Here is a 280,294-nt window from a genome sequence, read left to right as displayed (position 1 = left end):
CTCGAGAAATGAACCTTTTCATGAAGCAGCTAGATCAGGGGTGGGCAAACTTTTTGATTCGTGGGCCACATTGAGTTCTAACATTTGACAAAGGGGCCGGAACAGGAGCAGATAGATGGCATGCTTTGAAAACATCACCTCATTGGGGGAAAAATACACATCTTGGGATATGGAGAAAATGTGCTTTAATTTCCAATGAAAATTAAATAAAATGACATTACATTACAATAAAATTACATAATAAAATTACATTACAATAAAATCTCTGACTTCGAAATGAGTCTTTAAACACTGAAAATCAAATAAATGAACATTTTATTTTAAAGCACTGAAAGTTCTGTTATCCTTCAGGATATCACCATCACTCTCCTCCTGACTCTTTTTTTTTTTTTTTTCAAAAACGGTAGGAGATGCAGATATACTTGTCCTGTTCCTTTTATTCAATTTGTTTCCCCAGTGCCAAAAGTCAAGAACGACCAGTGCAAGAATGAAACAGTTGCAGCAAGTCAGTCTGTGAAGCGTTATATTTGATCTGCGCGCACTGTTTATTTTAACAATGTGCGTATCACGGAGACACACACATTTTAATGGGAGCAGTGTTGTTGGTCTCCTTTTTTAGCCAGCGCATCAAAGTCTGGAGTTAGTTTTGTTGTGGCGATTCTCAGGATGGATCTGAGGTGTAGGTCTGTTAACTTGGATCTGTGGCTGGCTTTGTTGATGTTCATGACGCTGAATGTCTGTTCACACACAAAGGTAGAGCCGAACAAAGCCAACATCATCTGCGCTTTTCGCCTTAGATTTGGAAACGCGGCATCATTGAGTGAAGCATAGAAGTCATTTAGTTTCAGAGAGCTGAACTTCTCTTTTAAGGCAGGGTCGGACTGAAGGTCGATGAGTTCGAGCTGAAGCTCCTCTGGAGCTGTTTCGGGGTCTTGTGACAGAGGAAAGGCCACCAACTGAAGTGACTTGTCAATTTTATCGAAATCCAAAAACCGACGGCAGAATTCTCCGTGCAGTGCATCCAGTGACTAACTGTATTTCTTTACTTTTGCTCCGGCCTCTTTCAGCGTGGCTAGTGTAGGAAAATGAGTGAATGATTTGTTCAAAATCTGCCTGGAGAATAAAGCCAGCTTGGATTTGAAGGCTTTCACGTTTGTGTGCATATCATGCACAAACTGCTCCTTCCTCTGCAGTTTCACGTTGAGCTCATTCAAGTGTGAAAATACATCCGTAGCAAACGCAAAGTCACACATCCAGCTCTTGTTGCTCAGCTCAGGAAATTCATCAGTCTTCCCCTGCCGCTCCAAAAACACGCCAATCTCCTCTTTGAGCTCCCACACTCGTTGAAACACTTTGCCCAAACTCAACCAGCGGACACGGGAGTGATAAAGCAGGTCCTGGTGATCCGCATCAGTTTCTTCCAGGAACGCAATGAACTGACGGTGCTGAAGTCCCCGTGCGCGTATGAAGTTGACGAGTTTCACCACAGGATTCACAACATGATTCAGCTGTAACACCAATTTACATAGAGATTCCTGGTGGATGATGCAGTGGAGGAAAATGACATCCTGGTCAGGGTTTTCATCTTTCACTTTATTCTGAATTCTCCTCAGCAGGCCAACGTTTTTTCCCGTTAAATTCGGAGATCCATCTGTGGTGACGTTAACAAGCTTACTCCAGGGAAGCTTCATGTTTCCGATGGCAGCAGACACCCGTCCAAACAAGTCCTCTCCCCGAGTTTGTCCTTTCAGAGACTCCATTGTCAAAAACTCCTCCGTTATTTCAAAAGTTTCGTTGATTCCTCGGATAAAAATGAGGAGCTGAGCAGTGTCTTTGACATCGTTGCTTTCATCCAGTGCTAAAGAATAAAAAGTGAATGATTTCGCCTTTTTGTTTAATATGCTGGTGATATCTTCATCTATTAGTTCTACATGGCGAGTCACTGTCCGCCGTGATAAACTGATTTTCTCAAATTTGTCTTTCGTCTCCGGGCACAAAATACCTGCTGTCTCTACCATACATTCTTTTAAAAACTCACCCTCAGACAGTGGTTTGCTGGCCTTTGCTATTTTGAATGAAAGCATAAAACTGGCCTTGGTACTTGACTCTTGAATGGCAGTTTGACGGTGAAAAAAACTTTGCTGAGCCTTCAAATTAGCTGCCAACTTCTCAGCAGCAGCTTCCCGTTCTTTTGTTGAGAGCTTGCTAGCATAATTAGCGTGCTTTGTGGCAAAGTGACGGCTAATATTATACTCTTTAAAAACCGCCACAGTTTCTTGGCATATCAGGCAAACAGCAGATGATCGGTGTTCAGTGAAAAAATATTTAGTTGTCCACTCCTTTTTGAACACTCGACATTCTCTGTCCACTTTCCTTTTCTTGGGTCCGCTCATCTTCATAGAGGGGCGGTGGATCACAGGGTAAAGTGCAAATGTGGAGTAATAGGCCTACGCTTCACCTCAACAAAGCCAATATAGCTAGAGTTCGCCATCTAGTGAGGAAACATCAGAATTGCAGGGGAAATAAAACATTAACAAGGTTAATTTATTAATTTTTTTTCAAGTTTGGCGGGCCGGATCAAAACATTTAACGGGCCGCATGTGGCCCCCGGGCCGTAGTTTGCCAATGCCTGAACTAGATGGACAACTTCAAGGCTTAATCAATCAATACTATCAATACTGATGGGTTAAGGGCCTTAACGGATGAGGAGGGAAAAGATGTCAGTGGCCTCAACCTGAAAAACCATTTCTGTTTTGGGGTTGTCTGATTGTTCCCCTTCTAGTGCACCTGTTGTTAATTTCATTAATTAACTAATTAACAACCCCCTCTGCTACTTAACTGACCAGATCAAAATCCCAGAAGTTTAACTGATTTGATGGTATACTAAAAAATTAAAGGAACCCTTTAAAGCAGAGTAGTGTCGTTTTTACACCTCTATATCCACTCATGAAAGACAAGTGTCTCTAGTTTTGGAACACTGGTTGTGGAAAATGAATAAAAAAATTTTGTACTTTCCTTCAGTTCCACTGTCAAATTGTTCCACAGTTTCATTCCACACACAGAAACACAAAAACCTGCAAGGTTATAATGAGCAGAGGTGGTAAAAGCACAGAGATTCTTCACTTAAGTACAAATACTACTGTTAAAAAATACTCCAGTAAAAGTTGAAGTACTGATTGAACTTCTTTGCATGACATTTTTGTGCAAAGCTAACTAAGCCTTGTGCTATATTAATGTAATAATAACAAAACAATATAAGAGAATACAAACTTTAGTCTAATTTTAAATTCTACTTGTACTCATCTTAAATCAGAAGAGAAAAAAAGGAAAATAAAAACATCTCTGTTTCTGTTGCCTACATCACAGAGGGTGACTGCATCTAAACAGGGAAATGTGTACAGTCAGTGTCATGGTCTGGGGAAGGGTTTTTTTCCTACAGTTGCACCTGCTGTCCACACCTGGTGGTGATCTAACCGGCAGTATTTAAGACCAGCGCTCACAACTTGTCTTCACCAGCTTGTCTGCTAACCCACGTTAGAGGTTGGCTATCAAGTTTAGAGAGTACATTAGTGATGGCCAAATGAAGCTTTCTGAAGCATTGAGGCTTGTATTGAAAAACAGTTCATTATTCAAAGCTTTTCAACGCAGTTTTTTCAGTCATCTTTGTTAACATCTGGTGGCCAAAAATATGAAGCTCTGCTTCAGTCTACAACTTATAATGAACTGCTTCATCATGATTGCCTACTCTAAAGAGCTGAATTGACAGTTTCAGTTTGATATCATGTGACAGTTCTGTCTGATATCAGACTGATATGGTGCTCTGAACATGCTTTTTGGGGGGTGAAAATATGTCTATTTTAATAATAATAAATCATTTTGATGAATAAACCTTCACTGTTTAAACATGTGCCATAGTGTGTTCTCCTTTTACTTGTAACTTCTTGGTGTTTTCATTACTAAAAAAAACCTCTATATATAACAATGTACAGCACAATCTTCTAATAGGTTGGGAGTATGCTTGTGGTGAGGTCCTTGCCTCCACATGATTATGTAATTAACCAGTGAACAGGTACGTTTGTATATAATATACACTAACCTCTATAATTATAACTGTATGTATAGTGTATTTCTTAAGTACATTTTAGACCTGGAAGCAGAATTGCTGATGAACTGGTTTTTATTTAGGAATAGGCAGAGCATCTGGCTCCATGTCTCTAATTATATCACACACTGGTTTACTACCTCTCACACAAAATAATCATCAAAACAAAAATCCTGCCAGTGATTTAATTCCTTATAAACAATTGAATTAGCTACTGAAGCAGTGACGTGCTGAATGAAGCTTCGGACAGCATTGATCACATGACTCTGTTTAGACGAACCAAGCTTCAGCTCAGTGTTTCTGAAGCAGTGCGTTGATTTTTTTTGACACGTGCAACGGAGCTTCAGCTTCAAACGGGCCATCACTAAAGTACATCAAGTTTCTGTTTTGCTTACCTTGTGTCTCCTTGTGTTCTAGTTTCTCTCGGACCTCCATTCCTTCACCCTGGCAATAACCTTGCTTACCTGGATGCTGGTCAATTCGGTGAATCTCACACCACTGGTTCAAGCTCTGTTTCTATTGCTCTTGATCTGCCTGCCCTCCTGCCACAATAACCTTGTACCACCAGATCACTCAGGCTGGATTCACAATCCACGCTCACCCCTTCTGGATCCTCACCCAGACCATTCCACCTCCCCCTCACGTCACACTCTACCTGCAAGCAAGTAAGCCACTGAAAAGCCATTCAGTTGCCTCACTCAGTATTCCACTAATATTTCTGTCCCTCCGTTTCAGTGACCTCTATCTGCAACCCATGACTGCTTCTGACTCACGTTTTGGTTCTCCTCTCATGTTTCCTGAGTTTAAGTATTTACCTTGTGTTCTTTAATGACACTCCCGGAACATCAGCTTCTGTTTTATGGGAAGCAGGGAAAGCCGTGATGAGAGGTAAAATAATTTCTTTCTCATCACATAAAAAGAAAAAAGAAAACAAAAATATTCAGGAATTAGAAAAACCATCAAATCACTAGAAGAAGCCTACGTCCCACCAAGATCAGGAAACATTGAACAAAATACGCAAAACAAAACTAGAATTAAATGAGATAATTGATAAAAAAACAAAATTCTTAGTACAAAGACTACGCTTACAAAATTATGAACATAGTAATAAATCCGGTCAATTTCTAGCAAACCAGCTAAAAATAAATAAAGAAAAAACAACTATATGTGCTGTTCAAGATTCATCTGGGAACACAATATATGAACCGAAACAAATAAACAACATTTTCAGGGATTTCTATAAAACGTTGTATTCACCACAAATAAACCCATCTAAAAGGAAATTGATCAGTTTTAGACAACATAACTCTCCCAAAATTATTAGACACTCAAGCAATGGCACTGGATTCGCCACTGACGCCAGGTGAACTCCAGGAAGCCCTGATAAATATGCCCAATAATAAGGCTCCAGGTCCAGACGGCTTTCCTGCAGAATTCTACAAAGAATTCTGGACGATTCTAGCACCAGTTTTTTACAGAACGTTGTTGGAAATCAAAGAAAATGGCAGACTTCCATCAAATATGAATTCTGCAAACATTAATCTCCTGCTAAAACCAGGCAAAGACCCTGTATATCCCTCAAGCTATCGTCCAATATCCCTTATAAATGTAGACCTTAAAATAATCTGCAAAGCTCTCTCAAAGAGACTAGAGAAAATAACCCCCCTCTTAATTCATCCTGACCAAACTGGTTTCATAAAAGGTAGTGTAATATTTAAAGAAATTAGTTTACTGCTGAATTGTATATAACCATCATCTTATCATTGCATTAATTATCATTTCATCAAAGCGTTTATTGAAGCTGCTGGCATTAGGTTATAATTTATATTATAGGGGTTATCATAATCAAATATTAACATGTTTATGACAGGTGCAGTTATAACTACTTTAAAATGATTGAGTTAAATATATGTATCATAACTCATATGCTGAGTATATTGTTACAGTACAAAAGTAGCTGAGCAAAGGCCTGAATGTATTCAGCTTCTTGTTGCATTTGAGTTTGCCTAGTTACAGGTGACAGCAGGATGTCCAGCCCATGGTGACCTCAAAGGCCTTAGATCATCACCAGATTCTTAAGAGGATGCCAGAAAGAGGAACCTCTATGTTGCAGTTAATTCTTAAAATACATGAATGTTCTGTACATGCAAATTATGTGCTTGTAAACACAAGAAGGGGCGTTACAATACCCTGATGTTATAAAAGCAATCTAGAGTGTATTTTGGGCAGAGATGTACAACTGTTTTGCAGTTTGCACCTCTCCACGCGGCGTGCATTCATTAAAAATCAATTGTTTGATTGACCTCTTCTGGACCATCATTGTTTTACTCTCATCCTCAATTTCGGACCCGTAACATTTGGTGCATTGGCCTGGGTTGAGTAGAGAGAGTTGGAGGTTGAGAGAGAGGGTCCAAGGTGCTCAAACAGGCAGACACGAGTCAGTGGTCGAAGTGAGTGGACATAAGCCGGCTTATTCAAAGGTAAGGCACTACCTGTTGAATTATTTCCAAACAGTGCTGAATTGGTTCTGATAAAATTGAAAGTCTACTCACTGAAAATTACTGGTAAACGTCTGTTTTGATTTTGGTGAAAATCTCATGAGAATTGAAGTTGAAGTAATGATAATGAAACGTTGAAAATGAGTAAAGAGAATAAGAGAAAATAAGTAAAGAGTAAAGAGAATAAGTGTATTTAAAGCAGTTGGACTGCAGAGTGAATTTAGAGTATAGGTTATTGGCGAAGAGTTTGTGACAGTTAAGTCCTAATTGAATATAAAGCCGGGCTTGGACATCAATAAGATTGCTTGTGTAGTTTTATGGGGTGTTTTCAAAGTATTATAAATTTTTCTAGAACGACAGCGGCGTCTGTTAAGAAGTGCATTTCTCGGAGGTGACGCTCCAAACTTCCTGGGGACGCTCAGGATTTTCCGTTGGACGGGATAGTTCGATTGGCAATCGTGGAGAACTTGGGAACCTCCAAAATAGCTAGTGGTTGGACCACTTTACCGTCCGGGACGGTGGTTTGCACTTTTTTGGTCAGTAGAAACCGGGTTTCGGGCGTGTAACCTTTAACTTAAAACTTCGGGGAAGCCTGGGATGTGAAATGTCCCCAAAACAGAGCTTTTCGGCAGGGGTTGAGTTGGTTGACGCTTTTAAATTGTGATAGAACATTAGATATGTGACCACGGCCCGGGGCCGAGACTGGTTAAATTGATCACAAAAAACTCAGGGAGTTTGTCCCTTGGAGGGTTAAGTTAAAATTTTGTCTAAATTCGGTAGGTTATGCAATTTAAGGCCTTGTAAATATTAATTAATTTATCAGACGTCTCTGTGTTATAATTTCTATGTTTGTATATAGGCTCTGTCTGCCACGGGCACTGCAGCAGGCTGGTTATTTTGAGATTGTGTGTCTGTGTCTATGTAAATGAGATGCCTGTGACTTATTTAGAGTGACATTTCCTGTTTACTAATGAGTGGCTAATGACTGACTGCAGAGCCTGGGTTAAGGACGACTTCAAGCTGTGTTTTAAGGGAAGAAATGCAGTTTATGTTTATTATATTTGTGTGACTGTTGTTGATTATGATAAGTATTTCATGATAACTGTAGAATATGAGTATGGGGTTTGCTTGACACGTGTCTGTACTAGGTAAAACTGTGTAAGACTGATAGGAAGTTTATAGAGACTGCTACATATGGCTGATGCATGTACTTAAGACGCTGGTTTTGTTTATTACAATATGTAAGTAAAGTTTTATTTCTTGCCAGGACTGTATGACTTTTTGCGGGGTTTTGAGATAGGATACATAAACTGTTGATACTTAAGACCGTTACCTGGGTTCTGAGAACTGAAATTGAATTTGAGATAATTTAATTAATAAAGATGTCTGTAAGCGATGTGTGTTTTTGGGGTGTCAAGTAAGATGTTTTAGGATTTTAGATGGGTTTTGTTTCAGTTTGAGATAATATATACAGTTACATTTTCTGTGCGTGTGTTGTTGAGTGACAACATGCGCAGTTTAAATTGGGCGCTGTTCCTTCCTCTTTTTAGTTTCAAAACACAAAGGCTCTTAGATTAAAATTACTGTGAGTAACGGTTTGACTTTTGACTAGGGAAATAATAAGCTTACTCTTGGGTCTAGGAAGATATTTGACCTTCAGTGATGTTATGAGAGGTTTCAGTTTTCTTTTTCTTTTTTCTTTTGACTTGCTCTTTCTGATCATGGAAGGCATGTCCAAAATATTCGTATGAAAGCGTATTTCGAGTGATTTTAATTGTGTGAATGCTGTCAGTATTTGATTTGAGTGACTGTATGATTTGTCTGAGTGAGTGAAAAAGGGAGAAGTTTGAGAGAGAGAAAGGCAGTGCGTGGGAGACGATTTATGGCGTCTGAAAGAGGTTAGAGCATTTAAAAGGTGTGTATGGAATAAAGGAGTGTGAAATATATTTCTTGTGTGATGAAAAGTAGGATGTGCTAAAGTTTGAAAGTGCTTTTAATTCAAGAAAACAAAAAACAAAGGAGTTAGATTAGTTTGAGGAACAGGAAATATGGCTCTGTGTACCGAGGTTGCTGCAACAGGAAGTATGTTTGTGTGTGGGACAGGAAATGCATGCCCATAAAAAGAGAAGCTCACGGTGACAAGTGTGCACCCAGAGTAGAGAGAGATTTAACTCTGGGCAGATGAAGCAAAAGGGAGGTTTTAAGATAAAAATGAATATATTAATAATTATATGGTTTAGTGTGTCAATACAGGTGGGCGTCTTTCAACTTTGCAACTTTGAGTTCAGCAGCAGAAAAGTAGATTAAAAGAATTGGGAGAAGAAGCCAGTTTTTGGCTCGAAATTGTGCGGCTGGATCTCTCACTTTGTCCCTGAAGCGGAGAAGAAGTTCAAAGGACAGTCAAGGACAGTCAATCGCCTGATGAAGACCGATAGAACATCGTGGACTTGAATACAGCAGGCAAACGACAGTGCCACTGATCCATTAACACTGATGACGACTGACGACCAGCAGCAGCATGTAAGAGTAATGCAACATGTACTGTGAAAATACAGGCTGGGCAGTTGAACAGTGGGATAAAGAATTGTGGAAGAGCACTGGACATTGAGTGATATTTTGCCATGCTGGGACTAAATCTGAAAGAAAGACTGTAAAGAAACAGAGAAGAAGACAACAGCTGAGTTGAGACTGTGTTTGCTGGAGCTTTGAAGCCCGAACAGGACACTGTGAATGGAAAAGGACCAGTGAGAGATGAAGCTGGACGAGTTTGACTGCGAGAATATAGGATATAATTGGATTGAAAATTGAAGCCTGAACTCATGAATTGTTTAGGGATGTCCACTACAGCATAACAAAGAGGTAAACATTAGAAAAGGTAAGAATAATGAACGAAGATAATTGTCATTACCTTAATGAATAGAAAACACACATACAAATTGTTACATGTGAGATTATTTTTGAAATGAATCAGAAGTGAGATAGTTTGAATCTAAAGCTCAGTGTTGAAATGCATAAATTAAATATGAATATATAGGATGCAATGAAGAAACAGCTTACACGTAGTGTACATTAACATGAATACATCGCAAGGCGACGAAGAACTCAATGAATTAATTTAATGAAGAAGCAGTTTACACCCAATTAACATAAAATGCAGGGAAGAACACGCTTACATGCATGGCATAATTGGTGTTTCTGACCAGAGACAGAGAAATGGGTCATTTAAGCACTTGTGGTAATAATGAAAATGTCTTAGTTTTGTTATCTTTAGGGGCAGGCAGACCTGCACCAATTCTCCAGATCCAGGAGTCGGATGAAACTACAGGTTAACATGAATGGATATGTTAAGGCAAGTTTCTGGTTGAACTGTTCACAGCATGATGGGTCCAGGAACCTGAAAGCAAGCCCTAACTGCTGGCGGAAGACCAGGAGGGCTGTTATTTAAGGTGGGAAGTAAAATTTGGGTTAGTAACTGGGGGAAAAAGAAAACTGACTGCTTAACTGGAGAATTGGGAAGAAGTCTGGGAGACTGTGAAGCCATAGATGCAAAATAACACGTACACACACACATATAGACAGAGAATGTATTAACCTTACAAAGACAAGCTCATGAGGATTAATGCATAAGATAGTGATTAAAACCTGGCTAAGAACACAAGCATATGCAATGAAGATCTGCTTGCTGCTTGTATGAGTGAGAGAATGGTGTGAATGGTTAATACAATTGATGGAAAGATTTAAAATAGATGGAAAAAACAAAAGAAAAGTGTTTATAAGAGTGACTCAGGAGTGCTCTTGCACTGATTGATCAAAACAAGGGATTAGTATAGGAAGAAATTGACAATAATTAAATAATGTGATGAAGTGTAATCATGTATTTCGTTCGCCAAGTTAAATTGTTGAGATATGGCTGAGTATGCAAAAAGTTTGAGAGCTCGTGTGAATGTGGACAGAGGAGCTTGCTGTGTGTGTGTGATTGAGGCCTTAAAGGAGAAGTTGACTGTTCAGAGGTGTAAATTTGATTAAGAGGTTTATAAATTAGGGTCGACACATTGTTATAATGTGTTTATATCTTAGGCTGAATCTGAGTATGGTAATGTGCTTAACCGGGGTTATTGTTGTGTACGAAACGGTGTAGCTTTTGGCGAGGTTTTCGGTGTGTCGAACGGGTGAAATTTCAGATTGTTGAAGATTTTTGAGGTTGTTGTTTTATTTTTAATAGAGGGAGTTTTGATAAACATGGACATGTCTAAAAGGGCCCATAGTTTTTATAACAGTGCACTTAGAAAAAACCTGTCAGGTGATTTTGTTTTGTACTTTGATGAGCTAATAATCAGCTCTCTTTTTTCATTTTTGTTCTAAGCAGGCCTGGAAGAGAGCGAACGGACGGCGTTGACAAAATTACCAAGTACGAAAATCAGGTGGGCATTACAGAATTATAATTGATTACAATCAGAGACTGATTGGCGGCAAGTCTCTGTCTAAAAATGGATTGATCGATTCAATCCAGTCAAAAGTATAGCGAACTATTTTCCTAAAAGGAAAACGAAATAAAACAAATGATTGAGCTCATTTTGCTGATGTGGAGCATCTGATGACGTGCGCAGAAGGCTGCAGATCAGCAAAAAATATCATGTGTGAATGCATGGGAGTGAACGCGAGTGATGGGACCAAGAGGGGAAATAAATAAAAGGTTGACAAACAGGACAACTGGGAGACTTAAATCTGGGGATGCTGATTTTGGGATATTGATGTGTGCGTTGAGGAAATTATTTATTGGGGTTGGAGTATGTTATTACATTATAGAATGCTAAATGCTAAAAGGGAAACATTGATGTAACTTAAGTTACCATGAACGGAGGGGACACATGATTAATAACTGTTCTGTGTAAGTTTATTTTGGGTTATAACACAGGTTGGATCATCAGTGGAGAAAGTGAGTATAAAAGGTGATGTTCTGGTTAACACACAGGCTTTTGTTTATAGGACGTTCCAAGGATGCAGGCTGTGGATGGAGCCAAGAAAGGATTTGACATGATGATTAATTTGATTTCATTCCTTAAATACAGGTTTGAAGGGCCGGAGCATGTATGCCTAATATGATAGGACTAACCTTTTTCTTTTAATTCCCTAACCTGAGTGAAGGATTTTGAGTTTGTGACACATGAGATGTGTCACAAAAGGGGGGTTAATATATGCGATTAGCTACATGAAATGTGTTCTTTTAGGGTTACTAAGCAAATGTCTACGTGACCTTTACCTAACAACCTTTGTGATGATAAACTTGTTTACCGACTTGCTCTCTTGTAGAACATACAGATTTAGAAAAGGGGAACCTCAGCTCTGAGTTCTGAGAATAACTCTGTTAAGTTGACAGGAAACACGTCGAGACAGCAATATAGGGCAAATGTATTAGAGCTTGTAATTAAATGTGGGACTTGAAAAGAGGAAGCAAATTTGGTACAGGACGTACTTGAGATGAGAGAAGGAGAAGGTCAGGAATAGTTTAAACTAAGATTGAGAAAGTAAATGGGGTAAAAGGGGGTGTAGCTTCAGGGCAGTTCACAGCCTGGCGTAAACGCAAGGTGCTGTCACACAGCTTAAGTTATTTGGTTGATTTAGTTTATGACAAAATAATAACAAATGAAGAACAATACAGAATCCAAATCTGAACCAAAGAACAAAATAGTGAAATGTGGATTATTGGGTTTTTCTCTGTATATATGAAGTATTTGTAATGTGTATCTGCTAATGAAGGCTTGTAGAGGCCAGTTTATACTCATAAACGAGTGCTCAGCCAGACTGAAAAACAGGAAGCTTTAGTGCACAAGGCATATTAATAAATATAGACACAAAAAGAGGAACTCCCCATATAAACAACGTTCAAAAATGTGTGAAGTATAAAGTACCGAAATAACACTATATAAGTCACAGTTGATGATTCTAATGTTAGAGAGCTCTTGCAACTGGCGTCTGAGCTGTGCCGAGGTCGATCTTGGTCATAACAGTGACGTCTCTATTTACAGGTTGAGTTCATTTTATACACAATGCATAACTGTGCTTGTTTAGAGTTGATGTTCCGTCCAAAAGGGTTTTAAGCTTCACTGGTGAGAGTGTCCAGGTGATACATGTTGAGGGAAGATGAGAACATAGCAGGTGAATTGCACGCACGCTTACAAACACACATGATTTATATATAGGCCAGGCCAAAGGCCTGGACTTGATGCAGCTTTCAACTTTACAGCTCCTAACTTGCAGGAATGGCGGGGAGTGTAATGAATGAATGCAAAACATGCTTACAGACACAAACATGATATGAGTTTATTTTACAGGGTAAAGGTGGACCACAGGTTGCTTTGTTTCTGCTTAGCAACTACTGAGGTAAAAGGTGTTAAAGATAAATATGCAATAAGTGAACAGGAAATGTGTGAAGGTGAGCCGGGTGAAACAAAATGTTGTAGATAATGGAAACTTGTCGAACGGGCATTAACAGTAACCTTTGCATGTTATGTATATGCTTGAGGCCAAAAGAGGCGTAAATCCAGATAGAAAACTTTGAAGTGTGCTTTTTAGCGGAGAGTCAGGCTGACATGGGGATGGTGTGCATTTTACTTGGGTTGTGTTTAATAAGACTAAAAGCGTTGCTCACACACATAAAGAGTATGGAGATTAAATAAAGTTAATATAATGGATAGAGCCCAGAACTATGGAACGCCAGGACTGCCATAATGAATTACTTAAATACACCATTAAATAATTAATTAAATGTGGCAATAATTAATTAAAATGGGAATTAATTAATTAAATAAATAGTTATGACACATGTAATTAATTAATTATTGACACATTTAATTAATTATTTATGTATTTCATATTTTAATTAATTATTGACACATTTAATTAATTAATTATTGACACATTTAATTAATTATTTATGTATTTCACATTTTAATTAATTATTGACACATTTAATGAATTATTTAATGATATATTTATTTATTTCATTTTGGCAGTCCTGGCGCCTGGCTCTCATCATGAATTAATTTTATCTGTCAGCCTCACCCATCAAACTCACGGGGCGGGGTTAACGCTGCCCATGCAGCTTCTCTAACATTTGATTGGTTGCCGTGCAATGTAAGTCAAAACAGGTCGATCCTAGATAATCGATTGCTTCTGTAGACTTGAGGCAGCCAGGTATCCCAGAATGCGTTTCAAATCACAGGCAGCAATGGTGGTGGTGTAGTTTTAAAATACCCCGTTTTTCTGTCACCAACTACACTTTTAACAGTGTTTTAGCCGCGAATGTCGCGCCGTAATCTTCACATGTCTGGTCAGGTTGTCAACATAGAACATGTTTGCAAAAGTGCTCAGATGTTTTCAGAGATTTCAGTAGCTCTGCTAACAGTCAGCATGCAGAGTGCACCGAGGGGTTACGTCAACCGGTTTGTTTACATATTCCACTCTCCGTGTTCCACATGTTGCATTCGCAGATTCGCATTTTCACCGAACGATCGTCTCTTTCCGCCTGGTCTTGTGTCTCTGTGCTTCTGTAACATAAAGAACGAGCTGACATGTTTCTCAGGACACCAGCGATCAGCTCAGCAGGCCCTCAGTTTACCTGCATGCGTCCTCCTCACCTGTCAGCTGTTTAACACCTGCTGCTAATTCAAGAAACACGCCCACGTTACCTGGTGATAGTCACAGTTTAACTGGGCAGCCGGTGCTGATATAACGCAATGTCAGCGCATTTTCTGCACAACATAAGTAAATATAGTATTTTTCCCGAGCGCAGAGCTGCTGGAGCTTGTTTCCTTACAGAGGACTTTATAGGCGAACCCACTTTATCGGCAGCTGATGTCCAGTCACCTGCACACAGCTTTGAAACCTCACCTGAGTTTTAGCTCTCAGTGGTTAAACGCTGGACTTAATTCACTCAGGTTTTGTCTGTCGGGTCACGTTTACTTCGCTGTTTTATTTACAACTGAGCAAATCGGTTTGGCTGAGGTTAAAGTTACGTTTCATAACTGCAGAGTTTTACAGACGTTTAATGGTTCACTGGCACATGTGTTAGACTGAACTATTCGCTTTCTTTATTTGGTGTGTTTCGGATTTAACAGTGAATTTTGAGATTAAACTGACTTTTAAAATGTTTTTATACAAAGAGGAAAGAGAAGGCGCATTTCCACCGAGAGGAGCAGAGTTTGCAACAGCATGTTCATCATGAAGACTGCAACCTGGACAGAAATATTATATCATCTGTTTTTAATAGTTATTTAACTGTATTCTAAGCACCAGCTATGTTAGAATTTTTAGAGTTTACTTAACTAAAAATAAATGAGCTTAACATATAATTTGTGTGATTTCTCTCTCTCTCTCTCTCTCTCTCTCTCTCTCTCTTTTTTTTTTTTTTTTTTTTTTTTTTTTTTTTTGCTTTTTCGGTCATGTTATGTTTAACTGTAAAGGTTTGTTACAAACTGTGAAACACATCGTGCAGACTTCTGCATGTTAGAAGAAAACTAATACTGCTCATGAATGAGACTAAAGGCAGGAAGGTGTCCTTTAAAACTAAACATGTTAATAGGACCTCCCTATTTATATCGTAGTTTATGATATAGCACGTGTATTTCAGTAATAGCCTACTGATTTCAGCAGCTCACATGGGCGTTATCTGTGATACTCCTTAACTATAATTTATCCAAGGTAACGTCAGTTAACCATTCAGACAGTTCTTTTGCAATGAAAACATAAACACCCATGCTGCGTAATGTTTACATTATAGCTGCTTATGCAGTAACCATGGTAACCACGGACTCTGAGCGGCTGGATCGACGGAGGTCAGACAACAATTTTACATGTATGATCTTAAAACAGGACACAGCCATTATCCGTCCTGGCCTCATATCAAATGTAAACGCAGACTGAGTCTATGTTTGACGTTTGCTTTATATCTAATCTTCCTCTCAAACATTTAAACAGCAGCGAGTCTGCAGCTGAGGGAATACAAACTCAAATTGTCGGAACAGGTTCGATCGTGGATTCATTTGGTAATTCATTAAATGTATAAGTGTTATTCTAATCTGCTGCTGAGTCTGTTACGCTGATGAAAATGCAGATAACACAGATCACGAACACCTGTTCAACCAATCACTTTCATTCCACTTTGATCTGCGACAAACTGACGGTTCGTCTCTGTTACAGTGTTGCGTTAGACTGCTATGTTTTTGTTTCTTTATGCTGTAGATTTTCACGTCTCTGGAATAGTTGGCAGTATTAAGGATGCTTTTCTGTAAAATCATATTGATATGACCCGTGACATATTCGTAGATGACAGTTAGATAGTCAGCTGGGAAACTCTGTGTTAACTCAGAGATCTGAAGATATCGTGGAGAGATGCTGATCTTGCTCCGTGGTGTACAGGTCACCCTCATGATTAATATTCACAATAAAAATATTAGCCGAACATCATGAAGTCTGTATGTGTTTCATAGTGTCGAACAACCTTTGTACAGTTAAAGCCAGCAGTTACCACATGACGGAAACACCAACGTTTTCTTTTTATGCGTTTATACGCAGGTCACGCTGATTACTGAACAGAAACCCAAAGATCAGCTGTTAATCGAATTTATTTGCTCTCTCCTCCTTAAACATGTTTTTAATGTTAGTTATAATTCAGAATTGGCGACTGAAACACGTAGGACACATAAGAACATCAGGAAATAAAACCCCGATAAATATAACCTCAGTAAAAGAAGTCAGTGTCAGCGGGGGTTATTACAGCTGTGTACCGGGGCCTGCGCTTTGTCGGCGGTAACAACAGCTCGATTGCTTGCGGGCGGCGGGTCTATCCCACGCTTTGCCGTGAGACTGGGCAGACATCTCCGAAATCATCAAGCACTTTTGCAAAGAGGCTGTATCTTGACAAACCGATCAGACATATGAAGATTAAACCACTACATTCTCGGCTAAAAAAATATTAAAACGGTATTTGGTGACACACAAACAGGGTTTTTCAAAGTTCAGTTCTGCCGGTTGTTGTGGGCTAAAAACAATGGCCACCAGGCCAAAGCAATGGTTTTGAGTCGATCAGCGTTAACCCCGCCCCTGAGTTTGATGGGTGAGGCTGACAGATAAAATTAATTCATGATGAGAGCCAGGTGCCAGGACTGCCAAAATGAAATAAATAAATATATCATGAAATAATTAATTAAATGTGTCAATAATTAATTAAAATGTGAAATACACAAATAATTAATTAAATGTGTCAATAATTAATTAATTAAATGTGTCAATAATTAATTAAAATGTGAAATACATAAATAATTAATTAAATGTGTCAATAATTAATTAATTACATGTGTCATAACTATTTATTTAATTAATTAATTCCAATTTTAATTAATTATTGCCACATTTAATTAATTATTTAATGGTGTATTTAATTAATTCATTATGGCAGTCCTGGCGTTCCATACAGAACATGATAATATATAAGTAAAATCAAATGTAATGTTTGATTTCACTTTTATTGGGAAACAATCAGGCTAGAAATGTGAGTAACCTATGTTTAAACTGTGAAAACCCTCTCCACATACATTAAAACTGTGCAACTCTGAGTGGGCCATGCAATGAAGCAACTGTTACATATTTGCATTAAACTAGCCAACATAGACTTACCACCACATGATGGTGCCCTGCAGCGGGGGCAGAAAATCATTTGCAAACCAGGGATCTTATGTTGATTATTATATTCTTACTTATGTAGACACACACACACAGAAGGGAAAAATTTCAAAACAAAACAAAAAAACAACTTCGCTTAACCTGTCAAGCACAGGAGTAAAATAAAAATCTTTTTGGGCTCTGTTAAAATTTCTTTAGTAAAAGTGTAAAAGGCCAAACCTAGGAAGTTCGGCAAACAGGAAAGTTCCTTGAGTATCAGGAGTTAATAGTCAGGAAACATTTCTCACTTTAACGCCTTTTTTCTGAAAAACCACTGACTCATAGATGCAGATAGACATACAAGTGCACATACATCCAGATGTGCATTTAGACATTAAAAGTGTAGAGGCATGTACACACAGATTGGCAAACCGGGACAGAGTCTAACTGAAGAGCTTAACAAAGCAGACGTGGCAGTAGGGTTTGTGATTTTGCCTGATATGATATTGGGAACCAACTTTGAATAATGACAAGAACCTTAGATGAACATAGTAGGTTAGTAAGGAGTAGCAGAGAGAGGTTGTTTGTTTTTATCCCTTACAGGAGAAGATTTCCACTAGAGAGGGTAAGAGCGACACAGTGGACTTGGGAATGGTGGTTTTGGCGCCCATGGTGCCATTAATGGATGTAGAGGTGACAGAGTGGGTCGAGCGGTGACACAAGACACAGTATAGTGACCTCTTGTGGGCAAGAGGTCAAGAGAGGGGATTGTAATATTTAAAGAAATTAGTTTACTGCTGAATTGTATATAACCATCATCTTATCATTGCATTAATTATCATTTCATCAAAGCGTTTATTGAAGCTGCTGGCATTATGTTATAATTTATATTATAGGGGTTATCATAATCAAATATTAACATGTTTATGACAGGTGCAGTTATAACTACTTTAAAATGATTGAGTTAAATATATGTATCATAACTCATATGCTGAGTATATTGTTACAGTACAAAAGTAGCTGAGCAAAGGCCTGAATGTATTCAGCTTCTTGTTGCATTTGAGTTTGCCTAGTTACAGGTGACAGCAGGATGTCCAGCCCATGGTGACCTCAAAGGCCTTAGATCATCACCAGATTCTTAAGAGGATGCCAGAAAGAGGAACCTCTATGTTGCAGTTAATTCTTAAAATACATGAATGTTCTGTACATGCAAATTATGTGCTTGTAAACGCAAGAAGGGGCGTTACAATACCCTGATGTTATAAAAGCAATCTAGAGTGTATTTTGGGCAGAGATGTACAACTGTTTTGCAGTTTGCACCTCTCCACGCGGCGTGCATTCATTAAAAATCAATTGTTTGATTGACCTCTTCTGGACCATCATTGTTTTACTCTCATCCTCAATTTCGGACCCGTAACAGTAGGCACTCATCAACAAATACACGTAGATTACTTAATTTGATAGACTACTCATACAGTAAAAACCTTGAAACTACAATATTTTCTCTAGATGCAGAAAAAGCGTTTGACAGAGTTAACTGGAAATTTCTATTTGCAACTTTACACAAATTTGGTTTTGGATCTTCTTTCATCAACTGGTTAAAAATATTATATAATTCCCCAACAGCTTGTGTCAGAACAAATGACCAGACATCCTCCAGCTTCTGTCTCCTGAGGGGCACCAGGCAGGATGCCCACTCTCCCTTCACTGTTTGCAATTTTATCGAACCACTAGCAGCAGCAATTAGACAGAATTCAGTAATTAAGGGCATAAAAATGCAAGAACGTGGAACATAAAATCAGCCTTTATGGGATGATGTGTTACTCTTTCTCCAAAATTCACAAACCAATATCTCTGGGGTGATTGAACTGAAACTCTTTGCAAGAATATCAGATTACTCAATTAACTGGTCAAAATCTACAGTCCTTCCGATTAATTGCTCCTTCCATAATTCCTCTTCTACTCCACTGCAATCGGAAATATAAAATATTTAGGTATTAATGTTTCTCCCAAGCTTGCAGATCTAACTAAATTAAACCATATCCCACTTTTAAAGAAAGTAGAAGGTGATCTGGCTAGGTGGAAATGTCTACCCATATCACTCATGGGAAGGGTTGCCGCTATAAAAATGATGGTATTACCAAAAATAAATTATTTATTCTCAATGATCCCAACTAAACCGCCGCAAGATTGGTTCAGATCTCTAGATTCATATATGTCCAAATTCCTTTGGAAAAATAAGCCCCATGTATAAGCTTAAAAAACACTACAAAAGACCAAGGATAAAGGAGGATTAGAACTACCTAACTTTCAGCACTACTTCTTGGCCAACAGGCTTCAGTTTATCTCAGGATGGCAAAAACATACCCTCTTAGATGAACCTTGGCTAGATGTAGAACAAGCACTTTGCAATAATCTAGAGATTTCAGATCTACCGCTTTATCAGCTCAAACATCCAACGACATGAATGCTTCAAAAGCGTCAACATCAGCTCCTCTCTGACAGCGTGGTGGGAGTTTCTGAAGTTGACAGAGTCTTCATTAATCCCATGCAAACGCACACCTATCTGGAACAACCCTGACATATTACAAAACAATAATATGATAAACTTTTCAGATTGGAGTAGTAAAGGAATCAAATATTTAGAACATATACTAGAAGGAACAGAATTTATTTCATTTGACAGACTAGTTACACAATATGGGATCAACAAGAAAAGATTTTAGAATATCAACAAATTAAATCCATAGTAAAAAAGAGATTTAAACCGGGTCAAGTTGAACTACAAACACCACCAAGTGTGGTTCAATTTCTTACTCTTAAAACCCCAAATTACTATCCAAAATATACAGAATGCTTTCTAAAACAGATGAATCAATATCACTTCCTATTGCAAAATGGGAAGCGGATTTATCAGTTAACTTAGACCAAAACTTCTGGTCTCAGATTTGCTTAAAACCTTTCATTTAATTAGAAATCCCAGTCTTCAATTAATTCAATACAAAATACTACATAGAGTGCACTATACAGGTCATCGGATGTTCAAGATGGGCTTTACGCTCTACCAACAACTGCTCACACTGCCAAACCAATTCACCGGACAATTATATCCACGCTCTTTGGTTCTGTCCACCAGTTCAGAAGTTTTGGCGTGAGATATGTGAAGACTTATCAAAGTGTCTGAAATGTAACATTCCAACTTCTCCTTTAGTATGTTTGTTGGGCAGCTTAGATAATGTCACTACGGAAAAGAATATAGCCCATATGGTTTTCACTGCCCTATGCATAGCCAAGAAAACAGTCCTCATGAACTGGAAAAATAAAAATAATCTTAATTCTAACCAATATAGAAATTATCTATTAGATTACATTAGTCTTGATACAGCCTCTGCCACCACATCAGATCAATTGCTCTGGGCTCCTTTGATCAGCTCCATCACCTAGTGGGGTGGGGGGGCCATAGTTTGGTCCCACCTTCACTGTTGTGATTGGTGTGGGGGTAGGGACAGGCTTAGGGCGTCGGGGGGTTCCCCAGGAGCATCTTCCTTGGGGGCTCAACCCGGGTAGCGGTCATGGCCAATTAGGGGCTCTGTTGGCTCTTAGGTGACGGTTTCCTCGTGGCTGCGTGCAGCGGGGGCTAGGGAGGGTCTGTGCTGACGGACGTGGGTTACTGACCTGGTAGCCTGGCTGCCCCTGGGTGGGTCCGGGATGGGCGTGAGGTTCTGGGGCGCTCCGTCTCTGGGCTGGGGCCCTGGCCGGGCCTCAGGGGCTTGGGTCCTGGTTGGTGTGTTGCCGAGGTTGTGGGCGGGTGGGTGTATGGGGCCCGGCCCTGGCGCTGGGTGCCGCCCGGTGCATCGAGCCACCTGGGGGCTCTTCAACTGGTGGGGGAGGTTGTCACATCTTGCAGGAGCTTTCCTCTCTTCAGGAACTCTCTCTGCAGGAGGGGGAGATACAGGAGAGGTGGAGGAAGATCTCAGCCTGGGCGTCTATTGTCTTGTGTAGTCTGGAAGATGAGTGGATGATGGGGTGGGTGCAGTTTTCTCTGTGGTGGGGTCAGGTGAATTGTCCCGGGCTCTGTGGGGCCGGGCGGCGCTGCTGCACTGGGCCCCGGTCCGGATGGGCCTGGGCCCCCTTTCCCTGGCGGGTTGCACAGCATGGGGGTGCCTACTGGGGTCAGCGGGGGAGCTGGCCCCAGGAGGGGTCACTGCCCCCTCCCTTCCTTCCCCCCATCTCCAGCGGCCTCCCTCTTCCCGCTCCACCACAATCACCCACATGCAGGGCCTTGGGGTAGGGGTGTGTCACCAGGGTGCAGAGGAGACATCCCCCCCCTCTGTCCCCTTCTGGCTGCCTCTGCCTCAATTTTATCCCACAACTTAGACATTCACATTACTCACACTCTCATTACACATACATATAGGATCTTGGAGGTGGGCACGCTACACGGATTCCAAACTACCATCAGGGTGTACACCTCACCCCTGGCGTCGTTGCCCACCTCTCAATTTTAAATACATGTAGACATTGAGGGCTAGCAGGAGGGGCTATACGCTTACCTGCTGCTCTGGCAGGTAGCTCCATGCCCTCCTGGGTTTTAAATGCACCTTAGAACACACATACATCAACAGTACATATGAGCGGGTGGAGGGAGGTTTGGAGTCTTCCTACACCCCCGTTCTCTGCGGCCTGCTGGAGCAGGGGGGCTAGGAGGAGGAGTTGGCCGTCCGACTGGGGTCTGGTGTATGGGGCCTCCCTGCTGCTGCGGAGTCGGGGCGGTCTGCTTCTCCCCACCGCAGGGAAAAGGGTTACACCACCTGAGTCTGGGTGCAGTTTCCCCCTCCAGGGGCAAGGGTACCTAGACTCGGGGCTTAGAGTACGCTTGGGGAGTGTGATTGTGTGTACAGCGCCTCTATGTCTGTCTCCACGTTGGGTGAGTGTTGAGCAATTGTATATGAGAGCATGAGGGTGGGAATAGATGTTTGTATCTGTGTGTGCCTGTTTGTGTCTATATGTCAGGTTGGGTATCAGACGCCACCTCTCTGGGGACATCTCAGGCCCTCCAAGGTTTGGAGGCCCATCTCCCCCCACCACTTCCCCTGCCGGTGGCGGACGCCCTCAGACATCGGTGCGTTGGTGGTTCTCTGTCTCCGGGGGTGGGCGCCCAGGTACCCACCGGCTCACTCCTTGGCGGCTGCTTATTGGGGCCTGGAGCCTGGGGCTCGCTCGGGCCACTTTGGGGATGGGGTGCCCTCGGCCTCACGGCCCGGGGCTCGCCACTCAGGCACAGCTGGCTGCCGGTGGAGCTCACGGGCACGTCACTGCAACCCCCTGGCTTCTGCTCCGCGGCTGCTGAGTGACCCCTCATCTGGGACTCTCCTCAGCTCTTTCTGGGATAGTGGCGCGGCTGCCCTCTGTTGGTCTTCCTTGGTCTCTTGTGTTCTGGGGCCTCTGGATGTCTGGAGTCTTGATCTCCTCCATACCTGCTTCATGCCCTGGAGGTCGGGGCAGTGGCCCCCACACCCTCTAGCAGATCATTACATGAAGGAACCTTTTTAAAAACAAGCGCGTTCATGCTCACAGGTGTACACACGGGTGATCACACACACAAACTACACCCTTTTGGCTCCTACCTCAAAGCACACTGTGCGCTGTCGATCTCACGTGCTGCACAATAATGTTTAATATTTAGTATTTACTGTCATATTCCCATATATCATTGTGATCTTGTTTATTACTCTCGTTTTCTTCTGCTTGCTTTCTTTTTCTTTCTCAACAGGTGATCCAGGTGATCGATATATGTATTTTTTGTCTGCTTATTCTGTTGGTTTTGTTTTTGCCCTTTTCCCCGTCCCTCTTCTCAGGTTTTGTTCTTTCCTCTTTCTTTCTCCACGTTCTCTCCTCCAGTCAAGTCTGTCCCGTATTCAGCAAGTGAAAATAAAATAAACAATAAAAGTTGAATCAAATGGACCATTACGGCAAGGCTGGGATGGTCCATTTGGTAAAAATAAATCCGTTGGGCATCTTTCTTCGCCTTTAGACAATAATTCTGATGGCAAAAGAACCAAACGGGACAGGTTAAAAAAAATAAAAAAATAAAAAAGTAAATAAATAAATAAAAAAAATAAAATAAAATAAAATAAATAAAGTCTCTTTGAAAACCTACCAATTGTGCCTCCACCTAGATCTGCATTTGGGTCCATCTTCATGCACTAGCCCTTGCTGCCATAACAGTCAGGGGTTAAAGTGGAATTCAGCAGGTGTATGAAACCTACAATCATTTGTAGTGGCTCAGTGAGGGGAAGTATCACAACTTGCAACAATTTCTATTGAGAGCGTCAGTAGATTTTCTTTGTGTACAGGCTATGATCAGCTGATCTGGGCTACTGCTGCTCTTTGTGTATGCACAGTCATGGCCTAAAGTTTTGAGAATGGCACAAATATTAGCTTTCAGTTTACTGCTTCAGTTTTTATGATGGCAATTTGCATATACTCCAGAATGTTATGAAGAGTGATCAGATGAATTGCAAAGTCCTTCTTTGGCATGAAAATGAACTTCATCCCAAAACCCCCGTTTCCACTGCATTGATGCCATAAAAGGTCTTGCTGAGATCATGTCAATAATCTTCTCGTTAACACAAGTGAGAATGTGTCATTATGACATGCTGATTGAATTAGAATAGCAGACTGGATGCGTTGAAAGGAGGGTGATGCTTGAAATCATTGTTCTTCCTGTTAACCATGGTTGCCTGCAAGGAAACACGTGCAACCATCATTGCATTGCATAAAAAGGGCTTCAGGGGCAAGGATGTTGTTGCAACTAAGACTGCACCTAAATCAACCATTTATCGCATCATCACAAGGTTCAATTGTTGTTAAGGCTTCAGGGCCCCAAAAGATCCAGCAAGCGCCAGGACTGTCTCCTAAAGATGAGTCAGCTGCGGGTTCGGGGTGCCACCAGTTCAGAGGCTGCTCAGGAATGGCAGCAGGCAGGTGAGAGTGCATCTGCACCTACAGTGAGGCGAAGACTTCTGGAGGATGGTCTGGTGTCAAGAAGGGCAGCAAAGAAGCCACTTACCGCCAAAAAGAACACCAGGGACAGACTGATATTCTGCAAAAATTACAGCGAGTGGACTGCTGAGGACTGGGGTAAAGTCATTTTCTCTGATGAAGCCCCTTTCTGAATGTTTGGGGAATCTGGATGTGACCCCAAAGGACCCCACATGACGCGCAAGCTTGCATTTTTGCTTTTTATTTTATTTACAGTATCACTGTGGAGACTGTGTGCTTCAGCACTTTGCAGTGTTCACTGCTCCGGCTCTGCTGCAGCAGCTCTCTCCTCCTCTCCGGCCTGGCTGCTACTGAAATAGGGAAGGCATGATTAGATGATGCTTGCCGGTTGTGAAAACCAGCCTTCCCTGACACCACACACCGAACCCACTGCTCCGCCGCTGTATCTTCTTTCTGCTGCAGCAACAAAGTGTTATTGATGCTTTTGATGACAAACCACACTGCTGAAGCAGCAACGCCTCTGTGTGAGTGCAATGTAACATCATGACATCAGCAACACTGTTTTCATTCTATCCTGTACTGCTGTAAATAGACAAGTTGGGAAAATATAAAATTTGAAGATAATTCCTGGAAGTAATACTAAAATGCGCTAGTATTATTATTATTATTGTAGTTATTTTTAGTTATATTATTATAGATTTTTTAGCATAGTTATAATATTGTTATAGTTATAGTATCGTTATAGATTTATTGTTGTTGTTATTTTTAGGGGCACTTTTGCTTGCGCACCCCCCAAAAGGGTCTAAACTCACTTACGCAAAATACAAATAAGGGCTGGTTCAAGACTTTTGCACAGTACTGTAAATCGCACGTGAAGACAGCACAATCAGTGGTACCGAGTCTGCTGTTACTGATACCACGTAGCTGCTCCCGAGAGGACAGAAAACGTCAGTGTGCGTCCTTAAACCTGGTAACTACTCTCAGCTGAACCTCTCTGTGTTTCGGTTTGTGTTTATATGAATAACTTTACATTATCACACAACAAGAAAGCGCTTTGTTTGTCACATTCACCTTAGTTTCGTTTTTAAACGTAAAACTATCATACAGTGTTGAGACTTAGAATAAATATACCGAGTGAGAAGCAAATGACAGAAAAAAAGCCATCATTTTATTTAATGTTATTTACTACAGACAATGTAAATTATATTTCAAAAGGATTTTTTATATTATTTTTTTACAATACTTTTTATGGAGCAGTTTTCTTTTAAGTCCCAAACTTGTTTAAGTAGAATTAATGTGAAGTTGGATTTTCCATGACTGTTTTGACAATGACCTGTTTTTCTAGGTGACCGAGAGCTGAAATGGCTGTATGTGCAAGGTATCTACATATCAGAAGACAAATGTGCAGAGATGTCATGTTTGGTGCTTACAGACACCACACTGCATTTTGGGATTTCATAGATAGTGTTGTGATACTTTGCAGTTTCCCATGATCACCGTCACGCTGATTCATTTTACTGTAACCTTTTTATTTCTTTTAGTGCATATCATGCTCTTGTTATGCCAGATCTGCAGCAGTGTGAGAGGGCAGAAGGTAACGGCATGCTTTTCCTCTACATACCATAGACCTCTGTCTGATGGCATAATAGTTACAAAGAAACAATCTGTATCTTTTTTCCTTTATCGCAGTAATTTTTTAGCCTTAGTGTAAAAATCTGTTCCAGGATGGTCTCAAACTGTGGTCTTTAGTGAGTTCAGCAAAATGATTCACGTCAGCCTTGTCTTTTTAGTGAAGAAAGACTTCCCTTTGTGCACATGGACAGTAGTCCGAGCATATGAGATCAGTGAGATCATCTTCTCTGCTTATTTCCAGGTATAAAATACCTGGAATGGGTGTCAGATTTTGTTTCCAAATACTACAACAAGCATTTAAGCCTGAAGAATCCAGCTGGTGCCATGCTGAGGATAGCAGGGCTGGAGGACACCATGTACAGAGGGAAACATGATGAAGTGGATGGCTGGGGAAAATTCTACCTTCCAGAGATCGTAAACATGCAGGTCATCGGTGTGGTGGAGGGCACCTCATGTCCATGTGATGAGCTCGTGCTGATGACGTGTGAGGACAAAAAGCTGTACGCCTACGATGGAGAGGAGCTGCATCTGGTGGCTTCCAGTTTCCAGCGACTACGTGACAAAGAATTAGAGTATCCAGCATCCAAGAGCTACTACAATGGAGAGGCCTTCAAAGATATGGTGAGAAGTTCGAGTGTTAAGAATAAGAGAGGCCTGGTGGTAGAGATTGATCACCTGACAGGTTCTGTGTATTGTGGTGTGTTCTGTTTAGACTGAGGAGGACTGGGAAGCAGTGAAGATGGGAGGCGTGGGGAGGAAACTGGAGGAAGAGCATCAAAAGCTGGTGAAGGAAACCAAGTCGGCGTTTTTAAAAAGCCTAAAATCATAGGTGGGTGTCCATCCCAGCTTAGACTTAGATCCAGGATTGAAGCCTTTATGTTTGACTGCAGTGGTTGAAGCTCTTTTCTTGTTATTAATCACTTCAGTAAAACACAGCTGGTGTTTGCTGGGATGGAGAAACATGACATGTTGTGTCTCAGAGTTATCAGAGGTTGATGTGGATAATCATTGAGAGGTTGTTCTCTTAATAATAATTTTTTTTCTTACAGATTCTGGTACTTGGCCAAAAGAGAGCTTCACATTTTTGGCTTCAACAGCTTGAAAGCAAACATCATCATCATCATCATCATCTGTGGCATGAAGTATTACTGCATGAGCCCCTTTGACCACACACTAACGCTAAAGCAGAGCATAACGTGTAAAATTACACGGATTATATTCTCCATGGAATTCTGATCCGTTTTATTTCTCCACCCAGATTGTATTTATTAGATGATAGTATCTGCTAAAGGAGGAAGAAAGTATTTTTTGATGCTGTAGTTTATTACTGCAAGTTTCACAACATCAACAGGAAGAAGAAAAAAAAATAATGAAGTATCAGTTAGACGTGATAATGACAACAAGAAAACTCCACCCAATCACCCCATGTCTGAGGAACAGGGCCAGTTTATTCTTAAGTAAAAGTTTCACTTCTTGATGTCAGCTGCTCTCTGTGTGAACTTCCTCCACTTCTTGCTTCACCGCTCATTTCATCCTCCTCACTTACACACCATTAATAAATATAAATACTGAATAATTAAAGTGATCAAAGTTAACACTTGTTTGTGTTGTGTGTGGATTATTTTCTGACTTTATCTACAGAACACCTGCACTATTGTATGCTGTTTAACAGTATTGCACAATGTTGTAATGTGTTTGTTCCTTCCCGCTGCAAATTCAGTGAGTGCGTCTGAAACAGTGTTTTTACAAACTAAACAAGAGCGAGCATAATAGCACATGTTATAAAAGTACTTATATTCATCTCACTGTTTCATGCATGAATATACCTCACAGTTACAGTTAGTTGTGCAACAGATCAAATATCTCACGGTTTGGATCGGATCACAGTTTTAAGTCATGGATCGGATCAGCAAAAATAGAACAAAAAAAGACAAAAATTTGACTCACCATTTACTTATTTAAGTATTTTTTGCCTATTAAAAAACATTCAACTCAAGACTCATTCCACGCACTTATATGGACATTATGGACAGTGCTGGGCAGCCTCTGCACACGGCCATAAACAGCCAGAGGAGTCTGTTCAGTGACAGGTTGCTTCTCCCAAAGTCAAGGACCAGCAGACTTAAAAACTCCTTTGTCCCACACGCCATCAAACTGTTTAACTCCTTGCTGGAGGGAAGAGGGAGGGGAAACGGGGACAAAGGAGGGGGGAACAAGTAGCTGTAGTGCCTTTTCCCTGTGCAATAGTTTTTGTTAATATCCAGCGGTGTAATAGACTCACAATACTTGAAATGTGCCGTTCCCTTGTATTCTTATTCCTATGTATCCCTTTTGTATACTCTGTATTTATATATGTGTATATGTGGTATATTTCTGCTCACATTCTGCAACTTCTATCGGTGCTGTGCTACTGGAAACTGAATTTCCCAGAGGAACCCATGGGATTAATGTTTCATCTAATCTAATGTAATCTATAGGGCAGTACAGGGCTTTGTATCTACCACTCCGCTGTGATATAATGAGCGGTCACCGCCACGTGGCTTTCCGTTGCCCTGGAGGTCCACCCATTTGTAGTTGGGCAACAGAAGATGCCTGGGACAGTTCAGCCATAACTTTAAACTTTTCCTGCTCATCAGTGGCGTGTCTAGAAAATTTTTGTTGGGGGGGCCAGGTAGGGGCACAGATTTGGAGAAGGGTGGCAGATGTAATTGGCAGATAATGTTAAAAAAAAAATTCTACCAACAGTTAACCATCATTCAATAACCCTGTACACCTAATAACTGAATTTGCTTTTGACTCTTATTAGAATGAGATTTTAACCACTACGGTGCAAAGTTTTTAGATACTGCGCTGATAATGTACAAGAGATACAATCAGTGCTTTGTCAGTGTTTATTCAGCATTCAAGGACAGCAATATTTGCATAGTATTTTTACTGACATATAGTGCACATATGTTTTGGGCAAAAACATTTTTGAATATTAAAATACGAACATTTTTAACATACAGTTGGCAAATTAGCCAATGCAAAACTTTATCTGCCTATTAAAAAAAGATAATCTTCTCACAAACTGGTGTTTGATTTTGAAACAGGAAAAAGTGGGGAAACAAATGAAAAGACTAACATTTGAATGAAACCTGAAAGCAAGTAAATACTTTCTATGCTGCCTTATGGTAAACTTTGGTAATATTGATGTATAAAGAACAACACTGGCTGATGATGAAATACAGTCAGCTGGCATGGTGACACTGCCAGTATTAACCTGCAGGGCTGGACAGGGACAAAAAATTGGGCATTTTGACCAGAGACCGGCCCACCAGGTATTAAAGCCATAAAGCCTTTGAATGAAAACAAACGCTGTTGTGACAGTGATGTACACCGTCTTGTTGGTTTATGTATGATTTCTATCAATTTTACGTCAGATAAAAACTTTGTTCGCAAGATTCAGATAATTGTTTAATAAAAGCGAGACATTTTAAATGAGAATAAGTAAGAAAAGTATTTCTTTCTGCCCCCCTCTCCCTGTTAATGCCCTACCTGGACCCCTGGCATAACTTTGCTAGACCCGCCCCTGCACAGTTACCAGCTGTCAGCTACATAGAAAAGGATCCTGGTGTTATTTGTCTCTCAGAAACAGTTCATAACTTCAACTCATTCATGTCACCTAAAAGGTAAACCTGTTTCTCCATCACCTGTTCAGCTCTGATGATTCAGTAAGGACATCTCCTGGTTTCATCTGCATGTTTCCCTCTCACCACATATCCAAACAGACATCATGACCAGCAGCTTTACAGCTGTGGCTCCAGCAAACATCAGCTGATACTAGAAATTAATATTAAATAAATTCTAACAACAGCTGATCAAGCTTAAACGTGCTGCTGTTGTTTAGCGTGACATCCGGCGGTTTCCTCTTTCTGGCGCAAAGTGAGCGATAAACAAACAAGAGAGAAAAGCTGATCAGCTGATCATTGATCAGTTTCATGATTGAAGTAGCAACAGGAGAGGGAGGGGGGAGAATGAGAGAAGAAGAGGCAGCTGTGCAGCAAAGACGCAGAATAACTCCAGCTTTGTGTCTTTTTTTTCATTCTAGCTGAAGTACGGGACAAACTGCGTCTCTTCTCAGCTCAATACAAAACCTGTAATATTTTCTCTGAATGAGGGACCATTCCATTTTTTAAGGAGCCGTTGGCAATTCTACTAACTAACCTTATGAATAAAATAAAGTTCAACATCAGTTACATCATAGCACCCACCCAGCTGTATAGAAACTCTGTCATGCTAGCTAGCACGCAGTACGAGTTATTGTAACTGACTGTAAACAGTCAGCACAACGAAAATAAACTCCACCTAAACTTGGTTTATATCTGACTCAGATAGACTGCAGGTCATAACTTCTTACCTGAAGTTCAGTTCACCTGACACTCGAACCAGCAGCCGCCTCGGGTCTCTCCTCCTCCTGCCTACCCTTCCCTCATCCACCTGCTAGCCGCCGTGGAAGCTCCGCCATGCTCGATGGCCAGTCCAGCTATAGTAAACTGTTAATCTTTTGCCGAAAAACTGTTTTCTGTGATGCTGTCTTTCGTGCTTGGCTCTCCTACCTTTGCTAACATGATGCTCATAGCGCAGAAGCCGATGCTGCATTCACTTACACTCGGATATCTGAGCTTCACTGTGAAAACATAATCGTACATTTGATATTTCATTGGATTTTATTGTTTTGGCTTCGGGGTGGCACCTGGGGTGGCCAGTCTGGTTGGGGGGGTGGCCTGTGCCACCCCGCTGGACACGCCACAGCTGCTCATACATGCTTGGAACGATCTTGTTACTGAAGTGGACGCGCAACGAGATATCATAGCGTGGCTCAAGCACGTTCATCATAGTTTAAACCCCTTGTTTTGCACAACGGAGTACGGCCTCACGTCTGCAGCTAAACACCCCAATAGCTTTTGTAATAGCTTTAGCCCGGTCGGACTGGGCAGCAAAGGGCTGCTTAAATGCCGCAAACTCCTCTGCTCCTCCACTTGGACCGCTAGCGCTGGCCATAACTACCGCTTGACAGACTGACCACGCACACCATACACATACTTTTTTTCTTCTTCTTTTTCGAATCTTCGGATCCACGAACCGCGGAGTGGGATCGGTTCGGATTACGGATCAACCGTGATCCGTTGCACCACTAGTTACAGTACAATAAAGTAGTTTTAACCGCACTTAAATATAATGCATTACAATAATACAGAAGATCATGGGTGTGCAGGGTAAATGGAGCTGTTTTCTGTAGCAGAGTAAGAGTCCAGTGCAGGGCTGGGTGTTGTTTTCCTGTAAATCACACTAGGAACCATTTTAAAGGGGAAGCTGCTCGCTCTGTGCTTTCTGTTTCCTTCTTAGGCTGCGGCAATGGTGAGTAGCAGCTTTTCACTTGTTCACTGGCGTTTTCTCAGCCACCAGTGATAGTTATTTTATTCTATCAGTATTAAATATGTTTTCTCTCATGTTCAAAATAGGCTGACCAAGAGCTAAACAGGTATGTCTGCAAATTCTACTGAAGCCAAAGTTATCAGACCTCTTGTGTTTTTAAATCCCTAACTGCTCAATCATTATCATTTTAGACAAGAAGAATTTCTGATAACTCAACAAGGTTTCAGAGAAAATGCCTACAAGATTATCATGAAGATGAATGACTGGTCTAACATGACTCCAGGAAGTAAACACTTAGTGGATGAGGTGGGTTACCTTTGACACAGTCCTGTTATGTCACTTGTAACAATAAGTAAATGTGTTTTCACTCAACAGATTCTTCACAGCATCTTCTTTTTGGGTAAAATCAATGAACCCTCCTTTCCCCCAAATGAAATCTTCTCTGATGACGATATTTTGGAAGCCTTAATGGAAAAATATCCCAGACCTTTTCAGTTCTATCTGACTGAGCTTCCTAGGCGGAGTCCGTTCTCCTGTGTGCTCGACATGGTAAGATAACTGTTCTCACATTTTCAGTCAATCTGACAAACTTCCAGTTTTACGGAAAGTATAATGCAAACTGTTTTTACACTGACAAATCCAACGAGAGGCTGAAAAGTATACTGTACCTTATACTTCAACATATCAAGATAGCAGGAGAGCTAGAGGCTTGCTTCAGAATGTGTTAGTTCTAAATAAAATCTTAAAGACTCAATATTGGACATACTTACAGTCTTCAGGGCATATATGATGCTGTTACTGTGTAGCTGCTGGTTCTGTTAAGTGCACTCCAAGATTAAATTTAGTTTTTGTGACAACCTGACATGGCAAAATAGGAAAAAAAAAAAAGGTCAATTAGCAAATTTGATTAGAAATCAGTAAGCATTGATTTGAAATTAAACACATTTTTGTGACCTGTTCCACTCCGTGTCTTATAATATCTAAGTAAAAGGCATCCAATTGTCCTGTATAGCTAAATAACTCAATCTGCTAAACAAACCTGTTGATCAGCTATATATTAAAAACAAATATAAGATCTTATGCATGCATTAGATGCAGATATTTAAAAAAAAATCCATTGTTACAGTATAAAAAATGAAAGCTGATCATTTTAAGGATGCAGATGTACATTGTGACTGTATTTGTAACTATTTCCAGATTGTCCTGCGGGAAAATCCAGAGAATGAAGAGCAAATAAAGCAGAGTCTGCAAGAACTCATCAGAGACCTAGCTCCACAATTTCTGGTCTCCTCCATCATCTGCATTTCTCAGAAATCCAACACCGACCAAAATTCAAAGAGGTACTACGGAGTCTCCATGTCCACCAACGGTCCTAACCCAGGGAAAATTGTGATTGGTGCCTCCTGTCTTAGCAAATGGGATGAATATGTATCTGGTGCAGTGATGACCTATTATCCAAAAAAGAAAAAGAAAGAATACTTTGATGGAACCATCAAAGTACCTGGAAACATCAGGTGTGAGGCATTTAGTCTCAGTCGTGATGAACAAATGAGCCCTTGTAAATCATGTCATAATTTGTTTGGCTTGAACACACAAGAAACCAAAGAGTGGCCTTATGGTAACTGTGCTGAACCCGAGAGCCTGAGCAACTTGCTTAAAAATGAGGAAGAAGTTAAAAATACAACACATGTACATGAATACTCAGCTGAAAACAGGCAGAGAGCTGAGAGAGAGGTTCGTAAGGATCTTCAGGCAGTGTTGAGAACGATTCACTTTAACACCTGGACAGGTGAATTTTACAACCCAGAGTCAGAGTGAGATGTCATGAAATCATCTGCATAAGGTGACCTGATACATCTGCTTTGATATGATTCTGATGAATGAAAGAGGCTCTGCTCTGACAGCATCAGTGTGGATTTGCTGTAATCACAGACACACATTAGCGCGCTCAAACTGTTTATTCTCCAGCTCTGTGTAATGTGCTTTGTAGAAATTATAATAACAATAAATATCAGCATGTAAAAATGAACTGTGCAAAAAACTAAAAAGGTGTTTCAATCAAGTTAATAATAAAATCAGGTTTCTATAATTTTAATGCAATATGAAGCATGCGAGGCAGCAATTATAGGGAAGAAACACGTCTTTATACTGGTCTATACCCAGGATGCACAGAAAATAAAACCTTTTTTTTTCCCTTTTATGATCCCATCTATAACCTCTTTCATAAGTAAAAGCATTACATGTGTAGTTATAGTAGTTGTAGTAGTTATAGGACTAGTTATATTTGTGCTCTGTAAAATGTAACTTGTTTCACTTTAACCCTGTAAAGTCTCAACCATGAAATAATTGACAGAAATCTCAACTGAAGTGTTTATTGAACCTTCTAACAAATACAATAAATAAATAAATTGCATATGTGAGTTTCCTTTCTTTTTTCTACGTCCAGCATTTTTGTGCAATTTATTGTTTTTTAAATTTATTGTCTGATTTATTCAGATTTTTCAGGGGGGAATGAAAATCACACTATTGATAGACCCTGAAGAGACAATGTGGGTCTGCCCTCCTGTAGGCCCACCACCTGCAGGAGGCGCAGTAGAGGCTAGTGCATGAGGTTGAGAGATACTGCTAGATATAGTCAGGCTCACCTCAATGCATAGCTTGTGCTCTGGAACCAGTTTCCCAGAGAGGGATTTGAGTTTTTTCGGGTCTGGACAAACCTGATACACTCAAATGCATAATGAGCAGAGGTGGCAAAAGTACAGACATTCTTCACTTAAGTAGAAGTACAAATACTACTGTTAAAAACTACTCAAATAAATGAAGTACTGATTCAACGTCTTTATTCAGGTAAAAGTAAAAAAGTACAGGCTCTGAAATGTACTCAAAGTAAGAAAGTAAAAAGTAGCTCTTTGGTGGATGTTTTTGTGCAAAGCTAACTGAGCCTTATGCTATATTAATGTAATAATAAGAAAACAATATAAGAGGATGAGAATACAAACTTTAATTCTGCTTGTACTCATCTTAAATCAAAAGAGAAAAAAAGGAAAATGAAAACATCTCTGTTTCTGTTGCCTACATTATAGAGGGTGACTGCATCTAAACAGGGAAATGTGTACAGTCAATGTCATGGTCTGGGTAAGGGTTTTTTTCCCCCCACACAGTGCCATGAACTCCACCTCTAGACGGAGCCCCTGTCATTGCACAATGCACACCTGGTGGTGATCGAAACAGCAGTATTTAAGACCAGCGCTCACAACTAGTCTTCACCAGCTTGTCTGCTAACCCACGTTAGAGCTTGGCAGCAACGAAAGTCTTATTGATGGTTTTGATGACAAACCACACTGCTGAAGCAGCAACGCCTCTGTGTGAGTGCAGTGTAACATCGTGACATCAACATGAAACCTGTTTACATGCCATCCTGTACTGTTGTAAATGGACAAGTTGGGAAAATATAACATTTGAAGATAATTCCAGAAAATAATAATAAAAAAAGCTATTATTATCATTATTATTATTATTAGTATAGTTATTTTTAGTTATGTTTTTTATTATAGCCTTTTTAATACAGTTATAATGCAGTCATAGTATAGTTATAGTTATAATGTTATTATTATAGTTATTTTTAGGGGTACTTTTGTTTGAGCACCCCCCAAAAGGGTCTAAACTTTCCTACGCAAAATAGAAATAAATAAGGGCTGGTTCAAGACTTATTTAATAAACTATCATTGAATGAAAGTAAAACAAAATTTATGTTATTTGGAGGTAGTAAAAGTAATATTAAAGTAAAATTGAATTTAAATAATGTTGAAATTGAAAGAGTATATGAGACAAAATTTTTAGGAGTAATTATTGATGATAAACTGTCTTGGAAGCCCCACATAGAACATGTGAAACGGAAATTATCCAAGTCTATTTCTATTCTTTATAGAACAAGAGATTCTTTGAATAAGAACTGCCTTTATTTATTGTATACTTCCCTTTGTTTGCCTTATATGACTTATTGTGCGGAAATATGGGGGAACACATACAAAACATATTTGGATTAAATTTTTAAATTGCAAAAAAGAGCTATTAGAATAATAAATAAAGTTGGATATAGGGAGTCCACCAACCAGTTTTTTGTAGGATCATCTATGTTAAAATTCATGGACATTATATATTCTAAAACTTTAGAAATGATATATCGAGTGATGAAAAAATTGGAACATTCTAAGTATGTTTAAACTAAGAGATGGAAAATATGATTTGAAGGGGTCTTATGTGTTTGAAATACCTAAAGTGAGAACCAATGTTAAGTATAGATGTGTGTCAGTTTTGGGAGTGAAATTATGGAATGGACTTAATTTTGGTTTAGCACCAAAAAGGGTCTAAACTCTCCTATGCAAAATACAAATAAATAAGGGCTGGTTCAAGACTTTTGCACAGTACTGTAAATCCCAACGGTTGATGAGCACTTAAAGGCAGCACATCCGGCAGTGGTACCGAGCCTGCTGTTACTGATACCACAGCTGCTCCTTAGAGGACAGGAAACGTCAGTGTGCGTCTGTAAACCTGGTAACTACACTCAGCTGAACCTCTCTGATACTAGTTATTAGTAATGAGTTGTTTTTTTCGCGTGACTTTCTTTCGTCTTGATAAAGCGCTGTGTAGAAAGCTCTGGTACGTAACGCCTAGCTTCATTTTTAAAGAGCTGTCGCAGTGAAGTGAGGGCGCTGCTTTGTTTCTGTGCGAGTTTTTAATGAACAGATGTTTTTCTACTCGCTTGTGTTACGGTTTGTGTTTATATGAAGAACTTTACATTATCACACAACAAGAAAGCGCTTTGTTTGTCACACTCACCTTAGTTTCGTTTTTAAACACAAAACTAGCATATAGTGTTGAGGCTTAGAATAAATATACTGAGCAGCAAGCAAATAACAGAAAAAGCCCATTTTATTTCATCTTATTTACTGCAGACAATGTAAATTATGTTGGAAAAGAAAACATTTTTTATTTACAATACTTTTTATGGAGCAATTTTCTTGCAAGTCTCAAACGTGTTTAAGTAGAATTAATGTGAAGTTGGATTTTCAAAGACTGTTTTAACAATTACCTGTTTTTCTAGGTGACAGAGGGCTGAGATGGCTGCAGCTGTATGTGGGAGGTATCTACATATCAGAGGATAAATGTGCAGAGATGTCACGTTTGGTGCTTACAGACGCCACACTGCATTTTGTGATTTCGTAGCTAGTGTTGTGATACTTGATCACTGGCACGCTGATTCATTTTAATGTAACCTTTTTATTTCTTTCAGTGCTCATCATGCTCTTGTTATGCCAGATCTGCAGCAGTGTGAGAAGGCAGAAGGTAAACGGCATCCTTTTCCTTTATGTACCAGAGACCTCGGTCTGACGACAGAATAATCACAAAGAAACAAATCTGTCTTTTTTTTGTTTAATGCAGTAATTTTTTAGCCTTAGTGTAAAAATCTGTTCCAGGAGCATTTCAAATTGTGAACTTTAGTGAGTTCAGTAAAATGATTCACACCATTGTCCACTCTGTCAGCCTCCAGTGTGCCCTTTTTTTGCTGTTTGTGCACATGGACAGTTGTCAGAACATATGAGATCAGTGAGATCATCTTCTCTGCTTATTTCCAGGTGTAAAATACCTGGAATGGGTGTCAGATTTTGTTTCCAAATACAAAAACAAGCATTTAAGCTTGAAGAATCCAGCTGGTGCCATGCTGAGGATAGCAGGGCTGGAGGACACCTTGTACAGAGGGAAACATGATGAAGTGAACGGCTGGGGAAAATTCTACCTTCCAGAGATCATAAACATGCAGGTCATCGGTGTGGTGGAGGGCACCTCGTGTCCATGTGACGAGCTCGTGCTGATGACGTGTGAGGACAAAAAGCTGTACGCCTACGATGGAGAGGAGCTGCATCTGGTGGCTTCCAGTTTCCAGCGACTACGTGACAAAGAATTAGAGTATCCAGCATCCAAGAGCTACTACAATGGAGAGGCCTTCAAAGATATGGTGAGAAGTTAGTGTTAAGAATAAGACTGGAGATGCCTGGTGGTAGAAATCGATCACCTGACAGGTTCTGTGTATTGTGTTGTGTTCTGTTTAGACTGAGGAGGACTGGGAAGCAGTGAAGATGGGAGGCGTGGGGAGGAAACTGGAGGAAGAGCATCAAAAGCTGGTGAAGGAAACCAAGTCAGCATTCTTAAAAAGCCTAAAATCATAGGTGGGTGTCCATCCCAGCTTAGACTTAGATCCAGGATTGAAGCCTTTATGTTTGACTGCAGTGGTTGAAGCTCTTTCCTTGTTATTTATCACTTCAGTAAAACACAGCTGGTGTTTGCTGGGATTGAGAAACATGACATTCAGAGATATTGTGGATAATCACTGAGAGGTTGTTCTCTTAATAATACCTTTTTTTCTTTACAGACTCTGCTTTTATGCTGTTGAAGCCAAAAATGTGAAGCTCTCTTTTGGCCAAATACCAAACATCATCATCATCTGTGGCATGAAGTATGGTCAGCCCCTCTGACCACACACTGATGTTAAAGCAGAGCTGAATGTGTAAAATTACACAGATTATATTCTTCATGTCTTTCTGATCCGTTTTGTTTCTCCACCCAGATTGCATTTTATTAGATGAAAGTATCTGCTAAAGGCAGCAGACAGTACTTTTTGATGCTGTAGTTTATTACTGCAAGTTTCACAACATCAACAGGAAGAAAAAAAATTAATGAACTATCAGTTAGACGTGATAATGACAACAAGAAAACTCTACCCGATCAAAGCATGTCTGATGACAGTGCAGGTTTATTCTTAAGTAAAAGTTTCACTTCTTGATGTCAGCTGCTCTCTCTGTGAACTTCCTCCACTTCTTGCTCCACTGCTCATTTCATCCTCCTTAGTTACACCAACATCAATAAATATGAATAATGAATAATTAAAGTGATCAAAGTTAACACTTGTGTTGTGTGTGGATTATTTTCTGACTTTATCTACAGAACACCTGCAGCATTGTATGCTGTTTAACAGTTTTGCACAATGTTGTAATGTGTTTGATCCTTCCTGTTGCAAACTCAGTGAGTGCATCTGAAACAGTGTTTTTATAAACTAAACAAGAGTGAGCATAATAGTACATGTTATAAAAGAACTTAATATTCATCTCACTGTTTCATCCATAAATGTACCTGACAGTTCCAGGATTGAAGCCTTTATGTTTGACTGCAGTGGTTGAAGCTCTTTCCTTGTTATTTACCACTTCAGTAAAACACAGCTGGTGTTTGCTGGATTGAGAAACATGACATTTTGTGTCTCAGAGTTATCAGAGGTTGATGTGGATAATCATTGAGGTTGTTGTTCTCTTAATAATAATTTTTTTTCTTACAGACTCTGGTACTTGGCCAAAAGAGAGCTTCACATTTTTGGCTTCAACAGCTTGAAAGCAAACATCATCATCATCATCTATGGCATGAAGTATTACTGCATGAGCCCCTTTGACCACACACTGATGTTAAAGCAGAGCTGAATGTGTAAAATTATACTGATTATATTCTCCATGGACTCTTGATCTGTTTTATATCTGCTAAAGGCAACAGACAGTACTTTTTTTTCCAGGGCTTTCTGACAGTGTAGTTTACCACTGCAAGTTACACAACATCGACAGGAAGAAAAAAAAACTAATGAACTATCAGTTACACACTTTTATTTTGCAATTCACTGAACTTCCTTTGAACTGTAGGGAGGAAAGCTGGATGATAATGACAACAATAAAAGCATGTCTGATGACAGTGCAGGTTTATTCTTAAGTAAAAGTTTCACTTCTTGATGTCAGCTGCTCTCTCTGTGAACTTCATCCTCTTCTTGCTCCACTGCTCATTTCATCCTCACTTACATCACCATTAATAAATACGAATGCTGAATAATTAAAGTGATCACAGTTAACACTCGTTTGTGCTGTGTGTGGATTATTTTCTTACACTTCTGACATTTTCTGTGTAAAATCTTTAATTTCTTTCTGCTTCTGACCTTTGCTCCTCATCTCCTTTATATACAGAACACCTGCAGTATTGTATGCTGTTTAACAGTACCGCACAATGCTTTAATATGCATGGTACTGTATCTGAAACAGTGTTTTTTATAATCAAAGCTAAATAGTAGTAAACATACCAGAAAAAAGTATTTACAATTTTATTATTTCATCATTAAATGTGCCAATTATATAATTTTAATAATACTTTATGTATAATGCATAAATCAACAGCATCAAACATCACAGCTGTGTCTGTTGAAGGTTGTATCATATTTCAATAGAAGATTCTGGATAGGAGCAGTTCATTACCTATAGCCGAGTAACCTCAGTTGTAATGCACTGATCATAGAGACTTTCTTTTGTAAGGAAATGATCACAGTTTAAATTTCAGCTTTCCTGTAAATCACCAGGAATCATTTTAAGGCGGAGGCTGCTCGCTCAATGCTTTGTGTTTCATTCTCAGACTGCTGCAATGGTGAGTAGCAGCTTTTCACTGGCGTCCTCTCAGCCACCATCTTATTTGTTTTGCAGATATTTTTATTGAAAGAAGGAAACAATACAGTAATTGCACTTACAGAAATACAATTTACCTTTCTTCATTTTACTGAATAGATACATTTACAAATAAAAGGAACCAAGTAAACAAAAACACTCTGAAACAAAAAAAGGCCACTCCCTCCCAGAGCCCACACGGATCAGCACAACCAACAAACATATCAGATAAATATAACAGTGACAGGTATACGTTTAATCAGGCAATACCTCGAGACTAATAAAATAAGAAATAAAGGGTTGCCAACTGTGGAAAAATTTGGCTGTACATCCTCTCAACGTGTATTTAACTTTTTCAAGTTTAAAAAAAAACATGACATCTTTAAGCCACTGGGAGATATTAGCGAGACGTTTAATATTTTTGCATTGGAAGTCTGCTAGATCTCCTACTAAGGATGTGAAAGCTATGATATCCTTTTGTGTAGAATTAAGTGTAAGTGAGCGATCAGGAATCCCGAATACAGCAACCAGAGGACAAGGTTGGAGAGTTACCCCAAGAACAGTTGACATAATAGCAAAATAACCTGTCCAGAAACCTTCCAGCACAGGACACAGAAAAAACATGTGGCTAAGGTGACAAGGGGAGCCATGACATTTGTCACATGTGTTTTCCACTTCCGGATACAATTCAGAAAGTCTAGACTTAGAGAGATGTACCCTATGTATAACCTTAAATTGAATAAGACCAAGGCGAGCACACGAGGTGGAAGACCGTACCCTTGCTATAGCCTATTCCCAGGACTCCTCATGTATTTGGATTTCTAGTTCTCCTTCCCATGTACACTTAAGCTTAACATTTGAGTGGTCACTAAGAGACAAGATAGTATCATAGAGTTTCGAAATGGTTCCTCTATAATGAGGAATAAATGATAACATACGCTCCCACTGCTGTTCCAGAGGTAGAGAGGGGAAATTAGGGAAACACTTGGCAACAAAATTTCGAATTTGAAAATAACGAAACAGATGGGTAACGGGGAGACCGTAACGCGATGACAAATTGGCAAAACTATCAAAGACACCATCCACATATAAATATTTGAATTGTTAGCCACCATCTTATTCTGAGATTTTGTTTCATTTCAATATTATTTTTGTGTTCTCTCATGTTCAAAAAAGGCTGACCAAGAGGCAATTAGGTAGGTCTGCAGATTCCACTGATGAAGTTATCAGAGCTGTGATGTGTTTTTAAATCCATAACTGCTCAATCGTTATCATTTTAGGAGAGCAGAATTTCTGAGAATTCACTAAGATTTCAGAGGTAATGCCTTCAAGATTCTGAAAAAGATGCAGGAGTGGTGAAACATGCCTCAAGGAAGCAAGAGGTGGAAGGAACACTTAATGGACGAGGCGGGTTAAACTGCAAGCTTTCAAAACAGGACCATTGTGCAATCTGTAATTTAACAATGAGTTAATGTGTTTTCACTTAACAGATTCTTCACGGCATCTTCTTTCTGGGAAAAATCAACACACCCAGCTTTTTTCCCAGAAGAAATCATCAGGGATATTTTGTCAGGCTTAAAAAAAAAAAAAAAAAAAAAAATCCCAGGCCTTTCGATTTTATCTGACTCAGCTTCCCAGTCAGAGTCTGTTCTCGGAAGGAGGAGAGCAGCGACAGAGAGCAACAGGAGTTGGAGGAATTGGGGAGCGATCTGTTGAGGAAGTAGCTGATGTGCAAGAGGGACTGAGTGCAGAGGAAGATAAGGATGACCATTCTGTTCAGGCTCAGACGGTGGCGGATACACAATTTAGTCGGGATGTTAACACGGGGGTAGTGAAGGAGGGGTCAGGGAAGGTTCAGAGCAAGAAAGCGAGTGCGAGTGATGTAGGGGGTGCTGAAAGACTCTGTAAATCTTTGTGTTGGGGAAAAGCAGTTGGAGAGTGAAGATGGCTCTAAATTGACTAATGATGTCAAGGATAGAATGGAAACTGAAAGCTCAGGCAGGTGGAATCTGATAGTGAGATGGAAGATGAAGATGAAGGTGACGAGGAAGGCTGGACTGAAGATAATCTGGCCAGTTTAACCAGTACATCTTTTGGCAAACTGCAGATGAGAGGGAATGGGGTGAAAAATGTTAAACATTTCTTGAGGGTCACAAAAAAATATGAAAAATGTGAAATTAGAAGAGTTTTTTCCAGACAAGAAGTTGTTTCTGGTGAATGTAAGATCCCAGTTGAACAATAAGAGAAAAGGCGAGTATACTGACAAGGAAGTTTACAGACTGAGGAAAGTAGTTGCGAAACTGATGAGTGCGAGGGATTTTAGGGGTTTTTTGTGTTGTTATTTTTTGTTGTTGTCTCTCTTCCTTGTTTCTTTGGTGATGAGCAATGTTTTTATTGGACTGTCATTCATTGTGTTCCTATGAAATGCCAATGTTTTGTAGAGGCCTGTTCAAAGTTTGGTCCGTTTTCAAGTGGAAAAGAATTTAACCAACTTCTTCACTGTTCTGGCTCCTGGAGGAACCGTTGGTGCTTGGGGCTAGGCTGGATACGTATGGTGGAACTAGAATTGCCTTTTAGTAGTTAGTAGTAGTAGTAGTAGTAGTAGTAGTAGTAGTAGTTTAGTAGTAGGTAGTTAAACTGGAGCAAATCATGAAGGTGGCCAGGCCTGAACTTCAAAGCACGGAGGCAGCAGCATCTTTGATCGGGTTAAAATCGAGGTGAATTATGAGGAGTGTTTTGGACTTCTGGTTTAAGAGTCTAACGTCATCTGAAAAGGAGATGCTGTTGGACTATGCCAATGGACTAGAGTTTCGTGATAAAAAAGACCCTTTTCCAGAATTGGGACTGAACTTGGACTTTACAGGACTGAAGGGACCTCCGTACAACATCTTACCACTGAGCATGCAAATATCCAAATCTTCTTGAATCATGAGCAAAGTGTCTGTCCAAAGGTTAAATAAAAGGCAATTGAGTGATAAGGTAGATACTGTGTGGAGAGCCAGGTTGGGAGTGGAAGAGAAGGTAAAACCTATACGGAGGGGGGTTTTTTGTTTTGTTTTGGGTTTTGGGGTTTGTTTGTTTTGTTTTTTTACAAACCCCCTTTGAATAAGAGGTCAGGTGGGGCATGGGGCCATTGCTGTAAACAGCTTTGTATCCAAGATCAATACAGATGTTAGTGGGTTATGTCCGTTTTGTCAAGAGATCGAAACTGTTTTTCACATGTTTCTTGATTGCAAACGCCTAGAGCCACTGTTTTGTATGGTGATGCATGTCTTCAAAAATTGTGGAATAGCTTGGTCTCCATCTGCGTTTCTGTTTGGTGCTGGATATACGAAAAAAGAGGCTTCAAAATGGAAGCTATTAAATTTTGTGGTGGGTCAAGCAAAATTTTCTATATAAAAAAGTAGAAAAGATAAGATTAATAATATTGCAGAGGTAAAGGTTGATAGACTTTTCGTTTCACTGGTTAAGTATAGAGTTAAAGCTGAATTTCAGTTTTATTCTTTGATGAATAATTTATCTGAGTTCTCTTCCCAGTGGTGTTGTCTGAATACGGTGTGCTCTGTTGTGGATGATCAATTAATTTTCAGTTCTTTGTTTCTGTGATTGCTTTTGTTTTCTTTTTTTGTGATGCATCTAGTGATGACCTGATTGGTTTTTATTGTGAATAAATGTGGTGGTCATATTCATCCATTCATCCTTCCTTCCTAAGTGCTGCTGAAGAGAAGACTTCTTTTCTCGTCTTAGAGCTATTTAGTCAAAATGTATACACTTATAATAAAAACTATTCCTTTTAGGTAAGAATTTTAAGAATCAGAAATCACCATGAGACTTCCCCAGGTGATGACTTATATTATAAGGGAATTGCTTTTTGAAGTTGCTTAAGTATGCTTAAACATACAGCTGAGGTATTATCTTAATAACCGTGCATTCATAATCTGCATAAACTGGCAACGACATATTAAGTGTTTAAAATAAACATCTCCTGACATTTTCTCATCTAAAGACATTACACAGAACAAAAACACTTCCAAATCTTATATTTTTCACTTTCACGCATCTAAAAATGACAGAAGCAGCAAGTGGACAGTGTTTATCCCCTTTTGTGTGTTTTCTACAAGTGAAACATCTGTATTGTCAAAATGTCCCAAAAAAGTCTCACCAGTTTTATGCTTTCCTTTAACACAGGATGAGGGGGAACTCCAGGCCTCAAAGATCGGTGTCCTGCAGTTTTTAGATATCACCCTGAGCCAACACACCTGAATCGAGTGATTAGTTCATTACCAGGCCTCTGGAGAACTTCAAGACATGTTGAGGAGCCCAAAAAGGTTAATTCTGTTCATCTGGAGCTGGAGTTCATTTGCAGTGTGAGAAGGAGAAACGATGAGGAAGTAATTTAGCCATTTAAATCAGCCGTGTTGGATCAAGGACACATCTAAAACCTGCAGGACACCGGCCCTTAAGGCCTGGAGTTCCCCACCCCTGCTCTAGGGGGCTCGTCCACTAGCACATGTGCACCACTAGATGGCAGCACAATCATTTCAGTTAAAATTTGCTGTAAGAGGCAAATCAAAGTCATTTTTCCAGCTTATGTAAAACTATTTTGCTTCTGGCAGCCACAGGAGAAACACATTTTCACATCCCACCCTGGATTTGATTGGACTTTGAGGACATTTTATCAGGATTACACGTTATTTCCACTCTTGTATTGCAATCTTACAGATCCTGCTCCTTGAGCTAAGGCCTATCCCTTTAACTGCAAACAATGTGAGGAAACATAAAGAGTCTTTACTTCTTTTACGGGGGAAAAAAAAAAACTAATTGTGCAACAGGAAGAGCAAATAATTCACCTGTCATCAGGAATTATTTCAGGGGCACTCAGAGGAGAGGAAATCCAGCGTCGAATCTAATTAATTTACACAAAACACTGATTAAAAACCATGCAAACAAACTAAAAATTAGGCTGCAGGTTATTTGGATTGTTTCTCTAACAGTGATCAGGGAAGTAGCTCAATCAGGACAGACTGATTAATCATTAATCACAGAGCCTGTCTGTGCTTTTGTGTGTTTCTATGCGTTGCCAAGGTGGTCATTTCTGAGTCTTGAGAACCAAACAAAATGCCATTCATCAGGAAGGCTTTAACGTCTAGTGAGTGATGGGAAACGGGATTTATTTTCAGCTGCCACGTCACAGACTCTTTGTCCAGCTTTCCTGTGGCCCTCTCTCCAATAACATGTTTATTTTCAGGTTGATATTTGTGTAGCCAACTGCTACCGGTGAGGGAAATCCTGTCTGACCTTTTCAGCTTGTTTCTGGTGAAAACACTGGCACTCGGTGACGTCCGAGACACTGAATTTTTCTTTACACCTTATGTAATATAGAACTGTGTCTGAACAAACAATCCTGGGAGCTTTACAGGAGCACAAAGATGTGGAAGTGGCTGCCATGGCAGGACCCTCAAACACTGTTTACTATGGGAGCACACACAGATGATGAGTGCTGCATCACACTTGCGTGCACACACGCAAACACACACAGATGGTTGCACTTAGACTGTAATATTTTTGCTGAAGTTGCCCTTGGTGTTTCATGTCTGGAAAATCTGAGTCATGCTTCTCTGTCAAATAATCTCTGATCTAATGTAGGCTTTGTTTAATCACCCTATAATGCATTAAAGCCTTTTTGTGGGCAAAACAAACACACAGATAATTAACAAGCATCGTTGCTGTACTAATTTACAGTATGATTAATAGCAGCGCAGTTTATTTTCCGTCTGTTTAATCATTTAATTCCAAATGTGTGCAGGGTATATCTAGAATCATGAAATTACACTCCATTTCCAGTTTACTACTCTTAGCTTCAATTAATGCAGTCTACCCCGAGAGTCCTGCAATAAAGCCCAGCTTCATAAAGGCTATATTCGTCAATGTCTTTTAAGTGAGTGGCAAACCAGTACACAAAAACCAACCCACTACCTCTGGACATGATTTAATGACCTCAGCTCCAGTTAGACCTCCTGAAATAGGAAGCCATCACATTAGCTCCCACTCCCAGAGCAGTGTACATGTATGGTTCAATGAAGACTCAGTGGTGTGTTTAAACTGTGTGCACCTAGTGCCAGCTTGTTCTGGGCCTGAAAAACTAAGCAAATGAGCATGTGCCAAAAACTGTGGCCACTTGATGCTGGCTCCAAAAGGGATACTATAGTCATATACTCCCATACTGAAATGCAGAAAACATACTTACAGCCTTGTACTAAATACACAAAGTATGGTGATACTGAGGGCTGTTGCTAGCTGCATACTTGTCCTCCTCTTAGCTAAGTCTAGGAACCAAACTGGACTACTGTTGCTAGTGTTAGCCGCATTTGAAGCTTTTCTAATGAAGTTATCTGACAGATACTGTGGTTTGCTGTAAGGGATCCCAAGAACTCCAGTTTGGATGAGTGAAATTGACCCTGTGCACGAGAAAATGCTAACTTCCTGGTTTGAGGCCGGATGCGGGGTTGTACATTTCCGGTAGCTTTACTTTGCGGTCAATCGCTACTGCGAAGATATACTCCAAAATCATGTCCAAAACTCAAAAACGGAAAGATCGCGTTAAGTTACAAAGAGCAGAAGGTGGGAACTCTCACCACTGTTGTGTCATAAAAAATCTAATGATCAATTTTGACGTTTAAAGAGTTTAGATCAATCGGTTGTTTACATCACTCAACACAAGCAGAACTGCATTACAAAATCAGAAGACACATCGTCCACATTCAGAAGCACATCTCTGTATAGTGACTGGTCTTATGATTTAAACAGGCAAATGTTCAGCATTCAAACTACAGGTGAAGAATAGTCAAACCAGATGTTTCCCCCGTTATGTCGATATCAGCTAGTCAAGTACACACCTACACAGCATGTTAACAAACCGTGAAAAAAAGCCACACAAAAAAATGAACCATTGCTGGTAAGGGTTTCTATACATTAGTATGTATGAAGGGTATGTTGTGACTTATCTTCAAAATTACAATGGTCCCTCGCTATAACGCGGTTCACCTTTCACCTCGCTGTTTCGCGGATTTTTTAGTGCAAGTTTTCATGCTTATTTTTACGTCACATTGTGTCCTGCTCCTGATCGCTGCAGACGATCTCCTCCGTGACATCTCTCCTGTACAGTACAGAATCGCTGCATCAGTCGCTCGCAGTGTGACTCTGAAGTGCAGTACTGTATGTCCACGATGTCCACGCATCAAAAAATAAAATTGGGTACTTGATTTCACCTATCGCTGGTTATTTTTAGAACATAACACCCGCGATAAACGGGACAGCAGAGAAATATAACATTTGAATCCCTTTTCTCTTTTGCTCTGAGGCGCGGGGGAAAATATCGACAAGTCGATGAACATCATTTACAGATAAATGGCCTGTAAATGGCCTGTATTTATATAGCGCCTTACTAGTCCCTAAGGACCCCAAAGCGCTTTACATATCCAGTCATCCACCCATTCACACACACATTCACACACTGGTGATGGCAAGCTACGTTGTAGCCACAGCCACCCTGGGGTGCACTGACAGAGGCGATATATTGGGTAAATGCCCAAGACATCTATAGAAATGTAAATTGATTCATTCATTTGCTTAACTTGTTTTGGACCGTAAACAAGGCGCGAATAGGACACCGGAAACAAACCTCCCCACAGGAGTTTCCGCACCGGAAGTAGCATATGCTAACGTGCACATAGTCAATTATAGAGTTTCTGTTGTATGGCAGTGTGTTACAGTCATGCAGTTTATGGATGTAGCTTGCTAATCAAGCTTGCTAGTCTTAGCTAATAGCTTAGCATCCCACCTTCTAGTCCAAAAGTTTAAATTTATTATTATTTTGTTTGCTTGCATGTTATACTTCTAACACCATTCTCAAAGTAAAAATATTTATTCTCCAACTAGTTGGCAAGAAATTGCTGAAGATGTCAGTTTGTTAGCAAACGCTGGCTAGTTACTAGCTGAGCTATAGTTAAGTGCACAAATGGCAAATGGAGAATGGTCACCTTCAAAGTAAAAGTGCATCTCAGCGCTGCAACCAGCACGTTTAAAAATGCACAGCTCTCACACTAAACATAAACAGTCCCTATTTGCGGTTTGTGCTGTACTTTTTGGTTTTACTGCCACTTAGCCAATAGCTTTGCAACAAGTGGATGTCATCCATGCAAACTACAGGCAATAGCAGCAACCCGCCAGTGACCAAAGCAATCGCAGAGAAAGCACATTTTTTACCTAGCAACCAGTTCTTTCCAGATGGTTGCAGACTGTTCACGTTTTGTTTGTTTGTCTGGACTGGAGACCAATATGGCATTGGCTTTATAGTTCATGGTGAACACTACTTTATGTAGCTAATGCTAAGCTCTTCTTAGTGCAGACCATATTAGCAAAGCAGCGACCAGTAACATTTGTTTGGGTGTAAACAGTGCAGAAGAGAAACTGACAATAGTGTGTGTGTGTGTGTGTGTGTGTGTGTGTGTGTGTGTGTGTGTGTGTGTGTGTGTGTGTGTGTGTGTGTTTTGAGAAGAATAGTGGCCTGACATACTCAGCTACTTTTTGCTTGTTAGGGAATGCTGAAACAGGCCAGTGCTTGCCACACACATCGACTGCACTAACAATAGCTTTTGTGAATGAATTTTTTTTTTGCGTGTCTGTCGTGTTGTTCAGTCTGTCTGCAACCACTGATCCAGACCGATCCAGGTCAGGCAGCGCAGCAGGGGGTTTGGGGGACCACCGGACCGCCACTTCCGATCATGCCGTTCAGTACAGCTAGTTCTGAATGAGTGACTCAGCGAGCCCACGATGGCCATTCTCATGTCACCGTTCTGTAACAAAGACAGGAAAGCAACACAATGCCCCGTGTTGTTGTGTGCATAGATTAAGTCTGGCTATCAGAGCCCAGGTGTTACTTATACAGCACACACACAGTCTTATTAGGGACTGTATGTTTTCCTCCACTGATGTACTTTTGCCAATATTTTGGCGTCACGGTTGTTGAGCCATTAGGGCCAATGGCATACTTGTCACAGAGACAAGCATGAGTAAAACGAAGAGTATGAGTGCGACTGTAGCACAAATTGGGAATAGGCGCTTCTCTTTGGCACATAAAACCTGACATGAAATCATTTATAAAGTGTTGCTGTTGGAGAATACAGCAAACCCACCCGCATCAGTGGAGGTCTTATATAACAGGTCATATACCGAGCAAATGGGCCCCAGCCTCCGTGAAGCTGTCATCTGCTCGAGTAGTAAAACAATGGGAGTGAAGGGTGAGAGATAACAGAGCCCTTCCCCTGCTGTGATAATAACACTGTGCGATGGCTATATTTAGGGCTGTCTTTTGACAAAACTGCTTGTTGCCGCACTGGTACACTGGGGTGCCCGGAGCTCCGAGCTATGCAGTGCCACAACAGCTCATAATTTAACCTTGCCAGTAAAATCACTTTCCAGTGCACTAATGTGTTTGGCACCCCTCCCTCTGCAACAGAGATACGTGGTGTCAAATAAAAAGATTGGTAGACAGTTTTATTTTACAACAAGGGCTTAATCGGGATGCCTGTCCCCTTTAAAACTCTATAATACGATATAAACTTTCAGTTCTCCTAGTAACAGCTTGTGTCATATAGCTAGTGATTGGAGGTATGGTCTGTTCGCTATAAGGCCTACAAACACAGGCACACACTCTTCTCACAGTTTTAAATTTGACCTTTTCTTAAAGGGACATGCTGACCTTTCACCTAGATTCTCAGGCCGAAGCAGACTGCTCATTAAACCAGCACCAGAGCCTGCAACAAGAGCTTTTCTCCAATAAAAACAGCTCCAGCCTGAACAGCAGAGGGATAACTTTTCACTAGATTTTTCACTCAGGGTTTGAGGCCAGGTGATGCGTATGCATGATGGGAAATAAGGCTTCACTGGTTTGCTGTCTCTTCCTTGACTCCAAAAACGACTGAAAATAGTTCCTCGCCCCATTTTCGTTAAGTTAAATAAAATAAGGCAAAGAAAAATAGACCGATAATCGATTTTAATGTGAACTGTACACAACATTTATCCCAAGGACAGCAAAGGTGTATAATAAATCAGAAATGTGCCCTGGCGCTGTTCATGCTGGCTCACAATGACATTAGTTATACCTGATTTTCTGCTATGACTAATTAAAACTGACATGCAAAGGTCACCTAACATAACCAGGTGGCAGTAAGAGAAGAGCAATCCCATAAACAAAAAAAAGATCCCTCTTTCAGGCTTCTGCAGTGTTCTTTGCTGGTTATGCCACAACTGTTTTTATGATACTTCCTGTATTTTTCCCTCCCCAATCTTTTTGGAGCACAATTTAAAGTATTGTAGAAAGTGTTAAGCCAACCCTCATTTCTTTATATGCTGCTAGGAAATATTTGCACCAATTTACTGAAATGGACATACAGTATATAACTGAAAAAGATACATATTTTTACAATTCTAACAAGCTTGAAAGTCAATATTTTGTATGACTGTTTTCATTCTCCAATACAGTCTGAACTCTTAGCTTCCTGTAATTTCTTTAAGCAGTTGTGACACAAAGAACCCACATGTACACACTGTTAGACACTCGCGTTTTGTTTGCAACTGTTCAAGATCGCTCTGTACAGCTTTCCAGCTGACTCTGTTCTGAATGTTTTTCCTATTCGGGTATGCTTTGGTGTGCGTTTGTGATGCTGTACACACACACACACACACACACACACACACACACACACACACACACACACGAAAACTTGATGATTTTTAAGTTTTGTTTTTTTCCTCTTGTTATATCAATCATATTTGCATGTTCGAAATTAAAAAAAACATTTATCTCAAATGAAGCTGCTGCCACTCAGATGCTTTTCAATTGGTATTGCATAGTGGATCAGAATTTGATGGTACTTCTCCTTGTTCATAATTCCATCAAGCTCTGTAAGATCCTCGACACCACTGACTGAAATCCAGCTCCAAACCATGACAGAGCCTCCATTGTGTTTTACAGATGGCTGTAGGCTCACTGTTATATCACTCTCCTGACTGCCATATACTGTCACAATGATTTGATTTAAAACAAAAAAACAACAACAACAACAACAAAAAAAACCTGGTCCAGTTTGTGTAATTTACGATACTTAAAGCTTCTTGTCCTTGTTTCCCTTCTTTAAGAAGGGCTTCTTGACAGCCACCATCCCAACTAATACCATTTTTGATGAGGCTTCAGTGAACGGTAGATGGATCGGCTGAAAGGCCAGATGCATCTCTGCGGTCCTCTTTCAGGACTTTGCTGGATTTCCCCCCCCCTTTCTTAACAACATTACTTTCAGATATCTTCATCTGCTGTAGATATTTTTAGGCCTCCCACTTCTTTCGTACTCCACTTGTCCAGTTTGCTTTTTTTTTTTAAGGACACACTCCACACCAAGCTGGGATATGCCAAGGTCTTAGCTGTACAGACACTCTGTACTTAAGTAGAAGTACAAACTTCTACTACTGTTTAAAAAAACTGGTCTAGTAAAAGTTAAAGTACTGATTCAACTTCTTTACTCAAGTAAAAGTAAAAAAGTACCAGCTCTGAAATGTACTTCGAGGAAGAAAGTAAAAAGTAGATCTTTGGAAGATGTTTCTGTTTTTGTGCAAAGCTAACTGAACCTTGTGCTATATTAACATAACGATAAAATAATCGATGGGAACATTAGCCTTTTTTAAAATTCTAATAGTACTCAGCATGAATCTGAAGAAAGAGGAGGAAGAAAATTATATATAGGAAACAGGAAAATGAGTATGGAAGAGGTTAATGTGGGAATCAGCAGGTGGGGGAACCCTGAAATCAGTTGTAGTGGCTCAGTGTGGGGATGTTCTTTGTGGATGTACACAACTTAATTCAACCAGATGTCAGCAGATGTTTTATCTTGTCCTGGCGTGTTTTCCATCCTCTACACTGATAGTACACGGTTTACGCTGTTTATTTTCTAGACGGTATAAAGTTGGTATGAAGGTGGAATTCAGTGAATTAATCTAAACATCATCAACTAAAATACGAATATGAAATATGAATATGAATCTCTGCTACACTTGATGTAACCTGACTATGAAACCACAGCCACTCTGTACAAGTCACACACTGTTCTTTACTTTAAATCCATCGCAGGACAGCAAACTGAACTGTTTATCCTGCAGAGGATTTTCATGCAGTCTTTAAATAACACAGTTAGTCTACCTCAGTTTGTTTTGCAGCATGTTTCACAATATGAAAAAAAAAAAAAACATGTTACATGTACAGACCCAATATCTGCTTTAAAAACATGAGGACTTGTATGTAAGCTTTAAATTTGCAGTTCATCAAATCCCACTGAGCAGTCCTTACCTTTAATTCTAACCTCTTCTTCCTCTCCTGTCCTGTCTTTCTTATCTTTCTCCATCTCTAAGTGACGTTAGCTCTCTTTCTTTTATCTCCCTGTGAAATACAGCAGCTGGACCTGCACAAAAACAGTTTGTGTGTTTGTTGAGCTGATAGAAACTCTGCATTTGAAATTAGCTAACACAAAAGTCACTCCCTTTCATGCTCGCACCTCTTCAGTAGGACTAGCAAGATCCCGAAGTACTGCAACCACAACTCACAGGCACCTGCAGTCATTCCAGTGTTGTGGCAAAAGCAAAAAAAACAAATAAAAAAAAAAAACACAGTCATCTCTTTTTATGCGACATCCCCTGGTGATTAATAAACGAACTGGATTGCCTTTCATGTGTTACTGTTTAGGCTCAAATTGGTTTGATGTTTGCAGGACCGCAATGATGAAATAACTCCCTCAAAATGAGTTAAATCAGAAGTAATGAGCCTGTTTTGAATATATAAGGAGTAGAAAGTACAAATATTTGTTTAAAAATGTATGGCATAAAAGAAAAAAGTAGTCAGAAAAACTACTCAAGTACAGTAATGAATTATACCTGAAAAGCACCTATACACAAAAGGAGTGAAGCCTAACATCCACCTGTCAGTCAATGTGACTACGCCTACCTACAACTAGAAATTTTATATAGTCTTCTTTTTTGCAACAAGCATTTTAAAATGGGAGTCAGACTTTTGTAGCCAGCCCCAAGTGGCCATATGGGGAACTGCAGCTTTTGGAACTTTCTTGTTGATTATTCTCAACCTGATTTAACCATGAAAAAAAAAAAAAGCTGCGCTGGCTACTGACATTCTTGAACCACACTCAACATCACATCTTGTACTTGTTGTGGCCACACCTCACTATGATGCAGTGTTTCCCGCTACATTAGCTCTGCACAGGGTGTGAAAAAAAAAAAAAATCCATGCGATCATGTCTGGCATGGAGAGCAGGATTAAGACCATCTGCAGCTACTCTGGACCTGAGCTTTTAAATTTACTATATGTCTGGAAATGAATAAGAAGCTGAATTGTGTGGCTTTATTATGGATCGGCATAGGTTGGCCTACCTTAAAACTGAGCAGACGTCTAATGTACAGAGGTGTATCGTTTGCTTAAGTAGCTACAGCAAGCTTTCTAATGTAGCTACTGTGGTTATACCCAAATTCATGTTTTGCTTTGTTTTTTGCATACTCAAGGTAGTGCTGCATGCTGTAGCAAACATATCACTTTGGAAAGCTAAGTTTGTATGCCTTCATAAACCAGCTAGAAAATTTTTTTAAAAACAATATGTGGAAACAACCCACAAGGGGAATGACAAGGCCTTGCATGTAATGAAAGCCTATATCTAGTGTACAGTAGCCAATCCTCAATACATTACACTCCTCACAGGTTCACTCCTTGTCTGTGTCTCAGCACAACGTGTTTTTTCGACATTGACTGGGGCAGAGTGTTCCCTCCAATGTTTTTATTGGCTGGCAACCAGGTTTTCTGAAGCCATCGTGAAGAGATAAGCCAATCAGAGTGGCCAGGTTAACCTCAGGGTTATCGTAGCTACTGTTTACCTAACCATGTTCACCACAGATACTCAGCACGTGTGGACGTGTGTTCACAGCTCCAGAGTGTTCTGTAGGCCTTTACAGTACAGTGTGTGTCCTTGTTACTATTTGAAATGAGCCGTTACGGGTGTGATTGGAATGAGCCTATAGAATATCCCGAGCTTTTACACACATATTCGACTGGAAATATTAAACAGCCACACTGTGTTCCCCCGCCTCCCTCTCATTTGGTCGTTAGACTCTGGACAGATGTGTCAGGGCTTGGGGGAATGCCAGTTCCAGAGATATAAGAAGTTCAGACACGGCCCTGCAGAACAGGCTCTCTGTCATGCACAAACATGAACACACACACACACACACACACACACACACACACACACACACACACACACACACACACACACACACACACACACACACACACACACACACACACACACACACACACCTCCTCTCCTCCTTTCCCCCCTCTTCCTGTTGGATTTTGTTCCTGCTGTTCTGAGAAAAATGAAGCTTGACTTTTAAAAGAGAATGTTCTGGACTCTGTCAGCAGGGTTTGGTACCGGCCGCCCAGCCGCACTCGCAGTCTCACTTGTTACATCATGCTCCTCAGATTTGCTCCTACTTGACCTTTCCTCGCCACCTTTAACGGAAAGTCCTGCTGGGCACAGATGAAGTAATAATCTTTTGCTCCGAACTGAGCTGTTGGGCTGCAGTGAAAGCAGGAATCTGCGCTGTACTACACTTTAAATTATGAGTGTCACAGTGCCCTAGCTAACAGTTTGAGTCACCCAAGTAGACAAGCAATGGGTCCTTCGATTCTTTACAGCTCTGATAACTGCCACCAAAATCAGCGTTGTGTGCTAGATGTCGCTGTTTTAAGTAGACGCCTCCACTAATTTGAGTTCTGACACTTGCAGAAAAAGTCTGTTAAAGTGAACACTAAAGAAAAGACAAATGTAATGAAACCTAATACTGCCATTTGAATTCAAATGCATATTTATAAATGCTAAAAATAAACTGCTCAGAAAGCTCAGTTGATTGCTGTGCAGCAGGACTCACAGATCCCCCTCACTCCAGCTGGGCTAGTCCAGCTCCAAGTTGCTGAATGCTTAGCTCGCACTCACTGCCACCAGTTTCAAAATGATTAACGTCCTCAATCGATTTTTCCATCTCAGTCAGTTAGCTCATCGTAGATGTGTTTAGTTTATCTCGTTGCACTGCCAGAGTCATTTGAATTTCTCTGTTTAATGGACACTGAGCTCAGCCTTGACCTAAACAAATGTGGTTTAGATTCTGGGAGTGTTGCTATTAATATCCAGTCGGGCTTTTGGCAGCAGATAGCTGATACTTAAAGAGGGAGACGGGGCATGATGGGAGGGAACTGCCTGCCTGCCTGCCTGCTTGGTCCACAGAGGAAAATCTTTGCATAACCTAAGAAAAGTTTGTTTTAATCTGTTTCACAGTCAGTAGTTTAATATATCAAGGAGTCTGCAATTACACAGCAGTATTTTCAGTGGTATGGTGTGTTTTTTGTTGAGTTGGAGTAGAGCTGATAAGCACCGACTGGAGTGCAGTTTCTTTATTTGTATGACTCAGTTTGAGGGGTTGTATAAATGAGAAGTCCCATCTAAACTGTGGCAACGTGTTGGATTTTATCCAATGTCAGCAGTTACCCAGCAGTTCAGAGTGTGCTCTGGACATTTCAGATCTGATTGCAGTTTAGGTTGTAATCCAGATAAATCCTCACTCTCTGAGAACTTAATGACAAATGCGAAAAGATTAATGTGAAACACCTTTTTGTTTGTTACTTCAGAAACTAATTTACAGTCCTCACTGAGTGTTTGTTGCTGTGTTTATCTTTCACTTGACAGCTCTAATTTTTCCTGCCAGCCTCCATTTTCTCATAATGAAAATGTGTGGTGCCGGGACAGACCCCCGTTTTGGAGGTGCAATGCAAACATTCCAAGTGATTTAGCTGAGGCAAAATTAAATTCCTCAAATTATTATTGCTCAAGTACCGTTTTGTTCTGGTGTGCTCATAAAAGTAAATACTTAGCGATGCAGGAAGAACATTCCTCTTTTAGAACGGGAGTTCTGTTCCCTGCTTACTCGATTGCTGTGGCCTACAGAGGCTGAACCAGAAGAAAGGAGGGCACTTCACCATGAGCACCATTAACTAGATTATTATACTGCATCCATTCTTGTTTCTGAAATTCCACTGAAACAAATTAGAGAATGCAATAAGCATATTTCGCAATTGTACCTCTCAGCAGACTTCTGTAAGGATGTTGATGGCATTGTCCAATGGATTGATGGATGGATTCAAAGTGCTAATGCAGTATCCGTCTGCAGAGAGTGTAACAAAGGTCATTTTTTAGCTTGCTGCTAAAGACGTCAAACAGAGGCAGTAATTAAGTTAGTTTTGAAAAGAGGGCAGCTGTTAGGATGCACACAATGAATGTGTCTCTGTGATTGAGCCCATTCAAAATGGCCAGATTGCATGTTATAGCTTTCTTGGGAACTGCTTATTCAAACTCCAAGAGTGAGAACTCTGTTAAGTTTTAGGCACTACATTTTAATTAAGTAGGAACTTTTTGGCTGGTTCTTTTCTTCAGAAGCCAATGTCAGGGATACAATTAGATTTTAAGTTCAAAGTTGAAATTTGGTTTGTGCTACAGTTAGTGTCTGTCACAGTGAGCTGTGTGGCAGGTAGGGATTGGACCCAAACGCAGGACTCTGAGACGGAGTACTAAACTTAAAGACGACAGTTATGATTCACTGGCAAAAAACAAAAAAAAGCAATACATGAACACTAGAAACAAAAACAAAACTCAAACTAGGAAGGATGACTGGGACTGAACTAGGAGTGTGTGACGTGACACAACCTGACCAAACATGACGCGCGAGGAACACACAACTAATGCGGAGGACACAACAACTGGCAGGGAAAAACAGGGCTTATATACATACTGAGGTGTTTAGGGAATGTGAAACAGGAGGGAGACACAGCTGGGGACAATGCAGGCATGATGAGGCATGGGGAAGCAACACAGAAAACCCTAATCCAAAGACTAAGAATATAACAAACAGAAGATCACAAATCATAATAATAATCAGAACTAACAGTTCATTACTTAAACATAAAGCACTGGGTCCGTGACAGTGTGTTCCACTTAGCTGTGATGTTTAAACTTATGGGTAAAATGCTCTATACAAGCATCAGATGTTTGCTTTCTCTGAAGGGTGGCTGAGCTGTCCCTTAGAGATAAGATAAGGTGATCCAGCTGAGATGGTTCAGGCATCTGACTAGGATACCTCCTAGTTAGATGAGGTGGGGGAGGCCACGGGTGGACCCAGGACTTGCTGGAGCAATTATATCTCTCAGATGCCTTGGAAATGGCTCAGTGTCCCACTGGATGAACTGGGAGAGGTGGTCGGGATCAGGGACGTCTGGGCTTCTCTGATCACAACAACCTCTTGATGCTTAAAACTCTGAAGCTAAAGATCTATAGTTTGCCTTGAAAATATACTTTGTTACCACGATCCCCTTGGCCTAAAAAGACTAAATGCCTTCTGATTGAGTCATTCTGTTCAGTCTGGCTGAAAGGAAGTAGCAACAATCATAAAAAACATTTTTTGGTGCCCATCATAAATTCACTTCAGTTCAATTTAATTGTGCTCTATTAATAGAGCACCAAATCACAACAATGATTGCCTCCAGGCACTTCATATTGTAGGGTAAAGATCCTGCATTAATAAGGAGAAGAGCCCAACAGTCAGATGACCCGCTATGAGTGAGCACTTGATGACAGTGGGAAGGAAAAACTCCCTTTTAACAGGAAGAAAAACTGGAAATTATATCTAGCTAATGATAGAAACATTATCAACAATGTGAAAGATTTCTAACATTAGTTTTCTTTTTTTTTTTTTTAATTTATTGTGAAAAATGCTCACTTTTTTGTTATTGAATCACAATACACCTGCCTGGCAATAGCCAAGGCCCCGTGCAATATCATTTTTCCTTTTTCGGTGGAGACTAACTGCTTCAGGCAGGGAGATGAGCATTGGAAATAAATTTGGTAGTACTGGAAGTTCATCCAGTTAATGCTGATTTTTATCCAGGCACTCAGTCAGCTGTCACAGAGAGAAGTGGAAGCTTCTGTTGCTTTCACGTCAAATGCTAAAGAGACATTTTGAAACCTGAGTTCAACACTTGCTAGCAGTGCGTGTCCTTTAGAAATACAACCAGGACAAAATCCAAAAACACTTCACACTTCAATTTGTCTTCAACTTTGGACATCGAGTGGTTTCCCTCACACTTTGGCCGACAGTTTACCCTTATAAATCTCCCAATCATAACAGAAGAATCTCCATTGTTAAGATCTACGGTATTTAGTAGTTGTTTTTATAATTAGAGCTCAGATATGATATCTGTGTGCTGGTGCTGCTGCCGAGGCTCAGTGGCACTGACGTACCAGGCAGCCAGAATGAAAAGAATGTTCTGTTATTAGTGGAAAAGCTCCTGTTATGTGGATTAATCTACAGCTTTGACTTTGATCTCCTGAGTCACTCTAAGCGACTTTGGAGGGGAGTGGGGGCAGCGTACAATTCAGAGCACACACACATCAACACGCTCAGAGAATACAGTACATGCTGTGAATAATGTCCATCATGTGTCACATAATCTAGGTTGAAAACACAGTTAATTCTTTCGCAGCAAGTCAAAACAGTCAGTCAAATTTCTCAGTGTTAATCAACAAAAAAAGTACAATAATACTCTATTGAAGTTTCCTAATGGTGACACTTTGCTTTAAACTGACCCAAACAAATGGAGCTTGTACAATTCCTCACCCAATTAGCGCCAATGTTCCCTTGTTAAATCCTGAAGTGGAGATCAAAGGAGGTTTTGTGTTGGATATAGATTTACTGTTAATAAAACAATTAAAATGTACTTGTCTGTGAATGTCTTGAATGTCTGTGTGTGCGTGTTGTGGGCTTATCGACATCAAGACGAACTCCAAATCTCTGAATCCAAGCACGGTGTTCCAAGCTCTTAATAAGATTTAAGTTTGTAATGTAGATGCCTGATTATATCCCAATCCCACAAGGAGGAGAAAAGACTGAAAAAAATTATTTTGTAACTAATAGATTTAATGATTACAAAGGTTTTGGGGGGATTAATGAGGTTTGAAATGATATCAACAACCAGGGTTAGTTTTAAAACAACAGTGAAGCCTATGTGCCAGATATGTGTTGGAAAGCAGTGAGAATCTGCATCTCATGTTTGAGAAAATTTATGGAATACATTTTAGGGAAAATGTCTGAAGTTTTATTTGAGTGGAAATTAATATGTGGTAATGTTTTCATGCTAACATGACTACAGGGAGAGTTTCGATGAAGGCTTTTAACCATAGCACAGTCAGGAATTATTCAACTTAATCAGAAACCTACTGAAACTAAATATCCACACACTAAACAGTGAAATAGCTGCAGAACTGCTTTAAGCCTTAATTCAACAAGGCGCTGGAAACATTCTTCAGAAAATTTGATGGAAATCATCAGCAACATGCTCAGTTGGTACAAAGGGGCCTAAAATGTGCCAAAAAAGTATTCCCTCACAACGATTTGCCACCATCGCCAATAAAACTCTAATAGTGTTTAAAATGTATAGGTGCTGTGGTGTGTGATGCCATCATATTTTCAGTTTAGTTCAGTTTCATCATATGAATCAACTTATTTACTGCAGTTGAGTCCAACTTAATTTAATTGAGTCAATTCAAATCGTGCAAATTACGTTAGTCCAACAAAAGTACTTAATGCGAATAGAACGTCATTTATTAATGTGGAAATCCATTCCATGATCGTTTTAAATTCATTTAAAGAGTTGCTCTTTAGAGTGTTCAACAAAGTCTAGAGTCTAATTAACACATTCATAGGCAATTTAGAATCATCAATTAATCTAACCACACTTGCATGTCTTGGGAGGAGGGTGAAAGCAGGAATACCCAGAGAGATTTGAATCCACCTTCTTACTTTGAGGCAACAGTGCTAAACACAGCACCACGAGCTGTTGCTGCATACTTCAAACAATAAGGAAAGCTATGATTGCAAAGCCTGATACAGAATTTTCGTTACATTTTTGTCCTTGACAGGTTAAACCACAATAAATAGCAATAGCATACACGTGGTGTGTGTATGGTTGTCTACCTCTTATAACCCCAGTGACTTCCTGTGGTTAGAAATCTCGTGTGATATTGTGAGTCCCAGCAACTAACCACTTTTGCTAGATTGTATCATGCCATCTCAACAAGAATAAATTTAACAAGTGTTAAGTTGTTGAATTTCATGCAAATCGTATATTACTTAATTAATGAGAAACATAAAATTATTTTGTTCAAATTTCACTTTTTGGGGTGTTCTGTTCAGACAACTTGCTCTTGTACTTTTCAGTGCACCACTGATCACTTCAAAAATTTAAAGATGGAAACTTTTCAGCTTGAATTTCAGTTTGGGAAGAGGATGAAGTCACAGGGTGCCAGTTTTAATGAATGAGGCTGGTGTAGGTCAGCTGGATGAAATAGTCTCAGAACGTATCAGGATATTATGGTAGAATGCTGTAAAGACAGTCTTACACCAAGGGAGGAATTTTTACACTGAAGATTACTGTTTGGTGTCAGGGCCATAGCCAAAGACTTTGACATATTTGCCTTCTGTCTTTGCCAAATGAGTACCAGCACAAAAAGCCAACCTTGAAGGTGATAGAGGCCAAATGCAAATAAGGGATGGTGCTTGATTTTCAGCAGTAGAGTTCCATAAATTTTGATTGCTCCTTATGTATTTACCCCCCATTTTGCTAATTCAAGCTTAGAAAAAGCTTACAGTTGCTATCAGAGAGCTAATTCCAGCTTCCTGGCAAAGTGACTCTTTCACTGTCTTCTCTCTAACTATAATTTGTTGAGTTTTGTGAAATGGGTTAAAAGACCACCACTGACACACTGACTGGAAAAATCTCAGTTTATTGCTTGTGTCACATATCTGTTTTCTTATATAATCTTTATTGATGGCCCAGGAGTACTATTCAAATTTGGGAAAAGCAAATCTCCCTTTCTTGATGTCTAATAGAAATTATAGCAGTATAAAAATCTCTGAAGCAGAAGTTGGGAAAATCCAGCAAATTTTCAAAATTTACAATAAGATCACTGTGAACATTGGCATAACACAGGCCAAATCATCCAGTACTGCTGAGCTTTTTCCATCTGGTCCAAAGTGTTGGAGGGGTGGACCGCACTGCTATTCCTAGAAAGAACTAATCATCTCTTGAGCATTATTTCATGTAGGTCTTTGCTTTCTTGGCCACCATTTCCACCTCTCTGCACCAAACCGAAACCTCTGTGCTCTATTATGCTTGGAGAAGCAGTGGCATTCCAGCTCAGAGGTGAATATCAATAAAAAAAACCAGCAGGCTGTCAACAACAGCTCCTAGACCACCCAACCACAGTCGAGTTGTCCACACGGACACACCCACAAACACAGACTTACACAATGAATCACCTGCAAAACATGCTGTGAGTGCACACGCTGTACCCTGCAAGAAAGGACACACACTAACACCGGCATGCTCTGACCTGAATCCATGTGATCGGATTCAGTTTTGTGTACTCTGTGGAGCTTTCATAGGTTTCAAGACGCTCGTGGCACGATAGGTCGAGTCTGTGACGTAACCATTCATGGCATCCCACGGGAGTCTTACACGTAAGTCTCCCGTTCACACCCAGACCAGGGTAGTGCTTTGAAGTTACTTTAGGCTGTCAGACGTCACGTGTTAACATGCTGCACACTGAACTTACAACTGGAGACAATTAAGCCCACAGTGGTGTGTGTGTTTTCTGAACTGACCTCCCATGGCCCTGGGAGACTCAGATTCCACCACATCTGGGAAGGCTGTTTCCCAACAAGGGTCAGAGGAATTTTTATGTAACAGCCACGCTTCTCCTGTGTTTTCAAAACACTGCGCACGTCCATGTGTTTGTGCGGCTGACCCATTTCAGTGGGAAGTGTCAAGCTGCTTCTGCTGCCATTGTCCGTTGCGTAACACTGCTACATTTAGCCAATGAATGCAAACAAACAGAGCGGAGGGACCAACTGGTCATTGGACCAAGCCAGACCTTTAAATCGTTCCTAGAAGGCACTTTACTTTGAAGTGGCGCTGGGTCTCTGGTTTAAATTGGGCTCTGATTTCTACAGTCGCACTGTACTTATTAGTAAAGAAAGGGGGAAATGATTAAAAACTGAACAAATCTTTGTTCTTTGTGTTTTGTCTTTTTACAGGTTCCAGATGCTTTCCTATATAACGCGTTAGAAACAGGAGATGTTGCAGTGAAAACAAAAGCTGGGATTAATTTAAAGCAACTTGAAACATTCAAAATTCACTAAAATTGTATGTGGATTAGGAATAAATGACAACTATACTGTTATGTTGAATGTTCGATGGCTCAAGTCTTTGAATAATACCCTTTGGACCTGAGGAAGTAATGCTCATCCTATTTTTGACTTCCTGTCAAAACCTGGTGAAGGACAGGCATTCAACAAATGGCTGGGAGTGTTTGAGGACTGACTTTAGTAATCTTTGGAGAGCAGAATTTACCGGATCTCCAACTGTCTGGGCTTTTTTTTCTAGCCAATCACCTCTTCCACAGTTCTGTTGTCTAATAACTACTAGCATCAGGGAAAGTGCACAACTGGAGGCTTGGTGCATCCATTAAACCAATATTTTGTAGTCCCCACAGTGATTTCCTGCCCGACATTTCTTTTCCTGGACTCTGCTAGAGCAGCTTTGCATGATTCCCAGTTAATAAGTTGATCCTCTGTTTGAAACGTACCATTTTATCTTCTTTCCCATCCTTTTAAACCAACTCTCTCCCGATTGGCTGCCTCTTGCAAACAGAAGCCCTTCACAGCAGGTGAGTGAGACTTATTTTTTCTTTTCTTTCTTTATTTTTGCATCTTACAGTTTGTGTCAAAATTGTCGCTTTTAGACTCACTGAGCTGAGGTTTCTTACTGTGCCGTGTACTATTTTGAGCTCTGATTGAAGATACTCTGCTCTGGCTGCTGTAAACGCCAGCCCAAAGACCACAACACACTGCTTGAAATGTTCAATCTGATAAGAATTGGAGTCTTTATGTTAATGACTACAACTGCTACAGAACTGCCTCAGATGTCAGACCAGTTCTGCCAAGTTCTGGGTATAAGCACTCCCATTTGATGATGAGGTGGTTTGATACTCCATATGTTTTTCCACTCTATCTTCTAATGTGGGTTTTGTAAACAAAGCCCTACATGGAGCCCACAATCTGTAACCAGCTTTTACCTTTGACCCATTTACAGAGCCCAGTTTCCTCTGAAAAGTTCATGGACATCCAAAATACACGTGGCGTTGGGCTCATGCACATATAGGCTCATGTTTGAGATTTTGTCGGCTGACGCAGCCTACACAGGGGGATGTCTGCTTGGAGCTACAGAAAAGCTTATTTCTACTGTCAGAAGTTCAGCTGTCAGACTGGCAGAGGCAGCGTCACCTTAAGCGTCCAGAAATGTCTGACCTTGAAACAAATGAATGCTGTAATGGAATAAGGGTTATCTCCAGCCAAATAAAGTGTCCTTCTCCTTGCTGAACCTACTTCTCCAAGCCTCCTTGTTATCTGCTGTCAACCCCAATATGTGTCCTCAGTCTGAAAGTAGATAAGGTGGAGGGCTAGGTTAACCTATGAGTGGGTGAAACCTGAGCTTGCAAATGGCCACTGGCTGATAGGTGCAAATAAAAGGAGGTGTTGAGGATAATCTAGCACAGCACAGACAATCTAATGCCTGTAAAAGAAGTTGTTGCTAGTATTGCTGGGAGCTGTGTAATTGCAGCTACCACTGCTGTGACTTATTTCAAGCTCTGTTGGTTTGGGATATGGGTTATTACTCACCCACTTAAGCCAACTATTGATGATGCTGACTGTTTAAGCCTTGCAATTGAACGGGAAAAGCACTTGAGAAGAAAAACAAGCTGCAGTTTGAGATGTGAAAGCTAGTAGGCAGACAGCCAGATTCTTGCTGTCTTTGTATAGAAAATTAAAACAGCTGACAGGTGACTCATTGAATCATTGATGTATTGTTACGTATAAAATAGACCTATACCTACAACCTTATTAGCCAGTAGTTCTTCATCAGTTGCTGTCTTCTCAAGCACATCATCTGAAGCCTGGCAAAACGGACTCTCTGGTGATCTTTCAAACTCTCCACACAAAGTAAATGCGCCACTGCACTGATGGGATGTACTCAAAGAAGAATGACCACGGCAGCTTAACACAGCATACTCCAGCCCCACCATGACCTTGATAAGGATAAGCAGAAGAGAATGAGTGGATAGATGTCTTATTATTACTGACCTCCTTGTTTAGCTTTATGTACAGTTTTCAGAAAGGTGGTGCCCCTAGTGAAAGATCTGTCAACCAGGCCGAGCATCTGCATCCAAGCCTTACCTCACCAAGCACAAGAAGGAAGAAGGAACTTCAGCACACCACGACATTTTGGACAATTTCATGCTTCCAACTTTGTGGGAATAGTTTAGGGATGGCCCCTTCCTGTTCCAACATGACTGTGGACCAGTGCACAAAGCAAGGTCCATAAAGACATGGATGAGCGAGATTGGAGGAACTTGAATATCCTGCAAAGAATCCTGACCTGTACCAGACAGAACACCTTTGGGAGGAGTTAGCGTGGAGACTCCGGGCTATCAGTGTCTGACCTCATAGATGTGCCTGTGAAGAATGGTCAAAATTTCCCATAAACTCTCCTAAACGTTGAGGAAAGCCTTCCCAGAAGAGTTAAAGCTGTTATAGCTGCAAATGGATTAAGAATGGGATGTCACTAAAGTTCATATGTGTGTGAAGGCAGACAAGTGAATACTATTGGCAATCTAGTGTTGCTAGTCTCATACTGTAATCCTTGTTTTCCACTTTTGATGCTACCGTTCTGACCCAAATCAGTCCATGACATTCTTCTTCCACCACACCACCCTGCCCTCACTCTCTTCCTCACATCCTTTAGGCTTTGTCCATTTCACTGCACAGTGAAAGTCACGTACTTAAACTTCTCCTTCTTCACCACCTCTGCTCCTCGTATCCTAACCCATCCACTGTCCTCTCTCTCATTCACAAACGTATTCTACCTCAGATCTGCTGAATTTCATTGCTCCACTCTTCTTTCCAAAGCATACCTCTGCCTCTCCAAGTTCCCCTCAGCCTGCTCTGTCAGTACAGATCACCATGTGCTCTTCAGATATAGTCCACAGAGAGTCTGAGCTCGTCCATCAGTGTGTCCATTGCCGTTGCCAACAGGGGAGCCCAGGCTGTCAAATTCGCTCGATTTCGCATGTAAGATATGACTCCAAGCAACACTAACAGTGAACAGCCTTGGAAACAGCTCATTTGATTTAGGTGCAGAATGCTTATCTGTCCCCCTTTTTCAGTGCTTACATGTCAATAAGGTTTAAGGTAATATTTGCCATGCTAACACTTGCATGTTGTTTAACAGAGCTTCTACGTTGCTAGAGACCTTTCCCTATTGCATAGGTGGTCAAATATGAACTTTCATGCTCGTTAGAACTGCACAAGCTCTATTTTTGCCTTTATATACTTTATTTCATGCATGTTTGCAGGTTTCAATAAACACTTCACTTATTTCCTATTTTCCAAACAAAATATAGAGAGATAGGAGGAAGCTCCAGGCTTTTGCACAACACTGTATGTTGCTAAAATCAAAACCACCCCCAAAAAACTTAATGGTGACTCCATTTTTCATATACAGTTTCCACCATATGTAAAATTTTTTCTGGGGCTGCCACTGGCTCATACATTGAAGTCCTCCTTCTGCTCGGAGGGTTACAGCCAGGTCTTGAACACACTGCAAAAATAGTCAGCTTTTACAGACATTTCGAGTTTTCCGAAGAGACAATAAAGGAAAAAAGGGGTATTTTTTGCAGTGTGTTCTAGTGAACAGGGCGAGGAGAGAGGAGGAGGAGGAGGCTGTCCTTCGCTGGCGTGTCTCTGCGTGCATGTGAGAGAGAGCAAGAGGAGTCAGCTGGTCGAAAAGTGCGGAGTGAGCGGTGCATGCATGCGTGTGTTTGGATGTGTGCGAGCGCGGGTGAGCGAGCGTTACGTGTGTGAGCGTTGTACGTGTGCAAGGAAAGCACCTCGGGGTGGGGTGGGGAGGGGGGAACAAGGTGAAGACAACAGAGTGGAGCCTGGGGGGGTGGAGGTGAGGGGGGGAAAGCAGTTTGTGTGGACATCCAGACGAGGATAGCCGGAGCGCACCGGGTGCTTCTCCGTCCTGGACACGATTTTGCCTTTTCATTACCGTAAGCGCTTTGCATATTTGTTTGGGAACTAATATCTCTCATCAGGACTGCATATTGTTAAACTCAGTATCAGCCGGTCTATACATGCTTACTGGTCATGCGCCGGGACGCAAAGGAGCTTTAGCGATGCTTTAAACTCAATTTATGAGCGACCTTATTGGTAGAAAAAAAAAGTATTTAATGACAGTTATTGCTGTGCTGTGAGATGCAAAGTCATTATGTAACTCTTTAAATTTGTCAGGCTACTTAAAGTGATCGCATTCTTCGCTTTTATGGAGATCACTGTAAAGTTATAATATATTTATTTTGTAATAGAAACACGCATTGGCTGTAGTGGTGATAGTGAAGGAGGGGGTTCAGTCTTTCAGCTAAGAGCTGTCATATCACCTCATAACACAGTCAGACTCAGATGCTCCATCAGTGCCTAGAGCTGTTGCATCTCCTCCCTCTTCCATTAATTCTGATTATGAATTGGGACAAGAGTTATCTGAAGCATCAGCGTGGTAGGGAGCTGCTTTATCAGAGAGCATAAGCTGGGTGTGTGTGTGTGTGTGTGTGTTAATGGACTGTCATAAAGCTCCAAGCTGTGCCTTAGTGTAGGTTCAATCTTTGTATGCTGCTAAACGTCCTTCCTTCCTACCTTATGCGCAAAGTAGACTTCATGTCTGTTTGGGGCTCAGGTAATATTAAGAAGTTATGTGAATGTGTGCTGTTCATAAGACCACAGACCTAGTGTGTAGCTAAAAATCTGAATCCTTATGCACTTGGAAAGATGTGGTAGTAGTAGTGGGCGTGTTAAACACACTCTCACACGTGTGGCATTATTAAGTTGCTCCCTGCTCCGTTTAATTTCTCCAGATCTCCCCATATGACCAGCAAAGCTGAATTGTTCCCTCTCTCCACAGGAGGAGTCACAAATGTCAGCAAATGTCAAGCACACAGAGCTTTGTCTTTGGCACTTATTAGTTTGCACGTACGACGCCGGCACTTGCCCTTTTGGCCGGGACTTTGATTGCTGCGAGCAGCCTGTGCAATAACATGTAATATATTAAGAAAAAAAAGTGTGCAGTTATCAGGCACGCAGAGGCTGCACTGCAACGTATGTCCAAATTTGCACGCGCATACACATTAAGGCACACATCCTCTGACAGAAGAGCAAACCTAAAGATAGCAGAGCCCCAGTGGAAACAGTAATTAGTGGGGTGAAGAGAGAGGGAGGAGAGGAGAGAGGAGGAGGAGGATATTGTTTGAACCATCTGATATCTGTTATATAATGACCTGTACAATGGAGACATGCTGGGAGAGAAAGTGAAGAGGAATCGTCAAAGAGTGAGAGGAGCTATTTAGTGAGAGAGAGAGAGGCAGCGCTCTGTGTGTGTGTGTGTGTGTGTGTGTGTGTGTGTGTGTGTGTGTGTGTGTGTGTTTTCAACAGATTGGGTTTGCTGAACCTTTGTTGGAAACGGTATCAGTTGCAGCAGTTCCCTAAAAATGTGTATGTGGGCTGCATAACATCATTTCTCTCTTTGAGGAAGCTTATTATTTTTCCTCGAGCTCACAGATGAATCCAGTCTGTGAGCTGGGCATCTCTAATATGTTATTGCAGCTCTCCGTGAAATTGGACAGGCAGATAGGAGTTACAGAGGATCAGCGATTAGATTTCATCTGTGATCTGGGACTTCCACCAGCGGGCGAGGATAGGAATCACGAGCTAAGACGATGAAACAAGTTTAAGACAGAAATCTGATTCCAAAGTGACATTACACGGGGCTTATAATGAGCCCGTTTATCTTCATATGAATGTGACTGCAAGGAGTTTTTGGTATGTAAATGCAAATAAGAGTTTTTTCTTTTTAAATGCTGCAGAAAAATAAACAGAAGACTAAGTGCTGAACAGCTTGAGATGGATTTGTGTGTGTGTGTGTGTGTGTCTGTGCGCGTGAGTCCTCTTTCCAAACACACACATGCACACAACTTCCCGCTGCTTACTCACAGCAGATAATGCAGTGGAAATAGACGACTCCTATTTCAAGTTGTGCACCCCCCCACCCCCCACACACACTCTTCTTTCCTTCCCCGTCATTCTGCAGGTGGTGGAGAGTGGTCATGTGTTGCTCGCTCGGAGAGGAGAAATTCTTATGTAGTTCTAAGCCACTGGCTTTGTGAAGGAACTGTGTGTGTGTGTGTGTGTGTGTGTGTGTGTGTGTGTGTGTGTGCGTGCGTATTGTATACAATGACTGTGTTTACACTGGATTTAGTGTGCTCATGTTCAACCATGCATGCACACTAAGTCGCACAGACGAGCTTTGTTTGCTGTTTAGGTGAGAAGGAGGTGCAGGACTTTTGTCTTTAGAAAATTGATACCAGTTGTCCAAAGTTGTTGCATAATGTATAGCACAAATCCCCACATCCACCTTTAGTACTTAGTGAGATTTGTTAATTAAAACTTAATTTTAACCCTGTGTTTTTTTTCTTAATCAGTCTTTAATTTTTTCTGTCATTTTAGTGCTGTTCTTCTTTCAGTCTGTTTCTTTTTTATGCAGGGTGCTGGGGAGACCAGAGGGTTATTCCCTGCAGAGGGAACGCTGAAAGAACATCATGGCATTAGCGGGATGCCCTGACTACTTCTTACGTCATTCGAACTACCAGGTAAACATTTTATGTGCCAGCTGTATGTGGGCTTGTTGGTAGAACGTGAATCAAAGTAACGTTAAACTGGAGTTAGTTTTTATGTAACAGAGAATCAACTTTAGGACTAAGTGACACTTGCTGGTTGATGAAGAATTGCTGTATGTTCCATACTTAATTTTTGTGTCATTTTAGACAAATTTTGGTATAATCTTTGACCAAACAAAAATTATTTTATTCTACTTTTATGAGTTTGTCTGTTTGACATTGTGCACATTTACCTCCATGCTTTTAGAAGATGGTGCTGTCCTGTGTGCATGCTAACACTAAAGGCCTCGGTATACCAGTTACGTTGGTTGTTTTGTGCAGTGGGCACTAGTGGACATTGCTTACCTAGCGCACTGGTTGGTGGCTAATGTTGGTTGGTAGCTAACTTTGGTTGGTCGCTTTGTGCACTAGGCAACATCACCTAACAGTCACTTATATTTATTCCCTTTTTTAAGGCCTTGGCCACTGCTGCGATACAATAAGTGTTGCAACTAAGACAATACTGCCACATCAGCGCTGTTATAGGAAGAAAAGTCGAAGCCGGAAAAAAAAACTTGCCAAGTGGTTTTTTTACAAAGTTTTTCCCACGTCTCATGTTTTTAAATTGTTGTAATAGCGCCCTCTGTATAATCGCTGACTATTAAAATGGCCGACTTCCTAGAAAGCTAGCCACCTTTGACTGCACTCTGGTGCTGAGTGTTTAGCATAACCAGCGTAACAATGAGCAGAGCTTTTTTTGTGGAAACCAGCTGCTGTTCTGAATATGTCAACTGATAACCAAGATAAACCTTAACAGATGAAACCACCAAAATATTGATTATGAGGCAAGACCAAGGTTTAAGTTTAGCCGTGGGCTAAAGTTTGCTTGCCTCAAAGTGAGCGAATCCCAGCTTAGTTTGGTGAAATATGGCATCTGTGCAACACGACAGACCTGGTTCCACTGTCCAGCTCCTGCAGAATGAGCCCTTTGTTTCTCAGCTTGGATTTTCTCCTCTCCAACCCTCCAGTAACCTAAAGAATTTGGCTAAAGAGCGTCGTGGAGGTCTATAAATAGAGTACTAAGGAAACAACAATAACAAGTTTGGGCTTTGTTGTGTGACAGGCCTAAAAGCACTGGATTGATGGTATGATGTCTTGCTGGGACCCATGGAATGATGGAGGTGACATAGTCTCAGCTGTCTTTTTTTTTTTCTCTTAGTGGAGGGACAAAAATCCTGCTCACCCAAACTGTGGGACTGCTGAGCCCCTGCTGAGCTGACATTAAGTTGGACTGGTTCACGTTAGCTTCCAGGAAAGAGTTTTGCCCCAGTAAGGCTGCAGTGAATAGTGAATTGAATCCCCATCGAAAAACAACATTCCTCCACCCTGCATGTAGCAGAGAAAAACCAGAGTTTGATAATTTGATGGAGAGAAGTGGGTTACAATATTGCTCTGTTTGTGTTTGTGTTGGTCTGTGTGTGTGTTGTTCATGTAAAGCTTGCCAGTTGTCATGAAACAGCATGGCACACATGGAGTCCCTGCGCGGCAATGACTTTATGCTTGGTGTTTAGAGATAAGGAGCAAATAAACCCCTTTTCTCTGTACTTACATAACGCTATACATAATGGTGGTCATGTTTGGGAATTTGGGCAGCATTCCAAGTCCTATGTGTGTTCCTGTGTCTCGCTCTCTTACTGAGAGCGTTGGACCTGTGCCAGGGAGGTCTCAGATTAAACGGGCAGCGACTCTTGCTTTCCCTTTTTTTCTTATGAATGTGTTTGTAAATGTGCACGCACGAGCTCTCCACAGACCAAGAGACCACTGTCCACAGTCTCAAAGCTCTGCTGAGTTATGACTTTAACCGCTAAGAGCGGAAAGAATGAAGAGTTTAACCTCTGCTCCTCTCCTTCAGCGTCAGCATTGATACCATTTGTTCCTTAACATGTCTGTTCTGCCTGACAGTTTGTGTCTCTATATTCTCAGAGGTCAGGTAAGTGGTTATGTGTGAGCATGGTGACGGGCACGCTCCGTTGTGTTTGTGCTTTCGAGGAAGCGCAGCCTTTAAAGCACTTTGTTGAATTCCCTTGATGTCAGTGCTTTGGGCAATGGAGTGAAAGGGGAGCTGGCTATTTATGAAGGAGATGTCGAGAGAAGTTACAGGATGTCTGTCCAAAAGCAACCCCAGTATGTCAAGCTGATGGAAACTGTAGAGCCACAGCATTCGTTCAGTGAGATATAGCTTAGATGCTCCAAAACCCACGACAAGAAATCACTCAAATCTTGGAAAATTGCTCTTCAATATTTAATGCTAGTTTCTGGTCCAAAGACATTCTGGAAATCAGCGTAATGCGACAGCGAGACGGAGAATCAAAGCGTCATTTTGAGAAAAAGAATTTGCAGCCAACACCGCGGAGCAAAATCTCTCTTTGCTACCTCCAACGTAGCAAATCTTTCAAAGATGGTTTTAGCACAGATTTTTCTTAATGCATCTAGAAGTATTTTGGCTAAATCTGATGAGACTGTATGCTTTATCAAAGATACAAAAGCTTCCCATCAGTAGACCGGAAGTATTTATAGTGGCACCATTAACAAATTATAACTTTCCGTTAAGAACTAAAGTCAACTTCTAGTCTTAGGCTCTGCATCCACACACAGAAATTGCAGGTATTGCCCCACAAAAAGACAAAAGATGTGCTTCTACTGCACATAAAACAAAGATGAACATCGTCTACAGTGGCTTCGGTGTTTACTTCTGTATGACACGGTGCTGTGTTGTTGTTGATCCTTTGAGAAAAGCTGTCATTTCAGGGTCATGATGAGAGATACAGTGCTGTGAATAAGCATCTGACACCATTCATTTCTTTATATTTTGCTTCCAATGAGACAGATTTTCTTTTAATATGTTAAAAAGGTTTTGAGCAATAGTTCTCTAGGCTTTCAAAGTTTTCTTTGGACATTGGCTGCTTTTTCATTAATTTTCAGTCCATTTCAGATTATTTTATATGTGTCAAATTCAAACATAAAAAGTAATCTAACTCAGACAACGTAGCAGCTGTTCACCAAAATCTCATCAGAAATGACCTCGGTGACTATCAGTGGGGAGAAAAGCTACCTGTTAAACACGGTGGAGGCACAGTAATGGGTTTGGGGCTGCATTTCAGTCAGCTGTGTTGAGGATGTTAGCCAAATTAGTGGAGTTATAAACGCAGAAAGGTAATATGCAAAACCATCAGTATCAGTCATGGACTAGCCCAAATCTCAACATTACTGAAGAAGTGTCGGCTCATCGGGACAGAAAGCATAGTTCATGAAGAACTATTCCTGAAGACTAGTTAAAGAAATGACTATAAAGCTTTCCTAAGAGGGTTCAGACTATGTTGAAGAATGAATGCAGTCATACCAAATACTGACTCAAGACTTTTGCACAGTACTGTATAATAACCTTTGGTCCTCCATGTCCCCTGATCAGACTTCTGCATGCATCTGCCCATAAATGCAAAGCCACAATGCTAAAAAGGCTCCATAACTGTAATAAACTTCTATGGAAAAATACTAAGATGAACATTCAAAGTAATTCAGTGTAAATGAGATTTGTTAAACGATGCTGTGTGTTGTGAAACAGAAAACACACGACTGCAGGAATGACTCACAAGCCGTAAAACTACAAGAAGAAAGCCTCTCTTCATGTACTGTGCCACTCAGTATGCCCTTAAGACTAGTTATATGAAGAATGCTGTTTTGTTGGCTATAACTGTTGTGCAAAACAGTCCACATCTGGTAAATGATTTTAGCGGGAAATCAGTGCCTCTTTCTAAGAAACGGGGTCATGTCTTTCAAAATTGGCTTTTTCTACCCATATAACCACCCAGGTGATGGCTGATGTAGCATCAGTACTCGATTTAGAGTTCATGGTGAGTTTTTTATGGGGAATGTGGCCATTAAAGCTGACCCTTTTACTGCAAGAGCGCTGCAAAGGAAAGGGTAATTTTCCCTACGTTTACTTGTAGCTATATGTTAACACTGCTGCTACTGATAGCTGTTTAAAGATCTGGAACATCGTCCTGCCTCCAATTCCAAACAGTGTATACCCTTGTGCCTGGGAAAGCCCAGACTCTGAACAGTGCCGAGAGAAGATTGATTAGTATGATTACTGTGAGTAAATCACTTGATCACTTGATATCATCAGATTAAAAACATTCACTTATAAATTCTCTGTGTACTTTTTCCAGCTTTCCAATTTAGCTTTAGGTATCAGGTTTTGCTATTTATGGAGATATTCTGTCTTTATAGCTGTGGTGATAAAGTTTTTCCATGTGTCTTAAAGGAGTAGCATCCCTGATTTGCTTTTGTGTTTGGGGTTTGGTGTGAAAATTAAGATTAGGTCTATTAAGTTAGGTTACAGCTAGCACTTAGCTTAGCACAAATACTGAGTTAAAGAGGTGGTCTGGCTGAAAATTTACCTACCAGTGTTTATAAAGGATAATAAATAATATTTTCATAATGTTTTCTTAAGATATATATAAAAACTAAGGCGGATATCCACATAGTTTTGGAAGCTTTTACTTTCGCTGTGCTAACATAGCCTAGCTTGCCACTAGACTATTTATTTTGGAAGCTTTTAAAGAAAGAGCCACAAGTAGATTTGCTAGTAGTTAAGATGCAAATAAAAGGTCATCTCAGCTAATTTGGTAAAAGTCTCACTCTCTGTAGATTTGGAGTAATGCCTGGTGTTGTGCAGTATGTATGTATTTGATATATATGTGTGTGTATATATATGGGTGTTTAGCAGCTTGTAAGTTGTTCTGCCTCAGCCTTAGCTGTAGCCTGGCCTGCAGACTTTCTCTTTCAGCCCACAGGCCCTGCAGCCAAGTTGCCTTCCTTGGAAAGCTTTTGGCCGCTGCTGCTTCTCAGAGCTATAAATCTTACTCTGGGCATTTATGGATGTTTTCGAAGCACCGGGGGGAGCTGCGAGTGTGTGTGTACGTGCATGCACGCGGACTGAGACCTCTGGCCACGAGCAGTTCCTGGAAGCAGCGCTTCCGCGTTCTTCTTTTTCCTGGAAAAGAGAAGATTGAAAATTTCATTGGCTTTTTTCCCTCTCTTTCTCCTCTGCAGCTTTCTTGCCTTGAGGCTGCTTCAAATTAGACAATGTGTGAAGAACTTGGCAGGATGTGTGCGTGTATCTCCAGACGTGTGAGATTGTATAAGTGGGCTGGGACTGGTGTTTTGGGGTTTTTTGTTCTAAAAATTATTGAATTGATTGATAATCTTTTTTTCATGAAATACATAAAGGTTTTCATTAATTAGTGAGTTTCACAAGTTTAAAATAAAGCTCAGTATATCTGAAACAGGGAGAGTGTGCATAAAGGAAAGGTCAGAGGGTCACCGGGCTCTGAATGTATGACTTGACATTCCTCGACAGCAGAGGCCTGAACCCACCCTTTTGCCTGACCATTTGAACTCTGTGAAAATGACACGCTGTCTTCCCGTTTTACTAAAATATCTGACATCTTAAACACATTGCATGAGGCTTTTTTTTAACCACATGGTCAAAATCGTTCTTTTTTTATATGTTTTTTTATGTCCTTTACTTTTTTTTGACAGGAAAGGATGGACCGCACTTCCACTCGCAGGCCTGACGAGCTTATTGTTCCTGGCTTTCAGCGCTCAGCCAGTCAGAATTTGCCACATCACCATGGTAACTCTTCTCTCTTCTCCTTCTTGAACCTATGTCGGATTTATTCAAGAAAATTGGAAAATTTAGGTTGGATTATAATAACTGTGGTTATTACCGTTGGTCTTTTCTGGTATGTCCTGAGAGATTAATTAAATCCTTCCATCTATATTTCTTAGTCATTTCCTTTCTTCATACCTTTCTTTATGGGATCAAAACCAGTTTATTGGCCCTTTTAACACTCTTCCTGTCTTCCTAGAAATCCCCCCTCCTCCTGCTCTATTGCCATCTCCATCTAGGACACTGTCTCCCTCCATCACTACATGCTATGCTCTCCAGATGGAGAGGTTATTGACAAATTTTAAACTCCCCCCTCCCTCTACTGCTGCTCGGCACTATTTTGAACCCTTCCCTTCCCCACGGTGCCTCAGTATTAAATCTGCCCCCATTATATTTCCAGAAATCCCATCACCCTTCCAGGAAAATCTTGGGAATTCTTCTTGGCTAGTGGTTATCCTGTGGATTAGCTTTTTTTTTCTTTTGGTTTGGTGATTTATTGGACTGGCTTCACTTCTGCTGCTTGTTGGTCATGCTCGTGTAAGTGCATTGTAAACATGGTTTCACATTAAGTGAATGGGTGCTTACGTAGGTCTATAGGTCAAACAGTTCAGGGCAGAAGGGAGTTCATAGAAAGTAAGCCATAGGTCTGTGGGTCAGGGTTGTAGATAGTAGGAGGTCAGCAGGTTCATACTCTATTCCAGGCAGTGACGCCACTGGAGTGATCAGACGTTTGCTACTATCAACCACTATACAGTAAAACAAAACTTCCAGAATCTTTTCTTGTTGTCAATGATAGCTTGCAAAGCGTAACTGCTGCAATTAAATATGGGGTCAAGATCATGCAAATGTAAATGCATTGGCACAACAGACACAAGAATCTCTCAGTCTGTGCATAACTTTTTATAGAAACCTAACAAACCAACAAGGAACAAGTCTCCACAAGGAACCATTGAAATTATGCTGCTACTTTCTGTAGCTTTTCTTTGTCTTTTTAAGTTAAACATTTACCAAGTTGAATTCTTAAGTGCAACAATAAAAATAAAGCAAAACTGGCCTGCAAAAATTTATAAGCGATGGTCATGGCCAATAACCAGTATATGCATCCATTTACCAAACCCCGCTGATAACATGCAGATAAACAGTCAGCCCCACAGATATGTAATATATGATCATATACTTTGTACACAAAATAATAGACTGTTCAAACAAATTAAAGAATCACTTCGGTTTCTTTACAGTGAAAAGTACACAGTGCCAATTCTGGTATTCTATGGCAAATCAATCAGGCTCCTCGGTGCTGGGCAGTGAGCACAGGGTCCACTAGGACTCTCAGGTCACCCTCATGAAGTCAGTTTCTGATTGTTTGGTCAGAGACAGTCACACCAGTGACCTGCTGGAGGTCATTCTGTAGCTCTCCCAGTGTTTATCCTGGTCCTCCTTCCAAAAAGGAACAGATACCGGTCCTCCTGATAGTTTAAGGGCCTTTGACGGCCCTGTCCAGTTCTCCCAGAGTAACTGCTTATCTCCTGGAATCTCCTCCATGCTCTTGAGACTGTACTCTGACACACAGCAAACTCCTGGCAATGGTTTGTGTTGATGTGCCATCCTGGATAAACTGGACTACCTGTGCATTCTCTCTACGCTCCACGTATCGCCTCATGCTACCAGTAATGACGCTGACCGTAGCCAAATACAAAACTAGTGAAAACAAGTCAGAAAGGATGCGGAGGGAAAAAATGTCAGTGGCCTCCACCTGTAAAACCATTCCTGATTTAAAACCACTGAAACTGATTAACGACTCCCTCTGCTACTTAACTGACCGAATCAGTGTCCCAGAAGTTTAACTAATTTGATGCTATACTCTGATTAAAAAATGTGTCTTTGTTTTTTCAGCAGTGTACTTATCTCTCTTGATATCTGTCTATATAATTCACAGGGCTCTATGCAATACTAGAAAAACTAAGTACATGATTTAGGAGCTTGCAGAACCACCTTTAGTAGTAATAACTTGAAGTAATCATTTTCCGTAAGACTTGCTAGAGACTATCAGTCTCTTACATTATCATTCCAACTTTGCATCAATTCACTGAGGCTTGCAGGCATTCGTTTGTGCACAGTTCTCTTGAGGTCCCACCACTATTCTGCTGTAGGTTCCAGTTTCCAGCCAGCTTTAGCTGTTGGTCAAATAGCCTCACATTTGTCACTAGAATACTTTGGTATAGAGAGGAGGTGTCCAGGTCCTGTAGGTGCCAAACAAACCCAAATCATCACACTTCCATCACCGTGCTTGACAGTTTGGTGTGAGGTATTTGTGCTGTATGCTCTCTATCCTGTGTTATTCCAAATATGGTTCTAGAAGTCGTGGTTTGTTCAGATGAAAGTATGCAAACGCAAGCTGTGCTGCCGTGTTCTCTTTAGAGAGAAGAGCCTTTCTCCTGGAATCCATTCCAAATAAATCATACTTGTTTAGTCTTCCTCTAATTGTACTTTAATCATGAACTTTAACATTTAACATGTCAAATGAAGTCTGGGGTAAATTTGCTGGGACGTTCTCTCCTAGGAAGACTGTGGCGTTGTGTTAACACACACCTGCTCCAGACCAGAAAACTGCCAAAAGTTCTGCTCTTATTAAAGGGGAATGATGTTCAGTTAATCAGGTTAGCAACACTTAGCTGCTACTTACCCTCTTAATTCCTATGGAGGCAATAGGGATGTACTTAGTTTATTACAGGACTGTATATAGTTTATCTGATAAAATGTTTTGCAGGACAACACTTCACTTCACTGAAAAGGCAAGAGTCAAAGTCACCCATCTCCAGTTTCATTCTGGCTTTGGTTGGTAGCTGAACCTTACCTCAGCCTCACTGATGGATGTGCTGTATTTTTAGATCATGACTGGCTCAGATTACATGCCCTTCATTTATGCTAGGTGTGTTTTTTTTCTTACAATCTGATGACATGTTGTCATCTGCATGTAAGCCCACCAATTAACAGTAGATTTAATATTTTGTTCAGAATTTTCTTTTATCTGATTTATGTGCTGTCCTCTGGTCCTGCAGCTGAGTAATAAGCACATTTCTGCTGATAGCTTGAGGCTTTCACAGCAGTAACAGTCATTGTTGCAATAGAAAATCAGCCTTTTTATGCACCTGTAGTTACACATTAAAGTAACTTTGAGAGTGTTTTCGCCTCCAACAATGCAAAATGTAAATGCACTGACAACATAAATACAAAACAGCAGCAGCAAGAAAAATCTACTCAGAAAGTACTAACGCAAAAAGGATGCTAAATATAACCCCTGTGTTTTTGTTGCATAAAAAGAACTCCGTTGCGCTTTGCCCTTGAAAACCTGAACATTCAGCTCTCTTCACTGACCTCTAGACTGCTGTCAGAGATCGATGATTGCAGGTTGTCGTGGCCAGGGACAGAGAGCACTCATTCAGTATATTTTGGGATCTTACAGGACTGAACTGGCCACGTTTCTATGGTAGGTTTTGTCATCAGATGCTAGCCAGACGGCTGCAGCGAGTCATCTACATTCCAAGTTATAGTTAGCGGAGGAGACGGAGAAGACATTTTCATTCTATATGTCCTCTGGGTTCCCTGTCCGTAGCCAGCAGTGCCGTGTGGGCCAAGCCAGCCACAGGGGGAGGGAGAGGAATGCCAATGATACCATCATTATCCTCTTAAAGTGGCACTGGGCTACTTTTTTTTTTGTAAAACTCCTCTTTTAGCAGCAAGAACAAAACCTTTCAAACTCACAATAATTAGGATGATGAAGAATCTTCCTGTGAGCAACTTTAAATATTATTGCAAGTGTTGTTTTCCATTGCAGTGATGCACATTCGCAGTTGAGAGAAAAATAGACTAAATGTTAAGTAACTTACCCAGTTTTAGCATCCTACCGAATGTACAACACTGTGCAAAAGTCTTGAGCCACCCTCATTTCTTTGTATTTTGCGAGTAAACTGGGAAGTAGCTGCAGCCATTTAGAGAAACGCAGGTAAAAATAGATGGAAATACAGCATATAAGACGAAAACAGAGTTTGTACATTTCTTTAAAGTCAATATTCGTTATGACCACCTTTATTCTTCAACAAAGTCTGAACTCTCTTTCTTGTAATTTCTTTAAGTAGTCTTCTGGAATAGTTCTTCAGACTTCTGAAGGACTTCCAAAGCTCTTTTTTGGATGTTGGCTGTCTTTTGTTCTGTTTTCTGTCTAGATGATCCCACACTGCTTCAGTAATGTTGTGGTTTAGGCTCTTGTGAGGCCAATCTATGGGTTGATACATTGGTATTGTGTGTTTTTCTGTCCACATGTGCTTTTACTGCACTGGCAGTGAAAGCTTTGCTAATCAGACAAAAAAATCTGTGTCAGGATCTGATGGTACTTTTCTGTGTTCATCGTTTGATCATTGTGTTGCATTCAGTGTGCAAGATGTCAACCAATACTGGCTAAAATGTAGCCCTAAACCATGACAGAGCCTCCACTATGTTCCATAGATGGATATAGACACTCACTGTTATACCTCTCTTCTGATCTCCTCCATCCATATTGACAACAACTTCTTGCTACTGATTTTACTCCACTTCCTGTGTAATTTGTTATACCTCAGACTTTTCTCCCCGTTTCCCTTCCTTAACAGTGGTTTCTTGAAAGCCACCCGTCCACTGAGACCATTTCTGATGAGGCTCCAGGGAACCATAAATGGATTAACTGAAGGGCCAGATGTATCTGTCAGGTCCTGTGTCAGGTCTTGGCTGGATTTGTCCTTCTTCTTAAGGACACAACTTTTACTAATAATCACAAAGTAGCGTAACTTTTATTATGCTATGGAAGGAAAAACATTAGTAATGAGACGAATAACGACACCTTTTGCTTTTACTTCTGTAAGCAGATCATGAGTCCACATTATGTTACATCTTTATATAATAGCCATGACTGTCTCTCCTCATGCGCTGTCTTGTTCTTTTCCTAGAACCTCTCCCCCCCACCCCCCACCCCACCCCACCCACCCAGGCAACCATGTCCCACTCATGAACCCCAGCATCACATGACCCAATGTCCCAGACTGTACTCTATGTTCGTGTGTGCGCGTGACATGCATACCTCTGTATGACCTAAGATGAGCGACTCCTGTTGTTTTTGGTGCAGCAGCTTTCCCCCCTGCTCTCACTGTGTATGTTCAGTGTTTGTGTACATTCAGTACACTGCTGTGCTTCTTTTTAAATTTCTCCTCTTTAATTAGACGCACATGTACATCAGCTCTGCAGAGTGCACATAGTGTCCTATCCTCATTCCTGTGTGTCTGTTTTGATGTCCTACTTTGTCCCAGTCATTTGGCCACCATGTGCCATGAACAGGCCTGGTTAACGTTCCCAGAGTGCTGTAATTTTGTCTGAGAGGAATGTCAGGAATTCTGTGTGTGGTGTTGGGGTGGGACTTACAGAGGACCAAAGGCCTTTAGACACACATACACACACATAGCGAAACACATTGAGACCACAGTTGTGTGGACGTTTAACAGAGCTTATGTAAAAGTTGATTCACTAGAGAGATTTCTCTCCTGCTAGCAGGCTTTTCCCCCACAAGCTGACAGTGCACATTTACTTTTTAGAAAGTTTAGAGTAGAAAAATCTATTGCTGCGAGGTTGGAAAATGGTTAGTAATAACTGCCGTCCACAGGATTATCTCCATCTGTCCCCAGAGGGCATTTCATTTTGCATTATAGAGTGCTGCAAGAAGTGAACCAATTCATCATCGGAAAGTAGCACATGAACAGCATGAAAGCCTTGAGGGAAGCCCAAAGTGGGGCTTGCAAATCCGGGCCTGGCTTTAGCTAATTAATAACAGTTTATGGTAAAAGATCGGCGTCGACATCTGACCTGCACGACCAGGGGCCCGTTCACTCTAGTTTGCTTTGGTTAGTTGTTTGGTCTGTGGGCGAGTGCTGGTTCGAAACTCTGCTGCCGCCTGCCAGGAAGACTTGTCAGCCCCTCGAATGACAGTTTACACACAGTTAGGCCAAAGGCAAGCCAGGGAGGTGGTGTACTGCACAGGCACTGAATGAAATCCAAGCCAAAGAGGAATCCAACACGAGGAAGAATGATACTTCGCATCAGGGCTGTGCGTTCTCTCACTCTCTCTGTCTGAGTCATGCTTGATAATTCCAGGCCGGGATGTTTTTCTGGCAATATTTTTATTGCTTAAATTGCTACTCTATCAAAGTGCCATTGAAAATTCAGTGTCATTGTCTCAGTATATACTGTAGACATGATACAAAGGTTATGAGCTGTTTGCTCAAAGTAAAACTAGTGCCCAGTCTGTGTTTAATTGCAGACATAGATAAAGAAAAGGTACACTGATACAATTGTCTCTCTAATCAGACTTTATAGGTTCCTCTTTTTTTTTTTTTTTTTTTTTCCATCTCATACTAAGTCTTTTATCTCAACTGTTGAGCCTGCCAAGACGGGAAAACTGTGCAGATAGGCGTGGGAACATGTTTTAATAGGGTTAGCTGTGGGTATGTGAGTTGAAAGTAGAGCAGGGTGATATGACCAAAAATATTTATCACAATATAATTGAAAATTGAAAATTGAAAATTTGCGATAACGATATAACTGACGATATAATTGACACTAGACAAAATACTTTACAACTCCACAACTTTATTAGTGCAAAAAAACCCCATCAATGTATTTTCACTTAAACAAGCAGCTGTTTTTTATGTGCATTAAAGTTATATAAAAATTTAACAGTGCAGATTCCTTGCTGACAGTTTAACCAAAAGGCATTTCCAGTGGAAATTGGCCGACACATCCTCAGCATAACCATGTAGAATATCCACAAAACTTAAAAAGGTTATACACACACAATACGGTAATATTATGTTGAAGCACAGTACGTATCACTCCGCGAGGCGCCTGCCTACGATAGCCGTAATGCTCCGACGATCCATCAAGCGGTGCGGGTTCGTAGCTTAGCAAAGTCGTACTAAAACATTTGACAGATTTTCGAGCACCGTGTACCACATAAAATCGTTTCCAGGTCAGTAAACACAACCAGAATTCATACATAAGGCACACGGGATTATAAGGGGCACTGTCGATTTTCAGAAAAATCAAAGGATTGATTTTAAGTGTGCCGTATTTTCCAAACAACACGGTAATAACGACGGCCCGCTAGCATGCTCTACCAAAAATAGTGCTTTGTTGTGTATTTGACGGACAAAAGCTAAACCAGTTCCACACCACTGAAGTTGCAGCATTTTTACAAACACATTCTGGTTCATCCGTTTCATTTAACGATCCACTTTCGCTCTTCTCATTCTGCGTCGCCGCCATGTGCGTATATAAACATAGGCACTGCGCGTGCGCGTTTTACCCACATTCTATCGTGATATTTCATTTTCCTATCGTTGCCCAAAATTACACCGGTATTACCGTGAACGGTATGATATGGCCCAGCCCTAGTTGAAAGTATAAATAAGTTGGCAGTTCTCGGCCTCCGGAAGCATTCTTGCATCGGAAATCTGTTTGATGAAACTTCAGCTGAGATACTTGGCAGGGGCGCCTCCAGAATTTTTTCATAGTGGTGGCCATGAGAGGGCCACTAAAAATATTAGGATGGCACACCAAAAATTATGCTGTTGTCAAATATAGATTAAAAATAAAAGAAATATAGCAAAAAAGAGAGAAAGCAAATATTTAAATGCCTAGTTAATTTCCATTTTGGGGTGTGCCCAGTGCCCCCCCCTGCCCCCCTTTGGTAGCGCCCCTGATACCCAGGCTGTCTTCCACACTTCCAAGTGTGGTGAGCATGCTGTGTCGTTTTCATAATGGAGCCTATAACACAACTTGCTTAAAATAAAAATGTTGTGCAATAGAATGTGAAAAATAACTTTTTTTAAAATTTATATTTTAGTTTGTAGTCCTGTCATCCACCAGGGGGTGCTGCAGCATTGTCGCCACCCTTCCTTTTCTTCACTGTCCTGCTTGTGATTCCACAGCTGTGTTTTCTTCACCACTAACTTTGGTTGCTGTAGTTAAGCTACACTGAGAGCGTGTGGGGGATGGTTTTGATGACTGTCAGCCGCTTGTAGATGTAATGCATCACTGTCACTCATTTCATTCTCCCTTTGCCCATCCCGCTGTCCACCTGCACCAACAGATGATGACGTGGATCTGGAGCAGCTGGTGAATGACATGAACTCCTCTATGGAGAGTGTGTACTCCACACAGGCAGACACGGCAGTTCTTCTAAACAACGGCCACGCCCCTCACCACCACCATCAGGTGCACACTTCCTACCTGGGACACAGCCGTCGCCACACCCCGCCCCTGCCCTCTTCTTCCCCCTCCAGAGAAAGGCTGAGACACTCTCAACCCATGCACATCAAAGCTGTCAGGTAAATACTCATAACCTGGGCCTCTACATTGATCTCACTGGTTTATGTTCAAGATAAAGACAGCTGATAGCGCTGCTACACCTGCAGAAATAAAGATATGAATAAAAGATAACGCAGCACTGCCAGCGAAAGAACACTCTGTTATTATATATCTGTCTGTGCCATTCTTGTAAACATGCTATCTCAGGAACACCTTGGACAAGTGATGACGTTTCATATCCGAAAGGTCAAAGGTCAGCTTCGCTGTGAAATCCCAATTTTCTGCAGAAACCCTTTTTTTTCTGGCCACTATTAAAGGCCATGATCAGGAACAGAAGGGGAGAGTGTGACCATGTTTCATTTGAAACTGAATTAACTTCTGGTAACTCTGTAGTTGCAGAAATATTATATATTGCTTTTTTGTGTTGCCATATTTAAGATGTGTGTTGAACTTCTCTGTGGGTTTAATCAGAATCAGCTTTCCTGGCCACAGCATGCGTATACATACAAGAAAACTGACTGCTTCTAATCACTGTCAGTGAACTTACACACTAATGAAATAGAAGTTCAACAAAATGATTCATGAATTTGAAAAAAAACAAAAACATCAACAACATAGTCATCAAAGGTCTGAAGCGCAAACATCATCCACCATCCTTACACCCTCAACTGAGATGATGAGCATTTCTCATTTTATGGATCTAAACTGCAATATGACTGCTTGTCCCACACAGTTTGCTCATGTTTTTAAAAATCTGGCTGGTACACCAGGTGATCAGGCAACCGATCTGCCTCCAGTGTTCCCTCACTCTACTTGAGTTCCTGCTCACCAGACCTTCAGATAGAGTAGACTCAATAAACACTTACACAGATTAACTGCACTCATACAGTGTGTTATTTCATTCACTTTAAGCCCTTTGGCACCCTCACATTGCCAGTTAACCTAAGATTCTTGTCTTTGGAATATGGCAGGACATTCATACCCAGAACCTTCTTGCTGTGACGAGACAGTGCTGACCACTACACCACTGTGTAAAACAAGAGACTGCAATACTCTTTAAAAAACATATTTATTGCGTTCTCCAGCGTTTACATGTTACTGTTACTTTTGGGGTCGTCAGGGTATCGGTTTCCACAATTTCCAAAGAGTGGGACATAAATATGTACAAACCTAGAAATATTACAAATGTAATAGTTAGAACCCAACAGATGATGAAAGGGTTTAATCTTATTGACCGACGTTGACGTTAATAACAGCCGATAAGTTAAAATTACAAACGTAAAGAAGAGACGACACCCTTCAACCAAGTTACCAGCGTTGATGTTGAATAGTTCACTCACCAGAGGGCACTGCAGTTTCCTTTTTGGCCACATGGCACAAACAAAAACGAGCTGATCCAAGCAGAGTAAGAGTAAACAAGGTAATAAATGAGTACACATAACAAATGTGTCTATTGAAAGAGATTAAAGGACTAGCATTAGCTAAAGGTAGTCAGTTGCTTACATTAATCCCTGCCTGTCCAAGGTGCTTTGCAACCCACCCCCATCCCAGGTCCTTCAGTTCAAGCTGTTTTTGCTTTTTCTGACCATCTCCATTGTTATTGTCAGCAGCTCTACTGCTTTCTCTTCCTCAGGCTTTCAGGCTTTCAGCCTCGCCTCTGTCAGTGCGCCCCAGGGTGGCTGTGGCTACAATGTAGCTTGCCATCACCAGTGTGTGAATGTGTGTGTGAATGGGTGGATGACTGGATGTGTAAAGCGCTTTGGGGTCCTTAGGGACTAGTAAAGCGCTATACAAATATAGGCCATTTTACCATTTTTTCCAGGCAAGTGGACAACGGGGTAGGTCAGGCCGATGCAATGGAAACTCTACTGTATATAAATTACTGCAGATCTAATAAAGAGGCCCTGACAGACCTATAAGTCTATGCAATTTAACATTTTAACCATCTTCATCATCTTTATGCAGAATGTGGGTTATAATGTGCTGAACATACTTGCACCACGAGTGCAAAGCAAGCTTGAAAATATATAATGATTTAAAAGAAACGTGCAGTAATTGGCAGCAAGTCTGAGCATTTAAGCATGATAAAGTTATTTTAAAGAGAAATGCTTGTTGTTTATTTAGACAGACGTGGATTAATATCTAGGCCAGAGGCCGTCCAGTGGTCAGTGAGCACCGACTGTCTTCTTGCCCTTTTACTCCACTGTTCACTCTGAACTTTAACAGAATATCCAGATCAGTGCGCCCTGTTTCAAAGTGTCATTAATCAGAATGACACTGAACAGAGTGAGCCTGGGACAGCTTCTGCTAATCTGTGTGAATAAATTACAGTAGCCAGAATTTAAATGTGTTTTTAAAAAGTTTAGTAACAATTTGCTTTATTATTATGTTTGTTTTATGTGGTCCGGTCAGAGTTAAGATGAACTTTTAAGCTGAAACTATGTTGATTTGTATTCCTTATTATACCCAAATGACACCCATAATCATGTGTATATATCCTCCAGTGTTAGTCTCTCACTGGTAACCTGAGGCAGTGTCATGAATGTGTGTCTCCCTCTGCAGGAACCTGCAGGAAGAGCACCAGCTGCGTCCAGCCTCGCTGCCAGCCATCCCCAACCCTTTCCCTGAGCTCTGCAGCCCAACTGGATCCCCTATTCTGAGCCCGATACAGACCTCTGACAACCACGTAAGTTCACCTACACGCACGCCACCTGCACCAGCACGCAATCACTGAAAATGGTACAGCTGATTTGGTAGAGGCACATGCGGTCAAGGGATTGGCTAAATTTTTGTTGCTCATGTTAATTAGATCTTGCATTTGTGTTAGTGTGTGCATACACCACGTGTGTCTTTGTGTGTTTTCAAACCAGCTGACTGGCCTGTTATGTGCAGGTCAGAGCAGCATGTGTTGACTTTGGCTGCGCACATCCTTTTTATCCATTACAGAACAACTCAGCCGGGGTTATCTGGCAGCACATATGTGTGTGTTATTGTGGAATCATCATCAATCACATTTACACACACATGCAGACATGTGACGGACATGTTTTGCTGTGGAAGAACGAGGTGAGCGGCGTCTCCAGGATGCTGCGGACAGAGTGCAGACTTCCCGTGGCAGAGCCGGGAATACGGCTGGGAACATCTGCAGGTCGGATCTCTCTGAACCTTCTGAATCCGTCTGCTGGCTCCGGCAAGACAGGCGCCCTTTTCCGGTTCACACGCTTCAACCTCGGCTCTTAGCGTCACGTCGAGAGAGTGTGTGTGCGTGTGTGTGCGTGTGTGTGTCACAGCCTTGCCCTTCCTTCCCCCTGCTGAGCCTCCTGTCCCAGGAATGTTCCATCCTCCTCAAAGATGTTTTCAGGATGCCCACCCTGAACAATAAAAGTTATTTTAGATGCTTATTCGCTCGCTCGCTCGCTTTCTTTACATCCACATGCGCACATTTTTTTGGTGTTGTTAACGCAGTTATACACACACAGGTGGCATTGTTCAGTTCACACACGCACAGAGACATGTGATAAGCCAAAGCATTATTTTTGCATTTCGTTGACATCATCTCACAAGGTCTGGAGTCAGAGAGCAAGTTTGCAGTTTGTACAAAGGGTCTTTTGTGTGCGCGGTCGAGTCTGTGAGAGCTGACTAAACATTGCTTCATTTCTCTTTCCCAGATCATCTTCATTTTGTCCGCAGTTCTTGTTTGTTCAGCGAGCCAAATAACCAGCCAGTAGCAGTTACGTTTATATTTTGCTCTTATCTCACGCGGTTTTAACTTGTGTTTTCTGTCCAGTTATCCATACAGATAATGGCTGAGAGGCTTGGCATCATTTCCATTTGTCTTTGCTTCATTTTTCATTGCTTGTGACCACTTTAGAGCAGGCAGGACATTCTTTAACAGTGCTTAATGGCACAAAAACAGGAAGGCGGTAGTATTTCATTTTAGGCGATAAAGCTTGTGGAAGGCGTAAAAAGCATGTGGAAAAATCACCTCTAGCATTCCACCATGTTTATCATAGTCAGCAAAAGCATTTTGTCCAAAGGAGGAGAGGAGGTGGCTGTGAGAATGATAAATGTGTGGCTGAAGGTGATAGGGATCATGGGAACTGGACACCACCCATGTAAAGAAACATCTCCACTGATTGTCAGCAATGATTCATTAATAAATAACTGGGATGGCTGTGTTATAGCCATCGAGTTTAGCATGGCCAACTTCTTTACTTTGGCTTCTACCTCTTTGGTTTGGGGTCTCATAACTGGTGCTTGCAAGATAGTCCACAATTAATTTTTTAAAGCAATTTTAATCATGTTTTCAATCGCAGGAGTCTAAGCAATAGATATAGTTCAGTTTTCAAGAGGTTTATAGCAGCAGCCTTCTGACATGTTCGATCCTCCCAACCAGCTATTTGGCTTAACTCCACTCTTAACACTTGTTGTAAATATTTTTTGGAAACTGGCGCCATTGAAGGACTATGCCTTGCTAAAATGCTAAAGCCTCATTCATGCAGGCTTAGAGACCAGCCTGAATGGGTGTTTGCTGGCTGTTGTCAGTGTGAAACTGGTTGCAGAGAGGTGTAACGTCCTACACAGAAACCGTCCTTCTGCTAGCAACCAAAGTAATCACAAGGAAGTTTTGGGTGCGACTAATTTCACGAGACGACAACCAGCAGCCACTCACCAGCTGGTTAGGAAATACACATTTTTCTCTAATTACTGGATGTTGCCATGGTTAGTCTCCAAACCATAATCGACTGAGATCCTAATCAACCAATCAGCAAAGTGCTAAGGTTTTATGGACAAAATTGAAATCCCTGAAAGAGAAATGAAGGAATACTGATATTATATCAAGTCCAGTCCCAGTCTGACCATATCACGAGTCTCAATCAAGCAGCTCCACGGCCACATGTGGCTCGTTTGCTCACCTCCATGTTACCTGGCTTAGAGAAAAAGAGTATTACAAATGTGATGAATATAAAAATAGGAAAAAAAAATCTTATTTTTATTCATGATTCTTCAAAATAATTCATCAGCTGTAAAAGAAAAAATAATAACAATAATAATTTTAATATAGCTCTAATATCTGTGTCATAGCTTGCGTGTGTCATCTGACACCATAAACTCTACATTTTGCTGAACCTAGTGCGTCTAGCATGTATGTAAACACATGAGGACTAGTCACGATTCCAAAATTTTATTTGAAACTGACTAACAAATTATAGCGGCTTTCGGTTTAGCCTGTAGATCCTTTTTTTGTTTTGGGTGTTGACCTTCTGGAACATATAATTAATAATAATCTTTGTGTAAACTTAACTAGGGCTTAAGTAATCATTTAAGCAGTTTAGCTAAATTTGTCAGTACTTGATTAAGTACAGGCAAATATGACTTTGGCTCATTACTAAATACCTGCAAAAGTCATGTAACTTGCTGTAACTTGTAACCAGCGTGCTTCATACTGATTATAATGCCAATAAACGAACTGGTGAATGCGTTAATGCTTATTTTTCTAAATGTCTGTGTTAGCTTTGTTGCTGAGCACAGTAGACAGAACAAGGCTGATGTTAGCATTTAGCTCCAAGCACTGCTGTTCCTGAGTACACTCTCACAGAGCTGCAGGCATGTCTGTGGGCAGCTTATTTACTAATTTGTTGACTGTGTAAGATCGTCCTAAACCAGCCTCCTATTGATTGGGCTGCTTTGGGGCATGCCTTTTGAAACATTGTACACTTTAATAGATTCTAATGCTCTAAAATGAGCTCTTTCTAAATCAAATTAAGTAAAACGTCCACTGATCAAATTTCTTAAATTCAGCAAATTTAGGTTTAGACTGTCTACAGCATGGCCTTTCAGCCTTTCACGGTATTTTGTGTAATGTTATATCTAAGCTAACAGAAAGTTAGCGAGTTTAAATTTGACTGGTGCTGGAGTAAATATGTGCATTGATATGTGCAGATCAGGTGAATATATTTAAGCCTGAGGAGTGCTGAGTATGACTTACACAACAATGCAGATGGGACCGTTAGACTTGCGTGCGTTGGTCTGTAGACATACTTGCATTGTATTTGCATTGGCAAAGGTTTATCAGAGGATCTCGCCCCCTCCAGCTGTAGAGTTGGAATCTGGACATTCTTCACTGAGCTCCGTCCTTCTCAAAGCGATATGCTGCTCACATTGTGAGCCAGTTGAGCAGTGTCCTTGTAGAATCATAAGCAGGCTATCAATATAAAAAAACCCATCCCCATCAGATTTGTGAAGCTTTCTTTCAGTGGTCTGATTGTTCTGGATAGTGGACTGGATAATGGCCATTTCCCACGCATGTTGTTGCAGTATTACACCATAGAGTTCAGTCATGTTCCCCTGGCTTTCACAAGGATTTGGTCAGGTTTTGTCTGTCATTGCTGGGCAAATGAGTTTGCTTTGGCACCGCGACCGTGGCTGCAACGCAACTTGTGCTTTTATTTGTGGCCAGAGAGGGCATTACGAACATCAGTGACAGCAGGGAGCCCCGGTAGTTATAGAGACCAATCTCTCAGCCTCAACCAAAGCACCGAAGCCCCATGTGTTGGCTAACCTCCACTCTTTTGAAGTAGTTAGTGAGCAAGACACTGAACTCTTTTCACTGACCTTGACCTCTGACCTCTTCTGGAAAGATTTAAGAGAAAAGAGGGTTTTAATTAAAAAAAGGATGTGAAAAACCCATTTTCTCATGGTTTGTTGTTCAGCACATGGTTTCATTATTGAAATATTTGATGCTTGCAAAATATTTCAAAGGTTAAAGCTGATTATGTACAAAGAGGAATCATACTTGGCTGCGGTCTGCGGTCTTTAGCTGTGCCAGCGGCAGGTCTCTAGGGATGATTTTTCAGCAGTGTTGCCACCACTTTGGTCCAGACTCAGAAATCAAAACAACTTCTCAGAGGGTGAAATCCGATGGCTTTGTATCTCCGTGTTAGCTTAATTTAGTCTTTTAACATCAGACCATCCTAAATTAAGAGTTACTTATTGGGGCATAGCAAATTAAACACGCTGTAATGGCTAGTTTTGGCGAGTCCTTAATTGAAACATTAAACAAGAATTTAAGGGTTCAGATTCTGTTATTGATATCTCTTATTGATTCCTTATTGATTCTCACTGGGTTCTCATTGGCTTTGAGAGTCACCACCACTGATAAACAGCATATCAAAGACATTACATTCATGCAGATTTATTGTTTGCATTGTGGTCAAATCTTTGTGCATGTTGGAGGCATTTCTTAAAAGTAATGGATTACATTACTTGCTATAATACTTGTTACATTACTTTCATGTTACTGTATAAAATAGCTGAAACACAATGTCTTAGAATTACCATTTAACAGTTTAAACCTGAGGCTAGAGTCCTGCACACCAACACAAATCCCTATTCTAATGAGAACACACGTGATCTTTCTCTTAGTATTACATATGAACACAAAGCCAACAACACAAAAAGACTTCAAAGTGATCTCCACAGTGATTTCACTTGGAACAGGTAGAAACAGAGACTGCAGCCTGACTGCTCATCAGTTTGTTACCTGTTCAAGTTCAGGCTGTGGCTGCTGGGCCGGGGTCGGCGTTGACTCAGTGTGTTAACGTCACTCTTGGTTCTTGGCTAGCTTAGCGTTAGCATGCTGTCTGTTCAGATGCTTGCAAAAAAGCTGAAGTCGTGTTAGCAACATAATGCATTTGTGTCTGTCCTGGATGCACTTTGCTCTCCATAACGCTGTAGACTGCGCCGCTGTCACCTCAGCCACACGAACTGAAATCAGCTGATTGTAGCATGAGTGCAGGTGGAACTGATGAGTGGGATCGATAGGCAAGCAGACTAACAATTCCCCTAACAAGTCCAAGGAATAACTACTGGGAACCAGTTCAGGCTAACCCAATAACTGCTTCTTGAGTCCCATCGTACTGTGGAGCTGTCCTTGAGCAAATGTCTGCAAACATCAATGAACTGAAGCAATGCTGTAAAGAAACGTGGCCCAAAATTCCTCCAGGGTATGTGAAGATAAAGATAAGAGAAAAAGTCAAATAGAAAACAATTACTTGTGGCTAAAGATGGTTCTAAAACCTGCTGAATCATTTTTCACAGGGCTGTGAGTACAAAACTTAAGTATTAACTGGTACACAGAAGTTTTGAAACAATTTATTTAAATAAATAATGCAAAATATTGTTGTGAGCAGCTATTTAATAGCTGATCTGTATGCAGTCATTATTCTTAGAAAGAAGTGTTAATAGCAGATTCATGTGGTGATCTGTAGCACTGTAGCTGTGTTATTAAAAACTAATTTAAGACTAAAGCCCTGAGTCATTCAGTCTCTATTTAGTACTCCTACCTCCCTCTTTGTATGAGGTCAGCTGATGTACTTCTGCACGCAATGGTCTGCTGACCCACTGCAATCAGATAAGGTGCATGTGTGTGTGTGTGTGTGTCTCTGTGCGTGTAAAGATGGCAGTGAAGCTCACCCAAGTCAGCCTGTAATGACAGGATGCACAAGCTCCTCGTTACATAGTCACGAGGTCGCTGCATAGTCTCGCATAAATCATCATGCTTTGTGATCAATTTTAATTTAGTTACTTACCTGAATAGGATTCAGTACAGTTATGTCTGTGTGTGTGTGTGTGTGTGTGTGTGTGTGTGTGTGTGTGTGTCATGATGATTTACAGGACTCCGACACACATACTCACTCAAGCTTGAATGTAATTTCTGAGGATTACATGGGTCATTCCTGTTATAATAGACTGTAGATTCGGTTTTCCCATTGAAATCATAATAATGAAGGGAAACAATGTTTTAAAAAAAGAAAAGTCTTCTAAGGGATTCAAAATTTAGTTGCTAGTGTTGTAATATTGTGGAAATATTTCCCTGAAATGACCTTTGTGTTCTGCTGCGGGAACTTTTTGCATGTTCTCTGCTGAAAAAGCAGTCACAGCGAAGCCTCCGTAGATTTCATCACAAATGAGGCTGTAAAGCAGAGCAACAGCTGTATCCACAGCTGCATCCTCCTGCTCTGGCCATTTGGGGGTGCTGTACAGATCAGTGCTCGCTTCAGGTCCTTTTCTCCTAGTTCGGAAGACAGAAATTCTTTGTCGGCATCTGATTGCAGCTCTGATATTAACATGCGCTCAATCCAGATTCCTGAAGAGGGAGTTTACCCACATTCTTTGGACTTAATCAAACAAGATCAGTGAGACTGTGTCCTCTACATGACCAAACTATGCAGCAGGTATTGATTTTGCTGTGGAACTGGGGAATGGTGAGCTCAGACAAACCAGATGAAAGAAGATGTGTGGAAGGGATGTGGACCTTTGCATGGAAAGAGAAAGCACTCTTTTAACTCCGTGTGGTGGAGTTAGAAACTTGATGTACGTTCTGTCTTACTGGATCGATTTCACTGTGCCCACATGAGCGATCTTTAAACCCGAAAGGTTCCTCGAACTGAACAGTAGATATCCATCAAACTTTTGGCTGACATACGTTTGTGCATGTGTGTGTGTGTGTGCGCGCACGTGTGTGTGGGACAGATGGCGTGCCCTGTCCGTGGTGGGTCGCAGGGAAACGAGCCACTCGATGAGGTTCTGCGATGGCTCTCCAGTGAGGTAAAATTGAGTTTGGCCTGTCTGCAGAGCTAATCAGCTCTGTCTGGCCTGAAACCCGACCACTCAGACATGAAAGACAGATGACGCTGTAACAGAGCAGGGTGGGAGTCACCAGCAGACGGCATTCAAATACTGGCATTAGTGATGGGTGTGTTAGCCGACTGTGGCTGCATAGTCAGCTATCAGTGGAAGAGTTTGTTTCTGCTGTAATAAATTTTCAGTGTTTGAAAATATTCAATCGAATTCAGTTTTATTTATATAGCACCAAATCACAACAACTTTCGCCTTAAGGCTCTTCATATTTTAAGGTATGGACACTACAATAATGCAGAGAGGACCAAAACAATCAGACGAACCCCTTTCAGCAAGCACTTGGCGACAGTGGGAAGAAAAAACTCCCTTTTAACAGGAAGAAACCTCCAGTAGAACCAGGCTCAGAGAGGGGCAGCAATAAACCTGCAAAGTTTGAAGGAGACTAGATGAACACTTGTCAAGATGGAAGAAACAGATGTCCATAGAGACGTTTCTCACGTGCGTCAGTCAGATTTTTCATTTTGCATTGGACGATAACAACCCATTAAAAATGTTTAGGAGACTGGAAAACATGTGAAATAAGCTCCTGGTGGAACAATTCAGGTGGAGTAATGAAGTTATTTATTTTTTTTAAAGATAAATATGTGCTTATAAAACATTTGTAATAAGTAAAATTCAGAGAGGGTTCAGTTCCAGTTAAGGGAAATGGAAAATTGTAGGTATTTGTTGTATTTCATCCTCTGTATGCAAAGCCAAAGGAAAAGCCAAACCCCCTCACCAAAAAACTTTGAACAGGGTCCAGAAACACTGCTGCCTTCCATGGTCCAAACGTCTCCTTAAGAATGCACTGAAGCAAAGTGAAAAACTGTCCTTTTGTCTGACCAATCAAAAATTTGGATTTCTTTATGTTAATTTATAGGCCTTGCATCATCTGGGTTACAGAGGAGAGGGGCCACCTGGCTTCTTATCAGCACACAGTTAAAAAACAAACAAAAAAACCCAGCCTGTTTGATGGTACGGCCTCATTGATAATACCAAGCCAATACATTGTACTGTATGTATATTACAGCAGCCCTACACCTGTGAGCCATTGGACTACATCTAGCAAGATTTGAAACGTCAAGGACAAGAATGGGGTGGTGGTGGTGCTCCGTCAGTGTCCAGGCGTTGCTGTCAACACTGCAGTTTGTCCCAAACAACATGCTTGGGAACTGGAGGATGGGGGTTCTTTTTAAAAGTGTCGCGTGCATCATTTGTCATTTGTCGATATTATTTAAAATATTTAGGAAAGTCTGCCTGCTGGTGAGCATTTGCAGCTTTTGTCTGTTTATATGGATTGTGCTGCTGGCTGCACTAAATGGCCTGTGTGCCAGAAAACAGGAGAATGAATCTATACTCTGAACATTTCATGGTTGATGATCAACAAGAATCACATTTATATACAGTATGTATGCAATTTTCCATTTCTCACAATGGCCAAGAAATAGTAAAGCCTTCCAGAGTTTATCAATTGTGCCACTTAAAGTTTTTACATGACGGAAAAAAACATGTTAAGAAGTTTCAACTATGCTCCCTGTGGATCTTCTCACAGTGACATTGGCATGGATTTACACAGTAAACTCAAAGTGTGTGTGTGTGTGTGTGTGTGTGTGTGTGTGTGTGTGTGTGTGTGTGTGTGTGTGTGTGTGTGTGTGTGTGTGTGTGTCACTTTTAGCTTGTGGTTTAAGGTCCCATAAACTTCCTGGTCAAGTGGGTTTGACCCTGGTGTAAGTTATTTTGTTTGACCTCTGACCCGATGTGTGCAGTGTGTGTGCACGTGGGTGTCTGTCCATGACCTTTCAGGCTGGTATATTGTTGCTCACGGCCCTCTTTACGTGTGTTGTGTGTGTTGCTATAAACAGCAGGAGGCGTGTAACCTCAGCCTCAGCCTGGAGAGAGATGAGAGGGAAGTGGAGGGGGGCGGCAAGGTGAACTAAGTTTCATGATGGAAAGATGAAACTAGGTAAAGGGATGCGTGGCGTAGGATTTTAAACTTTCCAAGGACCCTGGCGGTAAAAACATCGACTAAAAAAAGTCGAAAAGACAAATTGAAGACTCAAAAAGTGAGCTCATTATCTCTTCCAATCTTTTCTCTCATCATATTTGGGATTCTGTAATATCTGTAATCAACATAAACTCAGAAAGAGCTCTTTGTTATACTGATGAGTGCCAAACTGCAGCATGAGGCTGGAGCAAACATCGAGCAGTAACGTTTAGGAAAAAAAAGGTCCTGGAGCTCGTCTTCATAGTTTACATTTTGTCTTCCTCCTTTGTACCCGTGTGTGTGTTGGAGTGCATGCACCTCATACTTGGCGTGCACACTGGGCTGGCCTGTGCTCTACACATGAGCCTGATTATGACTCAGTATTGCATTACTGACATTCCTCCATAGCTCTCGCTCTTTTCTCTTTCTATTCCTCTCCGCCCCCCCTCCCTTCTTTTTCTTTATCGGCATGTTTCTTTTTCCTCCTTCCACCTCTGCTGAGGCTGGCCAGATTTGCTGAGCAACCTACCCGCCTATCCATCCATCTATCCATCATTTCTAGCCCTCCCTCGAACCCCTCCACCCCTTCACTCCCACCCCAAAGACTGTTTGCCCAGCCGGCACGTGATCCGCGCAGCTTCAGATCGAATCACCCCAACTTTTCTTCCTTTTTTTTCCCTTTAAGACTTCCAGCTGCCTTCTCAGCGACCCTTGAAGCCGTCATTGTGCGTTACACATGTTGCTCTGGTCCTAACACCGTCTCACAGTATTTCACGTACAGCTGAGGGGGAGGAGAGGAAGAGGAGGGAGGATAAGCGGGAGGGAGGGGTTAGAAATTGAAACCATTAGGCAGCTCAAAGAAAATGTCAGTGTGTGTGTGTGTGTGTGTGTGTGTGTGTGTGTGTGTGTGTGTGTGTGTGTGTGTTTGTGTTTGCTCAGTGATTGGCTTAGTAGTTTGAGCTTGTTCTTTCTGTCCTCGTGCATGTGAGGAGGTGTGGGTGTGTTTCAGGGAGAGGGACTGCTACTTTTGGTGCGGCGCCATCAGTAAGAGGAGCTGACAGTGTTTTGTTTTTGGGAAGTCGGGTTTGGATGAGAGGATTGAAAAGCAACCCTGAAGATAAGAATGGTAGCGTACGTGACAGGTAGCAGCTCACCGTTTTAAAAATCCCACACTGGGTTAATCCCGTGTGAGGAGACGAAGGGAGGGAGGGGAGTGGTGGAAGAGGAGGAGGAGGAGAGGAGCTACTGTTCATACCACTCCTCGCAGCTCAGTCTTTATGCTGCCCAGGACGAGAAGACGGGAGAAGTCGGGGGCTGTCTCTCTCGCTCTCTATCCCTCTCTCTCTTCCTCTCTCGTCCTTCCTCTGTCACTTCCTCCCCCTTCTTTCCTCTAACCTCTCTAGCGCTCTCCTTGCCAATCCGTCCCTCCCTCTCTCTCTCTCTCTCTCTTCCTGACTTCCTCTCCTCTCGCCTCCTGTTTCCCTTCCCCTCCCCTCTCCCTCTCTCTCTCTCTCTCGCTCGCTCTGTCCCTGTGTGTCACTGGAGAGCCTCTCAGTGTGAAAATGCCATCCTGCTCTCCAGACTGTTGCCTCTTACAGGCTGTGGAGGTAAGAGACTTCTGCATGTGTGTGTGGGTGTGTGTGTTTGTTTCTTTTATGGGTCTCTGTCATCAGCTTTCTGTGTGCGTCTGGTTGCCAGTTTGCAGTGACAGGGATATTTGCACCCCCCTCAACTCAGTGTGTTTAAAACTTTTCTCAAACAAACTAATGCGTCATAAATGCAGTTTTTTTTCCCCTCCTTTGTGGCATCTGGGAAGAGAGGAGGCGGTCTTCGGGCTCTGCAGGGGCAAAGAGTGCCGTGACGTTGTTTCTGGTTGCGCTGGGAGTCTTTCTCCATGTCTGCATGCTGTTGCTCCTGACGCTCTGTGTCGTTTCCAGGCCACCGCGGCTGCCGTTTACTTGGCGTTTTTACGTATTCCCGCTCTACAGGGGCCTTGGTCCGAATTAATTTTTCGTGCCCAAAACCCCAGCCGCCCACCACCTTCCAGCCCCTCGCCCATCACTAGGTTTTTCTCTTGTTTCATGTAATTTTCAACAGTTGCTCCCTGGTTGGCCGTCTGTGAAGTGCAGGGCAGCCGAATCCCCCGCTGTGACCAGAGGATGTTGGGACGTGGGCGTGTGAGAACACACACAAGAGCCACCTACCATTTCTGAGATTTAGAAGATAATTTTGCCTCTGCGGTTTGCTCATATTTGTGAGGGCAATCTCTCCCTATGTGTGTGTGAATCTGCTCGTAGAGTGGTGTGAAGCAGCTGGCCTGTGGTTATCTGTGCAGCAACACACTGGAAGAAGCCAAAAAAAAAAAAATACACCCGGCTTAAATGTCGCTCTGGGCACTTTGGCTGAAATGGTTCAAAATGGCGCAACACTGGGAGGTACTTTGAACTCTGCCCGCTTGCTGCTCCCAGCAGTGACATTTTTAATGACAATATACAACACGTATAAATCCACCACACGGTTTCGCCATCAAAGTTCAAATGTCGGGATGGGGGGGCAGATTTTTAAGCTTTTCCAAGCACAGATATACTCGTATGTGAGGGGAAATGTCCGTTTCGCTGACGTACGTTTGCTGCGGACAAAAAGGGCTGAACTAAACACTTAGGCACCAGCCAGCCTTTCCTGGACGTCATCCTTCTTCTTATTTTAAGACCTTCTCGTGTTCGAGTGACAGAATATTGCGAACGGGACCAACCAGAGCACCTGGTTATGGAGGTAACTGCAGCTGGTGATCTGTTGTAGTCTCAGCTTTTGTTTTTCCTTTCTCTGCAAATGCAATTTCCTGACAGCAACTCCATGCCTCATACGTGTTTCTGAAAACATGACCTTTGCTGCTGTCATGTACACATATCCCCATCATCCCTCTTGTGTGTGTGTGTGTGTGTGTGTGCTTTCAGATAGTGAAGGTGTGGAGCGAGGATGGGGCCGGTAAAGTCGTGGAGATCCCGGCCGACATGACGGCTCGAGATGTGTGCCAGCTGCTGGTCTACAAGAGCCACTGCCTGGACGACAGCGCCTGGGCGCTGGTGGAGCACCACCCCATCCTCGGCATTGGTAAGAATCTCAGTGTTCTGTGTGGATCCCGGTGCGGACAGCGATGCCCGATACTCGCCTTTTTTTCCTCCTTTCTTTTTTGCAAGAAAAGGGATTAAAGCTACTTTGGTGCATTTTTTTCGTCTTATATTGTGTTTATGCAGTGATGAAAAGGTGATTAAACACCATTAGAAGTTTCAGTGAGGTCGTCAGATTGTTACAAATCTGTTACATTATAACATTTTCTCAAAAAAATGGGAGCTTTGATTTTACTTTTCTGTAGATTAAAAGGAAAAACAAGCATGTAGGCCACATAATGCAATCCATGAAAAAAGGACGTTTTTTTCTTGTAGCTTCTAATAAGAGAATAAAAGCTTCCTGCTAAATCTCTGCATATTTGCCTTGCGTGTGCTTTTCTGCAGGTGTGTGTGTGCCTGTGTATTCACTTGATCACAGCACCAGTGTTTGCATAGCTATACCACTTGAGAGGGAGGTGTGGTGCTTGTAGGATTAAGCATTTTCCATGTTCTACTCACATGCTTTTCCCTCCCAAATAGTTTGCTCAGAGAGAGGGTGGGGGGAGCGAGAAAAAGAGGTAGAGGGGGCGGGAAAAAAAAGGAAAACATAGGACTCGTGCTTCGCTTCTTCACTTTTGCCGTGTGTCCCTTTTGAAGCTTTACTTTTTTTTCTTCTTCTTCTCTGGGTCTGCCTTTGTCCTCAATGAGGCTTTCCTCCTCTCGAGTCGTATTTTTAGAGTCAAAGGATTGCTTTGTGCTTTCCTGCTTGATCTGCATTTCTCGGAAAAAAAAAAGGGCACCGGAGCGATGGAATGTGAGGTGAGGAGAGGAGAGGAGAGGGAGGGAAGAAGGGAAGGAGAGATGAAGGGAGAAAGAAAGAGAGAGACAGACAGAAGGTGGGGGTGGAGGGTGGAGAGGCCTGGGACTGAAGCGTCATACCAGAGCCGCGAGGAACCAATCGCCGGTCTCTATTGGACGAGCCCCTAGCCTTTCTAGCCAATCAGCCCTTTCCTGACTGTCCACAGGAAATTCCCCCGCTTGTAGCCAACGAGGGCGTGCACGAGCGGACGCGCGCAGAGTCCAGACATTTCCACCCCTTAACTACAGCCAGAGCTAAGCAAGAAAAAAAAAGAAGTGAGTACAGCTTCAGTTTAGAAATGTGTGTTTGTGCCTCAGTGAAACAGGAGAACCCTGCATGCACGTCCACGTCTAACTGGAACATCCCGCCACTATCAAATTCTTACCTGCCTCACTCTGAGATCATATGCCCTCAACTTCAAGATAGACGAGGACACACACACACGAGCACGCACACACACAAAGAAAGTAACTGGGCCTCAGTGGTGCACAGTGAGCAGGTTAGGTCTATCTGAGCCTTTAATGTGTGGTTGTGTGTTTGTCTGTGGTTTGTACTTTGCTTATGGCTTTGCTGCTCTCAGCAATCAGCCTAAATAAATGACATCATCTTCCTGCAACCCCCCTCCTCCTCCAACACCGCCACCTTCACCTCCTCCCTCCCCTGCCTCACAGCGCTTCTTCCTTTTCACCGCCCCTCCTTATTTAACCTCTTAGTTCCTCGCCCGTCTCTTAGTAACAGGCGAGGTTTTTTTTTTTTTAAAGTATTTATTTCTTGCTGCGTCATTGTACACAATGCTGATGTCGGGGTTAATGTGGCTAAATTCCTGCTGGAGACATCTTATATGGATGTCTGCATGTTTTTAATTCATGGACTCTGGCATAGTAGCTTTCCATGAATCACAGTTCAAAATAATCCTTATTATTATCTTTGTTCATCCTCTATCTGAAACAAGCCAGCATTCTTCTGATTGGCAGCAAGCAAACAAAAGGGTTTTGTATTTATTCGTATATGTCAGCAGCTTATTAATACTCTGTGACTCTGCGAGAGACTTTAAAATAAAAATATCCTTCGACGGTTCCAGTGTATGGCACATTTCACTGGAATTCAGGTTCACCGCCTCAAAAGCTGTTTTGTTCAGCCTGCTAGGGGATGCAGTTACAGCTCACAGTAAGTCCTTTAGTGACAAGGACACTTCTAAATATGCTGTCAACACAGGAGGGAGGAAAAAAAATGGAAATGCATGCAAAAGAGCTGCTTGTTATGCTGTGGATGAATCCCTAAAATGAATTTAAATAAGAACAATGAACGGTGTTTTTGACATGAAAATCTTTTTAGTATACAAATGAGCCCTAAAAGCCGCGCTCGCAGATTTAAAACCAGACGGTTTCTGTCAGACGCCGTCCCCAGGGGGCAATTTCTTTTTTTAACATTGCCTGTTTCTGTGCCCTCATTCAGAGAGATGTGTGGAGGACCACGAGCTGGTGGTTCAGGTTCAAGCCTCCATGAGCGGTGACAGTAAATTCCTCTTCAGGAAGAACTATGCCAAATATGAATTCTTCAGGAACCCCCTGGTGAGTCTCTTGCATCCCTAAAGTGACCTTTCTGTGACTGCCTTGGTTTAGCACGCATCCCCCACAGAGCCACGTAGACACAGCAGCACACACACACACACACAAAGAGAGAGAGAGGGGGAGAGAAAATTGGGGTTCAAAAGGTTTTTCATCTTTTGATGTTTTTGAAATGCAGCGACAAATTTGTTGCTAGCAGCCAGCACCTCTGTGTTTAATAGTTTTAGCCAAAAATTAGAGGATTGTCGTGTTTTCTGGGTTTTTAAATCACCTTTTAGTCATTTTTCTATTCATGAATCGTCAATTAGTATAAGACAAAGAGTTGCAGCTGAGGTTTTAAGCCCGCATTACATGACGGGTAAATGGCAATGCTAAAGTATTTTAGCAACACCCTCTGCGTTTGCCGTTTCATTCTTCCTCCTGGAAGAAGCTAACGGTTTCAGTTAAAACTCATCATTAGCCTTTTATCCTATCTTCAGACAAGTGCTAAAATCTCAAAATGCAAAGCTGTTCGTCGTTTTTTTAAAGACGTACACGTCCCTACTTCTGGCAGCCAGCAACTCGGCGCCGCGCGGCCTGCGTGGCATCTTTTCTGGCGATGTGGACGCAGCGTGGGGCTGTTGCTGTTGTGTGCTGGCCGGGTATACGGTGACATTATTGCTGTGGGTGATTTAGGTGTGTGTCAGAGCCAGCAGGTGACCTCAGCTCTGTGGTAATGAGCACAGTAAAACACAGGAGTGCTGGCCACGGCTTGTCAATCACGCTAAGAGTAGCGCTGCTGGTTAAAGGGGATTACATCAGCGGGTGAGATCATACTGCATCTACTCCGAGGGCTGGAGTGCCCTCTCTCTCTGTCTCCGCACCACTTTGGCTCTTAGTCCTTGTGTTGATTGAATACTCACACATCCCATACACACACACACACACACACACACACACACACACACACACACACATTCTGGATAGAGAAGCACTATCCTAAGTGGTCTGTAGTGCCTCTCTCTCTTTCTTTGTCTCTTTGTCTCTCGCTCACTGGCGATCTCCGTGTGTCTTTTCCATCCAGAACTTTTTTCCGGAGCAGATGGTGGCTTTTTGTCAGGAGTCTGATGGCTCAATTCCTCCGTCACAGCTCTTACAGGTGAGTTGATGACTCAGTGAAGCAATACTACGAATTATACGAGCCCTGATATCTCAAGAGCGTTACCATCTGTTCATCCAAAAATATGCATGCGCATGCACAGACAGATTATGGTGCTGCGCTCCATTTGCTTCCTGATTTTTAGAAATATAAAATACGCTGCCTCATTATTTCACTGCGATATTCATTTTTAATTCAGATTTTCATCATGATCTGTTTTAAAAGCAGAGACCCAAACAGTGCTGTATTCACTTCCCCTGCAGCAGTGCTATTATAGTTATTTTTTATTTCATTTTGGCTTGTTGTTTTTAATTCAGTTTAGTTTTTAATATTTGAAAATGTTTGTTTAGTTTTCTCTTAGCTTCAGTTTGAGTTTTAAGGTCACAGGTGAGATTTTGGGAAAATCATCACAGTTATTGCAGTAAAAACACAGAACGTGTTGAAAGCGGTTGACTCCTAGAGACTTGTAGACTTTCAGCAAACACGTCCACCAATGCCTCATCAGGCAAGCTGTAATAAAGCTTTTTACCCAACTAACAAACACTAAAAATAGGGATATTTATTTTAGTTTGTTTTCCAAGTTCACCAAATTGTTTCAGTTAATTTTATTGATTTGTATTTTATTTTAGTTAACAAACCATATTTAGTTTTGGTTAATTATAATATCCTTGCCCTGCAGCAGTATTAACGATAGATGCTGTTGTGCGTTCGTTTTCCAGAACTTTCTGAACTCGAGCAGCTGTCCAGAGATTCAGGGCTATCTGTATGTGAAAGAGCCTGGACGCAAGTCCTGGAAAAAGCTCTACATGTTCCTGCGCCGCTCCGGCCTTTATTACTCCACTAAAGGAACATCCAAGGTGAGAAAGTATTGCTTTATTGATTGTGGAAGTGGTGGGAAGTAAACTATATTTAGGGCTGGTCAGCTGCCCAAATCTGCCTAATGTGTGTGTGTGTGTGTGTGTGTTTGCGCTTATTGTGCATTAGCTTAAATCATATATCGCCACCCTCACAACCTCCACAGGAACCCCGGCACCTGCAGGTACTCTCAGACCTGGAGGACAGTAACGTCTTCACCGTCATCACGGGCCGAAAACTTTACAACGCCCCCACAGACTACCAGTTCTGCATCAAGGTAACACACAAACAAACCACAGACTGTAAATAAAGATGCAGCCACAGTGACATCACCCACTGGTTTGTGAAATCATGTTTTGAGGCTTCTGATTTTTAGAATTTTGGCCGCCTGGTTGTTATTTTTGTGGAGCCAGAGGTGACTGCGTTTGGGTGGTCAGAAAGCTGCATCCATAAACAGATATGTGCTATATTTAGCTATGATTTCATCCTAATTATTGCTAAATAACATGGAAGTAGATCTTGACTCAGCAACACTGAAGCTAAGAGTTCTCGAATAGTTTGTTAGTAGTGTTATCACACTTCGGGCCTTAGTATTAGCCACATAATTACACACAAAATGCTCCAAAAGGTACCAACAGCACAAACACAGTTAAAGTGCAGTGATTCAGATTAGCTGAAATGTAGCTCAGCGGGCAGCTAGCGGCTATAGCTGCTAATCCGCTAATACTGCATAACTTTCAACTTTAATAAAGTTTCAGTGCATCAGTTACAACACATCTCACTTCTCATTCTGTTGTTATAGAGGAAAGAACTGGCTGAACAGACTGTAAACATGCCTATTTCTGCCTGGAAGTTGTGCTTTTTAACATGGGAGTCTGTGGGGATTGATTCAGTCTTAGAGTCAGCCTCTAGTGGTCATTACAGGAAGTGCAGTTTTTAACGTCAGGGCTCCCACTAGAGATGAATATTATTGTTCTTTAATAGCTAAAAAAATGTCTCATTTGATTTTTTTCAATATAAAAAAACAGATTTTTTGACAGTTTTGAAATCTTTATTTAAAGTCAGTCCTTCTCTGCATATGTTGTATGCAGTGGGCGTGTCTGTGAGGACACATGGGTTTAAAACAGCACAGCAGGGGTTTAAACACACCCTCAGTACTGTGCCCCGCTCCGGGTGGTATCTGCGGTGGGCGTACCTGCTGATCTGGGATAAGCTCAGTGGGATAAGCTGGGATGGCACAGGGAATCTGGCCCACCTGACCTCTTCACCTCTCTTTTACACACACACACAAGCACACACACACACACACGTGCTAGACGAGTGGCGTGTCAGATGCTGTCAGCGGGGGTGACAGTGCAGGATTGGGTGAGGGATTTTTCTTGGTGGGGTGAGGGGGTGGTGGGGTTTGTTGCCATGGCGACATGAATGAATTTATCAGTATGGGGTTGTATTTAGGGAGCAGTGTGCCTTATGCCCTTGTTAGTGGTGGAAGGAGAAAGGAAAAAGTCTAAGCTGTGATTTTGGAGGGAGTTGCCTGGAAAGTCGCAAATTACAAGGATTGTAGTTTGCGACTTTCATAAATCATAAAAAAATAGATTTTCCTAAACTTCCTGTATTACTTACTTTTATGTTATTTGACTGCATGCAGTGTTTAAATATTTCAAAAAGATTGGTTCATGTGGAAAATGCTAAATTCTTTGCAGTCGACTCCTGATTGCCACTCAAACCCCCAAAGCAGTCAGAGCTTTGCTGTGATTAGAGCGCAGACCTGTGCTGCCGAACACAACAGTGGCTGTGCTCTGGCACGGTCACATGAAGCCTTATTACTGTTCATGTTTGCAATGTGCATCTCGTTAATCTAATTCCCCGCTGCGTCCTCTGTTTGGTCGACAGCCCAGCAAAGTGAGGAGCGACTGCAAGGAACTGAAAATGCTGTGTGCGGAGGACGAGCAGAGCAGGACTTGCTGGATGACCGCCTTCAGGCTGTTCAAAGTAAAAACCCTGCACTTTTCTTGTGTCGCAGTTAAACATTAATGAATTAGTCGGTGCTCGGACGTTAAGCTGATGCCGTCTCCTCTCTCCTGCCCCCGCAGTACGGGATAGTGCTGTATCAGAGCTACAACGTGCCCCAGCAGAGGAAGTCTAACCTCTCGCCTTTTACTGCGCCTGTGGTGAGGATCTGCTCTCTGTGACATCGCCTTATTACAACTCTGCTCTACCAGCAGGGACGAATCCATTGATGCATGAGTTAGCTGATAGTAAACTTGGGACGAGGCTCAAACCTTCTTAAGAGGAAAAAACTTGTTTTATTGAAATTCTGAAATAGATTATTATATTCGGATGACCAGGCTACTGCTGACGTTTGCTGCTAATGTAAGCAGACAGTCCCGGCTCCTGCAAATAAGTGAATATTTACATACTGTTCCAACACATGTACAGGGAACAGGAAAATTGTTTTTTGCAGGTGTGATGTGTAATCCCCTCGCACCATGAGGTGTTGAAAAAGGTGTCATAAGCTCCTTTGGAAAGATTGTGAATAGAATTAAGTTGCAATTCTCCACAATTGAAGTCTGTGCCCTAACCTTTTGAAGATTAGACACTTCTACAGCGAGTTAGCCTGTGTTTAAAACTTCACACGCATACTCACAAACCCCGCTATCCAAAAGTATTAGGCGATCAGTGGCAGCTCAAACTAAAAGCAGTTCCACTCAGTTTTCCTGATGTTTCCTGAACTCAGCGTTCAGTTTAGAAGCTGACGCTGGGTTTGCCACTGCGCTTGTTCAATAGAGTAATGGTGTATGATTATCAAAGCTGTTAGGAAACGGTTAGAAAGACCGTGATAAAAAATAAAGGAGTCAAAATTAACACAGCAGATCTTCGAGCACTAATTTTTAATTAATGTAACTTCTTCTGAAAGGTTTTAGGATATAATATAACAACGACTCCTAAAAATGGAAAAATGAATGTCAGATTATTTTGTGAAGAGTAATATTATAATATAATATAATATTATATTTATTATAAGAAAGTCTCACAGCCAGATATCCAGCAGAGGCTTGTGCTTTTCCTCAAAAGGGGCATTTGTGTGACTAAAGTGGGTCTGTGTGCAGACAGGATTTGTCATGCTCCAGTGAGTGTGTCTGGCTTGTTTGACCCTTGACCCTTGTCTACTACCCCTCCACCCTTTTTCTTGTATGCCCCCTCCCTCTAACCCCCACCCAACCACCATCACCCTCCACCCACACTGCTGCCCTCCAAACAGCGAAGCGTATCTGAGAACTCCCTGGTTGCCATGGACTTCTCCGGGCGGACCGGTCGCGTCATCGACAACCCCATCGAGGCCCAGAGCGCCGCCCTGGAAGAAGGGCATACCTGGAGGGTAAGCAGAGGGAGCTTGGATTCTGTTCTGCAGGGTGGGGTTAGATAGGAAGTAGAGGATATCTGACTAGAAGTGCAAACGTTCAAGCCGCAGCTGCTTTATGTGATTACCACAGAATATGCAGGAGTTTCCCAGTATATTTAAAAATTGACTGCTTTGATGGATGGTATGCACTGAAGCCTTTCATACCCTACAAGGATGCCTTTTCTTTGTGAATTAAAGTGTGTAGTAGTTGCACTTTACCAAAGCTGTGCATCCTTCAGTAGAGTGTTTGTTATTGGACAAAAAAGAATTGAAACAGTAAAACATTCCTGTGTTTGTTTTGGTCCACAGTGATGTTTAAACATAGCTTAGTTTGCCATGAGGGCTACACACGTGATGGGCGTGGCTTAGGGATTTTGACTAATGCAGGGAGTTTTGTTTTACATGATGATATCTAACGATAAATGTGGTGTTTATAGAAAAGGAGCCAGCGTATGAATGTCCTGGGCAGTCCCAGTCCCCTGCATCCATCTTCTCTGAGCACAGGTACTCTCATGTGACACTGGCCTAGCAATAACACCATGAGCAGTATAAATACATTTACAAATATATATATAATGTGGTTGTGTCTGTGTGTGTGTGAAAAATTTCCCGTGTTTTTTAGTGATTCACAGGACACAGGTGTGGTTTCATGGTCGTATCATGAGAGAGGAAGCCCACAAAATGATGATACAACAAGGCCAAGTCGATGGGTGAGTTACGACATTGTCGAATGGAGAGCGCTCCTCACGTGAAGGCTCCGGCAGGAAAAAAAGGATTAAAGGAAGATAATTTTGTCAAAGTAGTCCAAGTGCTGTCAGGATGATTGCGCTTTGGGTCGTCAAAGAAACAACACACACACAGCAAGTTTTAATGCTTTCCAGAAACTGCAAAAGAACACTGCTCAAAAAATTACTGGAGCACTTTTTAATCAGAATATTGCATCAAGTCAGTTAAACTTCTTGGAATTGATGTGGTCAGTTTAGTAGCAGAGGAGGTTTTAATCAGTTTCAGCTGCTTTGGTGTTGATGAAATAAACAACAGGTGAACTAGAGGGGCAACAATGAGACAAACCCCCAAAACAGGAATGGTTTCACAGGTGGAGGCCACTGACATGTTTCCCTCCTCATCTTTTCTGGCTGTTTCTTTCACTAGTTTTGCACTTAGCTTGGGTCTGTGTCACTACTGGTAGCATGAGGCGATACCTGGACCCTACAAAGGCTGGACTGGCTGGACAGTACAAACCAGTCAAGATCAATACGAGCCATTACCAGACGATTTGCTGTGTTTCCCAGCAGTCTCAAGAGCATGGAGGAGATAGGCAGTTACTCTGGGAAAGTTGGACAGGGCTGTAGAAGGTCTTTAACCCATCAGCATGACCAGTATCTGCTCCGTTGTGCAAGGAGGAACAGGGTGAGCGCTGCCAGAGATACAAAATGACCTCAAATAGGACACTGGTGTGAATGTCTCTGACCAAACAATCAGAAACTGACTTCATGATGCCTGAGGGACCGACATCCCCTAGTGGACCCTGTGCTCACTGCCCAGGACATTGGAGCCAGATTTGCTTTTGCCATAGAATACCAATTGGCAGCTCTGCACTTTTCACAGATGAGTGCAGGTTCACCCTGAGCACGTATTAGAGACATTAAAGGGTCTGGAGAAGCCGTGGAGAACATTATGCTGCCTGTAACATAATTCAGCATGACTGATTAAGTGGTGGGTCAATGATGGTCTGGGAAAACATATCCATGGAGGAACACACAGACCTCTACAGGTTAGGTGACAGCACTTTGACTCCCATTGGGTATCAGGATGGAATCTTTGGAGCCATTCTCAGACCCTACTCTGGTGCTGGGTGGATCCTGGTTTCCTCCTGTTGAATGGGAATCTCTGATCTCATATGGTGAGAGTATCCACTCAATTCCTGGAGGATGAAGAAATTGATACCATTGACTGGCCTGACCTAAATGCAACAGAACACCCCACATTATGTTCTATGTTTCAGTCCATCTGAGCAACCAGGTTGCACCTCACACAGCCCAGGAGCTCAGTCATGCCCTGGTCCAGATCTGGGAGGAGATGCCCCGGTACACCATCCATAACTTGCTGCATCATTTAAAATTTTCAGGATGTCTTTGAATTCAGCTTTCTGTAAGTTGATCATTTAGTTTTCATCAAACGATGTGGCATCCTTTCATCCTAACACATTGCCCAGTGGAATAATATCCAACGTGGGTTTTTTTCAGTTTAGATATGATGTGTTTTCAAAGTGGTCCATTAATTTTTTGGGGCAGTATATTCAAGGTGTGTATTATCGAGCATATGGAAATTCATGGTAGATATTTCAGTCCTTTTTATAAGGTGGTTGAACTAGTTCTCATGATGTAATCTTTTTCTTTCAGGTTATTCTTGTTGCGGGACAGTCAGAGTAATCCCAAGGCATTCGTGCTCACCTTGTGCCACCACCAGAAGATCAAGCACTTCCAGATCCTACCGGTCAGTGTGAAGCAAGAAAAATGTCACCGCCTCTGTTAAGATGCACTGAAATGAGAAACGGTGTGAAAATGACACAAATTTGACTTCTTGTTATAGTCTGACTGCTAAACTGCAGTCACAGTCTCAAAAACCAGCTGCTGTGGCTTGTCGGCATCACCGGCAAAGGAGTATATTTGTCCCCGCAAGCAGGTCCATCTTTAAAAATAGTCTGCGATGCAGCTTAATTCTATAGTGTAAAAAAACCCTACGGTAGACTCTGCCCAGCAAGCCTGCTACACTCATTTAACATCACCACCAACCCATTTCCAAAGTACGCTGTGCTTTTTTAAGATTTTAAAATGTGTTTTTTGCTTCCTCCCAGGCAGCCGTGTGCTTAGATTTATTTTGCTGCAGGACAGTAATCAGCTTGAAACAGCTCAGAGGGAACAGATCACTCAGTTATTGACAAAGATGTAGTTGCATGCAGCAAGTGTTTTAACTTTATTTGGAAAAAAGGTATATATATGTATTTCAGGTTGATTACATTGAACTGATAATAGATGGCCATTATCGTCCAATGGAGTTTCTGTCTGTTCAGTCAAGTCTTAATGTTAAAAATGCCCAGTTGATAAAAATCATTCATCTTCATCCATCCCTGATATTCCAGTGTGGATCAAAGTGACTGATAGACAAACTAATCTGTAGGAGTATAAAATTTGTTGGTTTGTAGTTTATATGGTCAAAGGAATGCAAAAAGTAGCCAGTCGGATCACTCCACAGACTGTACTGAAAATATTAATGTCATCTCCAGGTCTGAGAAGGGATAATATCCCAAACCTAACCCTAGACCTGGATGTTATCATCTCTTTGCACTCCTGTCAGGTGTTCCATGTTTTATCGTTACCTCATAAAGATCAGTCTCTGTCATGTGGTGCCTAAACTATCTCCTCTCCTCTGTCTGATTCTGCTCTGAAGTGTGAGGAGGACGGTCAGGTGTTCTTCAGCCTCGACGACGGCGCCACCAAGTTCACCGACCTGATCCACCTGGTGGAGTTTTACCAGCTTAACAGAGGAGTGCTGCCCTGCAAGCTCAAACACCCATGCACCGCTGTGGCCTTGTGACACTCCTCCCCCCCAAACCTTTCTTTGCACACCTCTCTCCCTGAGATCCCCCTCCCTCCCCTTCTGTCCCCTTTACCCCTTCCCTTACCAACGCAGTGGGGGTTGAGGAGATGGAGAAAAGTTACGTCCTGTTTTGCGGATGTGAACAACTCTGCAGGAGCCGGGACTGGAAGTTGATGTCACCCAGTGGGTAACGTTCGTCTCCACCTTACTGCTGCTCGGTTGTTTGAACGAGAGCTGTTGGGACAGGCCAAGTGTCGAAGACTGTGGACTCCTGCGGTTGTTTTGTTATTGGTGTTCAGACCCCAGAGAAAGACCAGCGTGATGTGAAACCACAAGACGGCTACAGTATGTTTCCAGTGGGTCTCTTGGATGGATCCCTTCCTTTAGAGTCCCAAACCCTTCAGCCCCACCCACCTTCCCCATCCTCCAGGCCTGATAAGCTGTGGTGCCCGCCCTGTCCTCGATACCGAGGTGGGCGGGGAGCGCCACCCTCTGACTTCCTCAATGATCATCAGGGATGGACGGGAACCTCCCTGGGTCCCATCAAACTTGATCCAGGAGTTTTCTCAACCTGTGCAGTCCAGTCTGGATAAGCTGACACCCTGCCCTCCAACCCCCGGAAACACCTTAGCGGGGCATGACGTGGCATCGCTGCCGTGTCCCGACCCACAGACCCCTGATGCAACCCCAATCCCGCCTCCACACGAGCTCAGAAAAAAGTCGGGAGAGAAACGAGAAGTCGCTGAAAGGCAAGACGAGCAGAGCAGGGGCGAGGGTTTGCTGAAAGGACAGAGGAATGTTTATCAGGAAGGCTGTACAAGCCTCTCTTGTAGAGTTGATTACTTGATGTCATTTTAATGCTGTTTTATTACTGTTGATTCAATGAAGAACTTGTTTTGCACTCCCGAGCGGACAGACGACAGCTCTTTAGCTAAGAGAAGCTGCCTCCTCTTCCTCCTTCACTCCCCTTCTGAAAAGCACGCATGCGAATTTCCATCAGCTCTGACTGGATTACGGTGGTGTGGGAGCACAGTCACATCATGCAGTGCTTTCCAGTAAGGTTTAAGAACATCTAACTAACCCCCCCAGCCTTGTGTGTCGTACCAACAAGACCACAACAGTTAAAAAACATGAATGTGCTCTTGAACCAGCTGTAGGTGTCTCAAGACTTTAAGGAAGAAGAGGAAGGTTGTCAAATAGACTCACTTAAAAGTGTGTCGAACCCCAAGCTTTCTACCATTTCGGTCTTTTTTTTTTTTGTCAATCAAATTGGTTATTTTATCTGTTGGTGAATTTGTCTTTGAATGTTTTCCTTTTACTAAATAATTTCCGAGCTCTCTGCTTGCACATTTTTAAAAATCAGCCTGATTTGTTGTCGATGGGTTGGAGCTGTCGTGTTTGGATTCTGACCACTGTTCCCTCGTTGAAAGCAACAAAAGCACTCTTGAAACTTTTGTTAAAAAAATTTAAAATATGGAATTTGAACAAATGACTTGAAACGTGAACTCAGTTGTCTGTGTGTCAACAAACAGTCAAATGAGCTTCACTCGCCTTAAGTGAAAATTGTGAGCCTTGTGTATAACATTGAAGCTATGTTTTAAAAAGAAATGCACATAGAGTAACACGTTTGGGGAAAAAAATTTTCAGGGGTGGTGGAAGAACATCATGGATGGGGAGAAGTGGTGGGAGATTTTGGGAAACGGTCCATTTTTGCTTTCTTGTTAAGAAATGTAACACTCTTACAGGATCTGTACATTAAAAATGAGGCTAATGCTAGCGTGACTAGCAGTCTTGGCTCTGTACAGAGGTTATAAAATCTGCCTACAGCCACCTCTAAAGCTCAGTAATCAATATGTTTTATCATGCTGGAAACAACAGTTTGTGAAAGGTATCTGATGTTTTTACTGAGCTTGGCTAGCTGGCTGCAGACTGCTAGCTAGCATCACACGTAACTAGCTAGCTTCTCATCCCTGCCTTCTTCCCTAACAGGAAAGCAAAAAATATATTTTCCAAAAGGTCTCAAAGATTCCTGTAAAGTAAAAATCCATTAGAACACAACTTCGAAAACATGTACTGGTGATGCAATCTCAGATCTGGACAAAATGTCAGTCAACTCTGTATTTAGATGTTTCCATTAGCTGCATGAAGTGTTTGAGCACCATTGCTGAACATCAACAGGGTCGCTAAATTACAATCAAGCAGAAAGGGCTTCTTTCTTGATTTCACAACCAATCCATCAAACAACAAATCCACCGCTACAGAGACATAGGAAGCTAACATTACAGAGGGGTTTCACTTAGTTTAGTAGTACCAGGTCATTGTTTGAGCAAATTAAGGGCCAGCAAATATTTGTTTTTGTTTTTTCATTTTGAAAAAGTAAAAGTATTCAATTATTCAAGCTTCTCAAATAGCAGGTTTAGTGAACTGAACCTCCAATTTCAGATTGTTGTACTAGCTGTCACGTTTGGTTCTTGAGATTTTTTTGCATTCTTTATTTTTTGTAGACACGTGACCCCTAACCATGTGACATTAACTTGTCGGCCATTTTGGATATGTGACAATGTAGGATAAAGTGAACAAGGCCCCAATCACACAAGCCTATAGACTGGTCTGCAACCAGTTGGAAACCACTGGTCATGATGGGGAAATAAGTATTCCTTGAATGCTTGCAAGTAGTTAATGGAGGTTGATGGTTTTCACTCAAAAAATAAAGTCTCAGTCACACAGGCCTTCCGAGTGGTCAGTGACCCCTATTTTTCCCCAATGACCCACCTGTCAGTATGGAAAACATTTTGTAAACTGTAAAAAGTGCAGCAAAAAAAAAAAAAGGAAACAAGGAATATTTGCTTTTATGTAAAAGTTGTCCTTTTTTAAAACATGCTGGTTGTAAATCTCAAGCACAACTTTTACTTTGAAGAATGAATCCTCTCCATCTCTGGTTTGTGTGGCCGGTTTTCACAGTTTACTACTGCTCAGAGAGTAATTACAAAGATCTTTCAGACATACATGAAACGCAGAGATGCAAATGTGCTAGCAACCAAAGGAGTCATTGGAAGGTTTTCATTATAGCACCTACTTTGCAACTGATTTCACCCAGCGAGAGCCACCAACCTCCTGGAAACATTAACAACCAGTCGGTAAATACGTTTCCCTGACAACCAGTGACAACCATATCGTTTCTAACTGATGCCACGTGAGAGATCTCAGTACACCAAAATTTAACTAAAATGTTCTAAATTGACTAAATTGGATATTAGCGATGTTAGTCTGTAAGTCTAACTGCTGTGATAGTAGATCTCATGGAAAACAGTTGTCACATGAATGTGTCCGAAATGTGTTAGCTTTTTACTGTTTCGGTTTCCTTAATTTTTTGGTTGAACCCTAGCTTTATACTAGAACATACCACATGTATGTTACAGAGAAGGAGTTTAGGTGGCTAAATGCTAAACACAGAACCTTAATCCGATATGCCCAAAATTAGCATTCATGGTTCAAAACTTCTGAAAATGGCATCAGTTTGTGAATCAGTCGGTATCATAACCTTTTTTTCCCCCTCCACCCTTCCCTTCATTTTTTTTGTCATTTGGTCCCATTATTGGCTTTTTGTTGAGGGAACCAGGGTAACGCTAACTTTTGGATTCACCTACATAGGATCATCCCTTAAGCGCTCCTTAAGCAGTCTGGAAAATGAACTGAAAACAACACATAGCAGGTAAAGCAGAAAAAGTTGGTCTACTGAAAAAAATGAGCTGTCATCAACCAGTTCATGACATGTAGGAGAAAATGCCAATAGTTGATGCTGTTGCCAGGTCTCTAAAAATGAATCTGTAATAGTCAGCATAGAGATCAGTTCCAAAAAATTAGATTCACATAGAAATTCCACTCTAAGTAGCTTAAACAGATCACGAGTTAGTTTATTTTTTACCTTATTTATAGTAACAGGAAAAAGATGCCCAGGAAAGGAGACGAGGAATCCTTTTGTCATTCCTACTGTCACGTGACCAACTGAACGCGTGTGACATAACACCTGCTTTAGCTTTGTGCTGCACCCGTCCCACCCTCACCTGCAGTTTCCATCCATCCTATCCCAGATTCACAGGGTTAGAATGAGGTCGCCAGACTCTAAGCACCGACACTGATACACACACAGACACACACACAATCCACTGCCGCCACCAGCCAACTAATCGCGTGACTTAAACGACTCACCAGCTCTGCACTCCACCAATCAGGCCTTTCTGGTCAGTCAGGTCAGACTCTCTCCAGGGATTGGATAATGCTTGAATCCCCCGCCCCCCTCTCCCACCTGTGTCCAGCCTGTAAGCTATATGACCCTGTGGTAAATGTGTGTGTTTGTGTGCGGATGACCAGACTGTTATATTCACCCTTCAGGAACTCTGCTGGCTAACGCGCTTGCCCTTTTAGAGGCGGTAAGAAGACAGTCTGGTAAAGTCGGGGGGTAAGCTGCAGATTTAGAGGAGACGGGAGTTTGACTGGAAGTTTCCCAGCATTCCCGGTCATCAGTTTAGGTTCTTCCCTGTCTGACAGAGGATGAAAGCCACGTCACTATGGGTCAGCGGGGACAAAATCACCGTCCTCCCTGCATTTTTTTTTTTTTAAAGTCACTGTGCTACAATGCAATCATTCACAGAAGTCCAATCATATGAATATATACCAGTATAAAGTATCTTTTGTTTTCAAAGTATGTGAAGCTATGGAGAAGATGTAGATCTAACACTGTACCTAGGTCACAGATCACTATGTATGGGCTGTTATGCTTTTGCTCATAACTCCATGTAAAATGAAGAATGATTTGTTTTTTCCTTTTTTTTATTATTTGATTGTGTGTATGACTTTATTGTGTATTGTCTTTGGTTTGCCACAAAATGACATATACCACAGCATATACAGTATTAATTAAATTAAACATTTTTTTTATTTTAAGAAATCAAACTGGATTTTTGGCACGTGTCAAATTTCTGAACTTCGGTTGTGTTTATAAGCTGACAGGCTGTCGGAGTCTTCATCTCTGCCAGGTTTCAACTCTTTCAGTATTCCCTCTCTGTCATTTATACTCCATGTTTGGATATTAAGCCCACACACACACAGAGCATTGTTTTTTGATGGAGAGCGCACATGCTAATTCTTAAGCTTTTCATCACAAGTAGTGCAATTATAAGCTGTAGCTCCAGAGGATTGTGCATCTCATTATAATGTCTATGTTGTCTGATTATTTTTCTTAAAGGTGCGTAACATTTTTTTGTGTATTCTCTCGCAGCACGTGCCTCTTTCTGAAACGGTCACAGCTCCCTAGTTGCCGTCCGTCCACTCTCACACTGCATTTCAAATTAGCTGTGACTGTGAAATGCAACCTTAGCAGAACTAAATGCTAATGTGGACGTCACACGTCAGTCCCACTGAACATTGGTGACTTACAGTATAGGTGCAAGTGAAGCTAACTCAGTGTTTTTATTGCTGGGTCAAAGTCATCATAAGTTGAAGTCAAATAAAAAATTTCAGGGAGGAAAAAACAAAAACAAAGGATCAAATGAACTGTAATAATTTTTCTCACATACACCCCTCCACTGTGCTTTGCTTCATTCTGTCTGTGCGGCTCCTGGATCTACATTGTATCCTGTTCAGGTATTTTTGTACAAATAAGGGACTGATATATTCTCTGTTTATTGGAAATTAGAATAAAAGACAACATTGCTATAAACCAAACATGCCTGACTCCTGCTCTGTTGTTCTCTGCTGTTTGAAGTTTGGATTAGATACGCTATGTACTCTCACTCATATGCTGGAACATTTACATGTGGTCTTCCTAACTGCTTTTATTCTTGCAACCAGACTCCAATTTTGGGCATTTTCATCCTTCATGGAAGGATTAGTAAATCAGATACTCCTTAGAGTATTCCAGTCTAATAAGGTACAGGAAGCTGTCTTTTTAATTTTGCCTTTTTATCATCAATTAATCTTTAATTTGAAATTTGAAGCAAATATATTTAACTGTAATAAATAATGTCATTTAAAGGCTACAGAGATAGCTAGTTAGCTCCCAGGATTGTCCATTACATCGAAAACCCGTTACTTTTGAGTATTGTGCCACCCCTTATTTCTTTATATTTTTCCAGGAAATGAGAAATAGCTGCAGAAATTTCTGGAAAAAACACCCGACACCTTTCGCTGGTTTCTAGCACAACCCGTGATGGAGCCTCCACCGTGTTCTACAGGTGACTGTAGATACTGCAAGTCACTGTAGAGTTTCTGCAAGTTTTTGTTACACCAGAACATTCAAATGTGGATTCATCAGACCTGTTCCCTGCTGGTTTTCAATCCAGGTCTTGCATACTTTGCATACCTCTGCATTTCCCTTCTTGTGCAGAAGATAAAGTAACATTAAAAGGAAATTGCTTTGTTTATTTATTTTACTCTTTTATTTACTTCTTTTGATAAAACCCACTAGCCATTTGAGTAAAAATACTCCCAACCAGTCACGGCAGATGGCTTCCCCTCCCTGAGCCTGGTTCTACTGGAGATTTCTTCCTGTTAAAAGGGAGTTTTTCCTTCCCACTGTCACTCACTCATACGGAATTATCGGATTGTTGTTTTCTGTGTTGCTGTAGGGTCTCGACCTTACAATATAAAGATCCTTGAGGCAACTGTTGTTGTTAATTAGCGCTATATAATTGCAACTTATTTCAATTGAACTAATAATTTGTGTGGAGAGTAGTACAAATGATACATTTTGTTTTTAGTCACATCTCGCAGATGGATCACTTCACTGGTTACCTGGCTCTCAACTAAGGTCCCCAAATATTCTGTTTTTTATGGTGGCTCGAGATTTAGAGCACATTGTCCAACACTCATAAGGTCTTCAGGCAAGACAGTGAACCCTCTCTACCCCCCGATCTGTCCATCTAGGTGTGTGGATGCAGCTTGCAGTGCAAAAAGCCAGTCCAGTGCTTTTTTGAGGCCAATTACCACAAAACTAGGACAGGGTAGAACACTAACTAACCTCACATGTAGTTAGGTTAAATAAATGTGTAAGTCAAGGTATACAAATAGCTGGGCAACACAGTGGTGCATCTATCACCTCACAAGTTGCTGTTATCAGTGTTATCAAATGTTACTGAAGCAGAAAAGGATAACACCTCAACCTGCACCACTGCATCATTGGAGCAACATGTTGTATGTCACTGGAATTACTTTTGTTTACCTGAATCAAATAATCTCTTTTATTAGTTTGCCTTACCTACAGTCAAAAGCATGAGTAAAGTAAATCGATGTAATTTGATCTTGCTTGTGTAACATGTTATATTCCTGTTTGCACACTTCAGTCTTGCCTGTCCTGTGCAGAAGCTGTCAAAGCCAGTTCAAGGCATGTGAAGAGGTGTGCCCATGCTGAGGTCAGTTTTATTCCAGTTAAAAAGTACTGGAACATCCCACTGCACGTGAACGCCCCCAGTGTCAGAAACCTGCTGACTTTGAGTCACACAAGTTCAAATAAGGCACCAGATGGTGCAAAGATCTGTTCACACATAAGTGTTTCTAACTGGCCTTTAATGTCTTATAAAGAGTGGAAACTGTGAGCACAAAACGGAAACACCGTATCGGGTTTTTAAAACCACATTTGTGCACATCTGGAGAAGAAATAATAATTTCACGGTATTACAGCAGCAAAAAATATTCACTAACCCAGGATTAGAAAATTATAAATGCTACTTGCTTCAACCCTGCAGTAACAGGTTTTATTATATACTAATTAACCAGAGCTACATTCAGCTGCTCCCTTATTTCCCAAGAGGTCACCACAGCAAAATGATCCAAATGTCTGATTTGGCACAGATTTTATACCGGATGCTCTTCATGAGACAGACTTCCCAACAATCAGGGCTTGTGCACTAGCTAATGACTGTGTATCCTCACAGTACCAAACCAGGGATCTTTTATGTGTAATACAGATGTTTTAACCACAATACCAGAAAGCCAAATTTGACAAAAGGATTAAATAATTAAAGAAAAGATTGATAACTGCTCTGCTATATCTAAAAATCATGTTTAGAAGGCATTTTTCACAGAAGCTTTTATGAATGAATTTGGGCAAACGTTATAGAATATTTGACCTATCGCTCTGTTCATAAGGTGAAATGTACATATGTGTATATAGAACATCTGTTTTCCACCCAAAACACCGTTTAAGCCGTCAATATCTGTGAGGTTTGTAAAGCAGCCGCTCGTCAATATAAGAGAAGAGCCACTTGGGGGCGGTGCAGACCAGCTATTTGACTAGAACCTACAAAGGCCGCTTCCATAGCTGGTAAAGGGTAATATTTTTCAGTTGTTCTATAAAGAAACTTCACTATTTTGTAACAAATAGTCAAACAAGCTAAGTTTGCTTTACTGCCTGAGCCAGGCAGTGGTCACAGCCAGGCCAGGCCGATACTGATCTTTGTAAATGTTTCATGGTAACTCTGACGCCAAATGGCTGTTAATCTAAACACACACACACACAAATATAAAATGTTGATGTAAAATGATGTAATCGACTGATTACGCCTACCGGCTTATCGGCCAATATTAAAAGAACCCTGTGGAGTTTCCTTCGTTCAGTTTACTTACCGTAACATGCCGTCTCGTACAGATACAGAGGATAGCATCTCCCCACCTGTAAGCACACATCAGTGGCTCCACAGCACTACTAGTTGTGGGAGTCTTTAAAATTGTTATTCAAGTATTAATAAAGTATTCTGATTCTGATAACAGCTGACAAATTATGAGTATTATGATGAAGAAACACCAGATCTGCAGTGTGTGGGGTACTTTAGAAAGTGTCTGTGCTATAGACTGTATATAAAAGATGGATGCAGCCAACTGTGACATTGCCCATTGCCTTCATCATCTTGTGGCCAGATATATAAACACTGGACACACAGAAACCTTTGCTTTCCCCGTGTTTTTCATCTAAATTATATTATTCATATATATTTTTTTTATTAAATATTGATATATTCTTTATTTATAAAAGTACAGGTGTGCCCCACAGATTTCCAAGAAATACAGTTTAACAGACGAGTTGAAGTGCAACAGAGTCTTAAAAAAAAAGTAAAGAGTGTCCACTGAAACCACTGTCTTTACCTTTCATGGTGTAGTTTTTAATATTTCATTTTAATTTGTTTTTGCTTTTCTCCCATTGCTGGTGAACTCTGCTGTTTCACCTCACTCGTCAACAGCTCAGCATGTGAGCGACACACAGCATCATCCATGTCGAGCAGCATGCAGCAGGGATCTCTGAGGACTGCACTGGTGGAAAACCTGTCTCTACAAGCTCTCTGCGGGTAAATACATGCACAAACAGACATAATTGCCCTGCTGTGAATGAAGCGTGAGGCATTCCCAAGCCAGCTGAGGGACATCTTCTTTCTCCTGGTCTGGGATGCCTGAAACACCTCAACAGCCTCCCATCAATGTGGAGGAGTAGCAGCTCTACACGGAGCTCCTCACCCTCTCGATAAAGCTAAGCTCAGATGTCCTGTGGAGGAAACTCACTCATTCTTTGGGTTTAAGCATAGGGGGTTTATAATAACACCATGTAGGAACAGTTAAGATATGAAACCATGGACTGAGACCATAATTGTATCATGTGCATTTTTAATTGCATTACCTTTTAATTTTCTTTGCAAACAGATTAGTCTCCCCCTGCTGGTCACTAGGATTATGCCACTTTAAGGCATTTGTGCACTGGGTTTACTTTTCAGACCTGAAAGTTCTGTTAATCTTTCATATAGAGCTCAAACGGTCTGATTTTCCAATGCAGAACAAATCAAGAAAAGAAAAAGTCATAATTATGATTTTTGAAAGTGTTAAGTATTTGTAGGTGTTTTAGGAAAGTGTGAGCGTCAGTTTATTACCAGTCCTGTACATGACGTCAGCCTACGTCACTAAACTCGAATACGGAATTGTACAAAATCAAACCATCTGATTTGTAGGGGGGGGGGAAGAAAAGAAAGAAAGTGGTGAGCAGATGATGGGAAAAATGAACAAAGTCTTGAAAATGTTGCTACCCGATCTAAACAAAACTTGCTTTAATGTTTATTTCAGCTTTGTAAAGACCCTCCGTCCCACTCCCCCCACAGAAAATAAATAAACAAACAAACAATAAAAAACAAACAAAAAGAACGTAAATGTCAAACTGGGCCCGTGTGTTCATTACGTTTAATTTTCAAATAAGTGATGGCAAAATGACACTATTTACAGGAGAGAATATGTATGATTTGTACAAAGAAATATACATGCAAAACTAAAAAAAACACAAAAAAACAATTTATGAAACAAAAACGGGAAAACAAAAACACAAAGCGACAAAAACAGAAAAATCAACAAAAACCCAAACTGAGGTATCCAGTCCAGTTTTCTTGTTTTTAAATGGCCTGTGTGTACACCTTTTGAAATAAATTAAAAAAAGGTTAAGAGGGGGCTGATTTAATCATAACCCCTTACTGGACTTGTGTGCTATTGTTACCATAGCAATCTTGTGTAGTTACTGGTTAGTTACCATTTAAAGGTGTTTTGTTGTTGTTGTTTTTTTTAAATGGAAGAAATATTTTGGCAACATGTATCTGTACATAAAGTGAAAACAACACTTTGTAAGTAAAATCTTGCATTCAGCTTCCATCCAAGAGTACATTTCAGTCCTTTAATCTCCCGCCTTTTTAATAAAGGTATAAAGAGAGTAAACTAAAAGCGTTCCTCTGACATTTACTCGTGTAAACAATCATTTAACATGGTCATGGATGGCCTAACTCAAGTGAAATGTAATCACAATAAAACCATTTCTTTATTAAGTACTATAAAGCTAGAGCAACTTTGGTGTACCAATACTACAGAGGCATACAGTACAAAAAAAAGTTAAATTAGTTTTGATCAAAACGTGATGATTGTAGATCGTGACCTCTGACGCGGCCTGGCCCCGGAGCGGTCGTTAACACTCGGCGATCGAATAAACACAAACTACCAGCAGTGCTTGCAGTACCAAGTACATGCTTTTCTCTAGATTTATTACAGATACAACAGATGTTTTCATAAATAGTTGCATAAAATGTTAAAGCCGCAACATTGCACATGATAATCAAACATAACATACAATGAGTGCATTTACAGTAAATTCATCTTCCGCCGCCTCCACATTCAGCGCTGCCACCGAAGGCTCCAACAGTCTCGAGTCCACTGCGAACGTGAGGGGAAGAAGGCCGAAGTCTCTATACAAGGTAAGGCTTAAACATGTCATATCTGCGCAACACAAGTTTTGTTCTAGGAAAAAAAAAAGAAAAAAAAAAGACGAACGTCTATTGTTTCTTCTCGGGTTGGACAGTGCAGCATTTGTTACTCACGACATGGTCATCATGGTATTCTTAGATTAGATTAGGGTACGTTAATGTAAGCGCAGCCATCGAGAAGCTCTGATGTATAAATGTCTCCGCTGATGAGCTCTGTCGCGGTTTCCGCGTGTCTGCAGAGACCAGAGTAGCACACGAATCTTCAACTTATGAGCGTTTTCTACAATGATGTGTTTGTTTTTTCCTCCTTGGAATCGCAGAGACACTACTGTGCCTTTCTATACACTGTTTCTATAAGAAAGGGTTGCTTCTCAAAAGTATCCCAGTTATTGTTTAAGGGTAAAAGAGCAAAAACACACCGTCTGTTCCTGGAGGGCGGTTTGCTCTGTGGCGAGCTCCGTTGGCATCGGTTTCTCCTGAAAGAGCTGCGCCCGTGCGGTGGCGTTGAGGCTCGATCGATTGGCTCTTCTGATCAGCTTCAACTCGCGCAGAGGAAAATAACTTACTTCATAATAGTTTTTTTAAACTGTTTTTGTTCACTTAACTACAAAAAGACGAAACCAGCAAGCAGCAGTAGACGAGGGCATCCATTCATTTATGATTGGTGAGAACTCAGTTCTCTAGGGCTCCGATTGGCTTAAGACCTCAGCAGGTCTCAAATAAACAACCTAAAAGGATAACAGGATTTTATTTAGTGGAAAATCTGTGAAAGAGGATGAGATCAGCTTTCATTTTTTTCTCCTTTTTACATCGAGACCATAAAGAGACTCTTCAGCCTCAGCGCTGGACCCCAAACTGAGCAGCGTCTCCTGCTGTGGTTGGAGCGCTGAGGCTGAGAGCTGCTCAAACCCGAGGCTGAAGGCGACCGTGAATGAAGCTCCTGACCCCTCCGATGGGCCGGGCATCGGTCTGATGTTTTCTCCTGTCAATGAAAGAAATGAGGCGGGAGGTGTCCAAGCAGCCCTCTGCCCGGCCGTCGCCTTGGCCAGCCTGCAGCCACGGCTCCTGGAGGCAGAGGCCGGCCGGGGGCCTTCTGCCTGGGTCGGTCTTCAGAAGCAGGCAGACGAAGTCCCGGGCCGCCTGGCTGACGCCCTGGAAGTAATCCCTGGGGAAGCTGAAGTCCAGCCGGCAGATGTTCAGGCAGGTCTCCTCTGCGCTCTCGTCGAGAAAGGGGGAGGCGCCGCTCAGCAGCACGTAGGTGACCACGCCCAGACTCCACAGGTCAGAGGTCAGCGACACAGGCTCTCCAAGGACCAGCTCTGGGGAGGCGAACTCAGGGCTGCCCAGCAGAGGGTGAACATAGTGGGCGCTGTTGAGCTGCACAGCATCACCGAAGTCTGTGAGCTTGACTATTGGCTGGCCGCTGGCGGTGTGGGACACCAGCAGGTTCTCAGGCTGTAACGAGAGCAAAGATTAGCCTCATGGATTCTCATTCATTCATCGTCAGGATTTCTACGTGACTGTTCACCACCGCACTGCATTCACATGTCAGGCACCCTTCAATGTTTGGAGGAAAATGAAAAAGTGAGGACTCACTTTTATGTCCAAGTGTGCTATTCTGCAGTTGTGTAAGTAGTGTAAAGCTTCTAAAACGTTCCTCAAGTAGCAGGCCACCTTCTCCTCAGTCAGATTCCCCCAGCTCACGATGTAGTCCAGCAGACGGCCTTGGTCGGCCCTGAAACCCAAAGTAAAACATCAGGTCGGAGGTATGGCGTGACAGAGCTGTGCGTATGTGTATGCAGGGTTTTAACTCTGTGTGTTCGCTTTTGCTGTTTACTCACATCTCCAGGACTAACGCGTAGCTGCTGGGAGTTTCGTAGGTGTCAATCAGGGTGACTATGTGTGGGTGCTGGAGTCTCTGGAGCAGATTGAGCTCCTGGGTCACTCTGTCTCTCCTCATCAGCTTCTTGTTGACGTGTTTCACAGCCACCGTGCGTTTGGTGCCCCGGTGGTCGCAGCGCTTGACGACAGAGAAACGACCCCTGACGAGAAGACGACACAGTCGGTCCGCTTACTTTATAGTTTTTTGTTGCCGTAGCTTTTATATTCTGAATTCTCACAGCGTGTCTGTTACCTTCCCAGTTCAACCACCTCAGTGTAGTGAGACTCAAAGTTATCCTTCCAGCTCACTCGGACCCCGTCAGTGGACACGGCTGAAACACATGAAAGCAGGAGGGTGGTTGAATAAAATCTGCAGTGACACTCATCGCATATGTTTCATGTCTGTCTCTATGCTCACCCAACACTCTGAGGCTAGCTGATGATGTCACACTGCCCAGCTCGTTGGTGGCAACACACGTGTAAACGCCATCGTCCTCAGAGGCTACGCCGATTATCCGCAGAGTCGCTTCACCCGTATCACTGAAACAAACATGCACTCCTTTATTCATCTATTCCATCATAACAGGGTGAATGTAGCTCGGCGGGGCGGCAGGTTCACTCTCAAGTTATCGTGTTCAACAAAGCTGATGCCTGCCACCTGGCGTGGTGATACTCAATCAGCCTTTTATAGCTGAGGAGTAAAACCTGCTCGATTATTTACCTGTAGGCGATGCTGAAGTGTCCGTTGTTAGTGAGGTTGCTCTGGTTGGGCCCTTTCCAGCTGACTGTAGCCCGGGGTCGCCCACAAACCTTACACCTTAGGGTGACGCTCTCTCCGTTGTCACATGTCACATCACTCAGAGGTACAAGGAACTCAGGGGGAACTGAAAGGAAAGAAGAGATTTGTTGTTGTCACTGTTTGACAGACTTCTGGCTCCAAATCTGTGTAATGCCACATTGAGCAGGTTATGGAAAATTTGCAGGGAGCAAGTGAGGATCACATGCCCCGCCTCCAGCAGCACCCTCTACCCCACACCTAGCCTAAAGCCAACTGATATTTGCAGTGTAGTGAGAATGCATCTGATACAGACAAGCTCCTGCTGTGTGCTGTGGTGACAAAGAGAAACCTGGAACAATGTCGAAGGATCAGGTCTGGAGCTCAAACTCACCATCATAGATGTAGTTTGGGTTTAGAAGCTGGAAAAAAAGATAAACAAATGTCAACAGTCGGTAACTTCGAGGCATCGCTGTAGAGTCTTGAAGTGAAGTGAAACTCACCTTTACGGAAACTTTATTGGCCAGGCCATCTCTGGACTTCCTGTAACCGTTTTCCAGCTTGGTCTCCTTCTTTGCCTCCTTCTCCTTTTTCTCAGACTTCTTGCGAATACGCAGGGACGTGTGCCAGGATGAAGACTTCCTGCTAGGAGAACGAAAATGACGGCAGTGAGTTCAGTGTCTTGATAAAAACGGCAGATGAGAATCTCAAGTGCACATATTATGAATTTGAAAATAATCCCCCCCCCCCATCTTGCTCTTACTTGATGGATCCCTCGGGACAGTCGGGGACAATGGTCGACGTGTGTCCCAGCACAAATCCGGGGATCCAGCCCTCGGCGGCGGGGCCCTGCTCGGTGGCTGCTCTGAACACCAGGAACATGTTTTGCTGGTTGCTGGCCAAGATCTGGACCACCTCGCCCTGAATGACGCTGATCTCATCCTCCTTCACAGCCGTGTAGTCCTGGGTCACCAACATGGTGGATACGCTACTGCTGCTGCTACTTTCACTCTGCACCACAGGGATGGAAAACAGTAAGAGCAAACTCAGATGGACATGCAGGGATTACGCATTAAACACGGTAACTTTTTCAAATCTAAAAATCTGGGGTGACATCTGTAGCGAGTGCCACTTTTGATGAGATAAAGAGAAAAAGAAGCGGAGGCTTTGTAAAAACACATTCAAGCGGAAGAAAGACAAAACAGGGATTTATTAATTTCTTCTCGGAAAAGGCTAACTGGATGAAGAAAGGCAGGAATAAGATGAAGTTTTCCATTTCACTCGTCTTTGCTCTGCAGCTCGACACAAAGACGAGAGGAGAAACGTTAGGCTGAATGAAAGGATCTCTGAGTACGTTTGCAGGTGAACTGCAAACGTCAGAAGTTAGTTGCAGGAAAAGTACATTTAAGTAACACACCATGAAGACGGCCCAGAAGAAGTCAAGTGTTAGTATAAGCTTTGTTAGAGTTAAGAATCTAGAGACAGCCTTAAAAGATAATCAGTGAAGAGGTGAGCGAGGTCCGCTAGAAAGATTTTTGAGCCTGAAAACATGTTGACAGTTGAAGCCTTTGCTAGAGATTGTCCTCAGAAACTGTCTAAAGCTAGAGAGGATGATGCTGAAGAGCAGTGGAGGTTGTCAGAGATGCGTAGTAAGGGACAGATTAGTAGCGCTGGCAGCAGGACAGGAGACAACAAGGCAGACAGGACAGACCGGCCCCCCCTCTGCCTCTGGGTTAGTCGGATCAGCACTGGGCAGCAGGTAGTGGTCTTACCCCGTTACTCTGGGTGGACTGGATGGACTGCTCGCTGGCCGATGAGCACGTACTCATGCGGTCGGCCTCCTTGCTGTGCGTGGAATGTCTGTGGGTTTGGCTCTGATTTGAGCTTTGTCGCACCGGAGTCTCTCCCGCCTCTCCCGGAAAGGTGAATGAGCCAGGCCGGCTGGCTGGAGAGCCCGGCATTGAGCTCCAGAATCCAGATCCAGACTTTTGGTTTTGGCCTGGGCTGGGAGGGGGAGGGGGGAGAGTGTCCTTGCCAAAGGCGGGAGTGGCCATGGGGGAGGCCATGGGAGACACGGCTCCTGGCCGTGGTTTAGAAGTGGGTGTGGAGGGCAGAGGCCCAACGGTAGCACGTGGGATGGGGGTATAAGCTTGGTCCTCTGTGGTGTGGATAGGGCGCTTGCCTTGCGGGCTGCCCCCCACAGGGAGCAGAGGAGGAGGGACAGGACGAGGGGACAAACCTGGATCACAAGCGAGTAAAACTCAGACTTCAGTCACATCTTTCATTGGGTCAAACAAGTGAAATTTCACAAGGACAGACAGACGTTTCATACCTGACATCTTATTGGAGCCATCCGGGTCAGCCCCGGGGTGGTGACGTAGGGGTTGGGGCAGGCGGGAGGGTTGCGGGATCCTGGACGGCCGACGAGAGCCACCCTGGGGTCCCGAAGGGATGGAGCTACTCTGGGAGCTTCCACCTCCACCTCCAGGGGCTGCACTAGAACCGCTGTTGCCCCCACCTGGAGCTCCGATGCTGGGTGCACTGCTTGCCCCTACATGGTTCCTCTGATACTCTATTGGTGAGGTCAGAGCTGTGATAAGGTGCAAGAGACAAGGGTGGCCATGTACACAGCAGTTCTTTTACATCACCTATAAGTCCTCTGTGTGTGTGTGTGTGTGTGTGTGTGTGTGTGTGTAGTAGCCTACCATTGAGGAAGTTGCGTTGGCTCTCGAGTATTTGGCTGATCTGAAGGGTCCAGACCTCACGCACCCCTGGATGGGAGGAGTGAAGCACGAAGGACTCCACGGCGCCGTTGGCTGACCGAGAAGTGAGAATGAACTTACAGGGATCACCTTCTACATTCTCCTCCAAACCCAAACAGCTTATCTGGTGTAGAAAAACAGAAAACAGGGAAACACATCAAACAGAGTCAGCGGCACAGAAATATTGAGATTTAATCATGTCAACCTTTCCTAAATTTGTATTTTTCAAATTTCCTTACATTCCTCTGTTATACACAAAGGTTTATAGCTTCACTACAGGCAGAAGGAAACGTTTGAGAAATCAAATGTCATTAAAAACAGCCCTGAATGAAGGGTTAACGCCAACTGAGCGCAGGGCTTTTAAATTAATGTAACTACATACTCCATCAAGAATGGTATACACTATTTTGTCCCAACATCTCGACCCCTCCCTCTCTCACACATGTTTAAAGTGCTTTTGCAGAGTACAGTGAAGTTTAGGATGCATTTTGAGGCTTAACCAGCAATGTTATTGTAAACGGGGACACGCCGTCCTCTCACCTCACGCTGACCTGCCTTATAGATTTGTAAACTACTCATAATAAGAGATGTTTAACAAAGGCAGCTTGGGACTGCACTACTTCTGTCTGTCAAGAGTCCATTGTTAAAACCAGGGCAATGCAGTAACTTAAAATGAGCACCGTGTGAGCTTTTGTTACATGAACTTGATGAGGAGCCAGACAGACTCACAGACTAAGCTCTGCTTCAGGTAAATGTCTTTTGCTTTAGAAGCTGAGCCAAACTAAGCCTGTGGCCAATTTTTGAGAAAACATGGTTTATTCTTCTGGAGAAAGATATTTTTCTGAATTTAAAACTGCTCACTAAAACAAGATTACACAACTAGGAATAATTAAATCAAGTTAACCTGCAAACAACAAGGAGAAATGTTTCATAAGCTGAAGTTCCTCATTGTTAGCATATTAACAGACACTCTTCAAGTGGGGAAAGTAACAAGTGTACATCCTCCCTCCTTAAATCATTACCTTGATGCTGTTCTTATAGAGGAAGCCTGGCAGAGAGAACCCTTTCTTTTTGTCCAGGGGCTCACTGAAGATGACAAGCTGCTCAAACAGGAAGACCCTCCTCTCCTTCATCCGACCGAGCAGACCACCGTCGGGGTCGGACACCATGAATGTGTCCTGCAGCAAAAGGCGGCCCTGAGCCACAATCTTCCCCTGGAGGCAAAGAGAAAGAAATGTTAGCGCACGCTTTAAGGAAGATGTTGTATTACTTAACTCATGTCGGGGAAAAATGACTTCTTACATCAAATCCTTGAAGCCGGCCAACATTCATCATGTCGTTACACCTTTTTGGAACAATACACATGACCTCCACTGCTTTCTGGAAAAGCAGAAATGAACAAGATTGGTGTAATTGCTCAAACGGTTTTGCATAATTTCTTTTTCAAATTTATGTTTTGTGTGTGGGTTTTTTTTTTTTTTAAGATCTCACTTCCAAATCTGGAGACTCGAGCCCGGCCTTTTTAGAGTGTTTCAGGAAATCCTAAAATGCACAAAGAAACACAAGTAAAATAATAGCTTTGTACATTACGTGTAACAGCGAGGGGCATCTGGATACAGCACAAATATGAAGGGTAAGTAAGCAGCAGCTGGAGCTCTGGCGCCCTCTACTGCATAGAAACAGCCTAACCTTGAGCAGCAGCTGGTACTTCATGATCCTCTGGACTGGCTTGATGAGCAGGTCTGTGATCTGCAGTCTGTGTCCCAGCCGCTGCTTCAGGTCCTACAAAATCAAATGTGTCTCTTTAACAGCTGCAAAATGAGTTACACTTGAACCTAAAGCTGCCAAAATACCAGAGTCTAACCTCAAAGTAGGTGTCGATATACTCGGACACGATGTGCTCTGACTTGGGCTTGTTCTGACAGTACACTACGTACATGTTTAGTCTCCGTTCCTGGATAGATAAAGCACACACACAATTACACTTTCAGATGTGTGGAAGCAATTACAAAGAAGGCAGGAGCTGGAAATTCCCTGCAGACCAACCTGTTTCAGAAAGAGTGGTCCCAGTCTGTCAGGGTCCTCCAAACACTTCTCCAACTCCCTGAGGAAGAAACTGAGCGACACAGAAACAGAAGTTAGCGAAGCGCTGATTTTGGACAGGGAAAACTCTACAGTCTCCACACGTCTGTGTGTGTGTGTGTGCACGCCCTACATACTCTTTGTGCCAGTCGTAGATCTGATGGATGTTGCCAAACACAATTTTGTCTTTTCCCTTCATATCATCAGGGACACCCTCCTCCTTCATTCTGCTCATGTAGCCCTTGTGTTGGAAACACAAGAAGAATTCACAACAGGAAGTCGCCAAAGCTCGCAGAACTCATTTTAATATCCATCACATAGACAATGTTTCACTAAACTTACCTCCACCACCAGGCCGAGGTCTCTGACGTAATCTCTCTCCGTCTCCACCAACTCCAGCAGAATGAAACTAGAGCAAGAGAGGAGAAACGCAGATGGCAGACTTAAAATGAGAGCTATAAAAGCAGCGTTAGAGCTCCCTAAACATTAGTCTACTGTTGCGTGAGATCGCAGTAGACGTACTGTCTTTTTTTGAGGATACTGGCCCTGCGTTCATCCATTTCTTCCATGGGGGAGGAAGAGGAGAGGAGGGAGTTGTCAGAGGGGTTGAAAGAGGGAGAGCTGCTGTCTCCTTGTTCTACAGACAGAGAGCTGGGTCTGTCCTCCAGAGCCTGCACAACAAAAGCAGAAAGAAAACAGAAAGAAATGAAGAAAAGAAAAGAAATAAAAAGCAGCTTTATATCAGTGCTTTACCCATCAATGAGTATAGTTTGTTTACAAGTAGAAATCATTCTTTCCTTTATATAAAGTCTCTTAATCCTAATGACTCTGAAATGGACAAAGCTAATCTTAATAAACAGAAAATGCAGAAAAATATATTTAATTTAGCTGACATGAAGCTAACAAACAGTTAAAGTTGAATCAAGCAGAAACTTGTGGAGCTGAAAAACAAAGGAAAAGTCTAATGCCAAAACCTGCAGTTCCTCTAAAGGCCACTTGAGGCAGACTCATTTTCATCATCCTTACTGATTGTTAAATGGTTTCTAAAGCTACTTTCGCTCTTCGTAAACACTGGACTGTTCTGTTTTTAAACTCACCTAATTAGATTTTGTTCTTCTTGAAAGTTTAGGGCATGTGGACACTTTCAGTGACAGTTATGCTAATACGGGCTATAGCTATAGCTGCTAGCTACCTGTCCTCACCACTTTTACTCAGAGTCACTGAACTGGACTTCAAAACCACGTTTCCTTTCTTTTGTTTTTCTTTTGTTTTTTTTAATGTTGGTGGGTTTTTTTTAGCATTTTAATCAAAATTTGGACAAACAATGCAACCTCTAAAACTCAGCAACTTGCTAATCAAGCTTGCTAGCATTAGCTTAGCAATAACTTAGCACTCCACCCTCTCGTCTAAATATGTTCACTCCAGGCTCCAAAAATTCACATGATGGCAGTCAAAATGCTGATGCTTCAAAATAAGGATTTGGCAATAGCATGGTGGCTACGTCCATCTTTTATATAAAGTCTGTGGTATCTTCTGATAAACTGGGCCTTTACTGAGAGAAATTAGTCATAAGAAAAGAGTTTCTAAGAGCTTAGTAACCAGTCGAGGTTGGTGTGAGTATCTGGTATTTCCTACCATCTTGCTTTTGACTAGCTCCTCGATGGCGCTCACCAGCTCAGCGGCACTGGGCGTTTCTGAACTGGACGGGCGGACCGACAGACGAGAAGAAGTCTAGGCAAAAAGCAGAGAGATGAGAGGAAGGACAACAAACAAGTGTGAGAAAAAGAAAAGCCATGCAAGTTGACAGTCTAAATTTTGAAGTAATAACTCTCTTTAGGGAAAAAAGGAACCACTAAACTTTTCAGAACTGAATCAAGCCTCATCACACTTTAGGAACAGTAATTTCCATCCTTTCTAAAACAGAAGTAAATCTGTTTCTAAAGTAATCCTAAAGTAAGTTGTAAGAGCTTACAGTTAAAAGTCATGCTGGAGTTTTCATTGAGAATAACTTGAAGACAAGACTCGAGAATTATATTTTGGTGGTGGCATTTAAGTGAATTTTAGTTGTTGATGCGACCAATGACTTTGTGAAAATGTTTGTTAAATGTTGTAATCTGAAGAGATTCATCCACAATATGCTCCCATTAGTGAAACCCCCAGGACAGGGGGCGGGGCTTTTATAACTCAAGGTTAAAGAAAGTCAAAACGTATATGAACTTCATAAAGCGGCCAATGAAAAGGTTAAAAAAAACAAAACATGAGGCTGAAAGTAGGGTGACTGAAATGAAGATAAGAGAAGAAAAATAGAAGTCTTTGAAATAGTGATGGGCAGAAGGTCAAAAAAATGGTGATGTGTGAGTGAAAGATGTTTGTGTTGCTTTCTCAGATGGTGATGAGCGGCCTTTGGAATAAAGAAAGAATGCTAACAGAGCTAGAATGAAAGAGGTAATATGTAAGTATGCATATATAGAGATATATATATATATAGTTCAGGAGACTCTCACCCTTGCTGTGCTGTGCTTCAAGACATTCCCCAATTAGGTTTTCTGGGTGATGCTGTGTGCCCTTCTGGCCTCGCCAGCATTTAGAGATGCCAATTACTCGCATGGTTAATGAGGTTAACGCACAGAGGGTAAAAGGAGATGAGGACGAGCAGGCGGGGGACGGAGTGGGTGGTGAGGAGTTGGGGAGAGGAAGAAGGGGTGCTTTTGAATTTTCACCTCATTGTGGCCTCTTAGTTAGATTATCCAGCGGGGCTGCTGGGGGATCTTACCGCTTTATTTTCAGATTTAGATCCACTAATTTTATGGTCAATCCCAGCCTATGACTGACAAACATGCAGAAAAAAGCTGCAGTCTTGCGCTATGCTTACAGACTCTAACAAAAAAAAGAGTTAGGAGCTACATGCATCCTCTCCTTATGTACATTTTGCTTTAAAGCCCTTACTCATCCGCCAGACACCTCTCTGCTCCAGAGGTGTGATCAAAGAAACGAGGCAGAAGTCAAAACATGTAAAGCTTAAAAAAATAGAAGAAGAAGAAGAAAAAGGGGAAATCTTAAGTAGAGAAATTCAGGAATGTTTAAGAGTTTGCAAAAAATACAAAAGTTAGGCAGAGGGACAGAGAAAGGTGGATTTCAAAAAAAGAAGGAAAAAGAAAAAAAGCTTCTATCTTCATGTTTCAGGTTTTAGAAAATACAATTTTGAGTTGAAGAGTAAGGGGGAAAACGATAGAGAACTGAAGAAGTGACCGAGGGAAGAGACAGAAGGGGAAGAGCGGGACACTTCAGATGGAGAGGTATGGAAACTGAGACAAAGCAAAGACAGGACATAAATCAAGGTAATGCTACAGCATGGAAAACAGCAAACAATACAACCAGGAAACAAAACAAAAAAAGAGAAACAGAAATTAGTGTCAGAGGAGTCTCCACTTGAGTCGAGGAGGAAACGTGGGTTGCGTGCGACTTTGCATTGCTTTCTGTTTTAGAAGAGAGGGGAGAATATGATGCAACACGCCAAGATAAAATGCTATGCACAACTGAAACTAAGGGTCACTTAAACCGTGTCAGGAAATGGTCCTATTTGGGAAAAAGTGGGAGAAACTTGAGTGAAAGTGTTTTCCAGAAACCAACGACTGCAGATGTTACACCACCTCTTACACCAACCCCGGGCCTGGGCAAGCGACCAAATGTGGGTTTGATTCGGTTGCAGATTTAAAATGAATACTTACTAGATCAAAAATAAATGTATTAAAAAAACCTTTAGGACACACTTCTATTCGAAAGCAAACACTGCAGGCAGCTAGAGATGATTTCAGATATGTGTCTCATCATTTTGAGCAAAACAAGCCAATTTTTAACGGGGTAGATTTTTGTGGATAGTAAATTTAACACTTTTTAACACTTAGAAATACTGAAGACAAAATCTGTATGACTCTGTCTACCAGAAGTTCAGAACACAAAGCACGTCGGCAATTTCCTAAAATCCTAAAAGCAAGCCTCGCAACACAATTCTTCATGTCCTTTCTTGACCTACAATCTTAAAGAATGATGTGAGCTGAAAAGCTGATTACATCTGGTCCCCGGTCCCCCGCTGTAACGCCCTATCTCTCCTCACCTTGTCATCCTGTGAGTCTGGCTGCAGCAAGCTATGCTGCTGGATGGCCATAGGTGGAGGCAGAGGTACTGAGTCTGCGCCCTCCTCGCCCTCCTCCTCGCCGCAGCTCTGCATTCCCGAAGAACTGGACTTGGACAGCGTACCGCTCGACAGGCCCTCGTTACGAACCCTCTGCAACACACAAGGATGGCAAAGCACCATTTAACTCTCTTGTAACAGGTTTGAGGACGGCACAGAGTGTCAAGCGTTCTGCATCCACCCACCTCCTCCAAAGTTTCATCCTGAGGTGTAGCAGCACTGTCGTCCGAGTCTTTCTGAGAGCCTATCGTCATCTCACCGCTCTTCCTCACCTCGCGGCTCTTCTTGTGCTTGTGGGCCAGCTTCTTCACATGGCCGTCTGCTTTACCGCTGCTTAGCCGTCGCACCGGGCTGGTCAGCCACTTCCGTAGCGTGTTACCTAAGAAACCAAACCACACGCACAAAGCACGGGTTAAAGTTCATCCACCGAAACTGCAGCGCACAGTTATAAACTCTGGATTTTATCTACAAGTTGACAGCTTTATCACTTTGTTCCTCAGTTTGAAATTTAAAATACTTTGTACTTTTTTATTTTTTTTTACAGTTTTTTTTTTCATAGCCTTTCAAATAAAGGTTGGCGATCTCACCTGGTCGTTTAGGACCCGGGGAGGTGTGGGAGCCGATGCCGTGACCGGGCTGCAGCGTAGCAGAGGAACCTGGCATGATGGAGTCATTGCTGCACACTGACAGTGTGTCTGTGAAATACAGAGCTGTAAGTGAAAACAAGCCCTGTGATGCACACTTCCAGAAATGAGACCAAAAACAACAGCTCTACTCAAGAAAGACAAGAAACAAAGCAGGCATCTGTAAATTTAAAGCATATTTTTTAATATTACTAATTTTTGTAGATAGCAAATCAGAATGTGAAGGCCAGGAAAATTCATTTTAGTGGACGACCATTATCTGATTTTGAATTTGATGCCAGCAATATGTTCCAAAAACATCTGAACACTGAGGAGACCAAATGCTGCAGCTTTCAAAGTGAAATGCTTAGAAAAGCCCAGGATTTCAGCTGTTAACCTGCCTGCATTCCAGACCCTTTACTGCAGAGCCAATGTGTGCAATATGTGCAGTGCATGGTTAATAAGAAAGATCTTCTTTGAAATCATCATCATAATCTTTAGCACAAGCTAGATGACAGCATCTGTCCCGAAAACAGTATATAGTTATATTCAGCATTAATGGTGCCTTCAGAAATATGAGTGTTACCCATGGCAACATGGATGCAGGCTTGGATTTTTTACACGTAATTATATCAGTGACTTTTTGTGAAGCAAATTAAATTTTTGTACCTTTGTGATTGAAGATGCCTTCCATCTCCATGGAGGACCTGGAATGGGCGATACAGAGCATAGAGCAGGGCACCAGGCCCTCCTGGGCAGGAGAGCGGTCTGTGGTCCTGACCAGGCACCAGTCTGGTTTGTCGTGACAGCGCTCCAGAACCTCCACCGTCTGACCCCGCCGCACCGTCAGCTCGTTGCTGTTGCTGGCCATAAAGTCATGTATGACCACAGTCAGCTCACAGCCGCCGGAGAGCTGTGGAAGACGAGACCATGACTGAGACCTTTGCTCCATATGACATTTGTTTTTAAAGCTGATGAATCCAGAAGATCTGAAGACTGGGCATCATTTCTGAGCTCTGTGTGTGTGTTCTCACCTTGTCGCTGTCCAGTGTGTTCTGAGAGGTGCGTGATGCCAGAGAGATGGTGTCTGGTTGGCTGCTGCCTTCACCCTGACTGTCCAGGTCCTCTCCATCCCTAATGGGAGCACACACGATCAATAAAAGGTGCAATTTTTCTTCCCTTCTTGTATAAATAGTACAGTAAACAGTAAGATAAACTTCCTGTTCATAGATAAATCCCCATTCAGAGCTGTGTTTACCTTCGTCCCTTGTGGTGCTTGGTGGTGGCTGTTTTGGGAATATGAATGGGTTCTTTAAGTGCTCCTCTCAGGTGAATGGTGCGCTCTTGGATCACCTCTCTGATGTGTTTGATCCAGTCTTGCTTGTTCTCAATGCTGGATGCCTGTTATCGGCAGTCAATCATTGTCAAGAAGGCAAAGCTTGTCAAAAAAATCCTCAATTTGAATTCTTGATTCACACATATTTGATCTCTTAATACGTTACAAAGCCATTATTTCACATATACATTTTACTCAGGTGTCTCTGCCTGTAAATGCCTAACACAGTGGCTTCCCTGCATTTATTTTTGTACAGCCACTGCAACAGCTCTCATAGATGAAGAACCACTTCCTCAACACCACCCACCATCTGAATAATCTGAGTTAAAGTGGATGTTACTTAATGTATTAGTCATACAAACATGAACAGTGAACAGTCAGTGTTTAGGTTTACTTTACTACCCTCATTTGGGAATCACCTTTATTGATTATTTTGTACCTTTCAGGTCTGGAGATGTGATATTGCTAAGGTTACAGCGGCTTGATGCTAAAGCTCAAATATGCTGCTTTTACCCATTTACACTAAGCTAACTCTAAGACTTTTGAAAAATGGTTGAGGGCTGTGTTGTGGGATTGTTTGTACTCACCATGGCTCCATGTTTGGATCCCTGACTTAGCTTTGAATTTAAAATATAAAAAAGGGAATTTCACTGGTTTGCTTTTAGAAGGTGTACAGGACATTTTACAAGCTGACAGAATGATTTGAAATGATAGAAGTGCACAACACTGACATTTTGGTTTGACAGTATAATGAAGGCCAATAAAATGCCTAGTGAATAGTAATGCATAGTGTGTGTGTGTGTGTGTGTGTGTGTGTGTGTGTGTCTGTGTGTGGTTAGTAACAAGACACACCTAATTTACAATGCACATAACACATGACTGCTTCTCAGTGGTTAGTCTGGTAGTCAGTGTGTATTTATGTTGAAATGCTCAGTACTGAACGTGCTAGGACTCTGGCTTCATGCTGGTCCAACAGCTGACAAGTTTTAATCCATCTGTGACACTACTCAGCAGGAAGAAGTCTTAACATGGGTGATTCAGATATTTAGAAAAATTAATTAAAAACTTCAACAGTGGCTGTAAATCATTTTTAAAATATATATTTTTGTGGTAGAGAAGGATAGCTAAGTCGCTGCTTTGATAAAGCAGCAGCGAGCCAGGCTGGGCGATTGTGGGCGTTCAGGGGCTGAATCAGTATCACCAGCGTTGGTGGAAGCATGTCGGCCCACATAGAGAATTAGAGATACAAACATCCACAGAAAACACAGCCCCAGATATACACATGTGTGCCGTGTTTTGTTAACAGATGGAACAAAAGCAGAAATCTAAACAGGCTGGAAGACAAGAAGGAAGGAGGAGACAGAAGAGTGACTACAGAAAGCTTCTCAGCCACCCTGAAGCTGCTCATGCATTTAAACGGGACAGAAGAGAGGACAGCAGAGATAAGAAGAAGAATAGAAAAGGTCTGAATGTGGAGAGGAAACTGGGTTAGACCAATATTTATGCTTTCAGCACACTCACATGGAAGATTAATGTATTTTCAATGCTAGTATTTGGACTTTATTGAGACTTATAGTCCATAATTACTCATCAGATTTGCTTCAGGAAGCTATATTGGTCCAACCCAAAAGGAGGAGGAGTCTGCAAAGCAAGGAGGAGGAGGAGTGTTTTACCTTGAGTACAATCTTGTTGTCAGAGGTCGGGGTGCGTCCCACCCATAGAGCAAACTTACAGGGGTCTCCTTCAACGTGTTCAGTCACCCCCAACTCTGATGTCTGCAAGGAAGAGTAATATGAGAAAACGTAAACTTTACTTTGCCGACTGTCAAATGATTTTATTTTTGTAATTGTGTGAAGTTCTGAGGTCTCCATAAGCACAAAAAATGCTCCTGATTTTATCATTGTGTACTTACAAAGAGTTTGCTCTTATAGATGTATTTGCTCCGGCCATTTGAGTCTTTGACCTCCTTGCTGAAAACAAGAGACATCTCAAAGAGGAAGAGGTGGCGCTCTCGTCCCTTTCGGATCAGAGTCTTTGGATCCCAGACCTGGAATGAATCCTGGAGAATGAGCTCGCCCTGCGACTCGATGTTTTCATCGAAACCTGGAGAAAAAGGCCAGAGGATGACTTGATGAAAACTCAACATTAAAGAATAAACACACAGAGGTTTGCTGTGAAATTAAAGCTAATAGTACAAATACAGAATCAATGGCTGACCTTCCAGCATTGAGAGGTGCATGGCATCGTTGGCTTTCTTGGGAACACTGAGCATCACCTCCAGGCCGTCCTTGATCTCTCCTTTACCTTCTTCACAGCACGTCAACAGCTCCTAAACAGGACGCGGGCACAGAAACCATGACAACAGGAACCATGGAGACGCTCATCACAAGCATCTCGTTTTTTTCTTTTTTTTGCTGTGGTGGCTTACCTTCAGCAGGAGCTGATACTTGGTGATTCTCTGCACTGGCTTGATCAGATAGGATGAGATGGAGTTGGCCAGTCGGTGCCTCTGTTGAATTTCCTGTCATTAACAGAGGAGAACGGTGAGGTGACAGTACGTGACTGACATTCAGTCTCATCTCAGTGATCAGAGGTGGTACTCACATCAAAGTAGTTGCCAGCATGCTCCAGTATGAGCTGGGTGGAGTCCGGCTTGTTCTTACAGTAGTTCACATACATCTGGAACTTATCGGCCTTGAACAAGAAAGAAACAGATGACGATGAAAAATTAATACCCATCACATCTCCGCTTATGAACCATTTTTCTTACTTCCAGAAATATTAAAGGGACCATTGATGCTCATTTTCAGCTCCATTTTTTAATTTTTGGACACTGCTGGGAATATGTCTGCAGAGCCACTGTTCAAAATAACCTTAATTTATGTTTCTCTTTCTGAAACAAGCCTTTTGCTTTTTGCTTTAAGCCAGCCTTCTTCTGATTGGCTACCCCTTGTAAACAGAAGGTTAGAAGAGCAGGTGGGTGGGGCTTCTGTGCTAACAGCCAGCGCTATGTTCCTGACATGATATCATACTGAGCCAGGAGTATAAAAAAGCTTATATGCATTACTTAGAAATCTAAATGCACACGTACACAGTACAAAATAAATTTCTCTGTAAGACACAATAATACATACCCATGTGACGAAGCAATGCCCAACATCCTCTGGTAGCTGCTCATATTTCTCCAACTCTTTGAGGAAGATGCTGATGGAAAAAAAAAAAAGAGACAGAAAGATGAGAGACCAGAAGAAAAGATTAGAGCTTTCTCTAAAAATGATAAATAGTGGAAGGAGGACATGTTTCTTACTTATGGTGGAATTCATAAAGGTCTTGCATGTTTCCAAAGATGATGTGCTCCTTGTTGAGGATCCCTGGAGGAATCTCCTCCACTCCACTGGTCATCTCCCACAGGTAGGTCTGCAATGGAGGAAAGAGGAGATCATAACTATAAGAATAATAATGTTTTTATTTTTCATAATAGGATTCTGAAAGACTTTTAAATTTGTTGCACATTTGTTGTTGCTGTTGAAAAGTTGTTGCACAACTCCGACACTAAGCAGGTTAACTGGTGGGTTGACAAGTTGAACTTACATCCATGCACTCCCGCAGGTCTCGCACGTAGGCTTTTTCTGTCTGAATCAGCTCTGCCATGATGAACCTGAACACACACAAAACACACAGCGACACAAATTAGCAATTTTCATATCATCCTTGTTCACGCAGTGATAAATAAGCAGCTCCCTTTCAGCCTGTCGACTTCATCCATTTACATTAATGAACGATGACTTATGGGCCATAAGACGTGGTCATAAAGCAAGCTATGAATGACGGAAATCATGCTCGTGATTTGTGCCGCTCATATAAAAATGATGCAGGCGCTTTTTCCTGGACTGTGTCCGTCCACTCATTTGTTCTGAGCCACAGCTCGATGGTTCAGTCTGCAGTTTTTGTGCTGGCACAGCAGAGAAGAGGCCGGACGGAGGAGCGTAAATCAAGCAGGTTCATTATGTATATACATTTACACGGAGCTCCTCTTCCAGCTATTGACCAGGTTCAGTGCTGACACTGCTGTGGACAGGGACACTGGCAGGTAACCTGCTCATAGTCTGTTAACTCTGAGTGCTTTGGGGTAGTAAAACATTTTTCAACAAGTGGGGAAAAATGTTGCTGACGTACAACAAAGATGGTTCACATGAGGAGCTTTTAACTACTAAATGCTAAACAATTCTTCAGGCATAACCTGGAGCACTTGCCAATTTGCTAAATAAGAATTATTCTTCATCTATTAATTCTTCTGTTGTTCTGATATTATAAAGCAGGAGGTGGTAACGTACTCCTTTCTGCGTGCAGATTTACGTTTCTCCTCATTCAGCTCATGGGCGGCAGCATCCCTCAGCTTAACCTCTGACCCTGGAGCCGTGGCTGGGATGATGTCCAACTGCAGATCCTTGCTCTGACACGGAGAGAAGCAAAGTGAAAGTTTAGGTTTCGGGATACAGAGCGAGCAGCTGCCTAGCAAAAAACCTGAGTACTCACCGCCTTGTTGGAGTCGGAGGAGATGCCCAGAGCTTTCTCAAGACTGCAGCGGTACTTGTCCATGCGCAGCGAAAAGTCTCGATAGCGCTTGTCCACAGCTGTCACCCATTTTTTGATCTCCCCTGCATGACTGTGGCCTTTCTCGCAGAAACCATCGGCCAGCTGGATCAGCAGCTTCACACGCTCCTTGGTTTGCTAAGGAGGAGAGAAACAGAGCCAATGTGGTCCTCACGCACATGCATGCAAACATCAACACGAGGTTTCTGTGCGCGCGCTTGCGAGCCCAACCTTGGCTGTGATGTGGAATTCCTCATGTTCCTTCAGCAGCTCCTGCGTGTGATGGATACTCGAGCCTGTGGATGTGTGTGTGGACAGGTAAAACTCCCCGGTGTCGTGAATCCACTCCAGAGCCTTAAAAACACACAGAGGATGTTTGTCATAAGCAGAGTGTGTAGATGTGTCGCTGTAAAATTGCAGCGTGTGCTTTGCGTACCTGTTTGGCGCTACGTTCAAACACCACGTACTGCTGGCACTGATCCAGCCTGCGTTTCTTCATCGTCCAGAAGTGGAGAACGCGGTTCTCTCTTTGCAGTAGCTCATTAAGGATGTCTACACACAAAACAGGGAGAAAGAAATTTAACCCCAAAGGTAAAATCAAACCAACAACAAACAACAAACCAGTTTGTTACAGAACCTTCCTGCAGCCACAGTGCAAAGTGCTCACTTGATGTAGTAAGAACCATGCTGGGTCAGGTTTTCCCAGCACCACCTGCGGTGTGCCAAACATGTTTGTAAGTAATCTTTTTACTTACACTCTGCTCCAACTTCAAACGTTAGGAGCCGGAGGTTTTGATCATTTATCCAGTTATCGGAGTCTTTCAGAGTGTTTGGACTCCTCTGTTCACATCACAAGCACTTTTCATATACTGTCATCATCTTTGAGTGAATATATTTACTTAAATATTTTTTCATTTGAATACTTTTTAATGTTTTTTTTTTTCAATTCAGTTTAGTTTCAGTTAGTTTCTGAGTTTAGTTTGAATTAAACTGTGTCTGTTTGTTTACTGTTAATGTTCTTAATCCTGAATTTTTCTTAATTCTAATATGGAGGAACAAATGCAGACTGAACCAGCAGCCATGTAACAGATTTTCCACCACTGACAGAATTTTTATGTTTTTAAACAATGGTGGAAAAATCTGAAGGAGGTCCGTCTTCAGAGAGACTAGATGACTGACTGCACGAGTGAATTATTTACAGTTACTATAACATTAATTCACATGTAACAATATCAACGAAGGTGCAGGCAGCACTGTTGGTCGATCTCTTTCAGAACTGAACATTAAACATAAACTGTAGAATCTTCCCACCAAGATCCAAAAACAGTGCCATCCTATTGCAGCGTCACATCTACAGGAGCTGCTCAGCACGTTTTTTGTCAGCAGAGAGCTCGTGACGCTTATGCGCTCGGCGACATCGCTCTGTGACTTGTTGCAACAGCACCATCCTATTACAACATCACACTCGTGTTCTTGTATTTAGTTGCTTTTATTTAGTACTTTTACCCCTAAAGTGCATCTAGTACAGCTGCTCAACTGAACTGGCTCCAGTGATCTCAGTGCTCAGTGTAGCAGCAGAGGTAAGGTTCAGCCTCTGGAATCAAATCAAATCAAATAAGTACAACGTCTCTGCAGCAACCTCCCACGATGCATCAACGGCTCAAATGAGCACACAGTTTAAATCTCAGTTCGTTCAAATTTGTCTGTTTATGGTGTTTTAGTGCCTCCACTTCAACTGCAGGGGAAAAAACCAAACATTCATTTTCTTCTAGTGTCAAGGCGAGAAGTGAGCGCACAGTTGGTGTCCATCTTATGTCTCACGCAGCCTTATTAAATATGTGTCAGTGTGATTAAAATTCAAATGAAAGGCAAAACCAACTTTTGCTGGACTTTATCAAAATGAGGGCTAACGAGGCTGTTGATTAGAAAGTCTGGATGATGTTTAACGTGTTGCTTATACTCACTTTTGACCTGCTGTTCTGGTGCTTTGACGTGGCTCAGCATCCCGGGCATGTTAACACTGTTCCTGTGCATGTACTTGAGGAAGACATCCGCATTTCTTCTTGCCAGCGTGCACGCCTAATTACAACGTAAAACACGCACAGTAAGATCAGAAGTGTGAGTTAAAGCTTTGCTCCCCTTTCATTCTGACTCATTCTCTGTGTGTGTGGGAGTGTGTGTGTTACTTTTAGGAAGGCCTCCTTCTGCTCCAGGTGCTTGCTGATCATGGGGGTGACGTGGTCTGTTTCACAGTTGGGTCCCAGTTTGTCAGCTCCTCCACACCAGTCCTCCTCTCTCTTGTACTCTTGCTCCAAGCTCTCCAACACACTGCACACCTGTTGAGAGAAATGTGCAGTCAGTGGTGTTTGTGTGGACTGTTGAGGAGACGGTAAAGCTAACTCTTCTCTCATACCTGTTCAGAGGTCTTGTAGAAGGCGACGGAGGCATTGACAAGCTTGAGTCGGTCCTCCATCTTCAGCATGAGCTGTTGCCAGTGTGAAGCCACGCTCTCAGCACAGTCTCTGATCATGTCCATGTCGTAGTGGTTGGCCTGAAGCAGAGCCTCCGCCTTCTGCTGAACCTGCAGGGCACTCTGGTGTGTTTTCTGCAGAAAGGGGAGAGGTGGGGAAAAGATCATGGTTACAGTTAGTCAGAGAAGAGAAGAAATCTAGTTTCAAACAGGCTGATGGGATAACACAAACTCTGTTACCTCAATAGCATGCTGAAATTGTTCGTGTTCCCTCTGCAGTTGCTCAGCTTCCTGCAGGGAGCTCGCTGTTATCAGACCAGCGTTCAGCATCGACTCGCCATTACGAATCCAACCCAGAACCTGTAAGAGACAGACAGAGAGAGCTTTTTCCTCACAGAACTTGCAGACTTCTTGGTATTCTGCCATTTGAACCTGTTTAACCTGCAGATGGCGCCTTGCTGCAGGTATGTGACCAGGCATTTTACCTGCTTGACTTCTGCCTGCAGGTGTCTCAGCTGGACACACTGCTCCAGGTGTCTGCGGTGCTGCTCAGCTGCTAAATCGAGCTCTTGCTGCTTTTCGTGAAGGAACTCCAGCAAGTCCTGAACCCGCGTGGCCATGTCCACATCCCGATCGCACAGCAGCTCCACACCTGCATGGAAGACGCGTAGCCGTATAAGACGTGGTGCGGAGGAGCAAGTCAAATAACTTCCCTGACAGTCTTAATTATCAGTCACGTGTGCATCAATTCAAACTCATGTTTAATACACGTGGCATGGCGCAACCATTCCTTGTGCCGTTTTACAGAGCACCTATTAGCATGTGAGATCACAGGTGAGTTATTATGGTTAGTGAGTGGGTGCCTCTCATCACAAACGCTGACTGAATCTGACCCGCGACACCTACACAGCATCAATATTAAAACTAACGTAGCCAACACAGAAATCTGTGCAGCAGCAGCCAACATGAGCTACATCCTGACTACACCCTCAGATGGAAGATGACCGAGGTCTGAGGGAGGCCACCGGGCGACAGTCAAACACCTCCACAGTTTTACTTTACAGCACTTAAGGGCAGATGAAGAACTGGTAATAAGAAAATGTCTAAAAAATAATGGAGTCTGAGGAGCGGACTCACCGGAGGCCTGGACTTCGTTGACATACTGCAGCAGCTCCTGGCCCTGGTGGATCACATCGAAGGTGAGGTTGTTCATGGTCAAGGCCTTGTCAGCGTGGTGCTGGAGCCTCTGCTCGGCCAGCGTCAGGTCCTCCGTGTCAAAGTCATTCATCTGACCTGTCAGCTCCTCGTTCCACGACTCCAGGTCAGAGATGATCTGAGGAGGGAAGAGATTGAATTTAAAGGAAGCATAGTATAGAGTAGCATTAGTGAGTCACGAGTCTGTGAGATTGCTGCACTAAGGCACAATGCTGCGTGGGTAGATGTTTTTCATACAAATTACACGCATTATTCTTCCAATATCATTAATTCTAAATGAAAAATACTTTTGCATTTAAACGTGTGAACAGCACATTTTCACTTATACATTTAAAACAGAAGCACAGCCTGTTCGATTCTGTGTCCACACGCAAGCGTCTTTGTACTTGAAGCACCCGTGACCTCATTTTCAGAGCTATCGAGGGATTATTGTTGCTTAGCTACAAAAAACGGTTTCTAGTGCTTCTGCATTCCTTCTTTGTGGACATCAGGTCTCTACAGTTTGCTTAAGACTGTTTAAACATTCTTATAATGGCAGATAACTGGGCTGTCACTGAGAACAGTTCAATTCTCCTCCGCCCGTCTTGACAGTGTTTGATGTCCTAATTTCCTTCCCTTTCTTTTAATGTTTACCTCTTGAAAGCCTACTAGGAGTGAGCACTGAAGCTCTTTTATGAAGGGAGCAGTTTGTGTCGCATTTCAGACCTGCTTATCAAATAAAATGACTGGGTTTGCATCAGCAGTTAGCGAGGGTAGTCTAACCTTGGAAAAAATACAGAAACTATTCTAATGATCATTAGAATAGTCAATAATTCGTTATTAAGGGTACAGGGGAGGCATTCAAATATCTGATGAGAGAGAAGTGACACTGATCAGTTGTAGCTGAACCATTTGCAGCTAAAAATCCACCTATGAGGACTCACATCAATGGCATCCCTCTCAAAGATGCGGAGCTGCAGGAAGAGCTCCAGTTTGATCTTCCTCTCCTGGAAGAGCTCCTCCATCTGTGCCTGGGCTTCATCCAGCTGCTGGAGGACGCTCTCGATGTGGTTGATGGAGCTGTTGTGGGGCGTCTTGTTGCTGGAGATGGCGGAGTCCCTGCAACACAAATGCACAAACGGCTATTAAACCACGTGATGCAGTGCTGACCATAAAAACAACGGGTGCAGAGCAGCTTTAAAGGGACACCGCAGCACAACAGGGAGAGCCATGGTGCCGATATACTGTCTTATATCAGGCTTTGGTTCACACAGATCACAAGCAGCTGCCCCTTTATGTTTTCCTTCTTCTGATTGGCTGCCCCTCTTAAACAGGAGGGTTTAATGACTCCCGAGTGAGACTTCTGTGCCAGTTATGTTTGTAAGGGGACAATATTTGGGATGTCCGCTCACTTACACCACACAGAGCAGAAGAAACTGAGACGCTGTATTAGAGGAATTACATATTCAATGCACACATTTAAAACTGTGGCCATGTTTAATAGGAGCACCCAGCATCGTGACAGTGCATTATATTAGCAGAAAATGTGGAAACCCCAATGTGTCCACTTTAACATGATTCATTATTATTTATGACTCATTATTAGATTTTTTTGGTTCCCTTTGTCCTTCATTTTTGTGACAATATATTCAGTCTTTTAAATCTTAAAGTCTTAAATGGATTTCATTACTTAATGAGAAAGATTTCTAGTCCATAACAGCACTGGAGCCAAAAATAGCAACATATATTTTACCGTTTCACCACAAAGGAAAACTGAAGTTGTGCATTTAATCCATCAAGCTGGGATCTTCATAAAGTAAGACAAAACATTACACCTGCACAGAAGTGTTAATTAATGTGAATATTAAATTGAATAAACAAATCAGACGACCCTCTGTGAGCAAGCACTTGGCAACAGTGGAAAGGAAAACTCCCGTTTAACAGGAAGAAAAATCCAGCAGAACCAAAACCATGATCAGAGCCGTGACCAGTTGAGGGTGAGGGGAGGGAGACGGGACGAAAGAGAGCCGGAGATTAGAGGTGTCTGAACACACTGAGAGTGAAACTGGATCATGGGAAGCCCCCAGCAGCCTAGGACTATTACAGTGTAACTAAGTGGGGGTTAGTGTCACCTGAAAAGCACAGACAGCATCTGTGTCCCGATCCCAAACTGGGAGCTGGTTCCACAAAATTACAGAACCTCCTAATCTCTTTGTAAAGAGAAGGACTTTTGCATATTTTCAGGGATTTTAGAGCTAGAAAAAATAATAATGAAGTATTTATTACAAGAGGTGAATAAATTAATTAAAAAATACAAATTAGTGGCAACTGTGGACCCAGTCCCAGTCTTTCACGGCTCTCACTCTCAACCAGATGCCAATCATTCAAATTTATAAAAAATTAAAACGGCCTAAATCGCTAAAGCTCACATGTAGCGTGGGCAAGGGGGTCTGCAAAGATGCATATATTTTTGTTTAAGAAGAGAGAGAGAGAAAGTGAAGCAGCTCATACAGATTCTGACTCATCAGTCTCACAGATACACGTATGATGCACAAACATGCAAACGACAGTTTTTGAGAGGCTAAATATGAGTAAGCAAAGAATCGGAAGTCAGGTTTGTTCTGATTGGCTGATTGCGTTGGTTGATCTGTGCAGCGGGTGCACTCCTAGTCGTTAGCAGAAGGTGTGTGGAGTTACAGTTGCCTCCTGGGGAGAGTGTCACACCATTGGACACGCATTTTTAAAAGCAGTGTTATGTAAGACTCCACCGTGGAGCCAATACACCGTGGAGAGCGAGCAATGGAGAGAAAGAAAGAGGAAAAAACTGGGGGGGAACTGGAACGTCCTCTGCATAAAAATAAAGCTGGATAATGAGGGTCAACTGAATCCTCTTCTCCAACACCTCCTCCTTGCCTCTCAGCTTTCTTTGTCGCTTTTCACGCATGGCCATTAACGTCTTCAAAATGACACATATTGAATATTTTGAGCTTTCGCCACAAATTTGAATTCCAAACTCATCCCCGGTTAAATGAACCTGCCAAAACTACAACTGAGAGAAACACGGGAAGAGTACTATTACATAAGGAGACATGATTTTTTTCTTCCCTCCTTGTCTTGACACGTTTTAATATCCCTGCATATACGTGGGCAGAACATGTGCACCATTATCTGTTACTAGTAGCTGAACGGATTTTAAGGATCGGTTGGATTGCATTACTTTTGCATCAGGACATCTTTGTTTTGAGAGAGTCCGTACTCGAAAAACAATCTCATTTGCGCTACCTGAGCTGCTGGATGAGGTCCTCTCCCTCCTTGATGACGTTGACGGTGACCTGCAGCGTGGTCTGCTGCTGCTGGCCGAAGCGCTTGATCAGATCCTGGACGGCCTCCACAGATTCGGCATAAACGTCGTCCAGCAGCTCCTTCTGGAGCTCCTCCAGCCATGTCCACAACTAGAAGAAGGGATGTCAGATTTTTTAGAAACCTTATTCAGTTTGATTGCAAGTAAACTAGTCTAATGGTTTATTCACCGGGTTTCTGGTAAGTCTCATACACTGCATATACATGAGCCTGTGTGACACCTCTTTTTGGTCAACACTCATGTTCTCGCCCTGACCACAGGACAGGATCCGCCATACATTTATCACCTCTTTCTGTATTACAAACGGCAGTATCAGAACCTAAAGGGAGGACAGTATAGTTACTGACCAAGTCCTCTCACCAGTTTGAACAACGTTAATTGCTCTCTGACTAAGTCCATTAAACACAAAATATAAACATTTCACCTGGTAATTATTTCCCTCTTGCTCAGAGAGCCCTGTGAAAGCTCTCAACCACACACACACGCAGCCCACCATCCACTTCAACATTATGTCATCCCTCCTGCCCACCTCTTTGACGTGCGTGTGGAAGGCGACAGACATGTCCAGCAGGACTTTGCGCTGCTCCACGCGGCGAACAAAGTCTTGGATCCTGTCTTCGAGCTGGTGGGCGGCCTGGTAGATCTCCTCTGGGTCGCACTCTCCTGTCTGGGCCAGCTGCTCGGCCGCCTCCAGCAGCTTGTCTGCATTGGTATACGTATTCTACACCGAGGCCGGAGGTAAAGGGGGAGATGGATTAGCTGAAGAAGGCAGTGTAAAACGAGCGCAATGCATTTCAAAGATGGGCAGAGAGAGAGAGAGAGAGAGAGAGAGAGAGAAATCGTACAGGCAGAGACAAAAATGAAAAACAGGATATGAAGACGTGTATACTGATTAAATCAGTGACAGCAGAGCTTCACAGAAATAGGCAGTGGAAGGAAACAGATACAGACAGTGGGTGAAGGGGACATACAAAGAAAGACGCAGAAACAAACGGAAACAAATGGCTGTGTTAGGGTGGGATGTCAACAAGTTGATGATATTATTTGGTTAAAGTTAATGAGGCTGTCGGAGTATTCTACACTACTAGTGTGGAAATATAAAAGGATTATAGCTGTAAGAAATGCAAAACATAGTATTTTTAAGTATATGCAAGTAATATTTCACATTTTACATGCTTGCTGTAAAAATATAAACATAGTATGCAGCAACTGAAGGTGTTAGGTAAATATATGCAAGCAAAGAGCAGGAACACACAGATGTAGCAGGTGCACACCACTTCTTAGTGTTTATGTAAACAGATGTTGTTTTTTTTAAAGTACGGTTAATAAAACATCTCGACCATATATGGCAGTATAACCCAAACTGAAGAGTCCCGGGGTGAGCTGGTATTAAAAGACATTTTTACTGCAAACAGCTGCACATGCAGAGGCAAGACTGTGTACCTGTGTGTGCAGCAGGGGCGGATCTAGAAGGGTGGCATGGGGTGGCAACTGCCACCCTAAAATGATCCCTTGCCACCCCAAGTGCCACCCCAGTTTTGCATATGACAGTGTTGTTTATTAAAATAAGATAGCATTAACAGTTTGAGCGTAGTTACAGTCAACAGTGAATATAAATGCTAAAACTGAATATATTGCATAGTGTTCCCCCCCTCTACCATTAACAAATGGTTCAGCCCATTGCAGGACCGGCTTTTTTCTTGTTATCAGTAGCAAGCGATGTTTATGATTGTGCCAGAGCACATTTTGAACAACACCATGGGAATTTCGGATTTTACACAGGTGGTTGGATGTTACACTGTGGAAATGGAAGGAAGGTGAGTGTTATTGAACCTCTGTGGTCCACGGACACGCTGCACCTGCAAATCACATGACTAACAAGCTGCAGCCACGCTGAGTCTCTATTTCAGCCCACATTGAAAGTTCGGACTTCAAAGTTTTTAAATTTTAATTACGGGCCAGTAAATCCAGAGTTATGATAATATATAATCATGCTTTTTTCTAAATACTGTCGTCACATTTTTTATGTGTGTGTGTGTTTTAAGCGTTTTCTAAGGACAGCGCGAAAACAGTAAAGGAAAAGCCACCGCTTTCCTATCGGTGTAAAAATGTACCATGTCAACCAATTTTTAAAAAAGTCAACACGTGGGATTTGGTTGTTTAGGGAGAGGGGAGAGTTTTTAGAGTGACGGTAACGGCAGCGAGACAGAGCGAGCGAGTGAGAGAGAGAGAGAGAGAGAGAGAGAGAGCGAGAGTTTTTAGATGTGGGAGATTTGTGACGTTTAGTGTGGAGTGTACAGTTAGTGTGTTGTGTTGTCTTGTGTAGCTGTTCTGTTGTGTAGTCGTTTTGTTTTGTGTGTCAGTGAGGGCACTAATGAATGTCACAAAGGCACATTTGCAACGTAAACACTGTCACTAAGTAGAAAACCAGCGGAGTGATACACCTGCTGTTGTCAGGCCTGCAGGTTTCTCCCTGTGCTGCTCTCCTCTGTCTTTTGGTGGACAAACTTTTTTTTACTGGCACACATCATTTGTGGGGCATCTTATTGCGACACCTGATTGTTCTCTCACTTTAGTTTTAGTAATATTTTTAAATGGTTGTACAAAATGAAAGAAACGGCAGGTGTATTGGCTGCATTTTTAGATAAATAGTTGTATATGTTTACAAAATGTACAATTTATATTTGCATTTCAAGTTAAAAAAAATTTACTCAACATGCCTGTGGGGTTTTTTTATAGTAAAAAAATACTACTAGGATTTTAAGTTCTTTGTGTGATTTCAGATCAGTAATACTAATGCAGTATGTCAGTGAAAAAAACAACTAAATTCAGTTGAGCTGAAAAGAATGATCCCAAACAAGGCAAGGGGAAAAAAATAAAATGAAACAATTTGAGGGTGAAATACAAACGTAAACTCAAAAGGAGTCAAAAATGGGCAGTTGGATTAACCCACTGAGGTCTGAATTACAACAAATCATGAAAAATTAGGTTTAAATTTTTGTTCATGACAGTGCAGATTTCTGACATTTTGTGATTGATTTCTAACAAAAAACAGTGTGAAACTTAGACTTGTGTTTGTAAATGAACCGCCCCATGTTGTGTACCTTTCTGGGTTTTATACTTATTGGGCTACATATTTATTTTATTATACAGGCTATACAGTACATAACATCAAAACTGTTTTATGTAACTAAAGTGTGTAATTATGTGGGCTACTGACAATAATTAAGTTATAGACTATATTTATATGAAAAACGTGTATACTTACTGCATTTGAATCATTTTAACCATATGTAACCACCTGCATATGTGTTTGGGAAAAAAAGGCTTTGATTTTGCCACCCCATTTGATTTCTTTGCCACCCTCATGCCACCCTAAAAACATTTCTCTAGATCCGCCCCTGGTGTGCAGCAGGTATGTCTACACATTACATTTGTGTGAAATTATGAAAAACCTATTGAGAGCTTATCTAGTTTGTAAAATGATTTGAACAACTAAAACCAAGGTAAAAATCTGACCTTGGGCAAATACCTTCACAAAATGCTGGGAATGAGTTAACTTTTACCCGGGACAAATACTGTTCATGAAAAACTATTAAAAAATAGAGTTAAGCTAACACTGAAACTAATAAAACCAACAATGTCAAACAATAAAACCTAGAAACTAAGTCTGTTTAAACAAAAACTAAAATATCTCTGCTAGCTTAAATAGCTAATATTTTACATTAACAAATTAAAGCTAATAAGCTTTAGCATAGCATAACCCTCACCACACCTTTACTTTTTTCATTTTTCCCCCTATAATGAGTCAGAGTGTCTTTCACTAATAGTGAAATGCATGGAGACAACATAACACAGTAGAAGACATTACAGTGGCAAAAGAAGAAGACAAAACAGCACACAGAAACAATAAAAACACCACCCATGCAGTAACTGGCTTAAACCTGACAAAAGGGCCAGGAATCAAGCTACCTGTGCCACTTCCTCAAAGTCTTCATGGCGTTTCTGGAGAGCTCTGGCTCGGTGGAGAGACTTTCCCACCCCTGTGTGTTTGCTGAGGAAGGCCTCGCCATGGTTTTCTATCCAGTCCAAAACCTGTGCAAAGACCACATTACCCACTGTGAAACGTGTAAAACCACAAGGGGGCGCTCTGACGTGGTATTAAGTGCCACAAGTGTTGATGATCAAAACTGTACATGAGAGCAAAGGAATGGCAGAAATAACCATTAGCGCGGTTAACACGAGCCACAGCACTGAGTCTTTCTTTGCACACTCCCCCTCTGTGCACTTTGTCCTTCATAGGATGAACAGCATCTGCATGGCCATATGACCCAATTCAGTTACCATAGCAATAGTTGCCATGTCAACACACTGAGGAATGCCTATGATTTTTGGACAGTGTGCAGCGGTATTGTCATGTTGGGACCATTTGATTACGGTATGCGAGCTTTTATTCTGCAGCAAGCCTTTTTATTTCAGGCCTTCATCCTGTGCTCCTATCCACAGAGACATGTGAGCACTGAACGTGCATCGTTCCAGCAAATAACTCAAGGACATGTCGATAGGAAACATGCCTGCGGTTGCAATCAAACCCTCTATTAAGTGTAGTATTCATCTAGCCATAAGCCTAGCCTGCTATTTTCAAATTAATGTCTAACCCTGGCAATTAAGCTTGGTCCTAGGAATTGCAGTGTGCTCGAACAAATGTGCGCATGCATGAAGATATAAACAAAAATACACGCAGTAAACTGGACACGTGTGCGTACCTGCTGGACGTCCTGCTGAAACACGCAGAGCTGCAGGCGCTGGTGCAGACGCACTTTACGGTGCTGCCAGATGTTTTCCAGCTGTCTCTGGTGATGCAGCACCTCGTGGATGATGTCCAGGACGTGGTGCACCGCCTTAGAGTAGTTTGCCGTTGCAGTCAGTGAATCGGCACTGCCTGGGGTCAAAGGTCGCTGCAGCTTGTCCAGCAGAGCTTTGCCATCTTGACTCACCTGAGGTTAGAAAATGTTTTGAACTCGACGTGAATCGGAGAGATAAATGCCACTGAAGCTAATCCTACCCTCTGGACAGCAGATTAACTCCATCATGTGTGTGAACTTGCCTCCGAGTAAGCAGCTGTGATGTGCTCGTACAGGCCTTGGTGATGGTGGATGGCATCTTCGAGGTCTTGTAGCTCAGAAGGCAAGTCCACCTCGCCACATGCCTTACACCAGGAGTCCACATTACTCATGTACTGCACCGAGAGGAGAAGCATAGTTCACATGAGACACTGGTGGTGTATACATCTGTGCGCTCTTCCCAGGGGTCAGAAACAGCAGAGCATAGAAAGACATCGCCTGGGTGCAAACCTGCAGAAATCATCTTTTGCCCATGAGCTCTATTTGAAGAATTATATATAGCTGAACCTGCTGCTCATTGGCCTGTGGTGACATCCCAGAAGCACATCATTACAATCATTAAGACTGACCTCTGAGAAATATCTCCATCTTAATGATTTGCCTTTTAAACACCTCTGACATCATAATTGGAATCACATACAGAAGAGAAGCTTGTTTTAAGTCTTTGTTCTCTTCATGTATGTGTGGAGTGGAAAAACCTCTGGGAACAAAATGCCCTTTTCTATTTCAGCTTACGCACATGAAAGGCTGGCCTGATGACGGCAGTATTCCAGGTCGGAAAAGTCTCACCACCCATGTTCCCTGGCTGTTATTCTGCTTGTGTACTTTTTAAGGCCATGAATCATTCCATAGTGGCCTGACTAATGAGCACAGGCAGAAAGACCACCAGATAACACACATACGCAGTACTTACATTCAGAATTTTATTCATGCAAATATATGTAAATGAAATGTATGTGCTAGGGTTTATTCAATTAAGCCAAATGGGTACTTTACAATCCAAAAAGTGTGCACATGTGTTCATTTGCATTCGTTAGAAAAGGTCAACACCTCCGCTACCTGAACAGCACATCAGCACGAGGTTTACCGATTGGTTCCCACTGAACCAGTGTTCAAGGACTAGTTAAGACTTTTGAGAAACAAGCTACTTATCATAAGAGCTAAAAATTGATAGGGTTGAGCTTAACTACTAAAGTGAAGGTACAGGATATATTCTTTTATATTCTTTTTTTACATTTCCATTCATTTATAAAGAAAACAATTAAAGCATGAGTCCTGTATTTTTCAAATCACAATATTAAAGGCTCAAACAATGAATTCTAACAGATTCAGTCCATGAACATTTCTTGCCATTTACCAAACCGCCACACTCACCTGGTCACATTTCTGATGGAAACCGGCCGACATCTCTAACAGCGTGCTACGTTCATCCAATGCGGCGGCGAATGCCTTCCACTCCTGCTCCAACTGACTTGAGATCTGCTTGATCTGCTGGGAAGCGTAGTGACCTGACTCCAGCAGCCGGTTCCCCACGGACATGATCCGGTTGATGTTGACGTACACATTCTGTGCAGGACGATGAGGAAATGGCTGAATATTTTCAATCACTAATTCATAAAGAAGCAAAAACTTGGTCTAACATCCGAGGCCACAGGTACGTGCAGAGGAGAGAGGAACTGGGAAGAGGAACCAAAAGAAGGTTTAAAGCGGTATATTATTGTGAGAATGGGTCATATTCTGCACAGTGAGCACGTTCACTTCAGGTAGTTTAGATGTATTTTTAAGGTAAAGCTTGCACAATTACTCAAGTTACATTATAACATCGGTATTAGGTCACACGGCTGGACATTACCCACAAAATAATGCCCATTTTTTTCTGTTCTTATTTCTGAAATACCAATAAATATTGTTTTTTTGTTTAAAAAAAAAAAAAAGTATTTTTTTTCCATATGCAAAAAAAGACCAAAAAAAGTGCCTTAGACCTGGAAACACGGCTAATACATCATCGTTTAATAAGCGAATAGGCTAGAGAAAATGGCAAACTGAGGAGCTTAAGTAAAAGACACTATTGGTCTGCTACTGTTTTTTTCTCATCTGTGAGCAGAAACTCTCAGCGGCTAGATTGATTCCTCGTCTCAGCAGTTTCATAATGGTTATGTAAGGCGGACTGTGGATAGAGAATAGGATTACTTAATACCTGGTTGTGTTGCTCCTAACACGGAGAAAATGTGCAAGTGCACGGAAGCGCAAGCTGCTCTAAACAAACACTCAAACCCAGCAGTAGAGCTTGACACTAAGTGCAATAACTATATTATTATACAGTGCAGGGCACCGACTTGAGTCCAAGTGGGAAGAAAAGCATTATCTCCTGCTGCGAATCAGTGTGTGTCTCACCATGCAGTTCATGGCGAAGTGGCTGTGCTGGGTTTGCAGCTCCACAGCATGGGGGTGGTTGTTGCCGATCTCTGTGTAGCCTGCCAGGAACAAACCCTTGTTGTGCATGATCCAGTCGAACATCTGAGGTACGACGACACACACACACACACACACACACACACACACACACACACACACACACACACACACACACACACACAAAAAATATCAATAAAAAAAATAAAAGCACAGACACACAAGGGCCGGGTTCATTACTAACTCCTGCAGATTGTTGCAAGAACAGGCACAAACAGCTGGGACTGAGCCGTGTGGGCAAACCTGAGTGTGTTTGCTCACTGCTGCAGTGTTCGAACAGTTGTCATCTATCCAGGCCAGCTTACAGAGAAATGGACTGCCTCTATTAAGAGCATCCTCTCTGGCTCTCTTAGAGAACAACTTGTGGCCTATGGTGTCCTAGCAACAAGCTCCTACTACTGCAGTGTATCCAAGACTGCAGCTCGCTCTGTGTTGCTGCAACCTGCTATTTTATTCTACTCACTCCAACACGGATCTGTGCATTTCTCTCCCTGTCTCTTTTTATTTTGTGCCGCAGCTGTCATCACCCGAGCCGTCTGGGTGGCAGCCAGAGTAGGTGGCGGTGCACCTGCGTGAGCTAGCCTCCATCTTCCTGCCTCTCACGGTGGAGGAGGCCAAACCTGTTTAGTGTTTAAGATCCCGAGGGCTCGATTACAGTACACGAGGTCTTTGCAAACAGCATCAGTCGATGCTTCTCAGTGTGTGTAATTGCATTTTTAAAAAATATGTATATTGGCATTTGTGTGGCCTACAGTGATCACCAGCTCTGGTTATAGATTACCACTACATCACTGCTCACAGGGAACGGACCACCGACCTTCTCTGCATCCTGCTCGAACAGGCGCAGCTGGAAACACTGATCCAGCTGGAGCTTGCGGACGTGCCACGCCTGGTGGAGGTGCTGCCGGGTGGAGTGCAGCTTGTCCAGCAGCTGGGTGATGCGCGGCACCAGGCCTTGGGTGTCCGCGTTGCACACTCCACTGCCGCTACTGCTGCTTCCGCCGCTGCTGCCATTGCGGTTGGAGAAAGACTCGCTGCTCTGAATGCGCTGGAGCAATCTGGAAACAGATTTGATGTTTGCATTAAAATCAAAGACTTAAGGTTTTTGCTACTGTCTTAGTCAAACTAGCCTCCATTGTTAACTGATAAATGTCAAACTCTTGATCACGCTCCAACCTGTTGCCCTGTCCATCTTTCATACAAATGCACTGGATTCACATACGCAAACAGAACAAAGACTTAAAAACAGGCATTTCTGATACCATATATATGATATATAGACAGATGTAGAACCACTGTTTTGTTTTTTTACCTTTGCCCTTCAGTGTCCAGCTCCTCTATTGGAGCTTTAATGACTTTCTTCTTCAGTGTGGCGTGCTCTTCTATCATCCGTCTGGCTCCTTCCAGGTCTTGGGGAAAGTCTTTCCTTGACACGGTTTCCTGCATCTCTTCTAGTCGAGCCAGCATCTGGGTGGCATGGCCAGAGAAATCCTCAAATGCCACACGCACCTGGACGGAAACACCAGGAAGCAAAAAAAAAAAAACACTGAGTTATGGTGACCCACTTATCGGCAGTTGGGTTGACCATCTTAAGAAGGAAACAATCAGATCAGAAAGAAGAATAATCCCGCGTCCACTTGTGTCTTAATCATCCGATTCGGACATCACAGGGGATTTGGGGGATCTTGGCACAGACAGTCTGAAGTGACAGGAGGGCTGAGCTGATCGTACCTCTATCCACTCTTCGTGGTTGTAGTCCAGGCTGCCGTCAAAGTCTGCCGTCAGCTGAGAGGGGTCCACCACTTTCGTCAAGCCTTCGAGTGACACCATGGTGGTCTAGTGGAGCGAGAAGCAAAGAAAGAGGGGTTAAAGGAGGGAGTTTAGGTGGACACTTGAGTGGTAAATGCTTCTAATCTTTCACCTTCTGCTGTGTTTCGTTGCTGAAAAGTATGATTTTTATTTAATCACAGAAAAGACATCACTAACATCTAGTCCTCTTTTTTCCCCCCCAGTTACGGCAGAGTTGTAGAGATGTGACCTTCAGCAGAAGCTCCGTGATTAATGTCATGTCTTGAGATGCTGCTAATTTAAGCACACTCCTCCCGTCTACTGCCTACCAAAGAGATCCTCCACAAACCAAAATGTTGTCTTTGAGACTTCAAAACTCAGAACTAAACCTTTAACAACCTGTCGCAACTTTTCTTTGCCTCCTTGACGTTAGACTTAAGTGAAATTCAAATCCCCAGCACGATATCAATTTCAGTGATACGCCGAGGAAAAGTCTCCCTGTGTTGCCTGTGTTTCCACCTCCGCACAAAACACCCCCACACACATGGCCAGAGATGGATGGAGTCGGAGCGATCGCTTGGATAGGCTTTGTGTAGGCTAAACAATGCAGAGACGCACTGTTGTCCTTGGGTAAAAAAGCACAGCGGCTCTTGCCAGGGAAAAATACTGATGCTGCCGCGTTCGCTATTGTACCGATTTGTACTCCGCTGAATGGAGCGATAGTCGGCCAGGGACGTTTGGGGTAGCATTTTATGCTTGTGCTGAACTGTGCCATTTATCAACAATCAAAAAAAAACAAGAAAGAACGAAAAAAAGAGAGATTGCAGCCGGCTCTCTGAGCTTTCCTTTCTTTGTGTATGAACTGATCACAAAAAAGGAGGAACATGTCCTACTTCTGGTTTCTATTACACGAAGCGAGAGAAAAATCCTTGATGCACACACTGAATGCTGGACGCTCACACACATACACGCAACTGTAGTCCTAGCAACAGCCCTATATCAATTTTGCATGAAGAGTGCAAGATGAAAACTTCTGAAATCTTAATAAAACATAAAGCATGGACAGGGGGGAATGAAGCCTGCACATGAATGCACATGCACGCTATCCAATCAATGCCTGTGCGGCATGACAGACCCGTGCATGGATAACTATAACGTTCCCTGTGGCTATTCTTCCTATCAAAAGATCAATATGATATAATGAGACTACAGTGAGGCCGTGTGTGCATACACATGTGAGCAATCACAGTAAATTTCCACACTCGTGCGTTCTCCTACGTAGCTATAATCAGAAGCTAGAGGGGAAAATTTCCACTCAGTATCAGAAAAACGCACTGCATAGAAAAACAATAAAGACAACACAGGAGCTTATGCCAACCCAAGTTTCAACACAACAAATGAGAGCTGATGATCATGGTAGTAAGCAAGGTTGGCTAATGACAGATCAAACAGGAGGAGGGGAATTGTTATTCCACTCTCATCGGAACACATTTACTACACAAGCTTGTAATCAGATGAAGTCGAGAGCTCCGCTGGTGCACATTTCAGTGTCGAGTTTATGACGACGAAATGGTCAGAGGGTAAAAAATAAGCCTGTTCGTGTGAATGCATCACTTAATTAGCTGTGAAAATGCCTTCTATCGCTTGACTGACAGCATAACGAATACTCATCCTCGTGATCTGCAGCGAGCCGTTTTTGGGTTCGATGTGATGAAATTTTTTTTTTCCTATGGCAGACAGCTGGCTGGTGGTGTACGCACCCAAAGCAGCGGGGAGAGGATAATAATGAAATGTGCTGACAATGAGCAGCTCGGGGGTGTGGAGGGAGGGGAGGCGGCAGAGCGGTTGTTATCACAGCTCAGCTGACAGCAAATTGGAGGGAGGTGAGGGTGGGGGCTTTTTAAAATGCTTTTGTGACGAGTTCCTTTAAAATGCCAAATGTAAAACTGATATGCTTGAGAACAGGCAGCTGTGAGATATATATGCTCACATATCAACTGCAACAGTTCCCCTAAATCAGGGATGTCAAACTCATTTTACATTGTGGGAAACGTACCGCCCACTCTGAGCTTAAGTGGGCCGGTCTGGTGTAAAGAAGTTATTTTAACAGAAAAAGAAGTGCAAAATAACACATCTCTATGGTAGAAAACTGGAACTTTCTTACTTTTAATTGTTTATTATTTATTGACTTTGGTCTAGTATGAATGGTGATGGAGGAGGTCCAGTAGAAACAAGCAATAAAATACAGTTTAAAGTCCAAAATTGATGGCCTCCTTCACATTTCCCAAAGTCAAGCAGTGAGCCGGACTGGAGCCTTCTGGCGGTCCGATTCTGGCCCCCCTCCCCTGAGCTGTATGTTTAATGCCCTCGTCCTAAATCTTCCTTGCTTTAAAGACCAATATAAATCGATAGATAATAATTTTTAATCCTTCTGAGGATTAAGGTGATGTACACTGGATTCAAAAGGTACTTTCGGCATGTAGATGGATACTTTCATTTATCCAAGCTCGGAATCGGCACTAAGAGTTCACCGGGTAAGGACTGTGTCTCCAGCCGTGGATCTTTTGGATGCAAGGTAAACGTTTAACCACTATGCTGTGGAGACGACGATGTCGGATGACGACATAGAAGCATTTTTTTTTTTTTTATCGTTTATTTCACTGTGTTGCAAAACTGTTTACACCAGTGTTTATTTCATCATTTGGATGGATTTTTTCAGCTTTAAAATGCTAAATTTTAAATGTAAAACAAGCAGCCCTTTGCATGTAGTCATTATATTATTACACAGAAAATGTACTATATTGTTACTTTTAGCATAATCAGGGTATGAGATTTTGGTCATCCAGCCCTGCCACCTACTAAACCCTCTCGCTCTTATTTTGAAAGCTCAGTCTCTGCTAAACATCCAACACCTGCCGACAGTCAAACAGACTCAAACTCCACCAGCTTGGACTGCAGCTGGTGACGCCAGTCCGTGTTCTTTTGGGGCCACTTTAACCAGAACCTGCAGCAGGTGGAGGTCTGCTCCGTGCGCCGCTACGCCAAGCTCACCGACCGAGGCTGCATAGCAGAACAAGCATTAGCAGCTGCAGTCCAAGAAGGCGAGACTCCCTGGAGGGGCAGCTGATTATTGCGAATGTTATTGCTTATCGCATAACGTTTATTAGAGGAAGGGAAAAAAAGGTAATGAAATTCTGGACAAATTCTGAGTAAGAATTTAGTTGACAGCAATATTGTTTCCCCCTGTTATTTATTATTCCCCTTTGCACCAGGGAAATAAAATAAATCTTCATTTAAAAAACCTCCAAAAACAAACTAACCCGTTTTAAAGTCTTTAAACTCTTGATTGATAAACTAGAGCACAACTGATGCCACACACTCGATAACTACCATCTTATTTGGTGATTTCAGTTAACATGGCTGATATCTGCTCATATTTGGATGATAAAGCGCCGCATCACCAGTGTGCATAGTACAACCCCTCCACAAACAGAGTCCAAGTCTTTAAATATAACAGTGTTAAGATCACTGACTAACCTGCAGTACGAAACAAACCAGAACCTGTTATTTCAATGAAAATCACTGTCTGTTGCTTCTATTCACTCAACAGCTTCAAAAGCAATTTTTGAGTAAGACATTGAAATATTCTATCACTGCCTCGAACACTGGCTCAACATCCTACCTCGAATTCAAACTTGGAGCTGCCGAAGTTGGTCCTCTGCTTCTGCCAGAAATTGTCCGGTTTGATGATGAGCGCGATGTGGATGCAGGACGGGAACGACTCCTGCAGGATCTTCAGCAGAGGCTTGATGCTGTCCCACTTGGAGCCACGCATGTCAACAATGACCGTGAAGCCATGTTTACACACCTCCTCGCTGGGATGGACAGAGGATGGAGGTCGGCAGGCGTGGGAGGAATTAAAGAGAAGAGATGGAGAGTGGGCATGTGGTGGGTGGGGGGAAGGGGGCCAAGAGAGATTGGTGAGAGTTTAATCCGGAGAGAGAGAAAGAGATGACATTCGTGGGAAAGGATGAAAGAGGGATGATGGAGAGGAAAGGACAGATGGAAGAAGGAAGAATAGAGAAGAAGAGGAAAGAGAACCAAAACAAACAGTGAGATGACGCATTTTCTATACTGTGAGAAGCCTACGCAGCAAATCCCACACACCCACCCACGCACCCCTATGCGCACACACTCACACACACACCCACACTTACACAGAAACCTGCGACGAATGAGTCACAAACGCATATATGCATACATATATATGTATATATATAAAAATACAGTTCAGCACGTTTGTGCGTCAGCAGCCTCTTCCCCCTGTGGTGCTCTGCTCTGACCAGCATCATCTTTATTATCATCGCACAAGCTTGCATACACGCACTGAAGCTGAAACCTGTCTGACATGCCACAACAAACAGAATTTGTCTTCAGGATTTAGGGCGCAGAATATTTTGCAGCTCATCTGCCATCTGTCCGTTTCTCCGTCATTCCAACCACAACTACTTCATTCAATCCACAAACTCAGATCGCTGCGTTCCCTTCTAGTATGTCATCGTGTTGTTTTTAAAAAAAAATATATACATCACTTTAAAATCTTTCCGTCACTGCATCCCTAAATACCTCCATCCTTTCCCAAACCTCTCTCCCTCCCTCTCTCGGTGGAACAGCTTGTCGCTACACACACAGCGTGCAGCGATGTGCAGATGTTCCCTTTCACAAACACAGGAATGCCAAAAACCCCAAAGTTAAGAAAGATGTGCACGATGTGACACGATGACATGAGGTTTTCAAAACCCAAAATTCAACTTGGAGTCTAATTAAAATAAAGAAAAAAAAAAGCACACATGCATAATGTGATGGAGGTGAGTGTAGATGAAGAGGATGGATGTTTTTAAGAGATATGCAAGGAGGAGAAGAAGCAGCGTGCCGGGTCAAAAAAGGAAGGAGAAGGAGGCGGATGAGCGACGCTTTACCTGGGAGGTGAGGAGCTGCTCGCCTACAGGAACGGCTGCTGCACTGCCTCGGCTACTGCGACACTTTGTTTTGCTTTCATACACACGCTCCCTCGCTCCCTCCCTCCCTCACACAGACACACACACCTCCTCACACATGCGCTCTCCATCTCTGTCAGTTTTAATCCTCCCTCCCCTGCCCATCTCAGCATCCTCCTCTCTCTCTGTGTTTAAACCTCTTTCCTTTTTTCCTCCCCATTTCTTTTTCTGTTGCATGTCGCCTCTGTTAGCTCCAGGCTTCTCTTCTCTGTCTCAGCATCTCACCATCTCTAGAAGCGATTTCTGGCAGCCGAGAAGCTGCAGCAAGATAACTGCTCCTGAATTATTACGCTCTCCGTTCCTATCACATGCTCATCTCAGCCCTCTCACGTGTTCGCTTATAGAGCTTTGAGCACTTGCTGTGGGAGTTCATGTCATTCTGAGGCACTGCCACACACACCCACCCACACAAAATCACATGCAATGAAATAAGTAACCTGGGGATGCCGGCGAGGTAAGCGATCAGTCTCCTCAGGTCGTCTGTTCGTATTCTGTCGTGGTTGCTGCGTGATGGGAACGTTAACACAGGACCACCACGTCTGTCTCTGCCACCTGAGGTGATACACACACACACACAAATTGGAGTAAGAACAAGTGTATATGTGGCACAGAGTTTTGCAGGTTTGGTGGTATCATTTGCACCACTGGAGCATAACTGATCGTAGGCAGTTAGCTAATCCAAAAAAATGAGTGACAAGCTAGGGGAATGTGTGACCCCTTTTTCTTTTCTTTTCTTTTTTTTTTTAAAGAACAGGAGATAATTATTTAGGAATAATTTAAAGTGATAGGGTGTCATCGTTGTCTCTCTGTGCAGTCGAGCTGTGAAAAATTAAGTGGACCTGCTTGCAACGCGCTCGTGGCCACGCTACAGGCTGTTTGAGACTGCACCGCGGCACGGCAGCGCTCACGGTCACGTTAGCTGACGAGCAGCGTGTGCAGCAGTTCTTCACTGTAGTAGTGGTCTGCTTACATCCACTAATTAACAATAAACACAAAACACAGCTGGTGATGATAATGAAGTTATGCTTTCATTTATGAGCAAAAAAGAGAAAAAACTATCCTAACAGGATGAAGAGTCCTGTGCAGACCTTCAGTTCATCCACTGTCTGAAACAAAACATACAGAAATAACCCCTGACTACACTCTCTATGACCTCCATCACATTCTCCATTACTCTTGATGAGTTACTAAACACAAAAAGAGGTTTGTTTTGTAAATGATCGTCATCATTAGGGCCAGAAAGGAGGAAAAAGCTTTACTTTGTGTTAAGTGAATCATGACACTGCGTCACTCTACAAAGTTTCTTCAATTATCTGCACGATGGCTGAACAGACTGATTTCAGTCCGTGTGCAGGGAGGAGGAAACTGTTTCTTCAAATATGAAGTTTACTTTGATTTTCAGTAAACAAAAAGGATGAGAGTGCGATGGCCAAGTGCAAACCGCATCCAGGGCAGAAACGACTGAATTTTACTGCTAACACAACATCTGTACAGCAAGCCGAGAAGAACTCAGAGTGATGTTAAAGATGAGCTCAATACGTAACAACGGCAGCAATGAGCAGTCAGGCTTGCAGCCTACATTTCTACCTGCACCTTTTTCTACAGCACGATCACCGTGACGACTGCTCTAAAGCCTCTCTGGGCTGGTTCTCAACGCTGCTTTGTTTTATTGGCTTTGTGTTCGTAATTAATCGCTAGAAGAAAGATCTAGTGTGCGCACGAGTTAGTATAATGATTTATTTTAGGGTGTGAGACTGTAGCCTAAGCTTTATATTGTTAACCTGTAATTATGTGACAAAGCATTTCAGGCCATACTGCTGAGTAATGTGAAAACAATGTAACGTCTATTATATCAAATGACTTTTTCCTGGCAACATTTAAGTAAGGCATTGCACTGCTTTAGAAACAAAGTAGCGAGTAATTTGTGACACACCATTTTTATGCACGACCCAACATTGCTTGTAAATGGCTACATGGTAGCATTTAAATGTGCAGTGTTCAGGTTCTCAGTTAGTCGCACCTTCTGAGTCACATCTTCTAAACATCAAGATGGTAACGCTGGCGGCTACATCCATCTTCTATGTACAGTCTATTCTCATAGCCATAGCTACGTGCCTGACCTCACCTGATGTCACAGAGCCAAATGTTAAAAAAAACAAAACAACTACTGTCTGAATTGAAGCATGTAGAGCAGTCTGAAAGGGTTTCGTTGAGACTGAGCATTTTCTGAATATTATTAAAGCCATATCTAATATTAACACTCCACTATAACAGAATATGACACAATAAGGAGAAGCAGAGTCTGTTCCTTTAAAAGAACAGAATAAATAAATAAATAAATAAATCAATCAATCAATCAATCAATCAATCAATCAAACATGTATATATGATTGGCTCTCTCCAAACAACAAGCAAGCCAAATGCATACATTTTGTTATGCAGAAACTGTGCACTGTTTTTTGTACATGGTGTGTGAATTCTGCAGTGTTTGTTTGTGATATTTTGTGATCTTTTAAAGGATTTTTCGGACCTTTTATCTTCTCTGCAGTCATATTTTGTGCTGTAATAATATTTTTGCTCCTAGTTTCTGGCCACTTGCAGAAGAAGAAGGCTGCTTCGCTCACGTGGGAACTCATAAACACAGGCCCTCTCTGCTCAGCCCGCAAATTAGTGAGTTCAGTCGGGTTGCTGTGCGCCTGTAGGCTTGACCCTGCCGCTCAGAGGAGAAAATCAAATGCTCACGTGGCAACAGACAAACATGAGAGGGCGAACATGGCCGATTTATTAAGGGGCCAAATTGGGGATAATAGGCTTAGCTTATTTACCCTCCTTTTCACTAGCGGCCCCTCCTCTACCTTCATTTCAAAGCCAATTATTCCACCAGTGTCCACTATGGGAAGCTGGCAGTAAGTCATCTCCATGGCAACGCTGCCCTGACTCTCCTTCTCTCAATTTCGCTGTTTGTCAGAGTCCTTTTCCTCGTCATTGTGTTTCTAACTGTGACCTTCTCTGCCAGCGCACGACGCACACACCGATTTCACTTTGTTATTCCATTTGGCTCTTTGGAGATCTGAGTGGTTGCATTTGCATGCATACACGCACACGTGACAGTAACACACACGCACGATAAAAAATGCTTTTGTGTGTTGTACAAATAATCCTGCTGGATGTTCTTGGCAATCCGCATCTCCAGCTCAGCCTCCTGCGAGTTTTCTCTGGCACCACTCGAGTGTGTGAGTGCGAGTGTGTGTCGGACGTGGTTGTGTTCCTTGGGGGGGGGCTGTAGGTCTCTACGCTAACTGTACTGCTGATGATGGTCAAACAACAGATATGTGTGTGCATGTCAGCATGTGTAGTGTGTGTCACCTGGGTGTGCATGTACGTGCTTATAGACAGGTCAAGAGCCAAGTGTCTGGGCCTCAGTCTGACTCAGTGTGCGCAAGAAAAAGAGGAAGTTAAGAGTACAGCTTAATACCTAGCAACTGTCTGTGTTTGTGTGTGTGTGTATACAAGCTAAGTAGTATAAAGTATACGTCAGGCTCTATTACCTTTATTTGCCATGATCAGACAGCAGGGGGTGGTACATTTTTGAGACCAGACAAACACACACAACCTTACCTGACAGAAAGGCAACCTTCTCTTTGAGGATGGGAAGCACCTCCATCGCTCTCATCTCCTCATTTCTCCTAAAACCTGTGAAGAGATGAGAAAAAAAACATGGGGTTTGAATGAAAGAGTGAAATAAAAAAAAGCTTTTCCCTTTTCCCCCCTGTTCTTGTGCAGTTGAAGAGCCCCCGCCTTGAGCGCAGATTATTTGGGACAGAGCAGATTTTGTCTAGTTGTAATCTGGTGATCTGCAGCTTTTAAAACTCGGCGTATTCAGTCCCAATTTTGGATTGCTTGCATCAGGAGGAAAAAGTCAGTAAGATTCATGCTCTCACGCTCACACATACACACGATGAGGCAGCGGTCGGAGAAACAGTAATGGTGAGACTGAGGCCAGACGCAGAGCTGCTAAAGCTCTTAGTGTAACAGAGGTGAAACGGGGTAAAGAAACATTAAATGTCACAGGCCACTTTAGTTCCCATCAGCTACAGTAATAATAAAATGCTGCATTTATTGAAAAAAACTCTGAGTGGCTGGTGAATTTTCAAAACCAAATGGTGAGTGGTGAAAAAGCTTGGACTATGAAGATTAAGCATAAATGAACCTTTAACTAGACATTGCTCTGCAGTGTAGCGATTAACATATTCACCTGACATGTAAAAATAAGAGCTTCCCAGTTAGAGAGCATAGGAGACACATACACAATTTGTCCCACCCCTGGGTAAGAGAGTCACTGAAAGCATATGTACTACCTTTTCATAAAGTGTGTTCACAGTGAAAGCAACATGGCGACCACAGCGACTGTCGAAGTACCCACGGCGACCAGAGATAAACTTTTCTCAGCTTCCAGGTGAGCGACTGAAGCAACGACCAATGAGAGTGGCAAATACGGTTTGCATAAAAGTTTTGAATGTTTTACTCATTTATATACAGGCTGTGCAAATAACGGCTCACATACCAGAGCAGAGCTATTACTATGATGGTTACCACGTGGGGACTTTGATCCTATTTTTCCAAAGTTCTTTTATAACAACTCTAATTATTCAATCAGACAAATCAATTTATTCATTTGCACAAATAAGAATAACTTCTACATCCACGTCACTCTGTAATCACTGCAACTTTGATTGCAAGCAGATTGTGTTGGAGGCACTCTGAAAGTGCAAGGCAGCTGGGCAGCATTTACTTTAAAGGGATTAGTGTTGGAATTTTTACATATTCGTTTTGCTTTCTTTGTCCTTTTTAAATTTACAGGTAAGATAGTCCAGTACAGAAGCTCAGACATACAGTTATACAGAGGGGGATGTTGCAACTGTTTAAGATTGAGACTTTGTGGGAAAAACTTTGCAAAAAAACACTTGACAAATAATTCACGCATGAGACGATGTTGTGGCGGCAAGCGAAGCGACCATTGTGGCAGGTAAACTGGATACACTGATAGCTCAAGATTTCTGTCTAACTTAAGAATTATAAAGTAATATGCTGTGTTTTTATTGGACAGTCATAATGGCACCAAGCGGACCAATCATAGTCGTCACAGTCTACACTGTACTATATATCAACAGATGACTATAACACATGAAGTCTACGGATTGCCAAATTGACTGCATTTTATTCACCTTGCAGGACTATAAAAGTCGGCACCAAACTGCACAGCAGTCTATCAAATATCTATAAATGTCAACCTCATTGTGGTTTTAGGGGTCGTCAGGGATGCCACATCATTACGACTGACCTTCTAGAAAACGTGGCTGACAAAATGTTGGAACAGCAGGCAATAGACAAACATTGTTAACCATAAAGCCATAAAGCAAACACGCTAAAAATGATGATTCTGGAACACAAGTAACAAAGCCTGCCTCGTTATTAGCCTAACACAGCTGTGTGTTTTAATACAACAAGCACTTCTGTCTCTGCGACTGCAACCCATAAATCCCGGGCAACTCCAACTGACTGTCGGCAACCAATTTAGAAAGCATCTTGACTTTCCTAATTCCCCTTCCTCTATCTGAGGAAAACATGATGATTTTCTAAATGGCACGGTTATTGAAGGCCATCGAGCTGTCAGCCACAAAACATGAAGATAAATAAAGTTACCTTGCCCGCTTCTTCTCTCTGTCTCTCAATGAGTGACATTTTCCTATAAATAGTACTTGCTTGTATTCACTGATGAATCACACAATGGTGGCTGACCCTTTGGTTTCCTTATGAAAGCATAAACTTTCTCTTCATCATGGGTTCTGCGATACTGCCGCTCTTATGGGAAAAACTCCTCTTACGTAGACCATAACGACTGATGTGTTTTATATACTGGTTTGTCTAGAATAGATAATGAGAATTAACTGGAGAAAAACCCCACAGTGATAATGTGGGCTGTAAACTGTCGCCATGGAAATGTCAAGCTGAACCTCATGGGTGTGACGGTGTCAAACAAGAGACACCTTGCCGGAAGAGAGTGAACAGCTGGACGGGGATAGTCAATAAGAGCAAACCTTTTCAAGCAACTCCTGTACACACAGAAATCCCTGAAGTGATTAAACACACAGCCTTAAAATACACACACACACGCACACACACACACAGACACACACACACACAGGCAGAATAAGCCCCAATTTTGTCCTTCAGACAGAGCAGAGGTCTAGTTTATATGACTGATGGCCCAGACGAGTTATATTACCCATGTGAATCTTTTTCACTTGTTCTCTCCTTGACATTCTGTGTCCCACTGACATTTGCCTCCTTTTTATTGTCAACCTGGGTGTCAGAGTAATGCCTGATTTATTTTACCGAGTTAAACCTTCAGTGTGTGTAATGGTGTACATCTATCCCCTTATGGACCATTCCAGAAATATAACTCCACAGCATGGCGGCAGGTAGGTGTTTGGCAGTAATATGCAGTGTAAACACAGTGTATGGATTAGCCCAAAGATAATACAGTGCTGTGCAAAAATCTTGAGCCACTCTCCATTTCCTTACATTATGCTAGGAAAACGGGAAATAGGTACACCGAGTTATTGAAACATGACTGATAATGCTCCCTTGTGTGTCATTCTGTCCAGGTAAGCTTCTACTGCCCTGGCCGTGTGTTTGGGATCAGTATCAGGGCAAAGGATGAAGCTGCTGCCAATCAGATGCACCAGATATTATCGCAAGGTGGATTAAAATCTGATGGTACTTTTCTGCATCCATAATTCCATCAATTTTGACAAGATCTCTAACACCGCTGGCTGAAAACCACTGTTCAGTCAAGTTCTTTAGCAATTTGGCATACCATTTCCCTGTTTCCCTTCCTTAGAAGCTATTAAAGAAGCTATTCTTAAATCTAAATTAAAAATGCTCCTCCTCACATACAAGGTCTTGAATAATCAGGGCCCATCTTATCTTAATGACCTTATAATAACGTATCACCCCATTAGAGCACTTCACTCTCGGACTGCGGGCTTACTCATTGTTCCTAGAGTATTTAAAAGAAGAAAGCTGGAGGCAGAGCCTTCAGCCTCTTCTGTGGAACTGGCTTCCAGTTTGGATCCAGGAGACAGACACTATCTCTACTTTTAAAATCAGGCTTAAAACTTTCCTTCTTGCTAAAGTATATAGTTAGGGTTAGATCACTTGACCCCAAATCCTCCCTTAGTTGTACTGCAATAGGTGTAGGCTGCTGGGGGATTCCCATGATGCATTGAGTATTTCTTCTTCAGTCACCTGTCTCACTCACTCTGTGTTAATAGACGTCTCTGCATTGCATCTTTACTTGTTGTCAATCACTGGCTCTCTTCCACAGCATGTCTTTTATCCTGTCTTTCTTCTCTCACCCAACCGCCCGCCCCTCCCTGAGCCTGGTTCTGCTGGAGGTTTCTTCCTGTTAAAAGGGAGTTTTTCCTTCCCACTGTCGCCAAAGTGCTTGCTCATAGGGGGTCATATGATTGTTGTGTTTTGCTCTGTATGTATTACTGCAGGGTCTACCTTACAATATAAAGAACCTTGAGGCGACTGTTGTTGTGATTTGGTGCTGTATAAATAAAACTGAACTGAATTGACAGCCACCCTTCCGCTGTGATCATTTCTGATGAGCTTTCAGTGAATAGAAGATGGGCCAACTGAAGGGCCACATGGTTTTCCCAGGACATGGATATTCCCACTTCTTTTATCCTCCATTTTTCCAGGCCCTGCAGGATACACTCCACACCATGCCGAGATTTGCCAAGTTTTGGGAACTCCTTGGGAATCACCACGTTGGTGCAAAAATGTGATTTAATTATTTATCATAGATTCAGTTAAAGAAACAGGCTGCTAATAAAAAACTGCCTAAAGATACAAATTACAGACATCGATAGACTAAAGTGAGAAAGCAGTTGATGTCCAAGGAAACCTTAAAGCCTTGTTCAAACCCACTTTAAATAAAGCAAAACAAAGACTGGCTTCTTGGAAGGAAAATATAAAGAAATAACAGAAGGCTCTTGACTATTTCACGTACGCTACCTCCATGAAAGAAAATGTAACAGGCAGTTACTGTATTTAGCTCGTTATTGTGCAGTAAGTAGTATTCTGCCTGTGTAGACACACACCATTGGTATTAAATTCATAGTTCTGGCAATTTTAAGTCTTCTCTCCTTCTGAGAGCTCAGTTACATTAATCATTTTCCAAGATTTATCAGATCCAAATCCAGCTCAGCTTTGTGACGACAGAGCTAACGTAAATAATAACGCTACCCGCTGCAGAGGAAATTGAACGCAGTACTACAAATTAAGAGCCCTACGCTGCGTCCTCTCAAGCACCTTCAATACGTGCTCTTCATCTGAGGTACAATCCCGCAGTATATGTGACATGCTGTCTAACATGTGCAATTAAGGCTGTTAAGAGATCAGCAGAGAGAGAGAGAGAGAAAAAAATGTAATTCATCTGACTCCATTTTAGTCTTATGGTGTGGTGGTAAAGTGGTAAGACACACACAGATACACATTTACACACAATTTGTTACCGCATATTACATAACAAGTACTGTAAAGGGGAGGAGTACCGTCTCTGTCATCCCTTTACTATTATTATCATACAAACGCTCAGAAACACACCCCTCTCGGGCACTGAAGTGTTTTTGAAATTGTATTCCAGTCTCTGGTCTCTGCATGGCATCGTATTTACGACTGTATGCTAATGAGATGCTAATTCATTCCTGCCACCGGAGGAGATGGATGAGAATCAGGACTTGTCTCTATTTTTACTATTCTTCTCTCCTCTCATTTGTCTCCTTCCCTCCCTCAGGGTGCCACAAAAAACAAATTAGCATGATCAACTACATTTCCCACAGCGCTCCTGTAGAGAATGAGCTTGTAGCTCTTTATAGATGAAGCATGAGAGGAGGGGAGTGCAGACAGAGAGCGCTTGCTCTGGCTCTATTTCTGGGAGCTGCACATGGGCCAGATCCACTCTTCGAGGAGACAGAGAGAGCTGGGGGAGTCAAACTGGGTTGAATCTCAGGATTATTTATTGATCGCTGCGTTTCAAATTCGACTTCATCAAACTTAAAAAGACGCAAGCATGGGTTGTCCGAGCAACACTTAAAGCCAAAAAGAGGTGGTTCCAAAATGTCAAAGAGGCATTCATCTGTCACGTTTGAGAAGCCAGTGAGACATTCACAGTTATTCTGTGGCAGACTGGAGACCTGTGCAAGCTACACCCTGCCTCACCCTACGACAGCTGGGAAAGGCTCACCCCCACCTCTCTCCATATGATCCTGCTGTATCGGCAGCTTTACCTTTAAGTCTCTTTATGAAAAATTAGGACACAAGGTTTTAGGAATCGCTAAATGTGGTAATATGGGTAAAAGTTAGCCTATTCTTCTCATCTGTCACAGATGGTTTGTTCCAACAACAGACCGTCATAACAAACAGTGATGTTTTCTACCCTTGGCTCTCTATAATGTGAGTGAGAGTGGCTCACTCCAACATGGTCCTCTCAGGCCCAAAGCTTTGGCTTACCGACCTGCTGATCACACCTTCTGTTTACAACGAGCAGCCAATCAGAAGAAAGACGTCTTAAAGTCATAGGGAAGGGAGCTAAGGCACCATGTTTCAGGCAGAGGAACTGAGGAGCTGCAGAGGGCCCAAATAAAAGATAACAAACAAAACAATCCCTGGTTAACTCATGTAAAGCTAGTGTAGTGGAACTGAAAAAAGTCACTTCACTTTATACTTCTTTTAGCTGTTTTTAATGCAGTACATTGATTGATTACTATATTACCAAGAAATGAAACAACTATTCAAGGTATATGTATTGTAAACACTGTGAGAATTTGAATAACAATGGTGAGCATTTACTTGTTTTGACTTACATGAAAAGGCTTGGTTTGATTTGAGAAAACTGGGATAAATGCTTTTCATTTACTAGACAAAGGGGTGTAAAACATGTGCCTGGGAGCCAGAATTGGCCCAGTAGTGACTTCAGAAAAACTAAGCTGTGCTATTAAAAATCACATTTTTTTCTTATATTAAGATATCTCAGGAATTTAAAGTGTCTAAATGTCTTTACACTGACAGAAGGAGGAGTTTCACCATTTCAGCCTATCCTAAGATCTATATGAGCTGTACGTCCCCTTTGATTGAAGATGAGTTTGACATCACTGATCTAGACCAGCTATGAAAATGATCATACTTTCTATGAATTACAACCTTACGCGACACATACAACTGCTTTGGAACAGACTGTCTAATGCTGTGGTCAACATGTGACAATACGGTCATTAAATTACAAGAAAGCTGCTTCTGTAGCAGCTGCCTACACGCTGCTCCCTGAACATTACCTCGCAGCTTAGCACGAGCGCGATGTTTATCAGCGCCACTTATTTACAGCAGTGATGCCAAGCTAAATGCTCAAGAAGCGCGCTTATCGAGGTGAACTGCAGCATATGCGCACAAACAGATAAGTCAGCATGTTTTCACCACAGAGTGATTCATCTTCTGAAGCAAAGACAATCTTTGATGTTGCCTGCAAACCTGCTGTCTGATTGGCCGGCTGCCACTGAGCAGGAGGATAATCAAAGGTCAATGAAAAACCTAATGTTGACAAGATGACAAGCAGAAAACCGCTGTGTGTTTGGAAGAGAGTGTGAGCGTGTAAAAAGAGCGCACAGTGAGGGCCTTGTAGTTGTTTGAATTTGCTACTGTACGGCGACTTTTAACGGTCACGGGATTAAGGTTTCACGCAGACTGACCAAAACACACATACACACACCATCCTTCTTATTTCCAGAGTTTATCTGAGCAGTATTTTAGGTGGATTTCTTCTTTAATCATCAAAAGTAAAAGGTAAGTTTAAAGACACAGCCACCCCACCCTCCATCACTTCCCAGCACTCTGCAGTGCTCTGGGAACAGAGAAAGTGGCACAGCAGCTAAATATAGAGTGGCCAGGTCACACCCACACCCGCACAGAAGCAGACTGGAGAAGAAGGGTTTCTGGGTAAATGATGAACAAAACCAACTAGGAGGAACCAGGAAAATTAGTAAGCTAATGAAACACATCATTGTGTCATAACTAGGCTGAGGAACGAGAGAGAGGGGAAAAAAGAGAAGCGGTGTATGACAGCGAAGGAGGAATAAAGTAGACGTCAGGGAACGATGGTGGGACTAAGTTCAGTTTCCATTGGGTTGACTGAGGGATGACGAGGAAGAGCACAAAGGAAAGGATGGTGCTGACTGCATGGTAGATTCTATGTCCCCCTCTCCTGTGCATCACCACACAGGCAACACTGTACCTGTCAGCTGGATGAGGGAGGAACCAGTATAAGCATACTGCCACTTGTGATTGGCAGTCCAGCAAGCCATGCTTGAAAATTCTTCCCTAAATTGTAAAACCTCCATAAATTGCTGTGGATTTGGCTTCGGCTGCTGCTGGAGAAATGCAGCCCGCTCGCAGCATCATCTAATCATAGAGTGACTGGCCGATGTGCCGACGGGATCCCAGTCCGCTGCGGGCAGAGCTGCCGCAGCTGAAGCTAATCCTGAGATTCCTGAGGGGAGATATTCCAACTCTGCAGACAACCAAAACCACCCATTTTTGGTGATGTCTACACATCCATATGGAAAGCTGGAGCAAACATTTCCAAGGAGAAATTGGGTTTCCGGTGCAGACACTTGGGCTCTGTGGATAAACAGTATCACTGAGAACCTCGTGTGGCATTAGGTGAGCTGCTAATCTGTCTGTCTTTTGGAGAGACAGGTTAATGGAGGTAATCCTCAACGTGCAGGAGGGGCAGCAATTATAATATGCCTGCACTGCATTTATGAACGAGGAGAAGCCGCTTAGCACAGGAAGTGAGTCGTGAGGTTGTAGGCAAAACGCATCAGCTCCGCCCCCGTACAAAGTGATCTTCTCATTGTTCACTGCTTTGCAGCTACTGTAGCTAACCCTCTAACGTATTTAGCAGATTGACATATGGGAATCGAGTGCTTTTCCTTCACTCTCATAGGTAGTTGCTTCAATCGGCTCAAATCGCCCATGTTGTTGCTCCGCAGCCACTTAGTATTAACCTATGCTAGTAGAGGCTGGGATTGTATATGTAAACGCTGACTGTATCGACTTGGATTTACGGCACCTCCTCCCAAGAGCCAACAGCACTTAACTCGATGGTGATGGTATGCCAAGATAGATTGCTGACTGGTTGAAAGTGGGACTTGTACACCGAAAAGACCGACCACAGCTGTGTTCACTTGACAAGCAAGAAGCAGAAAAATGAAAAGGAACAAAGTATGACCCGATGATGGAGCGTTGTTATGTTTATCTCTTCACTACAAAGAAGTTCTTTATATATCAGGACTTCTGTCTTCTCTGTTGGGCTAAAGTAAGGAACCAAAAACAGCACGAAGTACTGGATTAAACATTAGTTATTATTAATCTAATCTAATCTCACCTTGCTTTCACAGTGCATCTGTTGCTTCAGCTCCGCCCCCTCACCCCTAACTGGTCATAGCAGATGGCTGCCCCTCCCTGAGCCTGCTTCAGCTGGAGGTTTCTTACTGTTAGAAGAGGTTTTTCCTTCCCACTGTCACCAAATGCTTGCTCATTTGGTGGCTGCTTGTCGGGGCCTTCTCTCTTTAGCTTACAATATAAAGCACTTTGAGGTAACTTTTGCGATTTGGTGCTTAAGGGCACATCACTGCTACATCGTTAGTGCATTAAACAGATGTGATTGAATTCTAGGGACCTACAAAACTTTATTCGTCTGATTAAAGTCTTAGTATAGTAACTACATTTCAGCACTACATGCAATGTTCAGTAAGTGCAGAGAAATTAATACAAATTGGTTTTTAGTTCACCAAGTCTAAGATTTCTTAAAACTTATAGAGGATAGTGTATTAAATACAACTGTGACTCTGTATAAGGACTTATGACTTCACAGAGTTTATGTTACAACCAATGATTTAACTGAGTCACGTTGGAATGCTGAATTCGAGGAAGTGCTTGCTACGAGAGTCATCAAACAGCCTACCAAGAAAATTTATGATCCATTCGCAGCGCAATGAAGTACACAGCCAGAATTCATTTTAACCTTTCCAACTCGATGACAAACTGTGAGAAACAAATTACATTCCTCTTTTCTTTATGATCAATAAGCCATTAGCTACCAGTGAGGAGGTCATTACCTTGCTGATGATGTCTACATTCAGGAATTCAGGGAAACTGGCATCCAATGCCAATCACTAAATGAAGAACTAACTGTGAAAAGTTGAGACGGAGGAAAACTGTATCCCATAAGATGAAAAAAGCACACCTGGGTGAATTTTTCCAAGGCAACAGAAAGTCCCAACATTGCCCGTGTCGCCTGTGCTGTATGAAGTGGGCGAGACAAAGTTATCACTGATATGACTACACCCATGGGGGTGATGCCAGGAATGTCCATCATCCTTTGCTGAAACTCCCGGATCACGGCCAGTTCTTCTTCGTTGCAGGCCACGACTGTAACTGGGCTGTGCTTGTGTTACAATATGTACATACTTGGCAAACACCTCAGAGGCCTGAGATTTGTAGTGGCCTCTGAGTGGGCATTACTCAGTTTGCTAAACACCACAACAACAACAACAAGTCTTCCCCAGAGGCACTGTAACAAATACCTCAGGGGTCGGGGTGTGTGTGTGTGTGTGTGTGTGTGTGTGTGTGTGTGTGTGTGTGTGTGTGTGTGTGTGTGTGTGTGTTTGTTTCTGAGTTCAATATGAAGACAGAATGCGACAGCTGTGTGCACACCAACAGATGGGACGGGTGGTACAGTCAGCTGAGAGGAGGAGGAAACACTCGCAGCATCTTCCCGTGAGATTAAAGAGCAGTTATATCTCATAATGGCTATCCAGCAGCTGACTGGGAGCCATGGCTCCTAAACCAGCTGTTACGGGTCAACAGAAACCAGATTCGCGCGCATGAGTGTGAATCAGTGCATAGCTGTGGACTTCCCACATTCACAGCGTGCCATAAATTCCCTGCTGAGGGATGTGTGGGACTGGCAGGAATTCCTCTGGGATAAAGGAGTGGACAGCAGTGTCTCCGTGACAAAAAAAAAGATACCAGATAGAGCAATTTTATTTGATTGCACGCCCATTTTACTCATAAATACTACACGCTCAATGGATTTAATTTCATTTCTACACTTTAAATTGATTTAACCGAAGCGTGCATTAAGCTATTTAATGTTTCCTGTGGTCTAAATGTTAATTTGAAGGCATTTCCTTTCCTATGAAGAAAAAAATAATAAGACTGTAATCTTATATATACAGATTCATCTGAGATAAATCCTAAACTGCTAAGCCTTACCTCCTTGGTAAATGTTAAGCTTCTCAAGCTTTTTTCCCTCCCTCAATTCACATATGAAGTTTACAGTGCCCCTAGCATTGTTCCACAGAGTGCTGCTTTTCTGTGTTAAAACACATTAAGAACATTGTTTAAAGAACAAACAGAAAGGGAGACGCAATGGGGAACAACAGCAGCCCTCCTCCCCCTTTGCAACTCTATTACAGCTAACCTGGATGTATCGCACTTAATAACAAACATGACACACAAGTGTTCGCAGGTGTGACTGCAGTTCCAGCTATACTGAATCGATTGTATTTGTCTTTTTGTCAGCAGTCGTTTAAACTCCTCTGTTACTTTTAATGTTCTTCTGCAATGTTTTTATAATGCGATGATGCCATTTTGCTTAGTTTTAGGCAGGCACATCAGCAGATACACTTCTACATATCAAATAAGATGCCTCCGCCACACCTAGAGACTGGTTGGTGAACTTCTGGTTGCTAGGAGGAAAACTGCCACAAAGAGGGTGCTGTACCAAAAACCTCCTTGTGATTGCCTTAGTTGCAAGCAGTCTGCAAATGCTCACTAACCACTAAAGGAGTGCAACCCCATTTGGAAATGGAGAAGGTCCATCTTCAAAGTAAAAGCTGATTTTTAACCTGAAATCAACCCATTTAAAAAAAGAAAAAAAAAATGTGCAGCTTCTGCTTTGAAGAATGACAAAGACAGTTTGACAACCGCTTGGTGGTTGGTTAGTGAGTGTTTGCACAAAAGTCTTCTCTACAAACTAAATGTGACCATGGCAATCTGCTTGCAACCTAAGCATTCCCAGTGAGGTTTCCTCTTTGAGACTGCCAGCAACCTCCAGCAATCACTCAAAACCAGTCATTTAATGCTAATTTTTCCCTACCAACTGGTGGTTGCCATGCAGTCGCCTACAGGTCTCTGCGTCTGCGTGACCAGGGCCTAATGGACTACTTGAGCTGCTACTTTTGCACAACCTGCAAGCAGCCTAATAGCCCACCTGTGCCCTTGCTCTTCCTTTAGTGCCGTTTATGATTTAATCACAGTCATATCTGTTGTCACAGACTCCTGTTCTGTGAGATCTCAGAACAGAGCCACAACGCCAGATCAGTGCAGATGAAAAGAACAATCTTCTTTTGTCTATATGTGGTTTGAATTCTTGACAAATGGCTCATGTCCCATCTATCAGTCCTACTGAAGCAGCTCTGATTAGCTGCTGCACAGCTTACCTTACTGGACAAAGAAGCAAGTAGCTCTAATTTGACTGGCTGCTGTGCCAATATAACAATGGCCTCACTGTGGCCACAGTTGGCACTGACTGTACATACACACAAAGTTAGAAACCAGTTTACAAGTAAGAACGTGTTCATCTGGTCATTTAGTCATGTTTCGGTGCCATCTAAGTAAATTCTGTATCAGTCTATGAAATGCACTCTTTCAATCCAATACAGGGACAGTGCAACTACTTTCCCTTTACCACCCTTACACTGATAAGGTATCTGTGTAGCACTTTCATTGTAGTGAAAATCATTTGCCGTTGATGAAAACAAGCAGCTATCTAAAACACCGAATTGACAGCATCCAAGACTGAACAGCACAGCCTGGGTGTTTGTTTCCAGTCCGCTCAGATTCTCCGTGTCCTTCCCAATTTTCCCCTTTGTGTCCCCAAATCGGAGTTTTGGCTTGGGAGACCGAGACAGAGCGCACACCATCTTTCCCTTACCCCCGCCTCTTCCTGTTCTCCCCATCCATCCAGACCTCTAATAGCAGGGTAGGCTAACCGAGCGAGAAACAGGCCAGGGTTACCCCAGCGACCCAAACACAGCAGGGGAGAAGGGAAAAGGGAGAGTAGAGGAAGCAGGAATAAAAGAAAGACAGCGAGAGAGACAGAGAGAAAGAAAAGGCAGCTTGTTATTGGTGCCAAGAGTTCAGTCGGCCGGGTCTTTTAATGCCACCTGATCCTATTCTGACGAACCGTGACGAGACAGAGAGAAAAAGACCGTTACAACAACAAGTGTTTTTGTTTTCTTTTAACCCTCCACCCCAAAAACCCCTTCTACTGCTGTAATAGTGGGAATAAAAACTCATTTTCCTTCCACACGTTTCTCCTGTCACTTACTGAGATTACACAGTAAGTGATAGAGGAGTGGCTCTTCTACAGACTACTGCTGCAGATCAGACACTCCTGCAACATTTTTGTGCTTCAGCTCTTCCAATCTGCTCGAACACGCCATCTTGAGGCGATGCTTTCAGATTGCAGAATGCAGCTGATTGCTGAAGATTTATGCCAAATCATTTCAACGAGCACTGAGGCAGATTACACCGGCGGGTACTTCTGGACAGACACAGACGAAAAAGGGTTGAGAGAGAGAGAGAGAGTGAGACCGTGATAGAAAGCACATCTGTCAGGGTTCGAAAGCTTTAACATTATTACATAACAGCACTCGCCTCACCCTCCCATCCCTCGCAACCCACTTTCCAGTCACCCAGTCAGACCAGTGGATGAGGAGGCCCAACAGATGGACAGACATAATCCCCCCCACCCACCACCACCACCACCTCTTCTAAACCACGAAGTGATAACTGTTAAGCAGCAGGAGGCTTAAGAAAAGCACCATGCAGAAAGGCTAAACAGTCACACTAAAGCCAAGTGTTTTTCAGATATAACCGCGTTCGTGTTGCTTTCATCGCCTTTTTCCTACGGGCACTGAAGCTTTCTCTATAAAGACCCTGGGGCTTTGGAGCAACCTGCCAACTCACTGTCCTCCTTTGTGTGTAGAATTTGAAGGCTGTTTTTTGTTTCTCTTTACAAAGCCAATACTGCTGATAGTCTTAGAGTTTCTAATTAAGAGGTTTGCACAAATGGCTCTTTTCTAATTTCCTATGAAATAGTAAAATTTCTCACTGAAGAACAGAGCAGAAATAACTTTATATATCAAATTGGTCATTAAATGTGTTGTTTCAGCACATATTAACCCTCACATTAGGGAAAATAGCCTACTTTTTAAATGTCAGCTACACCATGAGGATAATAAAAAAGGAAGATTTAGTACAACTGATTGGAGAAAGGACACAAGCAAAAAGGTCATTTAGGGTGAGTGATTCTGAGTGAATGGCAGTTTGTGTGAATAAATCATGGCGCAGGCAGCATAAGTGTCCATCTCAACTCATTGCTAATAGCCTGTTATAGCTATAGGGAGAGGTGCCAGACATGGGTAGCTGTCCACATCCTGTATGTTTTGGGAATAGATGGGAGGGGTGGAGACGAGGATGAAAGGAAAAGTGAGGACATGTGAGATTTAGGATGACAATGACCTGTATTGATACTGGGAGGGGCAGAGCATTGAACCGCCCTTCATCAGTGCTATTAGACAAGAACCTTACAATGTCCAACACCAGTGGACAAGAGAATGGACAGGAACCGGGGTGAAATTTAACAAAGTACAGAGCATCCAAAAAATATTCTCCCCATAATGACAAAGTGAATAAACTCTGCTTGAAATTCTTGCAAATTTAAATGAAAAACATAAATATAACACGTACATGCATTAACAGCCTTTTCCATGACACATACAAATCGAGCTCAGCTACCTCCTGTTTGCAGTGATCATCTGTCAGATGTTTCTGCAACTTGATTGGGGCCCACCTGTGGTAAATTCAGTCGACTGGCTATGATTTGGAAAGACACACACCTGTCTTTATCACTGAGGATAGTAATGAGCACAGTGGCCTCCATCATCTGAAAATGGAAGAACTGTGGAACCACCAGAACTCTTCTTACAGCTGGCTGGCCAGTCTGAGCAATCGAAGTACAAGGCCCTTGGTCAATCAGGTGACCAATAACCTGATGCTTACTCTGACAGAGCTCCAGCATTACAGCATTAGCAGGACAACCTCTTCTGCAGCTCTCCAACAATCAGGGGTGTATAGTAGAGTGGCCAAGCTGAAGCCATTCCTTAATAAAAGGCTCATGACATGACCTGGAATTTGCTAAAAGACACCTGAAGGACTCTCAGAGTATGAAAAACAAAATTCTCTGGTCTGATAAAACCCAGCTTGAGCTCTTTGGTCTGAATGCCAAGTATCGCACCTGGAGGAAACCAGACACCGCTCACCACCTGGCCAATACCATCCCTAAACCGAAGCATGGTGGTGGCAGCATCAAGCTGGGGGATGTTTTTCAGCAGTGGGACACTAGTTAGGGTCAAGGGAAGGTGAATGCAGCAATGTTCAGAGCCACCCTTGATGATGACCTGCTCCAAAACCCGCTGGTCCTCAGACTGGGGCAAAGGTTCATCAACAGGACAACAACCCTAAGCAAGGAGCCACAATAACAAAGCAGCTGCTTCTGAACTACTCTATAAATGTCCTGAAGTGGTCCAGCCAGACTTGAATCTGACTGAACATCTCTGGAGAACATCTCTTTACCCACTTAATGTATGCTAAAACCCTTGTACTGTTACTTCAGCAGGATAATACCTTTTAAATTTAAAAAAAAAAAGTCTACAGTACATCTGTAAAAGGGCTTAGGTCTGCTTGTGTACATGTAAAAATACACCATACACACCATATTTCTTTTGAAATATACCGACCTCCCCCACCCTCCACCCTCAGTAAAATACACTCCCCTCTTGCACCACCAGCACACACGGATATAAACGGGCCTTGCAAGAAAAAAACAAATCTTATGTTTTACCTGCTATCTGGCTCGATACATCTCCTTTTGGCTCTTTAGGGAGGGATCCATCTGTAGGAACAAAGATAAAAAAAAAGAGCAACTGTTTTTATCCCCAATTAAAATGCATGACACAGAAATAAAAATACACATCGCAGCCAAAAAGAATTTGGCAAATGAATTCACTCAAAACGGAAGTGGAAAGAAGTCCTGTAAGCATGACTTCACGAAAACATATTAAAAGAACATTGTATCTTTTATTAACAGCATTAATGATAAACATCAAATGAATATTTTTTCAGTATCAGAGTTACTATCAATACCAATGTATCATAAACACCTCCAATTAAAAAGCTCCTACATTTGCTATTAAATAGAATAAATGGTAAGTACGGCTATTGCTGAAGGAAAGTCTGTGTTTTAACAGTTTCTGGTAAAGTACTGGAATAATAACAATTACACTCTATGCTACAAAGTGATTAAAGTTGATCTGAGGAGGATCACAGTGTCAGCGATCAATTCCATGAAAATCCATCCCATATTTGTTGAGCCTTTTCACTCCAAAGCACAACAAACAGAAACATGTCAGGTTAACATGCCATCAATGTGGCTAAAAAACAGAAGACTAATCAACTGCCAGAAAAAATCTCAATAATTAAGAATACTGTTTATTACCAGCAAAGCCTAAGAAGATAAACAAGAACTGGCTGTCTTAAAAACAAACAGAAAAGGGCTTCCGCATTAGTTAGGATGGAAAAATCCCCAACATTAGCTCGTTCAGTATGGTGACAATAAGAGAAGTGATATTGCCTTAGTCACAGGAAACACCTTACTATGGGGGGAGAGACTATCTTCATCATGTTCTCCTCCCTTAACAAGTAAAACATTACACCAAGGTACCAGGAATGTGATGATTCCCACGACCCCTAAACAGCATGTTCTGCTTACACCGGACCCGAGCATGCCGGAGTCATCTTCTCATCAGCCTATAACTCATGACCGAGGCCCGGTGGTTTCTCTGCAACTTCAACAATCAGCCCATTGATGCAGCCTATAGCCTGTGAGTGAGTGAGGCCGCTGCTGTGACGGAGGGGAAGATACCGTCAGCGTCATGTGCTGTCAACATGTAAACAGGCTGGACGCTCGACTGGCTGACTCACTGACACATGCTCGATCTATTCTGACTCAGGATTACTGCTTCCTGTTTAATGTTACAGAGTGCCGCACTGAGGGAGAGAGAAGCTGACTGCGGTACTGAGTACATGATCTATACCAAGTATCTAACAATATGCACCTGAGATACGCGCAGTTTGATTTCCACTGTTAAGGTAGGTGCTCATATTAAGCATGGCCAATGTTTCAAATAATGGGGTCAGTGTATAAATGGGCAGAAGACCGTTTTTCCCCCTTTATGATGTCACAGAGAGCAGATATCCCTAATATGGTCATCTCAGGCATAGATCTCCAGCTGTGAGCACAGAATCGCTACCTACTGACTCTCTCTTTGCAAGAGACAACCAATCAAAAGAAAGTATGTTTAAAGGAAGGGCAAGGGAGCTAAAACAGCTAGCTTCAAACAAGTTAGACTGAGTGCATAAAGGCCTTTTCACATAGGAAGCACTACCTACTACACTCTGAAACCTATCTATCCTATTACTGAGCAGAGCGCAGCATAAGCTCATTGGTGAAGAGTACTCACGCATGACGTGCTGTGACGGACCAATAATAATGACGCCTACAGTTGATTCTGTGCGTGTCTGAGTTTAAAGAACTTCATGACAAATTTACGTGCATATACGGACCTCAGGAGGAAAGCAGTGTTGTGGAAACCTATGCTTCGAGGAGTCGATCCTGCAGAGTCTAGCAGAGTCCATCACTAAAAATATGGAGCTGGAAATCAGCATGGCAGGTCTATCTTAGGGCGTTTTCACACCTGCCTGTTTAGTCCTTTTACTGCAGTTCATTTTCTCACTTGGTGCAGTCAGTCTGAGTACTGTGTGAACACAGTAATCTATCCAGGCCAACTACCTGGTGTACGTTACAAGTTTGGGTAAAAATACTTCTGTACTGGGTTGTAGTGAGGAGTTGTAGATGTTCAAATGTCAGTACGAGTTAGCAACTAGCCGTGAAATGAATGTAAATTCTCGCTGTTTTCCAGTTGTCCAGAACGCAGCACCTTGTTCCTGTATTTACATTTGTTGCTCCCAGACACATCTGGCCAATAAGCGGACAGGACATTCTCACGTGGTCTGTAATGACACGCTGTGGTTTGCTCGGCGTTCACTTAGATTTTTCTCTGTGTAAAAGGAAACCAAATCACGTGGAGAAGCTACAAGTTTACAAACTCATCAACTGATTTGGACCAGAGTAAACAAACTACAGGTGTGAAAACACCCTCAGTGTAGAAGCTCATTTGAGACATAACTAGAGGCTACCTGGATCCCTCTGAGGAAAGCATGCAAATCATTTGTGTTGCGACACACTTTTGTTTACCAGGAAACCCTTTCAGCCCGGATGGCACTAAGGCATCCCTGTAAATTTCTACACTGGCATTACAGTTCCTCCCTTACAGCTGAAAAAAGATTTTTCTGAAGTAATAGTTTAAGCCGCATTAAATAAATTCCTTAAATCACACCCAGAAGAGTCACCTTTTAATGAAAGCAGCAGCAAAACCTGCTCTTCACTGAACTTGCAAACTTATGAGACATTTATCCAACATATACCATGTTCATAATCACGTGGTTTAAGGTAAGAAAATAAGACCGAAACCAGGAAGTCTAACAGCGGAATAATGCTCTGGACAAAGATTTATAACACTCTTTGCCAAGATTGCAACTATTTTTCATTAAACAATGATCCATCGGGAATCTGCACCTGCAGGTGTGTGAGTGAACAGTAAAAAGCAAAAGCTGCACTAGTTTCAATCTTTTAGCCAACCTGACCCTGCTTTGTTTTGCAAAAGTCTTCTTTAAGGAGGTCCAGCCTGGCTCCATTCATGCAAAAATCAAACATCTTCTGCTGTGAGCTTAGGTAGTAGGTAAGCAACATTTTGCTGGTGGCAGTTCTCAGTAATGAACATTTAGCAGCAGAGTACACATAAAACTACACAAGACCTAACTTGCAGGCAACAGCAGCCTCACGCACAAAACACTGCATGGGAAAGTAGAGCCAAGTTGTCGAGAGAAGGCCAAAGATATCAAGGAAATGTTCTCTAAAGCCATGTACCTGGAAAAACAAAATCTTCACAAAGACTGAAAGAGATGAAGGGAAAAGGCAAGAGAAAGACCAAACACCTACATACTTCACATATTTGCCATGCCAAAGATGTCCGCTTAAGCCACAGTGTGCAACAATGTAATACCAGACTTACAGTAGTGGTAGCCCACAGCTTATCCCAATCTAAACAACAACACTTGTAGCTGAGCCAGTAGTCAAACATGCATGAAGGGGGGAGATAAAAACACAACACGTGTGCACGAAAACAGGCTTTTCCTCTGCGATGTGGCCGTTACAGCAGTGGGTTAATCCAACCGCACACAAACAGACATGCATACACTCTGAGCCAACTTTGTTAAGACCATAGTAGGATAAGCCCACTGCTGAACCGTCAGCCAAGCTCTTTGGATGAACTTAAACAGAGCTCGCACAAATACACACCAAACGGCTTTTGAGGAAATGACACGGCGAAAACTCCAACGGCCCGATTCCCATTGAACAAATCCAAACTTTCCTCTCCCAAAAACTGAGATAGAGTGAACTCACCGAGTCCTGCTGCACACTGGCTGCACTGTATCCTTATGGAGCGCCTTAAAAAACAGACAGCTCTCTCTTGTCCCGACACACACCGTTTCTGACTCTTAGCCCGCATTAACACGGGACCACCCTTTCTGTGGGCCCCTGCCTTCTCCTTCTCGGCAGGCACACTCATCGTTTGACTCACACACAAATAGGAAAGAGTCCCTTTCATTTAAAAATACCGATTGTCTGGCTCACACTGACTGAACTGAGGTGAGTGTCTTAAAAACAATGAGCAATACCCAGCTGTCAAGGCTGCCTTGGAGAGTTTAGAGGCAGATATAGCTGCAGGGTGGAGAAAATGTTTAAATGTCAGAGGCCACAGAGAGAGCACTTAAACAACATATTACCTAAGGGATCATCTGTGTGAGAGGGGTTTTTGTTGCTTGCCATGAATCATTACACATTACACAGATATTTGGGAAACAGAGTACTACTACTGACTGAATTAAGGGGTGGAAACTTGATGCAGCATAGTATAACGATCTTTTGCGTGGTGATTTTGCATCCATAGAGGAATACCAAATCCAAAATAAATTAAAATACTTGGGGAACAGTATAAACAAGAGGGCTGAAGCCTCATGATAGAAGGCCACCTTTCTGAGAACAGTTGCAGCCTGACTTGGACGGACTGCAGTCGCTCTCAGAGAAATTGTCAAAGCTTTGAAAATAATTCCTGTCTAATTTACAAATGCAGACAAATTACCAACATGTTGCCATCACTCTGAATGAGTGTGTCAATAAGCACAACACAAGGAGACTCGACTCCAGCTGATTGTATTGTGCTTATACTCCCACAGAACGAAGGATCAAACAGATGTGATTTTTTTTTTTTTTTTTTTTTTTAAACGATTTACCACAGTTAATATCTGTTTTATCAGAATCAGACTGGATGTAATTGCCAACTTGACCCCATTCAGCCACAGACTGATATCAGACTGACTCAGGTATTGACCAACTTTAACTTTAAGGACAACATTTGCAGTTGGGGGAAAGAATAAAAAGGGGTGTCTGTTCCCACTTTAAGCATCTTTATAGGTCCTGTGACGTACCCATCCCACTGACAGCATTTATCCTGGTGTGACTTCCACTGCAACTGCGCTGCCTAAACGTTAACTGATAGTTAGTCTCTTCAGATTTATCCATTCCCTTCCTGTGGATTCAAAATAATGGCAGCAGAATAAGTACCAGGAAATGAGCAGGACAACACACCAATCACAGTGGTCGCGGGGTATGTTAATACAAACTGTAGCTACGTTTCTAGGGAGGTGCACATCAAGTTATAAGTCACACTGTAGGGTTTCAGAAGGGCTACAACTGAGATTCCTTGCAGAAGTATAAGTGTTAAATCAGCGTGAGGTGTCAATCCTTCCCACAGATTAGGACTCCACTACTGGCAAAAGCAGTGTTGGGAGTGCTGAGCACTTTAAAGGAGGAAGAGGCGAGCTTAACAATATTACTGTGTTTTTAGAAGACTTTGACTGTTAAAAGAAAACATAAACAAAAGAACAGAGCAATAATCCTCTAGTCGCACAGATAGAGTCATTTTTCTGTGCACGGCGGTGCAGGAAGCAGTCAAATACCCTCTGCAGATTCAGGTTAGAGCTGCAGTTTGTAGCGAACTTCTCCATGGAGGAACGAGGACCGCCATCATCAGCTGTGTGGTCTCTAACTGGGAGATGAGAGACTTAACCAAATAATCTTGAAGTCCACGACAACAGTGACTGGACTTTCAAAATAAAAGGGAGCAAAACATGCACCAGTGTACTAACTGCGGATGACAAAACATAAAGACCTTTTTTGCCAAAGCTGACTGTTTTGCCAAGTCGCCAAAAGCTTACGCCGAGCATTCCACCCAAGTAAAGTCTAAGCGTGGGAAACACTGCCTGTCCTGACAACTACAGTCAAGTAATTTTGTGTTGCTCATGGCTCCTGATATTTTTAGCAGTAGCCCTTAGATCCCAGGATAACACCTTCATACCAGCTTTATGAAGCTGAGATGAAAAACATCACATGTACGCTTGCTAATTTGTCAAAAGCAGCGAATAACTGTTAATAACTTTATTTTACACCAAAATATGGAGATTAGAATCAGTAAAAATATGTATGTCATATGTCTGAAATAATGAAATGTTTGCCTGTACAGCCGGTTTGCTTGCAGGATTGAATAGTGATCAGGACAGAAAGGCCACAATTTCTTCTTTCAGAATGATTAATTCTCTATAAAAAACATAAATATACATGACTTTGATTACTCCAACTGATCTGAGGTTCAAGGAATGTGACATTCCCACGTTCTCGTTTGTTCTTGGCATACGAACCTCACTATATACGTGCTTACTTGCACACTACTGAGAGAAAGCAGTAAAATATACATGACCAACAGTCCGGAGAGCTTGGCGTTCATGCACACGTAAACACTCAGGTACAACCGAGCTAATCTGAGCCCTTATCTAACCCCAAACATCATTCACCATAACTCAAACATCTACCACACTCCAACGCTGCTCACCAGGAAACACGCCAGAGATAGCTGACTCAATCTTTACTCAAAACCTCAACTGTGGCAGAAAAGAGGAAACTAAATGTTGGGAATGTACTTTATATTCATTTATATGTTTAAAGACGTGTTTCTAGCCACACTGGTATCTGCCCTCAGAATGGATCCCAGGTGTATCCATGCTGAATGCCAAAACAATGAAAAAAGCCTGGCTCTGCCCCCGAAGATCAGAGCTAAAGGCCACCGCTTTAAACTATTCTTCATTTCGCCTGGTACCTCTGGGACCATCTCAAGGAGCTCAGCAGTCAACAGCCTTTTGCTTTAAGACCTAAAAAGCTACAAATTGTGATGTTTGCAGTGAATCGGTTTCTTTTCTTTCTTTTTTTTTATTACTCGATGCTAGGAAAAAAAAAAAAAAAAAAAAGAGGTGAAAAGTAGTCAAAGGAAGCGATAAAAGTGAGCGAGATGGGGAGGGTAACAGTGAGATAGCAGTTTTGAATGCACTGGAGACCCAAAGAAAAAGGAGTACAATGGTCTTTCAGGACCTGTCCTAGTTCGGTTCACTCTCAGTCTCTTTCTGCTCTCAGAGCCCACAGATCCTGGCAAATATTTCAAACCGATCCAAATCAATTGTGAGGTAATTCAGTCTTTTTAGTGACCCCTTTATTAACACAGTTTGCTACTCAAAGGTGCGCTTCTCTGGTCGTTGTTTTTCCCAACGGCTGCCTCTCTCGCTCTCTTTGAATTTCCCAGCTCTCTCTCTTCTTTCTCTTTCACCTGCACTGAGCAGACTCACTTATCTCGCTCAGGCACGACCCAATAATCACTCCCTCGCTCCAAAAGCTGCCTGTTTATGCTCCTCTTAGGAGGTTGCGTAAAGACAGCAGCTATCAGCAAACAAGATTTCACAGCAACTCGCAACCTGCGCCCGCCCTCCCGACTCCTCTCCCCTCAAAACGTACCTCCTGTCTCCTTCTTCTCCATCCTTTCTCCATTTTTCTCTTTGCCCCCTCGACTCGCTCGCCTCTCTTGTTCCAGTTTGGGTTTTTTTTTTTTTTTTTTTAAGGAAGACAGCGGCGGGGCGGCAAATCTTTCCCGAGCTCGCGCCAATTAGATATCGTGCAGGAGAAATTACAGAACGAGAGCGCGGTAGATGAGAGGGAAAAAGTGGGACAAGCTCCTTTTTATAAACACACAGCGAGCGGCGAGAGGTTTGCATATGTGTGTGCGTGTGTGGAGGTGCGTGCGTGCGTGTGTGTGCATGTGCAGTTCACTTGCTCCTGAGGGGGATTTTTAAAGAAGCCCAAATTATTTCCATTTGCACATCTGACAAACACTTTACCACACTAATGGCCTATATTTGGCATTATTATATTTAATTTTAAGCAACTTTAATTCAACAGGGGGAAAACGGTGCTTGTAAAGGCCAACTGCTGCTCGACACCCCTCCTCACTCCCGCCTGCCTTGTAAAAGTTTTAAAGACGAAAATACCTCGTTTTGCAGGTTCTGATTAACACGTATTCTCGTGGACAGCCACGCTGCTTCACGAGCAGCCCTTTAGCTCTGCCTCATGTTGGCGCCACACATCAAAATCTGTTTGTAATGCGTCCGAATGCAGAGTGCAATCCGCCCTTGAACTGCAGATTGCAGAAGCTCATTGTGGTTATTAGCTCTTATCAGCTGGCCTTTGCTCTTATCAGCTGGCCTTTGCTCTTACGTGCCTGTGCGAGCAGTAAAGGCTCAGTGAGAGTGCAGGCGTTTGCAGACCTGGTTTACATAGACCTGTTCGTAAAAAAAAATAAAATAAAAAAATAACACGTGGTCAGACAGGATGACATGGATAGCTGCTGTTGCCATGGTGACAGACTGAAAACTCAGTCTGGACATTAAAAAAAGGGAAGATAAAACATGCCCCTATAGCACTAAAAGACTTTTTCCCCTTTTTTTGTGCAAGTGTTAAACGCTGCTTTAAATATGAAAACAAAGTATCCCGGGCACACTCAGTGTAGTTATAACTATAGCTGCTGTGTGCAGAAAGTATTTTTCACTCATGAGCAGATTAATTCACATTAAAAAAAAAATCTGTGTAAAGCAGAGCATTTAGGATTCTCTGTCTTATAAAGACACTGTGACAATTCTGGATACTCATTATATGAAAAAAACAAAAACCCCAAAACAGTTCGAAATAATGAAGTCAGCATCTGTGTAATTAATCCCTGTGAGCCAAAATCTCAGGCTTTAAACTCTTCTAAATGCTCCTTTTAAGACTGTTTTTTTTTGTTTTTGTTTTTTTGTCTGGCTGTAAATAAAGAAGTCGTACAACCACACGATTTTTAATCAAAGAACGTCTAAATACTCGTGAACACGGACTCACTGAACTTCTTGTTTCACAGAGTTTACTCAAAAGATATTCCAGAATGACAGGGCTATACAACTGCAGGAAAACACTTAAACAAATATCCTGTGTGTTTTCAATAGATGGGGCGGAGACAATGGATTTAGTTTAATTTTTAGACTTTTTACAGGTTTTGACTGTAAATTATTAACAACATTACAGCACTCCAAGCCGCTTTATGGCATCAGCTCTTTTGATTTTATGCACAAAGCCAGTACCCGGAGATGATCTCCACTAGTAGCCACCTGATAGCGGGCACTGAGCTAAACAAGCAGCTGCTTGTTTTACACATATAAAAAAAATGGTGTGATGCAACAGTGTTTCTAGAGTATAGTTAGAAAACAGTGCCATCAGTATGGCGTATATCCTGCTGTAAATCCATAACCAGCTGACCAATCAGCATTCATTCATCCACAAACGGAGAACATTTTTCTTCGAAGTAAAATTTGTGCCTTACTGCTGAAACCAACACATTTTAAAAAGGTGTAACTTTTACTTTTAAGGCAAATGTTCTCTGTTCCTGGTTTTTATCATACTGTTCTCAGTTTCACTACCACTTGGGGAGCAGGTGGCGAGAGTTAGCAGATAAATAGATCTGTACCAACAACTGCAACATCTGCTACTGACCAAAGCAATTGCAAGGAGGCTTTCAGTCAAGAGTTGTGCACCTCTTTGCAACCAATTTTACCTAGTGAGAACAAGCAACCTCCAGGCCAGGATAAACCAGGCCCCAGTATAAAATAAATAGAGGTTATTTTGAACTTTCAATCATGCAAAGCTACTCTAACACTTCAAGGGGAAAAAAAAAAAAAAGCTGAAAATTAGCTTGGTAGGACCCCTTTAAAGTTTTGCCAATTTTTATGTCTATATATGCAAAACTTTATTCATTTTCTTAAACAGATGATGAGGATGATAACTATTCTCATACCACTGAAAACCCACAAACAAGCACCTGGAAGCAAAGGGAAACAGCTAGCTTGGCACTGCTAACATTTACAAATCACCACATTATGTTTGTTTAACTCCACACACCCCCTGTGTGCGTGTGTAACTGTGGGTGGTGACTCACACCAATTTGCTCCTCCCCTATGTGACCAAACCCACACACACACAGACTCACACCAAATCCACCCTTTGCTCCACCCCTATGTGTGCCACACCCACACACACACACACACACACACACACACACACACACACAAAGAGTAATCCCAGAGAATAAAACGCCAGATTGGATTAGGTCAGCGTGTGTAATCCAATGAACTCTCACCTCTAAAATGCCTAATGCTGTTAGAGCTCACATCATCACACTGTCACATTGCTCAACTGTATAACAAATCACATAGAAATACATCTGTACAGTGTAATCTTTCAGCATAAAGCACTGCACACATCTGGAACATTTTTCAAAAACAAACTTCACTGCAGACATACAGAAACACACCCCCCCCTTACTTAAAGATTTCCAAAACTAGTCCTCCCTCATTGGTAAGCTCCTGCAGACCATTTTGCATTGCCATGTATGGCACATCTGAAGACATACAAAACTAGTTTACCGGCATTTGAGTGTCGAGGAAGTGAGCGTTGTTCCCTCTGAAAAGAAATCTAGGGCTTTTTGTTCGAGTTTAGGTATTATATTACTGTGTACAACTAAAAGTTCACACTGACATCATTTCTCCTTTAGGCTACAAACAAATCCAGTGACGCTGTTTGTTCTACTTCGTGGCTCTTGATGGCTTCACTCACTGCCTTTTGATTGAAAAATTACAGCCTTTATAGTCCAGCCAGTCATCTGTGAGTCGGGTTTTCCGATCATTTCTGCAGTGGACCCCAAGTCTGTGAGGTCAAACAATAATCTTTCCCTCTTTGTCTGTTACTATGATATTTCCCAATATCCATTTAGATGCACAATTTTCCTGTGCCAATCTCCTTTCTGGACTGCAATTTAAACTTGCTTATGAGGTGGTTATGATCTCATAAAGTTTTCCCTTTTTTTCCCTTCAATCTATTTGCTCGTAATTGATAAACTTGGTACAGTTCAGACAAGCCGACCATTAGACAGTCACCTCTTGGTTCATCTCATGACATTAATTCAAATTCGACCAGAATAAAAAAATGTTAAAAAGATGGTGGGGGGAGCAAATCTTGAGTCGGCACACTAGAACACGTCAGTCCGACACTGAACCAGATGACCGGTCTTTACGAGCCTGTGATACGATACACAGATGAGCGGCAAATGCCTTGAGCGAGATGATGCAATGTGCCAGTTGGGCAGAAAGTTTACCCACAGATGTTAAGAGCCAAGCTGACAACCACAGCTGTGTGTTTAGCAACCTAACGGAGACTAAAACCAGAGGTATGGACCTATAGTGACCAGTTGGCCAAACTTATTTGATTTTTTTATATTTTGGAAATAAAGCGCCTCCCAAAGTGTCCATTTAAGTAACTCTCTGAGCTCACAGGCTCTCTTCACGCTCTTGATTCGCAGCTAGATTCTTCTTTTTCTGCTTCTTCCAGCTAGCTAAAAAAACCTGATCCAGCCAATTTTTAGGGGTGGATTGCTGGACTGATGAAGGCTGGCTGAAAATATTTAACAAATTGTCCAACCCTAAAGTGCACTTTGTCACTCTTCTTCTCAGCGTTAATTTACTTTCTCTTTGCCGTCCTTGCTGGTGTGAGATTAGCAGCTTTTATGTGTCTGCGTTGTGATTGTTAAGACGACTGTTTGATGTTAGGATGGCTTTCGCAACCTGTTAATCATTTACCAAAACTTTGACGATAACACCTCAGCTTTCAACAGATTACAGTTTAAACAAGGCAAAACCCTCCCACCAAAACAAACAAACAAACAAACCATCAGCCTTCCTCTCAAACTGACCTCAGAGCAGATTTAGGGGGTCTGGCTTGCTCTGCAAAATCCCTTTAAAATTTAATGCGCCTGCACCTGTTACAAGGGGTGAAAAAGATTATGTGTTTACTTAGCTACTCATGGGAAATGTAAGCACTTTAAATTATTTAAGCCAAATTTTGCTAGCTGGCTGATTCTCAGCATTTTCTGAGCAAAAACACGAGTATATCACAGGGGTATTTCTTATTTGAGACATGAAGCAAATGCTGGCACAAAAGCGATCGCATATGGCTCTCAGTGATATTATTTGTATAGTTTTAGCACCAGATATAAAATATTTTATATGTTGATGAAATCCCTTGAAATTTCCATCCTTATCCACGTATAAAGACGTTTTCGCCCCTCTCTGCACCACTAATGGTTTCCAAGTGCCTGAGCTGCTGGTCTTGTTGCCATGTGCTCTGCGTTATATTTGTGCTTCATTTTAAGGGATGAATGCCTTTCTAAGTGAAACATTACATTTTTAATGCCACAATAAAGAGAACAGTTCAAGCAGAAAGAGGCTTTTTTTTTTTTTTATCCTTGTGTTTTAGCCTAATCTCCGGCCCTTTTCAAAAAGGCTTTTTACTCAACCATCCATTTGCTTTTGATTGAAGCTGCTTCGGCAAATAAAAGCTTTAACTCTCATAACCATCATCTTTCCCTCCAGCTGGCTTCCATTTACTCTGCCCCTTTTACTCTCTTCTGTGTGGTTACTTCGAGATGTGTCGACTACCTGATTTTCATGTGTGCCTGAGTAAAACAAAAAACAGCCACCCTGTGTAGTGAACCAAGACAGAATGTAGCACGCTGTGACAATACCGATACAAATGACGGGGGTCAGTGGGAACACCAAATTGGGAGAAAGTGCTCCTGTGAGTGTGAGTAAGCGTGAAACGCCATTGACAGAGAACAGTGACTACTGGTTTCACAAAGCCCCGAGTCCTGCGAACCACGTGATGCCCGAGTGCAGAGACGAGTTCCACTTGATTACTCAGACGGAGCATCTCAACATTTGTGTTTCAAACACACTGACCTCTGTAGTCTGAAACATTTAATGAATTCTGACTGAATTAAACAGTGCAGCCATACACAACCCACATTTGCCACCTTAGGGATGCAAGCTTGTCATTTCTGCATTTGCCCCTTATTGTCCCATTACCCGATATTTGGCAGGTTATAGCTGTTTAATGCAAACACTTATTATTAAAACAAAGAATAAGAAAAAAAAACAGGTTAAAGTATATGCCTGTTTAACTGCTTGTTAATGCAATATCTCATCAGCCAATCATGTGGTAGCAACTCTATGCGTTGGCATGTAGACAAGGTCAGGAGGACCTGCTGTAGTTCAAACCAGAATGGGGAACTTCAGCAGTGACTTTTAAGTGACTTTGAACGTGGCACCGTTGTTGTTGCCAGATGGGTTGGTCTGAGTATTTCAGGAACTGCTGATCTGTGGGGATTTTCCCACACAACCATCTCTAGGGTTTACAGAGAATGTTCTGAAAAAGAGAAAATATCCAGTGAGCAGTGGGCCTGAATGAAAATGCCTTGTCGATGCCAGAGGTCAGAGGCGAATGGAGGACTCCTTGGAGATGATAGGAAGGAAACAGTAACTCAAATAGCAACTCATTACAAGCAAGGTATGCAGAAGAGCTTCTCTGCACCAACAACATGCTGAACCTTGAAGCAGATGGGCTACAGCAGCAGAAGACCACACTGGCTGCCTCTCCTGTCATCTAAGAGCTGGAAGTTGGGGCTCTAACTGGCACAAGTTCACCAAGATTAGCCAACAACAGACTGGAAAAATGTTGTCTGGTTTCAAGAGCTAAAATTTCTTCTGGAACATTTGGATGGTAGGTTCAGAACAACGTGAACCCATGGATCGGGGTGGTGATGATAAGATATTTCAAAGGCACACTTTGATACCAGTTGTGCATCATTCTAACATCACACCTTGCTGAACATGTCCATCCCTTTATGCCCACTGTGCTCCCACAGTCACAAAGCTCAAATCACTTCAAACTGGTTTCCTGAAAATGAAAGTGAGTTCACTATACTCAAATGGCCTCCACAGCCACCAGATCTCAATCATAGAGATCTGATGGAAAGAGATTCCCAACATAGATGTGCAGCAACTGTGTGATGCTGTAATGTCAACATAAACCAAAATCTCTGAGGAATATTTACAGCACCCTGTTGAATCTATGCCTCAAGGAATTAGGGCATTTCTAAAGGCAAATGGTGCACCTAATAAAGTGGCCAGTGAGTCTACATACTAGGTTGAATTTTACAGAGATTTTTGTAGCTAGTTCAACATTTTTATTTAATTCTTCCTCTTACAAGTCTCCAAAATTTCTGAGGGAAAGTAAAAAGATGACTCAATTACAAATCAAAGTATCGATTTGTTGTTTTGTATTGATAAAAATTCAAATTACAAATAGAAAAAAATGTAGAAAAATAAACCAGTTTATGCAAATGAATACAGTAAAAAAATTATACAACTTAAATTTTAATAACTTGATCAATTAAAGAACAGAATTAATACCACTTCTTTGTTTAATTCATTTAGTCATTTATTTTGGATTTTGGCCCCTCTAGGCTAAAAGAGCAAAACAAAGTGACAACAACCTTAGCCTTGACTTATCTGTCTGTATTGATCTGCGATGCACCAATCCCTTCGTTTGCCTCCATCCAACAAACACGGGATGATAAAAGAAATCTGCTTTGTGCAGCATTAGGCTTTAGCCTCTGCTCTGCGTCTGACTTGGCAGCTTTAAGCCTGGAGGAAACCTTCACTGAGGGACCTCAATCAGTCTCCATCTCCTGGATCAATATCCATTAGTCTCAGAGAGAGCGCGTGTGTGTGCGTGTTCGCATTGAGCGTGTGCACAGACCTCATCCTGGGTGAATGGGCCTGAGTCATAAATGCAAACTCTGGATCACATTTCTCCCTCCCTCTTTCCCTGCTTGTCTGTTTCACTCAATTTCTTGCACACACAGACGCACACAAACACACGTACACACTGATGTCCATTCAAACACACAGGCCGACGTTATGAACGGTACTTTGTAGCCTCTAAATGTTCATTCACGAGGGGCCAGTAGTGAGGACTGTAAATTTTCCCGCTGCGAATGGTGCCCCAGCACTACCAACAAGTAATAAATGTATGAAACTGACACCAAATCAATCCCAGAGTCATCTTCGGTGTAGCTAAAGATACATTCGGAGTGGAATAATTTGAGGATTGACAACATGCCACAACAAAGCTCCTTGTATCACAGCTCTGAGGCCTTGGTATTAATTCCAGTCTGGGAGACAGAGAGGAAAGAGATGGATAGAGACGCAGGGAGGCATTTTTCTTTTTTAATATTAGTTGTCATTTTGCATCAGGACGGAGAGGACCGACACGACGCAGCATGAACGAATGGGGGGGGAAACATGAAGCAGACATCAGCAAATGAACGCTCAGCCAGCAGGCAGAGAGACAGACGGACGGATGGAAGGCGAGAAAGGAAAGAGAGAAGACACGGGAAAGACAAAGAAACCAAACGCTAAAGAATGGAAAAAAAGAGACGAGGATGGAGCTGGGGACGGAAAGAAAAAAGAAAAAAAGAAAAAAAAAAAAAGCATAGCCTGCCCTGTGGCGAGATACTCAAACCTGTGCGTGTCAGAACAAGATTCCCACAAGTTCAGCAGCAAAACAAAAAAGGTGGAGAGCCCGAACGCGACACTTAAGCTCCCACCGAGCTGGCTGTATAAAGACAGTGGTAGGCTGAGGCCTGTATTGGTTTCAATACTGGTTTCACTACAGACATGGCTGACTCACAGCAATACAGGGATGCTCCATTTAAAAATGGTTTGAAACAATAAGAAAAAATTCATTTCTTATCAGACAGAACGGAGAAAGCTCGAGGAAGTGGAGACTGTGCACAGTGTGAACCAGCATATCAGACAAAGAAGCATTTCCTTATACCCTAAAGAGCTGCACACTGGACGTGGCTCGCAGGTTGTTACCCAGTTCAGTTACATTTACAGTAAATCTCCATCCATAACTAGAATTATCTCATGAAGTAGGTGGTCTTGTCAATCATGTCCTGCTGAAAGCAACCCCGTAAGTGCCGGACACACGGGCACTGAAACCTTTCCACTAGTACCTACTCGACTTGGCTCACCTTAGTTTTTAGGATCTTCCACTCATATTCATATATGAGATGTATTGTTGAAATTGCACGTCCTTTTACTAAAATAAATATACCTGAGGGATTTAAAGTGTAGCTAAACTTCTTTACATGGATAGAAAGAGAAGTTTTACTGGTGCGGCCGACTCCTGATCAAAGTGGGCTGCGAGTAAGGAAAACAGAATTATGCCCAACAACTGGTCTGTTTTAAAGTTTTTCAGCTCTTAACTACAGTAAACTCTGAAAACTGAACTGACATAAACAAATATCAGCCGTCGATTTCAGACAAGAGGCCTAATATCGGCCGATACATCAGCTCATTTCTAAGGAAAAACAGGCATACACTTTGCCTTAACACAAACAGATACACACTCTTGTCACTCTTAAGTTCACAAAGTGTTAAAAATCAGCAATAGTCGCCTAAAGTTTAAGGTTAGTGTTTGAACACAGGCAGGATTTGAATCTCTGCCCATTGACAGGTTGATTGAACGCATCAAGTACAGACTGGCCTGAAATATAAATGACACTGGTGTTAAAATATTCATACGATTAAACAAAGCCAGCTGCAGATAACGGCACAAAATGTTCATTCGCGTCGAGTGTGTGATTTGTTCTCACTGTATCAACAATTTCAGTTCTAATAATTCGACAGAGGCAGCCCAAACCATACTAAGTTCAACCCGTAAGCTCACACACACACACAACACAAGCTAATTATCGCTCTCACTGCTTCTTGCAGACAAACAACAGTTAATATATGGCTGAAGAGCTCTTTTGGTAACTAAAGAGCTATTTCTAAACTACAAATTAAAACCGGAGCAGATGGGCTTGTGGTAATAAGAACAGGGGGTGGAGGGGGGGGCCATATCTAGAAATTTCAATTATACAATAAATAAATTAGGAACAGATCCGATTAACAGTGAGGCAGAATGGCTGCAGCTGTGCAACATCAACAAAAACACAGCGAGTTACAGGATGCTTCTTCTTGCCTCTCTTTCCTTAAGAGGAAGCCATCAGATCAGCTCAATACGGATACCAAACTTCCCTCTATGGCTTATTATCGCACTAGACACAAAACCACAGGAGCCAGAGGCTGAATGTCAATACGCTGCATTCTCATCCTTGTTTACAGCCCCTCTAAAGTGTACTTCAAAATCTAGTAGTAGAACATGCAGTGATTTTTGGCAGAGTACATTAGCACCCTCTGCATTTTATTCCTCATATACATCACTATTGTATATTTCTATGTCAGGTACTAAAATGCATAGCACCTGAAAACAAACTAACTGCATATACCATTACACATGCTACACAATCAACAACCGATTCACTATGAAAGGGTTTTAGCGCTTCTCAGCAGAAGCCGCGTCTTACAAACTTGCAGCGTGCAACAGTAACCACTGGGGTGTATTTAAGTGGAGTTAGATGATGACACTTGCAGACATGACATCAAGCACTGGATCTCATTCAGCAGCCCCCCTGAGATGAGCTAAGGGTTATCCGGCACATGCAAGAGTCCACAGGCTCAACAGGATTTTCATATGAAAGACCCACAAACACTGCAGGCAGACCTTTTTCCAGGAATCAGCATTTCATTCGAGTATATTGTGATTATCTGTACAAACTGTGTGTGTGTTTCATGCTGCACATTTACTGACAGCCATGCAAATGCATAACAAACGCCATCCTTAAGTCATGTTTTCACAGTGTCAAATCGTGAAAGTGATATCAAATCGTACGGCCTGTATTCCACTGTGCTCAGACGTCCGGTAGTGTCCCCAGGAATTAACATGTTTTATGAGCTATTGTTGGAGCCGATGCAATGACTGTAGGCCCGTGTTAAGACTTCAACACAGTCCTCGCTGACAAATTAGCCTGCTTAGCTAATGCTAGCGATTATGCACATGCGACGGGGTAACATCTTTATATTGAGATAATAAAGTGTGTGTTACATGGAGAAATGTGTGTCACTGGCATTCTGAGGTTTGACCGAGGAAAAATAGACGCTTTCGCTTCTGCTAGCCATGTTACAAAACTAGCTTATCCTGCACAGTGCACACCCAGGCTATACGTGCCACGCCGTGTATTGTTTACATAGCTTGCGCCGTTGTGCTATTTTTTTGACAGCATGGAAAACTACAAACAAAACCGACTTGACGGAATACCAAAGCTAAGCGGACACTCCTCATATACGTTTTCTCCCAATACACAAAAAAACCACCCACCAACAAACCAGCTTTAACTGCCAGGCTAACTAAGCTAAACCAGCTAGCGAACAGGATTCACCAAATCTGATTCGGGATTCACTAGCTCTGAGGTTAGCAGCACTGGTAGCTGCTGTTGGAATAAGCAAGCTCCTGGGTCCATTATCGGACAGCTCTGTACAGCTCCATTTCTCTTTCTAATAAACTCTGCAACTACTCCGCTGGATTAAACCTAAATATACATTACAGTTGTGCCACTTTAAAGCTTAATTAACCCCAATAACCAAAAGTCGGGAGAATCCAAACCAGTCAGGCTGCGTTTGAATAGAAAACGCACATTTACAATTGCTGTTTTACCCCCTTCTTTTATTTCTCATAACGCCAGCCTGTGTCATTTCAATTATTTTTGCTGTAAGTTTATATCGATGCAAGTGGTTTTAAGTTATTGGATCGGGAGGTTGGTAACACGGAGTGCTGCACTTCTTAAAATACTGCAATATCTAGGCGAGGTGTCCGGAGATGGAACTCTGGTCATTAGCAACCCGGCAAGCGTTGTCTTTCCATAGTCTGGTTGAGCTATAGGATGCAGCTGCTCAGAAAAGGAAGTCAAGGAACATATTTCGGAGATGCCCGCAGCTGTGTGGGTCACTGGCATTTATTGTGAGTTTCATTTATGTCGACAGTTGTGAAATTCAATGGCTAAAACCTCCCATATTCTTCACTGTGCGAGCCCCAAACCTCACAACATGGACAGGAAAAAATGTCCCTCACAGAGCTGGACCAGGGGAGAGCTCTCCGCGGAGCTCAGTCCGACCTCTCCCACTCTTTTCCTGGGCTTACCGGTTTTGAAGAACGCCTCTATGTCGCTGGCGTCCTTCGTGGTCTCCTCCGCTCCTTCCCCGGAGCTCATGGCTGCCACAACCCGAACCTGGAGCTCGGTATCTCCCAAGTAGAGCCCCCCAAAATATCGACAAAAAGATGGCACACAATCACTCCTGTCCTGACAAAAGCGTCATTAAAGCCACACGGACGGTTGCGGGGAGTCGTTGACGCTAGCAGTGCCATCTGCAGACCTCCATCTTGGGGTAACGTAATTGGAAACGATCAGCCGGGGGCACCGGGTTCCTCCTCGGAGTGAAGCCGAGGGGAGAGTCGCTGGAGCGGTGACGAGAGGGGGGGGCGGGAGGGGCTGGGTCGCTGCTCGGTGAATCTCCGTAAGCTTTCGGAAATGAGCAGAGGCTGGGTCATCGACGAACGACGGCGGTCACTGTTAACGCGTGTGCGACCAACTTACTGCGAAATATAGGTCACGAAAAGCCGACACACAAACACTGAAAAGAAAATAAAGTCCGACAGTCGTGGGAAATACATAAAAAAAGACCCGTTTAAAAGCTGTCTAACCCACACTAATTATGCGCCACTTTCGGGGAAAGCACCAACTTTTAAGGAGAAAAAATACAACCGTTCCATATGGTTCAAGTACTCCTGATTGTTTCAGCGACTCACCCATAAAAAGTGTATAAATGTTACGTTAGCCTACTGAAAGCAAAGAGCAGAGATAAGATAACCCTCCCGGATACAGCCATACATGAGAGGTCCGCTGTTTTGATTCAGGCCATCTCATGATAATATTTTCCCGGAGCGCTGATTGTAACCTGGACTACTCACGCCATCTGCCGGCCAATCCTGGAAGTGCTGCTGTATCCGTGATATTTATATTTATTACATAGCTTTAGACATTTACCCCCCACTATAACGTCTACAGCAGGGGTGTCAAACATAAGACCCCGGGGCCAGAATCGGCCCCTCAAAAGACTCCAACCTGGCCTACTGGACGGCTTTGAAAAATACATTGGTATTTCGGAATTTTAACTGTATTTTAATACATTTTACAGCTTGTCTTACTGATAAACACTTCTTCCAGTCTTTCATACTACACCAAAGTAACACATAAATGACAGAAAAGTTCTTTTTTTTCTCTGTTGCAGTTTTCATGACAATAAAACACATCAAAGTTCATCCCTGTCTAGTCACAGGCAACTGCTACACAGTACGTGGCAAAGCTGCTGTAATATGTTAAGAATGTGTCTCAACATTTATACTTTTCTTCAAAGATTTAAGTTAATTCACTGAAATGAGCATGTGCATATGTCCTAATACAGGTTGTGCTTTTCTATCAGATGGTACTTGATGGGCTGTCCTCCATAAAACAGCAAAGTAGACAGCTGCAAAAGAAAAGTGCATTTTTGAGTTAATATCCAGCCAAATTTGATGGAAAACAACAACAGTGAAGTTGCAGAAAACAGTGTATGCTGACAGATAAATTGTAAATACATAACAAGAACTAAAAAGTAGCATTATAACTGGTGGTAGTCCCTTTTTTTCTTATATGAAAATCAATCAAAACAAAATTGATTACAAATATAGAATTACTAAATTACTAACTAAGCACATAAAACAAATAAAACAAACAAAACACATCCAACATACCTCTTGCTGCTGTTCTATGTTTATAATAAGGTATTTCTTTAGAAATAACACAAGTATGGCTGACCAATAGAATAACTTTTAAACTATATAATGCGTGGGTTTCATCAGCTTACCACTGTTAGTTTTGATGTGACGACCACAAGTGTGGGAGTAGGTTAGGAGCGAAAAACCCAAATTTCCAGAATTCTGGAAAAAAAACTGAAGTCTGAAATGCTCCGGGCCATTATTGATTGGTCAGATGCAAATGTGTCACTATCTGTCGCAAAACCTGATGTTTGCTGATTGGCTGGGAGAAATCCATGTTTTTCTATAATCTCCCAGTGGGTCATGTGGAGGGATAACTTAATCATGTCTGCACTATATTTGTGAATAAGAGTCACGGTTCATTGTTTTTTGATGACAAGCATCAAAATAGCAGGAAGCTATGAAAGCTGAGCTGCAACTGTGGTGAGGGGCACTGGTGTCAAATGAAGATTTGCTTTCAGAAAAGAATAATAAAAGAGCTGGAGTAAAGGCACAATTCATGTGCAGTTTTGTGAAATGAAGCTCGATGAAGTAATGTAAAATCATTCAGATATATCCAGATGAACAAATGGATGATGTAAGGTTTTATAAGACTGAGCCAGTTAATAGCCATCACTTGATTCTGTGAGGGACAGCAGGCCTGACCGAGAACATAGCTTGAGATCATCAAGCAGAGGTCTTCCAGCATCACACAGCTGATTTTCCAAAGTAAACTGGTTTTGCTCTCGTTTCCCTTCCTTTGAGCTCGCTTTCTTCTGATTGGCCTCTCACAGGCCAAAGCGTTTAACAGCAGGTGGGTGTGGCTACTGTGACTCACACTAACCTAGGTGTTCATTGTTTGTATGGTTTCTAAGCTCATCTTCTCTCTTTCCTTTCACTCTAACCGGTTAAGTCGGACGTCTGTCCACCCAGAGGCTGGTTCTTCCTGTCTCAAGGAAGTGTTGTTGTTGTGTTTTAATGCTTGCTTACACAAGGAGGATTAGCTTGTTTTCTATAACATGAAAATGTCTGTAAAGCCCTTTGTGTAACCTGTGAAAGTAATACGCAAACAGGCCCTTACCTCCTACACCCATATACGCTGCATGCTAACAAATAATTGAGTTTAGTGAGTGAAAACAGTGACATTGACGTCTGGGGAGGTGTAGTGTCCCACAGCAAAACTGATTTATCAATGGGATGACATTTTAATGTCCTCTTATGACTGGAGTTCAGCATGAAAGTGACCTTTAGCTGTAATGTATTCACTGCACTTAGTTAAGGACTGGAAATGCTCTGCAGTCTTTCCTCTGAAGCAGCTGTTAACAACATGATTTCAAATACAGAATAAAGATGTATTTTTACCCGTGTTTGCAAAATGAGAAAAAAACAACAAAACAAAAACACACTATGATGCAGGTGCTCACAGTTTATGGCCTTTTAGGTGTTGAATTCAACTTCGGACAGGGTTTCTTTTTTCTGCCCATTCATTCATTACCAAAAAATCAAAAATGTTCCAATAGAAAAAAATAAATCCCTCTGAAATATGAACTATTCTTGTTCCTTGTCTCACTTTAAAACAGGTGTGTCAAACATCAGGTCTTGGGGTCAGAAATAGCCCACCAGAGACGCCAGTCTGGTGCACTGGACGACTTGGGAAAACGTGCAGGAGGGCAGACATTTGAGACTGTATTTTCCTGGTTTTAAAGCTTTTATTAATGATAAAGACTTCCTCCATGGGTACTCGCACTTCACCAGTGGTAATAAGTAATACATAAACAATTAACTAACAGGGAGTTTCTGTTTTTCCACAATCTAGTACAGAAATTTATGACATTTACATTGGCTCTAGCCCGCTTAAGATCAAAGTGGGCTGTATAAAAGCTGTGCAAATATAAAATTAGGTTGACACCCCTGCTTTAAAGCAGATGACGAGTGCCAGTGGCTTAATGTGCTTCCACTACAGCTGATGTCATTCCCAGCCTCTTACCTCTAAACCCAGTAAGACAAAGACCATGTCAGAGTTTGTGTTAAACATCACAGACCTCTGTGCTGATATCATAAGAAAATAAACGATATTCTTCACTCACCAACAGCTGATTAAAATAAAGTATGTTGGCATTTTAAATCACCAAGTGAAGGTTATTTATTACCTACTTTGCTTTCTTATGCAGGTGCTCGTGTGTTGCTTGTGAAACATCCAGAAGGGGGCAGGCTGACACTAGTGACTGACTGGTCTTCTTCCACATGGGTATGTATGGTTTTACATATCAGGATATAATAAACATCATGTGGTTCTTAGCAGGCCTTAAAATGAGGGTGAGTGGCATCCAAGTGCTGCTAATCAACTGCATTTGCTAAACTGATCAAGGTGGAAAAATATCAGCAATGACCTTAAGGAAGCTGTTGTTGCTGCTCATCTGTCTGGCTCATCTACATAAGACCTTTTCCAAACATTCTGAACTCCATCAGTCTGCACAGAAAGAGATTATTCAGAAGCGGCAAACATTAAAGCTAAAAACCCAAGACTCTACAGGCCTTAGTTATGTTAAATGTTAGATTTCATGACAGTACAGTTAGAAAAAGACTGAACATGTGTGCTTGATTTGAAAGGTTTCCAGGAGAAAGCCTCTTCTCTTTAAAAAGAACATGGCAGCGCAGCTTAGGTTTGCAAAGTTGCATCTGAACAAACCCTAAGACTTCTGAATCTTCTCAGTGCTTGGCGATAATACACAGAGTCATGTTTTCAAAGAAACAAACATACCATATCAGCACAAACACCTCTAATCGTCAAGCACGGTGGTGGAGGGGTGATGATTCAGGCTTATTTTACAGCCACATGACCTTTAAGTTTCTTTAAGTTCTCACATTAAAGGAAGAAACTTAAAGTTCAGATGCTTTTCTTTCCAAGCTCCTTCGACTATGATGACCTGGATGACTGAGAACCTTCACAGACACTTTGTATACCAAAGTACTCTAGAGTCACATGTGAGGTCATCTCTCTTAAAGCTAACACTTGGCTGAGATTGGCTCATACAACAAGACGCTGATCGCAAGCACAGCAGCCAATCTACAGGGTGGGCTATTTATATGGATACACCGTAATAACATGGGAATCAAAGGAATTTGCAAAGAAAAGCGTCTGGAGAAGCTTCTCGGATGAGAGGTGAAACGTCTTCAAGCAACTTAAAGAAGTCCAGACGCTTTTCTTTGCAAATTCCTTTGACTACGATGACCTGGATGACTGAGAACCTTCACAGACATAACATGGGAATGTTTGGTGATATCAAAGTCCTGTTTGTGGCACATTAGTATATGTGAGGGGGCAAACTCCTCAAGATGGGTGGTGACCATGGTGGCCAATTAGAAGTCGGCCATCTTGGATACAACTTTTGTTTTTTCAATAGGAAGAGGGCCATGTGACACATCAAACTTATTGGTAATGTCACAAGAAAAACAATGGTGTGCTTGGTTTCAACGTAACTTTATTCTTTCATGAGTTATTTACAAGTTTCTCTTTGTTCACAGTTATTGACATGTCGAAGAGGTTAACACGTGAGGAGCGGATCGAAATTGTGTTGATATCTGGTGAACGCAGTAACCGGGTCATTGCAGCAGATTTCAATGCAAGACACCCTACGAGACCACCCATCTCCCATGCTACAGTTAGCAAACTGCTTGCTAAGTTTCGTGAAACTGGTTCAGTGTTGGATTTGCCAAAATGTGGACGCAAGAAAACTGTCACTAATGAAGAGACATCAGTGGCTGTCCTAGCTTCATTCAGCAAGAGCCCACAGCGTAGCACTCGCCGCATGTCACTGGAGAGTGGCATTAGTCGAACATCCCTTCGGCAGATATTAGCTACTCACAAATGGCACCCTTACAAACTCCAGCTACTGCAGCATCTCAACGAGGATGACCCAGATCGGCGCACAGAATTTGCAGAATGGGCAAAACAAAAATTGGAACAGGACCCTCAGTTCACGCAGAAGATTTTGTTCAGTGATGAGGCAAACTTTTATGTGAATGGTGAAATTAACAAACAAAACCACCGCTATTGGTCTGACACTAACCCACATTGGATGGATCCCTCCAAGACTATTGGAACAACAAAAGTGATGGTTTGGTGTGGTATATGGGGTACAACGATAGTGGGTCCATTCTTCATCAATGGAAACCTCAAGGCCACTGGATATTTGAAACTGCTACATGATGATGTGTTTCCCTCTTTATGCCCTGAAGCTGGCACGTTCCCTGAGTTTTTCCAGCAAGTTGGTGCACCACCACATTATGGGTGCCAGGTCCGAGCATTCCTAGATGAGCAGTTTCCTGGAAAGTGGATTGGTTGTCGTGGGCCAGTTGAATGGCCCCAAGTCTCCCGATCTGACCCCTTAGACTTTTATCTTTGGGGTCATCTGAAGGCAGTTGTCTATGGTGTGAAGATACGAGATGTGCAGCACCTGAAACTACGGATACTGGATGCCTGTGCTGGCATTTCTTCTGCGGTGTTGCTATCAGTGTGTGAAGAGTGGGAGAAGAGGGTTGCATTGACAATCCAACACAATGGGCAGCACATTGAACACATTTTATAAGTGGTCAGAAACTTGTAAATAACTCATGAAAGAATAAAGTTACGTTGAAACCAAGCACACCATTGTTTTTCTTGTGACATTACCAGTAAGTTTGATGTGTCACATGGCCCTCTTCCTATTGAAAAAACAAAAGTTGTATCCAAGATGGCCGACTTCTAATTGGCCACCATGGTCACCACCCATCTTGAGGAGTTTGCCCCCTCACATATACTAATGTGCCACAAACAGGACTTTAATATCACCAACCATTCCCATTTTATTACGCTGTATCCATATAAATGGCCCACCCTGTACAACAGCATGGCTGGAAAAGACAAGAATCAAGGTGTTGCAATGGCACAGCCAAAGCCCAGACTTCAACCCCATTGAAATAATGTAGCAGGACTTTAAGAGAGCTGTGGATAAACAAATGCTTGCAAACCTCATTGAAGTGAAGCAACGCTGTAAAGAAGAGTGGGCCAAAATTCCTCCACAACAATGGGAGAGACTAAAACTTTCAACCGTAACTGAAAGAGGAGGTACTTGAGCTTGAGATCTCTTGCAAAATTCTTCTCATATAACCTTTTTTGTCTCTTCTTTGAACAAGAAACTACACCAATAAAGACATAATGCCTGGAGAGATATGGGACCAGTCATTTAAGGGTTTCAACTTTCGCTAAAATCTTGTTTTCAGCATGAACCAAACTGCTTTTGGATTGATACTGAAAGGGAAAAGCAATTTTCAAGGCCTTTAATTGTGAGTCCAAAGTTGATTTCTTTAGTACTTTAAATCAGTTTGGATTAGAATTTAAATTCATGCCTGTATCGTTTCTAATTAGCATTTCATGAGTCATTTGTTGCTCAGGTGAGTTATCATTCTGTACAACGCTTATGCAAGAAAAACCCTCATCATCAGCTGAAGCCGTGCATCCGGCCTCGTACAGATGAGGACTTCAAATACCCACCGCTGCTCTGAATGACATAAACCAGGTGGATATGCCACGTTTCATTCCGCATTAATAAAACACGATGTGAAGAGGTGGGATGAAACTATACAGATGAGAACGCGGCTCGGTGGCGGTGATCTCCTTTTAATAACTCAGGACCACCGAACGGCTGACTCCTTCCTTCAGGTTGTTTCATTCCCACAGTAACCCCTGCCAAATAGCAATATATCCCTCTGAAATGTCAGCAGTAATTACTCCTGTGCTCTGAGACAACCTCTGAAATGAAATGAAAGGAAGCGGGAAGTGATGGGGCTCTGTCTCCATTGCTCTGTCTGCCCCCCACACACACACCTTTTTGTTCGCACATCCCTGACTTTCCTCTACGTCACGCCTATTGAACTGTGCCGCCGAACCTCTGCGTCAGAACCCGGGCTCCCCAGATCTGCTGCAGTCAGGGCCAGCTCACAGCAGAACGGTGTCCTCTCATTGGCCACGTCCTGCTCCTCCGTAACAGTTACGTGGAAGGAGAGAAAGACAAAAGGGTGGGTGAGACTTGCACACACACAGAAACAGAAGGTGTGTCAGTGCATCACGGCTGCTAAATGGAAAAAGGCTAAGAGGTTAACTGGACTGTCATGTCTCTAACTTAAGCTTTCTTTCAGTTGACTATTACTGTGCAAGACACACACACGTGCACACTCTGCACACTGATAAATTAAAGCGTGCATGTGCAAGAAGCTCCTTTTGTGGCCATTTCTGTGCACCAGTTTGTGTTTTGTCACATCATAAAGAGGATGCTTTGTTAGCACGTGCAAATGTTTTAGGAAATGTAGACAGGTGACTGAGTTGTCTACAGTTTGGATTGACCAATATCAGTCGCACATCTGAAGAAAACAGACAGCGTTCCAATATGTGCTGATGTTTCTTTGTATAACTGTCAAAATCTGCTCGGCCCACAGCGGCCAGTGGTATAAAGTACAACAGCAGCACACAGGAGACTCAACTAAACACCAGCATTAACCTGGGAAAGGCTGTAACTTGCCCAGAATCTTTCCTCCATGGGTCAAAGTGAAGTTTTTGAGTCTCTGAATAAACCGTTTCCTCCAAAATGACAGTGCATTTCGACACCGTGTAAACCGGGGTGATCAAAATATTTGAGAAGGCATCTGGAAGAGTGCTCCTTCACTGACACCGAATCTGCTGTCTTTAAGCGATGACATTTCTAAATAAAACTAACCTCTGTCGTGGATCAGAGGGAATACTCTTAAGATGCTGATTTCCAGAGCATTTTACTATATTTAGAAAAAAGAGCACTTATGTTTGCATAAACTGAGAGGAAAAATATTTGCCTTTTTTAAATATTTATGTTTGAATTTTGCCTTTAACTGACAGTTCAGCAGTGATGAGCAGACAGAAAGGGAGAGCAGGTGGAGGCATACAGCAGACGGCCTCAGATCGGGTCCGATCGGCAGTTGGCAGCAGGTTAGCTCCTCAACCAGTGAGCCAAACTGACACTCGAGGAAAAATATCTTTCATCCAATGGTCACACAGTTCAATAAACTATAATAAACAGCCCCCTCCACCTACAACACATCCATCCTCTGCACTCTTCTGTATCTTCTATTCTCTTTCCTTCTCGTTACTAAACTGACTCAGTGACCAATTTATTAGGTGTACCTTGCAAATACTAGGCTGGACCCCCTTTCATCTTTTAATGCAGATTTTTCAGCTGCACATCCACGATCTGAGTCTCCCACTCCAGCCCATCCCAAAGGTGCTCTACTGTGGAGGTCGTTTGAGTACAGCGCACTCACTGTCATGTTCAGGAAACCAGTTTGAGATGATTTGAGCTTTGTGACATTAGTGCATTATTTGGAAGCAGCCATCCGAAGATGGTCAGCAACAATACTCGGGGAGGCTGTGGTGTTTAAATGAGGCTCAGTTGATACAAAGAGGCCTAAAGTGTGTCAAGAAAATATTCCCCACAGCATTAAACCACCACCAGTCTGAACCACTGATGAAAGGCAGGATGGGTCCATGCTTTCATGTTGTTTACTCCAAATTCTGACCCTCTTGTGTGACTTGTAGCCTCAGTCACTCTTGTCGTAGCCGAGTGGCACCCAGCGTGGTCTTCTGCTGCTATAGCCCATGTGCCTGTGTTGTGGATTCAGAGATGCTCTTCTGCATGCCATGATTGTAATAAGTGCTTATCTGAGTTGCTGTTGCCTTCCTGTTACCTCGAAGCAGTCTGACCATTCTCCTCTGAACTCATTTTCACTCAGAGAACTGCTTTTCTCTTTTTAAGGCTATTCTCTATAAACCCTCAAGATCGGTGTGTGGGAAAATCCCAGTAAATCAGCAGTTTCTGAAGTACTCAGACCAGCTCATCTGGTCTATGTTCAAAGTCACTTTAATGACTTTTCTTCCCCTTTCTGTTGCTCAAGTTAAACTTCACCAGGCATGTCTCCATGCATAAATGCAAAAAGTTGCTGCCATGCAGTTAACTGATTAGATATTAACATTAATAAGCAGTTGAACAGGTGTACCTAATTGGGCTTCCTCCTCGATGGGTAGCTGCTGTTCACCTGAGCAGACCCCACGATGTTTCACTGTAAACCAGCTGTTGGGATGCCGTTGCAGTAACGCTGTATGAATGTGTTTTACAAGACTAACATAAGTGACTCGCAGACTTTGAAGACTAGATGGACTCCACTCTGCACTCGAACTTAAATAATAAATAATGCCAACATATTTTGGAGAGAACTATACAGTGGATTGAAATATTACCCACTTATTCCTTGCAGACTTAGTTTCTGTCAGAATGTCCTAAAATGAGAGAAATGAAAGATTCTTTTTATTCACAAGTAACAGACAGTTTTCATAAACAGTTTAGGGGGCACGCCTTGTCCTCTTCCTGCCTGTAGACGAGGAGTAAGGATGTGAAAGACAACAGAACACAAGAAGGCACAGAAGATAGTTGTGGTGCACTCTCCGGTTCTTCCTCCCTAAGGAATGCAAAGAATAGCACTGAAGAGAATCTGTGATCAAACTAGAGGCACTGAATGTCCACTAATCCACAGCACTGTTGTATTGTATGTATGTACTGTTGTGTGTGATATAGTATTGCATACAGTAGGCAATGCTTTGTTTTGTTTTCACCGAATGTGTAATTTTGGTACTGACAGTTTATGTGTTGGTCTGTTCAGGGCTATGACTGCTGTGCCGTGTGATCGGATAAATGTCATTTTGACACTGGAACTAAAGGTTCAGGGAGAGTTAGTCCCCGTTGCACACTAACTGTAGTGTTTCTGAAAATCCATCTTCAGGGTTGAGACCTTCAAAAACTATGTTTGAAGTCTTGTATTTCGAGCAGCTTTCTCTGTTTAGCCGCTGAAATCAGTCTGCCACGATGAACTCGAGGTGCACCATCTGTATCTTTATGCAGTGCTGAGGGACTGAGAGGTTATTTATACTTAATCTGAAGCCCCAGCAAATTGGGCTTCCTTGTCAGCCGTAACATAACCGCATACACCACACCGCGCTTGAGGCATAATCTGTCCGGTGTTATAAACTAATTCTGCTGCCAGACTCACACAGCAGATGCAGCGAGAGACCTTCTGAAGGGCCTCCGAGGGACAAGTGTTATTAGCATAAAGGAAGACAGTGGTGCAGCTGTGCAAAGACGTGACATCATTTGATTTTCCACCACTGACTCTTAACAACCTTGTAGCAGTAATTCAACTGTGTACCAGCTGAGAACAGCAGGCTTTCAGTCATTTATAGAATTTGGGTCAGTAGACCTTCCTGTCTTTAACTTTAGTTAGAAAATATGGTGCACCATAAACCAGTTTCATAAACAAATTAAATCACAAGATTGTACTGGCCTCTCCACGACTTGCAAACGAAGCAATTATAGAATTGTTGATAATTAATGGCTGTATTAATGCAGCTGTGACAGTTAATAAGAAAAGCCCCCGTGGTTTGGTATCTTCCTCCAGTCACAACAGCTGAGAAGTTAGAAAATTAGACACCAGTAACGATTTCCCCAAGAGGTCGTTTAACAGAGTGTGACTTTCAAAATGTGTCCAAAGGCCAAAAGCAGCCAATGGAAATCTCCCCTCGCAGCTGATAGTTTGGTACCAACATGCATCTATGTGTCACAATGATTTATTGCGTGTTGGGATCTCGTACTAATAATACACCACACACACACACACACACACACACACACACACACACACACACACACACACACACACACACACACACACACACACAGAACAAACTCTGTTCAGTTAGCTGTGTAAAACAGGGATGTCAGACTCATTTTTCAGAGGTTTAACTCCACATTGACTTCCTGCAAAAATCTCAATATAAGAAAAAGGAGCGCAACTTCAACAGCACATCTCACATTTTACTTCATGATAAAAACATGCACTCTATTTCATGAAGGAAATCTGTCCGCACGACTCTTTGGGGCTTAATTGTTAAAGGTATACCTGTCAAATTACAGAAAAAGTTTGAGTAGGTTTTTGAAGGACCAAAAAACTTTGGTCCTTCAAATGAACAGGTACAAAAAAGAAACCAAACACATCAGACTATACTGTAACTTAAAAAAAGGCAAAGTTATTGTTAATTCACAATAAGGTCCTATTTTATTAATTATTTTAGCACGAACATATTGTAAAAAACCAGAAATTTCTATAGTAGATAGTGAAAAAAACCTTTTCTGTCATTTAATTGTTTATCTATTACTTTGGTGTACTGTGAAGAATATTGCAGAGGTATTTCTCATTAGGAAAAGCTGTAAACGTTATGAAAACACAGAATTCCAAAATGTACGCCCTCCTTCATGTTTTCCAAGGAAATCCAGTGGGCGGGATTGGAGTCTGTAGCCTGATTCTTAGGTTTAGCACACCTGATTTGAAAACACTTGATTTAAAACCTCCAGCAGTAAGAAACTCAGAAGTACACGAAACTCCAAGAGCATGTGAAGGCAGCACATCAAGTTGCTAGGTTGGTATCTTAGCAACCCCAGACGCCTGTGTCCTAAGACTGGACTTTTCTGGGGTTTTGAGACAGGTTTTGAGTTAGAACGATGGACGTTTCACTGGAGGCAAAAACCAAACCGCTGGCTACACTGTCAGCCTTCAGCTACATCCCACCGCGAAGAAATGAGTCCAAACAAATGTCCTACTTTAACAACGAACCGAAGGTAACACTGGTTAGCTAACAGAACCTAGCCAGTTATATTTATTACTGAGTGCTTTTTAGGATAACGCTCAGTTATAGTCTCCAGTTAACAACTCTTTTCTTAATAAAGTTGCGTTGGTGCTTTTGAACTCCTTTTAAATTATAAACTATATAAAAAGCTCAGCACTCACCCTTTGTATATTTGTACATTTATTATGTATTTACTAGGACTCTTGCGTTCCCCTCTACTACTAACACTTCCCATTGCCCAAAGTGACAAAAAAAAGCGTCTCCTTCCACAACAGGAAATACTTTGAATGCTGAACTCTTTCCTCTCCACATTTAGGTCTCAGATGTGTCCATGTATGACCGATTAAACAACCATGTTGAGGGTTATGATATGAGGCTCCCCCGGGATGACAGAAAACACTGGAAAGGAAGAGGACTTGACATAAACAAAGAGGTAATGGTCACGTAATGTAGTGCATACACCTCTTACAGCCACTAAAATACAGAACATATAACAAACTTGCATGCATTAAATTACTGCCGCCTACTCCAAGAACAAAAATTCTAGAGTTAAAAATGAGAATAATAATTATAATTTAAAAATGTTTTATTTTTTACTCATTAGAGCGTGATGACAGTGTTCTATTTTTCTTCTTCTGTTTCCACTGAATATAATTGTAAAAATATAGACCTACCAGAGCCAGAAGCACATACTGCCTGACCTTTCTGAAGTCAGAGGTTCCTGGTGTTAACAGAGCTATTGAAAAAGCCCACCCAGAGACACCTTAGTGCCCTCGATAATAATGAGCAGCATGTGTATTTCAGTTTTCCCAAAGACAACAGGGGATAGTTCATGCAATTTTTGAGGGCAGCTTTCATTTCTGTCAGTGTGGGACGTAGCAATAAGAAAGAGACTAAATGGAATCTAATCAGAGGACCAAACCACGATAGTTTCATTAAGTGCTAAAATACCTTTATTTCAACCATCTTACTGATCAGGACAGTAGCAGGTTTAGTTATCAACCTGAAGCTGTACACTTCAAAGCAACAGATTCACTGGTCTGGTTTTGGGGTTTAAACAGTTAACAGTTAGTTGTTGTTATAGCATTGTTTTCTAATGGACACCCTAGATATGATGTTTTATAACAAAGAGCCACAATTTTACTTAATTTGCATCTTGTAATAAAAGGTGGAAATATAGCTGTATTATAGGTAATAGTTGTATTGAGGTGATAAAGTTGTCCTGGTAGCCGCAGCTCAGAAATATGTTATACAAGGTGTTTAGCTGTATGTCCAGTGAGTGGTGAAGTGTGTGGTCACTAACCACAGCCACAGTCATTTTTTTCAATGACTTCTGTCTTAACTGATGGAGGAATCCATAAACTGTGTCTGCAACAGCTGATGGAGGAATCCATTAGCTACATCTGTAACAGCTGCGGTGTGCTGATTTAAACAACAACAGGAATGACGAATCCTTTCAGCAAGTAATACGGACACGTTCCAACAGCTAGCAGTTCAGTATTCATGCCACAGAAACATTGCTTCTGTGCAACGCCTCCACATTTCTTTTTACCGCTCAGATTAATGTCTCTGTTCACCTGAAAATCAGGTACAGTTACACTGTGGTCCTTATGAAATTTAAGACACAAAACTAGCTATATAGGTAACAATTAGCAAGAAAAAATCAACTTTAGCAGGAGATAATGTTGTTTAAAAAAAGGCTGCCATGGTGCCAGAAGAAAAAAAAATCTAAATGATCCAAATGATTCTGATGCCCCTGGTTGTTTTATTTTTGACTTAACCAATACTGAATGGATTTCAATGTTTGGTAGAAACTGTACAACCTTTTTCCCTCAGCTGTCTCTTTTGTTTAGTGCCAATTTAGCAAATGTCATTATGCAAATAGACTAAAAAGTAAGAGCGTGGCAAAGCTTCCTTTTGCTAAACATAAATATAAAAATATAATAACCCCACCACTGATAGGATTGCATATATATATATGTGTGTACATATACTGTATATATATATACGTATATATGTATATAGATATATATATATATATTTTCTTGTTTTCAGTTTAATGTATACAACAAATTGCACCTGAAAACAAAATGATAGTGCTGGTTAAAAATGAAGTTGGCCTGACACATATTACCTTAATGTAACTTTGTCATATGAACATAATTGCTGTGGAAACATCCTGCTTCAAGTTTCCCTAAACGTCCTCTTTTTAAAATATGCAACTTTGTGGAAAGAGAAGTCCAACACATGCATCACAGCTAGCGCAGCTTTAACACTTCTTCCATGTGGCTGTGCTGCTCCCTTCCAGGAGAGGTCCAGAACTGTGCCGGTGCTGTCCTCGTCAGAGTATGGCCGTCGTCCCGCTCCTGCACTCTACTTCACAGAGAGGCAGTATGCTCGTGTTGCTTGCATTAAATCTGAAATCTACATGAAAAATGGGATCTTATGGAGTGTGGAAGAAGGATACGGATCAGTGATACCTTCTTAAAAGTCTGACGTGTCAGTGCATGAAGGTTAAGTGTTTTTTTCTCACTGTGGAAACTTTAATAATAAAAAGTGTTGTGCTCTGTAGATTGTTTAGTAAAAGAATACAAGTGTAAAAATTTAACCCATTGACATAACTGTTGACTATAGTAGCAAGACAGATTTTTATTCTTAATGACTAGAAAAGACCTTTATTTTCTAAGAAAGTCAACCTACATTTTCTTCTTCAATCAGCATGAATATAATGTGAAGTTTCAGTGGAGACTGAAGTGAATCATAACGTACTTCCCAGATTTAGTAGCTGAATTCTCTGTATGGCTCAAAGATTAGATTTTGTTTTCTGACTGCCTTCTTGTGTGATGTTTGTTTTTACATTCTGGGTGTCAGGAATAATGTGAATTTTTGTAATGGGATTTTGTGTGGAGCAAATTTGAAAGGTTGAAGCCAGTGTTGGAGTAGCTGGCCAGTTTCTCTCAGGTACTTTTATTGATCATTTGAACAACCCATTCTTTTTAAATTAGCTTCTACATCAGTGTGCGCTGCACTCCCTGCATTTGATCTGTTTTTTTCTTACTGGTTTTTTTTAGTTCCGCTCGCCTTACATAAATACTTTTTTTTTTTACCTCACTAACCTCCTCGGTTCACTAAGTTCTCAGATTCTTTTTGTGTATAAATACTAAACCCACGCAACAGAGATCAGCCTCCTACACGATAAGATTTTTTTTTGAGTGCAGACAGCTCTCATTTGCTTCTGCCTTTGTACTGTGGCTGAAATAGAGCTTTTATTCTTAGAAACTTGACAAGATTTAAATGTATGTGGTGCTAGAACTGCAGTGATGTTAGGAAGCTGTTAGAGGAGGTGGTGTTTCAAGGTTACAGTGACAAGAAATACCCCGGCCTATAATATTTCCTGGTGTTAGTGCAGTTTTATCAAGTCCAAAGTCTATTAGCCATCTACCACAACTCTACCAGGCTCTCGTCCGTATTATGTCTTTTGTCCTGTCTGTCTCCCTCAACCTCAAACAGTCCATAGCTGCCCCTTTCTGAGCCTGGTTCTGCCGCATGTTTCTTCCCATTAAAAGGGAGTTTTTCCTTTCCACTGTCACCAAGTGTTTGTTCATAGGGAGTGGTCTGATTGTTGGGTTTTCTCTATTATTTTAAGGTTTTAACCTGACAATAAAGCACATTGATACAAGTGTGATTTAAGGCAGTAAAAATACAATTAAATTGGAATGAATTAAAATGAACTTCATGGTTTCATCTGTTGACAGTCTTTATGGACATGCTCACTTCCTTTTCCAGCAGCACTCAGCACACCTGCCCACAGCACTTAGAGTACTACCGGACGGTTTTGCTGTCCATGTTATTACTGTACACGATTGACCAGTCAACTCACCTGATCTGTACCTCACACTGTGGTGTATTATTAAACTACTACAAAAGGAAGATAGGAAACACCTGAGCTGAAAGCTGTGATCAAGAACATTTTAGCTGTGCCATAAGCTGTAAGTGCGCTGCATTGATCCTGGAATTAATGATAAGCGAGCCTCAACCAGCACAGTGTAGAAATATATATATTTTTCAGAAGTTGGTCATTTCAATATTGTAAAGCATCTTCATCTAATATATATTGTGTACTGAATTTCTAAATCTCAGGAGCCATAAACCACAATGATATTTTTTAAAAGATTTAAAATCTTTGCAATTGTGAGCAATGAATATAGAATATATGAAAGGTTACCTTTTTATGAACCTGTATATATATGTAGTACATATATTTATAGCAAAAGACGCTCAAAATAAACATGAACAGATGTTCAAATAATCATTATCAAGCTTGTAATGACAGTGAGATTAGCTGTTGGTTATCAGGGTTTTGACTCTTGGCTCTGTGCCATGTCAGAAAGGTAAAAAAATCCTAATATTGTAAGTTGAAACCTTCTGTTTATGAGGGGCAGCCAATCAAGAGAAAGCTAGCTTAAAGGAAGGTGGAAGGCAGAGAGTGAAATAGCTCTGAGCAGGTAAATACTGTAAAGGTTATTTTGAACTGTGATTCAAGCAGAGTAAGACTAAAGATACAGAAATGGAAATGAGCATCACAACTTTAAAGCTAATGAAACTAATTAGCTACTGACTCCTGTGAATACGTCCTGTGTTTACAGTGTGATAGATCTTTCATCATGCACTTCTGTTTAGAGCACTAAACCAAAGACAGACAAAGGACGTCAGTTTATATACAAATGTTTAATGAATAACAAAAGAATGGCAGTGGACATTTACACACATGCGGTTGGTTTGGTTCCAGATGGATTATAAAAAAGAAACCTCTACTTTTGAGTCTGCGCCCGAGTCCACCTGCTCGAGTGGGACACAAACGCGGCTCAGTAGTTATAAATACAAATCACAGGTTCTGGCAAACTAACCATCACGCTGGCATTTTGTTGGCAACAATAGCTGTATATGACAATAAACTATTGTAACATCCATTTGCAATAAAATGGAACAAACCGGCTCACATTGCCAACCAAGCGTAGATAGGGGAAAAAAAAAAAAAAAACACAGCTCGGCAGGAGGCTCAGTTTGCTCGAGTGTAAGGCTCTGAAGCACAGCAACACTGGCATGGGTAATTAGCTCCACACCGCTACTATTGTACAGACGGGTGACTGCGGTCCTTGAGAGCTGCACTAATTTAGCAAACCTCCCTTTGAGTCAGGCACTCCTTTAGACAGTCAAGTGACCCCTCGGAGTGAAGTCCTTGTTACACTTGAGATGTGAAAACCATCTTAAGTGCAGCCTTGAAGGACTGCGGCGGTGCACCTTGGCTCCAGCTTACACTGTGCTGCTAAGGACAAAAGTGGTTCTTTACAATCATCTATCCGTCGTGCTGCTGGCTTCTGGTAATGGGTTTTACTTAACAGAGAATGACAAATCACTTCTACGGCCACTTTGTGTGCGCAATTGTGTCGTCAAGTCTATTTGTTCGGTTAGTGTGGCGTGCTCAAGGCATCACGGTCCCTTGTGACAGAGATCTGGTCATCTCTGTGTGAACAAAGTAGGTCTTCAGCTCTCCTTTACCCTTCACATTGATGATGCCGCGGCACGAACACATGTACCCTAATTTTGTTAAGATGTCATGTGTCTCCTCTGTTACCTGCACAGAAGGATGAGATATGGTTAAAAAATTACAATTAAATAAAATTTTACAAGAAATACAAGAGTGCTTTGTAAGACATCCCACCTGTATTTTTCCCAGCAACCCAGTGGTTTCCATCCTACTGGCCACATTCACACTGTTTCCCCAGATGTCATACTGAGGCTTCTGGGCCCCAATTACTCCTGCAATCACTGGCCCATGGTTTATGCCTTACAAATAGACAAAGCAGTTAACATTTCAGAATGATTACACACCTTTATGTAAAGTGAAATCTGTGCCGTGTTCATGCTACGGGGAAGAGCTCTCACCGATCCGCAGTCTGAAGTCATTAAAAGAGTGCTTGTTGATGACATCCAGCTTCCCAACGAGAGCAAATGCAAACTCCACCATTGTGCCAATGTGCATGTACTGTCTGTCGTGTTCCTGAGGGTAATGAAGAGAAAATAGTCACAGGGGATACTAGTACGAGATTGTGACTGTTTATGTTTTTAAAGTGATAGTAGTTTGGTTTTACACTGGGCAGTAAACGCTTTGGAGATGAAGTTTACAGCAGCACAGCTGGATAGCAACAGAAACAGGTTTCCAAGCCGTGGCTGGATTTGTTTGTATAATGACACGGTTACGGTTGGGCCGTAATAAAATGTTACATTTATAGTTTATTACACCTAGCCAGCATTTCCTACATGAAAATACTTCCAAATCTCAATGCTCTTACAAGATGTTCCCCTTATTTGTTGTCGCATAGCTCAACTGACTAATAATATTTCTGACTCGCAAGGGTTAAGGCTTTTAATTTAATTGTTTAATTTAATAACTACGCACATCCCTAGAATCTGGGGAATTCTTGTCTCCGTAACACCACAAAAAGTGGTTAGGAGTAAGCTAGTTTCCCAAACTTGCTGCTTAATGAGTTAATGCTAAAATCCTCAAAACCTTTTCATGTCCAGATGTAAGGCAAAGCCTTTAAAAAAGATAAATCCTGGTTCTCTACACAGAACCAATGATCTAGACAGGGCTGTGACTGATCTAAATTGCTCTCATTCCATTTTAATTTAAAATACCGGAACAAAAACACTTAATTCAAAACAAAGCTAATCCCCCCATGTTATTTACTGATGTCATGTACAGTATTGTGCGATCAAGTGGTTTTTTTTTTAAGCTTTACATGCTTCTTTATCTGAAATCAGCGAGCTGGAAACATTAAAAAGTGACAAAGTTGGCAACGGCTGATACAATCAGCCCGCAGCAGTGCAGCAAATCAGCCATCAGCTAAAAGAGACGCCTGCTTCTGTATGCCCCTGTGTGAAATCAGCTACGCATTGTTATAAAAATTACCAAGGATTCTGAGTGCAGAACGCTCTTATCCCTGCAGACTACATTATGTGCTCTGCTAGAAGATGCAGGTGCAGCAACAGTGACTGGGGGTTTGGGTGGGTGTTGGGGGCTTTGCAAATGTCAATTAAGCAGATTTCCACCAATCAGGAAGGTTTTTTTCTTTTAAACAAAGCACAGTGCTGCCACATTTCTGAACGATGATCTAATTTGCTTACACTGATGTATTCAAAGTGCAGTAATGAATCACTGGTGCTTGAATGATATGCAGATTGTCTGGAGCAGCAGTAAACACTGTGTGGCTCTTTGTGACTGCAGACGTGTGTAGAAACTTGCCTGTGCACACTCTGGTCCTGGCGTCACGTTGAGTCCAGTCGCAGCCATGTAGGTAGAACCGATGGTCTTAATCTTCTCCACTCCGCTGAATTTTGGCTTGGACAGCAGCTGCGGGCGCAGGAGGAAAAGAGCCCATTACATTACATCTACAAGAAGCAGGAAATAGCTGTGGCTTTCAGCCAAACGCTGGCATTTTCTTCTGCTTTCCCTGCTACTTTAGAGCATAATAACCAAGTGTGATTGCTTCTCAAAAAAAAGCAGCAGGGAAGGTTATTTTTTTCTTTTTTTCCTTTTTCCATTGTGACTGAGACAGCCAGGATTATCAATATGAGAGGAGTTTACCTCATCAAAGTCTGCTATGATCTCGTTGAGAAGACGGAGACACTCCAGTCCCTCCTTATTGACATCAGACTCAGTATAAAACTCTTTGAAGTCTGGGATGGAGGCGAACATCACACACACCGACTCGTACGACTGATGATAAAGGTCCTGGTAACAAGCGAGAAGAAGATAACGGCTCTATGGGTTGTATTGATCTGGCACAGGTGAAGGAAATCTATGAGCTGAATAGCTCGTGCTGAACAATGACACCGACTCTTTAAATAAATACGAAGAAGCTTTAATCATGTCTGCGGGGGGACTCTGGGTGTTTGCAGGAGCAAAATAGTAACAGCGTTCATTACAAGACAGACAGAAGTAAGAGCGGAGCAACTGAGGTGAAGCACGAGAATGGAAAGTATGTTAAGCAAGTAGGCCACGTCTATTACAGCGTCTGTGGAAAGAGTGAAATAACAGAAATGAAAAGGGAATGTGTTTATTAAACTCCACTTGGAAAGAAAATGATGTGAACAATATGACAGATAAGGAATATCATTACAAAGGATATGCGTTAACAGCACATATAAAATATGCAGTTTTTATCATGTATTTTTCAGTCAGTACCACGATAGTCAAAAGAAGATTATTTCCATCTGCACTGATTTATGCTTGGTGGCGTGTGCTATTCTAGTAGAGTATCATGAAGACGCCAACCATGAAACAGAGGAAACATCAATGACGACAGATATGACCCTAATTAAGTCAAATATAGCATTAGGACTTAATCAGGTGGAGTTGGGTTGTAAAGCGGCTTGCAGGTACACAGCATTGGTGGGGAGACTATGGCAGCGTAGACCTCATTCACATAGGATTAGAGGCCAACCACCGGTTGCTGGGAGAAAATATAACCTTCCTGACCAGCTGGCAAGTGGTTGCTGGCTGTCACAGGCTGATATCGGTCACAATGAAAGTGCTGAAAACCTCCTTGCGTTGACTTCTGTTGCCAGCAGACTGCCATGATCACCCACAGCATGTATGGAAGATGCCCACTTGTTTGCAAAAAAACTACTGAAACTTAAAAAAGTGGAATGCCTTCACCTTCCAAGTTACATCTTACTGCTGCAAGGTTTAGGTGAACGGTCACCATTTCCACATATTAGCCGTGGCCAGTTTCACATAGCGACAGCCAGAAACCTTCCACAACTACCCACCAACCGACTGGGAAATACTTAGTTTTCCCTACTAACAAGTGTTTCCCAAACAGTCACTGACTGGTCTCGAGGCCCGTGTGACGGAGTCTATGAGAAATTTGCTCATTGGATATTTAGAAGGGTATCAGCTGTATCTATGGTGATGGGGCTGACATCAGGATCAACGTATCTTCTGGGATAACGGCTGAGCTCGGCTTTGTGGCCGACTTGAACTACGTCTTTACACAATTAGTTTGATATTTTGTATTTTTCTGGATGGTATATATGAAATAAAAACAACTATATTATGTAATATAATTATATAACAGCGTGAAACAGGTTCTTTTCTAAGTACTAAATCTCATTTCAATACTTAATATTTCTGGGGAGCCAGTGTTTTTTGGTCCAACTGAGTAATTTCCTGGGGAAACTGCTGATTTCAGAACATAACACTCACAATGTGCTATTCTTTACTCTTTTCTTTTCTTTCTTTTTTTGATTAAAGCTTTTCACCTCCTGAAAAAAGGTTCGGGAAAGTTGAAAAGGGAAAAGAAATGACGCAGGGATGTTACCCGAGGTGAAAAGATGGGTGCATTAAAGCTCATTCTCATTTATAGAGTAATAACTCAGTCCAGTCTCAGCACACAGAAATGAGTATCCTAATTTTAGGTTCAGTGCTGGTTATTGTAATTAAATGTCCATAAATCTGCTAATAAACCGGAGAAGGCTTTACTTCTATAGTACTAGTGCTAACAATGGGTACACTGGAACAGGAATGCATAACAATACAACACTCTACCTCATTTTTCCAGTTTCGTCCCAGGAAGTGTTCGGCCACGTGAGCTGGTAGGACGTTCTCCAGCAGAACCCGGTTGAGGTTCTCCATGGTTTCGATCTCCTCACACTCCCTCTTGAACTTGTCTCTCCACAGGAAGTCTAACCTACAGTAATATTCATTCTGTTACAGGAGGACACAGAGTAAAGAGACACCAGCGTCATTCACACCCAGCACTCTCTCAGTAGAAACTTGAACCAAAAACAGGGGAAAAAAACAACTAATACACAGAGAAGAAAGCGAATTTTAAATTAGAGTTAAATGCAAATATTAATTTTTTATAACACAAATCTAATCACAGACAGGATGCTGTAAAAACATCTACCCTCTTCCAGATATTCGTCCATGGTATGGGAGCATTTCTCAGCGACCGGCTGCCCGTATCCCATTCTAATCATCGCCACCAAACGGAAACTTCATAGGCTATCTCGAGCAACCTAACCGACTGAAACTAAAGGGCATGCTTGGTATTCATAGAAAATTAAAGTTCCAATAATACAACAATGAAACAATGCGTGAGGCTCCGCTATGATGGCTCAAGGAAATCGAGAACAGACAGGGCTGTTTTACATAAAAGATAGCCACTGCTTCTTTTTTGTTTTTTCCGCCCTTTGCTTATTCATGCTTGAGGTAGTTTTGAACCATCTAAATATGTCAGGAAGATTCATATAGGGAGGTCAAAACATCCCAGGAGTGTGTGTGCATCAGGCAGCATCCCCTGAACGCACCATCATTATGCTCTCATGTATGTGAACGCTGCAGGCTTCTTGTGGGCTGGCCCCTACGATGTGTGTTTGCGTGTGCGTGGGAGCCTTTTTAGTCTCCTGTGAGATGTACTTCATGTGTGTGGTTCGCAGTGTGGATGATGTATGTGTGCACTGAGTAAGTTTCCCCTGAGATTAAAGTATGGTGCCAATTTAGAAGACTAACAGTGAGGGCCTATACAGCTCTGCGCTGAGATCTTGCGCCATAGTGTTGATAGCCTGAGGCTGAAATGCAAATACGGACGAGCTTCTTGCCCTCTGAGGACAGCAAGTCTGAACCACTTGTGCGTGCGCATGTATATATGCGCCTATGCACGGTATGAGTATGTACAGTTTTGTGGCACGATAAATTCCAGTACCTCTTTTAGGCTGAAAAAGTAGGCCGAAAGAAGTAGAGCTCATATCAGATGCTGTTAAGAAAACAGCTAAAAAGTCTATAAATGAGTTTTGCTCCATTGCGCAGCTGTTCTTCAGGGATGAATTACAGATGCCTTGTTTATGGTAACCTGCTTTCCCCTCTCTTTGACTAAATGCCTGGGAAAAGCCTCATTAGAGCTAAAGATGAAGAATTTGTAAGGCAAATTTCTTAATAGCAGCCTAAAGCATATACAGCCAACTCCAGTGGACAATGTGGGCAATACCACTTGAAAGACCTTTTGACCTGTTTTAGAAATGATATTTCTCGATAACCCAAAAGCATTGTTAAAAAAAATAAACCCAATTACCTCATGATCTGTACGTGACAAAGAGTTTCTCTCAGCAAAGTTGTGTTTCCATAACAAAGTCCCCCCTCTTTTCTGCTGAGAGTGACCCAGAATGAGAACAACACAGGGAGCTAGTTTGGACCAACTGTGCCTCTCAGAGGAGCCCCAGTTTGGGTACTAAAGCTCTTGTGGCTGTCCTTCTGTCCCAAACATCAGCTTTGAGGTCAGAGATGATGGATGGTATACCTCACAAAAAAAAAAAAAGATAAAACACAAACACCCAATGTGTGTCAGATGAGTTTGGGTCTCACGAAGTGAGGATGGTGGGCACAGAGGAGATGGAGGCAGTGGGCCAAACTGGCAGATCTAGTGCTCCAAAGATATTTTGATCTTTCTTTATAATGAGCCAAGTCCTCCAACACTGTTTAACTGTCTTTCATCTGTTCCAGAATAATTTCTACAAAGTCATAAAAGTTGTTCCAGATCGACCGGGGCTAAATCTCCCCAAAAACATCGCTACTCCACTGAGTCACTGATTCTGTGACTGTGCTGAATGACCTGAAAAGAAGGGTGGGGTTCAAAGGGAAAACATTACACGAGCCCACTTTGAGGAAGCTGCTCACCTGCCTGGCTAAGACCAGTAGCGTAATGAAGAAGATGAACAGAGATACAGAACCCATGGTCTTTAGATCCTTCAGGACTCCCGGTCTGAAAAGAGGGGGAAATGCCATAACAACATTCAGCGTTTTATTCTGAAAATTCAAAAGTTTAATGCTCTCACACACAAACTGAGTGTATGTGTGATGGATTGAATCCATCACACATACACTCCATACTACTGCTGGAAACAGCTACTGGTAAACCAGGTTTGTGCATGAATCCACAGGAAAGCCCATAAAATGCAGTTTTTCCTCCTGCTTCAGTAACATTTGGTAAAAAGTATGGGTACCGACTGTTATTTTACAAATCACTGAGCCCCTTTTAAACTAAGGCCATAAATAAATAAGTTTTAAAATACACACACACATATATATATGTATGTATATATGTATATGTATATGTGTATATGTATATGTATATATATGTATGTGTGTATATGTATATATATATATGTATGTGTGTATATGTATATATATATATGTATGTGTATATATATATATATATATATATATATATTTATATATATTAAGTTATCTGCCTTCATATGAACTTGAATGACATCCCATTCTTAATTCATAGTTTAATATGATGTCAGCCCACCCTTTGTAGCTATAAGGGCTTCCACCCTTCTCGGAATGCTTTCCTAAAGGTTTAGGAGTGTGTTTATGGGAATTTTTGACCACTTCCTGAAGTGCATTTGTGAAGTCAGACGCCGACGTTGGACCCTGGTCCTGGCTCGCAGACTCCGCTCTTATTCTACCCAAAGATGTTTTATCAGGTTGAGGTCAGGGCTCTGTGCAGGCTGGTCAAGTACATCCACAACAAACTCGCTCATCCATGTTGTGTTGGAACAGGAAGCGGCCAGCTCTGTTTCAAGAGTTTCTTTCATAGAACTAAGGGTCCCAGTCCAACTCCTGAAAAGCAAACCCCCACCATAATCCCTTTTCCAGCAAACTTTATGCTTGGCACAACACAGTCAGAAGGGTACAAACCCACTGGATATCCAGATGAAGAAGTGTGATTCGTCAGTCCGGAGAACATGTCTTTACTGCTCTAGAGCCCCGTGGCAGTGTGCTTTACACCACTGCATCCGACACTTTACATTGCACTTGGAAGCTCATTCCTTGAAACTCTCTATGTACTGTTCTTGATCAAATCTGAAGGCCCATTTGGAGGTCTGTACCAATTGGCTCTGCAGAAAGTTGGGGACTTCTCTGGACTACGCACCTCAGCATCTACTGACCCGAATCTGATTTTACGTGGCCTATCACTTCATAGCTCGGTTGCTGTCATTCCCACTCACTTCCACTTTGTTATAATCCCACTAACAGTTGACTGTGGAATACTTAGTAGTGGGGAAATTTCACAACTGCTTAGGTGGCATCCTATCAATGTACCACACTGGCAACACATTCTTTCACAAATGTTTGCAGGAGCAGTTTCGTTTTTCTTGATTTTATGTAATTGTGGCCATAGAAGTGATTGGAAGTGATTTAGATGGGTGGTGAGTGAATACCTTTGGCAACATTGACCTAGACACAGGGTTTGTGACATTGCTTCATCAGTGTCTATGATAAAACATGCATCTGTATGTTAATGTTCCTCACAGCTTCATTCAAACGTACCAACAGCAGAGACAGAGAGAGAGAAAAAACACTTGTCACACTTGTGAAAATGAGTATTCTCAGCATCAGCTCTAGTTACGCGTAACCACACTTTTCAGCGTGTAGTTTTCTCTGCTATTGTCACTAAGTAAAGTGGCAAAGTGAGTGTGTTTGTGTGTCGCTGGGTGCTAAGGTGCTGCTGCAGCTGCCTAGTTGTTAGATGAATGTGCAAATCTTAATAGAAACAATAAAAGCTGATCAGACATTTGCAGATCTTTCACAGAAAAGTGCACAGGGTGCTTAAGTCATGAAACTGAGGTTTATTCAAAAGGACTGTATGTCTGAGATGGACTGACTGACTGCTACGTTTGGCCTTTTCTTTGTAACTGTTTGCTGTATGACTTTAGCAGTCTCTCACATCAATGTGGAGAGATTTTGGCCCACTCTTCTTTACAGTGTTGCTTCAGTTCATTGAGATCTGCAGGCATTCGTTTATGCACAGCAATCTTAAAATCTCACTGCAGCATTTCAGTCAGGTTGAGGTCTGGACTGATTGGGCCATCGCAGCACTGTGATTCTTTTCTTTTTGCTGCTTTTCTTAAGATCATTGTCCTGTTGCATCACTCAGTTTGGGCTAAGCTTCAGCTGCCAGTAAGATGGCCTTACCTTTTTCTCTAGAATACTTGATATTACTTGAGTTGATAAGCTTTTTGTTTTAGTTAAGAAACAGTCATTCAATTGAGTTTTATTTCTTTAAATAAAAGAAATAAACAAATTGTTTGTTATAAATTGGCATAACTATTAACAAGCACTGCTAGATTCTTCTCTTTTTTATCTATTCATTATTTGAAAAATGCCCATATTATCCCATTTATAACTTAAAGTGTGTAAAATTTCACCAGTAGATTGCTGTCAGCTGAATTCTGTTTTTACTGCCGCTCCTAATTTAAGTTCATAATCCTAACGATGGTAGATGCTAAAGGACAAACACATTTGAGTTAGCCAAAAGAGATAAAAAGCATTAAGGTTAGACTGAAACCCACAGCAGTCATGGCTACGAGGTTCAGAAAACAGATAAGGTCAATTAAACATTATGCAGTGTTTTATATTTTTACCCCTGAGTTAACTCAAAGACCCTGGCTGTGGTTCATCTGTAGTAAGTGTACTCAGACAGCAAAGGGACTCTTGACCTCTAAGTTTTTCCCTATTGAGTCGGCTGTTTACCTCAGCTGTCCGTGTTGGGTGAGAAACATCCACTTTTTATATTCTGGAGGAAGCTGTAAAACTTTGTGAAGGGACTCTGAAACGAACTAGTTGATGAGTCAGTGAAGCTCACTTTTGACTGAGTTGTTGAGGATATCCCGATGTTTCTATTCATAACTACTGCTGTTTTTGCTTTTGTTAGCTGCTGTTACCCTCTGTTAGCTGCTGTTACCCTCTGTTAGCTGCTGTTAGGCACTGATCTAGCCAGCATTAACTTACATTTAACTTAAATAAGTCTGTGGGACACTGTTGGACTCTGATGCTTTGTGAATAAACTCTCATATGTTGTAAGAATGTAATCAGACTATTTATCAGAGGGAAAGTGTGATTTAAGGGACTTTCAAGTCCAACATTAGCTGGCAAAATCTTAGCTGAAAAGCAGCTTTTGCTGTCTAGCCAGCTCATCGTCAACTGTCCAGAGATATGAGGGTCACATGTCTAATCTGTCTCTCGCACTAAGACAGCTGGGATAGGCTCCACCCTCCTGTGACCCTGACAAGGATAAGCGGAAGAGAATGGATGGATAAAAGGATGCATGGATGTCTAATCTGTTGACAATAGGTAACTGTGACAATTTGGGGAATAAATGAGCATGTTTATGCAAATGTGTTAGAGCCCTGACTTTGGTTCAGGAGGTCAGGCTTGAGGTTAGAAGGAATAAGATGACATTTTATCAATACTGCTTGTCTTTTTCTTTTACATTTTCCCTTTTTTTTGGTAAAGGGGACCCTTTCTCCGATGATAAAATACAGGTATAATATTTCATGTCTGCAGTTTAAAAGGGCAGGCATGAATTGAAATGTGCCTCCACAGCACGCCAAGGCCTACAACTTCCCTTCTCCTCCCCTCTCTTCTCCTAACGTACTATGCATGTGGCTGGTGTGTAGTCATATAAGTAAAATGTATTTAGTCAGAAGGGAGATATCCTTCCTGGCCACTGTATTTAAAAACTTCAGAAAGCCTGCACCCACTCCTATATATTTTTAATACATCAACTATAAATTTATGAGAATGCATCCATTTGTTGTTATGTAATTAAACACTAATCCATAAATATTCATGAGTACAATTTTCTTTTAAATAACCTAAAAAGACTATTAACCCTACCTTTAATCAGTCATTTAAAAAATGTATTCTATTCTCCATTCCTGTAGCTTGCATATCAACTTACTTTAATGATTATTAGCTGTAGCTTATAACTCAACAGACTGTGGATATGTAATCCTGTGCCTGTTATAACACAGACAGCACACCTAAAGTTCTCCTTCAAGATACTAAAGTGGAAATTATTATTTGTCAGCCCTGGTCTGTTTCCTTTTTGTTTTTCCACTTCATTGCTATTCTTATTTACTTGCCTCTGTGCTCTGGCAAAAGCAGTATTCTCTTCATGCTAATAAAAGCCGAGGTGAAGAAGAGAAACAAAAGGAGAAATATGAGCTTGAGAAAAAAAGTTTTTCTTTCCGCAGTCTCTCTAGGTGCCCTGGAAACTTTTTGCATAATGGGATTTTGTCAGCAGTGAGACTCTAGCTGTCAGTCAAAAGTGAATTGAGCTCCATCAACACAAACTGCTGCCATTCATCATCCCCATCTCCAGGGGTTGCAGTTGATCGACAGACACTTGGGATATTGCTGCCTCAGCATCAGTCTTCCCCCGTGGTCCAGTCTCATTAGTCATTTTAATAAGCCCTTTTCTACTGATGTGAGCAGGCTGCAGGGTCAGTGTGACGGAGGGTTTCAAACAGATAATATTAACCTAAAGTTGACCTAAGAATGATTTCATTATTTCCTAAATAATGAAGCAGAAAGGATGTGTGGAGGAAAAAGGGAGAACGAGTGCATGCAGGTACCTATCTGGTTTATCTGTGCGGTATAAGGCTTTGTTAAATCCATCCAGTAGAGTTGCATGTGTCTGGAGGATGATGATGTTGTAGATTACCACGGCGACCAGCATCACCACCATCTTCAGCTCGTAGTTGATCCTCAAGAACACGGAGCATGACACCAAGCCCAGTATACAGCAGTAGATAAAGTACTGAAAGAGAGTAAAGGAACATCAACAACAGATGACCCAATTTGGCATGTGCTGTGGTGTGTGACTGATAAGTTATGTTACATACTTTGATAAAAATGTGGGATACTTTTAGTTTTGTAAGGCCCCAAATGCTGCCTTAAAGGGAGCACAGCTAAAACAGCTTGTTTCTGATAGACGAACTGAGGGGCTGCACCAAGGCTCAGCTCAAGATCTTGCAAACCTGTTTTACTACACTCCAAGAAAAGTTACAGAGCTGGACACAAACATAACACAACACAGAGACACAGATGTCTCATTTTGCTTGTTTAGATGTCATTTTTTAGATGCCCGCAGTACTTTCTCTGCAGGTCATGTTGCTGACCTCTCACTGCTGTACTTACTGGCAGGTAAAATTTGTTTTTGCCTGTGTTGTCCACCATGTAGTCCAGCTGGCTGTTATTGGTTAGATTCACAGTTGGCAGGATGTCATCCACAGGTCCCCCAGGATCCTCCACAAAAAACTAACAAAAGCATAAGAGATCCAAGCAGAATACACAGAAAGTAAAACATGAAGGTGTTGACATTTCTTCAATGTCAATGTCAAAACAAATCCATATAAACATTTGAATCAACAAATACATCATTTTTTTTTTCTAAATTATTTTCTGTCAGTCACATCGCAGAGGTCTCCAGCCTTTCTAAAGATCTTTCCAAGATTTTCTTTGGTCATTGGCTGCTTTTTCACTCCAGCCCCTGGGCCAGACCATTTTCAGAGGGATGTGTTTGAACACTTAACACTGACCAGTGACTCACTCAAGCATAAAAAGGCGCCTAACTCAAGAAATGAACCTCTGTTTTCTCTACACATAACAGACAACTTAGCAAAGAACCAATTTAATTTGTATTTTTGGGCACTTTGTTTTTAGCAGCCTGTCACAAAAACACATAATTTGTTCCCATTACTTTAGCTGAATCTATGTATATGGCAATGCCAAAGGTTACACACATTTTGACAGGAATAAAATAGCATTTTACCATAAAAAGGTGATTCCCAAAGAGCTACAAAGAGCTACAACAACTTTGATTGCAATTTGAAGCTATTCATTTTTAAAGAAACTCTTATCATGAGAAATAGAACCAAGCCCACAAACCTGATTATGAGTATAAATGGATTAAATTACAGTAACTTGAAGTAAGCTACATTTTTAACCAAAGGTCTGTGTAATACTTTGCTATGGTGTGACACCTGCATACCTCAGCATCATGCACGAATTGAGTCCAGAGATGCACAAAGATAAGATGATCTATTAGTTTATGATGGTTCCTTTAGAAAATAAAGGCAAAGCCTCCAGTTTCATAAGTACATGTGAACATATCTGATGTATGAGCATCACATTCTGAAACATCTCAATTCTTTGTTATAGGCGTGCATCTGGATCAGCTCCAAGAGTTAATCTCTAATTTAGTGAAACATTGTAACCTTGGGAGTGAATTTCCTGTTTCCATCATTTAACAGAAGTCATTCCAAGAGAAACATTTAAAGCATTTGAAATATTCTTTTACACTTTGGCAGCAAAACTCTTTAAAGATTTCACCTTTATCGTTATTGTATAACATATATGTGTAATGCACATATTCTGTGACACATTTCACGCCTGTTTCCTGCTGCGTGCCAAATGATGCTGTTCACACTGACAGCGTGTCTATTTAAGATTTGAAAGAAACCCCCCATTTAATCACCATAAGCAGGGACTCTCATGCCTGAACTGGACAGCATATTGTATGGAAAACCACAACGCCAAAAAATACAACCATCACTTTTGGGCGAAAAACCTCAGCAGTGGTACAACTGACCTCCACAGCTGCTGTGGTGTAATCAAGTGAGTAAAAATAGAATAGAAACAGTAAATAATGAATGTGTGTTTTTGATCTCGTGTATTTCTTCTACAGTTTACAAAGAAACAGCAGCTGATTGACGCAGGCTGAATGCACTAACTAAAGGGAAATTCCTGAAATAGTCCAGTTTTGTGTGGAACACTGCAGCCCCAGATTATAATGACGGTCCCTTTTTTTTTGCAGAAAGTGTGCGCCAGTGATATAAAACAGCAAGTTTTTTGTGTGTGCCACGGGAACTGTACTCTTGCTCTCTAATTACTCATATTGCCTGCAGCTACATGACATTTAGCTGCCAGGAGTGTGAAGGTTTCAGGTGTAATTTGGGGGAGAAAAAGCTATTCTTCACAGACTTTGTTTTATGTTATTTTTATTTCTTTGTGCATTGCTCCTGTGTGGGTTGTTTTGTGCCATCGTAACAGTGTGAAAGGCTCACATGTATATATATTTGTGTACTCACATTTTAATGTTTGTGTATAAATACAGTGATGTGAAAAAGTCTTGCGAAACCCCAGTTTCTTAATGTTTTGCCAGGAAAATTTATTGAAATGTGTAAACATACATAGAAATGAAGCTTATGCGTAAGTTCAATAAGGAACATCTGTGATCAGTCATCTGCATGATTTCATTGGTCTTCGGCTGCTTTTCTGTTGACATTATCTACCGCGTTCCCACGCTGTCAATCTAAATAATGACATCATTACTCTAGTCCAATCATCTTCTCGCCCGCCTTCTTTGAGCCTATCGGCCTCCACTTTGTGTTCAGACTTTCTTTCTCTTAGACTTTCTTCACCACCACTAGCGTCTAGACTCTGGGAGGTCCTGTCCTAAATCCTAACATGATGGGTTGGATTCTAATTACCAAATACAAAAATTTCTCTCTCAATAAATCATTTCAAATTCTTCCAAGTGATCTCTCAGTTATTGAAATACAGTTTATAGTTTAGCCAAGTCTAACAAGCTTAAAAGTCAATGAATATCAGCTAATAGCGCTTTGGGAACCCTGTTGGTGCAAAAATACAACTTTATGCCTGTCAGACTGTGTTATTGACATGAGCTGTGGATCAGGACCCCGAATGCAGACTTAGTATAGGCAGGTGAGATGGAAATTAAAGCATACCTTTATTGAATGGAAGCTGAAACAGTCTGAAAGGAAAGGGTAACAAATTTGGGGGAAGAAATGAGAGCAGGAACAGAACTAACTGAAAATGCTTAGGAAGGGAAAACCAAACTAAAAGTGACTGAAAATATTACAAGTGTAAATAACAGGATCTAAGGCAGACTGGACACACCCTGCGAGGGGTAAAGAGATTTACTGATAAAAGAGAAAGGCCCGATTGGGCTCATATGCACACACAGTAGGGAATAATGGGAACTAGAGGCAGCTGTAGGGAACACACAGGTGCAGACAAACGGGGGAAACAAGACTCGGGGAAAGAAAACTGAGTAGCCACATGAGACAGAGAGTACCAAAATAACACAGGAAATGACCAAACATGAGAACACCTAACGCAGACGGAGACTTAACAATAAGACAGGGAAAACACGGGACATACAAGGACTGGACTGAAAGGGAGTGAAAAAGCATCCAATGTTCAAAGAAAAATGTCAAAGAATTACAAGAAAGTCTTGCTCCTTGGAAGGAAACCTCAGAGAGGGCAAACCTCTGCCACTCTCTGGGCAGTGTTTACTTTTAAGGGAATAGTGCTGCCTTTTGTATATACTCATTTTGTTTTCTTTGTCCCTTCTAAGCATATTTTAAGACATTTGTAGTGCAGTAAAAACACATTTTTGGGTCAACTTGAAAGAATGGCTGGTGTGACATGTAAAAGTGAGGTCAGAGGTCAAATGTGACGTGATATTTGGATGCAGACTTTAATGCATTACTACAATGTGATAATCCCCATACATTGGTATCGTATCCTAAATGTTGCCGACACAAACAAAGGCAGTAGAGTTTTAATCACAGTTTTAAAAATTAAAGGCATTTTATGAAAGTTTGGCCTTATTTGACCTTGAAGACGAGGTCAAAGGTCCAAAGTAATGTGATATTTAGACTCCCCACATATTCACATTCCCTATATGCCTATATGTTGTCAATACAAACAATAGCAGTAAGAAACATAGTTTTAAATAGCTCTGTATTGTATTATTATCACTCTGACCTTTGGATCAGTCTATTGACCTTGAAGAAGAGGTCAGAGATCAAATGTGACATGATATTTAAGATACCATATTATAAGATACTTTAGATATGTTGATCAGTTGTTCAATTTTCAACCACTAAATCATGAAGTTGACCTTGAAGACCTTGCTGGGGGATGACTTTGGGTTGGCTTATGTTTATGTTACGCACGATTGTCTTTCAGGAATGACCATTAAGGTTCAGTTTATGCTCTGTGGGCACCATTTACCTCTTCGAAAACAATCTGGTTATTCATAGAATCCATTATGTCGATCACATAATGGTAACAGGTTTACCAGTTACCTTAAAACACCCTTCCACAGGAAGGGCATTAACCTTTTCTAAGCTGTCATTTTAAAACCTCTGATTGCTCTTAGAGAAGTATTCCTGTTTCTCCCACTTATAAGTTTTAGACTTCCATTGATCTACTTGCCTTTTAGGGTGTAACGACATTTTTCTGACCTTTGATTTTGAGACAAGACTTGTATCTGGATTTCTGAAGAAAATTCATTGTAGTTATAAAGTTCCTCAAAAGCTTCATTTAAAAACACACAGGTAAACTTCAGTTGTAGCAAGTGGTTAAAATTATTGTTAGTATTAAGAAGGTTTGATTGCAACCCCGTGGCAACTGTTTTTCTGCTGTTCTGTCTGCAGCACTGATTTATTTCAACTTGACATAGTCTGCAGTACACAAAACAACATAGAAATGTTAAAGTTTAAGCCAGTATTGGTGCAGTCTATTCAAACCAAATCTTATAAATCATCAGAAATATCCACTGTGCTGCTGCAGCTTTATCAGGAAATGCATGGCACAGAATCTGACGCTTCAGCAGCACTTCCAAGAACCAGCAGTCAAACCACATTCACAACATTTAAAACTGGCTTCTCACCATGTTAAAGACAGCCATGACCAGCACGAGAGCAGTGGTCGTCATGGTGAGGACCAATCGCAGCCAGGGGTTATTGGTGACGATGATGCGAGAAGAAGTCGGAAACCATGTAAGAGAGCAGAAGGACCCCTTCCTTCCCTGCTGTGGATGCAAAGAAACAGAGGGAATGATTTGAAGGTGAGGAAACAGGGAGTGGGAGTGCTAAAGAGAAACGCTGCTTTCCTCTGGGGATTAATTAAAAAGGATACTGTAAGCTGGAAAACAGTATATTTAAAACGTCACATTTATTTTATTTATGTACAGTCCAGGCAGATGATTCCTAAGGCATAAAGATATAGCTACAGCAAGTACATGCTAAAAGTTCAAGAAGGTCCTTCATCCCCATGTGGTGTCTTGTGATATAGGAATAATTAGTGTGCGGAATTCAAAGAAAACAGAAAGATCTCTGAACTGGAAAAGATGCATGCTACACATCCATCTGTTGTTAATATGAAGGTAATGCTGGCCGCAGGACCATCGTTGGACTCTCTTTTACTTAGAAGGCTGAGCAGTGTATTAAATTTGCATCTATGGTAGAAGGTAATATACAGTAGACCAGCGGTCCCCAACCTTTTTTGCGCCACGGACCGGTTTATGTCCGACAGTATTTTCAGGGACCGGCCTTTAAGGTGTCGCGAAGAAAAAAAAAAGATTTATTCATAACACACGGGAAAAGACCCAGGGAAACCGAGTTAACGATAAAAACGATAAAAAATAACGATGAAACCCTGAAAACCATAAATTTCACGCCCAAGCCTCAACTATCGCGGCCCGGTACCAAATGACTCACGGACCGGTACTGGTCCAAGGCCCGGGGGTTGGGTACCGCTGCAGTAGAGTACAGTAATACCGTATGGTAATATACAATGTAAATATAGTATCAGACAAGTAAACAGGAGGAAAGACTCACAGATATTTTAATGCATGCAAAAAACAACTAAATGGTATTAATAATGAGTTTTACCAGTGACCTGAGCTAACTGATAAACAGCAATAGATCCAAACATATGGGATTTGATTTTATAGTCAGAGCTTATTGGTCAATTCAGTTCTATCTGTATAGCTCCATATCACAACAACGGTCACCTCAAGGTGCATAATACTGTCTGGTAAAGACATTACAATAATACAGAGAAATGCCAACAATCAGACAAACCCAAGAGCAACAACTTGGTGACGGTGGGAAAGAAAAACTGCCTTTAAACAATAAGAAACCTCTGGCACAAGCAGGCTCAGGCAGACGCACACATCTACCACGAAGAGTTGGGGATGGGGGAGAGAGACAGAACTCCTTATCTGGAGATGTGTTATGATTCCTCTGATAAAGGCTCCCTTTGCCAGATCCCTCACTGAGGCCAGTGTTGCCTTCACACGTACTCATTCATGCTGTTCTAACACTATCACCTTCTGGGTTGGTGCATTTCAAGCTGTGGCAGTTTTGGAACAGACGTGTGTAAATTAGAGGTCGACTGGACACCAGCCTGTTCCAATCACCGGCTTATTGATCAGTGCATGTCTAATAATAAGTTTAGATGCAGTAAAGGCTTTTGAAAGACTTCTATCCACTCTGCTCTGGCACACAGTACATTAGAAGGTTATGCAAGCAGAGCCTGGAGTGCCCACTAATGACCAACTGTCATCCCCATGTACATACACAGGGAATAATGCTGCCATTGGCTACGTTGGGCTTGCTTTTACATGCAACGAAAGCTCTACTAAGGCTTCGTTTTCAAATGGCAACACCAATCCTGATTAGTAACAAGAGCAGAAAACCAATCAGTAGGTTTATTTCTTTAGAACAAGCAGAAACTAGCATTAATAAAAGGGTAAGCTACAAAAAGAGAGAGGTCTAGCTTTTCCCTGGCTACACAGTTTTATTAAATAGTTAAGAGGATTAATAATGATCCTTAATCAGCGTGGCTAGATATGGAATTATTTAACCCAGGTAGGATACTATTAAGTCCATTCTTTGCCCTATAGACCCAAGAAAAATCAAGACTGATGTGGATAATAACATAATAATTTGAACTTCTCAACAAGCCTGGCAGGGAAAAAAGAAAGCTACGGGGCCACTCAAGAACATTGTCCTCCCTGGCTCCCATACAGCGTAACATTGATTTCTCTGAGGCCTGTTCAGATGGAGGATTCAATACCAGGAGGAGGGAGGGGGATTTTGACAATGGGGCATCTGTTTGACAAAGCAGTGATGCTTATACTAGAATAAATCCAACACAATTATGGTCTCCTCTTAAGAAAAAAAAACAACTTTTCAGGTCTTTTCAAATTGTAGCTGTCGTCAGAGACGGAGCATTTTGTGCTTTTTCTGTGCTCAATTTAACCACACTACTATAGTTCCATGTCCTCAGGACACTTTCAGCATATATGAAATGATACATTAAGCTGACAAACAAAAGAGCAGAAATTTGGCAGCTCCTGTGTCTCCACTGAGACACAGGATGAATTCACCTCAGGCAGACATATGATCTAAAGTAAGTTATATTAGTGTATATTAGCTTGCCGGCTAGTTTTTGATTTGCCACCCTTCAGGACGGTATGTTCACACATGCTTTGTTTTGTGTCCTTGTATTTTGCGACACTACAGCAGTGTTTTCCGAGACAGACGAAGACAAACAAAAAAAAACACACCTACTCTGGCTGAAATGGTGAGCTAAGCTCATCTGACTTGAAAAGACATTTTCCAAGAAATGTGTTTGATCACAATAACCGTGTAATGCACTCTTTCACAGATGAATGGAACATGTCCTTTAGCTTTTATATGCCCCATTAATAATGACTTACACAAACCCAACCGGGCGCACGGAGCCAAAGCACACAGAGCATGCAAGGTTTCTCATTAGTCAGACGCGTGCTCGCTCACCAGTGACCACTGCAGCTTTAACTGGGAACATATTGACTGTTAAAATCATGGTTAGTGCCAACTCATCAAACTTGAGCTCTCCTTTTTTTCCCCTCTTTGAATATCTAGGTCAGGAGAGACCCACGGTTATTGATATCTCCCCACTAACTAGAAGTGACCCACGTCTATTGGGTGATAGAACTCTCTAGAGAAAGGAGGACAAGGAAATGGGTTCTTAAGGGAGAAACCATTATTGATTGTCCATAAATCCTGTGTCAGGTTCTTGTGGCTGACTGAGACAATACCCAAACCTATACTTACGTTAGAAAGCTAACCGTAGCAGGGAATTCGTGCATGCGCTAATTTATGAACGAGTACAAAAGAGTAGATTAGCTCATATACTCCTCACATGTAATGATAGCAGCTGTTCCTCTGCTGAACATCTGTTAATCTTTTCTGATAATCAACCATCTCTCAAGTATAAAGGAACTAATTACACTGTTATTTATAGAGATACATTTTATGTAGGAGGTAGTAAGTGCAAAACACATTGTTGTTTTACTGTATATATAAAATATAGGTATGTGTGGGTAGAACTTGGTAGTACCAGGCTGGTTAATTCCTTGTGGCACTAATTCAATCAGTTGCTGGAAACATTCCTCTGAGAGTTTAGCCCATATTGACATGATAGCATCACACAGCTGCTGCAGATTTGTCAGCTGTACATTCATGAGGAGAAGCTCCTGTTCCAATAAATCCCAAAGGTATCTGTTAAACTGAAAGACCGTTTGAGTACAATGCACTTATTGTCATGTTGAAGAAACCAGTTTGAGATGATATGAGCTTTGAGACATGGTGCGTTACCCTGCTGGGAGGAGTCATTGGTCAGTAACAATACTCAGTCAATGCTCAGTGTGCCAAGAAAATCCCCCACACCACTACACTACCATCAGCCTGGACCACTGATACAAGGTAGGATGGATCCAAGCTATCATGTTGTTTATGACAACTTTTGACCCTACTATCTGAGTCTCAGAGCAGAAATCGAGACTCATCAGACCAGACGGGCTTCAAGGTTTGATATCTTGTGTATTCAGGGAAACTCTTCTGCATATCTTGGTTGTAATGAGTGGTTATTTGAGATACTATTTCCTTCCTCTGACCTCTGGCACAAGCAAATCATTTTGGCCCCAGGAACTGCTGCTCACTTTTAAAGTTCAGCAGGCCGTTTTGACCATGTCTACAAGCCTAAGCACACTGAGTTGCTGCCATTTGATTGACATAGTAAGGATTTGTGTTAATGAGAAGCTGAACTGGGATACCTAATCAAAGTTGGCTCATAAATTTATATAGCATAGTTAGAGCTTTACACCAAACATCAACCTCTGGCCAATGTTGAGATCCCAAAAGCTGCAATTCCTTAAATGGCCACTTGGGGCTAACTGTAAAAGTGAGCTCATACCCACAGACTCACCACAACTTTAGCTATGAAATTAACAAGTTCACAGTCTGATTGGTCCCTTTTGGAACATTTAAAACGAACATGTTCTGAGGTACAGCCTGTCCAAGAAGGTTGTCGTACAGTAAAAACAAGTCTAGTATTTATTAGTGTTATTGAGCACTTTTTAGAAGGCATGGTGCATGTATAGTTTAAGAATGAAGCATTTTAACCCAGCTTGCTAATAACCTACCACACCACCCAACTGTCATCTGAAAATGGGTATTTGTGGCTCCACAAAAATATAAATAGTAGCTTCAAGTTGTAGAGTTGAGAAACCAATGGGTAGTGCCTCTGTGTCCATCATTTACATACAGTCTATGATTTAGCACTGGTGGAGCGTTAACAGGTACCATTAGCAAACTAGGTTAACAAGACACATCCCTAAGCTGTATTGGTGCCATATACAGACAGCGATACCAGCTAATTAGTGATAAGTAACAGACTAATGACATACTAGAAGTTCACTTACCAAAACTGGAGCACAGACTTATTAAACAGGCCATCTTAGGGTTACGTTGTGCATATGTTTATTAAAACTGGGGTTTTTCCGAGTGTGCACATGCTTTTCTGTGTGTATTCGAACCTACCAGAATGTGACCAGCGAAGCAAAGGAGCAGGATCAAAGCCAATAACAGGAATGCCATCCCAAAGGAGATCCCGAGCACAGCAGTTCTGCAACACACACACAGACACGCACACATTACTCTTAAGTCTCTTGGCACCTCTCAGCCTTCTACAGTGCCATCCAGGCCAATAAATATCACAGAACTTTTAATGTATTCTACCTCAGACCTGCAGTTCGTTTACACTAAGGCAGCATAACATGGATCGTATGGCTCAAAAACAGGTTTGCTCATGTTTCAGTTTTCCCGTGGAGTAACACAGTAACAGCTGATTTAAGGACGCCTGCCATAAAACTGATGATGTCACGTCTAAAATGTGCGACGCGATGCTGCAGCAAACAGAGCAAAGATAAAGAGGGAGAGACGGCTGAATTAGAAAATCAATGGCCTCTCAGATGCTGAATTACACTTTTGGCTCCCAGAAGCAGTAAATTAGCATGACCGCGAATCTCTCTCTCTCTCCCCGCTATTAAAGAGACGCCACACTTTGATTCACCTGATCTATAATCACTAGCAGACACGCTGCCCTTTCATCTCCATCGCCTTTTTTAACATTCCGCCTCTTGCTCCCCTGCCTCTTTCATTTCAGCGCGGTGCCCGTTGATGAGACAGCTGGCGTCAAATGGCTTTTTCACATCAGCCCTGCTGTCACAGCTGGAGTTCGCGTAAACCCTGTAAGACTGGCGCAGACTTACTTGGGCAAGACGAGGACCTGCACTATGAATATACAGGAGAATATGAGGCAGGCGCAGGTGACGTAGTACTTGAAGGCTGGTAATGTGGTGGATCTGTACTGTAGAGAGAAGATAGAGATCATGAGTGCAGAAATCAGAGTCAGAACGAGCACTAAACATGCATCGCAAACAAGTTAGAATTGAGCAAGGAAGTGAAAAAAATGATAGTGCTTAACATTTACCATGTAATTGCTTTGAATTTAGGGTTTAACTTTCAGCACCTTTATATTGGTTTCTAATGATACTCTAAATTTAGGTAGCGTAGAACAGAAGAAATAACAACGATCAGTCTTAATGGAAAGAAGAATCTAGCTATGGTGTACTAATGTAATATAGTGGTAATCTCCAAATGATGAGATGAGCATGGAAATTTGAAGTCAGAGGTGTAGTATAGCATATTTAGTGGACACCCCTGTGTTCTATAAGCCTTATATAGCCTGCATAACAACTTCTTTTCCACCGATACCCACACAGTTGCATTGATTTGTTCTCCCAGCGAGCAATGCTGGCTGCTGTTTTGTATGCATTCGCCTACCTCTTTCTCCAGGGCTTTGTTGTGAAAGAACAATGAGATCCTCTGGATGTCTTCAGACTTCAGCCACTGTCTGGAGACAACAAGTGAGACAAAGTCCAGAAGTCATTCCCCGGATGACTAATGGTCGCTGTATCCTCAGCGAGAGATAAAATCAGCTGGCGCGGAAAAACGATATTGCACGTCACAATGTGCCAACGGCTATGTATAGGCCAATAATGCACGTCCCAACCACATAACAGCTGAAGAGTGTGTGTGAGCTTTGGTTTTATAACTCATCCATTTTTATATTGCAGAGGTCAGAAGTTAGGGGTGTAGCCCACTTCCTTTATTTCCCAAGGGGTGGGCGCAGCGGATGGGTCCGCATGTTTGATTTGGCACAGTTTTACGCTGGATGTCCTTCCTGATTCAGCCCTCCTGGGCGAGGTATGACCAGCGCTAAGAGTACACCAGCTCATGACTCCCCTGAGGCCGGATTTGTGTCTCCTCTGAGTCTTGAACCGGGGATCTTTCACCTGTACGGTGAATGTAGTGACAACTACACAATTGTGTACTACTAAGGGAAAAGAACTCCATTTACAAAGAGCTTTCCTATCCCTATGATACACCAGAGCCACTTTCACCAACTGCACACACATTTATACAGCGCTGGAGAACATGCTGAAGACAGGGTTCATTTTTGAGAATGACTCTCTGAGGACACCCACTCCACTTCTCAAGCCTGATCGCATACACATAGGATATTTTTTTCCACATGGAGCAAAGTACATTTGATTAGCTTTGTTTTCCCTTTAATAAATAAAAAAAATAAAAATTGAATTTTGTATTTACTCAGGTTATCTTTGAGTAAAAACAAAGAAATTGGGAAAACACTGTCGCAGCACTGTATTATACAGTATTTCTATTGTTATATCTCTCATGGGAGGGTCTTTTTAGTTGCTTGAAATGATATCCATAAGCTGTTTCTTTTTCTTATAAATGCAGTGCTTTACTTTAGATTTACCTGCTTAGTGCTGTAATCGTCCCCTTTTTCCTTCATCATATATTACTTAAAACTGTTCATCAATGCATTAAAGACTGCTTCATCATATCTAATCATGACTAAATAAAGAGACCTCCATCTGCATCTGTCACTTCGGCCCTGAATCCGATGAAGTTCTTTGACTGCAGATGTTTCTGATTTTATCAGAAGTGTGAGCAGAACTAGATAATGCAGCGGACACAGTGCTTACTTACTTTTGTGAGTTAATGCCGTCAATGGTGCGAATCATCCGTTCATTGAGTTCTTCTTCAAACCTCCTCCTCTGGGATTTGGACCTTTCTCGTCTCATCTGGAAGTGGTACTGGCCCATTGGAACGTCCTGAAAGAAGAATCGGACCATGAGTAAGTCATATCTGAACCTTTGTGTTCGCATCTGAGAAAGAGCAACACTCACTCTGGTGTTGATTTTGCCGTTGTCTGTGGTCATACTGTCTCGATGGTGGAGATTGGCGAAAGGTTTGGCAGCTCCCCAGGACTCCAAGTATCGGGTCATCCTGACAGATGCTCTCATCTTCCCGCTGTCCAGAGAGGGACGAGAGCGTACGCCTAGCAGCGGGCTGTGCCTGTCGGTCTGGGAAAAGCATCGGGAACAGAGAAAAACAGACCTCAGAATGAGTGGACGCTAGAGCAGGGCCAGAGGTGGTCCTCGTCACTTTGATTGGCTATGCATGTCAACAGCGAAAGCTGCTGTGGATATTTTACTGCAAATATCCAATATTGGCATCAGGTCCAGAGTAAAAACCTCATTTGTGTACCCTTACTGCAATGGTGAAGTGTTCAAAATGGTAAAAGAGGACATTCAAAGTCCAATAATAGTGAAAAGGTAGCAAGCGAAAGGACAGCTGACTGTGATCCATCAGTTGTGCCTGTGTAATCCGGACTTTGACACATAAAATGTGCTCAAACCGAGTGGGTGTGAAGTGAAAAGCACCGGGTGCTTTGAGAACAGTGGTCATTTGACAGCTCTTGGTGTCTCCGACCTGCCCGTCAATCTTTTTGAGCTACTTAAAACACTTTCAGTCAAGTATAAAGCATCTCTATCTCTCTCTGTCTGTTTTTTTAATCCAAATTTTGTGATGAGTGCTTTTTCCCTGATAAAAACGTACCACTTTAGCACCGCCCGAAACGCTGACAATCCGGGAGGATGACAAATGCCACACCTCTGGTGGTTTATTTTAATTACTCACAAAGACAGGTACTGTGAGGGACCAAACATGCGCACACATGCTTGTGACGACCACACCGCACACACACACACCGGGTCCACGATGACTGTGTTCATTTCCTGAGGGTGTACCCAAACAGCTCTGACAGTGACAATCAATGAAAGCGAAGGCGGAGATGACACCTCTTGTGATCGATGCTCCACGTTCGGCCTTGATCCATTTTAAGGCTCCTTGAACATGACAGAGACCTGCAGCCTTTTCACAATATCTGATAGGAAATCAAAAAGCCATCTCTAATAAATAATAAGGGCTACAGAGTGGCATCTTGAGAGACACTCGTATAAGATCATAACACTGCTGTATTTTGTAAGAAGGTAAGTACCACAGTTAAAACACCCAGAGACTTGGGTTAGGTCTAAAACTGCTGTTTTTGTAATTACTGCAGCGCTGCATTCAGCAAAAGTAATTTAGGTCTCTCTACTCAAGTGTCACTACTCTGCATTTATAAATAGGATACTAGGGGGAAATGATTAAAAAAAAAATCATAAAAAATCTAATAAATCAACACAATGAGTGCCAATCTCCCATAAAATGTACCAATCTACTGGAGAGAACAGAGGGTGCTGGTGAACATTTATGCTTTAAATATTTTTTTTCTATGTTTCTGCATGAATATAACATAAACCCTGAACCCTGAACACAAGTCTAAAGACTGGACTAAACAAGAAGCAGAAGAGAGAAGCAGGAGAGCACAATCCTCCACCAAGGCAGCTCACTCTCTGGGTAGTGTTTGACTCAGCCGTTCCAAAACATTAACTTTCTGTGGTGGGCCAGCGTGTGTCCCGCTCACGAGCTGCATGAGCTGGTTTCTGCTGGGATTCAGTTCACAAATCGATGTTCTGATATTGAGCTTTAGAGTTCGCTGGTGTAATTTAAAAGTTAGTGGCTCCATCAGTGAAGTTGAGCCGTCCCTACTTAGGTGGAATGAAAGACTCAAACGGCTGAATGATGGAAAAGATGATCATAACAGTGACCTCACCAGCAACTCAGCTGGTAGGAAAACATGAGGAAGGACCAGGGCTCCTCACTTCCTGTTTGAGAAAATGAGTAGCTCAAAAGGTTTAAAAATGTTTTCCACAAGTGCGTGGAAAGTTCACCAGTGAACTAGCTTCAAAGACGTGCATGACGAGTGAACTGGGGCCTGTGTAGACGCAGCTTTGGGGGCGACAAATTAAAGTGTAAGAAGTGTCCGAATTCAGCATGAAGTGAGCATAACATGAAGTCTGAATTTAGGGGGGTCACCCCAGTGGGTGGCTTTGGATGTTTTTACACACTAACACCCTTCAGGGTATTTGTGTCTCTGGCTGGAAGTGAACCAATCGACCTTTTGCTTGACAAGCAAACTTGCTAACAGTGTCCTGCACATAAAAAATAGGGACATGTGCTGCTGTAATCCCATACAAGTATTTGTAATGTAAAATACAATCCATCATTTTATACTGAATTATTATTTCTTATTTTAAGCAGAAAAACTCTCGGAGTTTGTTTTTTTCTCAGGTTTGCAGACCAAGTCATCAGACATCTGAATGCCGTTCCAGCAGCTAATGACTGCAAAAAGCCTGACCGAGTTTGAAGTTAGTCTTGGTCAGGCAGCTCAGATTAGTTCAGAGCTGAGTTACTGAAGTGTGACCAGTTAATGATGAAGAGAAATGCTTCAGGAATTTAAGTGGAGAGTTTTACTCTCTGCTGCCCGGCATGACTCTCTGTTTGAGCCATCGGGAGCCTCTTGAGCACCGTGTATAAATACTGACAGGCGGAGTTCATTGCTCCATTAATGAAACTGCAGCGGTCGAGATTCCAGATTGCACCGGCTTCACTCCAAACTGAAAATCTATGATCTTGCAAGCAAATTTGCCAGATTTTTATTGAGCTGAAGACGCCAGCAGATAAAGATGAAACCATCGAAAGCATGCTCTCAGGGTTTGGTGAAATGTTCTTTGAATTCACTGGAGTGAGTGTGAATGTCGTGCAGGAAAAATAAGACATTGTTTGAAAAAATGCAGAAAAAAAATGAAGCTAAAGACTCTTGGTAAAGCTCTAAATAGAAGAAGAAAACACACAAGCATATCTGAGTTGAAAAGATGCGGGGAGAAACACAAAAACCTGAATTTCTTTTGATAACACATGCTGGCGTTGCACTGAGAACTGAGCCCGGTGCAGACAGTGAGCAGAAGATGCCTGGAGTAGGAAGAGGGATATTTAGGGGAGTGGGTGCGATGTAGCCAAGTTATGGGGGGGGGGATTAGGAAGGAAGAGGACTGTTAAGCACGGGTTTTCATTTGCCAAGCTAAAAACTCTGAGCGCAGTCTGAATGCCAGCAGCATATTCTATACAGAAATAGTCTCAGCACAGTTTGGAGAGCAGGCCGATCTCTTAAATGCCCTTAATCAGCCCTCCGTGCCCTGTGTGGACAGGAGGAGCCGTGCGGTGTCACAATCCACTCGCAATGCCTCGAGCTTCCAGACTAACCCGGCACGTACTCAAATGTTGTCATTTGATGACAAACTGTGGGCGCACTACATTATTTTCCTCTTCTTGACATTGCCAGTATTGACTAGCTGCTCGCTTTGCTCTTAGCAGGATGAAGAGGTGATGATGTATTTCAGTGCGTTTTTCGTGTCAGCCTGACCAGCATCCAAATGATTATGAAGCAGCGGCATTATCCATGGTGTTGAAAATAGATTTCCCATGTGTTTGTGCACTGCCTCTTTACATCTACAAGAAGTTACATAAAAGCTTAAGTCATTACCCAAAATATATAAAATGTAAGTAGATACTGTGGTCATGGTTTGACTGGTTCGATCAATAAAAGAGAATTTTTAGAAATCAAGGAATCAGTGGCTTTCCTAGATAAATCTCCTTTTTGGTGTAATTTTTTAATAAATTACTGTAAAAGTTTTGTTTTTTTTATTTTTTAATTTAACAGAGACCTAACACAGTATAATGTTAATATATCAGCGCTATATCAGAGCTGGCACAATACAGTGTAATTAGGCTATTATTCTAGTTACAGACGTATCCTGTCACAGCTTTGTTGCTCCAGCTGTCTGCCAGCAGCAGAAGATACACCCAAGCCGAGCTTGATATGAAACAGGTACACTGTCTTTGGCCATTTAGCAGTTTCCCTATGACTGATCAGCTGGCTCTAGTAGTGGCTATCTATAGTTTTCTCACTACCCTAGTAGTCAAAGCATTACTCCATCACGACCGCCAATACTGGGCAGTCAGTTGTACTGCAGGACAAAAGTGTTGTTTTTATTCATGGACGAAAAACAACGATATGAAGAGAAACTAGTATTTTTGGGGACTTGTGATCCATATTTTGCCCCAGCAGCTTTAAATGTTTAAATCCCTTTGTCCTTCACTCACTGCAAACAGTATCGTCATACTTGTCAATGCTTTTGTCACATCTCGTTTAGATTACTGTATTTTTCTTCTCTATGGTCTACCTCAGCGGTCCCCAACCACCGGGCCATGAGAGTTGAGGCTCGGGTGTAAAATTTATGGTTTTCAGGGTTTTTATTGTAATTTGTTTAATTGTTTTTATCGTTAAGTCAGTTTCCTCGGGTCTTTTCCCATATGTTATGAATAAATCTTTTTTTTTGGTACCTGTATTGGTTTTATTTTCTTGTATTTATCTGCGACACCTTAAAGGCCGGTTCATGAAAATATTGTCGGACATAAACCGGTCCGTGGCACAAAAAAGGTTGGGGACCGCTGCTCTACCTCATAAATCTCTCCATAAATTGCAGTTAGTTCAAAATACAGCTGCTCGTATTCCGAATTAGATCAACTGAACATATAACACCTGTTCTTAAACAGCTCCACTGGCTTCCAGTTCACGTCCGTGTCAATTTCAAGATCCTGCTTCTTACTTTCAAAGCGCTTCATAACCTCGCTCGCCCATATATATCTGATCTTCTCCGTACGTACTCACACCTTCGTACACTCCGCTCTTCTTCAGCTTCCCTTCTGTTTGTTCCACCTGCTCGCCTGACTTCCATGGGACTCAGAGTCTTTAGCTGTTCTGCCCCAAGACTTTGGAATGCATTTCCACCAGATCTTCAGACTACGAACTACAAAACCCATCTATTCAAAATTGCATCATTCCGTCTTAGTCTATTTTTACCTTGTTTAGCTTTTATACTTCATGCTTGTTTTTTTTATTACCTTATGTTTTTATTTATTTATTTTTTGTACTATTGTAAGGTGACTGTGAGGGTCTTTAAAGGCACCTATAAATAAAATGTATTATTATTATTAGTATTAGCATTATTTTCTTTTACAGAAAGTTGTCTGATTGGAGCAGATGTGAAACATGACTGAGCCAAATCTAAATGGCTCCTCCCCATTTTTTTATCATTAGCAAATATATATGCTAGCATGCTACTATGCTATAGCTGACCACGTATATTTAGGCTAAAAGTTTCTGCTGCGAAGACTGCTGCCTGCTCCACTCCGTATGTAGGGGGAGAGAGGGGCACGCACAGGCATGCTCGTTTGGCTGTCACCTACATTAATGCATTCACAGCAGTAAGTTTAGCCTTCAGAACTAACTATGACCTAAACTACTACTACTTTCTAACTTTAACCCTAAACTCGAGTCTTTACAAGTTGGAAGGTTGTGAAAAAATGATCTTTGCAAAATGTAATAACTCTGATTGTCCAAAACTAGAATGGGTCATCATAAAGATACATGGACATGCTTTATCTTAATTCAGTATCACACACACATGGACACACAAAAACATTCAGTGAGCGTATCCTTACAGCTGTCCTCTTTTCAAGACAGTAACTTTATAACTACCATGTGATGCGTTTAGGGCACATCTGTAAATTTTAGCTAACAAGAAAAACTCCTCTGCTGTTTCCAACAGTGCTTTCTGACTGAGGCTATAAAAGCTGTCGTGGTATCTGACCTTGGGGTTGATGACCAGGTAGGTGACCACATTATGTTCCTTTAGGTAGGAATCTCTGGTCTGTCCATTTCCAGGCTCTACCTTGTATGAGCCTTTCAAATGCTCCAGTGTCACTGAAGAGATATGGACCCTCCTGGAAAAGAGTAAGTGGATAGACGAAATCAGTTGAAGACTGAAGAGCTTGCGTCACTGCACCACCGACGGCTCAATTAAACATTATTTTATGCTCGAGCTTTGTAACTACACTACCCTGTAATTCTCGCTTTTCAGCTTGGTTGCCCTGCAAACAAAGATGGAAATATGTTTTTTTTTTCATCTGGCATATTTTTCAGATAGCTTTCAGCAGACATAACAGGAGACAAACTATTAGCAGCCCAGTGAGACAACACTGTGGCATTGGAGAGCTTATTTTCAGAGTAGCATACACATAACCACCGGCCAATTTTCTGGAGCTTGCTACAGCGCTGGGATGGCAGCCCTAATGGCCACAGAACAAATGCAGAGCTGCTTGTCAAATGAAGTAGCCATAATTGACAAAAATGCTCATAACAGGTAGAATTAGAGGAGACGGATCCCATGTCCAAAAATGTCTCAAAATATTACCATTATTATGATGTAAAACATCTCAACAATGGAGCAGGGAAGTCATACACTAATTGCAAAGTGGCTCTGCAACAGCAGTGAGATCAAGTAAAGCTTCTTCGGTTCATTAATCTTACCCAGGCACACCTCCAGCCTCCATGTGATTTGCTAGCGTTACATCATGTGACCACACATCATATTGCCACTTCCGGAGGCCAATCACGCCACAGAGGACATTTCCAGAATGAACGCCAACACGCATGTTGATGTCGACTCCAGTGGCATCTCTGACCTTCCTGTGGAGAGTACAGAGACGGCCTGATGTATTGTGCTCACTTTCTGTAAACAAGATCAAAAGCTTAAAGGGGACTTGTTACGCCAAATTCTAGATTAACATTTTTATTCAAGGACTGTGGAGTAGCTTTGCATGGTTCACACCCCGATTTGGTCTTATTGGCTATCCTTCGCAAACAAAATTTGAACAGGGTGGAGCTGTGTGGCTGTGGTTGTGTGGCTGTGATGACAACAATAGGGATAAAAGCTATCACTGGCATTGTTCAAATCCAAGCGTAGAAAAGAATTCAGAGTAGCCTGAAATGTGAGATTTTGGCTCACAGCATAAAGCATTTCCATCCATCCACATTAAAAACACCCACCATTGTTAAAAGCACATAAATGAAAGAAAATAAGGAAAAGCACAACAGGTCCCCTTTAAAACGAATCACAAAGTGTAGCAATGTTGCGTTAACCTTTAGTATAAGTCTGGGAGTAAAAGGAAATAGCTAGCCTGGTTATATCAGAAGGTGAAAAGCTATGAACCACAGACTATATAAAAGACGGGTATATCTTCATATCTGCTATCAACAATGTGTAAGTGCTTTAACTCTTTACTCCCTTGAAAGCCTGCCACCAATAATCCTTCAAGCTGAGCAGTTTCTGTCATCTGCCTATAGAACAAAATGACTGGGTATGCATCAGAAGCTAGTGAGGGTGGTTTCTGCCCATACGGCTACCCTTGGAAAAACCTAGGAACTGTTTAAATGGTTATCAAACCATGTCTTTTATTGGTATATAATATGAAGTCAAAACTCAAAAATCTTTAAGGGTACAGAGGAGGTCGTCATCTTTATGAGAGAAACAACGACCAGAGGGCAACTATTCTGGTGCCAGAAGACTTCAGATTATACAGAAAACTGTGTGACCACAGTAAAAGCATTCCTGATGAATTTACAGGTTCAAGTCACATTGATTACAAACATTATGTTTATTTTACTGCTGTCAATAGATTGAAAAAAATTAACTAATTAATCGCACAATTTTCTGTAATTAATCGCGATTAGTTGTAATTACTTGATCAATAGCCTGGCTGCAATTACATTTTTTCAACTTTATATTTAAGCTTGTAACTGACATTTATGCAATATAATGAAGTAAATGCAAAAAAAAACACAAAGGATGTGCGTTTACATTCAAAGAGAATTTGAATAGTTTTCTTCAATCTTTTAATACAGGTTCACTCCTGTGAAATACCTATTACTATATAGGTTTTTTAAAAAGTTGTAAGTATTCACTAATATATAATATATATTAGTGCTCTCAAACAATTAAAATGTTTAATCAGATTCATTACGGGGTTACTGTGGATTAATTTTGATTAATCACGATTAAATATCATTCATTTTTATTCGATATTAATCGCATTTCATTTTGCATGAGCAAACAGACTCGAGAAAAAAGGGAAAATATACGCACTTAACATGTTTATTGAACATCTTGAACATTCATGTTAACAAAACCCTCTGTAAACATTTATCCACTGTCTCTGTCACTCTTGAGGAGGCACTTCAAGTCCTTGAAACGAGGAACCAAAGCTGTGTAAGGCTCGTGTTCTCAACGACATTAACAGGTCTGCAGTTTGTTGCAATCCACTTGGTAATTGTGTCAGTCAATATGTCCGTGGTAGACTTACTGAGCCCCCGATGCTCCGTGAGTGGTTTGTCGCAAGCTGGGTGACGCGTTAGCAAAAGTGCTAGCAGCATCCCCGAGTAATGTATGCTTCGCGTCAGTGTGATATTTTAAGCTGGAAGTGCTTCGGTGAAAAGAAAATTCCTTCTTGCACAATGTGCATAATACTTTTTGTCGGTCGACTGTTCCGTCTTGTTAGTCTTTTAATACTCAAATTTCCCATCGAAAGGGCCAATGTGCGTTTATCATCTTCCATATTGAGCTGATTGGTTCAGCTGCTTGTCACTACCAGATCAACTGCCCATTTGCGCATGTGTGAAGGTAACTCGGACAGCTGCCCGAAATGCGTTGACAGAGACATTTCAGGGATTTTGAGTCATTCTGCACTCCAGATGCGTTAATTGCGTCAAAAATTTTAATCGTGTTGACTGTGATGGCCATTAATTTGCGTTAACGCGTTAATTTTGACAGCACTTGTTTATTTTGCAAATTATGGCCGCATTTAGAATCAGAAAACAAGAAAAAACGAGGTATATCACCACCCCGTACTTGTGACGTCTGCTTTAAAAATCTAAGATGGGGACAGCGAAAATGCTCATGTTTAAAGGACTCCATTAACCAATGAGTGACGTCAAAGTGCATCATCACAACTGAAACATGTCATGAAAAATCTCAACCAATCCTGGCAGATGGCCGCCCCTCCCCGAGCCTGGTTCTGTCAGAGGTTTCTTCCTGTTAAAACGGGGTTTTTCCTTTCCACTTTTGTTAAGTGCCTGCTCATGGGGGTTGGCTGATTGTTGAGGTTTTCTCTGTATTATTATAGGGTCTTTACATTATAATATAAAGCACCTTGAGGTGACTGTTATTGAGATTTGGTGCTAGATTAATAAAACTGAATTGAAAGTGTCTAAGACTCTTTTATATACAGTCTATGCTAACCAACCAGACTCTGTCTCAGCATGTCACAGGCGAATGACACCGGCGGCCATCTTTAATCTGATTGTGATTAAAGGTCAGTGTTGAAAAGCTAATATATTAGTGTGTTCATGCGTGAATGAAAGACATGCAGACATACCAGAAGAGGGAGAGACCGGGCTAATATATTTTGTTGTTTGTTTGAATATTTTATTTGTCCAGTCTGGAGGCTTATCGTATTGCGTTCACACTGTGTTTACTCCAGAGTTCAAACAGAGCTGGCATTCCTTCTGCTCAGTCTGTTTGACAGCTGTGTGTTTGTTTGTGTTTGCGTTTCCCTTTGTGTAAGAGAGGGAAAAAAATACGGGTGAAAAGAGAGGGAAAGATCTGGTGTTTTACTTGATGGCCTCACACATATCCAGGCCCATCTTCACGCAGTTCCTGGCGTGGTCAGGCAGTGATTCGGGCAGGCCAGACACGCAGTAGTAACAGTCTCCCAGGATCTTGATTCGCATGCACTCATTTTCCTTTAAAAAGCAGAAAAGGAGAAGGAAGTGAATTGCAGCCATTATCACACTCTTTCATACCCAAATCTGTCCAAAATTATTATCATCTTTATTAATCCTCAGCTATTTTATTCCTTCCTTACCTCCATCTAACCCTCATGCACAGAGTCACATCCATCAAGCCCAAAATCATACACCCACACGTAAAGCATATTAGCTCTTATTCCACATGTGGGAAGTGTAACAGCTCATCGTTGGACTGGGTTTATGTAACAGCAGCTTTGTCAGACGGGAGGACAGAGCTGCTGGACACAAAGCAAAGAGAGCCTGACTAAACTGTTGAGACCCACGTAGCTGAGAACCCCCGAGACCGCGAGATACACTCTGACCAGCCCACGCACGCAGGCAGGGCGCTCCGGGAAAGCGCGGCAGGAAGGCTGACAGAGGCCGCAGGACCGAGAAAAAATGTATTTCGAGGCCACGTTTCATCTGGTAGACAACACCAGACAGACCTCGTTCTCTCGTCTTGGTTACTTTCTATTTAAGCCGTTCTAATTTAGTGCATTAATTCAAGCTTCAGATGACATTACCCTGAAAGCACTACATGTGAACCAAGACCAACGGTTTTATGTCTTCCATTATTTCCTCATTAAATTCAAATGAATTTCTGATTAAAATGCCATTTGCTGCTTTGATTTATGGAGGCCCGTACTGCATGATGCATATGGCTGTTTCTATTTTAATCATACAGAGTGGGCATATGTACAGTAAATTCAGTTGAGAGTGTCTTTTCGGTTTACCTTCGCGATCTGGTCAAACTTGCCGAAGAGCTCGTTCAGCATGTGCACGAGCTCGCCTGGGGAGCAGTCACTGGCCAGCCTGGTGAAGCCCACAATGTCTGCGTAGAGAATGCTGTAAAAACAAAAAGAAAGAACACAATTAAAAGGAAAACCATTGTCTAAAGTAGTACAGTGGAAAAGTCCTTCTTTATATTTTGCTTCCATGTACTTTTAAAGTGGTCTCGAGCTGCAGTTTTCCAGACTTTTTGAAGTTTTTCTTCAGTCATTTGTTGCTTTTTCACTCATTTTCAGTCCAGTCCTTGTACCTGACTTCACAAAGAACCTGTATCTGGTAGGCTGGGTTACAGCCACCTTCAGGTCTGGTGGGTGTGTCCCTGCCAGGTGGCTGGCCACACCTGAGGAAATGATCACACGCCTGCAGCTGATCAAGCCTCGTCGGAGGAGCTACTTAGGAGTGTGGTGGAGCTCTCACCGATGCTGATCAATGTGTGACTACCTGTCAGTGTTTCAGCATATCAGTGAGTGTAAGCCTGCCACAGTTTGAAAGTGTCTCACATCTGCCTCAGACCTCATTATTGAAGCAGTGTGGGATCATCTTGACAGAGAGTGGATCAAAAGGCAGTCAACATCCAAAGAAGAGCTGTTAATGTCCTTCAAGAAGCCTGGAGTACTATTCCTAAAGACTCCTTAAAGAAATTACATGAAAGCTTTCCTTTGGAGTTCAGGCTACTTAAGCAATTTGGGATCATGTTGACAGCAAACATCCAAAGAAGAGCTTTGAATGTCCTTTAGGAAGCCTGGAGAACTATGCTTAAAGACTACTTAAAGAAATGATGAGAAAACTGTCTAACAGAGTTCAGACTGTTATGAAGAAAAAGGTGGCCATACCAACTATTGACTTGTATATACTGAATTGTGCAAACTGTGTTTTTCTGTGCTGTCTGGGAGCATTTTTAATGGAATTATCTGACAAATAATGAAGCTTCTGTGAGCCAAGAAATCCAAGAAGTTGTGTTTCAGTTTTGTTGGATGAAATTCAAGGATTTTATTAATCTATCAGTAAGCCAGCAGGTATCTGTGAGTGTGCACGGCATCTGTAAAGTTTAGAGATAAAGATGAGCTTATAACTTTAGCGCTCCACCATCTGGTTCAAATATAGCTTCAAAAAATTAGCATTGCAGTCGGCACTTTACCGCCACTGAGGCTTTACAGTGGAAACTAGGCAACCCAGGCAATAATATAATTTACATATTAGCTGTGAATAACGTTGGTAAGTTGATACAAGATGCTGGAGAATCGTGGGATTGGAGTCCAGAGTTCACAAACCAATAAGTGACGTAACGGTGGCTGCATCAGCCTTTATGTAACTCTATAACGACGACACCTCTCTAACACCTGTGCTGCTGATTCAACTTTTGGAGGCTGTAGTTTCTCATCATTGTAAGTCTTATATAGCAGCATAAACTGCATCTACACTTGTATACAATTTTTAATGGTTAAAATGTATTTTTTTTAAAAACAGGAAAGGTGTGTGCACTTTAACACAACCATATTCAGACGTTACATTTCCAGCTATCTATCTCGCGATGTGCCAGCTTTTAGTATGTGACCATCTCCCGGCTGCCCCTCTGTTGGTCTTCCTTGGTCTCTTGTGTTCTGGGGGCCTCTGGATGTCTGGAGTTTTGATCTCCTCCATACCTGCTTCATGCCCTGGAGGACGGGGCAGTGGCCCCCCACACCCTCTAGCAGATCATTACATGAAGGAACCTTTTAAAAACAAGCGCGTTCATGCTCACAGGTGTACACACGGGTGATCACACACACAAACTACACCCTTTTTGGCTCCTACCTCAAAGCACACTGTGCGCTGTCGATCTCACGTGCTGCACAATAATGTTTAATATTTAGTATTTACTGTCATATTCCCATATATCATTGTGATGTTGTTTATTACTCTCGTTTTCTTCTGCTTGCTTTCTTTTTTCTTTCTCAACAGGTGATCCAGGTGATCGATATATGTATTTTTTGTCTGCTTATTCTGTTGGTTTTTGGTTTTTGCCCTTTTTCCCCGTCCCTCTTCTCAGCTGTTTTTCTTTCCCTCTTTCTTTCTCCCCTTTCTTTCCACCAGTCAAGTCTGTTCCGTATTCAGCAAGTGAAAATAAAATAAACAATAAAGGTGAATCAAATGGACCATTACGGCAAGGCTGGGATGGTCCATTTAGTAAAAGTAAATCCGTTGGGCATCTTTCTTCGCCTTTAGACAATAATTCTGATGGCAAAAGAACCAAACGGGACAGGTTAAAAAAAAAAAAAAAAAAAAAAAAAAGTATGTGACCATCTCCCAAAAGAGAAGGAACAGTATGATCTTCAGCCAAGCCTATTACTGCAGCTGGAGAACTGATAATGGGGGTAGTAGCTGTTTGGCTCTCTGCTAGCTGACTAATTTAAGAGGATCCCAGCAAAACCGCATTTCCACCTGTCCCTGTTCTTTGTTCTGGAAAGATTTCCCTCGTCTCGGCCATCACTGTGAGCTGGACCATGTGAGATTTTGTTATTATTGGAGAGATAATAGGCAGATCAACATGAGGACACACACATTCATCCACACACACACACCTGAGGCCTGCTCAAATGAGGCACGGTGCTGCTATTTCTCCTGTGAAGCTCCATGATGAGGGTAAAAACAGATTTTTAGAGGACATTCGGTGAAGAGGCTCTCATAGTAAGCCTGGGTTTGTGTACTCGCTCTGTTACTATGAACTCCCTCAGTACAGAGGAGGATGTCATCGGGAAACAAGGACATAGGCTCCTGCTCATTTGGCAAAGTGACCTCAGAGGACAATAGAGGTGGATTAACTCTGAGGTGAATTCAGTCATGAAAGGAAAGAAGAAAATGGGACGTAAAGAGGATGGCCCAAAAAAAGTGGTTTGAGGAAAAGAAATGAAATTACAGGACATGACAGAAGATGAGAAGCTTGCAGTAGTATACAGTAGGAGAGATCCACCTATAAGAGCTGGTGGAGGGTGGAGGACAAAGGTGGGTGAAGTGTGAGCAGGAGGACAGGCTGGCATATGAGCAATCGGGAGCTAAGATGAGAGCAGAAAGTAATCATCTTTATCATGTGGAGGCACAGAGAAAGGAGAGGGACACTGACCTGACATTGGTGTGCCGCTGCACATAGAGGTTGTGGAAGTTGTTGGTGCTCTCGGTTCGACCGAAGTTCGGTCCCTGAAGCCTCTGGATGATCTCAGCTTTCATCACTCTGGCTATGTGAGCAGGCAGTAAGGATAACAGCAAGCGCTCCTACAGAGAGGGAGATGTGGAGGAAGGAATGCAAGCCAGGCAAGGCAGGCGGTTAACGTGGTTTAAATGTTAACAGTGAATAACAATGGTAGGCTGATAATACGACTTTGTCTTTCTGATATACTATGATATGGAAATAATCGGTGGGGGGGGGGGTTTCCACCAATCAAACAGAAAGGTTCCTCGAGTACAAAAATCTTAATTCCCATTCAAACTGGTTTGAATAATTTGCTCCCTGAAACTGAAAGCTGAGCTGCTTTTCTAAGACCACAAGGAGACCTAAAGGCTCATATGTAGTGTCTGACAAGGAGTAGTGCATAATTAAGGCTGTTCTACTCTTTTCTCTTCTATTGTCATCCACAGCTAATATTTAACCTATTTTTACATCCCTTAATGATGGCTCATTGGGGCTAATTTTTCAAGCACTGAGCACAGGAAGCCAAAGTCAAGCACTGAAAATCTCTTGAGGCACATTTTCAAATATCCAGTGTGTCATGGGAAACCAGGTTCTGTGCATTTTTAGACTGCCGGTTAAATGAGTGATTGAGTGGAACATTAAGGTAAATGCACTTGGTAACCTCTAGTGGTGTCAAAATTAATGTGGAAGTGCAAAAATTGCAGTTCAGTCAGCGGTACTATAGATAATAACAGTAATTTATATTTGGAGTTGTGGCGCTGCTTGGGCGCTTACAGCCACTGCTGAAAAGATCAGAAGAGAACAGAAAAGTTATCAGTGACAACAGAACTGACACTAATTCAGAAAGAGCAAGAAAGTATAAGTTGGGGTTGAGGTGGGTTGCAAAGTGGCTTGCAGACAAAAACATTTTTTTTAAGCCAGTTTCAGCCACGCCCTTATTTACATGGGGGCCTCACAGCAGGTAGCTCTGCATGCTTGATTTGATGGATTTTTGTAGGAGAAACCCTACCTGCCATTATCCCAAAGGCATTTGTGTTTTCTCTTGAGACTGAAGCAGGGATATGAGTTTTGACGATCAGCTTTTTTGTCAGCACTGAAATCAGGAGATTTGCTGGGATTGCAGCTGAGGTGAGCTTGACGTTGTTGACTATGTGAGCTTCCACCATTAACAAATAGTTAAATAGCCCCACACAGCCCCATTGGGATTTTTTTTTTTTAACCACCCATTCAAATTGTATTACCCATTTAACATCCACCAAATCCCCTGTCTACTCCCTTAGGGTTAGGATCCATCTGTTTTTATCAAATGTTTTGGCTGTTGCGCATAACTAAATGGAAATTCTAATGAGCTGCATGGCAAAATGCACTGTTGAAACTTTAGTTTCTGAAAATGTGATTCTTTAGCATGAGGCTAGAATACAACCAAATGGTAGTCCTAACCCTAATGGGTGACATGTATATGCCATCACCTATTGTTCTCCTATTGTAACAGCTAGCTATCTGCTAAACATCACCTCAAGCTAATTCAAGTCAGTGAACTGGATCCCTGAGTGTGTTTTGGGGTGATGACTGATGACTTGCTGAGAGGTTTATTGTATTAACAGTCCAAACAAAAACATGAGCTCAAGTTTTATATTATTTCATTTCAGTGTGTATATGTAGGCGCTTAGGAGCTACTTGCATCTGTATGATGCACCAGTTGTCACAATGAGGATTGATGAGGACCAAAATGCATGGCGTAGCAAGTTAGCTAGCTGATTACAAGTCCAATATGAACAAAGTCCAAAGGGAGGTGGAAACAATCAGAGAATTGATGGGAAACAGACATGAAGTAAAACTACAATAGGTGACCTTCAATATCATACAGCAAGTTAATGAAATGCAAAATAACAAATGCAGTGAGAAGGTCCGTGCTAAAATTGAATAGCAGACAGGGGAACAGGCAATAGATAAAGATGAGACAGAGGACAGAACAGACGGGGAAACACATAGGGAAGTAAAACTACTACAAAGAATGAAAATAAGAGAATGACCCAAACTGTGAAACTGAATCATGTACATCTATTTTTATATACAGTCATAATGAAAATGTAGATATAATATAGATGCACCTTTGCAGTGATGTGTAATTTATTTGACCTATTATAGTCCCTAGTCCAAATCATTGATTTCTCTCTCATTTTGTAGTTTTTCTACATTTCCCAAAAAGCATCTTAAGCATCTCATGAACACTGCTGTGCAGCTGCATTTGCTGGAATATCTCAGAAAGTGAAATGCCTTGTGGCTGAAGTCAACAAAAGCACACAGGTGGCTGTTGGCAGTGATCTGGGTCTGTTTATCACATTTTTCTTCCGTGGATTTATCTCTTGTCTGATTTTTGAAGGCTACATTATTGTTGCACAAATACGACTATACAAACGACTTTGACAGTTGCTGGTGATTTTTTAGAAAGTTTACCTACGCTTTGGAAAAGTCATGTCATTATACAGTGAGGAGAAAAATGCAGAACCAAAGATGCAAGATCCATCACCCTTCGCTGTTGTGTAACCAGAAGTTTTTGCTTTAATTTAGCACCATACACACTTGCATAGAGGGTGATTTTGGCGTGCATGTGCAAGCGTGTGGGCATGTGTGTGGGTGTGTGTGCATGTTAGAGAGAGTGAATAGCTGCCTGAGGGGGTGTGACTCATAAATGCAGCTCACAGCAGAGAGGGTCATTACATTGTTCACACACCACGGGCTCATTTCCTAAAACACAGCAGCAAATTAAGTCGAGAGAGGGACTAGGGGCTCTAAAAATAGAAACCAATAGCAACACTTGCTCTTATTTACTTATTCAGCGCCGGAGCAATATGAACACTCCACTGTGAGCATGCACAATAGGTATAATAGCCTGGGGAGATGTAGTGTTATTAATCATGTGTTTGATTAATCAACTAAAGTTGTGTGTTCAGTCGCTGAATGAGATTTGTTTTATGCACTGGCATTTGTGTGCGTCCTCACACAGTGATGCAGATACTGATGCTGAGGAACAGATGCCAGCTTAGTTATAAAACATAGATCAACAGATAGACTCTGCTTTTACAGGCTGTTATGCATGTTCACAAATAAAACATGTCGTAAATAACTTAACAAGAAATAACAAGAAATGGTAACTACACCTAAATCCAGGGTTTTTACAAAAACAAGATTCCTGTAGTAAGTAAGCAACTTTCTACAAACTTAGCAATTAAAAAAATGATTTAAAAACTCATAGTCAATGCCAAGTGCGTACATTACAGGTTATTAGTGTGCACATTCATATGTCATTTCCCTGGTTGGAAAGAATGGCTAATGTCAGGGCAAAGACGCTAATGTCAAGCAAATGTCACCGCATAATGCCACTTTAGACATGACGGACTTACCAACTCCTCATCCCTGACAAAACTAAGAAGTGAAATATTTTAGCAATTAAAACAGAGGTGCTTGGAATTTAATGTGGGCGCTCATATTAAGAGACAGATAGCAATAACGAGGCTTAGGGCAAGGCAGAGGCCAGCAAGGCCTTGAGCTAATTGTAAAAATCAGCATGCAAATAGGATGCTTGCCTTTGCCACTTAGCAGTAAACACAAAGTATAGTCAAGGCTAAATGGAAATATTACATCTGTGTTTGTAAAGGAAACACATTTTGGTTGATTACCGTGCTAGATAGAAAGCACACAAGACTTCAAATTCTGGGTTAGAATTCATGGCTCAAGAGTTGGCAGTTCGTCTTGTAATCGGAAGGTTGCCGGTTCGAGCCCCGGCTCCGACATTCTCGGTCGTTGTGTCCTTGGGCAAGACACTTCACCCGTTGCCTACTGGTGGTGGTCAGAGGGCCCGGTGGCGCCAGTGTTCGGCAGCCTCGCCTCTGTCAGTGCGCCCCAGGGCAGCTGTGGCTACAATGTAGCTTGCCATCACCAGTGTGTGAATGGGTGGATGCCTGAATGTAGTGTAAAGCGCTTTGGGGTCAGTAGGGACTAAGTAAGGCACTATACAAATACAGGCCATTTACCATCTTTAGGATTTACAGAGATATATTCACTCAAATTTCCAATCATTACAACCAAGATATGCAGAAAAAACATCTCTGCACCAACAACATTTTGAACTTTGCAGCAGATCATCTACAGCAGCAGCAGAAGACCACACTGTGAGCTAAGAACAGGAATCTGAGGCCATAATTCGCACTAGCTTGCCTGAATTGGACAATGGAAGACTGAAAAACGGTTGCCTGATTTGATGAGTCTCAAGAATTCATCAGAATTTGTATAAACAGCATAAATCTTTGTATCAACAGTTCAGGCTGGAGATGATGGTGTAATGGTGTGAGGGGATATTTTCTTGGCACAGTTTGGGCCCCTTAGTAGTTGAGTATCATTTAAATGGACATAATGGCAGTGACATTTCAGACTATATCACAACTCTCAAACTGTTTTTTGAACAAAACAGTGAGTTCACTGTACTCAAATGGCCTCTGCAGTCACCAGATCTCAGTCCAGTAGAGCACTGTTGGGATGTGGTGGAACTCGAGATTCAGGTGATCAATGTGTAGCCAACAAAATCTGCAGCAACTGTGTGATGTTTTCATGTCAACATGGACCTAAATCTCTGAGCAATGTTTTCAGCACCTTGTTGAATCCATGCCATCAAGAATTAAAGCAGGTCTGATAGAAAAAGGGAGACCAACTCAGCCCTAGCAAGGTGTAACTAATGAAGATTAGTTGGGTGTCATTAGTTGGTGTCAGTGGGTGAGTGTAACTAATTAGTGTAACTAATCTCAGGACACCTGGGAGAGGTCCCTGAATCAGATATGTGGTCAATGGATTGATAGGTTTACTGATGAGTGGATGAATTGAGCAAGAAAAGAAGTCAAGGATAATGACTCTTTACCAAATTCACTGCAATCCATCCAATTAGCGTAGCTATTTTTGAATGTATTTAATGCTTTTTTAGTGCCAAAATTTGACAGGCTTGTTATGTAACTTCAAAATGGGAAGTTCTTCAACTCTTAACAGCTTGTGGAGTAATTTCTAAGGGAATCGTGGATGGATGGATTCTTGGCAAAAATACACAGGATATGACGCTTGTAACTAAGTCCCTCTCATCCTCTCCCTAACAGCAGCAATCACAACCAAGCCTGCTAACACTGGAGTCTATTAATACGTAACTTCAGAAAATGTCTGGCTCCCAACGAAATGTGGATTCCAACGCAAACTCTGCTTAAGAACCAAAAGCTGATGTAGTTTCAGATAGTATTTTGTTAGCGATGGAACAAAATGATGGAAAGTGGCTGGAAGGTTGGAAAGGAATCAAGCTAGTTAGCAAGTTAGCCCCATGGTTGCTATTTTGGGTAGCTAACAAATTGTCCGGGTTAGCAAGAAAACTAAAGCTGACAAACATTAGCCAGCCCACAGTACACATAACGTTTGATCCCCAGAGTAGAGTGAGCATGACTGTTGGATATGCAGACAGTCAAACTAGTGAACAGAAGAAGCAAAAGCAGGATAATGACCGAGGAGTAACTTCAAGAACTAAAGTATGGCTCTCAAACTGTGTACCTGTTGGTGCTTTTCAAACTCCAGCTTGATGGGAGACTTGATGCAGTTGCAGGTGTCCTGATAGGTCTGTTTGAGTGCCAGGTCCATCAGATGCTTGTGATATGCCCCAGCCAGGTTTCCACAGGTGAAGATTATCACATTGGCTAAGATCTGCCACACACAGACACACAAACATACATGGAAGGAATAAGCAATTAAGAGCTGACCTATATTGCAAATATGATTGTACCAGTCATTTTTCCACTACACGACCTTTCCACTTAAGCCCGCGTTATTACCTCGTAAAACCAGGCGAGAACACACACTTTTCAGTGCTTTCCACCACCTTGTCAACCACAAGCTCTTTACAGTGTGGACCTGCATATCAATAAGTTGTCCTTGGTGCCGTATCCAAGATCATGCTTTGCCTTTGAACACTGGTTTATTGTTAGAGTACTTTTCCACTCTGCATGTGTGAGTGTGTGAGAGCGAAGAAAGCTATTGAAGGCTATTGTGATTACAGTTTTACTCTGATGGTTGATTGGAGTGTGTGTGTGTTTGTGTGCGTGTGTGCCAGCAGCAGCAGAAATGGATCTGATGCCAAATCAATTCTACTTCACTTCATGTTTCTGCACGCTTATTGACGTTTATGGATAATCTTTTTCTCTTATCGGTCTGCGGCGAGACTCTCTTTGTTTTACTGTATCAACAGTCCATTCAGTTAGAGCCAGTTTTGAAGGGCTGTTCCCTAAGTGCGGTAAAAGGCCCTTCACATTACTCTGGAGGCCCTGCCGAATGTGCTCGATTATACAGGATAGATTCACTGTTTTACAACCCAGACGCTGCACCTCATCATTTTTAATCATGCTTGGAAAAACATTAGAGAACGAGTTTTCATGCTGCAGCTAATATGGAGAAGAAATTACATATGCAGCATTAGCAGGAAGTCATGGAAAATATATGGGCAGATTCCAACAGCGTGGCTGTGTGTTCAGGTTTACCTGCCAGACTAAAGGATCCTCCAGGTCTGTGTCGCGGGTGGTCAGACAGACACTGAGAGTGATAGTGTGTGAGAAGCAGGTGATTCCGCTGGCGATAATGGCCCCTCTCATGGAGAAGGGAAGCATGGTGTAGACAACAAACACGATAAAGAGGAAGAAGGAGACCTGGAAACGGGAAAACAAGAGCAGGTGAAGGTGCAAATTTATCTAAATTAAACCACACGCATTAATACCAACAGCTTTGACAAGAAGTTGTAGACAAGAAATATGCTTGCGGCTGAATCCCAGCAGAGATCTATGCTGTACGTGTTCCCACTTTGTCTGCTGTTTGCCTAAATACAGAACACAGCTGAGTGGGCTGCCAGTGCTTCTTTGCTAAGAGATCCAACGATAAACTGCTGATCCTGTGATAAATCATTAGAGATGAGTGGGCTGCTCACTTAGTTTTCACAAAAATCCTCTGCTAAATTGTCCAGAAAACAAGAATACAACAAATCAGAGCATCACAAGTTATTAAAGGACTGCTCAAATATGTCTTTACATGTGGGAATAACATATTGTAACAATTACACAAGGAGTTTGTTGCTTGATTTCTGTGATCAGTTGTACCTCTTTTTTTTGATTTCCATGAGACATTTTTACTCCGATTGCTTATCAGCTCCTGCTGTGGACGTGCTCGTGCATGTTTCTGTGTGCTGTCCGAGCGCATCAGCGTATTTTTCACCGATACCTCATGCCTTAACCTCCCGCTTCGTCCCTGTACACTTCCCCTGCTCTCACTCCACCTCTTCCTGTTATGGTGGCTGTGGTGGCAACCAGCGTGATGAGGCCACAGCTTCAACTAGGACACCAGTTGAACTTTGACCTTCCTGCCTGTCTGTTTATTTCCTGTGCCTATCAGGTTCAGAAAGTCGGACTGCAAACAGGAATTCACTACGGGTGACAGCTCTGAGTGGATGGCTTCTCCTGAAAAGAAACTGATAATTCCTAGACCTCGATTTGTGTCTCACATTATTATGCATGTAAACTTTAAGAGCTTTAAATACACTATGGCCTGCATTTCTCAGTTATTTCAGGGTTTATATGGATGCTTGGAAATCCTTTGAGTTCTTGGGTTTTGGATAAAGTGTTTGAAATGTGCTAGAAATTTCTTAGCTTTTTTAATAAATCTAAATGAAAAGCTTGCTTTTGAGAAAAATACTTGAAGGGAAAACATTTCTCCTTGAGCCTCACTTAACACACACAGCCTGTAAATGTGTGGTTACAGTGTGAGCGGTGCCCTCTAATGGAACAGTGGGTGGGACATGACAGCATGCCAGGAGGTTGCTGTTTTAAGAAACATTGGCTTCATAAATACCAAATTTAAATCAGGGTTCAAATGAGGACCAAATCCTCAGTGATGCTTCAGTAAATGATGGAGTTGTTTAAATGGTGAGCAACTGTTGGAAACTGTCAAGTAGGCTAACATTACACGTCTCATTTGTTTAAGCTAGCTAAGCTAATAGCCAATTTTAAAACTATTCTAGTACGAGGCCTGTCAGTCACCTACACCACGTTCACTCATGATATATGCACGCTACCTGTCCGTGTTCGCTTGGAGTGTGGTGGTTTGAAACTGGAAAATGTCCACTTTTTCTGTATACCACTTATGCTAGTTAGCCATGTAGAGCTGTCAGTGGCTAAAGCGCGCTAATCTGGTGAAAGTTGCAGCGCTTAAAGATTGTTCAGGTAATTAATGAAACTGGAAAAGTATCAAAATAATAGAGTTTATCTTTTTTATGATGCAGTAATGACGGACTGATCATTATAGTTGAGAAAGTCTGTCTTGAGTCGCCCGGGCTGAAGAAAAATATGGACTTTTTTAGTAAACCCTGTGTCATAAAAAACAACACACACCCACACAGTATCTTAGAACTGTCAAAACTTGTACAAAATTGATATATTTTTTTAACTGAATTCACTGAACCGACTTTAAATTTTTATATACAAATTTCAGCCGGCACAGTGGATTTCAGAATTTAATGAAGCATAACATTCAACCATTTTTGCAGTCAGATTTGAAGAGTTGGTTGAAGCAGCATGAAACCTCACATGAAACTGCATTATTAAACATCCATCACAAGAAAAATGGCTAAATCCGTTTAGATTTCCTCTTCCAAGCACCAGATGTCCATGGAAGTTGTTTTCTGAGCCAAGGTGATAAGGCAACTTTTCAGGGGATTAGCAAAACTCTAATTAAATTTTGAATTAATGCTTAGCTACTGAGTAATTTTCTCTTGATTGGAGGTCTAAAATATGTTTAATCGGTACATACCTTCCAATGCTAAATGCTAAAATTGGGTTCAAATTGGTTAAAAAGTCAAAGTAAAACAGATTTCTAGAGAAAAACTAAATAGTCCAAAAACGGTAAATGGGCTGGTTCTTATGTCGTCAACTTGAACACTCAGCTTTTGACAACATATCTCCTCATAACAAAAGGAGCATCCTTGTCTGGCAACATCATTCTTAATATCTTTTCAAGGTCTTTTTTTTGGGTGGGTCCCTGACTTCCTGTCTATGAAGTTCTCACTGGAAGTGTATAAATTAACTTTGTTCTGCTTTCCTGCAGTGAAGTCAACGATTGATTGAAATTTACAATCATTTCTAATTTAATTTAGTTGCACTTTAAAAACCCTGGCTTTACAATTTGTCATAGTTTAGGACATGGCTTTAGTGTGAGTATGTATTCTTATGTGTAATGTACCACAGATGTCTTGGGCTGGAAAATCATCTTTAAAGTGCCTCAGTTCAACTTTGTGAGAGCTGTTCCGCTAGAGAAAAAGCCAGATAGTCAAAATCAACGCTGCGGACATAATTTGCAGCGACGGGTTACAGAGATTTCTTCTCTCGCTAGCATGCAGTGTTTTATAAAGCCAAATCACAGCTAGAACATTGGATATAAGTAATTGTTTGGTTGACCTGAATGCAGTGAACGCACACACACACACTGAGGTGTTTTTGTGTAGACTTAGACCTTCTGTTGCTAAGGGAACCAATAAAGGGAAGGATGCTGACGTCGGAGCAGATGTAGCATTTTGAAGGCCGTGTATATTTTTGCCATAACCTTCAACTCTTAACCCTGAACTCCCACCTCAGCGTCGGGGAGGGGGCGACTAAAGGGGTAGGTGGTCAGTCGGAGTGTGTGACACTGGGTGTGTTCAGGTGGCTGCGTGGAATTGAGAATGGCAGTCCAATTTCAGGTGCGTCACCTGCTTCTGTGTGCCACACAGGCAGGCAGGCAGACACGCTCCGTCTCCACGGCTCACCATCCTGAATCCTAATACAGCCTCAAACACTCCGACATGAGTCCTGCAGCCATCATATCACTTCAGCTCCTTCCATGACTTTTTCTCCCTCTGCCCTGTTCTGAGCGCACAGCCCTGCTCTGTGCATGCTTGAAGCATAAGCGACGGATGCTTACCCGCCTCCTAATGCAAACACACACAGATGCACAGATGCATGAAAACTCCCATTAAACAAGGTTTTGCTCTCCCCTCCTAAGAAGCAGCACCCTGTTTTTTTTGTTTGTTTATTTTGGCAGGTACATACTAACATGCACACTCACACACAGGTAAAAGTGACTATATCTTGATTATTTGGCACCAGGTGTGACAGCTATGTTCCATCTGCCTTCTGGAAAGAGCCGTGGCCTTCAGAGAAATTAAATAAAGAGCAGACTAACAGGCTACTGCGGCTAGATAGTGGCACACGTGGCTAAAGATATATTTCTGTGTGCGCATGTGTGCGTGTGCGCGTGTGTGTTTACAGAAAGAGCAGGTGAGCCAGCTCAGAATGGGGTGGTTGAGAGTGGTGGAGGGTGGGAGTGGGGGAGAGGGGGTCCAAAGTGAATGGCTGAAGAGAGAAGCAGCTTCTCCCGGCCTCTGTCTTTGTGGCCTTTCTTTCTCTTTCTGTCAGACCCTTACTGTTATTAGCTCCGTGTGCTCCATCAGACATGCTGTTCTCTCAGTAATCACAATCAATCCAGCCCACCGAGAGCGGGCAGCAGCTCCAACTGTTCTCCTCTCACCGGATTTCTGCTCCCCTGCATCTTTCTTTCTTTCTTGCTTTCTTTCTTTACCCTGTTTGTTCTTTCCATTGTTCCTTTTTTCACTCCTTCCTTTTCTCATTTCTTCTTTTCGCTATCCTCCTTTCTTTCCTTGTTTCTCTTTTTTCTTCCACTGTCTTCATTCCTTTCTTGTTGCTTTCTTTCCTCCCTTTTTCCTTCTTTTCCATTTTCCTTCGTTGATTAAGTGTTTCTTTCCTTACCTAATTCTTTCCTGCTTCCTTCTATCTTTCTTTCCTTCTTTTTTGCCCTTTTCTTCTTGCCTTTCTCCTTTATTTCTTTATTTCTCTTCGTATTTTTCTTCTTTTTTCTCCTTCCTTCTTTCTTTTCTTACATATTTCTTTCCCTTTCTTCTGTCCTTCTTTTGTTAACTTATTTATTTCTGTCTTTCTGTTTTTCATTCTTTCATTCTATCTGGATAGATAGATAGATAGATAGATAGATAGATAGATAGATAGATAGATAGATAGATAGATAGATAGATAGATAGATAGATAGATAGAGGAAGAGTCATGGGAGCAGAATAGCATAATTAATAATGCAGAATGATTATGCTCTCACAGGTGGCCAATGTTAAAAATATCCCCAACCTCACCGTGGAATCGAAGGAGTAAAACGAAGGTAAGAAGGAGAAAGAGAGGTGGGGAGTGGGTCGTGGGTGGAGGTTAAAAGGAGAAAAGGAGGCAGGTGGAGAAACCAAGGAGAGAAAAATGGGATTTGATGAATAGATGGAGACAGGGTGCTAGCATGAGAAAATAGGAGTCCTGAAATGGAGAAAGAAGGAGCCTGGCGCTGAAAACGAATGTGTCTGTCTGCTGATCTGCTCACCTCCAGCTCTCATCAGGGCTCATTAACACGTCAAATTAATTCTGCGCTCACACACAGCCTCAAACGCACACAGTCACGCACACACAGCCATGTATGCGTTCGAAAAAATACACATTTAAACTAAATGACAGGTGTGTGTGCGGAAGCGAACTCTTTGTCACATGAAATCCTGAGAAGACTCTTGAATGCACGGCTACGTGTCGAAAGGCCCCAATTATCAAGTTCGGGTAATCGTAAGCCATTTTCACGCACGTACTGCAGCGCTGAACGTTTCTACGTGTAACAGGGGGAGACGCATGCAAATCTCTGACACAGTTGGCTCGGCATTAAATGGCCTTTAACCTGCCAGCTCCCTACTACAAAGTCTGTGTGACGTCCTGTGGCACTGATTTGCATCAGTGTGGAAACAGTGGAGATAAAAGTCTGCTGCAGCGAGTGGTCATCCTGCGTCCTGTCTCCTGCACGCTATCTTCAGACAGCAGGCTCATGTAAACCAGAGTATCTGGACTAGAAAGAATGTGTGACTAAACAGCTTTAGTCACATATTTATTAATTGTATGTTTTTGTAGACTGTATATAAAAGACTTGTCAATCACAAGCGCGCCCTGTGTTATCCTCCTTTTTGACTCCCATGGAAATCGTATATTAAACAATAAACATCGTGATGTATTCATTATGCTCTGAAACTAGAAGATGACTCATGAAGAGAGAGTGTTTACTGAGAGTATGGATCATGGGAGTCATAAAGTTGTTTTTCTGTTTCTGTTTTTCGCAGACTTTGATGCCCCCTTAGTCGCCCCCTGCTGGCTATCTGAAAAAAATGTAGCTTTAAGGCTCATTTACATTGGCTTTACTTTTTAAACCCTCAATAATTCTTCACCCTCAATAACACTGAAGCTATCCAATCTTTAAGTGATGACATATGAACCTGGCTTCCGGGTCCAAACTACTCTGTGTTTATTAAGGCTGTTGTGTTTTTAACATGTTTTAATGCTTTGTTTCTTCTATTCAATCTGAACAAGCCCCTAAAAAAAGTCAGTGATCACTGTCTGCCTCTCTCAGTTTTTATTACCACTAGCTCAGTTTTTAAAACCTTACGATGTAACGGGAGCCCAGCCCATGCAGCAGTATATTAATGAATAACCTCGTATTGTGGATGGATTATCTCAGTTGTTCTCCTGGCTGAAGTTGAGTCCGTTTACAGCATCCTGCCATGCAATTACATTTGTCCCTAACCCTCGGGAGCAATCGCGTTAACTTTAATTGAGTGGAAAAAAGTTAGCGTTCATCCTCCAGCTTTACTGTGTTTATGTTATGCTAACATAGCTCTGTAGCTAGCCACCACGTAGCACATCATTAAATACCAGCTAGTCCAACTTCAGTAACACTAAAAACATCACTGCTGTTTAAGTTTTTGTTTTCATTCATGTTGGAAGTGATAGCAGAGCTCTGCGTTTTAATTTTTTCAGAAATCTCTCAGTCAGAGCATGGTAAATTATGTTTGGGTGGAAACTAGCTAGCTAATGCAACGCTAACGTCTAACTCCGTTAAATTTAATAAATTCTGTTTTCATGGATGTCTGGATGTTAAACTTAATTGTTACACCTGGTAGAGCAGCAACGCTGATCATTTTATTAAAGATGAAAGAATTTAGACAGTTTTTAACTCTCGGTGATGCCGCAGTGTTCCTTTGAATTTGGGTCCAGAAGTGAAGTTTGGACCCGAAACGGCTAATGACGTCAGGCTTAAAGACCGGATAAAAATAATAATAAATTGAAATATATACGATCAACTTTAAACTGAATCAACTGATTAATCATTAAGGAAAATGTGCTTGGTGTAAGCTAATCAATAAACTACATTTCATTTACATTTTATCAGATTCCATTAAATTTACAGTTTTTCATGGTACTTATGTGACAAATCTACATGAAAAATCTGCATGTAATTAAATGAGTTAACGTCTGAATTTTGGGCATAACCTTCTTTGAGTGCACAAGCTATGTCCATCTTTTATATGCAGTCAGTTTACTTCACAGGAAGGTAGCGTCTGATTAAAAGTCTTTCAGAGTCTGCAGAAAAGCTTTGCTGCTTCCATTTCATATTGAGGTTTTAATCTAAAGTGTGTGAATCCTTCAGCTTTATAAAAGTATGATAACGTATCCGCTGAATATGACTTCAAGTTGATGCATTTTTTTTGCAGGGCACAAACAGCTGGTTGTGTTATTATCTTTCCTTTCATGATTTTTACAGGTATAATGATTGTTCCACCATTGTTGTGTCAACCAGTGCTGGGTGTAATGCATTACAAAACAACACTTTACTGTAATCACATTACATTTTTCAGATATGCAGTAATGTAATGCATTACTGTCCTAACTTCAGTAGTCACGTTACAATTTCAGGCATTAGGGTCATTAAAAATCACAAAATACAGTCACAATACAAAATAAAGTTGAGCATGATAGGGTCCCCTTCAAGTCACTTTTACAAGATTCTCACTTCCAAATTAGACAGCTGTAAACATTTAAAAGCCATCTGCTGAACCCTTGTTGAACAACCCAAACACTCACACAGAAAATAAAGAAAATAATCTACCTGGTCCCAGGGGCTGAGTCTCCCTCCAGAGAACATGAAGAGGTAACCCATGGTGACCAGACAGGCCCATATTAGCAGCGAGAACAGGCGAAGCATCCGCTTGAAGATAGATTCGATGCAGACGAGGATGAAGATGGACAGGAAGAGGAAGAGCGCAGTGGGCACTGTGATCAAGAACGTCAAGTGGTCCTCTGTATTCTGGAGAGAGACAGAGATGGTTGGAGGTGAGGTGAGTTTGGTGAAATTGAACACATTCATGCTTTGGCCCTGGGTTAACCAATCACGAGTGGACACCTCTAATTGGCTCTCCCGTGGCATCAGAATCTGACCACTTCTGTCAGGATCTCACCTAACCCCGTTCTCAATGCAGATAAAATGCCAGAGATTTCACTGTGCAAAGACTGCTTCTTTCTCTCTACACCAAACCACATTATGGAACGCCCGAAATTAAACACAGAAAGATAAGGTAAGAAAGAAAAGTAAGATTAAGGATGCAAACTCTTAATTGTACTGCGATTCATGTGATATCATCACCCCACCTGACTCCTAATATAGGATTATATGTGCACATCGGAAAATGATGCTAAGGGGGTACCACTTCCGTTAAAGAAAGGGGGGCCTGATGACCAGATGCCGGTGTGTTTGCTTCTTCTATAGTTCAAAACCATGCACTCTGACTAATGTGTAAGCACAATTAGGGACAGATTTTGATTTAAGAAAATGTTACTAAATCAAATTTTCAGCTTCTTCCTACTCCCTGATGCTCGCTCCATAACACCTACAATGTCTTCTTCACCTCTCTTTTAAATTGTCCGTTGCTTTGGCTGGTCGACCACAGGTATTTAAATTCATCTGTCTTCACTATCTCTGCTCTTTGCATTTTCACTTTTCCATCAGCCTCCCTCTCATTCACACTTTCAACTGACCTTCATTCCTCTTCTCGCCAATGCGTACCTCCACCTCTCCACGCTCTCTTCCACCTGGTCCCTATCTCGGTACAGATCACATGGTCATCTGCAAACATTGTCCTGCCGGCTGAAAACAAAAATGGGCTCAGGGTTGATCTGTCTCACATGGGAGGTCCCTGCTGTAGGAACGCACAAAAAATATGGGCCACCCAAAAACTTACTTGAAAACGTCCAGTACTGAAAAAGGAATAATTCACCTTCGAGGCCCAAACCATTTTGCACCAGTTCTAAATTGGGGCATCCTCTCAATTCATGTCCCTTAACCAGAGCACAGCCTGAAGCCAAAGAAGCACCTACCAGAGACACACAGATGAGTTCTGATATTGTTTTAGATACTCGTGTCTAAAAGCTTCAACCTTAACTCCACATTGACAAAATGTTTGCTCATTTTTTTTGTTTGCTAGTGAGGATGTTAGGTCCTCAAAAGGATGGCGGTACTACACAGCGTGCACGCACAAACAGACGAGCAGACGGCACAGATCGGCAGGCAGACAGTCTGAGCCCGGGGAATGTGCTACAGCATCACTTCCACGCTCACACTATCAAAGTCAGCATTTAGAAGCTGTCACCACGCAGACAGAACACTCTCTCGTCCTCATTTGGCATATATGCAGGTCAAGAAGTTAAAAGCAACAAAAACTGTCCATCCCGTCAAGTCGTAATTTCTTTTGTTTCTCCCCCATACAGTGGTTCAGCTTTTTTCTCTCATATAGCTTTGTGCAATTACCTGCCTTATTAATATATTGATTCTTCTTTGTAGAAACTTGTGAAATCAAGTGCAAATGAGCTCATATATCTGCCAGATATTTCCAACTGGTTCAAGAAAAATGGCTTCATATCAGACTCATTAAAGCTTATGCAGCTTTTCCTTATTCTTGCAATCTTTACCTTTCTGGTCAAATGTTCTCAGCATGGAGACTCAAAAAAACTAGTGCAGTTATGGGATTCAAGGTAGATTCATAATTGTCTTATTTATCCTTTTTATAATTGTTAACACGAGCAGACAAATCCAACAAAAACTGGATGGGAAAGAGTCTGCAGGGTTCACCAAACCTACTTGCCTCTTATATTGAGGCTTCTACATACGTGTTCAGGGGAAAAAGTGCACTTTTTTGCAACAATATTCATTATTTGGAGAATAATACGTGATGAACATGATGATGAACTCATGATGTTCATTTTCCTGCTCCATATTTTTATCTCTTGCACTCTAGAGGTGCCGGCCTGGTGGTCAGCTCTGTCTCCTCACAGCATGAACATCCTGGGTTTGAATCCTGCAGCAAGATAGCGATGTCATGGTCCCAGCGCTTAGACCCACTTTTAAAGAAAGTCACGATACCTCCTGCTTGTTTTTTTCACGTTATATTCTCTGACTTTCTTTCTTTAATCTCCTGTCTCATTCTCAGTGATTAGTTTCACTTGTACTTTGTTTCCCTCAGTCATGTCTTGTCTTTCTAATTAGCCTTTAGTGTATTTAAAGCCGCAACTTGCCTTAGTACCTTGTCACGTCTTACTCTTTGTCTCCCCAAGTGTTTACCTGTTTGGATCTATGGACGTTGTTTGTTTGTTTGTTGTTACTCTGCCTCAAAGGTCTGCTTTTGGGTCCACATTTCCCTCAAACATGACAGAATGATGGACCCAGGCAACGTTGCTGTCCTTTCTGGGGAGCTTAAAGATGAGTTTGGCTTCTTGGATCCAAACTCTGTGAGTTGGAGCTTCTGCGACGAAAAGAAGAATCAACAAACATCCACAATTCCTTCAGTCTCCCACAAGTTCGGACAGTTTTCCCACTTACTGCAATGTGGAAAGACGACTGCAGTTGCTCAGATGTGAGTAATATCTGAGTCTCCTTAACTCCTTAAATCCATCTGCTTCATCTGATTTCCAGTCACTTGTTCCCGCTACCTACCTGGCCAACAACCACAACCAGAGGATGACGAACTAGCCTCCCTTGACCCTTCAGCTGCTACGTCTACAACCCAGTCATCCAGCTCCACATAGTAACTGGCTGCCCCATCCACCGCCAACCTTCCAGAGCCCACTTCCTGCATTTTATCATCGTCTAAGAAGAACCATGGCCCTCAGTGACACAGCAGCAGTCCAGCTCTGAACTTTACTGCAATGGATATGGATAGATGGCTGAAAGAAAATGGCCTCTAGAGGACTAGACTTGACCTACAGTAACTTTGCATGATATACAGTTCCTTTAAAGTCACCCTCCTTTTATATCATTATGTTTCTGATTAGTGGGGGGTGGCAGAGCGGAAGATTGACAGATGAATTGGTGCTGCAGCTGCAGTGATTCGGACACTATACCTGTCATGGTGAAGGGAGAACTGAGTGTAAAAGCAAAGCTCTCGATTTAGAGATTAGATTAGATTAGATTAGATAAAACTTTATTAATCCCTCGGGTGGGTTCCTCCGGGAAATTCGGTTTCCAATTAGCTGGTTGATCTACATCCCTACCCTCACCTATGGTGAGGGCGGATACAAGTGATAGAAATTATATTTTTCTGAAGGGTGGCTGGCATCTCCTATAGAGATAGGGTGAGGAGTTCGGCCATCCGGGAGGGGCTCAGAGTAGAGCTACTTTTCCACATCAAAAGGAGCCAGTTGAGGTGGTTTGCTGGGGACCTCCTTGGTAAGGTGTTCCGGGCATGTCCCACCAGAACAAGGCCCCAGGTCAGACCCAGGACACGCTGGAGGAATTATATCTCTCAGCTGACCAGGGAAATCCTTGGTTTTCCCCTGGACAAGCTGGAGGAAGTGGCCGGGGAGATGGAGGTCTGGGCTTTTCTGCTTATCCTGCAGCCTCCGTGACCTGGAAATTGATGGATGGATGTTTCTGATTGGCTGTCTCTCACAAACATTCATTATTTGACTAAGTGTATGGCCCACTTTAATACCAATTCCACAGTCATGCTAATTAAAGACTGATGACAGCCAAGAGGCAGTTGTTAGATTGTTGTCCCTTTTCCCTGGTGGATGTATCACGGATTCCTAGCTGTAAAAATTCACTGGCTAATTTGGCCTGGACCTACAGAAGAGGTATGATTAATTCAGTTAATATTACGCTAAAAATTTCACTTGCCACTTATGATCTGATTAGCTGCTGAGCCTCTGCACCAAGAAATAATGACAGTAGTGTTTGCAGCAGGTCTGATTGTGCTGAGTGAAAGTCCACAAAAAAGGAGTGCACAGCCTCCTAGAGCTCATTCTACTAATCCGCTTGTGCACTCTGCAACTAATGTGCAAATAAAGCACTCTGTAACATCTTTTCAGAATTTATACACTCTGAGGGGAAAACAGGCAACAAAATAACCATCATTCACCCAAAGAGCAGGCTGTGAAACACTCACAGGCTCCATCCTAAAGCCGGTGCCCTCGTAAACCATTTAAACTTATTCCAGTCGAGTCATGATTACACTGACAGGTCCGGCATGATAATTGAGCGAGACTCTCTGTGATTACTTGTCAGCCATTTTACAGTAAAAGGCACGCCGGTGTGGGCAAAGAAACACGCTGGATCCTCTCCGTGTCCAATTCAATTTCTGTGAGAGAAGGAAAAAACAAGATGTCACAGGCTCAACCTTCAGCAAAGGGATGTTTTGACAGTTTATTGACTCGAGCTGCTTGTTAAAATACAGCAGAAGCTATTGGGTCAGAACAAATCCAAGATAGCAGCATTAATGTGGCAACATGGTGCAGCAGCGGTAGCATGAGTCAGGGTCTGGCGAAGGGATCCCATGGGATCCGGCTGCTGACGCCACGGCAGCTATACAGTCGGCCCGGAGCACAGATTGAATCCTAATGAGAATGTAAGCAAGGCTGCAAACTCTTACAACAGCAGAGGTTCTTTTAGCGTTAGAAACATACGCAAAACACACATGCACACACAAGTCAGAGACATACAGAGAAAGAAAAGGGAGGGACCAGCTTTCTCGCTACATGCCCATTTGGAGCGGAGCAGCTTTTCACATCAACAGAAAGAAGCATCTGCACTTTGCACATTTCTGATCGTAGGCCATCTAATCCTGTTAAAACCCCTTTGAAACTGGTTAAAGCGTTTTCCCTTGACATAGCACAGAGGGAGCGGGGTGTGTCTGGCTGCTATATTGTGCAGCATTGTCACCCAGAACAATAATTTCCTTTTTTAACCCAGTCTGTCTCATCCAGCTATTATACTGGGAGGGGAAAAAGGCTGGGGAGGGGTATGGGGAGACATAACGGTGGCAGAAAGAGACGCAAAGATTCAAAAATCTAATTATTCAGCAGCAAAATGACAAAAACGCACCAAATAAAGAAACTGAGGAGAAATGGAGGCCAGAGAGGGTGTGTTGCGATCGCAGCAGCGTATGTTCTTTCCACGTGCTTGTGCCTGCTGAATATTTATACTGTCTGATGAAGCAGCACTGGTGGCATATTCCTTCAATTTGCTCTCAGCCTGGTAATGAAATTCATCAATAATCAACAACCCTTTCCCTTGAAGGCCCATCCGCGGCACAGAGAAATGCTAACGCGCTCTCCACAAACAGGTCAAAGGTTATAGAACATCCAGCGCTGAACCTAAAAGTTTACAGCTCATGTTATTAAAGCTAGTTTCGAGTGAAGTCTCAGTCACTTTAATGGAGGACCTACCATCACGAAAAGGACACTAACTCACTGTGATGATGTTTTATGGGCGCTTTAGCAGCTTTTGTTGTGTTTAACTGTCATGACTGTTTTCATTTCATCTTGAGAGATTGTGTTACTTCAACTGTGTGATCTTACATCCGTTCATCACAGCACCATGGGGGAGGAATTCATCGGTGGCGAGTGAAGAAATGGTCATTTCGCCATCAGAGTAAAAAGAAGCCTGATGCCCACAGCAGGGAGACGGTGCTGCTCAGTGGATCAAACCAGTTTGAAATGCTTCTGCAGATTCAAAGAGTCCCAGCAGCTGAGTAAAAAATGATCACTTATTTACAGATGAGCCATGAGGAAATGGTAATCTTCATCACATTTCTACTTTAACTGGAAATGGATGAACTATGAATTTCAAAGAAATCTGATAAATTGAATGTTAGTTTAAAGGCTCAAGGGGGTAATGAGGACTAGATAGCATCTCAAACTGAATTACTTCTTTATTTATCACAGTCATGAGGGAGACATGTCGGGTGGATGTCATTTTAGGCATTTTAGGGACCAAAATTTTTCTTGATTGTTCTTGATTTTGAGACAGAAGTAACAAGAGTTGAAGATGGAGCGCTGTCAGCTAACACCAACAACCTGCATCCATAAACAACACACAGACACACATACTTGCTAATCAGTGCTTAGTAATAGCCTAATAACCTTCTGGACGATCTGTGCTACACGGCAAGTCGCATCAGAGAATTCCACTAATAAGACAGAAAAAAACCCTCCAAAAGGACCAAACACTACAACACAGGGGAGAGGTTCAGTCAGTCAGTAACTCGAGTTAGATGAGGAAGTCTATGGGAATTCACTCACTTTTGTCTTCTACTAGGAATAATAGCAGCTGTCTTGAATATTTCCCACACTCAAGCATTAAGAGTTTAGTTAGTTTTTCACACATTGCTTCTGCATTTTGACTTAATTTTTGTTAAGGGTACAGCATAGAAAATCTCACCACTAGATATCAGGAGACTGCATATTCTAGTCAACTGAATTTTGTTTCCTTCCAATTCAAGGGCATAATCCTACCTACAGTGGTTGCTGTAAGACAAACAACTCTGGCTGTAGTTCATCTGTCGTGAGTGTAGGCTGTCAGTCTCTTGTTTGTCTCAGCTGTCAGCATGCACCAGCATCTATTTACTCTTGTAGAAGCTGTAAAACTATGTGAAAGGAGTCAAAGGCAAGTCAATAGGTCAGTGAGACTCTCTTCTTTCCAATGACTGTGATACTGAGGTGAGCTGTTGGGGATATCCTGAACTCTCAGTATCACTGTTTTTCTTTTTTTGTCCTTCTATTAGCCTCTGTTAGCTACTGTTAGCCTCTGTTAGCTAATATTAGCTAGTGTTAGCTATTGTTATCCTCTGCAGATCTAACATTGTTAGACTCAGACACTCAACAAATAAACTCTAATACGATGTGAGAATGTAATCAAACTGCTTATCAGAGGGAAAGTGTGATTTTTAGAATACTTGAGCCTAACATTAGCTGGTATAATATTAGCTTATAACCAGCTGTTCTTGTTGTTTAGCCAGTTTGCTACCAGCTGCTGGAAGATGGGAGGGTCTTCTCACAGCTAAGACCTCCATGTCTAATCTGCTGACAGGAAGTAACTGCGGAAATATCTGAAATAAATAAGCATGTTTATGCATATTTTCGTGTATTAGAGCCCTGACTTCAGCTCAGGAGATTAGGCTTAAAGTGAGGAGGAAGAGGGTGATATTTTATCCAGATGTTGGGCACATTGTCTCTTTCCTTCTTGTTTTTGCTTCTTTGGTGAAGGTAAGATAAAGCAGAAGATAAAGCATAGGTATGATCAGCGTCTGATAGTACACACACAACACAATGCAAATGCCTATAAGTTCTCTTCTCTTCCACCTTTGGCATGCTACGTACTTAGCTGGTCTCTAACCACAGACAAAAACCATGATTAGTCAGAACGGCGATATCTATCTCGGTCACTGTATTCAAGACAGCCTCGGAACATGGCGGCTTCCACAAACCAAATGGATTTATTATAAGTTTATGAGAACTCATCACTTTGTTGGGAGATCTAATTACAAACTAATTAATATATACTTATGAGTAAAATATCCTTTTTTACTGTTGCATAACCACAAACAACTAACTGCACCTCTTAATAAATGATGACATGGTATAATATGTATATATTATATGTATATATATATATATATATGTGGTTCATCTGAGGCTGCATTTCCCTAATTTGAAGACCAGATTATTATTTATGTCTTGGTACTTAAAACTTTAGAACTGACGGGGGGCATGCTTTCCTTTTTTTTTTACCATGACTGTGTAATTATATCTAACTGTGATTATATCTTTTTTAAGGCACTTTAATCAAGAATATGCAAGCAATTAAATAAAGTTTAGAAAAGGCCAATTTTTCGCAGCATTGTTGCTTGAGGTCTCTGTGTCTAGTGGATTATTTTTACTCAAAATACCACACCTAGTCAGTGACGTCACAACATCTATTTCATCCCACTCGGTCACCTTACTTCTCTCCCAGTAACAGCTGGTGATCCATCATTACAAAAACACCCTTCCCTCACTGCCTCCCATCAATCAAACTGTCAACGAGAAGGAAACTAAATCTGTGTTCTTGCTTTACTTAAAATATCAACAGACTGCTCACGAGCCGGCAGAAACAGTGCTGGAATCAGTGATCAGCACCAAGACAGCAATGAGAGAGCGGTTACAGTTCACAGATTACCAATCTTCTATAATCAGATGGAATACTGATCTCGATTAAACTGTCAAATTATGTTGTGAATGCCCTTAGGTTAACACGGAGGGCACACACCACAGAAAATACAACCTCAAGGCAGAAAGAACGAGAATGATTTTCCTCAGGCAAACACACCCAAACAGCACAATCGCTGATATGCACATACCAGCGCACACACACACGTACTGCGCAAACTGGGTGGAGGCGCCGGCTTCTTAAAACAGCACTTTGAGCCACTCCAGCCATGATGTGTGGCGACAGATAAAAGTGGGCAGCAATTTTGGGAGCATTAACGCTGCTTTGGTTGGGTTTCTGTCGGCTCACTGATAAAGCCACGGCACTTACAACAACATCCTCCCCTCTCTCTGCCGCCCGGCCTCCTAGCTTCAGACCCAGCCTCTATTTATTCCTGCCATTCTTCTTGGTCCAGCAGTAATAAATACACACGCCTTGCTGAGCAACCACTTCATCACTATAGACAGGCTTGGATGTTATTTAATAGGAGCAAACTTGAGGGGAAAGAAATGAATGATTTCAATTTGCATTGAGAATGATGGGAAATTACCTGTGGGATTGTAATTTAACCAGTGAAGCACAGAGCCTAAGAAGTAAAGGAAACTTGGAGGATTACATCGACCAGCGGGGAGGGCAATAAATTCTATTGATTTGTCTTAAATAGAAGGCATCAATAAAGGTGGAGGTGCTACTTAGAGAGCAAAACAAATGTCTAAAGACCGTCCTGGGCATATGAGAGCAAAACAATCTTTTTCAAACAACAACAGCAATAGCAATGAGTGGGCTTGCTTTTGTATGGCTATTCCATGAAACACAAAGGCAGCACTGGCGAAACAATAGCTTGTGTTTATGGTTGAGTGTTTGTGGCCAAAACAACACTTTTCACTTGACAAAAGCACCAACGCCCACGCAGCCGCGAACTAAACTGTCATCGTGCTCTTGATCCACTCTGCAAACCCGGCGTTGAGATTTAAAGTGCCGCTTCACGGCCTCTTATGCTGTCACACGTAATCACACACACACACACAGCTCCCCACCTCGGTCTCATTCAGTTTCATGCCAAAACTAAAACTCTTCTGATCACAGCGCTCTTCGATGATCCCGAGAATAAAGCTTCTTCCTGATTCTTGATAATGAGAAACCTAATGAATTAATGAAGTCCAAAGTCCACAGTGCTCTTTATTCTTATTATAAATGACTTAGAACTTGGAATGTGATAGCATTTTCTTTGTGATTCCAACAATTATGATATCAAGATAATCAAGATGAAATGATGTGTCTTGTTCTATAAATACAGCACTTACAATCGAGCACTGTTCAGTTTTATTTATACGGCATCAAATCACAACAACAGCCTGTTCAAGGTGCTTCATATTATAAGGTAAAGACTCTACTGTAGTTTAGAGAAAAGACCAACAATCAAATGAGCCCCTGTGAGCATGCACTTGAAAGTGGGAAGAAAAATCACCCTTTTAACAGGAAGAAACATCTGGCAGAACCAGGATCAGCCACAATCGCTTGGGGGTGAGGAGAGGAAGGACAGGACTAATGTGGTTTTTCAGCTGAATTTACGTTAAAATTCAATGAATTTCACACCTAAATGGGACCTTTTATGTGTTTCCTATTTTTTCCCCTATATATATGTACTGTTACAGTGGTAGGTGCTCATATTACACATGGTTAAAGTTATTTGCTTATGTGCAAATAAACCAAGAGTCATGATAAAATATTTCTATTTGAACACAACAACAGAATTATTTAAGAAAAAACAAAAACTACCAGGGTCAATACCATTACCCCGTCTGAAAATCTGATCTTTTTATTGACCCATAGCACAAAGCACTGCTGTACTTTGATGTGCTTTAACTTTGTAATCCTGAAAACTTGTAAAATAAATTGAAAAGAAAGGGTTATCTTCCAATTAACAAACAGTATAAATACTTTAACAAGGGTCTGAGCTGTCATTTGTGAAAGCATCATGCTAAAAACAAAGGAAATCAGTTTGGACTTGAGAAAAAGAATAACTGATGCTCACAAAGCAGGAGATGGATGTCCAACTGTAACATCAAGAAATTCAAAGAAAGCCACAACGTGCAGGACAAACCTGGCAGAGGCAGGAAGTGAAAGATTTCAAAGACTCAAAACCAGTGAGAGATTTGCCTGAAAAACCCAGAACAACTGCCAAGACACGAGTGAACAACTTAACCTACAACAACTTTCTTCTGCGAGGCTGCAGAAGAAGAAAACTTCACTTCTGCAGAAGCGACAACTTCAAGCCAGACTGAAGCATGCTAAAGACAACCTGGAGAAAGATTATGCGACAGTGGAATACTGGAATACACTGGAAGTGCGTCCTTTGGTCAGATGAGATGAAAATAGAACTATTTAGCCACAGAGATGCTGCTTATATTTGCATAAAGAAACTGTACAACCTAAACAACCCCATCCCATCAGTGGTGGAAGTATTTTGCTGTGGGGACGCTTCAGTGTGTCTGGACCTGTGAATCAAGGTGGAAGGAATCAGATATGTGAAGATTTTGAAAGAAAACATGAAGAAGTCAGCAGCAAAACTGGGTCTGGAAGGGCACCTCACTGGTTGAGCAGGTGAGAGCAGAGGGGCACTGAATGAGCCCGAGTGCGAGTCTGTCACAGAACAGTTTCCTGATTTCCTCATGCTGTGTGATACTGACCTTATCTGGTATCGATCGAATACTAAGTAAATACAGTATTATGCAATGCAGATACCATTACTAGGGGAAGAGCGGTTTATCATGATTTATGAGACAAGTCATCATCATCATCAAGTATTGGTCCAATACCAATACCAACATTGGTATTGATACTATCAGTACTTGGATCTATCCGTCTACTCTGTACTGTCATGTCTAATAAAGGCAAAAAAATCTAATCATCCATTAATCTTCTTCTGCTCATCCACTTCAGGCTGACAGTGGGGCTGCTGTGAGCTCTCATGGGGCTAAAAGTGTGGCAAACCCAACACACTTCAACGGTCTGCTGCAAGGCTAACACACAGAAACAGCCATCCATAGTTACTTTTAACTTAGAATAGCCAGATAACCTCACAAGAATGTCTATAGACCTTCGGAGGATGCTTGGTTACCTGGAGAGAGCCCATGCAGACTCGGGAAGAACAACTCCACACACAAAATTCCCATTCGGCCGGTGGATTCAAACACAGGACCCACCCTACCATCGAAATAACACACTAATGCAAAACAAAGAGAGAGGAACAAAAGGGAAAGACTGAAATAAGACTAACTCTGCTCTATGCAACTTTACTCAGACAGGGAGGACCCAGGTGTCACCTCCGGTCTGTCCTGGCTGTTTTTTGTTGACCCTCCGCTGCTGCCGCTTGTTTCTCTGAACACAATAAAATGAAATAAATATTCAGTATATTTTGACTCTTATCGCCACCATGGCTAATTGAAACAGTCTTTCTCTTGGTATGAGAAAAATTCTCCCACATGGCAGAAATAATAAGCGGCAAATGTGCAAGAGTGGCATTGATCTTCTCATTTCATTTTTAAAAAGAAGGCTAAAGGCTGAAATTACTCCGTTAATAAGCAACATGTCCTTGTGGTGACTAACAAAAACCTTTAAAAGCAGGAATTTGTGCCGATAACACAGAGCACGTGCTCGTGTTTCTATTGTTCAAACTCACAACAATGACAACATTTTCGCTCTGTAAGCGTTTATTTTTAGACTCAAACTAACCTCGGATTTCTGTGTGGATTATTCACCGCACCTCTAAAATCCTGTCAAAACACTTCCCCCAGGACACACACAAAGACAACCTGTGAACACACACACGCACAGGCACATGCACACACACTCTCACCAGTCCTGAAGCAAAGAACACCGCCAGCAGTGCGAGGCAGGTTCCCATGACGATCAGCAGCAGGAATACGATCAGCGGGTGCTGCTGGCTCATTCGGTAGTACGACTCGTACAGCCAGTCCTGGGGCTTCTCGCCCTCCGCGCACACCTCACCCTGGAACCCCGGGAACCCGTCCCCCAGGCTCTCGGGCCCCTCGGGCCCCTCGCCTCCATCGCTCTTCTCCAGCAGGTAGCGTCCGCGGGTCCACAGAGCGTCCTGCCACATGGGTAGCCTCCTCTGGATGGATGGTGATGCCTCCTCGTTGCCAAAAAACACCTGCGCAAAGAAAGGGGTCCTTTCTTCCTCTCTTTCTCTCTCCCTCCTCGTCCCCCTCCTCACTCTCCAGCGTCCACCGCCTCCTCTTCTGCTTTATTTTATTATTATTTTAAAGTTTGCTAAGCTGCAGAGTGACAGATTGACTGCCGAGTGAAGCAGAGCCAACTTTCCAGCTCCTGCAGCTTCCTCTGCATCCTCTGCCGCTCCTTCAGCCCCGAGGTGCCAAACTGAGTCAGGACAGTGAGAAAGCCGAGCGCTCTCCTCTATCCCTCCTCCTCCCGTCAGAGGCTCCGGAGAGGGAAGACTCGAG

At 41.9% G+C, this 280,294-nt stretch overlaps 5 protein-coding genes across 15 annotated transcripts; 3 read left to right on the top strand and 2 right to left on the bottom strand.

Moving 5' to 3' along the window:
• Nucleotides 1-30,952: 30,952 nt before the first annotated feature.
• LOC116313375 lies at nt 30,953-33,734 on the top strand. Its single transcript, XM_031731050.2, has 5 exons — nt 30,953-31,296; nt 31,401-31,420; nt 31,506-31,620; nt 31,690-31,863; nt 32,512-33,734. The coding sequence occupies exons 1-5, from the start codon at nt 31,294-31,296 to the stop codon at nt 33,130-33,132; spliced, it is 933 nt and encodes a 310-aa protein (XP_031586910.2). The 5' UTR covers nt 30,953-31,293; the 3' UTR covers nt 33,133-33,734.
• Nucleotides 33,735-61,984: 28,250 nt separating this feature from the next.
• LOC116313416 (growth factor receptor-bound protein 10-like) lies at nt 61,985-114,913 on the top strand. Of its 7 annotated transcripts, XM_031731128.2 has the most exons (18): nt 61,985-62,776; nt 65,076-65,237; nt 68,761-68,866; nt 74,477-74,570; nt 82,777-83,014; nt 85,557-85,680; nt 97,614-97,770; nt 100,081-100,196; nt 101,257-101,331; nt 102,051-102,188; nt 102,353-102,463; nt 104,080-104,178; nt 104,280-104,357; nt 105,449-105,565; nt 106,027-106,093; nt 106,212-106,299; nt 107,992-108,085; nt 109,040-114,913. In XM_031731128.2, the coding sequence occupies exons 3-18, from the start codon at nt 68,816-68,818 to the stop codon at nt 109,184-109,186; spliced, it is 1,794 nt and encodes a 597-aa protein (XP_031586988.1). In that variant the 5' UTR covers nt 61,985-62,776; nt 65,076-65,237; nt 68,761-68,815; the 3' UTR covers nt 109,187-114,913. The 7 variants fall into 7 exon arrangements, with proteins under 7 accessions (XP_031586988.1, XP_039461677.1, XP_031586980.1 ...); XM_039605743.1 differs by lacking the exon at nt 65,076-65,237; XM_031731120.2 differs by lacking the exons at nt 61,985-62,776; nt 65,076-65,237 and adding an exon at nt 66,110-66,220.
• Nucleotides 114,914-119,387: 4,474 nt separating this feature from the next.
• On the bottom strand, nt 119,388-182,930 carry LOC116313436 (triple functional domain protein). Of its 4 annotated transcripts, none has more exons than XM_039605548.1 (62): nt 182,799-182,930; nt 179,058-179,108; nt 163,574-163,648; nt 160,393-160,507; nt 158,581-158,773; nt 154,842-154,946; nt 154,423-154,619; nt 153,928-154,168; nt 153,033-153,155; nt 152,013-152,204; nt 150,842-150,973; nt 150,501-150,731; nt 149,707-149,829; nt 146,264-146,455; nt 145,656-145,825; nt 143,318-143,492; nt 142,317-142,512; nt 141,665-141,831; nt 141,420-141,539; nt 141,123-141,314; nt 140,896-141,045; nt 140,674-140,788; nt 139,146-139,261; nt 138,941-139,063; nt 138,653-138,847; nt 138,451-138,569; nt 137,708-137,774; nt 137,424-137,533; nt 137,251-137,320; nt 136,721-136,810; nt 136,545-136,637; nt 136,334-136,445; nt 136,029-136,219; nt 135,790-135,891; nt 134,704-134,733; nt 134,039-134,181; nt 133,815-133,914; nt 133,450-133,693; nt 132,745-132,867; nt 132,343-132,536; nt 132,080-132,250; nt 129,601-129,696; nt 128,488-128,636; nt 128,308-128,374; nt 128,103-128,206; nt 127,930-127,999; nt 127,748-127,837; nt 127,573-127,665; nt 127,375-127,425; nt 127,186-127,263; nt 126,906-127,097; nt 125,827-126,007; nt 125,454-125,711; nt 124,894-125,360; nt 123,885-124,132; nt 123,516-123,763; nt 123,068-123,230; nt 122,765-122,886; nt 122,600-122,678; nt 122,307-122,507; nt 122,062-122,200; nt 119,388-121,920 (listed from the first exon to the last, which is right to left on the bottom strand). In XM_039605548.1, the coding sequence occupies exons 1-62, from the start codon at nt 182,902-182,904 to the stop codon at nt 121,369-121,371; spliced, it is 9,402 nt and encodes a 3,133-aa protein (XP_039461482.1). In that variant the 5' UTR covers nt 182,905-182,930; the 3' UTR covers nt 119,388-121,368. The 4 variants fall into 4 exon arrangements, with proteins under 4 accessions (XP_039461482.1, XP_039461485.1, XP_039461483.1 ...); XM_039605551.1 differs by lacking the exon at nt 134,704-134,733 and having other exon boundaries at nt 123,516-123,543; nt 123,625-123,763; nt 132,745-132,852; XM_039605550.1 differs by lacking the exon at nt 134,704-134,733 and having other exon boundaries at nt 121,369-121,920; nt 123,516-123,543; nt 123,625-123,766; nt 132,745-132,852.
• A 27,041-nt stretch (nt 182,931-209,971) lies between these two features.
• On the top strand, nt 209,972-214,117 carry c22h5orf49 (chromosome 22 C5orf49 homolog). The gene is made up of 3 exons (XM_031731063.2): nt 209,972-210,223; nt 210,548-210,664; nt 212,540-214,117. Exons 1-3 carry the CDS (start codon nt 210,107-210,109, stop codon nt 212,717-212,719), a joined length of 414 nt encoding a protein of 137 aa, XP_031586923.1. The 5' UTR covers nt 209,972-210,106; the 3' UTR covers nt 212,720-214,117.
• Nucleotides 214,118-214,939: 822 nt separating this feature from the next.
• adcy2b (adenylate cyclase 2b (brain)) lies at nt 214,940-279,933 on the bottom strand. 2 transcript variants are annotated; one of them, XM_031731155.2, is made up of 24 exons: nt 279,670-279,933; nt 267,405-267,602; nt 259,877-260,041; nt 258,897-259,046; nt 253,251-253,399; nt 250,096-250,207; nt 249,189-249,316; nt 246,047-246,205; nt 245,328-245,460; nt 239,577-239,753; nt 239,377-239,501; nt 238,144-238,213; nt 237,570-237,667; nt 236,839-236,923; nt 231,855-231,995; nt 227,288-227,407; nt 226,723-226,907; nt 221,972-222,056; nt 219,845-220,003; nt 217,880-218,026; nt 217,538-217,645; nt 216,178-216,292; nt 215,954-216,078; nt 214,940-215,866 (listed from the first exon to the last, which is right to left on the bottom strand). In XM_031731155.2, exons 1-24 carry the CDS (start codon nt 279,931-279,933, stop codon nt 215,714-215,716), a joined length of 3,351 nt encoding a protein of 1,116 aa, XP_031587015.1. In that variant the 3' UTR covers nt 214,940-215,713. The 2 variants fall into 2 exon arrangements, with proteins under 2 accessions (XP_031587015.1, XP_039462031.1); XM_039606097.1 differs by lacking the exons at nt 267,405-267,602; nt 279,670-279,933 and adding an exon at nt 260,486-260,747.
• Nucleotides 279,934-280,294: the final 361 nt, after the last annotated feature.

Source organism: Oreochromis aureus, linkage group 22, assembly GCF_013358895.1.
Source record: "Oreochromis aureus strain Israel breed Guangdong linkage group 22, ZZ_aureus, whole genome shotgun sequence".
NCBI lineage: Eukaryota > Metazoa > Chordata > Actinopteri > Cichliformes > Cichlidae > Oreochromis > Oreochromis aureus.
Note: the sequence above shows the minus strand (reverse complement) of the source record. Positions and strands in the feature narration are given on the sequence as shown.

Excerpts from the sequence above, each read along its gene's own strand:
- LOC116313436 (XM_039605548.1), bottom strand. The coding sequence starts at position 182,904 with ATGCGGGCTAAGAGTCAGAAACGGTGTGTGTCGGGACAAGAGAGAGCT. Across the intron at positions 163,649-179,057 it reads TGTATCGAGCCAGATAGCAG|GTTTTAGGAGAAATGAGGAG; the intron begins GTAAAACATAAG and ends ATCTCTTCACAG. Across the intron at positions 137,534-137,707 it reads ACCTGCGGGAGTGCATGGAT|ACCTACCTGTGGGAGATGAC; the intron begins GTAAGTTCAACT and ends CCTCCATTGCAG.
- adcy2b (XM_031731155.2), bottom strand. The coding sequence starts at position 279,933 with ATGTGGCAGGACGCTCTGTGGACCCGCGGACGCTACCTGCTGGAGAAG. Across the intron at positions 216,293-217,537 it reads CAGGACCAGAGTGTGCACAG|GAACACGACAGACAGTACAT; the intron begins GCAAGTTTCTAC and ends CATTACCCTCAG. Across the intron at positions 215,867-215,953 it reads GGTTGCTGGGAAAAATACAG|GTAACAGAGGAGACACATGA; the intron begins GTGGGATGTCTT and ends CCTTCTGTGCAG.
- c22h5orf49 (XM_031731063.2), top strand. The coding sequence starts at position 210,107 with ATGGACGTTTCACTGGAGGCAAAAACCAAACCGCTGGCTACACTGTCA. Across the intron at positions 210,224-210,547 it reads ACTTTAACAACGAACCGAAG|GTCTCAGATGTGTCCATGTA; the intron begins GTAACACTGGTT and ends CTCCACATTTAG. Across the intron at positions 210,665-212,539 it reads GACTTGACATAAACAAAGAG|GAGAGGTCCAGAACTGTGCC; the intron begins GTAATGGTCACG and ends GCTCCCTTCCAG.
- LOC116313375 (XM_031731050.2), top strand. Across the intron at positions 31,421-31,505 it reads GCTGACCAAGAGCTAAACAG|ACAAGAAGAATTTCTGATAA; the intron begins GTATGTCTGCAA and ends TTATCATTTTAG. Across the intron at positions 31,621-31,689 it reads GTAAACACTTAGTGGATGAG|ATTCTTCACAGCATCTTCTT; the intron begins GTGGGTTACCTT and ends TTCACTCAACAG.
- LOC116313416 (XM_039605743.1), top strand. The coding sequence starts at position 68,816 with ATGGCATTAGCGGGATGCCCTGACTACTTCTTACGTCATTCGAACTAC. Across the intron at positions 83,015-85,556 it reads ATGCACATCAAAGCTGTCAG|GAACCTGCAGGAAGAGCACC; the intron begins GTAAATACTCAT and ends CTCCCTCTGCAG. Across the intron at positions 102,189-102,352 it reads CCACTAAAGGAACATCCAAG|GAACCCCGGCACCTGCAGGT; the intron begins GTGAGAAAGTAT and ends CAACCTCCACAG.